We start from the raw sequence: 287,895 nt of genomic DNA, 5'->3' as shown, positions 1-287,895 counted from the left end.
GAGAACCTATTTACTGAAAACTATTCCCAATGGCTCATATAAGCTTTAACTTTCCTTATAACTGTCTGCTTTTGGCTGGTGGCTTGTGTCAGATGGTCCAAGCTAGTTCTCAATGGTGGTTGAGAAGCTGGTCATCCAGGCAAAGACATCCCAAATGCTGTTAAGCAAGCTTGTTAAGCTGGTTAGCTCTTGTTTAGCTCATGATGGTTTGGTGGTTTGATGGTTTAGCTGGTTGGCCAGCATGACCAGCTTGACCAAGCTTTGTTGTCGAGCTGATCATGCTGGTTGACTAGTTCTGTAAAGCTGGTTGGCTAGTTTGGTCCAGCTCGTCATTGTCATGTTGGCCTTGCTGGTTAACCAGCATAGTCATGATGGTCATGCTGGTCGACATGTTTGGTTACACTGGTTGACTAGTTTGGTCTGTTTGGTCATGCTGGTAGACCAGCTAAACAGTCAAACTCTGTGCTGGTGACGAGCTGAGATGGTCAACCAGCTTAAACAGCTTGAGGCGGCCAGGCTGTTGTTTTTTTAGCAGGGGTATTTTTAACTCAACAGGAAAAAACATGGGAATGGTTGTCTGTGGTAATCAACCATACAGATGCAGATGCTGTTTTAAACACCACGAGGGATTCCTTTAGGTCTACTAATAGGCACCCTGATATTATATATAGCTTATCTTAGTGTTTTGTGTGTGATTTGTGAATGGAGGGGTGAAAGGGTCGAAGCTGAAGGGTGTAATGTCCCAGCGGTTCTCTGCTCCGGTGCCATGGGCCTGTGTTGTTTACGTCTTGTCCCACAGCTGTTATCCTTTCAGCTCCGAACATCTCCAGAGCATGAGATAGAGATACTGATTAATAATCTCTGAGTCTCTCCCCATCCAGAGAGGGAAAGAAACAGAGATGTTGTTCTTCAGATGAAGATCGAAGACTCAGCTCTTCACTCCCAGCCCATTTGTTGCTCACCAAGGTGGAGAGAGGAAAGTCTGTGTGTGCATGTATGTGTGTGTGATGCTTATCTCTGAATAAATAAATCAGACTCTGGCTCACAGATGGTTCACTGCAGTGATGGTCTGGGAGTGTGTGTGTGTGTGAGACTGATGTCACATTATTCTGATGGATTTTGTTGTTGATGGGTGACACAGGGCCATCTGTGAAATCCTGGTGTGTGTACAGGAGAGAAAGATAGGAGGAAGAGGATAAGACCATTAGGTTTGTCAGTCTGTATGGACTCGAATGACTTTCCCCATGAGCTCTTAGTTCATGTAAAGACTAGAGCTCCATATAAACACTGCATTAACATTCCATCAGCATATGTGACTTATCACTCAGAAGTGCGTCATACATACTCAGGCAGGACATTGTGGGGAAGAGTTTTCAATTGGACTGCATTGCTCAGCTACATTGGCCTTGGTATGCTAGCCGTGTAAACTTTATAATGTAAAAAATGAACAAAACATACATAAAGCTATCAAACAGTTGCTTTATCTAACCATTAGCCTTAGTTTAAAACCATGGTATATCATCATTGATTTTGTTGTTGTTAGTCAGAAGCCTTTAAGCCTTTAACTGGCTAATTAGCAATTAGCAATCTTCTACAGGAAAGTGATGGAACTGTATCACCATGTTAATGTTTTAAAGTGGTTTTCAAATATTAAGTAATTTAACCCCTTAAACTTCCTATAGAAAAAAAAATGTTATTACGAATGTCTATTTACAAAGAATAGCCCCAACAGTTTGTCCCTACACTGGTCCCTGTAGTTACTGAGTAATTCGCCTTGGTGCGTAATAAGCCTCACTGCGTTAAGGGGTTAAAGTAATTGCTGCTCGAGATGAAAACTGTGTTGACTCGATCCTTTGCCCTTCAGAGTGCTCATATAACTAGGTTGACCATCTTGTCCTTTTTTCTAGGACATGTTCTCATTTTGGGACCTAAAAACTGTGGGATTTCAAAAAAGATGTCATTTCTAAATTGCCTAAACTCTGGGAGAGCTGACTTTAGGCTCTTCTCACTGTCTCTGACAGTGTGACCTTCAAGGAGGCATCTGCACAAAGGCCCTCAACCTAAATGTTCTGGGGACCACCAGTGAAGGATCTCACACTGTGTAATATCAATGGCTTTGAGTTAAAACTGAACCCTGCTGTTTCACCTCGTAGCATCTTCAGTCATAGCCCTTGTGCTGTTTTCTGTGCCTTTTCATGACAGCTCTAGATAGACCAGGTTCTCAGAAGGCTGGGATTTTTTTGCATTTTGTTTGTCTTCAGCTGTAAGTTCTCTCAGGCTCAGGGTTCGAGAACTGCATTTTAGTTCATTTCCAAGCAGGACAAGGCGAAGGTAGGAATCTGGATGCCTTTCTGAATGGTAGGACCTGTAAAACGTGTTCCAAAGCCTTAACAGAATACGTTTTTTGTAGTGGAGTGATTACCTTTCTTTTACCCTACATTTTTATTTCATTCATTCTATTATGTTTTAAAAGTTAATGGTGGAGTACATTGTCCTGAGGTTGATGGTTTCTCCTTTTTACACTCAGCCTGTGACCATATGAGACTTCCACTCCTCACGCAAATATACCTCTGCTATCCAATTACACACCACAGTGATGCCGTTGCAGATGTGTTGCTGTGCTCGGTGTGTTGCTTTCTGGCTCTCGTGTTTACAGAGTGTAACGGTTTTATCCACACACTTCGTTCACATGACAGACAGCTGCTCAGTCTGTATGTTTTTACTGCAGCTCTGCCTCCAGACTGAGGGAATTATTACTGTAAAACGTAACAGCTGCAGTAAAACTGTATCCTACACTGTTATGATGAAACTTTGTTAATTATTGCATGGTTCACTTGCGTACCTAACCGGGGAGTTCTTCAGTGTTAATTGTTCTATATTTAACCATTAAAGACATTTAAAGTTGTTTTAAGTTGCGGGTTTGAGGAAACTTTGTAGCTGTTAATGACACATGGAGCATTATAGAGTGGAAGCAGGGGACAGAGATCTGCAGGGATGTGTGATCCTGTCCTTTAGCACAACAATGATCTAGAAAGGGAGACATTCTGTAGTTTAGGATGGCAATGTCAGAGTTCTGAGCTCAATTGTACTGAAATGCTGTGTCATGATCTAAAGCAGGCGGGTCAGAACCATAGACTGAAGCAGTTCAGGGGGCAGGACTGCTGCACTGGACAGATCAATAGCTACAGAAAGCATATAATTGAGGTTACTGTAAAGCAGGTTCCTCTAGTTACCAAATACAAGGGGTCACATACACTATATTGACAAAAGTATTGGGACACCTACACATTACCTACAGGAGTTTTTAACATTTGTGAGGTCAGATACTGATGTTGGACGAGCATTCTCATGCAATCTCCATTCTAGCTCATCCCAAAGGTGTTCGATGGGGTTAAGGTCAGGGCTCTGTGCGGGCCAGTCAAGTTCTTTCACACAAAACTCACCCAACCATGCATTTATGGACCTTGCTTTGTGCACTAGGATTGAGTTCTGCTGGAACAGAGAAGGGCCTTCCTCATTGTTTCCACAAAGTCTTGAAGCATTAAGAATTTCAGTGGAACTAAGTGGCCTATAGGCCAACCCCTGAAAGACAACCCCATAGCATTATCCCTCCTCCACCAAACTTTACAGCTGAATGAAGAATGCAGTCAGGCAGGTAACATTCATTTGCCAATCCAAACTATATCTATCCAGACTGCCAGATAGAGAACTGTGATTTGTCACTCCACAGAACACTTTTTCCACTACTCCAGACTCCAGTGGCATTGTGTTTTGCACCACTTCATCAAGTGCTTGGCATTGTACTTGGCGATGTAAGGTTTGCAGGAGCTGCTCAGCAATGGAAACACATGCCATGAAGCTTCAGGCACACAGTTTTTGTGTTGTTGTTAAATCCAGAGGAGGTTTGGATCTCTGCTGTTATTGAGTCAGCAGAGAGTTGGCAACTTTTATGCTCTAAGCCCCTCAGCACTCTAAGCAACCTGCTCTGTAATTTTTACGTGATAAAAGTATTTGGACACCTCTTAATTACTGAATGGAATGTTATATTCAGTCCCATTGCCACAAGTGAATAAAATCAACTGACTTGTTGCAGTGGTGTCATCCTATTACAGTGCCACACTGGAATATAGTGAGCTCTTTAGAACCACACCATTCTTTTACTGTGTGTAAAGGCAGACTGCATGGCTAGGGGCTTGATTTTATTCACTTGTGGCAATGGGACTGAATATAACATTCCATTCAGTGATTAAGAGGTGTCCAAATACTTTTATCCATCTTTCTTGTCAATAACCTTGACCGTTTAAATAATTTGATCTCGTGAAGATATCACTGCAAAATGTGGTTTATGTTGTTTGGTAAATAAGAGTTGAAAAAAATCCATGTTTGTCAGTCATTTGATCACCCTGTCCTTCATCTCTTCTGTTTCACACCTGACTCTACTCTCCCACAGAGCACCTATGGCAAAGACAGAACTAAGACAGGCTTGTTGTTTCTCATTAATTTGAAACAAGGAAATGACAGGCAAACACACACACACACACTCACTCACTCACACACATACACACATGCATGTGGAGGGCCAGTACTGTAATGGAGTGTAATGGTGTATATCCGCTGGATATCGGTCTTTCGGAACCTATTAAGAGAGAATGTGCTGATGCCAGGAAGCAGGGAATGATGGGATATGTGGGCATGGCGCTGGTGGCATTTAACAGGCAGCTACAGGAGGAGTTTTCCTGTATGAACTATAATTAATGTTAAAGGTTCTTAATTGATTTATGGCTGTGTAATGGCTGCTCTGAAGACACATTAGCCATACTGTGGAGTCTCCTCTGTGGCGCGGGAGTTCTTTAAAACACAGCTGCTGTCTGGAGAGCTCTTCATTAACTTCAAGCGCATGTTTAATTTCAGACTTGACCACACATTACCTTTCCAGTGTATAATGCCTCATGCCTTCATAAATAGAACATGGCTGTTCATTAATGATGGAGCTAATAATAGAGCCTGCTACATGCGGTTGGGAGCATTTTTGTGTGCAATAATTGCCTTTAAAATGTGATCTTATACTGTTTATAATAAACAAAGACTAATTTCATAAACACATGTTATGTATTTACCTTTTTAGAGTGCTTAACAAGTCCAACATTGTTGTTTGATGGAAAAATATGTTTTGGTCATTGGGTTGATCAACAAACTGAACAACAATTGTTCAGACAATTTACAAATAGAAGACATTCAACACCACTGCTGTAGTGTTGGAGTGAATGTTAAACCCTAACCAGCTCCGGTTTTTACATTAAATTCACATGGTGCTGTAAATCTAATTAACACGATCGCAACAATGTTCAACTCAACTATGATGGATGCATTGTAGAGGGTATATACATGGCAAACCAGGAAGAAAACCAGGAATAAGGCAACACCTACGTGTATTAGGAGTATTTAAAAGTCCTGAGGTTGTAAAAACAATGTGCCATGATCTGAAGCAGGCAGTTCCAAAAAGATATCTCAAAAATAAACATGAACTGAAACATTAATTTGCCAAGAATGGGCCCAAATCCATCTTAACTGTTGTACTTAACTTAACTGATCAGCAGTTTTTTTTTTGAGGTTACAGTCTAATAATTACTGCTGTTAGTAGTAAATGGGTGTACTTATCATACATTGTATTCAGTACAGAGGAAATCAATGCTGTCCTGCGAAATGTCCAAAGAACAATTGCCAGATTCAAATTATACTATATACTGAAATGTTTGTGCATTCAGCTACTTTAAGTTGCAATACTGACACAAATGTGCAGATGCACACACACAAACACACAAACACACACTGCTTGTCTAGTGCCTGTGTGAGATGTATTATTAATAGAATTAGTTGTCCCAGTACTTTTGTCCATATAGTGTGTATCAAAAAGTGAAAAACTGCCAAAAAGGAGGTGCACTGTTTTTGTGAGTATCTATAAAAATGCTACAGATGGCTAAAAGCTTAACTTTTTGAGCTTTTACGTACAGCAACTTCAGTAACTAACAATTTCTGAATTAGAAAACAGTGATTACTGAGATTATTATTGAAATAACTATTTAAAGTTACTATTATACGCTAAGAGAGCTAAAATCTTAACTCCCACAATAGGCCTACAACAAGCATCGCTATCAGCCATTTGAATTCCATATGAAACTCTATGGATGTATGAAACAGTGGAGCAGTTACAGAGAAAAGCTCTGTCCACTTTAGTTTGCTTGGGCCACTTGGCTGTGCACAAAGCTTTTCACTGCGGTTCTAAGACTATCATTAGCGTTCTCCATTCCTAAAGCTGATCTGAATTTGACCTTTTACAGTCCAGTAATGGCAGCACTTTGCATGCAGTTTTTGAAATAGCTGCCAACTGTTATTTCACAGATTTCTGGGTTAATTTGTGGGCCTAGTTGGTCTAATTGGTCTCTCCTAAGCTGAATGCTCAGGTCTCTGCATCGTCATCTCCTGTGAGAAAAAAAAAGAGAATGGCCAAAGAACAAGAAAATGACGATAATGATGCCGCTGTGTCTGAAACTAGTTTATGAAGAGATAACGTGGTCATTAATTAGCCAGAGTGAATGGGCTGTAGACATGGCAGATGGCGGATTATTCAAATATACCATTTGCCTCTAAAAGCAGGCATTAATATTCATGCCTCTGCATATTTCACCAAGATGTGTTAGTTTAATTATGAACCATTATTGCAGTTAAAGGGGCTTCGACACCATGCTCCCTTACCCACAGCCCTGTATAGCTCACACACAGTCACGATGACTGCTCTCTGTAATTGTACTGAGATTACCCTCATTTGCTAATGACTCCTCTCCCTTTGCCGTCATTCTGTGCTGAGTGTGATAGATGCTAAGAAAAGACCCCCATGCTCAAAACTGTCATCCTTGACTTACTAACTAGCATATACAGGGGAAGTGAGAATTATACTTTAGTTGACTCTTTACTTTGGGATCACAAAAGGAGTAACTTCATTATGGTAAGAGCATATACCTATCTATACATCACCCACGCCACTTACTCCTTCGTAGAAACTGTTGGAACCAGGTTGGGGAAAACTTTTTAACCTCATGGGTTAAAAATCTCACCTCCCTTGGTAACTTTTGCTATGACTGTTACACTTTCAGCTTATCTGTAACACTTGTTGCTTAAGACTAAATAGCTAACGTCTTCCGACGGCCTCCATTGCCAGTTCAGAGTGGGTTTAATCAGTAAAATGCAGAGCAGCAGCTGAATTCACATTCATGCAGAGGGAATTGATTGGTCATTAATTCATAAACAGACAGGACCAGAAAATGAATTGTAAAAAATAATGTAAACATTATTACTTATCATATTTGCACTTAAGTAAAACATCCAGATCCAGATTTTTTAAATATCTTGTGTATTTCAAATTTTAGAAATTAATTAGGCAATGCATTAAGGTGTAGAAAGAGTCAAAATAGTAAACATTGTTTTATTTATGCATTCTTGTCATTTATTATTATTTAATAAGTCATAAATAATATTTTTTATTATTACATAAAAAGTACCGTAAAACAGTAACTCCATTGATTAAAGTGATGCATTCTTGTCATTTACAACATACATACAAGTTTTACATTGATTTCCTGCAGGGCATCACAGTTAGCTCAATTTATGGCAAAAGACAGGCGAGCAGAGGAATGAGAGAGGATGAGAGTGATATAGGAGATTTCTGCAAGCTCTTCAGATTCCAATGATGAAGATGAAGAAATAATTTATCAGGCAGCAGGGAGAGACAGATTCGGAGAGTGAGGGTATTTCTACTAAGGAGGAAGAGGAGAAGGAGGAGCAGGCCCAAAAGTTCATGAAAGCCAGTGTCCTTTAACAAAAGCACTGTCACCTAAATCCCTTGGCTTTTTTTGGACTTGTGAGCCAGCTCCTCCTCCTCCTCTTTATCCTCAGTAGTACTACTCTCACTCTCCGACTCCTATCTCTCCCTGCTGCCTGAAAAATAATTCTTCTTCACTGGACTCTCTCTCCCTCTCATTTATTCCTCTACTCACCTGTCCTTTGCTGCATAACTGTGATGCCCTGCAGGAAGATATAGGGTTATACTGTCATGATACACATACCTGTGCATATGAATATTAATTACAGTGAATATTAACACATTTTCCTGTTTAAAACTGATTTCTGAATATTACACATTGACCAACTTTCTAACCCTAATCTGTCAGCATATCTCGGGGGCTATATAAATCTGCATCACAAAACAGTGACAGGTAACCATAACCAAGTCAGGTGACCTTTATACTCATACCAGACAAGACTTTTGATAAATAAATACCTAGTTGGAGTAAGATCCTACAGGATGTTAAGGTTTTTGTATCATAAACATGTGGTTTTGGGATTTGTGGGTCATGAGGAAGCTTCCCCAAATTATTTTTTCCATAGAAAAGTGGTAAAAAGGTAAACAGAGGGAAATGAAGCACTTAGTCCTGAAAATGTAAACAAAATTAGTGCATGCAAAATGCTCTGGTCATATAATTACACTGCCTGCACATAGCTAGCATGGGCACACGGTTGAAGTGCTATTAGGAGCATAGTCACAGAACTCAACATATCTTTACATACATTTTTGCTGCTGGTCACTATGTACCTGCCACTACAGGCATGTGCAAAATACTCAAATTATAGTCCTGCTATGCTGTGTGAGTTTGGTATGAAACAAGCTTGCGCTTAAAGGTCCCAATAAATACATTCATTCAGCACTTTTAGTTGTTCTTTGATTTTTGACTTATGACTTATTAGGGTGAAAAATGCTCAGATGCCATTTTGCAAGCCTGTTTACCACCCTGTTATTCTGCCTCAGAATGAAACACACAGGTTTTTCTTTAATGGTGGGCTTGTGAAAAAAAGATGTTTTTAGCACCTTGACACATAGTCTACATGAAGTTTCTGTAATAAGTCTTGAGTCTTTTGGAATAGTGTTGCTGTCCTGTTGAGCCCTCTCAGTGTCCCATCTGCATGATGCGTGATTAGCTAGTTAAAGAAACTGTAGTAGCGACCCACTGACACCCAGCCCTTTTAATAAATCATTGAGAAAAACTGAGAACATAGAGCTGCTACCATTCAAATAACCTGCTACAAATGAGAATGTGAATTTTGTTTCCAGCACCACCTGTATGAGTGCAAACATACAGACAGAGTTCATTGTAACAGGGAGAGTGGCTAGTTGTGATATGCTAAAGATTCAGATAAATTTATGTAAACATGTTAAATTTTGTACATTTCTATGCTGTTTGTATATGTATATATGGACATGTATAATATATGCAGATAAATAAATGGAGTCTTAAAAAGGGTCTCAAATTATATATTTGATCTGTTTTGAATAATTTGTATCCACAAACAACCGTTTTTGTTGTTTCTTGTGGGTGGTTTGCTTACAACTAACCCTGGTGTGTACTTCATGTACTTCAGTCTGGCTAGCTTTCACTATTTATGTACAATAATACAAGAAATCTAAGTCTGAAATATGAATTGCTCTTAAATATATCCAACAATGTTGCTTTGGGAACACTAAAACATTGCCAAACACATTTTACTTGCATTTGTGTATCTATAATAAAAGCCTGTGTTACATTATACCATGTGCTAGATTGTGACCCACAGTGTAATGCTAATGGTGATTAAACAGTGAATTTTCAGAGTTTGTTAACGGGAGTTTGTACTGTATTGTTTTTCTACGTCTGACTAAGTGAGCAGTGACTGAAGGCTGTTGGTCGGTGCTGCAGGCAATCATGTTACGTGTCCTGGACTGAGTGCTGGACGGACAGTGTGATGGATGGGTTCTGTTCTCAGGGTCCTCTGCTGAGCTACGCGTCATCAGCACGAGGCTTTGATTGTGACTTATGGCGACTGATGTCAAGGACGAGATCACAGACCGAGAGCACAGAGGCAGACACTGCAGCAAGCAAGGAGGGGGGAGGGAGAGAGAGAGAGAGAGAAAGAGAGAGAGAGAGAGAGAGAGAGAGAGAGAGAGAGAGAGAGAGAGAGAAGGGGAACAAGCCCACATAAAAAGGGAAAAGGGGTTAGATGAGTTAAATTAAATGGTGCCTCAGTGTCCTTGTGTATTTGCGTCCCAGTTCTTAAAAATAAAGGTGCCAAAAAGGGCTCTCTGGAGAAATACCACAGAAGAAGCTGAGAAAAAAAGAAACCCTCCCAATTAAAAAGGTTCTTTTGGGTTCTTAGTGGTTATTCTGTAGCACAGCAGCATAGCTCCAAAGAAGGCACCTTTATTTCTACTACAGCGTACCATACCAGCTGTCTACAGCTGCTTTTAAAAACCGCCATGCCGATTTGAAATGCTCAAACGGAGACCTACTTACACAACTTCACAGTGTAAATATTCCTCAGAAGTAAACTATCAGAGACACTATTCTGACATTGTTTGAAAGGGCTGAACTACAGTGATCATAGGACTACAAAGTAGAACACAGCAATAGGCAGTTAGACAGCTGTCAGCTGTATTGTATTTCATTGCTCTCTTTCTCTGCCTCTCTGTTTTTCTTGACTTCATTGTCAGTCACTCACTTTCCTCTGGCCAGTACCCGCTTCGCTTCAAATTCACCCATTCTGCTACAATTTGCCCTAAACATCACTGAGCCTAATTCCACTAAATCATTGCTAATTGAAAGTAATACAGGTTTATTGTAATTGCGCCCAACAAGCACTTTCTGGCTCTCGCGTTCTGATCACAGTGCAGGAACTCCAGAATACAGAGCACATCGAAATGACCGTAAGAAGAACCTGTAAAGGGATCCTTCAGCATTGGAAGCCTTCATCAGGGTCGACAGGCTGATCTTACCTGAGCTGCATGTTTACCAAAGGGATTCAAAGTTTTGCTTTCCTTACTCATAAATCTAGGATATGAGCTCTGCTGTCCCTCAAAACATGCCATCCGCGTAGTGCTTCTATTTTTACCAGCTGCGCTCTCCTTACTCAGCTTATGTGTCAACATCAAAGCTCTGGGCTAGCTCTGCAGCAGGGCAGACACTGACTGAAGCTTGCTAGCTACATCTTCGGCTACTCTTTCAGCATCATTATTTCCCTAAACGCACCAACCATCTATAAAATAAATAAATAAATAAATAAACAACATTGATGAGCCCAGCATGACTAACACAGCTAATTCTCACAGCTAATGGAATATTAAGTGTATGTTACAGTGGGCTAGAGAGAGACCCCCCCCCAACATTACTCCTCTCCATCTGTCCATCAGCAGGTGAGGGGGATGGACTCTCACCTTCATATTCCTTAGATAGAGCGCCTGCTGTCAAAGTGGAATAAAGAAGAATTAAGGAATGTGTCAAGAGAAAGGTTCTGGGAGAGAACACAGACTAATCCTTGTTTAGACAGATACCATAGTGGAGCTTTAATGGGTGCTGTACAGACAAGCTGCTAGAATAATGTAATAGCATTTCACTGCTGTCAGGCAAGAACCTTTGGAGCAGAAGGAAAAAAAAACCTTCTTCCCTTTAATGAAAGTCAGTGTAAAAGGATTTTATGTAAAATCATTAGGAGCATTCGATCCATTCATCATGAAATTTTAACACAGTGTAAATAACAACTGTAAGATTCATTATGCCATGAAGTGAAATGCAAAGATTTGTACAGGACAGCAACAATTTGTAAAATGGTAACACATCATTTTAATTTATAAATATATTGGCGACAGCAGTGGCGCTGGCGGAAGTCAATTTTATAGTATGCACAAGAACCGCCCGGTGTGTAGGCTGCCTGTATATATATATATATATATATATATATATATATCAATATGCTAGTATTCCTACCTTTGTGAAGTTCATTCTGCGTCTCTCTGATTTGCTTGCTAACATCCAAGATAAGATAAATCTGACATTGGCAACAATCATGATTAAATGGCAGAAATGTTGAACTTGTAATTGTAAGCTTGTGAAAGTGAAAGTGAAATTAACACCAATCATCAGCTTACAAATGTATTTGCATCAAAACGTTGTGAGAACGCCAAAAAACTATGTCTCAGTCTTAAGCACATTATTTAATAAACGATAGAATGAGAAAAAATAATAATAATAATAAAATAAAATCATGAAAGAAAATTATTATTATGGATGTCGGCACCAGTGGGCTACAGTACTCTGCAAACATCTTAAGAAATCTGAGATTTGAAGTTGAACTGAACAAATCCACACAGTAGCTGGACTGTAAGTAAGCTCCCAGGTTTTGGGTTTTATATAGCAATGTAGAGTCCAACCTCTTCATTTTCCATGAGTTTCAAGTTTGAAACTCTTCTAAGAATCTAAATGCTCTGCAACTCTGTCAACTCTGTTTTTTCCCCAATAACTGGCTTAAGGGACATTTTATGGAGGCTTGTGCAATCCAGGAAAGACGTTGAATATCACAAGGTTGTTTAATTATCAGGTTTTAAGCAGCTTTTTATTCACTTCCAAGCTTACATTTCCTCTGCAGAATATTTTGATAGACATGGATTAACTACCTTCTTTTCACCAAAGTGCATTCAGTTGATTTTTCTGGAACTTAACTTGCTAACATACAATTATAACTGGATCCACACATTTTCAGATTTTGGTCGCTACTACTTTTACTCACTGTCCAACCACAAACCAGTGCTCCTTCTGCAGCTATAAACACAAAGAAAAACAAAAAACAATATTTCACAACATTTTTACATTGTGCCTGCTAATCCTGTTAAAGAAAAGCAAGCCTTTTAAATTCATACATATTACGGTTGTAATAAACAAGGATTAGAAACACTACAGGGAGCAAAAACAAAACAAAACAATATTTTCACAGAAAAATGTGGAAAATTAGATGTAGCTAATTTGAATTTTCCATTCCATCTTTAATAGTACAACAGTTACATTTTCTGAGGCTGCATTGTTAGGGGGGAATGGAGCATTCAATAAAAAGCTACCTTCACCTCCATGAGAAGGTCAATCCCAACTGTTCAGATTATGACAACAGTAATGACTTCCTCTGTGACTGCTTTAAGTTTATGTTCCTTTCAGCTGTCTCATTAAGACGAGGCTGTTTCATGGTAGGAAGTGTTTGGACATTAGTTTTGTGTACTTATTTAACGTGGTACATAATATTAATTGGTATAATCACAGGTTTGGTTCCAGGCTAGAAATATTTGGTTAGTAGAATGTTATGTGAAGTTATTTCAGATGTTTCCTCAATGTTAGTGTTTGTCTAACTGGGAATGTTGGGCTACATGCTTTTAGAATGTTCCTAGAACAATACTTCTGTAACATTACAGGCTAACCTTCTGTAACCTTTTAAAAACACTGCTGAACGTTCCTACAATGTTCTCTGCTAGCTGGGTTGGTTAAAATAAGGTGGAGTTGAAGAATTGACCAAATCGACTCCTGCTGTTGTGCATCACTAGCCTGGTCCATTCCTCATTCCAGCCCTTTATGGAAACATGTACCTCATCTTTAAGAACCAATCAGAATGCGACTGGCATAAAACCATATATATATATATATATATATATATATATATATATATATATATATATATATATATATATATAAAACTGACAATACTTTGTGCTGCTTTGTGGTTGGACAGTAAAAGTAGTAGCGACCATAAATCTGAAAATACAAACACACAATACATAAATAGAATTCACATAGAACTAGACAAGCTGTGAGCTTAGCTAGAAGCCAGTTGTAATTGCATGTTAGCCCACTACAAAGTTAGGGGTAAAAAAAATAAAATGAACAGTCTGGTGCACAGAAGCTAGCTAATCCATGTCTAACCAAATATTCTGCTGAGAAAATGTAGGCTTTTAACAGGGTTTTTAAGTGATCCTGGAGTTTTGATATGATATAGTTAAGATATGCCTGTCAGTTGTATGCCAGTGAGATGTTGCTTTCTTAATGCCAAAGCCCCATCTGGCTTGCCCTCCATTCCTCTTCAGCAATAAACATGTAAGGCCTTAGGACATGCCCATTTTTCCTTTCATATTTATACCCACTACCTGCCTCTGCTCTAACGTGAGATGAAGTGAGCATGTTATGCCTCAAATATGCTCTGACGTCTGCTGTGTGTTTATACAGGATAGACTGGGATCAGATTCTTGTTTGAGCCATATACACGATGCAGAGACACACACGCTCTGAAGCAGCACGAGTGTATGGCAGTGTGCCAGTCCTGGCACAGCAGGGTTTGGGCTCTGAGAGGCGTCACGGCCGTCAGTGGAGTGGAGAGAAGACTAGAAACAAACCTTGGCAAAATGTTTACCGCATGAGAGAGAGAGAGAGAGGGAGGAGAGGGAGGAGAGGGAGGAGGGAGGGGGCGAGTGAGGGAGTGAAAAAGTGGGATAAAATAAGTTCTTCTGAAATCTTTAAAGATGTGTTTTTTTTTCATGTGCACTATCAGGGTGAAATGTGGTAGAGAGATCGGTTGTTAGACAAGCTTTAATCATGCATGACCTAAACCTGACCACCATCAACTGGAGACTGAGAAAAACTCTCCATTCCTAATGATGATGCCATACGTCACCTTAACCCTACAATACACAGTAGCCTGACTGAAGTCCTTGGTTAGTCTTAAGGGTGCTTTCACACCTACCTTGTTTAGTTCACACAAGTTAGTAGTTGGTTGCAGTGGAAACCTTTTTTGGATGGTTCGGATCTTGGGACCAATTACAGGAAGTTGAGGCAGACTATTGTCAGCCATTAAAAGAAAGAAGAAGTAAAAGAACTGGAAAAGAAGTGAAAATAAGCTGCGGTTTATGTCTATCGGCAATGATGTAATTGTTTCACGATGACCACGCTCATTTGGTGAATTCAAACTAGTCTCAAATACTGCAATTGCAGTTTGTGCTGCTAGTAGTAACGCTATAATACCATTGACTGTACTGTATATAAGAGTGGACGGTACGTCCCCATTCACTCCCATTGCAACATTTTGAAGCCAAAAGACGGCTGAAATGGATGCTGCCATTTTGTTTGCGCTTGCACAGCAGACGACAATAGGACCCAGAGCATACATGGTAGAGATGGGAGGTGAGGTTGTGTGACCATCAAACCCCGCCGAAAAAATGTAGGGGCAAGCCCTTCGTCTGTCCCTGTAGCGCACACAGCGTCTGAACTTGACTTTCATTAGAAACCAGAAAACACAATTACCACACAATGACGGCTCAATCAACTGCATCTTAAGTCTGTCTTAGTTAGTTTGTCTAAGACAATAGTTAGACTGTGCTGTTTACTTGATGACATCCTACACTGTGAAAACTTTACTTCAAAAATGTGTGTGTTGTCTGACAACGGGTGAAGAGCTGGTCCACAGTTTGTCTCTGGGCTTTTTCTCTGTTTAAAGGTGTACAAAACAATGTGCTTAACAGCTTAACTAAAATAGCAGATATAGAACAAAGCAGGCATATAGTACACAAGCTGACACTCATTCATCATGTTTGGTATAAGTTTACTGCCCTTTTTTAAGTTCACTGTGTTCAAGGAGGAAACAAAACAGGCTACTAACCAGGCTGCTAAAGTTGGGTGAGGTAACAGAGCTTTAGCATTAGCCTGTTTTAATTTACTTGTAAATGTCAAGCCACGTGTATCTATTATGGCTTTCTACAGCCTCGTTATGACTTTGATTTAATGTAGTGATGACAAAATGCTAACTGGAGCACTGTGATACACTGAAAACTTAGCAGCGATTGAAACTGAATTTTTTCTATTGTATACCTTTTATTTTTATATGATGAAAAATCTGGTTTTGACTACTAAGTCTTGGTCCTAACTCGGACTTGATGTGTCCTAGTCTTGGTCTTGACTTGATCTTGGTTTTAGCAGCCTTGACTTCAGCAATTTTAGATAAGTCTCATCCATTCCCATGGCCTTGCCACAGTGGAGCTTTCCAACTACAGTTTAAGCAACCTTGTGTTTAAATGTGGTGTTTATGATGGACAAACTGTGACTAACACAGAAGTCCAATCACATTCCACCACTTAGATTCAGACCAGAGAAGCAATTTCTCCTAATCAGTCCTCGCCAGGTTTCCCAATCTTTGCCCACAGGAGAATTGAAGTCCCTAACTATGAAGGCAGCGCAAAATTCCATCCACTTTTTCAAGGCATGCAAGGTCCCCCATCGCCCTTGCCCTTTGTCCAATAGGCATTGTACTGCACTCAAATAGTTGAGAGGGCCACCACAGTTCACATGTGTTTTGTGGATCTGGAAAGGCCTTTAACTGTGTTCCCCAACACATCCTTAGGGAGCTGCTCTGGAATTATGTGGTGCTGGGAGTATCTGTAGTCTCTACTTTAAGTCAAACTTGTTCAGCATTGTCATTGCACTCTTTTAGGGCTGTGCCTTGTCTCTGCTCCTGTTCATGATATTTAGCAAAGCGTAGCAAAGAGTAGGAGGTCTTTTTGCAAGGGGACCAGGAGGTTGTGTCTCTGCTGTTTGCCAATGATGTTGTCTTATTTGCCTCCAGCACACACTTGAACAGTTGGCAGCTCAGTGTGAAGTGGTCGGTATGTGAATCAGCACCTCCAAGTCTGAGACCATTCTTGTATCCCAGAAAAGGATGGCCCTCTCCCCCAGGTAGGGGGTGTGAACCTATACCAAGCAGAGGAGTGTGATTATCTCAGGGTCTTGGTCATGAGTAATAGGAAGTGGGATTTAGAGGTCAGCCACAGGTTAGGTGGCTGTGGTAATGCTGTTGCTATACTGGACCTCAGCGGTACAGAGAGAGAACTGAGCCATAAAGCAAAGCTCTCGACTGACCAGTTGCTCTATGTTCCCAAGTTCATCCATGGTCTTAGAAGGAATAGCTGGTGGTTGTGACTAGGGAGAGGCCACTCAAACCCAAACAAGGGTAGTCTGACCCACACTTTCTTTCCACACTGTAGATTTCTGATGTTTTGACTGTGGATGTGTGTGTCTGGGGTTGGGTGTCCTAAGCCTTAGAAATATGATCTTTTCATTTTGCTATACTTGGAATTTTACATAATGAATTATATTTACCTTTGACCAAATGATAAAAAAATGATGTCTCCTTTTCTACTTACAGCTTCTCAGGGTTAAATACAGTGAAAATCAGACTGCTGAGAGGCACAGGATGGACTTGGCATGAACTGCTTCACAGACGTCAGTGCCGTCATTGTCACCGGCTCTGTGGCAGCGTGCCATGATTGAACTGGCCTCTTGCTTCGAACTCTAATACGAAAGTGAACAACTCCTGACAGCCGTTCTGCTCCACTCTTCACTTTTTAGCGACACATTCTCCATCTCACACAGGTATGGCTCACTCAGAAGCTCACTCTAGTGGATTTCTCACACAATCAAATTACCACTGCTTATTGTTTCTTTATGACATTACAACTCACATAGCACAGCCTTCTGTTACGGTATGAAACTACATTTCTAACACTCATATATGCTCATATCTGCTTATATCACTGTCATAACAGAAGCGGAAATGGAACCAATATATAAAAGAAGAAAAACTCAAATATATGTTCATGCAATATTATATTCTCAGCAATTTCTAAGCATTTCTATTGGTCATTTCTCTGGCTCATACATATGTAAGCAGAGATATTTAGTTTTCATATGAAAGTGAGATATGTCAGTCATAAAAATAGGAGTTATAGCGATATTATTGTGTTTGAAAATAGTCTCTGCATATGTTTTTAAATTCACTAAAGGTTACAGACAGAGCAGAGGTCATTTCTGCCTCTGAACATGCCTTTTATGAGCACAGTAGATTCAGTGAGTACACACACTTTTCATTCTGTCTGAACACTAGCACACTTAGAGGACCACCACTACGGCTCCATGCATATTTCATCAGTTTAGAGGCCTATTTAATTGTCACTCAGTGCTTTCGGACACAGACACTTGGATCTGTATGAAATTAATGTAGGCTACTCTCTTATATACATTATTCATACACAGTATGTCCATGTGCTCACTGGAGATCATATGCCACGTCAGAGAAATGAAATGAATATGAATTCCTCATCTTCTCTCACACTTAATTATCATGCAAACATGTCCTTGGTAGCCAGCAAGACTTAATTTGGGGAATGAAGTTCAGTGGTTGCATAGAGAAGAAGCAGTAGATACTAATTTAAGCCCCTCAGACAAATAAAATTCCTCAAACAGGATGTTCAGTGCACAAGCAAACCCTAGAATTTAGTGACTTCAGAAAAGTGATTTTCTGAAGTCACTCCCCATCCTCGCCCACTTTACTCTGATTGAAGGTATCCAGATGCCTAGTTTTGATCACTGACACAAAGGATAGCAAATGAGAGACTCTTAAATGAAAGCAAGGGGCACATTGACAACACTAAATTCTAATACACTGTTATATAAAATGCTCAGCTTACCTTACATTTTCAACAGTGTATTGCAATTGTTACGCTTAAGAATAAAATAAATAAATAAATAAATAAATAAATAAATAAATAAAATCTTTCTATATGTCCTTTGCCTGCACGGCCCAGTCTAATCTTGGTAAACAAGCTCTAGGGCCCATTCCGTTCTGTCCTCTACGCTGCCCTCAGTTCACTGGCTCAGTCAATCAGTCTTCAGGCAGATAGGACACGGTGGCCCACTGGGAGTTTTATAAAATCACCATCCTTCTTCAGTGCAATTTGAACACTTCACTTCACAGCATGAGCCAAAATAGGCTACTCAGAGCTTTGACAGTTCAGCTGGGCTACCTGGACAGAAAGCTTCAATAAGGCTGTTTGATCCAAGAACTGTCACATATTGTCACCATCTGAAAGATAACGCTGTATTAGTCAGGGTAAGAACTACGGAATAACACACCAGAAGTCATGCTTTACTGTGAGAGATAGACTTTCTTAGAATGAGAGTCATGTTGGTCCAGGCCTTAATGTTCAGGGTGGGAGTTGATAAGGTTTTATGTATTTATGTATCTATTTATTATACTTCTCACTCATATTGGCTTACTGCTATGAAGTCAAATAGTCCTGTTATTGACTAGTCATGTTTAACAGAGAAATATTTTAATGAGTTTTGCAACAATAAATATAATATATTATATAAATACAAATATATATTATATTTCACAATTATTATTATTATATGTTGACCCTTAAAAGAATGTGGTTTTTGTGGTTGAACAAAATATTTACTACAGTTATAACAATGTATTAATGCAAGTAGATATAAAATGTCTCCCTTTTGAAAATAAATAAGAAAATGAGGTGGAGCTCCTTTGAACTATTTTGTTTCCAGCTAATGATTATTTTCATTATGGAATAATCTGCTGATTATTGTCTCCATAAATCAATTGGTTGTTTGTTGTTTTTTAAAGATTTGGAATTTTAATTTTTTCCAATAGCAGTATTAAGCAAATGTTGAGCAGTTAATCAGTATGATAACCATCAAATGTTTTTTCACAGGGTATACCTAAAACTTGTATACCGCAGCAACCCTAGTGCATCCTTCATTCTCTTTGGGTCCACAACATTAGATTAGATTGTTTTAATAATATATTTTAATAAGACACTTTTTGGTGTCTCTACATACAATAACGAAAATTCCATCTGAAATATTACTGAATAAAACCTGTAGCATACAGGTAACATCAGACTTCCGATATGCTTGTAAATGAAATTTGTGCACCATAAACGGTATTAATTTACTGAAAGTGCTTTCCTTTCAACAGGTTCCTTATTCTTGGCTCGGCCCTTTTGGCTTTTACCTTTTAATGGCCTCCTGTAGTTATTTCAGCCTGGGCAGAGGCTAGATGACACATTACTGGATGACCGTGCAAGGCTCAGAGACATATACACAGACAGTGACTAATCACACCCAAAACACTACCCTTCTACACATGAATCTCTAGTATGAGTCTCTGCGATGGCTCTGACTTCATGGCAGGGAAGCTAGCGTCCTCTCTACTGGCATTCACTGCTCAGCTGGGAGGCCACATAACAAAATGGCCACATAGTTTTTTTGCTAAGAGGGCAAGATGGACTGATAGTTACAGAGGTGCGTTTGGAGTGCCGTTGTTGTGAGATATTGGCACTCATAGAACGCCTCTCAGCCAACCACATTGCGAGGTCTGAACTAACTGTGGTAGAACAAGAATTATAGTGTGCAGTCTGTAATTATATCTATTGATTATTCTGTGAGACAAGATGAGACAGAATGACTCTCATCCCACACCAACCAAAGCACTGAAAGCCAAATAGGCAGTCACGAATAAAGCATTTTAATAAGATAATATAGAGCACCCTGAGTCACATACCTACACTTTAACTGAAGGCTTGTGTGAAGACTCCTCTGCATGCTCCAGTCACACAGTAACACCTAAATTCACACACTGGAGGAGGCAGGCGTAGGGCTTTTTCCATTTCCACTAAGCTGCAGGAGAGAAATCCAGACAGCCGTAATATTTAACAGCTGATCACTACGCTAGATCGAGTTTCACAGTGATTGAAAACCTTGACAGCCAGCAGATAGATGTCACTTTGTGTGAGTAGTCGTGTTAAATCAAGGACAAATTAAAATTTCAAATGAATCACATATTAGCAAAACTTTCAGCAACCATACTGTGTCCTCAGTTTAGACTCTCTTAAACTCTTTGGAGCCATCGGTGGTTCCTGGCATTTTCTCTCCCACTTGCTTTGCATGTAGTGACCAATTAGTAATCCTTAAATCTAATAAAAGTCACAGATTATACAGGCTTAACCGAACAGAGACATACTACAGTTATTGGACCTCATTCACTAATATCCTCCTAAGAAGTCTCTGAATTGGTTCTGGAGAAAAGACCAAATCAAAAGTCCACATCAGTGTTTTTAAACTGCAGACATGTTCTCAGCGATGCTCTTATAATGATCACTGTTCTCATAAATTGAAGAAATCCCCCCACCATGAATGTCATTTTTTTTAGAATCGTTGTCAAACCTGCATAATTGGGTTTAAGAAAAAATGTCTATTGGTAAATGAGGCCCAATTGTTCCCAGTAATAAAATGTATTATATTGTACTTTAACAAGCACTGAGATGTTTATTAAACAGTGTTGCACTTATTATGTGTGTTTTTCTCTATAGGCATGATGTGTGTATCTTTTCTCTCTAGGTAGCGGCACTGGCTTTTAGTTCTGGCAGGTTTAAGAGTAGTTTGGACTCTAAAGTGTCTGCTAAATGCCGTAAGGTAAATTTAGATTCAAGTTTTCTTTGGGGAATTATACTGTAGGTGCAAATTCACTAACCTGTATGAATGAATTGGAAAAATTGAACCAGGCTAAACTGGCTAATCCATTTGTAACAGGTAGAATTTTTATTTTGGGAATATAAAGTATTATTAACAACTAGTCTGAGAACACATACAAAGTTGCTGACCTTAATAGTTAGGTAGTGGCTTTTAAAATGAGCTGTACACCTAAAATTATCTCCACTATTAAAGAAATAGTTTGTCTTGCCTGAAAGAGGACACATTAATACAATGCTTTCATAGCAAGAAGATCACAGTTGGATGTTTAAAGTAATTGGTTACATCCTGGGGTCACTACAAAATGGCAATTAGAGTCCACTTGCATGCCAACTGTTCAGAAGGTGTTCTAGAAGAAAATATCTGCTAAAATCAATCGCACCACCAAAAGGTCAGCAACTGGAAGCAGGCTCTGTGATCCAGTGAGACAAAAACTATTTGGTGGCAATAAATACCAGCAGTTAGTTTAATGTTAAAATTTACAGTTAAAGTTAAAATTTACAGTTATTGAGAAGAACTGAAGTTTGCAGAAAGAAAAGAACCCCTTCTGTGAAGAACAATGCTGGATCTGTGATGTTGTCAGGCTGTTCCCATTTCAAGGCCCTGGGAGCTTGTTTGAATGGACTCCATCAAATACCAAGAACATTTAGATCAAGTTTTTCATCCTCTGCCAGAAGACTAAAACTTGCTGGACAATGATCCAAAGTGTGGCTACAAATCTTCATTAAAATGATTCACTTGTCATAGACTTTTAATCATAGCTGCTTTTCCAGTGGCCATCCCTGCCCTCTGACCTAAACCCATTTTAAACCTTTCATGTGATCTGAAGATCAAATTGATTTGAAAAGATCTCAGATCTCTGTTAGATGTGCTCTCCTATCTTAGCCTGCAAAACATAGTGGCAGTGTCATTTGACAAAAGTGAGGTGCAGAGAGTACTAAATACAGGAATCCCAGTAATTCTGACAGCTATTTTAGGGACATACCATTGCTACCCAGTAGCTAGGACCCCCTTAACACACAATGTAACTAAAGGTGATAATATGTTTGTTGGTCACTGCATATACAGTGGGGAAACAAAGTATTTAGTCAGTCACCAATTGTGCAAGTTCTCCCACTTAAAAAGATGAGAGAGGCCTGTAATTGACATCATAGGTAGAGCTCAACTATGAGAGACAAAATGAGAAAAAAAAATCAGAAAATCACATTGTCTGATTTTTAAAGACTTTATTTGCAAATAATGGAGGAAAATAAGTATTTGGTCAATAACAAAAGTTCATCTCAATACTTTGTTATATATCCTTTGCTGGCAATGACAGAGGTCAAACGTTTTCTGTAAGTCTTCACAAGGTTGGCACACACCGTTGCTGGTATGTTGTCCCATTCCTCCATGCAGATCTCCTCTAGCAGTGATGTTTTGGGACTGTCGGCGGGCAACAGGGACTTTCAACTCCCTCCAAAGGTTTTCTATGGGGTTGAGATCTGGAGACTGGCTAGGCCACTCCAGGACCTTGAAATGCTTCTTACGAAGCCACTCCTAAATTGCCCTGGCAGTGTGCTTGGGATCATTGTCATGCTGAAAGATCCAGCCACGTTTCATCTTTAATACCCTTGCTGATGGAAGAAGGTCTGCACTCAAAATCTCACAATACATGGCCCCATTCATTCTTTCATGTACACGGACCAGTCGTCCTAGTCCCTTTGCAGAGAAACAGCCCCAAAGCATGATGTTGCCACCCCCATGCTTCACAGTTGGTATGGTGTTCTTTGGATGAAACTCAGCATTCACTCTCCTCCAAACACAACGAGTTGTGTTTGTACCAAACAGTTCTACTTTGATTTAATCTAACCATAAGACATTCTCCCAATACTCTTCCGGAACATCCAAATGCTGTCTAGCAAACCTTAGACGCGTCCGGATATGTACTGGCTTAAGCAGGGGAACACGTCTGGCACTGCAAGATCTGAGTCCCTGGTGGCGTAATGTGTTACTGACGGTAGCCTTTGTATCGTTGGTCCCAGCTTTCTGCAGGTCATTCACTAGGTCCCCCCGTGTGCTTCTGGGATTTTTGCTAAGATCTTGCGTGGAGCCCCTGATCGAGGGAGATTAGCAGTGGTCTTGTAGGTCTCCCATTTTCTGATTATTGCTCCCACATTAGATTTCATCACACCAAGCTGCTTGCCTATTGCAGATTCAGTCTTCCCAGCCTGGTGCAGGTCTACAATTTTGTTTCTGGTGTCCTTCGACAGCTCTTTGGTCTTCACCATAGTGGAGTTTGGAGTGTGAATGTTTGAGGTTGTGGGCAGGTGTCTTTTATACTGTTAACGAGTTCAAACAGGTGCCATTAATACAGGTAATGAGTGGAGGACAGAGAAGCCTCTTAAAGAGGAAGTTACAGGTCTGTGACCGCCAGAAATCTTGCTTGTTTGTAGGTGACCAAATACTTATTTTTCACCATTATTTGCAAATAAATTGTTTAAAAATCAGACAATGTGATTTTTTTTTTTTCTCATTTTGTCTCTCATAGTTGAGCTCTACCTATGATGTCAATTACAGGCCTCTCTCATCTTTTTAAGTGGGAGAACTTGCACAATTGGTGACTGACAAAATACTTTTTCCCCACTGTATAGTGGCACACAAAGATCTAAGACCACAAGTGAAATTGCACCTATTTTTATGATCATTTTCTTTATTTTAACAGAAAACCTCCAAAATTTCTATCTCCAAACCAATTTGAGTGGAAAGGAGAATCTTTGAAATATTAACATGAATTTCAGAATTTCGTAGTATTTGGTAGAGTATGTCCCTATTATGCTTTAATGACAGTGTGCACTCTACCTGCATGGACTTCCGAAGATACTGAGAAAGTCTCTGACAAGAAGCTCAATCCCACATGAGAGGCAATGGAAGGGGAACATGTCAAGTCTTGTCAAGGTGTATTTGTCATTTGGAAAACATGTCAGGATGTCATGCATTGTAGTGCTTGTGGGGAGGCTTGGATAATCACTCTACAGCAGGGGAACATTCATATACAGAGCTAATGATAACTAAATAAACAGAAAGATAATAAATATACACAAAAAAACTGTATGTGCTTTGTACACTGTCTATTCTTATGTACTATGTACACTCTCTTTACTCTCTCTTTTTCTGACCTTTCTCTAAAAAAGGCCTTTACATGGGCAGTCTTACAAATTAGCATTTACAAATTTAGCATTAACATTTTAACATGGAAATAGAGCAAAATATTGAATATTTCTACTTCATTAAAAATTTCTACATTTAAATAAAGAAAATTGTGTATGTTCAGACTTTTGAACCCTGCGGTATGTTCCAGGATAAAAAAAAAAAAGAAATAGCCCAGAGAGCCGACTCTGACTCTCCAGATTATTTGGCTTTGATAAAATAAGGTTTAAATACGAAGAGTTTTTGAGTGAAAGCCCAGACATAAGCATTCTATGACTCTAACACTTTATTTCCTCTGCGTATCAGCAACGCATTCCAGAAAAAAAACGTAAAAATAAGATTTTTGCTTGGAATTCCCTTTTGGCATGCCTCTCACTTCCTGTTTTTTCAGAGGAAACCTGTTTCTGTCAGTAAGCCTGATAGCATGGGCACGCTGCTGAAGGTAATGTTTCAGTCAGTTGTTTTTTTTTTCTTTCCTGGAACTCTTTACCATAGTTCCTGAGGGAGGTGGCAGAGCATTAGGAAACATTAATTACCATATTAAATATTCCTTAAGCATGCCTACGCTTCAGCACTTAACATCCAAGCTATTCCAGTATCTGAGTTCATCAAATTAATTTCCAACGAGCCGCCCCGAGCTCGGATAATTGCTACTATTTCATTTGATTTCATCCCACAACACTTTCAGCTTATTCACCTTCTGGCAGAGAGAGTTATGTGTGTTTAGGGTGTGAATACATACATATGCTACACACATGTAGTAGATATGAATGCATTAGGCACAAGGACGTGTCTACAGTCAAAGGTCGGCATTAAAATTACATTCTAATAATTTTGTTTGTTTAGTTATTTAATTATTCACATAAAAAACTGAAAATCTAAACACAATTCCTCAAACATTTTCATCATTTCCTCATTAGGAAAACTATGTTGCCCTTACACTACATAGAGTAAGTATTAATTCTAATACTAGAATAAGTATTGGGACACTTGCTCATTCAGTGTTTCTTCTGAAATCAAGGATATTAAGGGTATTAAGGCTGTCCAGCTTTTGTTGGACTAACTGTCTCTACTGTCCAGGGAAGGCATTCTACAAAAATTTGGAGCACTGCTGTAAGAATATGATTCTGCGACAAGCGCGTTAGTGAGGTCAGGATGTTGGATGGTCATATCATCCCCAACGCCCACACCTCATCCCAAAACTGGATGGTGCACCTTCATTTCAGACACAGTTCCACTGCTCCACAGCTCGATACTTCAGTACTTTTGCTCCATCCAGTACTTTTGGCAAGTTGGGGATGAGGCGGGGTGGTGATGATCCAACATCCTGACCTTACTAATGGTCTTGTCGCTGAATACAATCAAATTCTGATACCAGTGCTTGAAGAAAATATGGTAGTAAGCATTTTCCTTCTTTTTTTTAAATGCTTGATTTCAGCACAAAACAATGAATACGCAGGTGTCCCAATACTTTTGTCTATATAATGTATGTAATTATTACTAGACCCATAGATCGCGAGTTAAGAAAACTGTAAACTTCCTGTAAAGTTACCAGTTCAGAAGTACAAGGTTGTGTTAGAGCAGCAACATTTGGTTCATGTACTGGAAATGTGAGAGCAGCTCATTGGTCTGGCCAGCATCACGCCGTCCATGTTGTTGCCGAGGGAAGGATTTTGATAACACTTGCTCATGCTCTCCAACACTGAGACACTCGCTCATCATACTGCTTAGTCAGTCCAGTGCAAAACATTTCAAGGTGAATGCTGCGCTCAGCAGCTCCCAAATTCACACACTGACCACATCAGTATTCCTGCCCTGCAATCGCTTGCATCTACATTAAGGAGAAAGAAAAACTACTGAGGTCCAGAAGAAAATTGGACTCATCAATATACCTGTGCCATGCTAGAATGACTGTTGGCTGGTGGTGCTCTCGTGATAAAAGATGGCTTTAAAATGTAGGAGCAACGGAATGCAACTTTGCCCAGAAGACATTTTATGCAATCATGAGTCATTCTCACGTTGAGAACTCCAGGTTTGTGTATGCGGAACAATGTGTCTTGGGACATGCAAAGTGTGTGTGTGTGTGTGTTTGGTTTATTAAAGCACATTTTAACTATGATAAAGAAGTCGTGCTAAATAACGCTGCATTGCTAATGAGCTATTGGAATTGGCAGGTCTACATTAGAGATATGTATGTGTGTGGTGAGTGAGAGAGAGAGAAATAGAGAAAGAGAGAGAGAGAGAGAGAGAGAGAGAGAGAGAGGGAGGGAAGGAGGCACTGAGTGAAGAAAACTTTTAGTGAAGTGAATTCTGCAAGCAGAAGAGAGCCTTGAAGACAAGTCGGTGTGTGTGAGCATAGAGTGCGTCCACAGCGATATGTCGGTGAGGGGCTATGCAGGCAGCATCCCAACTCACTCCACTCCACACAATATGAAGACTGAGGACTGACCATGTCATAAATGATTTAGCTTGCATGTAAATTACTCCCACCAGCCAGGCCTTGTGAATTCCTTATGTACTGCATATCTATAATACACATGCTTTGGAACATACACATATACACACACACACACATAGCATAGAGGGGGAGCTAATCCAATCATCGCGGCTAAACTTTCTCATCTTCCGGCTATGAAGTGCGTCTCTTCCTCTGTGCTAGTGAACGTGCCTCCGTTATTAATGCTTAACACAAACAGGAGGGAGAGAGAGAGACATGAAGAGAGACAGACAGAGAGAGAGAAAGTGTGAGGGAAAGATAGATGGAGAGAACGAGTGAGTGAATTGACTAGACATTGAAGAAGAGCTAGAGAGTGAGCGGAAGACGGAGGGAAAGAAAGTGAGAAGGATGAAGAGAGAATGAGAAAGAGGAAGGTGAGAAAGATTGAGTGAATGAGAGACAGGGTGATTATGAGCGAGAGACAATGAGAGAGATTGGGAGAAAGGGAAGGAGAGAGAGAAAATGAAGAGGAAGAGAAGAGAGGAGGATGGAGAGTGAGAGTGTGACAGAGAGAAAACAATATGGAGAAAGAGAAAAAGTGTGAATTAAACAGAAATAAGGAGAGAAAAGATGAATAGGCAAGAGACTGAGAAAGGGAGAGGGAGAGAGAGGGAGTGAGTGAAAGAGAGATATAGAGAAAGAGAAGGAGAAAGTGATGAAGAGAGAAGGACAAAAGCAATGGGTGAGTAAAGGGGATTGAAAGAGAGAAGAGAGAAAAAGCGAGAGAAAATGATAGAGGGATAAAGAGGGGTGAGTGTAAGAGAGATGGAGAGAAAGAGAGAGAAATATGGACTGAGTGGGAGAAAGAGAGAGAGAGAGAGAGAGAGAGAAGCAGAAGTGAGAGGGAGGGAAAGACACTAGAAAGGGAGAGAGTGAGAGAGTGTAAAAGAGATGGAGGGAGAGAAAAATACATAGAGAAAGAGAGAGAGAGTGAGAAGAAAATGGGTTAGAGGGTAAGTGTGTGACAACAAGAACGTGAGAGAGAGAGAAAGAGAGAGAGAGAGAGATAGAGAGAGAGAGAGAGAGAGAGAGAGAGAGAAATTTATTTATGCTTTTTTGTTAACTCGAAGCATTGAGTGTGCAAAGCAGCCCAGACTCTTTTCAATTAAAACATCTGCTAAATTGAAGACAGGATGATGTAGAGCGGATGAGAAGGACGAGTGGAGGTCCAGTCCATTAACCCTGCTGAGTGTGTGTGTGCATGTGTGTGTGTGTGGACGCATTAAAGCAGAAAAAGTGGACACGGTAGCAGCATTTGGTGGAGGGATTAGGCTGGACTTCCAGCTCCACCTGCAGTAAACACTTCACTCTGTGAGCTTTTGTAACACTTTAACACACATCAGTATCACTCCTGTGTACATTTACTAACAGCACAAAGACATCTGGACAGCTGTTACAGGAAACACTTTGCCTTTTCATTGTGGATGGATGCAAAAGGAGTCTGAAATATGAGCACCAACTGCATTAAACCACTCGGCCTCATCTGTCACACACGGCAAAGTTCTCCTGAGTGCATGAACACACAGTCACTCTCAGTGCACTGGAAACAAAGCCCAGGACACATGTGACGTATCTCGTGTTTGTGCCTGCTGCTCTGAGGCACTGCTCACAGAGATACAGAGGCAAGTGTTTAGGAGGGTGTGTTTCCACTGGTGATACATTCTCTGCCCATACGGAAATCTGATGTATGTTAATACATAGATTTCAAAACATGACATATATTACAACACATGAGATGCTTAATATCCAACATATATTTGTCATATATTGAATTATACATCAGATATGTCAACTTATGTATTTTTTATTTATTAATTAACATAATTTTGGAGCATATTCAACATATATTATATTCAATATCACATTTTGTCACAATGTAAAGAACAACTGCCAGGGTCAAATTAGGTCAAAACGTAAAATGCTAATATACACTATAATTGTTCTTTTCTTACTTGTATACTACATGTCTATATGTATTTACCTACCTATATGTTTGTGGACACCCATTGCTGACACAGATGTGCAAATGCACATACACAGCTTGCCTAATCCCTGTAGTATTACCAATTTAACATGACTCTCTGAAGCAGATAAACATGAGCCTATTGGTGCTATGCCTAATGCCAGGCATGAGCTAGAGGTGTATAATTGGTCAGGACCCCACAGGACTGCCACAGAGCAGGTGTTATTTGGGTGGTGGGTAATTCTCAGAACTGCAGTGGTGGTGGTGGTGTATTAGTGTGTGTTGCGCTGGTAAAGCGGACACTTTTTACACACCTCACTGTCACTGCTGGACTGAAACCAACCAGAAATATCCATCCACCAGAATCCTGTGGGCAGTGTCCCATGATCACTGATGAAGGACTGGAGGATAACCAACACAAACTGTGCATCAACAGATAAACTTTGGTTCTACTTTACTTTACTATACTATCTTTGATGACTTTACTATCTACAAGGTGGATAAGCTAGTAAGGAGTGTCTAATAGAGTGGACACAGTGTTTACAAACTCCAGGAGCACTGCTGTGTTGGATCCACTCGTACCAGCGCAACACACACTAATACACCACCACCACCATCACCACGTCAGTGTCACTGCAGTGCTGAGAATGAACCACCAACCAAATAATGCATGCTCTAAGGTGGTGCTGTGGGGTCCTGAACATTGAAGAACAGGGTAAAAGGAGGTTAACAAAGTATGCTGAGAAACAGATGGACTACAGCCTGGAATTATATCCTATATGGTAAATGAAGCGGATCTAGGGGACAATGAGTGTAGAAACAAGGGGGCAGGGGATTATTATATATATGCTTATACAGCTATATATTAGATTTCCATATGGGTTTATTGTAAAAAAAGAATAATCAGTGTATGTAGGATTTAAAAAAACAGGTGAAAGTACAGGGCGAGGTGGAGTTACAGAGCGATGAGGAAAAGAAACACTAAGCCAACCACGTTGAAAAAACACTTATTAACACACAGAACAGCAAAAGGTTGACATTTTCTAATTAAATGTGTGTCTCACCGCAGACATGAAAGAGCTCTTTCCTCTACTTCTGGTGTTATTCCCTCTCTCATCAGCTTCACTCACACTGGCACCCTCACACTGAGAAGACTGACCTGAAAGAGAGTGATTGGAGAGGTGTTAGTAGATTTTGTTGCTGAGGCAGATTGGAGCTATACCCAGGCCAGACAAAAAGGAAAGTTACTTCTAGTGTTTATTTCATTTGAATGTGGGACTGTACAATAACATCTGTCTTTATCAATAGAAGAACATTTCAGACTGGAAAAGAAAGAACTGAATGCATTATAGTGTTCCAGAAATAGCCTTCATTGGGTAGAAGTTTGACTCTTGGTGATCTTGGTAATCACGAGTCAAAACAGCTCAGTTACAAACTATAAAGGCAGGCAAAAAACGAGGCAGAGCCATGGCTGGCAACAGCGATACGCACAGCAGGCAGTTGCCTAGGGCCTCTGTGTTGACAGGGGCCTCTACATCTCTGCTCTGCGTTAACAAAAGGAGTAAACAAGAAGAAATGTTCTTAGGGAATAATGTGGCTGGTTGTCACTGGTCATGAAAACTCATCGATGCTGCTGATTCAAGGTGCCCCCCCTTGTACCTTGTCGTTTGTTTGATTTAGTGCTTTGTCTTTATGTTTTAGTGATTTTAACTTATGAAAAACGGTTTTTCAGTTATATGTGGCGATTTTGTTTAATGTGAAATTCATATTTAATAATATATAATAATAAATGATTAATGAATAATGAATAATACATTTTCTTTATTTTATCTTAAATATGCATTATTGAACTACCAGATTTATAAAGATAATAAGGTTGGTTTTAGTCCTATAGTTTTTTGGCTCTGGTACGAATTTTTAAAGTTGCAAACATGGAGCGTTTTCCCCTTGGTTTGGTTTGTTTTCAATGAAAAATTTAAGTCAATTTCCGTCACGAAAAACACACACGTGAGAACAGTCTCTCCTAAGGAAGGAGCATGAAAGTAAATACAGGAAAAAGGGCCAGTATTCTGTACTAGTGCAGTTTAATATGGAACAACGGCAGATATGGCATTTGTTTATAGCTGTAATATGTTAATTATCTGTCAGCATTCCAAGTTAACTCCTGGCTACGGGAGACATTTAGCTCAAAATTGCGGAGAACACCTGATAGTTGGATCAGGCCGAGGTCAGATCACATTCTCACCACCACAAATAAAGCTCCAGAGTTGGTTTAGGACTGGACTGAGACCACATCCTCTCAAGGGTCTTGGTGCGGTTGTTTTGGTCCACATCTGAGTGCAAATGGATTCACACCTGTCCAAACAAATCGCACCAAAAGAGAAAATGAACCAGAGTTTGATTTAATCAGACTAAAACATGCAGGTGTAAAAAAATGCCCTAAGGTGAGTTGGTCAGGTTACTTTGCACTCTAAGCCAAAAGGGTTCTATATAGTACTGTTCTCTTTGACTTTGGAACCATTTTGTGGACTACATAGATAGTTCTACATGAAAACAACTACGAAATGTTTTTCGGCAACCTTTTACCAGCCAAAGAACGAAGTGTGTTAGTTTTGTGGTTCTTTCTCTAAAAAAGCAAACAGTGATTAAATGGCTTTACTTTACAGATTGCAGGTCATGTTCAGAGTTCAGAATCCACTGGACAGAAATGCTGACTGTATGCTCAGATTTGAATATACAGTACATGTCTGTATGTCTGTAGGCTATTTAGACCTTGGTATATTAAGATGATATAAATAGTCTCAGGTATCAAGAATATCAATTGTCTACAGTCTCTGTATTGCTCAGTGTGACTTAGTAAACAATGTCAGTCAACACTACTCTCTTAAAGTGTCTTATAAATATTGCACTCCTGCATGGCATGGCCAGCACTGTTCATTGTTTGTTCACAATAGTTCTAAATAAGGATGGCAGAACAAACAACAAAACACACAACAGACTACAAAACTATTCTTTCCAGTACCCCATGCTTCTTTCTGCATGCTCAGAGGTAAACACACCCCTTTAGAGTGTTGGGGCAATGCCTGGGAGTGTCTAAATAACTGCCTGTCATAAAGCACTGTGAAAGTTGCTGTTTTCAAAAATAAAGCTCATGGAGTCCTCAGCGGGAATAAATATGAGAAATTCTTGGGCCGTGGTGAGGCAATCATTTTGGTATGATTTTCTTTTTTTCAGTTTATGCGAGGCCTGCATGTTTGGATTTTGTGAGTCAGAATAGCAGTGAATCACCCTTCCAAGTTCTTAGTATCCAAACATTAGGGATGTAACCAAATTTGAACATATAATTGGGACTGAACAGATAATACATAATAACAGATACAAATAAATATGTACAGTTGCAATCAAAATTATTCAACCTCAATATCACTGCCATAGAGCAATCAAACAAGAACAATTGAAATATACCATATATATAATAATATGCAACTAATATTAGTAGAGCATTGCTTTGCACAAACAAGGAAAAGGATACAAAAAGAGAGAAAAGGCACTGAATGTTCCTAGAGATACAGTTGGAAGCATAGTTTGCAAATTCAAAGTTAAAGAAAGACTGACTACACTACCTGGACGTGACAGAATAAGGAAGCTAATACCGGCTGCCACCAGATTCAGGTAGTCAAAAAGAATCAGGTAGTCAAAAACCCTTGAGTGACTCCAGAAGACCTGCAGCAAGATTTAGTTTCAACAGGCACTGAAGTTTCATTTTGCTCAGTAAGGCCCATACTAAGTGCTGAAGGTCTTCATGCCTGTACACATCCCAAAAGCACACAACCCCAATTTGACTCCAGGATGCACAAAACCACATAAATCAACACAGATGTTTTGGGATTCTGTTCTGTGAAGCGATAAAACAAAACTGGAGCTTTTCAGGTCTATGGATGAGCTGTACCTTTGGTAAAGGAAGAATAAAGCCTACACTGAAAAGAGCACCCTGCCTACAGTGAAGCATGGCAATGGTTCAGTGATGTTCTGGGGCTGCTTTGCTTCCTTTGGCACTGGAAACCTGCAGCATGTGGAGGGCAAGATGGATTCAATTAAGTATCAGGAAATCCTAGGACAACGTATGTTGTCAGAAAGCAGATTTACAGAGATCCGGGTCTAAGTCTGTTTTGAGCAGGCCACATGCAACAGTGGACCAAGAAACTCCCTCGGATCAAGAGGAAGACACCTTGAGAGGATCCAAGACTCAAAGGGGGGGGGGGGGGGGGTTGGGGCATTCTTCTGTGGTCGACATTGGATAGAACAACAAAAAACAGAACAACAAAAATAAATGGACAAATGTCATGCCTTCAATGTGGAAGCTGAAGCTTGGCCGTCATGGGGTCTTCCAGGACAATGATCTAAAGCATACTTCAGTCCACCAAGGCTTGATTTCAGAAGAAGTCCTGGAAGATGCTGAAGTGGTCATCAGAGTTGCCTCTTATCTTAGATGGGATTTGAAGAAGGTTGTTGCGGCAGCAAACCCAAGAATATTAGTCAAATGAAGGCCATTGTCTATGAGGAATGGGCTAAGATTCCTAAAATAGGCATTTGTTGTTCCATGGATTGGAGATTGAACGCATGCTTGAGCTTGAGACAATTGAGGTACTGTTTTCTTTGTCCTTGTATCTTAACCTTATGTCTTCAGAGGGAGAAGCATAGACATGTGGACAAGGATCCAATCAAAATTGCCATGGACCCATGGCCTTCAGTGTCACAGATGTTGGACTTATGTTGGACTTATGCTGTCACGTAATGCAACAGGGCTGCAAACATAAAAATGTAATGAGACCTTTTGGCTCTAAGGGTGTTTAGGCCACATCGTTACAGCCCACCTTAATCTCACATGGGTTACCTCTAGGCCCCATGTCCAGTGTACAACTCCAATTGGATGGGGACCAATTTGAACTCTGATCCTGATGGACATTCACATGTGGGGCCAACATGTAACCCATGGACAAAAGCTTCTGCTTCCCAGATAGTCTAATCATACAGGTCCCACATGTTGGGCATGTTATCTCGGTAAAGGCAGTGGACTTTCAGTTGGTTTCTGGATGATGGGCTGAAGTATGGAGGGGAGAGGAATCGTGAAGGCAGCAATTAGAGAAACGAGATCCAGTGTTTGCATGACATCCCTACCATGCATACCAATAATGGTGTCACCTGTTCTGATATGCTGGTATAGACAATGTATCACCCAGCAACAAAATGCTGCAATAGGGCATTCATTATAGGGCTGTGTGTGTGTTGGTATGTGTTTTAGAGCAACAGCACATTTAACAAGACTTCCAGTTGGGCATTCAGACAGAAAAGGGTGGGTTTAGAGAGAGCTGGTTGGAGAAAACTGCAGAAATAGATTTAGTTTGAACCCAAGATGGTACCTTGCTGGAGGACATTCACAGGACATTCACGGAGCAGTGGTGGAGCAGTGGAGGTATAGAAAGTCTTTCTGTGGTTTCTTTTATTGGAACAGGGCTGAGGTTTGGGTGGTGGTGGTGTTTACAAACCTGTTTATTTTCATGTGCCTGAGCGTGTGTGTACCTGTGTGTGTGTGTGGGCATGCGTGTATGGAGGCCCGCTGTGAAATAGATTGCTTCTAAATGGTGTTTTGGAGTTTTCTACGCTTTTCCATTTTAGGTGTGTGGTGGCCCTCTGCCTGGGAGACAGTACATGTCCTCAACCTTGTGTGTGCGTGTGTGTGTGTCCTGTACAGATATAGTAGACTTTGTTTCTGTGTACATCAGAAAAAAGGTAAGGTGGCCTTCTTTAGTCTCAGGCACACACACACACACACAGACTCCCACATGCATCAGTGTTTATCTCAATGCTGTGAGCTGCGCTCTAGTGCAGCTTTGGTGTCCTTGTCCCCTCAGTGTAACCTCATCTGTGAAGTGCTCAATATCCTTAGTGAGCAGATGATTATCACAGCCACGACTGTGAATGATATACAGTATCAGCTAAGCGTTCTGTGTGTGTGTGTGTGTGTGTCAGGCATGGGAATTTCCAGACAGATACACTTTACCACTTAAAGGTGCCCTAGAATGGAAAGCTGTAGTTATCTTGGCATAGTTGAATAATGAGAGGTTGGGACATTAAGTGACATACCATGAACTTCAAACACTGTTGTGTCTTCCATCAAAACCAGCAAAACGGAGCTGTAAAAAAAGAGCCAACTCCAAAAGCTGTTATATAAAAGTCTTGACTCATTATATATAGACCTCCACAAATTTGCACACACCCAACCCACTAGCAAAAGCCTTTTGAGCTACATTGGGACATGAGGCTAAAAAGGCTAAATAAACCAACACAACCAACACATAAAGAAGAAGGCCTGACCAAAGCAAGCACTGCATGCCAGAGGTGCCTAGGGACTGTGTCTGCATGGCACTGTGTCAGCTGAGGGACTGTGCAGAAGTCATGGGACTGCAACGCACAGAAGCCTGGAGAATGGCTAAAAGGATAAAAGCTAACGCTAGGCCTTCCAGAGATGGGAGAAGGACCAACCGGGTACTAGGATAAAAACTAACTCAGTTGGTCTTGTCCACTAGCTAACCGCACACCATGCTAAGAGAAAACTGAGAGGACACAGGGAGAACAGCAACAGTATGCAGACCCTGGAATAATTACAAAAAAAAAATTAGTACTTGTTACAGTTGTAGTCTAAAAGGCTATGTGGCGACTGTGGGCTGTCACTGTGATGAAAACCAGACAATTTAAGCAGAGATTCTATTTTTTTCCCACAAGCCCACAGTAAAAGGAAAATCAGTGGATTTCATTCTAGAAAAGTAACAGGGTTGTAAATAGGGTGCTTGTATAATGCTTGTATAGCCGCGTCTGAGCTTTTTTACTCCAACCAAAGTAACATAAATCTTTTTCATTTGTCGAAGAATAACTTTATGAATGCCTTTTTTGGCACCTTTAAACCAGGGGTGTCAAACTCAGTTTACCAAGGGGGGACAAACTGATCATTATTGGAAAACCTGACACTGTGTTGATTTTTATTTATTTTATTTTTTTGGAGCAGTGTTTCATGATCATGCCAGTTCATTTCTGTTGATCCATTCATCAAAGTTTTATGCAGTATTTTTACAAATAGTATAAAAACATATGTATGGAAACCAGAAATAAATATGGGTCAATATGGTGTAGAGGTTTAGATTCGACACTGGCTCTCTGACTTTTTTCTGTCAAACTATTCTCTGTCCAAAATATGTGCAGTCAAAAAACCAGTGTGTGTGATTTTGAGTTATTATTGCCCACAAGTCCTATATGAACAGAAGAGGCCTGATGCCCCTTGGAAAGGACTCTAAAACTGACACTTTCAAAAACTGTGAAAACACAAAACATGATGCAATTCTTCGCACATTTTAAACATTTTCAGTCAAACTCAAGGGTGCAATTCCCTTGTAGCAGAAAATCGAGTGTGTACTGGAGAGTATTACAACAGAATGTGATTAGCATTTCATACATTTGTAATGAAATACTGAGCACTCACTCGCTGCCATGAAAAGTGTTTGATGCATGTTGCCATCACTTCAAACCAGCACTACAATTTGCTCACTCGTTTGGCTGCTGGAGTGCCTCAACTTACACTTAATCACAGCGTGGAAATCAAGTGACATTCAGTGTTCCAGAGTTGCAGAGTGTACATTTTAAAGAGAAAAAAGGAAACCTGATTTACAGTCACATACGGTTGTCCTCACTCGAAACATATATAAATGGGTGTGTCATATGATGAAGCAGTATCATTATCATAATTTAATAGTTCTGTCATAGTGGGGTTTTTAGAGTTTGTTGTGGGTATTTGAGTTATTGTAGACCATTGAGCAACTACACTATATGTCTAAATGTTTGTGAACACCTTTTCTAATGAATGCATTCAGCTACTTTAAGTTGCAGCCATTGCTGACACAGATGTGCAAATGCACAGACACAGCTTGTCTAGTCCTTGTAGAGAAGTATTGCCAATAGAATTGAGCAATTAAACATGAACCTATCGGCACCATGCCTAGTACCAGACATGGGCTAGAGGGGTCTACAACATTGAACTGTGGAGCAGTGGAACTGTGTTCTCTGTAATGATAGTCATAACATATGTCATAACATACACTGCATCATAAACAATGCAGATTTAGACCAATTTAAAGAAAGTCAGGGCAAGTCAACAAGTATATTGGAAATGCACATTGACAAGATAAGATTTCAGCCCACAATTCTGCTAGTTAACACTTATTTGGGTAGCTGACTGGGATGCTTCATAGTTATTTTTATATTATTTTGAATACATTTATATTCAACTAAATATATAATTATGCATCTACTAAATCTAAATTCTACATTTCTAAATATGTTTTCCTGAACCTAACCCTGGCCTTAACCAGCCCTGTTCCTTATCTCAAACTTAACACTGTTTTGAATCAACTGAGGTTCTTCAAATTTGAATATTGACAGATAATCTACAATCACCAAGCACTTTATTAGGAACACTGTCCACCTGCTTATTTAAACAACTGTCTAATCAGCCACTCATGTGGTTGCAGTGCTCTGAAGATTTGGGCCAGTGACTGCTGTTATTCACATCAACCATCAGAATAGCCAAATCTGAATCCAAAAGAACACCTTTGGGATGTGGTAGAACGGAAGATTTGCAGCATGAAAGTGCTTCTAAAAATGATCAGGAACTGTGTGAAGCATTTGTGTGTACATGGATCAGAATCCCAAAGGAAGGTTTCCAAAGTGTTGTGGAATCCATGCCACAAGGAATTGGGTCTGTTTCAAGAGCAAAGGGAGGACCTACCCAGTATTGGTATAGTGTTCTCAGTGACTGTATATAGGTTTTTCAAATAAGTTGAGACTCTGTTCACTTTGTTTACCAATTTATATTTTCATATTCATATTCATTCCATTTTTTTATTTCTTGAATGTTGAATAAAAAACATTGTACCATATGCTGTTTATTAGGATTCATATCACGCCATCCAGCCTTTTGTTCACTTTACCTTCAAGCTATTTTGTTCCCAATTTCCCAAGGAAAGTTGACAGGTGGGGTGCCTCAAGCCCCTCTCTTACAGCTGGCAGAGTCAATGAGGGAGTTTGACCCTAAAAGGTCAAAGGCCAAATGCATCTACTAAAGCTATGACAGTAGATACACGGGACTAGAGCAGACATTCAGCTGACAGTGTGAAACTCCAGACGTTTCTCAGGCTCCCTCCGTGATCCCTGGGCAGAAGAGTGCTATTTGTTTGATGAAGCATAAAGTTTCTAAAAACACAACACTGCATGCAGAGTCTAACCCGCACGGCACTAGTAGTTGCTGTGATATTTCACATATTATTCAAGACTGTTATGTTTCTGTTTGTGTTGTCATGCTGGGCTGAAGAAATGCAGTTACACTGGGCAATGTCAAAAGACATTGATATGGACATGGACAGAGAAAGAGAGAAAGAGAGATAGGTAGGTAGATAGATAGATAGATAGATAGATAGATAGATAGATAGATAGATAGATAAAGAGCAAAACAGAAAAATTTAATGTTATGAGGTTTTGATAAAGATACAGTATGTAATCATACAATAATCTACATAAATATTCTGCAAAAAAATGGTCAGCATACGTCCTCTCCAATCACTGCTCTGGCTGATCCTATCTGATCTGTTTTTGTGTGTGGATAAATAGCTCAGTTTAACTGCATGAGGCACTATGAAAGTGACACTGGAACATTTGTGCTTGCTCTGTCTGAATAATCCCGACACTGAGCATTGCAGCATCACCTCTTCCAAAACATGCACAGCCATCGCCTCTTTTTTTGAACTGCTGCCGATGCAACGTTACCAGGCAACCAACGCACTCAGAGGAAAGTGCCGTGTACCCAGCTCTGATGCACTGGCCAGCAGATGCTGCACTGGAGTGCTGTGGGGAGACAGTGCCATCTATCAACTCTGGCGAGAGCAAGGCTGGCAGCATGACTTGGATTCAAACCAGCAATCCTCTGAATAAGGGGTCTTATTCCCCTTATTCCAAGTGGGGTCCCGATAACACATACAAAAAAATAAATAATAAAAATAAAAAATATATGTATATATATTTAAAAAGAAGTAGCATTTACAATGAATAACACACAGTAAAAAAACTAAACAAAAAAAACACCAGTTACTCTGAAAGCATGGATATGGAACATAGCTGTAAATATTGCATCTTCAAGTTCAAGGTGGGCCTTCCTGCCTTACTTGGTGCTTGCAAACAACCCCTATCAACTCAAGTCCAAATCCAAATATCACTCTGGAACCAAAGACAGCTGAGTTCATCCAATAAGGCGCACCTGGGTCGGTTCAACAACTACAGGTGTCTGAGTACTGCCAAATGTCAGCCACTGAATATTGGCTGGAGGAGCTGAACGTGTGAAACAGATTTCATAAAGGTTTACTGCAGCTCAGCTCAATCTTCGCCTCCCTTCTGCTCACATTTTGTCCAATTACACAAAGACAAACTGCAGAAGCTTATTATTGTATTATTGCCTGAGAGACATGGTGGACAATTAACATCAAAAAGATACAGTTGAATAGCAATGCCTCTGTGGTCAAAGGAACACTGCTTTGAAGATTCAAATTATGTTAATGGAGCTGTAGTGCTTTTAAATATGGCTCAGCTCGTACTACATGCGGAACAGGCAGTGATTCAATTGTACAGTCCTGTCTAAAGTGCAAACACAATGAAAAAATACAGCTGCGGACAGGAAACAACATAACCAGCTCCACTTTCTGAATAGAATCATAAGATTTAGGTTTGGGGTTCTGTTGGAAATGGAGAGTGTGGGTTAATTTGCTTGTAATTGGCTGGAAGCTAGCAATTCTCATGTGTGTCTGTATTATAGGGTTGTGTGAGATTCAACTTAATAGGGATTAGATCTGGGGAGCAAGCTGCTTTTCATTAAGAACAATTAAGCCATGTGTCCACAGACACACAGATTCTGTCCTTCTCTTTCTCTCTCTCTTGCTGCCTCGTTGACACACACACACACACACACACACACACACACACACAGGCAGTATTGTGAGAGTGAATCCTCTGATAAAAAGGTTGTATGTTTAATGCATGACCCACTACAAGAGACATGCCCTGAGCATTCTTGGCATCCCTGACCTTGATACACACTCATGAAAACACACACATATACACACACACAGATCAACAGGTCAATCCCCTAACCCCAGCCTCTGACACACCAGTGCTTCCCTGGAACGATGGAACACAGAACAGTGTATGGAATACAGTGGCATCTTAATGTGCGTGTGCTGTAGCATCTTAATGTGTGAGGGTCTGAGGGAGTAAAAGAGAGAGAGAGAGAGAGAGAGAGAGAGAGAGAGAGAGAGAGAGAGAGAGAGAGAGAGAGAGAGAGAGAGCTATACCCTTCTCTTTATCATTGGCACTACAGAATACAATAGAATAGAATAGAACTCAGTTGTCCATAAAACACTGGGCTTTTTTTGTCTCAGCTCAAATACAATAATCAGAGCATTGTAAATTCATGTACAGTAATATTTTGAATATGCAAATTCATGAATAAAATGAACAATGAAAGAAGACGTGCAATAACACTCATTTAGTTTGCTTCAACTGAATAACTGATGTTGGAACAAATGATCACATATAGATTGCTTTGCCCAGAGGAAAAAGTTTGATCTTCGATGTCTCAGGAGACTTGTTGAATATTTGGGATCTCATTTACGCATCATTTAGAGAACAACTTTGTCACCGACTAAAACATTAGCTTAGGGGAAATAGCATTAGACAACAATGAGATGAGATCTCTTGATTTAATCTCTTTCAACGCTCATAGTTTTTCTTTTACAATGAACAGGATTTACTTAGTAAAGCAATGAGAAAGCCAGCAATATCAATCAGATCAGTTCAGGACTAAAGCTTTGTAAACCTAATGAACCCTCCTGTTGTGTTCATTTTACGTTAACTGATTTTGTATTTCTGGGCAAAAATGATGGCCCTTTATAGCTGGTTATAAATTCATAACAATACATACATTATCATATAAAGTTGTTGTGATAGTAACTATTATAACTATATATAGTTTAACTTAAGTTATTTTGAACTTTACAACTTTTATTTGCTATGTATGACCTGTATGCCTGCATTAACCTGAGCTCATACAACTCTTTTTTTAATTAAAAGAGCATTTAGCATTTTGCTTTTTAGTATTTTGACTATACCAAATACATAAATGAAACATACTGTGCTATTGTGCTAAATCACACACTACTTTGTGTTAAAGTGTAGCAAGACAATGTGTTTTGAAACTATTTAGAATTTTCTAGCCATAGTACAAAACATGGTTATACACTTAAATTCATGTTTAAACACATTACAGAGCAACACTAACAACTAGAGAAGTGCAGAATGTTGGTACAGCTTAGCTAAGGCTTGGCTAAGTTAGCTAAGTTGCTAAGTAGTTGCTGTGGTACTCCATGGGGTTGGTTAGGTATTACTTGTGTATCATCTGCACACATTAAGGGGACACACATTTTCCCCCTACCTCCCCCCTATCTACACCACATGCATGTGAAGGTGTGGGTGAGGAACAGTGTCCATCTGATGTATGATTAAGTGCCTGAATACACTTATTGTAATGTATAAAAGTTAGTTCTGGCCACGTGAGCTGAATGATCCAAAAAGACACTAAAAGGATTAAGACAAGAAAACACAATAACAACAAACAAATGGACAGAAAAACTAAGTGGGAAACAGAGTTCAATTTGTTGGTCTATGTAAGGAGATGGAAAAGGGTCTGCAGGCTGGGCAATGAATGAGTGGAGTTTGTTACTGTGATATAGCAACAAGCTGCTTGTTAAGGAGCTATAATTTGGTGGAAGGAAATGCTAGAATTTTAAATATTATTGCTGGCGATGTAGCTTTAAAGTCTGCTCAATGAAAATGAGGAAAAATGTAGTATCTATTTTTTTTTTTTACTTTTAACATAAAAGTTCCAGACTTCCTTTATGTTGTGTGGAAATTCCCTGACAGTTGGACTAATAGAAATAACTAATCCAAAATGACTTAAAATAAAATATCTTTACCTTTAATTACAATGGGGAATAATTCGCCTTCTCCTGAAAAGGACAAAGTTGGGTTTTGTTCTGACATTGACAGACTGTTTGTTATTTATTTCAATATGCACCTTCACAGAAACATTGCCACTGATTTTCTGGCCCTTCTTCTTTAAAATCAGCAAGGTGCTATGCTGCCTGCCAGAAAAGTGCCAAATTGAACTCTGGGGTGCATTCATGTATCATCGATTTTATGGAAATGTGCACAGATTCGCTGCTCTCCCACCATTTTCTCCCAGAAACCCCTGCGCTGATATCATGTATAAATTGCACAAGCAAGGTAGTCTATTGCTTGAATGGCATTACCTATAGTTACATGAATGCCTCCAGTACACAACTGGAGTGACTGTAAATACACACTGCACAGTGGAGAAAAATGAAGATCACTTAATGCTAGTGGTTGTATTAACTCTGATGATCACTCAGGCTGCGAACAGCATGGAGGAGGCAACAAAGACACATGGAGGTACTTTAGGAAAGAATCATTAGCATCAGCGCCTGTCTGTTTTCAGTGGGATTTGCCCTAAATGGTTCAGTACTACCTCAGGAAGTATGTGTCTTAGACACTGCCATAACGGGGTGGATGACATAGAGCAGCCTCAGAACATCCACAGCAGCAGCCTCGTACTCAAGTTCTTTTACATAAAGGCTAGGCCCAATTAGGGTGGATGAGGGGTTTTTAGTGGCCTCACCAACATAGCAGAGACGGTTTTCTCGTGGACAGCTATAAACATGTATTTGTTGACAAGCAGATACATTACCTGCATCAGCTGTGAAAGAACCATGTTAATTGACAAAGTAATCATAATTATATATGAGGATATAACATATAATATATAATATACAGTATATAATATAATATTAGAGGATTTAACACAAATGTGACTAGAGTTCTACAGAGAGATGCCATTCTCTCTCATACAAATCTCTGGTTCAGTTTGTTTGCAGTGTGAGTTCACTATTTTAGATGGTTCAGACTTTTGGACCAATTGCGGGAAGCTGAAGTAGACTATCGTCACCCATTATTAAACAGCAGAAGAACCGAAGAACCAAATACACATTTTGGGCCAGACCATTTCCTTTATTGGGCCCAGAAAATATATATATATATACAAAACAGTGATAAATCTTACTTGTTGCCCCACACAAATTCCTGAGCAATGCTACAGAAACAAGAAAATATAAACTGCTTTTCTGATGCTGTAAATGCAATCTAAAATGTTGACCAAAAAAAATTGTCTGTGATCTGTGGCAGGATTTATACCAACTGGGCACTGGGGATAACTAGGAATACTTGACTACCCCAACACTGCCCTCTGCATAGAATTCTATTTAAAGCATGAACTCTTGTATACATTTCTTTCCCATTTTCCCAGCTATATAGTTAGCTGGTTCCCTCAGAGTTAGGCACAAAACAGCCCAACATGTAAGAGCTTCCAGCCTAACGAGCCTCCTGTTCAAACTGCCAGTGGCTGTGTAATTTATGAGCACAGGCATCGAAAACAATTAAAAGCTTCATATTAGCTGGGCCTACAGCTCCACACGAACATGAATGCAGTGTCTGAAGCAAGTTTGAGTTTACCTCCAACAAAAATGTATATCACTGCTGTCCAGTGAAAAACATGTATCCCCATTTTTGTTTGTTTTAGTTTTTTCCGTAGTTTGAACCCTGTAGATGCTCTGTACACTGTGTAAAACATGCTGGATTAATGGACCAATAGAAATGCTCTACATTACTTGGAATAAACTCAATTTTACATTGATTTCCATTTAAAGTTAAGATAATTTTTGTCTTCTCCTGTAACATCACCATTATGAAGATACGTGTATTTTACTGGACAGCAGAGATAAACATCCCACTAATATTATGGCTTAAAGGGGCATTTTATTATTTATTTAACGGACTAGACTATACTTACTCTCCTGCTATTCATTAAGATGATGAATAATGGACTTCCAAATGATTTGAATCTTCCTGTTAGGATTTTGTACTTTGAATAGTACTGCTGTTGATGTAGCTTTAAAATCTGCAAAATAAAAACAACAGTTGCATACGGTTGAGCCCCCGTGTGCTTTGTGTGGGTGTGTATGTGTGTGTGAGTGTGAATCTAATGGAAAAGGTTTGTTGGGTTTTGCGGCAGTGATCTAGGAGGGGTCTCGTCTTGTAACCAAGGGAAATGAGAGCGAGCACTCAGCCAGCCAAGCGTTCATCGCCATGGCAGCTACTCTGTTCTCCAGCCAATCAGGGCTAATTAGCTGGCGTGTTCTGTCTGCAGCGGGCGCAGGAACATGGCACTGAGCGGAGGACTGGAGTCCAGAGCGCACGGCCGGTCACATAGAGATCGCATTGGGGGAAGTGGATTACATATAAGTATAAGGCAAGAAAAAAAAAGAAGAGAGATGAGGACATGGACTTTCTTCTTCCAAAGCTATTAGCTCTGCCACCATGTTCTTCACCCACTGAGACGCTGGTTGAATGTTTTTTGGGGTTTTTTTTTTCAGGACTAGAGGAACTGTATAGATTAAAGAGACTGAACCGAATGACTTCAGAGTTTGGGAATGTTTGGTCTAATAGGAGGAGATGAGTTTTAATGTAAGCTTAAATGGCCTTAAGAGCTGATGCTAAACCTTTACCACCTGTTGGCTCTGTGATTGTGCTGATTGCTGTGTCTCTGCTTGAGGCGCACATCTGCATTTAGGCATGGGGAAACGCTTCCACTGCAGCAACGAACTGGAAGATTATCATATCATCAGAGAGGGGAGACAGCGGTTTGAACTTGAGTTGCACTGGAGTTGCATGTTGCCTGACTTATGACTTGACTTGGAGTGGCCCTTAAAAAACTTGCTCAACTCCTGACTGTAGTTTCAACAATGTGTGTGTGTGTGTACAGTTCTATGCAAATGTTTGGGCACTCCTGGCAAAAATGCATGTGTTGTTGATTATTGATGATCAGTTTCATGGTCAGATTTGACCTTTTGCCTCATTATGAAAATTTCACAAATTCATCACAAATTAAGGACATACTATCTAGAATGCACTGGTGAGCTTAGCAACACCAAAAGTCCCGGAAGACCATGGAAGACAACTAAAGTGGATGACTGGAGATGATTGATTCTGTCCTTGATGAAGAAAAACTTCACAACAGTCAAGTCTAGAGCAGTCTAAATCTCATCCTGCGACATTTTAACACTTCTAAATCAATAATTCAGTGAATGTTAAACCACCAGTTTAACAATTTGCAAATGTTAAACTGCTGAGACTCAGGAGTGAGAGGCTTGTTAGCATTAGCATAGTTAGTAAAGTACCTCCAGGTTTGCTTGCTTCCCCTTTTATTCGAACTTGACGTTGCTAAACTTGCATCAATCAGTGCACTACAACAGCGGCCCCACCCTGTGGCCATCTTAATTGCACATGAACGAAAAAAAGAACAAGATAAATATAGAACAAAAATAATAACTGCAGGGATGGTGATAAAGAGATCAACACCACAGTAGGCATCACATAATTGGTCTAATATGATTTTGATTATTTAAAAAATGTTTCATTTCCATGCCTCTTTGTCTTTTAATTCTGTGTCTGTCATGTACAGTCAGGTACTTTTGTTTTCTTGCCATAATGCCTTTCTGTCTACAATACAGAGATGCCTTCATAAATGTAAATACTGAGAGGTTACTTCAAGGTGCAAAGCATTGACAGATGAAACCATGATTAACTTGAGAACACAGAAAAAAAATAAGGTAGTTTGATCCGATACACATACCACATCATCTGTCAAAAATGGTGAAGGCACTGTTGTGGCATGGGCATGTATGGCTGTCAATGGAACTGGTGTTTACTGATGATGTCTAACAGGATTAATTCTGAAGTGAGCTACACTTTTTTGATCAGATTTAGTCAAAAGCTGCAAAACTCAGAGAACAGCTTGTCACAGATGGATAAACTCCCAACCATACAGTGAGAGCAACCCAAGAGCTTCTGAAGAAATTGTATGATCTTCAATAGCAGAGTCAGTCAGCTGACCTCAATCCAATTGAGCATGCTTTTCACTTAATGAAGACAAAACTAAGAGCAGAAAGACTCACAAACAAGCAGCAACAGAAGGCGGCTGAAGTAAAGTCCTGGCAGAGCATCTCAAGGGAGAAAACTCAGCATTTGGTGACGTCCATGATGGTTCCAGATTTCGGGCAGTCTTTGACTGTTAGGAAATGTTAGTTTGTAGTCTAAGTTAAAAATCAACACTTGATTACTGATTGATTACCTTTTAATTCTGTGTCTGTCAGACACCAAAAAGCTGTTTTTTTTGCTCTAAGGCCTGGTTCAATATGGCCTCATAACAATTCCTTTATTTTATAAAAAAAGGTAGATCATAGTTACAGATTATAGTTACCAAACTAGCTGCCTAGCTATCCAGAAGCTAATTTTATAAATGCAGTTGTTGTTGTCAGCTAAAGTTTTATATTCTATTCCTTAAAAATCTGTAGGAATCAGCAGGGATCTGTGTAATGTAACAGCTACAGCTAGCTTGTTATTAACAAGGAAAAAGGCCCCTCTCAAGAGAGAATGGCTTCACATAAATGGCATACCATAATATAACATAGCTTCTTGTTGAGATAACAGTCTTCAGTTAGCATTTCAGATTACAGTTGCCTAAAATGAAAAAAAAAAATAGCCTCTTTAATTGTATTTTATATCATCTTAAGTAGCAGTGGCTAATTGTGCATCCCTACTAATAATGATTTGAGACGCAGCTGAAGTTCTTTACACAGCCTGACTCAGACCTGTTTAAAATTGACTTATATGTGTCATCGGATCCAAAGCTCTAATTTGAGTTCAGCTCATTAATTGTGTGTTTATAGCTGCTAATATGCACCGAGCCTGGTCATCACACTCAGCTGCAGACGGTGGGACTGCTGGAGAGCCCAATGCCACTATTTTTCTCTCATTCTGAAGCCACTTTATTTACCCAGTTCACTTATCTATCCCCTCTCGTTTCCAGGGAGGGTGGAAAATGTGTCATTCTGTCCACTTGTGAACGCTTTGGCTGTGTGTAATACTCCCCCCCCCCCCCATTTCTGTGGCTGTGCATATGTGTGTGTGTGTCTGAGTATGTTTATATTGGTCCTCTCATGAATATTTCTCAAAAGGAATAGCTGAGTGGTAAACACTTAAATTTTAATATAGATCTGAATTCTGCATGTGTGCTTGAGTACTTACACACTCACCCACTCACACACACAATTTACTGTAGAATATTTAGTGGACAGATTTATAAACCGAGCCTAGTTTGACTTTAAGTGAAGGAACATTCTGTTTGGATCTGGCATGAAAACTCACACACATGCACCCATAGTCTCTTTGGTTCACTGGCTCCATTATTTCCAGCACTATGGTCAGACTCTGGGTACTGCTGATATTCCAGCACATTCCCATGGCAACCAATGACTCGCATCCCATAAATCAACCTGCTGGAGCAAAAACTGAATTTAACATTCTTTCACTTGGGGTGTGTTTGTGAGTGCATTTGAAGCCTTTTCGGTTGTGATCAACTGGGTACAAGCTTTTATGTACATGGATGTAATGTCCACGGACAATAAGGCAAAAAGAAAAACAACAACAAAAAAAAAAGAAATAAAATAACACTCTGACTGCTCTTCTGTGCAGTCTTGGCTCATTTTTCCTGATAGCCTCTGCACTGCCTCCTGCATGCCATCAGATGATGACATAAGAGCAAGGTTTCGGCTGAAATTTCATTGGGATTTTACACATTTGCTGCAGTATGGTTAATCGAGTAGGCCTGCGGCAACACTACAGGCAGTTGGATGACCCAAATGAATGTGTATACCCACAAGCGAGCATTAATGGCTACGCTGCACTTGTTCAGATCGAAGACTTCTGATGATCAAATTAGCAAATCAGTTAACTGAATGTGGCTTTAATGAAACTTAATGCAGAGTACTGCACGTTCAGTCTACGGAACAGTTATTAGGATTTCCTCTTTGCGCTGAGATCTTGAGGCACAACCTGAACAATTAACCTCTTGACCCTCATTGAGAAGAAGCACATTTAAAGAAGATCCAGACTCATTTACAACAGAACTGCTCACTTCCTGGAGTTCTCTGGATATTAAACTCATATTTCAAACCTTTATTAATATCAACTTATGCTACACCCCTGAACATAGAGGTGCCAAAAGGCTTCTTTGGAGTGACACCATGGAAGGACCCTTTTTAATGGCTGATTTTTTTTCGATGAAATGTGCAAACGATGAGATGTGAAGAACCTTGTTAAATTTTAAAGAAGGTCTACATAATGGAAAGGTTCTATATGAAGCAAATGTGAACCCTAGCCCTTTTGGGAGGCAGGAGGAAACCAGAGCACCTGAGGGAAACCCAAATGGACACAGGGAGAACAGACCAAACTCCTCACAGAGAATGACTGGAGCAGGGCTGGAACCCACAACCCAGCCCCTGGAGCTGTGAGACACATGCACTACCTGCAGCTTCACCATGGCACCCTAAACAATAACAATTATATCTAAAAATAATTCATTAAAAAATGAATCTATTCACATATCAGATTTTGCCACTCCCTGATGGAATATCTGTGCACTGAATGAACCAGAAAAATACATACAGGCTAAATACATTTCTATGTTGGAAATGTTAATTATGCTAAAATGTTAAAGATTCTAAGGAGTTTAACAATGTTGTGTTGTATATCGCCACTGTCTGACAAAACTCATATCCCCAAAAACAAAACTTAATAGTTTTTAACTTAATAGTTAATTTCAATTTACCCATTCTTAGTGAGATTTTAACACCATGTAAAGAACCACTGCCAAATTAACATTATGACAAACAACAAAAACAACAAAAATGCCCAGCTAGCATGACCATGTGAGGTCTGTATAGGGTAGCCCAAAAGTTTTGTCCTGGTATTCCATGTTGGCCCCACACATAGATGTCCACCAGGGTCGGTGATGGGACCAGGGGGGTTAAACATGGGGCCCATCTGGGTTGTACACTGTATACAGGGCCCAGATGGGACCCATGTGAGATTAGGGAGGGCTGTAACGATGGGGCTAATTTGGGATATCCAACTTGGTCGCAGTAAAAACACATGTACTAACCCACTCAGAGCTCATGCCCACCTGGAACCCACCTAGCTCACGTTCCACTCATGTGAGCCCCACATGAGCATATTGACTGGGAAAATTGTGCCTGACAGTGACAACACGTTTAAAAAAAACAGCTCTGAGCAATAAATGACTGATATAAATAAAAGTCATTTTTGCACGTTATATGTCATTTATTATTGGAGTATTGAAATTTTCTGGCAATGGTTTGGTGATTGTTAAGGCTTTAAAGGGCCAGAACCGCACACTGAATACTACTAAGAACTATTTGGGAAGATATGTTTGTATGACTGCATGTTTTCATTTCCATGAATGCAGCTGCAAAAGTACTATTGGACACTAGGTGCAGAAACAGAACGTGTTGTTGTTTTGCATATTGTGTTTGTATTCTATGCAGGTCGCTATAAAAAAAAAGTTGCATAAGTGGTGTGTGTGTGTGTGTGTTCAGAGTGAGATTGTGAGAGGCAGTTAGAAAAGATAGTACGTCAAAAGTGAAATGTTGCAAATAAACAATTGCTTTCACCGTCACACTCTCACCATAAATATCTTCATTGACGGCACTATCCATCATTTCAAATAGTGCACTGAGGGAAAACAATCTCTCTCTCTCTCTCTCTCTCTCTCTCTCTCTCTCTCTCTCTCTCTCTCTCTCTCTCTACACAGCAGAAAAAGAAAGACTTCTGGAGGTACCTGCATTGAAGAGGAAACTAAAGCTACAGCCACACGGACTGTGCTGTGAGAAAACACAAGTCATTCATTTCCTACGGGAGCTGCACTCTCTGATGTATGTGCAGCCACCTGCAAGGCTATACAACATTACTTTAGCTTTAGCCTTGATTTTCAGCTGGCAGTGCTGTTCCATTCACAGATCCCTGCATATGTGGACATCAGTACAGAACTCTGAATTCACTAAAGCAAGAGAAATAACCCGTGTGGCTCATTTGCAGTTATTTCGATGGTGTTTATTAATGGGAACTGTTCCTCACTGATAGGTAAAATAAAGTACAAATAAATTATATAAAATTAAGCCAATTGTATTTTATGCTTTAAGCTGAATTATTAACAATTCTTGAATATCTTGATTCTTGAATGTATTTAGGATGTAATCATCATATGCACAGCAATCAGTGGAGTCATATTGTCTCTCACAAAAACCTTGCCTCTCAATTGTTTGACATTTTGACATCTGGATGTCATTTTTGATGTCATATTTTAATATGTTTGACTGTTTATCTAACAGTTGTTATTTACATGATTATTTATGTCAGTTTCAACAATTCCAACATAAAGGGACCAATAGAAATGCTTAAAATCACTTGGAATAAATTCTCTTAGCACTGACTCTCATTGAAAGTTTTTTCCTTCCCCTGTAAAGTTGCCACTTTGGACAATATCGCACAATGTTGGACAATATGCAGCATATCCCTTTGTGTACACCACTCTTTGTTGCAAATCTTTAAGCTTTGAACATGTCTAGTGTCAGCAGGATAGTACTAGTTTGTTGACCAAAAGTTTGAGAACATCCACAGTTTCTTCCAAAATCAAGTGGATCAAGTGGGTGTCCACAAAATTATAGACATAAAGTGTATTTATTTATTTTATTATGACAGTTATATTTACCTGTTTTTTGTTATGAAGATGGAATCATATTTGACGACTTTATGTTAGCCTATTCTGTTGTTTTCTTTTCAGCCTTGTTAGCCTCTTTAACAAGTGTCAATCTTTAACATTTGATAATAATTAAATAAATAATTTGTCAAAAAAAATTATACATATGCAGATATTAGTAAGAAACCCTTGACGTATTTGTAAATTAATAAACCTTTTGTAGATGTATATATTTGATGTGTGTATGTTACAGTAGATGAGTTAGCTAAGGCAGAGTGAGCAAAGTTTTAAATATTTATTCGGTGCATTTATGGATGCTTATGATTTAATGACATGTGCAGTTAGAGTGCAGGTTTTGAGTAAGAGGCTTTCCGCTCTATATAGCTTCGGGCCTTTTTCTTTCACTTTTACTCAAAATAAATTAGACTGGAATCGCATAGAGCAGCCATGCATAATACTGCATGGAGCTTTGCTCTGCTTGTTTTGGGTCTAATCTCATACACCTTGCATCGGTATCCTCCAAAAGGTACTGATTATTTGGATCAGGGGAGTCTGCAAAAGAACATTCTGCTCATCTCCAGAAGAACCCCAGTGGTAGAACCTAATAACTCACTGCTAGCAAGCTGCCTATAACACATGACCAGTGTGAGTTATGAAAGTATCTGGTTTATTTTTGTTGCTTTTGGTTCCATCACTGTTATTTTACTGATCTGATTTGATGTAATAGCTTATCCTACTGCTTTGCTTCATTATATGAACACTGCTGCAGGAATTTAGTTACTTTTATAAAAATTTTAATCTAAATGTTTTAGAAGTGTAGGGAATATGTGTGTATAGAGATCAAGCCAGCAGAACACCTTCAATGTATTTCAGTGTCACAAGGGATATTAAACAGTCTGAAAGTTCTAGACATCAAAACAGTGGAACTACAAGGTTTAACAGAGTCCAGAGGAGATCAAGGGCATACCAAAGTCCTAAGACATGCCAAAGAAAACAGCTCCTGCTGACCATTAAAGCTCAAGGGGCACTGGTTCCATCTTGCTTCCAGTTCTGCACAGATAGGTGCTTCTTCCAAGAAAAAGAACAGTTCAGGTTAACATATTCAGCTTCGGGTCATGGATTTACAGAGCTTGTACAACTTCATCTTGTGAAGAATTCTCAGAAAATGTAATGGATTGTGTATGTTTCATTTCAGACATTTTAGGCTGTGAGGGGAGATGGTTTCTAATCTGTCTGTTATTAATCATTTGGAATGTTTTGCTTGTGAGGAATTGTGTGGAATCGCTGATTTGCATTTGTCAAACACTTTTATTCTGTGTTGTACGGAAGTGAGAAATAAAAGGTTTATTGAGAAGAAATGTCTCATCACAGCACCAGTAGTGACGGATGCAGTGATGGATGCGTGCAATGAAGAACTGAACTTGGAGAGGGTAGTACAGCATCTTCTTAGAAAATATGTATATGTGTGTTTTTGCTGCAGGTCTCTAAGGAGGCCAGTTACCAGCTGGAGAACTCTCTGTCCCTACAGGAACTCAACCCTGCCCTGCAGGATAGGAGGCCAGGAACACCCAATGCATTGATGTAATGCCAGTGGAGTTTTATGGGAGTTTTTTATGAGGGAAATAAAATAAAGATAAAAATAAAGGTGCCAAAAGTGCCAAAAATGAGTTCTTGAGGTGATGCCATTGAATAACAGAAGACTGAAATGTTCAATAACAGGATTCTTTCATAAATTTCACCACAGTAAAGTTGCATTTAAATATATATATAAAAAAACATGATTATTAGCAAGTTTCATCACACCTGTTTATGACCTGTGATATGCTATCTGCTGGTACATCTTCTGATGCCATGTAAACACAGTGTACCAAGTAGGCAAACTATGCAGCAATGGGAAACATTCAGATGACACTTCAGGTCATTAAAGGTCACAAATGATTGTGTGATTAAGTTTTATTTTCATGAATCAACATGTGCTATAAATAACAAAAACAAATGAACAAATGAATATAGTTTAAAAGAATTGAAAAAATGTGTCTGGAGTGTATTCTGAGAAGAATTTAACCACATGTGATTACACTCGGTAGTCAAATGTGCCTCTGGTTAATCACACACTACAATCCGATTGCTGTGCGGAACGGAACACGCAAATTCACTCGTTGTGCATCAATTATTACTGGTGTTTCAGTTGTACTGGGAGGAGCATTGGTGGTTAAATCCGTCTTGGAGAGACAAATGCGTTTACATTGTTGAAATATGTGTCTCAAATGCATATCAGAGCACCTCCTGAAGTGGTTAACAAATGATTTTTGAATAATTATATTATGCAAAAATATTTAATATATCATTATATAATACCTAATTATTCAATATGTAATTCGATTATATAAAATCTAACATGAAAAAATATTTAAGGAAAGCAGGAAGTTGTATATAGTATTAAATTATGTGTGGTGAGGTGGTGGGGTTAGGGTAATGTTCTCATGAATCAATGTTGGGCCACAGGTCACATTTTGGGAATTCGTGGTAGTAGAATATTGGCTGTCGAGCTATGTCAGAATCAGACCTAACCCAAATGCTGCACACCACTGAAACCTGAACATTTGGGCACACATCTAAAGCAATAAGCAATAAGCCTTCAGTCTAGTCACTGCACTAAAGCACTGATGGATGTGTGCAATGATGAACTGACCATGGAGAAAGGGCACTACAGCATGTCAGAAAGGGGTAATAGAACACAGATCAGAACTGAACCTGGTGCTTTTGTTCATTGCCCAGTAAAGTCCAATAGGTTGATGGGTATTAAGCTATATCCACAGTAAAGCTAGACAGACTTTATTTATTGATTGATTGATTGATTGATTGATTGATTATTTTATTTATTTATTTATTTATTTATTATTATTATTATTATTATTATCATCATTATTATTATTATTTGTATAACAAAACGCTTAAAAGGCAAGAAAACATCAAGAACAAAACAACAAAAACATTTACAAAGTGCTTTCCCCTTTCAATAATAATAATAATAATAATAATAAGAAGAAGAAGAAAACTGTTAGAATGAACTGGGTGAGTGCCCATTGTGACTTGGGTTTAGGCGTTTTAGGGTCACAGCAGTGGAGAGGTTTAAAAGCCAGTTGTATTGTTGTAGGTGAAGCGTAAGTCATGCCAGCACTGGGTTGGGGTGTATTTCAGTAGTTTTCTGATGTTGTTCAGTGTATTGTTTAGCTGATGGGCTTGCCTTTAGAAATATGATTGCTTTACTGTGTGTATACTTCCTTCTTGACTAAATAAAGATTTGAATCAGCACAGCTCTTTTTCTCTTTTGTGCAGTAAAAATACATCTTTCTGACACAGAGCGGAAATATCCCATTTAAAAAGCTTTTCATTTTCTGACTGACGGATGTAACAAATGTCGTTACCAGAGAGAGAGAGAGAGGCAGAGAGAGTGAGAGATCGAGTGACAGAAAGAGAGTCCGTGAACGAGAGAAATGTGCTCTTCAGAGCCTACAAAGAACACACACATGCACACCCACACATGCACACGTATGCAGCCCATCCATCAGGTTACCGTGCCTGACAACAAGCCACTCAATTAAGTCTCATCTTATTTTAAAACGAGGACAGTGACAGAGAACATCCCTCTACGCCACTTCCATTTTCTCTCTCGCCAACGTAAAACGCCCATTTTCTGCTTCACCTTTTTTGTCTTTATTTCAACCCCCCCATAGTCCCTCTATCTCTCTCTATGTCTCTCTCACTCTCTTTCAGATTCCCTTTCCTATTTCTGTCTTACTTATCCCTCTCTATCCCCCTACATGCCCCTCTACCCCCCCCCCCCTCTCTCTCTCAAATTCCCTTTCCTCTTTCGGTCTTACTCATCCCTCTCTATCCCCCTACATGCCCCTCTATCCCACTGTCTCTCTCTCTCTCTCTCTCTCTCTCTCTCTCTCTCTCTCTCTCTCTCTCTCTTCAGATTCCCATTCCACTTTCGGTCTTGCTCATCCCTCTCCATCCTCCTATATCCCCCTCTATCCCTCTCTCTCCCTCTCTCTATCTTGCTTTCAGATTCCCTTTCCTCCTTCAGTCTTACTTGTCCCTCTCTGTCCCCCTATATCCCCCTCTATCTCTCTCTCTCTCTCTCTCTCTCCCTCTCATATTCCCTTTCCTCCTTCAGTCTTACTCGTCCCTCTCTCTCCCCCATATCCCGCTCTACCCCCCTCTCTGTATCAAATTTCCCTTTCTACTTCAGTCTTGCTCTTCTCTCTCTCTACACACACACACACACACACACACACACACACACACACACAAACAATGAATAACAGTAAGTGTTACTGTAAATAGTGAAGCAGTGAGACATAGTCTGGTAGGTATCTCTCACACTGTCTCTTAGATTCTGACACGCTCATACATATTGTTCAGTATACTTCTTATTTATACTTGTTATAGAATATAATATAGTACTTGCTTTTTTATATTTTATATTTTATATTTACTGTGAAAAACCATGACAGTGAAAGACTGTAACTTTGAAAGGGTTTGAATACAGTTTCTGTAACACTGAAATACCAATCAATACATATGTCAGCCAAAACACTGCAGTGTGTTTTAACACAAATATTATGTAATATGAATAGAACAATACAATTTATTTTGTTGGCAATACATTACACACACACACACCATTTCATTACATACACATAATTTCTCACAAGCTGATGTTTCTCAACATGTATATGGGACTGAGTCAGCTGTGCTGTGCAATAATATACAGTGTGCATTGTTTGCAAGTGAAGCTCCTGTCCCATTGGCTCCTGGCATCATATATTTGCATATTGGGCGTGTCCTCACCCTTTCTCACTCACCCTCAGTGTGTAGCTATTTGTCCCAGGCTACCTTCTCTTGGTTGGGCAGTTATGGAATGTGTTATGATTGACTGTGTTCTCTTAGTGCCAAGTGAGTCTCAGCCAAGACTTTTTAGACCTGCACTGTCCTATGACCAGGCTGGGGTCACTGTGCTGGTTTTGGGTTTGGATTGGTTTCTGCTGTTGATCTGTCCCAGTGTCCCAGTGTTCTAATCTCTTTTCTTCAGATTCCCTCTTCTCTTCCTTCTGCTTTGTTCTTTTCTCTTCTTTTTTCTCTGTCACTTTCTCTTTCAATTTTTTTCACCTCACCTCTGTCTTGCTCTTCTCCCCCCAGTATCTCTTCATCCGCACTTGAACACAGTCTCAGTACCTTAGGCTTCTCTTGTGTGTTTGACTGGAGGCAGTGTAGCAGTATAGCAGACTGAGGGCACCTGAACTGCTGGTCATCTGTTCTTTCATAATCTGTCACCAGATCAAATTTCCACCCATCCATCAATTGCTTCTCAATCTTGGTCCAACTTGGCCAGTCTTTTCTGAGGCAGGTTTGTGTGTGTGTGTGTGCGTGTTATGGTGCGTGTGTGTGGAAGTGTTGGTTGGTGAAAAAACATTCTGCATTGCCGTGAGGAAAGACATAACTTCAAACACAAGGACAGACTGCATCCATCTGCGTTCTCTCTCACTCTCTCTTTCTCTTCACCTTTCCTTTCCTCTCTTACCTCTCTCTTACTCCCCCCTCCTTTTCTCACTCTTTTACTGTCTCTCTCTTTCTCTTTGATCCTCTCTGTGTCCTGCTCTCTCTTTCCACCTCTTTGCCGTGTGCACCGATGAAGGCATTTTGTTAGTATACAGGGTTATAGTCCTCAGTTGGAGTGCTGCCAGAATCTTCACACACATCTAAAAGTGTAAATCACAAAGATGTTTATATAGACAGCAGTAATGTGCTTCTGGAAATTTTGGAATTTAATTCTTCATTGTTTCTACTAGATTTTGGAGCATTAATGTGAGAGTTTGATTGCACTCAGTGACAAGAGTGTCAGCGAGGTCAGGATGGTGGATGATCACCACCTACCTCTTCCTTACCTTATCCTAAGACTAATGGATTACAGAGAGCAACCTTCCCCTACTCCACTGCTCCACTAGCCCATACCTGGCATTAGGTATGGTGCCAATAGGTTAATGCTTATTTGCACCAATATTTCTGCACAGGAAGAAGACAAGCAGTGTGTGCGTGCCAATTTGCACATCTGTGTCAGCAATGGCTGCAGAGTAAAGCAGATGAATGCATTTTTTAGTAGGGGGGTCCACAAACATTTGGACATCTAGTGTATCTAGTGACTGAAATACAATCACATTGAACATTTTTACCTTTTTAAACATCTCCTTACTTCCCAGCCAAGCTGCAGCTTCATACACATTTAGCTTCCATGCGGACCACACACTGAGCACAGGGAAAAACAATGATAATGACACACACACACACACAGGCTGAAACACTCCTTCACTTCTTCAATCTTCAGTGTGAGTGCATGGACCATTTTGCTGCAGGCTGAATCGACATGATATGTAGATGGATTGGTGTCCCTGTTTCCACAGCTGCGTTTTCACTATAGACTGATCGGACTGGAGAGTAAATGGTATATTCTAAAACTTTAATAATGTTTACATACCAAATCTAACTCATTTATTAAAAATAATATACCCCCTTGAAGCCTACTCCTACATCAAAGCATCAAAGCGGAGAGTTTCCCCTGGACAGTGTACTTTCATTTAGATCTTGGCTTTATCTGCATTTGGAGAAATCACCCAACCAACTACCAACCCTTCACATATACACCACTGCATGAGACTAAGAAGCCTGACACGCTTTCCAAAAGACACAGCAGCACACATTCTTCAATTTCAAGAAAGTCACATTTCCAGGTTAAGCTTACAAAGTTCTAGCAGCGATATCAAAGTGCCCTTGCTGAGAAATAAAGCCTTGAGGCCTTGTAACAATGAGTCAATGTTGCTCTGACAGGATGATATGAAACCTCATTGATGTCTTCCACCTGAAAAGATGTGTAAAGATGGGCTCAGGTAGCAGTGCATCATGGGAAGTTGATGCTTTGGAATATAAACCCACACTGATCTTAGCACGCCGTATTCAGAGCTGCTTGTGCAAACGAACAGCTCCCTGACTGATACTGAGCCTTTGTAGGGAATCCTATGAATCAAGCTGTGGGTGCACTGCTGGTGTTTGTGTCTCACAAGTGAATTCCTTTTGACTGCTAAGAGTTGCACCACTGTGTGCCATAAAAGTCTGTTTATTGGCAAAACAATGAAAATATCTATTTACTGAGCCGAGTGCAGACATACAGCGACTCCACAAACAGCCACCTCCTAGACATTGTAAATAACTAATTCACTCCTTCATTTTGAGTGTGTGTGTGTGTGTGTGTGTGTGTGTGTGTGTGTGTGTGTGCATGCACTGTATGAATCGCCTGTATCCCAACAACATATGAGGAGTATGAGGAGCACTGGCTCATGCTTTGTTCTGAATGTGATGTTCTGTGATGATGCGCATTGCAGTGAAATGTGTTTAGCATATTGAATAAAACTGAATCAAGTTTTATTGCATGTATGTACACCCAAACAGAATGAAATGAAAAGAATCCTGCCTGCCAGTGCGGTCAAATCAAAGCACAATGTGAAAATGGCAGCATCCCTTTACAAAAAAATTTAAAATTATATGATCACTGGAGCAAAAAAATGGTTTACGTTGTGATTGAATTATTTTGTACTAAACTTTAGAATGTTTTATGTTATTATTTCATAGATTTAATCAGTGCATTATAATGTGAAATTAAGCTATAATATAATAGAACAGAGTAGAATAGAATAGAATAGAATAGAATAGAATAGTTTAGTATGTTTAATATTTTACCACAGTTAGTTCCAACCTCGCAATGTAAATGACGGAGGCATTGTAGGAGTACCAATGTTGCACAATAATGGCACTCTGACCGAAGTTCTTCATGTATTGCTCTGTCACAAGCACACGTAGTCTAGCAATGATGCCAGTGCTTGAAAGACAAAAACACCAGCCATAACAAAGCAGCAATGTTATAATCATACATAGTAAAAGTAAAAGACTATAGTAAAAGACTTCCAACATAAATTATAATGGGTTTATGAAATCTGCTGGCTTTGAAAACAATAGTTATAATTTAAATATGAAATTTAAGTTATTAATGACCAGCCTGAACCAAACCAAAGCTACATGCTGAAGATGTCACGATTTCAAACCGCTCGGAAGTACAGTAAATAAAGACACTGTTAAAATGCAGCAATACTCCTCAGGATTGTTAGGTAAAGGTGCACATATTCGTCACTAGTGAACTAGGTGAACCCAAGGGCCCAACAGTGGCAGCTTGCCGAGAAGTAGTCCAGGCTCAGCAAATATTAACTATATATATCCCTTATTACAATGAGGCATGAATTAGCTATTTCCTACAAGTTATATATATTATATATATATATACAAATATAACTTAAAAATTACTAAATTCTATAAATAATAATGTAACCTATGGACAAATATCTCACTTACTACAATGAGTTAAGAATATATACAAAAAAAAAAACTGCAGCAGTGTGTGTGTAGGCATGGGATTAATATAACTGTAACATCGCCTACTGCTCTGGTTGTGGCTTGTAACCCTGACGATTGGGAAATTATGAACTGTGATGGGGTGATGGGGTAACTACTTTACCTCGCAGAATGTTGATAAACACTGCTCTTTTTTCCCTGTTGTCTTTATCTTAAAATCTAACAATAAACTGCCATAAACTGCGGTTACACTGCAGGAATACACTGGAGGTTCATGCTATAACTTGAAATAGCGGCACTGGTGTATTGATCTTCAGCACTTGGCCTGTGGCCTCATGCCTACGACTGCAATAACATGTAACAACAGTGTTGCAGAATGTGTAATATGAATAATAATAATGAAGGATTATGTGTATAATGGTGTTACAGTAGTGTAGTATAATGGGTAATATATTGGAACAGAACTGTAGTATAATTTGTAATATGTAAAAATGTGTAGTATAATGTGTAAGATAACCTTTATATGATTAGTTTTCCACTCATGTACTTACAAATGTTTAAGCTCTTTGCCTTTTTTGGTGAGTTTTAGCTTGTTTAGGCTAAAGGCTAAAACACAGGAAAATGAGCAGGCGATCTGCTAAATAATACCAGGGAGAACGGTGCTGGATCTCCTGTATGCAAATGTAAAAGAATGTAAAGCATATATTTCATCTGCATCATTCCCACTGGGAAGGCCTGACCTACAGTCACACACCAGCCTGCTGTCCTAAGACAGCATATGACAAAGAAGACCATAAAGAAGTGGTCACAAGAGTCAGAGGAGGCTTTGCAGGTCTGCTTTGGGACGTGACTACAGGAAACTGGGAGGTGATGTATAAATCAACTGGTGAGGACATCAACAAAATGACAGACTGCATCATGGACTACATCTTTTTCTGCACTGACACTATTGTTCCTGTCAAAAGGGTGCATTTTTCCTAACAATAAGCCCTGGATCACCACAAAACTACCGAACAGGTAGGCTTTCAGATACAGGGAAAGGGAACAGATGTGGAGTGTGCATAAGGAGTTGAGGGTGAGACTGAGGGAGAACAAAGAGGCCTACAGAAGGAAGCTGGAGGGCAGGCTTCAGTAGAACAATGCAATGGTTTTGGGCTGGCAGGAAGCAGATCCCCAGTTCCAAGACAAAACATAAATTCGTTGAGGGCAGTTTGGACAGAGCCAACCAGCTGAATGTCTTTAACCGGTCCAGCACAACGCCCTCCTCTCCTACCTGCAGCAGTATTTTCCCTCAATTCCTCACCACCACCACTCACACTCCCATTTATTCCCCCTCATCCCATACCTATGTACCTAGCTGTGAAAATGACAGGTGAAGAGCAAACTAAGAAAGCTGAAACTGTGCAAAACTGCAGGACCTGATGAAATCAGTCCCAGGCTACTGAAGGTTTGCAGCACTCAGCTATGCTGAGTTCTTCAGCACCTCTTCAACCTGAGCCTTAAACAAGAGCAGATGCCAGTGCCATGGGAAACATCCAGCCCGGTTCTTGTTCTGAAGAAGACAACCCCCTCTTCCTTGAATAATTACAGACCAGACCATAAAGCTCCAGGTCATTTCTGGACCCCCTGCAATTTTCTTGCCAACAACAGGTAGGCGTGGATGATGCAGCAGCACTCCTATTTGGACCACAACCACACTGCAGGAAATCGTACTTCCTTTGATTTCTCAAGTGCATTCAATACCAGTCAACCTCTCATGTTGAGAGAGAGGATGGGAAGAATGCTATGATCATTTGAGCTTGTGTCTGTCTGTCTGTGAGTCTTCTGAGCAACACCAGAGCACCGGAAGAAACTGTGAAGGAGAGTACATAGTGAACAACTTTCTTTAGTGGTAACCATCTGCTCTTCAAGGATAGGAAGAGGACCACACCTGGTCCCATCATGGGTCATGATTTGGAACTGGTGAACACTTACAGACAGTTGGATGTTCACCTTGACAAGGCGGACTGGAAGGTTTACACAGAAGCTTTCTGAGGAAGGTCATTTCCTCAGATGCTTGCAACAAGATGTTGAAGATCTTCTACCAGTCTGTTGTTGCTTTCTGGGTTAGTGGTAACTGCTTTCTGGGTGGTTTTGAGGTGGTGATATTATTCTGGACAATACATAAATACACCACACCCCCACCATGACCTGGTTAAACAGCGGAGCACCATCACTAACAGACACATTCAGCTCCACTGTAGCAAGGAGCAGTACAGGAGATTGTACAGCGATCACCCTGTTTAACACCTCTTCACTGTGCCAGGACATTATTGTGCACTGAGCCACTAACAGGACAGGCTCACTGAGTGTCAGTAGCACACATCTCTGCCATTTCTCATCCACTACATTTCTCACATCCACTTTGCACTGCCAGTGTCTTTATTCATCTATACATTTTTATATAGGCATATATGGTAAAAGACTAGCTCTGTCACTTTCGTTCTGTTGTGTAGTATAATTTGTAATATTATGTAACAGTGGTGCAATATAATGTATAATATTATCTAACAATACTGTTGTATGTGTAATAGTATGTAACATTGGTGTGTTATAATGTGTAATATTATGTAAACATGGTGTGGTATAATGTGTAACATTATGTAAACATGGTGTAGTATAATGTGTAACATTATGTAACAATACTGTTGTATGTGTAATATTATGTAACAGTGGTGTAATATAATGTGTAATACTATGTAACAATACTGCAGTATAATAATATAACAGTATAATAATATACTGTAGTGTAATATGTAACAGTGGTGTGGTATAATGTGTGATATGTAACAGTAGTGTACTATAATGTGTAATATTGGTAAACAAAATTGAAGTACATATATTAACTAACAATATTGTGTAAAATGTAATATTTTGTAACTGTAGTGTACAATGCACAACACATTTAGAGTTTGCTAAATAATCATTTTATACATTTTTGTACTAGATTAATGTTTTTGTTTAGAAGAGCAGTCTACATACCTCTGCTACAAATGAAAACAAACCAGCATTTACTGTTTTTTAACAATTCGACTGAGAGCGGTGAATGCAACACAAAACATATATATATATATATATATATATATATATATATATATGATAAAAAAACATACTATACTACTAAAAAAGTTAAATGTCACAATATCTTAAAACGTGCAGCCAATGATGTTGTAAGAACAAGAAGTTTAGACTTGTTTAAAAACTCTTTACCCTAAGCTTGGTTGAGCTCCATTCTCCCCTGACATAAGGCAGCAATAGTGGGCTTTGAAGTGTGATATAATTTAGCAATAACATGGTATAATGTGTAATCCAATGTAGCAATCATGTGCACAATTTTGATTCTATAATTATATATGTAGCATAACATAGCAACAGTGTGTTCCTGTCCTGACTATGTGTCAGGTGTCAGGTTAAGTGGTGTTTTCACAGCGCAGTTTGACGCAGGGCTGATGCAGGATAATGGTGGTGTTTTTGGGTTAGTCTCTGATCTGTTTTCCTGGGATGAAGCGCCCACACTGCTCCCCGCTGCGCTGTGTGACAGATGATTGATTAGTTCATCTTTTCTCCGTTGGTCCAACCAGTGTTGGTGAATAGCTGTCCCGTTGTGGCATTCCGCTGCACATAGGCTCACACACGTATACACATGGATGCACGCATACACACACACACACACTCTTGTGAGCAGCATGTGTAACACTCGAAATACAATTACATGAACAAGGATGATGAAAACCTCCATCCTGTCATACAAATCTGACAAAAAAACATAGAAACCCACATACAGGCATTACCCAGTAAGTGGATACAAGGCAGAGAAAGAGATTGGAAGGCAGGGAGAAAGCATGAGTGAGAGATATTGATGCTGATAGTAAGAGAAGAAAGAGTGAGAGAGAGAGGAAATGAAAACACTAAAGCTATAGAGTGCTATCTCTTCTGCTAAATGAACCCTAGAACCATCGTAGTGTCATTTCATAATAGCTTCATTTCAAGCTCGGTAGAGGCTCCATTAATGTATAAGAGTTAATCGAAGGAAGTGTCAGTAACAGTTGATCGATGCTCAGGAATGGATAAAGGCAGGGGGAATGTTCATAAGTTATGGCTGCCCAAGTAAGAGGTCAAGGTCAAGCTTTACCTTACATTGTAGAACCCAATACAGCCCATTACTTACTATTACTATATCGTTACTTGGTTTTAACCATGTTATAAGCCCCCTTCAGCTTCTAGGAAACAGCAAAGCATTTCAATTTGACCCGGCAGTCACAGGTTTATGCTCTTGTGACAGGATTTGTGGAGAAACAAATGGGGCAAGGCAAGGAGAGGAAGAAGAGACGGCGAGGGAGAGATGATAGAGGATAAGAGGCAAGTGCAAGATTGCAAGATAAGGAAAGCATTTGGGCGATTAAGGGATTCAGCGTAAATTAAAAGCGGAGACGTATTTGACCTTTTGAAACGTTTAGAGGCAATTCCGGTGTCCCACTTCCAAAGGCAAGATTGAGAGGATATAAAAGTGAAGCCTCTAATAGTGATTTAGCCAAACGGGGGAAATTTGCATCAAATTTTTACAAGAGCAACTCTGAGAGATTGCCTTTACTGATACTCTGCACTTGTGTAATAAGGGGAGCCCGCTCTTAAAAGCCTTTCGAGTTCAAAAGACTCGAAAACAAACAGAGGCTTTTTACCATTCAGACCTGAATTGCTTTTGATGGACAAACCAGTAAACTCTTACATAGACACAAAATAACACAGCAGATAAAGGTGTACCCTGAATGCACTCTTAAAAATAAAGGTGCATCAAAGGGTTTTTTAATAAGTGATGCCATAGATGAACAACTTTTGGCTGCATAACGAACCTTGTTTGTAATGGTGATGTGTGGGTGTAGTACCTTGTAAAGGTCTGAAGATCTGTCACTTGATGTAATGGCTTGATGTAACCATTTGGAGCACCATGAATTTTAGGAGTGTACTGCTGAAGGCCTTAGCCATTTTCAGATGGAGTTGGGATTTAATGAAAAGAAAGTTACTCCCCATTACATTAACAAACATTCCAGTTAAGAACCTTGTTTTTCCCTTTCATATCAAGGTACCTGGAAAATGAGGGACATGTTTTGCTGGCTGTGTGATGTACATAATAAAAATGACTGTGTATGAGAATCAGAGTAGTACCAGAACTGAAAAAAGGGCTATTCGTGTTAATAACATTAAGTGAATATGAAGAAATTATAGGATAAGAAAGGCAATCACTCTGCAATTGCTCGGAAGGTCTTCATTCCTTTTTGTATTTCATTTTATTTTTCCAAAGTTTCCTCTGTAAGGTTCCACAGCTGATGAGGACTCATTTCTCTGAGAAAATAAACAATAGGCCTCTGTGTGAAGTGTCTCTTATTTCATCAATGGTAATCAAGGCTTTCAGTGCACGTCCACTTGTGTCGGGCTGTTCAAAATATGAGCTAATTCATCACAGCTCATTCAAAGTACATGCTACATCTTAACCTCGACCCAGTGCCTACTGTATTATTTTGTCATTTAATGTGCTAGCAAGAAATAAATATTGGCTTCCATCCGTGGCGCTCATTTTTTCCCCTCAGCAAGTGGAATATCATGAATTAGAGAGGTTGTACGGTTTTGGGAATACGGTTTGCGTCATTATTCACACTATATGGACAAAAGCATTGGGAAACGCCTCTTAATCTTTGAATTCAGGCGTCCCATTCAGTCCAGTTGCCACAGTTGTATAAAATCAAGCACCTAGCAATGCAATCTGCCACACATATTATGGGTGTCTCTAAAGAGCTCACTGAATTCCAGCATGGTACTGTAATAGAATGCCACCGTTGCAACAAGTCAGTCGGTGAAATTTCTTCCTTCCTAGATATTCCACCATTAGCTGTCAGTGATATTATGAAAAAGTTGAAACATTCAACAGAGCGAGGTCGGTGAGTGCCGAGGTGCAGTGTATCTGCTCTACTATCAAAAACTGCAGTGTTCCAAACTTGCTGTTAGAGCTGCTATGGTGGATCAACTCCTTATAAATACCTATGGTTTTAGAATGAGATGTCATAAAAGCTCTTTAAGGTGTAATGTGTAGGTGTCCCAATACTTAGTAATAGTAATAGTAATACATGTAGTGTATGTATGTGTGCTTGGTTTAAATCTTCAGAACACAACTGTTCAAAAAAAGCTTCTGCAAGTGACAACTTTCAATACTATGTTAAAACTCAGAGAGATCACCTTTACTGATCCTCTGCACTTGTGTAATAAGGGGAGCCCGCTCTTAAAAGCCTTTCAAGTTCAAAAGATTCAGAAACAAACAGAAGCTCTTTACCATTCAGACCTGAACTGCTTTTGATTCATAAATTGCTGCAGTCCTACATAAACACAAGAAAAACGGCAGATACAAGCATCCTCGTCTGACTACTGCTGAAGGCCTCATTTATTTTCTGCAACAAGATCTTTTTCGTACATTCGTACATAAGCCACTAAAGTGCACTCCATGAAATTCTTAACTTTTGCACAAAAACATGCATACAAATGTTACAATTCACAAGCATCTTCTGTCCGCGGCAGTGCTGTTTTACCAAATACTGTGTGTCTGGGCTGCGTCTGTAACTCATCCATCTATAGTTAGTACACAATGTCTTTTAGTTACATGCGTATGAATTCTTCTTAAGACCAGGCTGTTTTTTTAGAGCTGGTATGTAATGAAAATAAGCACTTTTAGGATATACAGTAATATAAAAGATTCAAAGAGCTCTCTGTTGAGTTTGCCAAAGGACACCTATCACACAGCTGAAAGAATTCTGCATGGAGGAGTGGGAAAATGTTTTCTTGGTTGATGTCAGAGATCGGTAGATGGTCTACCATCTAATTGAGGTAATTTCAGACAAAGGAGGAAATACCAGCTATTAGGGCACAGGGTATCCTGTAACATTTTCCTCACCAGAAAATTGCATTTCTATTCAATTTAATTTAACAAAGAATTTGTGTAAAAAGACATTACTTCTGTATTACATCATAACTCTGTATATGAGGCTGAATAAGCATGAAAGTTTACTTACATGGGTCCTTGTGTTGTACAGGTTTGGCCATTAATGTATGTGTGCATGGTTCAGGCCTTCAGGACACAATCAACGTTCAGAGAGATGCTTCTACATGTGACATCTTCAAATACTAAACCAACTGTTACTTCTGCACAATCATTCATTATCCTTCCCTTTAGTGCTTCTTGCTCCGTGTTTGTGGTTTCAGGTCACTTTCTCTCTGGAACACAAGAAAGTCTTTCTCACTGCCTGGCTCTGGTATCATGATATTGAAGCCTTCCACCCAATACACTCTGCAAAGAGCTTTCAGCTCTTCTCTCTCTCTCTCTCTCTCTCTCTCTCTCTCTCTCTCTCTATCTCTCTCAATTAAGCTGTATCACATTGCTCACCCGTTACATTTGCATAATTTATGAGTGGCTGTGGATCTCATTAGAGACTGGCTTATTGCTGGGTGTTAAGTTGGAGGATCTCTGCTTTTGTGTGCAGGGCCTGATAAGGGCCGTGCGAAGCCCCCAGACAGGAAGTGACCGTTTGCTTCCATCTGCAAGGCGCTCCGAGGAGTCACTCTGGTTTAATTAAAATCAGGCAGCGCTAAAGACGCCTCTCAGCAAAGGACCTGCCAGAGCCATCACTGTGGCCAGCCATTCACTCCTGCTCACTCAGCCTAAGCCTGGTAACCATGGCGAACACCCAGCAATTCAAAGTTTCTGTGGGTGGTCATATGCCAACTATGCCAAGCCTGTAAAGTCAAGGTTACTTGATGAGGTTTTCATTAGTGAATTTTAATATGAAATAGGTCAGATTTCTAATTCAACAAAGCCGAACGTAATATTTGCATACATTTGAAACAATGTTATTCTACCTAAGAATTAAAAGCAGCTTTCAGAGTAATTGCCATCACATGAGTGCATGTCCGTGCTGGCCATGGTAAAGTGGATCAGCCTTGTGAAGTTGAGGTTTTGGGGTAATACTGTCTGTACAGGATGCATTCTGACTTTCTTTGTAAGTGTTCAGAGCACATGATCAGAGTGCAATTTAGATCTCTAAGCACTTTGCTATTGTATCGCTTCAGCAAAGTAATGAAATGTCTGAAGTGTGAAGTATATTCCTATTCATACGGTTGCCCATTCAAAACACTACTTTCTGAAATAAAAATGAAATGAAAATCTACAGTCAAATAAATCATAACATCAAAGGAGAAGAGAGGATGATTTATGGTCCATTTTTATAGCTGCATTAAAGGATTGTTATTGTTGTTGTTGTTGACACTTTTGTTGTTGTAATAAAACAATTTATTATTTAAATGACAAAATAAGGAATGAATAAACAACAGGGATACAGAAGGTGAACACAGCTATGCAGCAGAGTGAAATAGCAATGGAATATTAATCAAATCTGATCTTTAAGGTTCTGATTATGATCTAATGTGCTCATTATGTCTTTTTAATGAAACAAACCGGTAGATTGTGTAAGTATGAGTATGAATGAGGGCACTTTAAATGCTCTTTGCTGTGAACTGTACAGTGTGCTATCGACAGTCTGAAGCCCTGCAAATAATACTGCAATAGTACTGCAATAATTCTACAGCTTTAAAATCGCAGCAATATTTGTGACCACATAGTATGTTGCTTGATGTCTACAGTAGTGTATATTAGACATACAGTACCATCAAATAAAACAAAAGATCAGACTTACTGTAGCTTTCTGTCTTTATAAAAAGTTACGGAGGATATAAGGATGTCCTCCTGTCTGCGTGACAATAAAAACTAGCATCTAGTTGGAAATATTGGAAAATGTACCATCAACAAAGGTGCATTATTGTTCAAAGTGCTGCAAATGAATCCCGCTCAAAATTACCATATTGTGATTTACAGGATAAAATATTACCTATATTTACTCTAGATTTCACCTGCCACTGAATAATGCTTTACAGCTTGCAGTTACAGGCTGTATTCAGGTTTCACAGTAAGAGTTTGTTTATTATACAGTAGCATTGCTTTGAAAACTACAGAAATGTGTTACAGTGAAATTGCTGTGAAAGTCAGTTAAATGTCTGTTACTAATATACACAACTACATGTGATGTTTACTCACTGGCATGAGTTACAGACCCTGTAACTATAACACTACCACAACAACTCATGCTCCATCCAACCTACACTAAATATCCAAATGTTTGTGGACACCCCTTCTAATGAATGCATTCTTTAAGTTGCAACCGTTGCTGACACAGATGTGCAAATGCACACACACACACACACAGCTTGTCTAGTGTGTGTCTAGAAGTACTGCCAAATAAATAGGATCATCTGGAGCAAATAGACATGACCCTCTTAGCACCTCTTTAAGCCAGTGTTCCAAAGTTTTCCATTATAGTGTATTTATAATGAGTATTGTGTATTATTATAGACTAATGCTCTTGTCCACTGGTGAAACTGCCTCATTTCAGCATAAAAGGTGGGTACGTTTGGCATCTGCCAGCATTTGAAATCACTCTGTATACTTCCTCTGACCTTTTGAAATTTCAACTCAATTTTCATCAGCAATTCCACTTCAAAATGGGACAGCAGCTGCGGCTGATTACACGTAGGCCTGACCCATTTTGAGCGGAGCGTTCTGTACATACCTGACCGAATCTGACTCTGACAGCTAAATTATGTATGTGGCCACATGGCCTTTGTTTTTGTTTTTTAATTAGTTTACATCAGCTTCCTCAGAAGTCTGCAAAAAGTCGAACTGTAACTTTTGGTCGATTTTTGCTCATATCTATTTGTCCTGTGTAAGAGATGCAGCAGCCAATCCGTGCCAAGAAAGGCGATGTGTGCTTGGAGGGGTTTGTTTAAAGATGTGCTCGCTGCCTTGTTATTTACATAAGCTAACAAGGTTATTGGGAGCTTTAGCTGCCTGAATGTCACCGTGGTTTTAAAGTATATGAGAATTTAATAAGCGTCTCTGTCAAAGAGCGTTGGAGGGGAGGAATGTGGAACATGAATATTTATGAGGGCCTCTTCAGAGGGATTTGCTCCTGAGCTACCTGCTTTAGCTTCCTCCCAAAATTACCTGAGACAATCTGCTGCCTCTGTTTATGAAACAGCATCAGCAGCCCTTCTGCCACCACCAGAGAATATATGATCAGGTGAGAATGAAAATATTTGTTCTTTATACTGTTATTTTATACCTTTGATTTAGACTAGGAGAGGGGAAAATGTAAAAAATAGATTTGCTTCTCAGTCAACGATAATTCAATTGTACTTGTTTTGTTGAGGTTTTCCCTTCCCTTTTATTAATTTCCACAGCGGTGTGAATGCTTTGCATATCTATGCAGAGACAATCTGTTTCTCAGCTCATAATGTCAGTGCAGTAATAGAATAAGTTTACATATTCAGGGGTATATTGGACAAGGACAGAATGAAACACCCCACTGATTAACAGCCGTTTCCAGAAAGTAGCAGTTGTTTTTCATTCAAACTAAATAATGAGAAACACTTAAATGTAAAGCTGTTGTTCTCCCTACCCAAAAAGTGCCATCACTGACTGCAATCGTATTTTATGTTAAGGTAAGTAAGTAAGCCTGCTTGGTTTGACTGAAGGCAATTGATTGAGGTCACACATTTATTTACTTAATTATTTATTTTATTTAATGTAATTTTTTGTGTTTTAGTGTAAGCAGGGATGCAAAACTGTGGAAAGACTGTGAAACAACTACATACTTGAACAAGCATTTCTTTAAGCACTAGAATGTTTGGCGGCCTGTATACATCCAGTCACCATCATGCAAAAACCTAGTATCATGTCAAAATGTTGACATATATGAGTTGTTCTTTACATTGTGTTGGAATTTCATGATGAATGGTCCAAAAGAAATGCTCTGAATGTTATTTTTAACATTGACTTCCACTGACAACGCTCTTGTAAAGTTGCTATTTTGAAGATGCAAGGTTTTTGCATAATAGTACATAAAAAAAATGAATGAACAACAAAAATTAATGAAATGAAGTCATGAAATCATTTTGCGGATTCCACATTCCACACACATTTTCTTGGACTAGTCTAGTGCAGTTGCATTATGGGAATGATGGAGGGTCACAGGTTTTAATTTTGCACAAGCAGAAGCACACCTGATCACAACGTTAATAAAGCCCAAACTTGGGCCACCTGGCGCCAAGTAACACTAAATTTAACTGGTAGGTGGTAGTTTGTCCCTCCTGGTCTGTGATGGGACCAGGAGGGGTTAAACATGGGCCCCATTCGGGTTGTACACTGCAAGTAGGGCCTAGATATACCTAGTAGGCTGTAACGATGGGGCCCAATTACTTCACAAGTTATGTTGTGAAGTACTCATGACAAGCAGGAAAAACACATCCAAAACTGGGTCTGTTCCTTTATAGGGGGCTTATGGCATGTATAGAATAAGTTTGCATTATCCAGATGACTAGCAAATCAAGCACACTCTAGGAAAATGTTTCTGTAAAGTCAGCAGTTTTCTCCAGCAGCTTGACATAAACACTGCCTTACTCAGCTCCAGCATAATACCATATTTCGGTACAAACTGGCCTCAACTCACAGGAGAGTTCACAAATATATATGCTTTTTTTCAAGTCCCCGTCACTTCCCAGCAGAGCTGCCATTCCAAATAGTCCATTCAGGTGCCAGTAATTTATACTATGACAAGTGATGTTTACAGATCAGTTAAAGATATTGTAACTTAAGCACTACTGCCTTAAGAAAAGGCTCCCAAAGGTGTGTAAAGGCAGTGGTTCTACAAAAAGAATCATCACAACCAAAAGAACCATGTCTGTTTGCCTGGTTAAAGCAGCATTATGCATTTTCTTTTTACTATTTTTATTGCATGATACCAATGCCAATGGTGCTTTAACCAGGTAAAGAATAATGGTTAAAGAAGCATTATGCAATTGGTATTGGCATTATGCAATAAGACTAATATTTGTATCTGTGTCTTCAGCATTACAGTCTTATGTAGTAGCTCCTAAAGAGGTTAAAAGGCCTCTACAGTGGTTCTACAAAGAATCATCACAAGTAAAAGAACTGTTTCTGTTTGCCTGGTTAAAGCAGCATTATGCAATACCTGGTATTAGTATTATTCTGCTACTGGGCTGTGCAATTTTGCACTTTTACTCCACTGTCATGAGCACAAATGGGGCTTTCATCTCCCCTCATTGACAGCTGTGCATGTGTTGATAACCTAAAGGATATAGATCCCCCCCAAAAAAGTATGTGGACTGGCATGGTAGAATAATATTACAGGATTTTGCACAAATAGGACTCGGTTTTGCAGTGTTTCACAGTTTTTGTGAGAGATCTTGTGGCGCTCCAACAAAGTTCCACAGTAGCAGCACGTGTCAAGCATGGAGTAGAAATGGCAGAGATGCTGTTGTTATTCACCAGTGTTAGCAGGGCCAGACGCAGTGTTATCCTGTAGACACAATGTCTATCACCATTTCCTCATGTTATTATGTTTCCATCCTAAATTCACTGTGGTAGCTATGGGTAATTACCATTTTTGAGCCTCTTCTTCACATATACTCACACTGGTTAGAAGGCAACCACCACACTTTAGCCATATAAAATGTATTATTATATTTACAGCATTTAGCAGACATTCTTATCCAGAGAGACTTACTTACTTTTATAACCCTAATGCAACAGTTTGTGATCGATACACAATTCCTAGGATCTGAGTGCAGAATTTACTACACTATGCAAAACCTGTGGGTAGAAACAACATATTACTTTATTATCATATATAATATTATTATTATAGATATACTATATACTATTATTATTACTATAGTAAACTCTCATTCTAAAGCATCTTATCTACAATTACGAACTACTAACTTACATGCAAAAGCACCCTGGATCACCAGGTAAGCAGTTTTGGACAGGCTACCCCAACATCCATATAGACCCAGCTTTGCAGATAAAAAAACGACAGCTCTTACATCACTTCCTGTGTGCTACTTTTTCCCAGAAAACATAAATATTTTTTCGCTTTAAATACAAATGCAAAGTGAACGAAAATGAGGGACAACAAGGGGGGTTTCTTAAAGTGACCATCATGCCTCAAAGAGTTTTAAAGGATGAATTTCAGATTTAGGTTACACCCACTTCCGGGTTCAAATCTGAATCCTGGAACAGATCATTTGAGCACTAAAAATAAAAAGATAGTGATTATGGTACTGCAGTATACCCAGGCATGAGTAAACGCTAAGAATAAGTTTGAAAAGTGTGTGTTTATGTGACTGCATTCATTCACATTCATGTGAACTCCTGAGATTATGATCATGAGACGCTGTGGAATCTGTTGAGGCTTCTTCTAAATAACAAGTAAAAAAAGCATGCCCGCCTGTCCTGTGCTGTCCAAGCTGCATTAGGATTACTTCCTGGATAATCTTCTGAGCCAAGCTTCATTCCTTCACATCACACAACCTTCACACACCCTTAACCTTCGTCTGTCTCCTCTTCCTCATTAGCTCCCTCCCTGCTGATGACCTGACGTGTGGCCAGTCCTTTCCCTCTTCATTACTGAGCAGAACGGCAGCAGCATGAGGCACAGTTTAATGCAGAGACTGAAGGTTGCTACTTCCTAGCCACAGAAGGCTGAAGCAAAACAACACCAAAGAGCATGTTCCTCCATAGATGTCACTTCAAAAGGAGCTTTGTGAATTCTGGCTAAAATGCAGCAGTATCGTTAACATCTGGACCATTTGTACCTTCTGGGATCTCGGGAACAGACCATTTCCACAGCTTGTAGAAGAAGAAATAAACAATCCCCCTTTGGTCCGAAGATCTGTCTGTAACAATGGATGCTGTCATCACCGGGATTTATATCTCTGTGTATTACGAGAGGAGGATCTTCCTCTGTGAGCGGCTGCTGATGGGTTATCTCATTTTGGCTCATTATCAAAGATGAGTCAAATCTTCATATGCTATTGTCTGTGCATTACATCCTCATCCCTAACTGTTTATGTGAAATAATGGAAGGAACGTAATGAGAATCTCAAGCTAGAAAGTTTACTGAGCATGCCCAGGTCCATTATCGCATACATTCACACTAACAGGACAGTGAAATATCACATAAAGCAGTTATCCGCACACTAAAAAGACTGATGATATTGATACATAATGGTTTTTAGGGTTGCACTGGAAAATTGCTTCTGGCAGCAACTGAAAATGGGAAAAAAACAAAACGCATGCCCAAAAATAGTCATCAGCTCATCTAACTAACAGAGGAATTGACCCCTTCGAATTCTGGCCCATTCCTCTCTGTCAATGTGTTTCAGTTTATTAATATTTCTAAAATGCCTGGCATGAACAGCCCTCTTCAGGCTATTCCACAGTATTTCAATAAGGTTAAGGTCAGGACTCTGACTTGGCCATTCCAGAACACAAGCATTCTTTTTAACCATTCTTTAGTTGAGCTACTTGTGTGCTTTGGGTCATTGTGTTGCATTGCCCAGTATTTCTTCAGCTTGATGTCAGGGACTGCTGCCCTTACATTCTCCTGTAACATGTTTTGATACACCTTTGAACTCATTGATTCCTCAATGCTTATCAGAGGTCCAGGCCCTGAGGCAGCAAGGCATCCCAAACCATGATGCTCCCACCACCATGCTTCGCAGTTGGAGAGAAGTTTTTGTGTTTTTTTCCAATATGGACACTAGAACAAAAGTTCAGATTTGTTTTCATTTTGCTATTACCCTTCGGTTCTTTCTAATTTCTCGTAGGATTGCCCATTGCACTCCTATCACTCCTATCTTCTTCTCTCCTACTGACAGCAGCAACAGTCCTGAATTTTTTCTGTTTGTGGGAAGTGTTCACCTAGGCCTTGAAACATTTTTTTCTAAGTAGCTCTTGGAGAAGACTTTAACCCCTTTGTTATGGGAACGTTTGTTTACAAGATCGTAATGTTCTGAATTTGATGGCAGTATATACTGAGTATACATGTGTTAAGATGATTAACCCTCTGGAGTCTAAGGGCATTTTCTTGATTTTTGCGTATCTTCTTAAATACCTATGTTCAATATGTTCAGATGTCTCAGCTCTCAATTTATTGAGCCCTGTAAGAACCATGTGACCTAGAGCACTGTGTAAAGAGATAATCTGACCCTAAACCTGAACAATTCTGAAAGTCTGATTTTGGAAGGAATTCTTGTTAAACCAAGACAAATTGTTTTTGGTGTTTGAACCGGGTTTACCAGAGTCTTAGCTCCACACAAGTAGCGGAATGTATGTATAAATGGTGAAAACCAAAAACCATGGACACACAAATCCAGCAAAATACAAATGAGAAGCAGATCACAGTTAGATCTCTAGAAGAGATGAGAAGAGAATCTTGACGAATCTTATTTCTGTGGTGTTTTATTTCAATATAGAAACAACTAATTTTACATGCCAATGCGTTTGTAGACTCCAGGTTAAATTTCCAGAAGCACGTCCTACAAAGTAGAACATTTTCACAGCGGTGTTTGGCAAAAAATTAGTAAAGACATCAAAGGAGTGTATTTTAAGAATATTTCCATAAAACACAGCAGAAACAAGCAAGGCAGCCGTGTGTGGCTTTTATGACATAGATTTACACAGAGTACAGGTGTTGCTGTGCTTTGGCAGTGTTTGACACAACTGCTAGATGCTAGGGAAAGCTTTAAGTTAACGGAAAGCTGATTGTTGCACCACCTTCAGGCTGAACACTCTACGCTGAACAAGCCAATTCCACAGGCAGGCTTGTAGCCAACCAGACAGCAGCCATGGCAAATATATTGGAGGGATCATACTTGCGAAAAAGTTAGCTTAGTTTACACTTACTTTTCAAGTCTGTACTGTGACTGTTTACTCAATGTGTTCAATAAAAGAATGCATGGGTTATTATTTTAGTTCGATTGTGTCTTTCTATACTCATGTCTTACAAAACTATCACACAACATTTTATCATTTTAAAAACAAAGATCACAAAAATTGAAATAAAAAATTCATTGACCCCCAAAGACATATGTTAGAAATACATTCCAGGTGCAAATGTAAAGCACAAATGCTGACAGCCTTTACATTTTGGTCAATTTTGGTTTTGTTTTAGTAACAAATACGATAACCATCATTGTATATTGTACTAGTTGATCCACAGAATGATAAGCATAGTGTCTCATCTCATGTTTCTTTTGGATCATGTCTTTTGGCAAATGCCTCTGGTAGTCTCCTGACCCCACTTGATGAGAACAATGGCATAATGAGCTTCAGATATGAACAAAAAGTCAAAATTGCAAATGGCGCTATTATCCATTATCACATTATACAAACAAAGCTGAAACAGAACCAGACTTGTTTGTGCTTTTATCCAGACACAAAAAAGTGAAACTCTGGATGAATATGAAGTGGGGAAACACAGATATTCTATTATGCAGTGAGAGCTGGAGAGGCATTTTACAATGAGTGGGCAAGCTGGCATGAAATTGTAAAGTGTGTGTCATGAATTTGTGGTTATTATTGTAAGTCCCTAAAAGTAAAAATGGTTCTGAGCATTTGCCAGCATTCAAAAAGCATCTCATCTATCACCATCTATACGGTCCCAGTTTGTCCATTTATCTGAATAACCTGTTCATTGAGCACTATTTAAATAACAATAATATTAGGAATACGAATAACAATTAATGATTATAATAAACAATACAAAAAAGAACAAAATTCATCAAATCATTCATTCATTCATTCATTACAGAGCTTGTTCAGTCTGCTGTTAGAGTGAAGATATATGCATGAACAATTTACATTAACATTCACATGTCAAGGAGGAGACACCAAGGAGAAGTTTGTTCCACCACTTCGGTGCAAGGTCAGAAAGAGCCTGGATGCTTGTCTTCCATGTATCTTTAAGGCAGAGCCATGCTTTAAGCATACTTTAAGGACTATTGGTACTGATCAGCTTTTGATCATTTTCATCAAGTATTGGGGGGCTGGTCCATTCTTGGCTTTGTAGGCCAGCATCAGGGTTCTGAATCTGATATGGGCAGCAGCTACATGAAGGCAGTGAAGAGAACACAGCAAAGGAGATACATGACTGAACTTACAATCAATGAGATAAAATCCTAAGATAAAACCTTTGAAAAAATAATAAAGGTGCTTCAAATGGAACCTCTTTTTGGTTCCATAAATAACCATGTTTGTAATAGACATGTAAGGGTGTGAAGAACCTAAGATTTGGTAAAGAACCTTTGATTAAACTTCACTTGGATGGTCCATTGTAGATGTCTTGTACACGCTCATCAGACATTCAAGTAATATTTAACTACTCTTAAATGCAGCTGAACTCTACATTGAATGTAAATGACTATTGGATTCTCTATTGGATGTAACTGTACACCTAAACCCTAACCTTAACCATACAAACTTAGGGCTAGGTTTAGGGTCCTCTTTCCCACTGTCTGACACACAGGTTTCTGCCCGCATCTCAGCATGCCTTGCCAACGTCTCTTCTTGGATGGCGGCTTACCACCTCAAACTCAACCCCAGCAAGACGGAGCTGCTGTACATCCCGGGAACTGCTGGACCAAAAAACGATCTTGCCATCACTTTTGAGAACTCACTGGTCACTCCTTCTACAGAAGCTCGAAGCCTTGGTGTAGTCATGGATGATCAGTTATCGTTCTCAAGTCATGTTGCAAACGTAACTCGGTCCTGCAGATTTCTCCTGTACAACATCCAGAGAATTCAACCCTTCCTCTCTAGAGAGGCCACCCAGGTGCTCGTTCAGTCTCTCGTCACTTCCAGACTTGACTACTGCAACGGCTCGGCTCGACCCGCCATCCCTCAAAATCCGCAGAAGACAAGCGTCCAGGCTTTTTTCTGTCCTGGCACCAAAGTGGTGGAACGAGCTTCCCCTGGGTGTCCGAACGGCCAAGTCGCTCGCTGTCTTCAAACGCAGACTGAAGACCCACCTCTTCCGAGAGTACTTGGATGAATAGAGTACTATGGTCACCTTATTGTCTTGTGTTTAGGAATGTCTAAGCTTAGAGGTATCCTTTGAATTATTAGTCTATTCTAACTAGCTAAGGTTTTTCTTGGGTAAATAGCAAAGCACTTTGTAAGTCGCTCTGGATAAGATCGTCTGCTAAATGCCATAAATGTAAATGTAAATGTAAATGTAGGGTTATTCAAGCTTTAGGTTAAGGTTAGAGTTAGAGTTAGGATTTAGTTACATTCAGTCGACAGTAGAATTTAGTGTTCAGTTGCATTTAATACATTTAATTTGCATTTAATACATTTTCAGCATCTACGAGGCATCTATAATGGGCCATCCAAGTAAAGTGATACTGAACTTCCACTGTCACACATCTTTATTACTGACATGGTTCTTTATGGAACCAAAAGTGATTCTTCTATGGCTTAAATCACTCAAAGAACCATTTGAATCACAATTTGAGTTCAGAGTGTGTACACACACATCCACATCTCACACAGTCTGCACAGTCTAAACCATCAGCTGCAGTAGTATTTGGCTGGGTGAGAATATGCCCCCACTCCGCCATCTCTCCACACTTCCTACTGCTTTAATTGCTAGTGTACTTTGATCACTCCGAGGTATCAGTAGACCCTCAACCCCCCTTTATGGAATCCACTCCCCTCCAGAGAGGAAGAGAGAAAGCGGGAGTCAGCAGAATAAAAGGACCCTGTCTCAAGGCTAAACGAGTGTGATGGAGAGATGAGACATTTCTGCTCCCTCATCAAACCTCTTCCCTCCTCACTCCTGCTCTCCAGTTCACTGATGTTAAAGCAAGTTAAAGTCGGCCAAAGTGTCAGGTCACGCTCTTGTGGGATGTGACGAGTTTGGAGGGAACTGCGCTGCTTCTACAAGTGTATGAATCACAGCACTGCCTCATAAATCCGATTGCATCAGTCTTGACTCGGGGACCTGAAGAGCATCCCTCTTCACATCATGGACACGGCAAGACCTGAAGGAGATACCCTACTGTGAAGACGCTTGTGACTGAAATAATGATTCTTCTTCAACGTTACATGACGCGTCCTCCGAATCCATTGATGCCGACAGCATGACAGCGAGGTCGAGGGAGAAGGTGAGGGAGTTTGGGATGGGCCAGAAGTAAAAGGAAAAGTAAAAAAAAAAATCTGAGAGAAAGGAAGCGAATGAAACAGCGAAAGGGGATAAAGGGAGAGAGAGAGTGAGTGAGAGCAGAAGCATGAGGGGAGGAGGAGGAGGAGGGATGAAAGGATACGGGAGCAGGGTTTTTCCCCTTAGCTTTGTTTTCTTGCAATGTATCCAATCAATTTCCACCGGGAATCCTCTGTGTTTTCCAGTGTGAAGGGTGTAATATTAATGTTTATTTTGCAGCATGAAACTCACCACAACACCACGCAGACAGTGAGTGATTGCCTCTACACACTGTGGCTCGGGACTGTTATCTCTGGGCACTGAATGTGTACTCTCAGATTTTCAATTATCTAGTTGAGTTGCACTGCATTATTGAGGATGCAGGATCAATACAAACCGTGTGTGGAGCCTGCTCTGTGATGTAACTCTGATATTAAGAAGAAGAGGGTCGAGGATAGAGGATAGGGCAGCAGTATTAAAGAGACACTGAAGGAACTACATGAAAGATTAAACGTGGGATAGGATTTTTTGTCTTTTTTTGTTGATAACACATTCTAAAATTCCTGCAAGCACACATGTGAGTCTGCACCATCCTCTCTCATCCTGTCTCTGGGCCTTTGCAGCATACAGTGGGGAAAAAAAGTATTTAGTCGGTCACCAATTGTGCAAGTTCTTCCACTTAAAAAAATGAGAGAGGCCTATAATTGACATCATAGGTAGGCCTCAACTATGAGAGACAAAATGAGAAAGAAAAATTCTGAAAATCACATTGTCTGATTTTTAAAGAATTTATTTACAAATAATGGTGGAAAATAAGTATTTGGTCACCTACAAACAAGCAAGATTTCTGGCTGTCTCAGACCTGTAACTTCTTCTTTAAGAGGCTTCTCTGTCCTCCACTCATTACCTGTATTAATGGCACCTGTTTGAACTCGTTAACAGTATAAAAGACACCTGCCCACAACCTCAAACAGTCACACTCCAAACTCCACTATGGTGAAGACCAAAGCGCTGTCGAAGGACACCAGAAACAAAATTGTAGACCTGCACCAGGCTGGGAAGACTGAATCTGCAATAGGCAAGCAGCTTGGTGTGAAGAAATCTACTGTGGGAGCAATAATCAGAAAATGGGAGACCTACAAGACCCCTGCTAATCTCCCTCGATCAGGGGCTCCACGCAATATCTCAGCCCGTGGGGTCAAAATGATCACAAGAACGGTGAGCAAAAATCCCAGAACCACACGGGGGGACCTAATGAGAGACCTGCAGAAAGCTGGGACCAACGTTACAAAGGCTACCATCAGTAACACACTACGCTGCCAGGGACTCAGATCTTGCATTGCCAGATGTGTTCCCCTGCTTAAGCCAGTACATATCTGGGCGCGTCTGAAGTTTGCTAAAGAGCATTTGGATGTTCTGGAAGAGTATTGGGAGAATGTCTTATGGTCAGATGAAACCAAAGTAGAACTGTTTGGTACAAACACAACTTATTGTGTTTGGAGAAGAGTGAATGCTGAGTTGCATCCAAAGAACACCATACCAACTGTGAAGCATGCGTTTCTCTGCAAAGGGACTAGGACGACTGGTCCGTGTACATGAAAGAATGAATGGGGCCATGTATTGTGAGATTTTGAGTGCAAACCTCCTTCCATCAGGAAGGGCATTGAAGATGAAACGTGGCTGGGTCTTTCAGCATGACAATGATTCCAAGCACACTGCCAGGGCAACAAAAGGAGTGGCTTCGTAAGAAGCATTTCAAGATCCTGGAGTGGCCTAGCCAGTCTCCAGATCTCAACCCCATAGAAAACCTTTGGAGGGAGTTGAAAGTCTGTGTTGCCTTCCGACAACCCCAAAATATCACTGCTCTAGAGGAGATCTGCATGGAGGAATGGGCCAACATACCAGCAACAGTGTGTGCCAACCTTGTGAAGACTTACAGAAAACGTTTGACCTCTGTCATTGCCAACAAAGGATATATAACAAAGTATTGAGATGAACTTTTGTTATTGACCAAATACTTATTTCCCACCATTATTTGCAAATAAAGTCTTTAAAAATCAGACAATGTGATTTTCTGAATTGTTTTTCTCATCTTGTCTCTCATAGTTGAGCTCTACCTATGATGTCAATTACAGGCCTCTCTCATCTTTTAAAGTGGGAGAACTTGCACAATTGGTGACTGACTAAATACTTTTTTCCCCACTGTATAACACTTGCTCATTCTTTGCATTTTGACACATTTCACGTGCCACACCAAAGCTTTTCCAGTTAGATGAGCTGTGATCATTTATGTTTTTGATTACATGTACTACTTTCTCACAGGCATAACAAAGGCGTTTAACTCTATTTTTAAACTATTTGGAAACATGTGCTGACCTTCACATTTTATGAAAGATTCCCAGTAAATAAAATACAATCTTTACACATTGCGATAACAGACATCCAAGGTAACTAGACAAGTGCATTTCCTGAAGAAAACCACAAATGGTTGCACAGCTTAAGTGGTTCCCACTTCCAGAGGGTTACTATGTTGCTGTGTGGTAGCTATGGCATCCTAGGTGGTTTCTATGGTGTTGCTAAGTGGTTAGTAGATGAATGCTATAGTGTTGCTAGGTGGTTGCTATGCTACTGTAGGTGGTTAATATGGTGTTGCTTAGTAGTTGCTCGGCAGTTACCATGGTTTCCGAGGTGGTTGCCTGTGTATCAGGTGGTTGATAGGGTGTTAAAAGGGGGTTGTTGTGGTACCCCATGTGGTTGGCTGGGTGTAACTTGTGTATCTGTTTAATTGTTAAGAAGGGAGCACAACTTTGGCGGCCTATTTATTTCAATACAAAAAATATCTGTTGCTACACGGAAACCTTAGACCCAATCAAAAAGCTGTATACCAGTCCAAAACACACAGACAATTGCAGGAAAAGTACAAGAAAGCAAAAAATTATGGATAAAAAGAATAATAATGAAAATAATCTGTAAGAATATTCGTGAGTTATTTTGTTTTGCTCTGGCCTGGCACGCTGCTAACTGCAATATGTAACTTTGGAGAAGTGGGCAGAATAATTGCACTCATGAGAACTGCGTAACACTGCATTACCCAAGTAATTTTGTGTAAAATCCAGTAACACACTTTTTTCACTTTTAATGATTATTCTGTATCTCTCAGCTCATCCAGAAAAACGTGTCCTTGAGTGGTGGCTTAAAGTGTAAACTACACTTCCCCACTATAGGGAAAACCCCAAAGCTGATATATGTGAAGGACCACATTTATTAAAATGAAGCAATCAAAATTTGATTTGATTGCAATCAACATTTGACAAAATTTGATCCTTTTAACAGACTCAAAGGTAATTAGATAATTGACTAATAAACAGTTGAATGGCTAGGGGTGGTCTGTTTATTCTTTATTACATGAGAAGTTAGGAAATGAAAGGTCTGGAGTTCATTCCTAGTGTTGAATTATGCCAGTCCAAAGAGTTATTGATTCTGTAGAAAGAAGGAACGTACTGTCGAGCTTAACAATACCTGGATGACCACAGGAAACAATTAAAGTAGATGACTGAAGGTTTCTCTTCATGGTGAGGAAAAACAACATTTAGAACAGTCAAGAACAGAGAAGAGATAGATGTATCATTGTCAAAGTCTACAATAAAAAAAAACTGAAATTCAAAGGGTTTACTTAAAGATTCAAACCACTGGTACTACTTAATATCAGAAAGGCCACTTTGGTCTTACAGAAAACACTTAAAAACTGACCAGTGTGGAGCAAGAGTATGGAGAAGGAAAGGAAGGGTTCATGATCCAAAGCATTCCACATCATCTGTCATCAACTGACATGGGCATGAATAGCAACCAATGGAATTGGGTCACTGGTGTTTACTGATGCTATGACTGCTGACAGACGTAGCAGGGTGAATTCTGAAGAGTATATTCTGAGCTATACCTTCTGCTCAGATTCAGTCAAATACTGCAAAAATGATAGGCTGGTTAATGACCCACAACATCTCACTAAAGCAACCCATGAGCTTTTAAGGCAAAGAATGGAACAATATTCAATGGCAGAGTTCGTTACTTGACATCAGCCTAATTGAGCATGCTTTTCACTCACTGAAGACTGAGGCAGAAAGAACCACAAACAAGCAGCAACTGAAGGCAGCAGCAGTAAAGGCCTGGTAAAGCAGGTCAAGAATGGAAACTTTTTGGTGATGTCCATGGGATCCAGAAGTCACTGAGAGCAAAAGATTTGCATCCAAGTAGAAAAATACTAATCTATAGTATTAAAGTTCATACTTTAATAATGTTTATAATGTTGTACTATTTATAAAACAAATCAGGTTCAGTTCTTGATATGGGCCCTTAAAGGCAAAGAAGAAGGTAGTAGGTGTTGTGTACATACATCTAAACTAACCCAGCTCACCACTGCAGTGCTGCAGAAGCCAACAGCTCACTGCGGGTTAGTGTGGAGTTTTAGTTGCAGATTGTTGAGGAGGACACTAAAACAACAGAGAAAAATCGACCTCATTAATATTACTCAGGCCAAGCAGTGAATCATGACATTTAAATCAAACGTGTGGGGCCGCGTGTATTTGTCTCTTTATGTGTCAGTTAGGAGGTCTCAGCGGAGCATGTTAACATGGAGAACACGGGCCGGGGGGCACTCGTAAATTTGGGTGGGAGGGTGAAAGTGAGGCTGGCGGAGGCCGACTCTTTATGTGAGGGAGATAGATTGGGAGCTGTGCTGGAAAACCTTGGGCTGATTGATGCGTGTGGCTGCGCGGGCCGAGTGAAGAAGCCGTCCTTTGGGCCACCTATGGCTGCCATCTCTCATCTGTCTGACATTTCACTCAACCTCCAGAATGGCAAAGCGCCACACTGGGGCTTTCTGCCGCTCAGCACCCCCCATTACGCCTTCTCTTTCCCACCCTCATCCCTCGCTCCTTCTGTCCAGTATGCTCTAGCCCAATGCACATTATCACTCCTGTCCTTCTCTCTATGACCCTCTCTCTCTCCCTCCCTCTCTCTCTTTCTCTGTAACTCTAACTCTCTCCTTCTGTCTGCCTTCCCTCTCTCTCTCTCTTTCTCTTCCTCTCTCTTCACGGCCGACTCCCTCTACATGTCCATCTCTCTGTATGACATGTCTAATCTTCCTCCCAGCACCATCCTCCACTTTTTGCCGTCCTCCGCTTCCTCAGCCCTCCACTCTTCATCACGTAAAACTCTCTGCAGCCACCTCTTCGACCTCCCATACGCTGCTCTTCTCATTCCATCACTCTTCTCTGTCCAGCCCCCTTATGTCGTCTCCTCCCCTAAAAGTGCTAAAGAAAGGTCAGATAACTCAAAGAATGGTTTTCTACTCTCTTCTCTAAAGTTTGAAGATGCTAACTGTGCAAACTGCTCGCTGTGATGACTATCAGTGCAAAAAGCTCAGAGGAAAAGAAAAGAATGTGTGTGCAGAAAAAAACTGAACCATGGAGAGAGGGGTTTTTAATGTTTTGAGCTGATTGTGAGAAGTTTAACACATGTCCAAGGGCAAAAAATTGACATATTTAAGTCAAGGATTCTTCAAGAGTGGCCAAGTTATTGCTGGAGTATTGTGAGGCTTTTAAGATTTGAAAGAATAAAACGAGTGTAAGGTGGGCTTCATAAAAGTTGAGTGGGCAGTAGAAAAAGGCATATTATAAATGCACATTTGTAGCCTTTAGAAGTTCCTTTTATCCAGAGCAACCTATACAGAAGGTCTTGGTTGCCTTCTTGGAAAACAAATACTTAATTCTTAGCTTCTACAACCCTTATTCATCAGCAGTGGGCAGAACAAAGCAACTGCTATGGTCTGATTCTGGTTTGACAAGGAAGCAGAAACACAGAGTAACACTATGTTCAAGGTCCACTGTCTTAACCGAAGAGTAGTCAGACCACTCTTATGAAGAAGGTTTATGTCAAAAAGTATTACAGAGAAATATATATTAGTCATAGCATATATTGCCACACATTGCTTGTTATTTATGTAGCCACTCAAATATTTATTTGTATATGGACAAAAGTATTGGGACACACCTCTCAATCATTGAATTCAGGTTTTTCATTAAGTTACATTGGCACAGGTGTATAAAATCAAGCACCTATCCATGCAGTCTGCTTTTACACACATTCATGAAAAAAGCTCACTGAATTCCAGCATGGTACTGATAGAATGTGACTGCTGCAACACGTCAATTCCTGGAATTTATTTCCCTCCTAGATATTGCACAATCAACTTTGAAAATCATGAAAAACAGTTAGAAGAAGGCCCTTTTCTGTTCTAGCATTTTGTTTTTGCTATTTTTATTATATCTATATATGCCATACAGTGCATTTATTGAGTATTTGAACTTAAAAATAGTAAGTATGTGATTCATTAGGGGTAAAAAAATGCTCAGACCTGCAGCACTCTATGCTTCCTTGAGCAGCACTTCACACGATAATTTTTAGCCTTGCTTCTATATTCTTCTAATAGTAGCTGTAGAAGCTTTAAGTAAGTTTGCTTATGAAGGAGGACACAGCAGTGTTTGAGGTTCACAGTATGTTACTTCCACGAAGTAAATTCTCATTATTTAACTATGCCAAGGTAAATACACTGTGAAAAAAGGAAAAACTAAAAAACGGTCAAATGACTGGTAGCAATGGCTGAATTGAAGTGTAAACAACACATTTACGGAAATGTTCAATAAAGTTTATGCAGATTTTACCAGAATTATCACAAGCTCTTTGTGCAGAGTTTTCTGCGAGAGTTTTTAGAGTATGACAATAGGCCGGCTGAGTACTGCAGTGTTAGGCGCTACCACAGGCTTGTACTGTCAGTTTTTTGCTGGTTAATTTTTACTCAATTAAGGAAAGAATACGTTTTTTTAATGCCATTTGAGATTTTGGGTAATGTTAAGATTCAGTTAAGTTGTAGAACTTAATGAGTTATTCTAACCAGTTCTGTTCTGACGTATGTTTAATCCACACAAACTCTCACAAGCCAGGCTTCTTCATATCCGGGCTGGGTTGGATGTGATCAACTACACACCACTGTTTCTGCAATCAACTTTTTCTTACAATAAACGTGCAATGGCAAACATCCTGTTTACTAAAAAGACAGAAGCTGTGAAGTGTTCCTGTGTCTTGCCCCTCAGGGCTAAAAGACTCACAAAGTTATCACACAATAAATATTCGTACCTCTGTGGGACTGAGACATCCATGCTATTAATAGCATCCCTTAAACTGTAATGTTTCAGTATAGAAGAACCAAAGGGAGGTGCTCTGTTCAGACCAAGAAACATAAACTCCCCCCCCCCTCAGGCTGGACACAGGCTGTAGCACTAAATCTATTAACCATTTGTGTGACAGTCAGGAGCAGGAGAAAGTCTGTAAATCTAAGAAGAGCTCTTACAGGGGTGACCTGGAGGGGAGAATAGTAGAGTGCATTCACCTGTATAAATCCTTTCCTTTTATCACAGCAACCTAGTGACCTTTAAGACACAAGAAAAAGATCGGCTGTAGCTCTTCCAGTCTAGGGTGGTAAAATCCATGCATCATAAATCTCTCCAATAAGGGAAAGGGAGAGATTGGTGCTGGCTGGGAAGAGAACAGGTAAGGTTAGAGAGATAGATAGAGAGAATTAGTCTGGAGCACTGAGAAGGAGACACGGGAGGATGGAGAGAGAAAATGAGAGAATGAAAATGGGGGACATCAGAGAGGGCCACAGATAATGGCACTGGGGTACCTCAAGCTGTGCTTTGTTGTTGAGCCTGGATAATCTCAGTGGTGTTAGTTTGCTGTGTAGTAGGTGAATAAAGCGTTGGCTGATCTGATCATGGCCTGCTGCACAGCACTCACAGCCTCCAACTACACTGTTTTCTCTGCCCTGGTGTTTCTCAAAACTAGGCTTGTCTTTACCAAACCTCCCAGAGTAAGAACATTGATTTCTGCTTGTTACATTGTTGGGTAGCACAGCAGTTTGCATTTGCATCTCTTCTGTTTGACTGTGTTTTTCCCCTTTAACTAAAAAATTGCGCCCCGCAAGATGTCAGTGTCAAATTCTACATTCCAACATATTTAGTCTAAATACATCCAATGGTGGCCACTAACATTAGCTTAACACATGCTTGTGTCAGGCTCACATGGGTGGAATAAGAGGTAGATAGGTTCCAGGTTGGCATGGGCTCAGACTGGGTTTCTACATGCATTTTACCATTGTAATCTCACCTTAATCTCACATGGGTCCCATCTAGGCCCTGTATGCATTGTACAACCCTGAGGGGGGCTATATTTAACCCCTCCTGGTCCCATTACTGACCCTGGTGGGCATCCATATGGATATGGATCCATACAGGCCCCACATAGACACGTTATCTGGGTAGAAAGTTAGGTAGACAGCTGTGGTTGCACATTACATTACAAATCACTATTTAGCCAACACCTAAGTTAGCAGCTATGTCTGTGCTGTAGAGTATAATAATGTTAATGTAACTGCTACCAATGCTTAGAGACTGGCCTTACCAAGTAATACTGCTTGTAGACAAAATGTAGAAACATGTAACTGAAGGGCTATTAAATGTCTGTAATTAAGTTGAACCTGTTGTAAGTAGCAATAAACCCAGCTTGGGAATGTGATCCTACATTAAAATTTGCATAGGAGCGCTAATGCTAAATTAGCCTTCTTGTTGTAATGTTTCCTGCTTTCTGTCAGTGCAGTAAATTTATCATTTGATTATTAAAAAAAATAATAATAACATTGAAGCATTTTTAGTCATTGCTGACAAGATTATCACAGCACTGAATAGAATTACATCAATTGATGTAACCCAGTTCTGGATTCACAAACCAGCTCAGCAGTAGGGGGCAAAATTGGAATCAAAAATGTTAACATAATCTATCCTGAGACCAGTCCTTTACTTTACTTTGGCCCCATCCATGAAAGCCAGCACAGCACTTGTTCAATGGTTTTAATGGTTATAAAAGGCTCATGCTGAATGGACTTATTGAAGTGGTCCAAACATGTAAGTTAAATAAAGTTAAGAATATTTGGTGAAGCCTTTTTGAAATCTACCTGAGTAGAGCCTTTATTACACAGGGATAATCATATGTACAAATGTAATGTATTCAAAATGCAGAGGTAGTTCTTGCTAGATGACATTACCCATACTACTATTTTGAAAGAAATATATAATATTGCTTTTAAAATGCATTACTCAGTATTTATGCATGTGTTCTTGTGGAGGTAGGGTTATTGAAAATATTTATTTATTATTTTACTGTATTCATGTTATTCTCTCTATTCACTTTACATACATTATTTACTGTTTAGAATTTATATAAAGCAGTCTTGTGACACAAAGGGTGCTATTCAAATAAAGTTAAGTTGAGTTAGAGACATAACGGACGAGACAGTCCATTAAAAAATGCAAAATGAATGGTGTATTTACTCTTTTATAATTGTTAGAAAACTGCCTTACAACACTTTAAAAGTGCAAAATATCATAGAAAAATAAAGATGAGTTGAGCTGAGTTGAGTCAGAGAGGTTTTAAATTTACAATGAATAAGAAGAGACAAAACTAGGGAGAAAAAGTAAAAACAGCAACAATTATAAAGGAGCCATGACAGAATGGAAGCTTAAACCATTGACCAGAAAAGCCACCACAACCCTACTAATTCGATCTTTCAAACCCAACATGCAATGTGGGAATCAGTAAATGTTTTATTTATTTATTTATTTATTTACTTAATGGACTAAGTCACTAAGCATTAAGGTGCCCTAGAATGGAAAGCTGTATTTATCTTGCCATAGTCAAATAATGAGAGTTCAGTACTGAAACCTCTTTCAAAGACAAAACTCACGTAAGAAAAACAGAGTTGATTTCTAAACCTCATTTTGTATCTGTTTTGGCAATTGTGATTTTAATGACACCCCCAAAAAGCCTTTCGAGACTAAAATATACAGCTACTTCAGGAGAACAAAAGCCAAAAGACTAACACTAGCCAACTAGCTGAAGCACCAGCAGGGGATTTGAGGTCCATGAGGAGAGCCATGAGGAGAGCAGTGACGGTCGGAGAAAACCAGTGAACTATACAGGTGCCTCCTAGGTGCTAGACTAAAAGCTAACCCCACAAAACCGTAAAACAGTCCCTTCAAGGAGGAGGAAATCATTGGTTAAAAAATCTACCATATAGCTTGTAATTTGGAAAAAGGCCAAAGATAGAAAGAGCCTCTAGGCTTGCTAATAAAGTCGTGAGTAGGAAAAGCCGCCCCTTTCTGTGGGGATATGTGCAGACACAGCGGCTAGAACAGCACCAAAAAGCATGGTTTTGTGCATTATTTCAGCCACATGCTGCAAACTATTTATGACTGCCAGAGAGGCTGCTGAGTGTTCCTATAAAGACTGTGCTTGAGTGTAGTTGAGGATTGGGCACTAATACTCTATTGTGACACAAATACAATATTTATCCAAATGTTTATGGTGACCCCTTTTAATGAATGCATTCAGCTACTTTGCACCCATTGCTGACACAGATGTGCAAATGCATACACACAGTCTGATCCCTGTAGAGAAGCACTGCCAAAAAAAAAAAAAGACTCCCTGAAGGAGATGAATCTATTGGCATAAACCTATTGTCACCTTGCCTAATACCAGGTGTGGGCTAAAGGTGTATAAATCCCCCCAGCATTGAGCCGTGTTGAATGCAATCAAATTTTCACAGAATTGCTCCACAAACTTGTAGAAAGCCTTCCCTGGACAGTGAAGTTACTCCATCAAAAGCAGAAAACACTCTTTCATAATCCCCTTGATTTCTAAAGAAACAATAAATGAGCAAGCATCCCAATACTTTTGTCAATATAGTGTACTTCTCCAGACACACACTGGACAGAGTTTTGCAAGTCAGAGGGGGTCGAGCCTGAGCTAGGAAGGGACTGGCAAGACAGAGTAATTGAATGTGTGAGTGTGTGTGTGTATGTGCAGATGCAGTGAGGTACTGTGAGCAATGAGGGGTGACACACAGCGGCAGACTCATCGTGACCAGAGCCTCATTCACCACCATCAGCATCATTAGCTCATCACGGCTAGTCATGCATGCTGCCGGCCGACCTTCAGCACTAACACACACACACACAGGCACAGTCCTCTTGCGACGCGGGTTAGGGAGCCTTTACACACACCAGCTGTGCTCCGAATGTGAGCGGCTCACTTGGGCAGCCCGGCTGCCAAGCAATTTCTAACTCAGCCTCTCCACATGGAGACACGACTGGCCGCTCATGCCTGAACTGGCTGCTGAGCTCACACAGGGGAGCCCACTGAACTCAAGGCTTTGCGTTAGTTACACACTCGAGAGCCTTTTCTCCGAACAAGGCTGAATCCAGACTTCTGTCTCAGGCATTGTTCACGTGTATCTGAATCTTGGAAAGAACTTTTTAGCAATACAGAAGATGACAATTCAGAAAATGTCTCAACCTCTTATTGTCAAACACAACGATAACAACATTACAAGCATGTGTATCTGTCATGGCGTGCCAGGCCAGACACAGAGGGATGAACACTCGCAGAGATGGGTCCAATGCAAGTAGTTTATTAACCATAAAGCTGAACACAACACAAACTTGACAAACCAGAGGACGAAAACAAAACACCTGAGACTGGGGGTTTAGCTGGGGGACCAGCTACTAAGCAAGAACGGCTAGGCCAACCAAACCTGGAACTGCTGCGTGAGCCGCCTATTTGGAACGAGCTACCTAAGGTTCCAAACATGTAATTCTCTGCATTAAACTAAGCGTTGAGGCTCCTTAAGTACCCCAGTCTCAGGTGAAACACATGAACATAAAACGAGACACTGAATCGACACAATGAACCAAACATGAACACAAATGAACATGAATCACGAACTGATGCACATGAACCAAACGAGGCGGAAGTCCTTTTTTGGGCCTGTGGGCGGCAGCTCGGAATCACCCCGGGGTATATACAGGCAGAAATACTCAATACAAAATAATCTACAAATACTAGAATGTATCTACAATTAAAGCAGCAATATGTGAGAATAGGCATTTCCTACTCCTGACCACCACCCCCCCACCCCCCACACACACACACACACACTATTGGGGTAGTGCAAGTCACATATTGAGCTGCACATAAAGGACCGCTGCACACATGCATTTCTGGACAAGCTGAGAGATACGAAACCGCCACTGAAAGTGAAAGAAGAATCCTACCCGGCAAAAACCTGTAGAAAAGACGATTTGCATTGTGTGCTAATAACGTTGATATTTGGTTGAAAAGTGAAAGGTGAAAAGCTGTCTTTTTCAGGTCTAGAAAAAGACGTCCTTTTAAGGCTAAATTTGGCTGCAGAGTAAAAGTTGTGTTCATGCTGCATTGGGCAGCAGAAGTTGTTTCACACACTGCTTGTAAGCAGGTGCTAGCCAGGTGCTAGACTAAAAGCAAGCTGCCAGTCCCTACTACAATCTCTTCAGCTAGCTAACTGGGCAACATGCCGTCTGGACACCGAAATGACCCAGAGAGGACAGCAATATTATTTGTTAAGACTCAAGAATGATAACTAAAAACAACTGCTATTCTTGTTACGGATTGGAAAACAATGCTAGCCAATGCTATGCTATGATCATGATGTAAACCAGCTTAAGAAAGCAGAGCTTATTTTCTTTTTCACCAAAAAAGCCTGCCATAAAAGGAAAAACATTTGCATTTGATTCTGAGGCCAAATAACAGGGTTGTACATAGGCTTGTAAAACTGTGATGGATTCCAATTTTTCAGTAAGGCTTGGGAAAAGCTCAAGTCTTTAAACTAATACCTAAATAAAGTAATGACATGCAGTTACTAAAGTATTTTACACCCCTTTCAAATCTGAAATTACTGACCACACAGGAACAATCTGGTCATGGTTCTATGTCGTGTACACAGGATCATGACTTCAAAATGTGCAAGACAGTGCTGTAATTTTAGTGTTTTCAAAAAGGTTCAAACAGAGCTTTACATCTTAACGATGGAGATCATCTTGCAAAATGTACATTTTCCAACACAGCACAAAAAAATGTCCAGACCTGTGGACGAAGTCTCACTCACGTACTTGAGCTGAAAATAGACGTCTGTGGCAAAATGCCATTTATAACCCACAATGGAGTTCCTAGCACACTCCAATATAATCTTCGCTCTGAAATCAGATACCCTTGACAATTTCAAGACAGATATCTGCGTGCTCGAGGATACCCACCTGTGCAGTTTATCACAGATAACAAAAAGCTTTTTTTCCCCTCCCCCTCCTTATATCCAATCACTACCACTGCTTTCTCATTTTGGAGTAAAAAAAAGAGCCTTTTCACTAAAAGTGGCTTTTTATCTTTTGATTTGTATTAAAAACCCTCCTTACCACTGATGCTTCTGCCAAGGCTTCGCAAACAAATTGCTGATTACAGGGGAAAATTTATTATCTAGATTGCCTGTCTTTGGCACCTTCCCTCAATATCCCCTGCGCAACGTGCTTTAAAAGAACAGAAGAGGTTCTGCCTGGCACATAGTTACTTATGAGATAATATCTAAAGTCCCTGTGCGTGAGCTCCTGCCTCACTCCCTCCCCGCAACTATATAAATGTATATGAGCCAAAAGTAGGCCAGGACTGAATCTGAATTTCAATAGCTTGCATTTTTTTGTTTAGACGTGCAATTTTGGCAGTAAGAGGTGCCATGCCCTGAATATCAATCACAGCCTGATATTGTGATCCGCTCAGGTGGGGCATGGCGGTGGGGGGAGGTGGGGAACGTGCAGACGGAGCGGCTCACGAAGACAAGCTTAAATAGCGAATCGTATCGGCAGGCAGATGTCAACACTCTGTTGTTTCCTGACATAAATTATTCCACAAATGTGAAGCAATATCTTTTTCCACCTCTTCTCCGGAAACAGCACACACCTGCATTACAGTCTCACATACACACACACACACACACATTTAGTATATATATATATATATATATATATATATATATATATATATATATATGCACCATTTGCAAAGCACTTTAACTCACCCTCTGATCTTTGTGACCCATAGAATGATCCTTAGGTGGTAATTTTACCCATTGTGTTAGCAGCAACCAACCCCCCAACCCCCCTCACCCCCCACACAACCGTCTGGATCTCAGTTTTTGCCTAATTTCCTGAATCACCCCAGGATATGCCCAGAATAGCAAAAGACCTGGAGGTTAAATCTGTTAGCGGGCAGACATAATGGACCCCATTTATGTGTAATCAGGACACACTTCAACACACGTGACATTAGTGCGAATCAATCACTGGAACTTCCTGTCGCAAGTCTCTCCTATGTAACAGTGTGAATGAATGTTATGGGGACTATTGTTGGGCTGAATTACATGACTACCACACAATTTCTTCTCTTTTCCACCACTGGGGAGGGAACAAATAAAGTATCCTAACATGCCTCCTTCAGGTTCACATGTTGCTATGTGCCTTTCCATTGTTTGTGAATCAGGCTTGCATTACTGATTGATGATTACTGATTTGCTTTTAATTTGTTGTGCTTTCTCACTCCGTTTCTAAACCGCCAGAAGGCTTAATAATCAAGGCTTAAGGTACTAAAGAAGTGTTTCTCGGTATATTCACAGGCGGTTACTCACACAGTAATCTCATTATCGCTGCTGTCTCTTTTGGGCACCGGTATTAAATGCACCTCAGCCACGTCACTGCTCTGTGCAGAATCAGCTGCTGCACGCTGATGAGTCATAACGCGTCCAATTTAACATTGTAAAGCAAGGCTGACACAAACACTGCAGACTGACTGGTGGTTCTGAGCATCCCAATTCACACACACACACACACTAATAACATTAATGCAAAGGGTAATTAAGATCAAACACAAATTGCAAGAGCCAGAGATATTCGCCAGATTCACCTTCGCCTACGCCTTCAAATAACAAGCCTTTCATTAAAAACGTAATGATATGCGATGTAAATATGGTGTTAATTGTGGTATATGGTGTTTAAAATACAGGGGCCAAACAACTTGAAATGGCTGGTTAGTATGCAGGGCTGCCAACTCTTACACATGGGCCGTTAGGCTCACACAGTTCACACAATTCATTCTAATCTCTTACGCTTACTCCATAGTTACAACCCCTCATTCCCCCCCAAAACAACCTCCAAAAAATATCTGACTACTGCTGCCACTTCAGAGGTCACTGATTAAGCACACTCTGGACAGACAGAGGCAGCCTTCTCACAGAGTTAAAGAGAGTGTTCTAAAGAGCTAGTCAGTCACAGGTGGTCTATGTATGTAAGGATAGGTGAGGATTGTAATGGTAATGCGAGATGGGATAGTGATGGTGTTGGGTAATGTGGGGATGGTGTTGGGTAATTCAGAAATAAGGTAGGGATAGTGTTGGGTAATGTGGGGATGGTGCTGGGTAATGCAGAAATAAGGTAGGGATAGTGTTGGGTAATGTGGGGATGGTGCTGGGTAATGCAGAAATAAGGTAGGGATAGTGTTGGGTAATGTGGGGATGGTGTTGGGTAATGCAGGAATAAGGTAGGGATAGCATGGGAAATGTGGGGATGGTGCTGGGTAATTCAGAAATAAGGTAGGGATAGTGTTGGGTAATGTGGGGATGGTGCTGGGTATTGCAGAAATAAGGTAGGGATAGTGTTGGGTAATGTGGGGATGGTGCTGGGTAATACAGAAATAAGGTAGGGATCGTGTTGAGTAAGGTGGGGATGGTGCTGGGTAATGCAGAAATAAGGTAGGGATAGTGTTGGGTAATGTGGGGATGGTGCTGGGTAATTCAGAAATAAGGTAGGGATAGTGTTGGGTAATGTGGGGTGGGGTGGAGACTGTGCTGTGTAATACAGGGATGGGATGGAGATGGTGTTGAGTATTATAGGCATGGGGTGGGAACTGTGATGGTAATGCAGGGATGAGATGGAGATGGCTTTGGGTAATGCAGAAATAGGGTAGGGATTGTGATGGTAATGCAAAGATTAGGTTGGGGCTGTAATGATAATGCGGGGATGTGGTGGGGATGGTTTTGGGTCATTTGGGAAAAGGGTGGTAACTGTAAAGGGAGTGAAAAATGGGTAGGGACCATGATGATCTTGTGAGAATGGGGTGAAGACTGTGATGGTCTTGTGAGGAAGAGGTGAAGACTGTGATGGGAATGTGAGGATGGGGTGAAGACTGTGATGGTCTTGTGAGAATGGGGTGAAGACTGTGATGGGAATGTGAGGATGGGGTGAAGACTGATGGGTGACTGTGTGGTGACCCCTGTTTCTCACCAACTTAATTTGAAATGGCTGGTGGAATTTCGCTTGAGAAGTCCCAAGTACAAGTCACCTAATCTCTCCCCATCTATGCATTACCATGCATCTACTCTTTACACAGCAAGTAGACCTCTAGCATCATTTTGTTTCTGTTCACAACGAGGCCTGATATACACATTCCAAACAGGAAGTAATACAAAGACACAATTTACAGAAGCACAGCAAGGGCTACAAGCTGGCATTAGAACACAGCAGGAAACTCTTAGAAACATCATAAAGTGCACCAGCACATACAGAGAAAAAGAGAGAGAGAGAGAGAGAGAAGTGAGCAAAAAAGGCTTAATGAGAGAACGAGAAATTGGAGAAAAGCACATAAGTCACAGTGGAGAAGATAAAGGCTCTTCTGCTGGCCACTGCTGACACTTTCCCAATAAGAATCATCCATGCTTTTAATAAACAACCAGCTCTGGGGGACGCACACTGGCCGACCCTTCATTTACTTTATAATTACACTCGGAACTGAAGAGAACTTAAACACACACTGGAGTCAATAACTATTAAAGCTATTCAAAGTATCTTCTGTACTTGTGATTGTCTTTTTTTTCTGTCTCAGGCTTTGCCGTTTTTCTGCTGTGCGCTGAGCTACGGGATGTGCTTTGGTCTCGCTAAACAACAGACATAAACAGAGCACCAGCCATTCAGCGGGTTATGCTTTCTAGCCTATGTAAAGAGCACCTCGACCATGGATCCCGTAGCTTGGCTCACACACACATACACACATCGTGACTGTAAAACGTGAGACACCCACAAGTCCCACTGCGATGCTCATTGGAGCACCACTGGTCCTCACATTAGTCTGCAGAACTCTTGAATCCTCAGGCAACACGCGCACACATGCACACACATACACTCAATGACACCATTAACGGAACATAAGCGGAGCAGCGGTGCACCGTTCCATAGGCTGCACGTCCTGTTTTGAAAGTGAAATAAGTGGCATTAGTCAAATGAACCGCCCACACACTGTGAACTGCTTAAAGAGCCGCCGTTAGGATCGGAACCGTCAACCAGCAGCCAACACCTGCCATTAAGCTAGGAGCAGCCTGAGAGGTGACACGTACACATCGATGCAAATGCATCACAATGGAGCTCCACTCTCTGCTAAGCACCCAAAGGAACTGAGCCTTGGCCCAGTACAACAAAAATAAAGCCCAGAATCTGGCTTGACTGTCCACGCATTGAAAATACAGCCCTGTTTGTTAGCATCGTCAGTTCTCTTAGCTGAATAAAAGAAGCATTGCAGTAATATTGCAACAATGCATTTGAGCAGCACACTCTGCTGACCAGTGGCGTATTCAAGAGCATACACCTATACACACCTACTCACATTTGCATCCGGGCTGTTTGCATTTAATGGCTTCTAATGGTAAAATTACACATATGCTTCTAGTACACCCACTTTATTTTACTGTATTCTAGGTTGCCTCACAAGCCAGGGAGAGGAAAAACATTGTCTAAGAGATTTGAGAAATGTTACACCATCTAATTGCTCAATTTCAGGGTTCTTTAAGGATACGCTACTGAATACCATTATTTCCACACTTATAATAAGTACAGGCCCACACAAGGACCTGACTGGGCCCCCTGAAAGTGTCTAATGAACACAGGGCTGTGAAAACCTGCACAAGTGGGACAACAGGTAAAGTTGGACATGGATAGTCTTGGTCCTCTGTAAGTTAACGTACCCCCTGTGTAGTTCATCTTAAGTCAAGGGTTTTTTATATGTCTTATAAACTTTGTTAGCGGTGGATTTTCCACTGTCTCGCTGTTTCCACTGGAGTGTTTGGTTAAAGCAGGACAACAAATTAAGGGCCATTATCCTTTCCAGAACATCACTGGATCATCACTTTTGTCAACCAGACAGTTTATTGAAGTATACTTCATGTAAGATCAGCATTGCAGCATCCAACAGATAGATAGGCTACATGAGTTTGTTTTTCATAGCAGGCGTGCAAGCAGGAAAAAAAAAAGATTTATCTTAATTTATCTTCATTAATAAATGTGGGGTATCTTAACTTTTTCCTCACAAGAAAATTGCATTTCTATTAATTACATTTTCCATCTGTCAATATTGTTCGAATGAAGGTCCACATGTGTGAATATTACAAAAAACAAAGATTTTCATGGGCCGTCCTGATTTTTTTACGTCACTGTATATTAATTAAACTAGCAATACTCAAATATGTTTAATCACACAAGCGGAAGGTGTTGACTGAGAAAAGACACTAAGGAGGTGTCTTGAATCACATACGATTGCCCTTGTTAGTATGTTAAAACAGTGCACCCACATTAGTAGTGCATTTATTCATTTAGTATGGAAAGCATTGAAATGTGTGGTTCACTTCAGCATTTTGAAAAAGAGCTTATATAGGCATTAATCCAGACACAGATGAAATGGGAGTGAGATAGCAGGAATTAAATGTTATTCCCTTTCCTTCAAGCCAGAGAAGTGTTACACCAACTCAAACCTACACCCCTTTACAGAAAAGATATGTAATTATACTATATGAAACTATAATGCTATATTATACATCTCTAATAACAGAAGTCTGGTATAGAGTAAGGGTATAATTTTCTATATTACTATAGTAATTTCCTGAATGGTCTATAAGATTCCTATATGAAGCCTGTACAATTCATGTAGTGTTACTAGTTAGTGGTTATTGTAATAGTAGTAATAATCAATAGTAATAAACAGTAATATCTATTTAATAGTTTTTTTAGGCCTCACCTAAAACTAGCTTTTAATATGTTATGTAATATTCTGTACCGCAGCAATGCACCTTTAAACCTTATACATTTGATAGAAGATAGTTTTGTATCCATGTTATGTTTTTCCAGCTATGTTCTCTCACTACAGTACCCAGCTCTCATCATGCCAATAAATAGAAAGTTAGACAAATGCATTTTGTTAATAAAATAGCTAATGATATAGACACTAATAAATACAATGATGTGTGATCTGATGTCAACATTACACCGCTAAAGAGGGAAAACATCAGTTTTTAGAAAAGTTCCTCCCACCTTCAGCCTACATCATCAAAAGGAAAAAGGGGAGATTCATTATCTTTCAAACAGAAGATCTTTCTCTACAGACTAATGCAGCACCGTTGAAGGAGGTGAGTAGACATGTTTACAACAGATGTAGCAATGGTTAAAGGCTTCATTTTGGAGAGTACACCTTTAAAAAGCAAAGCTTGTTGTGCAGCATACCTTCATGCTATGACATTCTGGAGATACATGCTTGGTTATGATGACAGTGTTGATGACAGTCTATTTACTTTATTTGCTTAGTATTACAGGGTACTAAAATACTCCATGCGCGTACAGGTGACTAAGTGGGCCGTGCTTGCGGAGGTTTACAGTATATCCACCTTTTTATCAGGACTACATCACCATTGCTGGACCAGTGGAGGGCCTTAGGCAACAGATGCACAACATTCTTAGCCAGGTGAGTGCCCAGCTAACCACACTTCCTTCAGCCTCATACACAGAGCCTGCATGGGTCCTCATCTTGCGTTTGCCCTCGTCTTGCATTCTGGGCTAAATGTACTTGTTATATTTTATCATGGCAGCACATGAAGAGTCTGGACGGACCCCAAACCGCTCAGCTGCTGTGTCTGTCCTGAGGTGGAGAGTGCGAAAAGCACTGCTACAGCAAGTAATGGGGGGAAATATTCATAAATACAGCACAGTGGAGGAGTGCATCTTGTTTTCCCTCAGGTCATTTCTCCATATGTGGTGTTTCATTAGGCAGCTGCTGGTTATAGGACTTTCCAGTCAGTTAGATACTGCTCACCCTTCACCTTCTCGGTCTCCCTCTTTTATGCGCGCACACACACACACACACACACACACACACACACACACATGCAAACATACATATACCTTAATCCATAGAGCACTCTAATGCTGTACAAACACACCATGATAGCTTACATAGACTATTTATAATGTATTTTTGCAGAACGCATGTTTGAGTGTAGTATTTGTGGAAAAAGTACAGGTAAGATGTGAGTTAGTGCCGCCTTTTTATTGTGTCAAAAATACAGTGCAAAGACTCTCTCCAATCTGACTAGATTCATTCCGATTTTAGCTTCAGACTGAGGTGTTTGTATGGCAGTGTATTACCTGAGTGTTCAAGTGATGTGTTTTTTTTATATATATAATTTTTATTGCTTTCAAATGATGGCGGACTCTGGAGAAGGTACTTCACATTCCGTACGCTTAAAGAAAGGGTGAGAGGAAAAGGGTCATGTCCTGCAACATTTCAAGGCACATGAGCTGGATGCCAGTCATACCGCTGAATACACAAAACGAAATGGATGAAAGTGCGCAGTGAAGACTGGTGGGAGAAAGTCACACCAGTCGTACCAGTGAAGGAATTCACAGATTTTAAACGGAAGAAAGATTCCAATGACACGACACTCGGTTATTCATGATTTTATGCTGATTTTAACATGATGAAAGATTATCTTTCCCTGCACAGCATAGCGTAATGGTACGTGTCCTAAAGTACTGCTCGGAGACACCGTAAGAGCCCCTATTCCACTGATAACACGGATTCCTTATTAGATAAAGTTTTTCACATCGAATGTTGTTTATGTGTCAGTGAATTAACTTTAACATATGTATAACTAATAATATCTTTTTTACATTTTCAAGCAGCAAAAATGCTTTTGCAGGAAACATTAAGTCACTCAACCAGTGGTCTTGTGACTGGTGTCATGGCAACCACCAAGCTGATAGACCTGTCCAGCATCTCCCAGCATCTACAACCTCTTTACAACTTTAGTTTATCCAACATAGTTCTTCAAAAGCAGCTCTATCACCAGCCTGGAATTAAGAGCAATTCAGAGATATGTGACTAAAAGGCCATTTCAGGATTCGTACTATGTGTACTAAACGTAGCTGTTGTGCATATGCACGGATCACCGACGCAACCCAGACACACACAAAAATGTAATGATTTGAACAGAGAATGTTACAAAGCAACCAGTGTAATTATATTACCTGAACCTGCACCCCAATGTAAACAGCACAGTGGAGGAGTGCAGCTTTTCCCCTCAGGTCTTTTCTCTATATATGGTGTTTCATTAGACAGCTGCTGGATATGGGACTTATAGCAAGTTACATACAGCTCACCCTCCACCCTCCAACCTGTCTAGCCCTCTCTTTTTCTGTCTGTCTTTCTCTTCACATATATATGCACACACATTCAAATATGCATACACCCACTAGCCATAGAGCACTGTACTTCTGTACAAATACATCATAATAGCTCAAGGACTGCATTTTTGCCTAATGCATGTTTGAGTGTAGTATTTGTGGGAACTGTACACGTATGATGTGCCTAGCATTAAAATACAAACAAGTGAGCATGGAAACTAATCAATAACAACTTTAAAACTTTCTCACACATACTTCTTCAGTAGCAGCTCTAAATCTAGTCTGGGCTCAAGGGTAATTCATATATATGTGACTAAAAGACCATTTGAGGATTTGTACTATGTGTACTAAATGTAGTTCGCCTGTTGATATGCACAGGCTACCAATGCCACCCAGAGATGCAAACATCAAACTATTTGAACAGAGAATGTTACAAAGGAACCAGTGTTATTTTATTACCTCAACCTCAACCTAAATCTAGACGTTACCCTAACACCAACCCTAACTGTAGTCTTACCATTTCTGAAGGAGAAGCTTCATAACAGAGAAATGCAGAAAGCTGTGGCATCACTATTTTCCCGATTCTTCTTCAAGTGCATGACAGGCTGAGCTGTGCGTATTTAACAAGGGAGTTCCTTGTGAATTGTGAAATATGTTTGCAAAGCTCCTTCTGAATCAAGACAATACAAGAAGAGACAAGCATATTCACCATTTGAGTTGGACACAGATGGAATTTGGCCTCCGCCTTCAACCCATCTGTGCAGTGAACACACATACTGTTACAGTGTGGTGTGGAGTTTGGACTCAAGTGCAGTTAATTTATTTATTTAAATGATACTACCCCTTTTTGGGGGGCATTATTTTATGGTGTGTGTAACAAATGGTGAATGTCTTAATTCAATACAAGATTGGTGCTTGGTGAGACTGTGGCTGTAGCTATATAGAAAAAAGGGCAGGAAAACAAACAAAGGAAACACCATGAGTGGTGTGTACTCAGACATAGGACAATCTAAACCTTTTCCAACTCAAAATATTTTCTTTTTTCTAGTTTTCCTTTTCACCACTGATTACAACAAACTCTTTCTTTTCAGTTGTTCACAACATAAACTCTCTTTTAACTTCAGCTTTCCTTCACCGTTCACAACTTAAACTCTTTTTCAGCTGTTGCATTTTTTTTTTTTACAACTTAGAACCACTGTTACTGTTCGCCCCTCTACGAAGGTGCGACAGGGAATTGTGTTTGGCTGGGTGTATTTATACCATGCCACACAGGTGGGTCTGGTCAGCATTGATTAGTGTTTGAGCTTCTGGGGCTTGGAGTTCCTTGCTCCAGCTCCACCAGCTTTCCTACTGTGCTGGCCAGGCCCCCTGCTGGTGGTTGACGGCACATGCTGCCTGCTTACACATACACACTAGTGATCCAACCCGAACAGTGACAGTGAGTACACATGCCCAGAGCAGTGGGCAGGTGGGGAGCAGAGAGGGTAAAGGGCCTTGCTTAAGGGCCCAACAGAAACAGATTGCCGAGCCCGGGTATCGAACTCTGTCAACAATAGCCCGGTGCTATAACCAATTTCTTGGGGTACACTTTAGTCGTACTTGTAGAGGTGATGAAGCTCTCTCTTCTCATTTTCTACAAAATGGAAAGTAGCGTTGTGTGCCTGTTTTAAGAGAAGCAGAGAACATGGTCATTGGGGTTGTTTTTGCATCTTATTCATGGCACAAACAACACAATAAAATTAGTTGTGTCCAGATCTGGTATGTATACTTTTCTTTTCTCTCTTTCCCTCTCTCTGTAATTCCTCTGGGTAGTCAGCCTGTCCCAACAGTAAATGAGACCTCAAGACTTTAATTATTTCCTTGTTAATTACAGTGACATCACAAGCCTGGGTAATTGAATACCATATTCTCTTCCACTGTGCTACATCTTTTAATTGTTCTCCCCCTCTCTGAGCAGAATGTCCACCAATTAACATCATAACCTCGATGGATGCAGCCACAGCAGCACTCAGGAATATGAGGGTAATCTGTTCTCATCATTCATTCTGCATTCTAAACATTTCAAGCTGTAAATCTGCACTCCAAAGACTCCCAGCTGCTCATTTCTTTCTAAGCTTTATTGTTCAAGTTTCATCTAATATAATATGATAAAAAAATATTGATGTGTATGAATGATCATATGTATTATCTAACATCAAACAACAACACGATTTAACATTAAACCTAAATTTGCCTGCAGAGTGTGAGAGAATTCCCTACTGAGTCTATAAGAAACCTGACTAGAGGCGGACATACACTTCTACACACCCTTGAAAGAGTGGAGATTTTCACTCGGTCAGTGTCCATGGCTGGCGGCCAAGAGATGCCGTTAAAAATCTCTCTCTCTCTCTCTCACTCTCTCTCTCTCTCTCTCTCTCTCACACACACACACACACACACACACATACACACAAACACCATCGATCTTACTCTCTCCATCATACACACACATACACACACACAGGCATCCAGCCAGAACGGTCATACCAGCTCCTGCATGCTGTGCAGAGTTAAAGTAGAGTCTCCGCCACACTATTGCTCTCTGTATGATCAGGATTACAGTCCTTTCTAAAAGCTCACAGGCCTCGAGGTGCATTTGTTCCACTTGCAGCATTTTCCCCCCTTTTACACTGTTTATTAAATGAAATAGGCCACACGGATAATATCCTAAACTGGTCAAAAGCCCTTGAAAGAAACTTTGTTAAAGAAAAACTCCAAAAGCTTTTTGAGCCTTGTCTGCAGTTTGTAAAATATATATTAAACATATATTAAACTGTAAACCTGTTTAATTAATTAGCCATCCATTCAGCTTCTTATCATTGTTTTTTTAAGTTAAAGTCAGAATCATTGGATACAAGACAGGAATACCCCCTGAACAGGGTGCCAGTACATCACAGGGTATAATTCATTATTTCAGAGATTAACTAGTTATCCTGACAGATTAATTTATTTGTTTATTTATTTATTTTTTTCACTTGTTTATAAAATCTTGCCCTTTTCTCCCAATTTGATACTTGATAATTAACCCACCTGTTCATACCCCCCCTAGCACTAACAATGTTCTCGACACAAGGAGGGTAAGGACTTAACATTTGTCTCCTCCGATACGTGCAAAGCCCGCCACTGCCTCTTTTTGAACTGATGCTCAGTGTAAAGTGTAATCAGCTTGTTTTTCTCTACAGCTCTACAGGTAGTTTACGCTCTGGTGCGCTTTTACACAATTAGCACATATTTATGCATTTTGTGCGCAGGGTGCACAAAACAAGTAAAGGACTAAGGTATGCTCAAGGATACGTGCTTTTTTCTGCTCTTTGTGCTGTAATGTGTTGATAAATGTGTCAACATACTTTACCACCAACACACAGCGCTCCGTGTTATGTAAGCTCCATTAAATGAGTAGATGCATAAGTTTAAGAGTGGCGAGAGGAGAGAGCGCCATCTACCCACAACCAATCGCTCTATCTTGGACTCTCTCAGGGCTCTGCGTGGCTCAGCGGTCTAACCTGAGAGAGTTTATGGATATATTTTACTAATGTAGTGCTCTCACAAGCCAGACATCTGCATATCATAAGGAGAAGGATTAGCATAAGGTTTCAAGGAAGGTCCTGCAAAATGACTAAACATGTACAGAATTATGCTAACAGTCTAAACTTGTGTACAAGAGTGGTTTAATTAATTTTACAGTACACAGACATTGTCTCTAAATAGGTCATCTTCCTCTACCTTCCACTTCAACTTTTGGAATATATGATATGTTGATTGATACTATGTTTCTCTGTCCCTCTTACAAATAAAGGTACATCAAGCAATGCTACAGAAGAACAATGATTGTAATAGAGATGTGTGACTGTGAAGAACCTATTCATTGGTAAAGAACCTTTTCATCAAGTAAAGGTTTTAAAAAACATTTAAACATTTCTTAAACGTTCCTCACATTTTCTTCACATCTGTTTACGTACAAAAATAAGATGTTTTGAACGGTGTACAAACTCCCAAGAACAGGAGAACATAGTACGGTGGAACAGCAACATGGTGCGTAATGCATTCAAGAACAAGAACACATCCGGGCATTGGGATGGTACTTGCCATGCCATTCACTTGGATGGTGACTTTTTGAATGGAGCAGTACTTGGGCTGCCACTGATAACATTTCACAAGTCCACAGTTACACAAGTACAGACAAGAACACAGACTGAAAATCGGAGTTTCTTCTTTGCCTTGTCCATATAGCAGTGGTTGTGTTATCGCTTGAACTATTGGCTACACTGCCAACCCCCACATGAAGTCTCTGTCCTTATCTGCATTCGTATTTAAGCCCAACAAGATTTCAAACAATTTGTGCATATTTGCCAAAAAAACCCCAACAAAACAAAATGTAGAACAGAAGAGTCTGAATTACTGTGTGTCTATGGATTTGGGTGGCAGAGCATTTGAAGAAGCCCTAAAGGGAGGGGTGTAGAGTTGCTGTTGAGTTAAAAAAAAATCAACAGCCTTTCTCCAGAATTGCTGACTCCCGCTTTAAGCATAGTCTGGAATTTGCAAAAGTAAGTTTCATAGTACTTTTGCAATGGAAAAACATACTATTCCATTCAAACATTTATTATCATATTCAGCCTTCACTGAGGTAGTTTTGAGTCAATGGGTTTTCTGTTCTTTCCAGGGAAATGCATCAAAATGAGTGTCCATGGTAACTGACACAACAATGCAGATGCAAATTGCTGGAATGCTCCGTTCCTCTCTGAGCATCTAGCTCTGTCACACAACTCTCTCGTCGGAGCATGGTTGGCACTCCTCATGTACTTGCTGCCAATGCCAGATGATCACAATTTAACAAAACACAATGTGGATTTGTAAGTGAGATATGCCTGTGTTTTGGTCTTGCGCTGGGTTGCACCATCTCCTCAGTGGAGGGAAACTGTGGCCCCGAGTGGTTTACCTAAGCACTTCCCACCAACCACGGCCCTGCCACTCTCTGCTCTCCGGGTTTCATCAGTGCCTCCCTCAGAGGAACTCGAGTAAGCACTTTTCATGGGGGTCTGATTAGTGGAATCTGGAGCTCGTTGCGGGCCGAGGCTTTGAGCAAGTTCCCTCTAGGCCAGTAAACCTTCTGTTTGTTGTGAAAACTTAGAGGCTGGCAGACAGTCTGAACCACTCCTCTCTCTTTTTTTTTGAGCACAAGCAAAATCCCAGAACTTTGGCTGTGGGCTGAGGTTAATGTTTAATGAGAGAACATGATGCTGCATCAGACTCGGCTATGAAGAAGGAGCAGATTTGCCGCTCACTGTGCTGTGATAGTGCTGTCAACATGCGGAGGCATCAAGGCTGGAATTCCACCCCATGTTCTCTGACTTAAAGGAGAATATGTTAAGGCTGTTGATTCCACAGTCCAGGGGCTTGATGCCATGCATGTACAAACACGTAACACATAACCCTTTCCTTTTCAAACCCCTTAGGACAAGAGGAAACATCGTTTTTTTTTACTCCCTCTGTCTCTCTTTTCTCAGTGCATCCCGTCGCCTCTGATGCCCCTGTGCCAGGCAGTAGGTGCTGTGGGGGAAGTTGGCATGGTGGGCTTGTTAATGTCAGGAACTGTTTTATCTAGCTGCTGCAGTACACAGGGCAGCAGATGCCAAGGTCTGTCTGTCTGTCTCTCTCTCTCTCTCTCTTACTCTCTCGCTTGCTCTCCTGAATACACAAAAGATTTGGGAGGGTTTTTTTGTTACACAGACTCTTTTAATCTTTAAGGATTGTGTAGAATACAGACGAATGTTAATGATAAAACTGTAGATACACAGCAATGCATCATCACAGAGTACAATTAATAAATAGTACAGATGCACAAATTGCAAATTTGCTTGGCTGATTCCAATTTTGTTGTTGTTGTTTTTTTTTACATATGACTGGCAGTTTATGATCTTTGTTGTTGTTTTTTTTTGCATATGCCTGGTTGTTTTTAATTTCCTTTTTTGTACCTGGCCGATTACGATTTCCTTTCCTTTACATATGACTGACCAATTCCAATTTACATTATTTCTAAGAATTATAAATGACAGCATACAGAAACCTTTTACAGTTCAACTTTACATTATTAATATTAAATATATAATAAATACATTATATCACATATTATCATATATTAAATACACATTTTATCATATATTAAATTCACAACTATTTCTTCATTGAGCTATTATAGATTAAGCACAGACATTTAAAGCTTGTGAAAGACTTTCTATATATTTTATCTAAAACATGTAATAAATGTTAATGCTGTGTCAACAGTAGTGCTAAATGGCTTCTGGTCATGTTGCAATCAATTGCTGCACGTTACCTTAAATACACCAATAATCCAACCAAACACACTTACCAGAATTTCCACTCCATTAAGTTTCAAAATGTTCAACTCCAGCTGAAAAGCTCGCTCAGCATCTGTCATTTTTAATCTGTGGGACAAATTTAGTCATATGTGATTAAAAATGCTAAACTTGCTAATGTTGCTAATGTTTACATAGATGTAGCGGGAAGAATTACACCTGCCGGATTTTTTCTTCTTCAGAATGAGGCACAGTAAGTGCCAGTTTCTTTAGTCTGTTCATTCAGAGATGCGATGTGGTGCTGAACGGAAACGCTCTGCAAAACAAACTGATAAGCTCAGCTGCTGAGCTACGTACAGGTAAACAGCGCTGCGGCAGACGTGCAGGGTCACACAAAGTTCAAATGTTTTTAACTACCATGCGATGCACATTGGCCAAGATAAACTAGTCTTTGCTTCATTTTGGAGAGACTTCAGACATGTTCACTGTCTTCCTGTTGGCTGTCCAATGAAGATTTTTGAGAGAGGTTGAAGGCCAACGAACGTTCAGTTAAACGATGCAGTGGGAAGTTTGATAACACTTCTATTCAGATCTGAACATGATGACGCAGCGACAGTGAGAAAGGTCTATAGGGAGCCATTTTAGTCACAGCAGTGGCATGTGTGTGTGGCTGTGTTTGTGCCGCTAGCGCCTTTGTACGGTGTTACAGTGTAAATAAGACTGGTGCAAAATCACACTGAAAAAAGGCAAATCCTGGTCACTGGGGAATCCCTAGAAAATAGAACACATTATAACACAGATATGTACAGATATTTTTTTGGGGAGGAGTTGCTGGATGAGCTGCACAAGAACTCGCTCAGCTGTCCACAGAGAAGTAAGGAAGAACTAGTTTAGTTAACTGCACAGGTAACTAGAAGCCTAACCTCATATTATTGGCTACCTGGGGGAAGATGCCCTCAAGATAACATGGCCCTCCACTCATTAATTTCTTGCTCCTAGGCTCCCTCTACAGTTGTGGATTGTAATTGTCTTTTACCGCTGCTGTAAATACAAACAATAAGAGGAAGACAACCACATTCATCGTTTGTGTTGGACATGGAATTTTGCCTCTGCCTTTAACCCATCTGTGCAGTGAACACACACATACACACTGATGTGCAAACACAGACACAGTAATACAGTAAACACATGTGCCCAGAATGGTGGGTGGCCTTCACTGCGACACCCTGAGGGTCTTAACCACTGGGATTTTAACCATGTCCAACCATGGCAGTCTAGCAAACACAGGTATCCAACCTACAACCCTGTCATCAATAACCCTGTGCTCTAACCACTGGGCCACCACCCCAAATGCACAGCTTTAAATAATAAATGTATTTCTAGACAAGCTGAGACGTCCAGAACTGGCATCTGAATGCAAAGAAGCATGTGGACTGTCCTGGTGGAGTCATATTACAGGATTTCACACAAATATGACTTCCTGAGAAAGTTCTTGTGCAGCTCCACCAAAGTTAAATAGTGCAGTAGAGTTTTTGCTTTTTGCATTTAGTAGGAAAGAAATGTGTAAGGGACTGTGGGACAATGGCTGGTGCAAATATGACTCAACTTAAGCAAATTAAGCAAAGAACTGGCTTCAACTTTAAGCAAATTACATGCATCAGCCGCACAACAAAAAAGCAATGCAACGCAAAAGCAACAGTCCCTTGTCCGTTCACAAGCAGCATGTGCCTACATAGTTCTGTGCAACATGGATGTGAACCCAGAAAGCACATACAGAGCACGGCAGCTGCCACAGCCCACTTCTTTCTCCAGTAAATGGTGTAGCTAATTTAGAGTGTTTCCTCTCTATAATGATAGCTGAGTAAAGTAAACAAAAAAACAGCACATTTGAGCAGAAACGTGTGTCATTGGATTACACAGATATGTACAGAGATCTTCTGTGGGAGCAGTTGCTGGAACTAGCTGTTTAAAGAGAAGTTAGGAACCAGTTGTTTTTGACATTACTTTAAAACGTATTGTTATTCTGTAACTAGATCAACAGCATAGGTAACAAGAAGCCTTCCCGCATATTATTGGCTACCTGGGGGAAGATGCCCCCAAGGTAACATGGCCCTCTACAGGTAGTAGCAGAAAAAAGCATGGGGTAATGGGCGGTGCAAACATTTTATTTTACAATTATAGTGCGGCGGGAAAAGTTGAGCTTTTGGAAAATGAAAAAGAAAGAAAAAAATAAGAGAAAAGAATATGGATAAAGGAGTGGATTGGTTCTGCAGAAGGGATTTGGAAGTAAATAAATAAAAATCTTTGCAATGAAAATGTGGGTATTATGGTTGAGTGTGAGCTGATGTGTTCTTATATAAACTATATTATGCTCCTGCACCACACACACACACACACACACACACATGCGTAGACAAATGATAAGACTGAATTCAGGGATTCCTTTTGCTTCTTCCTCGGCTCTACACCGCTCTCACTGCCAGTCATAACCTGGTTGTGACACTTTCCACACTACAGGATTTCGACTCACCAACACGTCCAGATAATTAGCATGCTAGATATTATTTTTTAATTGGCAAGCGACCGGCAAGCCGGTCAGGTCATGTCTAGCGATCTAGAGACGATTTTTGAGCCCCGATTTGCCTCTGAGCTGATGTTTTTCTCTGCAACTTCCGGAAAATCAGGGCTAAAATCGTGTAGCGTGAACTCGGCATTACACGCAGCAGCTGTGCTGCACTGACCAATCATGCAAAAGCAACAGTCTGTTGTTCATTCACAACCAGTTCCGTGAGCATGGGAACATTTGGGAACGTTTCCAGCATATTCAGAGCACGGCAACTGCCACAGCCCTATTCTTTCTTCGGTGAATGGTGTAGCTAATATAGAGTGCTTACTCTCTATAATGATAACCGAGTACAGTAAGTAAAAAACAGCACATTTGGGCATTGGACGCCATTGTTGACAAAAATAAACAAAAAAAAACTTCAGCTACTGTCAGACTTCACTGAAATAAGGCCATTCTTGAAACAATTTTACGAGCCTTCGAGTCCTGCATGCAGACATACACGCCTCTCAAGGGGCAAGGGGCTGGAGAAGGGAGCGGACGAAAAACTTTGCGGCGTATGCACTGGACACGTACCGTTACAGTCAGTGGAGCATCAAAATGATTTTAAAGCTGTATGAGGTTAAAATGACTATATTTTTATGTTTTATCTTTGCTATATTTGTAAGACTATAAAGATAGACCCTCAGGACAAAGAGCCTCACAAAATAAAAGGACGTGGCATGAATATACTGTGCCAACAAGCTGACACACACTTGCAAACATCCTATTATACCATTATTTCTGCTAGTAACTTGATTACACATGACTCATTTTTGCTTGTTAAATGTCTGGATTCCATTTTCTGTAAATATTCAGTGTCTGAAGGTTAAAAATCCATCCATTTGACAGTGGAGAAGAGATGGAAATGGCTTGCTTTCAGTGTTTCAGATGTAACTGAATGCAACAGCAGAAACTTGGCTCAAACTTGGCGCCCACTAGCTTTGCTGTCAACAGCAGCTTATTGTTTTCCCCAGCATTCGCCCAGCTGTCTGCATCTAAACAGGATTTCTGAAGCATTCTGCTGGAACTGTGTACTGCAAACCAGGCTTACCATACAGTGGTTGACCTAGTTGTTTACACTGGAGATGCATTATCATTCGTGTTGTATGAACCACATACATATACAATCAATCAAGTAACTCTGAATCCTATGATCACCAAGAGACAGCTTAGCAACAGCATCTCTTTACCTCAGAAACCACACTTTTGTACTTGTGTTTCCATCAGCCATCTCTAAGGTATCATTTTCTTATCCACCCCGTCTTCTTTATCACTGCGTTGTCACGCAGGGTGTGTGTGTGCCGTGATATTCAGTGTGACAGCGACATTCTGAACATGCATAAAATTATCACATCACACAGCCTGTCCAACTGGCAGAATCGCTCACTGTCTCTGTGCTCTTAATGACACACACTAGGATACTTTGAAACAGTGTTGAGATTTAGAAGAACATGCAAACAAGCATTTTTTTTTCCTCTGTTGATGACAAATAGCATGAGTTTCATTTTTCCCAGCTTTCAAGCCAAAACACAGTGGCAAACTGGTACACTTGCTTTTAACTCTTGATCTGGAAAAAATATTTTCTCTATCCTAAAAAACTTTCAGCAGGGAGATTTTATTTATTTAATACAATTTTTTCAGGTTTTATTTTAGATTTTTTAACCCAATTTGGACAAACAATTACCCAACCCACCCATATCCTCCCCCTATCACATGCAATGCTCCTGACACTGGGAGGTTGAAGACCGACACACATCTGGTCATAGTGACAGTGCCTTTACTCCACTGGCGCTGTAATTTGCAACATTTAATATGTAAAATTGAGTCTATTTGTGTGCTATACACACATGCATTAAAAGGTGGAAGCAGCACAAATAGTAAGCCTGTGCGGTTTAGACACTTGATTTACACACTAAATAGACACTTGTTTAGATATATACACTATATGGACAAAACTGTTGGGATATCATTTACACTACTACACCAACATTACACCAACAGGAGTTTTTTTTTATGAAATCCCATTCTAAACCCATAGACATTAATATGGAATTGGTCCCCCTTAGCAGCTCTAACAGCTTTCACTCTTCTGGGAAGGCTTTCTACAAGATTTTGGAGTGTGTTTGTGGGAACATTTGCCAATTCATCCAGAAGAGCATTTGTGAGGTCAGACACTGTCAGTGTTGGACGAGAGGGCCTGGCTCACAGTCTTCGTTCTAGTTCATCCCAAAGGTGTTCGATGGGGTTGAGGTCAGGGCTCTGTGTGGGCTAGTTGAGTTCCTCCACACCAAACTCACCCAAACATGCCTTTATGGCAACTTTGTTTGATACAGTACATGTTCTCAGCTTACATATTTAGATATAGTCACCACCATGACACTATTCACAGCATTTCATTATTCTTTACTTGTAATCCCAGCTGCATTTTTTTATTTATCATGTGTTTCATGCTATATTGCTCTAGTTAATCTAATTTTTTTAATGATCCAAAAAATCCTAAACCTTTACAAAAAACTATAAGAAACCAAACTGTCATAACTATAATAATAACTCTATATTACTATAGAGTAATCCTATCAGTTTAATTGAAACATGTTCACAATTCTAGGCATCAACTATGCATTTTCCTGACAGTGATGAAAATGGCTTCTTTATTAACTTCATTAGCATCAACTTTTATATGAAACAGTTCACCACCCTCAGCAATGGAAAAGCTCTGAGAAGTTATTTGATTTGATTTAAATAGATTTGAATGTAAAATGTATTCCAAGTCATTTTATTCCAAGTCATTTTGGACTATTTTTATTGGTTCATTCATCATGATTACACAATGTAAAGAATCCAAACCAACTCCGAAATATTGTTTGTCAAAAAGTGACAAATTAAGATACAATTTTTACAGTGACAATATATTAGGTAAGTCACTAGTATGTGTTCAGCCCACTTTCCCTTCTCATCAAATGTCATAAAGATCAAGACATATTCTTTAAAAAAGAGGACATATAATGGTCAATGTACACCCCCCCCCAAATAAACAAATAAATAAATAAATAAAATCTACACTTATGATTCAGCTCCACCGTCAGTTCCACTGAGCCCTTGAGCTCTGCACTTGACCTCAAGTTACCACAGAAGTGCCAGTCCTGCAAGTCTCGCTCTGACCTATCCTCTAACACCCTCATTCTTACACTCTGATTTCTCGTCCTCCTGGAGACTTGAAGCAGAAAACTGTGAAACAAAGCATTAACATATCCGCTAAAGTACAGCACCATGGTTTAGGACCAAGTCTATCTGTCCATCAATCATCAAATGTTTATAGAATGTAAATGGCAGAGACCATTTCCCAGTGGCATAGGATGCCATATAAAATAAAGTACAGTTACAGAAACAGAAAGCTACAGAAAGTGTTTTGTCCTGACATAAATTTACACAAAATACAGAACTCTGAATTGTCTTGCTTCCTTGGTGCTGATTTACTGGCTAAGTGATTTTAAGCATGTCCAATTTTGTCACTTCCACTTTGTAGACATCAAAATATAAGTGCCTGTTGATTACTGTTACCTGCCTCTGATGTGAGAAACCATTTAAAATGTTAGCGAGAATGCTGGAAAGATGTAAACTTGTTCATGGATGGCTCTGAAATTGTATCTTCTTCTAAATCTAGTCAAAATAAAAAACAATAAATCCATTGCATTTCATTTCATTTAATAGAAACATGGCTTTTGCCTTCACTGAACAAATGATTTATTGGAGCACACAGTGTCACTGATAGACACAAGTTTGACGGACAGTGACCTTCACCGTGTGCCTCTTTCCACAGCATTTCTGCTGCATTGCAAGCAGGATTCCAACCTGGCCGCTGTAAAATATTCTCTGTTTGAGCTGTTCTTGTTTTAGATCTCACCTCTCTTAAGTTAAAGATGACAGACACACGTCCTGTCATTCTGTGCTAGGCTGGGCTTCCGATTCATCATGGAATTCACTGTGTTTCTTGGAGAACAGTGCTTTTCTCTGTGGTAAGCTCTCATGAATTTCACCAGTGTTGTCTGGTAGACTCATGAATGCAGACTATCAAGTGGAAAAGATGCCTGCAGATCTCCAGCTGTCACCCTAGGGGTTTTTGTCACTTTGAGGATTCCATGATGCGCCACTGATCTTTGATCTATGTGGGATGCCCACTCCTATGGAGAATAGCAACAGATTTGTTACATTTGTGAAAAATGTAACTGAGTGTGGATTGATGGAGGCCCAGATCTCTAGCAATTCTGTTGTATCCCCTTCCCAGCGTTGCAACCTTCAAAAACCTTTCTATTGAGATTCCGAGAAATCTGTTTTGATCTGGCCCCACTGAACTTAAAGAGAATTCTGCTGTGAAGTGCAGGTCACACAACTCAGTTTTCTGTGTGTGTGTGTATGTGTGTGTTTAAGGTTAGATTCACCCCGGCCAGAACTGGAACACCTGATTTAAATTTTCCTTGTTTCCAATGATCATTATCTTCAGAGGTTCACATACTGTTCCCCAGCAGTGATTTTGATTGTTTAAACCATTTAGTTCAGTGATCATAGAAAGTAACATCTGTGTTAAAATATTATTATTTTAATTCAGATAAAGGTCAGAATAGGATTACAGGATCCAAAAGCAGAAATCCATTCATCCAGTCATTCTCAAGGGTTCATAAACTTTGTAACAGCCACAAGTGGTACCCCTGACATTTTGATTTTCAGAGAGGGGATGGGAGATCCATGATGGTCAATCATCATCACATTATATGCTATTTAAATATTTTACTAAAATATTTGTCAACAGACTGTACAGTTGCATAAAAAGTTTTGGCACCCCTGGTCAGTATTTTTAATCACTGTGAATAGTTAATAGAGAAGAATATAAATGATCTTAAAAAGCACCAAGTTAAAGACGAAACGCTTCTTTCCACATTTTTAAGCAATATTAGTGTGTTAATTTAGTTTTTGTACAATTTAGAGAACAAAAAAAAGAAAAGAAAGGAGCTCCATGCAAAGGTTTGGGCACCCTAAAAGATTTAAGCTCTCAGATAAGATCTCAGACCTTAATTAGCTTGTTAGGGCTTTAACTTGTTCACAATTAGCATTAGGAAATATCATTAGGTGATGCAGATTTCGAAGCTTCATAAATACTTCAAAAGCTTCATATGGGCTCCTCTAAGCACCTTCCTAGCACTCTACAATTAAAATAGCTGAGAATAGCTGGAAGACCAAGAAAACGTTCCAAGAGAACTGCTGATAGAATTTCTAGGCACATCAAATCCCTGTTTGACAGCAAAACATGTTAAGGAAGATTGAGCAGACTCTAATGTGATGGTGCACTGTTCTACTGTGCAGAGATAATGTACAAAAATATGACTAAAATGTTTTCCAGATTAAGTTAAAACAGAACTTTAGAGCCGTTAACCAGGGGATGTTACTCGGTACTGACAGTGCACGGTGCCAAAACTTTGGGACATTTTCTCTTTTTTTTTGTTATTTTAAAACTGGGTGGAAATAAAAAAAAAAACAGTAAAGGTGTAAAATATTCAAGAAATTTGTCATATTTATCTTTAGGTCTTTTCGAAATAATATTTATTTGCTTAACTATTTAATGGAAAACAGATACTTTGGCCAGGGGTACCCACTTTTGCATGCCACTGTAGATTGGAGTAAGAACTATGAGCACAGATGAGGATTCAGGAATATTACATTAGAAATATGTATAAGGAAATATATGTTATTATTCCTTTACTGTTTCACCTTTGACAAACCATACATCACAGTAGATTTTGTGGAAATATGACTAAAATATGAAATTCCTGTTCACCTAGTTTTATAGTTATATGCATAAACTGCTGTAGGCTTTTGACAACCTATATTGCCCCCCTCTACACGCTTATTAGACTAAATCTGCAGCTCCTTAATAACTCTATTTAAAATACTTACTAAAGTAATTTAGTTTGATAGCCATGGACTCAAAAACTGTACTTTATCAGAAAGAGAAGCAAAGGGGAGAAATTTCCCATGGCAGAGGAGGCCTATACTCAGAATCTGAATCAGGTCATTTAGTGTGTGCTTCTCAGACATTCGGCATTCAGAGACTAGCCTTGATCATTATTGCCTTTCAATTGCAGTACATGTCCTTGTAGGTCTGCACCGAGGGGCTGCTCTTTATTTTAATTTAACACATTTCACATTCAAACAATCAATTTTAATTCCATATCCTTTCATTACTATCAGTCAAGGCTTTTTTTGTCTGGATATCCATTCACCCCTTTGATATAGCATGTTGGCTTGATTGTGACAGCTCCACAGTTGGAGTCCCAACTGTGCCAGGGGTTACACCTCAGTTTAAAGTGCAGAATGACATCAGTTCTGTCTGCAGGTGGTTTGGGAAAGTGGAATATGCTTGCATTTTTCTAACTTGGAATGTGAGTCTTTTTTGTGTATTTATTTTAATTTATTTATTTAATTATAAGTAATTGTAATAGACTAACACCTTGTGTAAACCCACTTCATGTTCAAACGAGAGAAAAAAAACAACAAAGTTACAGACTGAGCTAATAAGTACAGAAGGGAAGCCTGCTGGCAAGTCCACACATCCATTCATAGCATTTTGGAGAGAAAGAGAGAGCGAGCGAGAACTGTTAGTTGGGCAGAAAGGAGCTCTGCGGTCATGTGGTCAGGGCAGCAGTCAGCAGCTTGGGGGTTTGATTCTAAGTGGGCATCAGGGGAAAGAAAACTTGCACTGGTGTGCAGGTGTGCAGACTCCAAGGTCAATGGTATTGCGCTCCAGGGCAAAGCATCTAGCCGTACCTGTGTTTAGAGCAGTACTTTCCATGCTGGCTATAAAAGAGCACTATTTATTCTCCCCATACAGCGTACATTCAAGAAGAGGTGGGCAATAATCACATCTTCTTTGCTCAGATAATTAAAGTGCTGACTACTTTAATTACAGGCGTCACAATGCTAAGAATACAGTTCCACACAGGACTTTACAACATGGCCTTGAGTGAGTGAATCGCTGAGCACCAGAGGCGACAAGTCATTTCTTCAGAATAGATTTGTGGCTTCAAAGCAGATGCTGGACTTAATTCCGTGGATCTCTTGCCCTTTGGCCTTTGCGGGCCCTTCATATCTGAGAGGTGTGCACATTAGCATACTGTCCTGTGTACCAGTATGAAGGCCACAGCAGACAGTTAGATTATTTCTTATTTTGAAGATTCTAATATATCACAGGTCATGATCCAGCCTGGTTAAAATAATAATAGTAAAAAATAAAATAATAATAACGATAATAATAAAGAAAAAGAACAAAGGCAGAACCTCCTGAATGTCACAAGCCTATAGCCTTGCTCCACTCCAACTTGGCTGGATGAGTGAAAATATTTCAGACATCGAGAAAATCGTTCTTTTTTTTATTCATTTATGCCTTCCAGTTCTGCTAGGACCAATAATACATCAGCCTTAAAGCCAGCCGCGGAAATCATCAGCCTCAGTAATTTCTTCTTTGATGTCGGCAGCCTGTGCTTCAAATATCATCTCCAGCTCAGACGTTCCCGTAGCTCATCAGAACGTGCTGTTTGGTCCTGCTAAAGAAATGGCTGGCGAAATGGCTCACTATTAGCGAAGTGGCAGACTGAATTCATGTGTCAGGGTCAGATTGCCAGGCATGACAAGCATACTAGGAATTTGCCTTGGCAACCCGACGCGTGCAAGAACATACAAGGGCATGTGCAAACAGAACATACTATATGACATGCATTCATGCAGACATATTCAGAGGAGTTGCCGGGTGCAAGTTAGCTGAGTATGGAAGCGAGATGCTGAAGCACTGACCTCTCAAGAGATGCAGGATGTTGCCGGTGTTTTAATTCCACCAGTCTAACTTGAGGAAATGTGGGTGGAAAGTTAAGGGATTGTAAACAACAAAATAAAGGCTGTGATTATTCAGCTCCAGTGGGCTTAGGTTTAACGAATGAAAGGAAGAAAGAGCAGCACACCAGTATTACTCTCCCTCCTCTTCTATAGACTCTGTAAATATTAATGCTCTTTGAAATGATTACATAGTGATTGCAGTCTTTTTTTTCTCCCTACAAACACAAAGTGTCTAGTAAATTATCATGCAGCTCAACATGCTCATATTCAGACTTGAAAAGCACACAGTAAAATCATAACTGCAGAATGCGTGTGATTTTTTAAGAGGTGTTGCCTGGCTGCAGGCATTGAGAAGCAGAAACTCTGTTCTCCACACTTCAAGGATATATGTGTGTGTACATATGTGTGTTTGCCCCCAGCCATGTCCTCCACTCACTCTCGGTGGGGATTTGCACATCAGATGTCTCTCCAACTGCTGTCCTACGCAAACTCACACACATACATGTACACACATGTACCAAACTCACTTGTGTTATTAAATATTAATAATTGCCTCCATGAGAAGATGCCCCTCTACTGATCTGGAAACCATCACATATGTGACATTAACCACCCCCCACCCCCCACTCCGCCATACACACACACATATGAACATGTATTCATTCCTCGATTCCTCTATCTTTGATATGATTATTATTATACTGTCAGGTATTATCATATTAAGGAATAACACCTCACAGAGCCGGGCTGTTACCTCCCTCTGTCTTTGTGTGTTACAGCTGACACATCCCATCTTCTTGCACACAGCAAGGTCGCCTCCATGATGGCACTCAATTAGAGCAGTGACAGCAATAATTCAAACAAGACAACATTATCATTTAATTGAAAATGAATCCCATTATTATATTTTAATTGTCTGTCAAGTCAATAAATTAAGAAGACGTCTTGTCAACCAAGCTGGGTTGCGGACACCAGGGATGGTTTGTTCAGCATGTTGTTGTTTTTTGTATTGTTTACTCTGTCAAATTAATATTGTGCATTTTTTTTATCTTAGAATCGGATTAATTATTACTATCTGATCATTGGTCAATGATCCCCTTATCTCATCCCTCTTCTCATTAATGAACAGCCAAATGAATTCTCTGTGGCTGTGCTTAGAATGTGTTTTTGCGCTTATAGGCACAGCACAACAGGGCAGAACTACAAAATAAAGAAATAAATACATACATAAAACTCTCTGGAGCAGACAAACATAAACCTATTGACTCCATGCCTAATGCCAGATGTGGGCTAGATGGGTATAAACCCCCCAGCACTGAGCTGTGGTGCAGTGGAAGTGTGTTCTCTAGAATGATGGTTGATGCTCCATCCAATACTTTTGGATATTGAGTTGAGGGAGTTGGAGATGAGGTGGGGTGGCGATCATTTAACAACCCGATCTCACTAACACTCTTGTTGCTGAATGCAATCAGATTCTCACAGCAATGCTCCATAATAGACAGTAGAGACAGTTAATAAACTCTTTTGTAATACTCCTGATTTTGGAAGTAACAATGAGCAGGTGTCCCAATACAGATGGTTCTTTTGAGATGTCATGGATCTATACATCGTCACTGCCTTTACTAAGGAACCTCTGAAGAACCCTTTAGTTTAGATAGGAGATGCAATTCATAATTAATGTCCATACTGTAAAACATACATCTGTGTTCTAACACCTGCTTAGTTAGCTTAGATAGTTGAGTTTTGGACATATCCCTGTATGTCTCATACAGCAGAAAGAGGGGAGGAAAGGTATGTGTGTGTGTGTGTGTGAGTGAGTGTAAGAGAGAGAGAGAGAGAGAGAGAGAGCGAGGACGAGAGAACAATATGAAATAGAGAAAGGAATCAGGAGATGATGGATGAGAGGAGGAAGAAGGGTTTCGACTGAAGGGACAGAAATAGTCTTTCTCTTGGACGTCTCTGGTCTATGAGCGTCACTCACTTCATTATGATGAGCGACCTCATTTTAGACTTAGTACCTATATGGGTGAACCTGATTCTCTCCCCCTTCATGCGCACACACCATACGCAGCAATATACTATAATAACCAGGCCTTCCTGGAGTCATGAAGCCTTTATTTCTCTCTCTGGGTGCTTCCACTGAAAGAAAGATGCAGAAAGATAAGCATCTGGCCTTGGCAGTAGAACTAATAAAGGACTATCTTATCTTATTATGGCAGCACCAACTTCAAGCGCAGTAATCCAGACTAGTCCAAATTTGCCAAATGAATGTGCTCATGGTACAACAATTAGATTTTTGCCCACAGCTATAATCATCCCCATGTGCTTCCACAGCTCATTTTTACTCCTTCTCCGGATCCTTTTCTTCTCCTGTTGTTTATTAATGGGTGATGATAGCCTGCCTCAACTTCCTATAATTTGTCTGGATTCGGATTTCCCATCCAACCATCCAAAAACGTGTTTTCACACTTTGATCCAGACCGAGATCATCTCTTTTGGGCAAGAGTCTAAAGCACCTGTTGTTTTGGTTCGGACTAATCTGAAAAGTCTGAAGGTCCAGGCCAAACAAAGAGTGTGAAAGCACCTTCTGTCTACTGTATCAAACTGCAATAGTTTCAGTAGCAGCTTCCTGACATAACCTCCACACTGCTACTACACTCCTGAACATTCTAACCAAAACAATACACAGCGGGTCTTACAGAAGAATGAAGAAGACCTAGATTAAAAACTCACAATTAATAGGCAGACGGGTTACAGTTGATCTGTGCGCTGTTGTAATTCCGTTAACATTCCCGTGGTCTTCTATGTCCGCTACAGAACACAGACACTGAAGATGGGAGAGGTTGGGTATTTTAAAAGCATGTACACTTTTAAATCATTCATCATTTAGAGTTAGTCAGCAATGTTCAGTGGAACCCTCTCTCCCATCGCCCCCCCTCCCCTCCCCTCTCCTTCCCTCTCACTCTCTGCCTCTCAACAGATGGGCCATTAGTGTGCCTGTTGCCACGGTTTTTCGGCTTGTGCAGGAGGAGGCTGTGCCAAACCCCTGCCGGCTCGACTTCACTCACTAAATACTCTCTCTCTCTCTCTCTCTCTCTCTCTCTTTCTCTCTCTCTCTCTCTCTCTCTCTTTCTCTTTCTCTCTCTTTCCCTGAAGATGACTCTGTCATATCTGCTGCATTGACATAACAACACAATTATTAACAAACAGCCCACAGCTCAATGTGCCACAGCTTACAGAAATGATGGGGAGGAGAGGAAACCTACACTGAATATTCCATCCCTCTCTTCCTCTACCACCCCCCCCCCCCCCCGCCCTCCTCTCTCAAACAGTTTTCTCCTGAACTTTTACAAATCCATGCTGCTTTTCTGTATTCTCACTGCTTGCTCACTACAAAATAAGGTGATAATCAGATACCGATGATTTGTTCGTCAGATACTGAGAAAATTTCATCTGCAGATACATAACAAAGCCACTGCCACAGTAATGGAAATGTCTCTTGCCTTATTTACAGTGAGGCTGTGTGAATTACTTTTGAGTTTGTTTGTTTAGTTGTTTTTTAATAAATGAAAGCTCTAGCGAAAGTTCTACCAGGAGACCGTAATGCAGCATAACCTTTTTAGCCAATCACCAGCCTTCATCTGTGCTAAAAGGCCTCTAATTGCATGCTTTCAGATGTGACGTCACCTCTCTCCCTCCTTCCTCCCCTCCAGCAGGCTCCACCCCTTGCCTCTAAGTTTGTCAGGATCTGCAAGAGTCCTGATGTTGCAAGACCTGAGCTATAAGAGCCAGTAGCTATAAGAGAAAGTTGTGAACATCTACATGGATATGTACAACGTGTGAGAATCAAACCTGATAATATTTATCACTCTCATACACCATTCAAAATATATGGTGCTGAAACAGGTTCTCTGAGCAATGCCATAGACGAGCCATTTTGGTTCCATAAAGAGATATGAAGAATGTGAAGAGTGTGAAGAACCTGTAAATGGGTAAAGAACATTAACCTCCATTTCTTTAAACCTTTACCATGCTCCCTACACGCATCTCTTTTACAAAAAAAAAAGGCTTCTATGGCTTCACTCAAAGGCCCCTTTGTAGCACCTTTAATTTAAAGAGTTCTGTTGACAGTAAAGCTGAAAATGAAAGCTGAAAGAGAAAAATGAGGAACAAATTAACCATTAATCAGGAGCCATCGATCCCAGTATCAAGGGCAAGTGTCCAGGATGGTTTGGTGATTTCCATGCTCACAAATACCTAAATCAAGTTAAGAGTTAAAGCTAAGATTACTTGCATAAAATGCTGTAACGTTCAGTACAATATACAGCATTTACTAAATTCTTGCATGTTTTTAAATTATTCACTGTCAAAAGGATTAAATACACTTAAAGATGTGGCCCACCAAAACCACACTGTAAACATTCCTGTAATACCACAGTACATTAACACATTGCACATTATTCCTTACAATTGTTGCGATCTGAACCCTATTCTTTGCAGTTTACTGTACACTGCTAAAATGACAAGATCCTTGAGGAACTTTTGGTGGTTCTCAGTGTGAAACAGTGGAGGAACCTCTTAAGGTGCTCTAAGGAACCTTGAAGAAAAGGTTTTTAGAAGAAGGTTTCCTCACATTTCTCTGAAGCACCTTAAGGTATTGTGTAAACTGTAAAGAATAGGCTTTAGCTTGCAGCATTTACAATGGAATTTAAAAAACAGGGTTAGTGTAAATAGTGTGGTAAATGTACTGTGATATTACAGGAATGTTTACAGTGTGGTTCTGGTGGAACACATCTTTAAATGTATTTACTGAGTTTTATGAGGTTTTGTTTGGTGTGTTATAGCAAGGCAATGATCAAACTGTGCTGGACCCTTGCCCTGCACTGTTAAAATTAGATACTTGAGGGGCTTTTGGAGGTTCTTCAAATTGAAACTGTGCACAGTTTCCCTCCAGCTTTGAAGAACCTTCAATGAACCTTTTTATTTAAAAAAACTTTTCTTAAAGGTTCCTTAAAGAACCTCCACAGGTTCAAAGGTTCCCCTTAAAATACCCCTTCAGGATTTGTACAATGTGTACTAAATATAGTAGATATACCTTTATATATAGTATACCTTTGTGCTTATTTATTGGCGCAACCCAGCACAGAAATCAAACGATTTGAACAGAGAATGTTACAAAGCAGCCAGTATAATTACATTACCTTAACCAACACCATAAACTAAACCTAACCTATACCCTACCTCTATCTCCACCATACTCTACACTTAACCGAACCCTTACACTAACCCTAAACTTAATTGTAGTAGAATTTCTGTGAGAGTATGCATACATTAATTCCTGTTTTAGAAGCTACATAACAGAGAAAATCAGAATGCTGTGGCGCTGCTGTTTTCTTAATTCTTCTTCGAGTGCGGGATATGCCAGTGGCTGGGAGCTCCATGTGAATCATACAATATGTACAAATGGTTCAAGTATTTTAGGGTGCATTTTAATGACATATGTAGGAATTTTATGAGCTCTTGTTGTATATGGAAGAGTGGACACTTGGTCATAGAATCAACAAAGCATCCAAAAGTTCTTGAAACCAGGAGTGTAACAATGGATATGCCATAATGTGGACATGTGGCAGTCCATTGTGTAGACTTGTGTTTTCTATAATATATAATCTTTTTTTTTTTTTACATAATTTGGAAGTACCAGCTGCTCATAACATTTCATGATTAATGAACCAAGAGAAATGGTCCAGATTAACTGGGGGAAAATCTTTTTTTATTCATTTACATTTAAAGTTAAGGAGGTTCTCCTGTAAAGTTACCCTTTTGGAGGTACAAGAACTGTTCTGACAGTGACGATGCAACGCAGCTGCATTGTTTGAACACCAAAGCTCACAAGCATCCAGCACTTGTCACACTCTCTCTGTCTTCCATAATTTGTCACTTTGAATTTGCTTGTTTGTTAGTTTGTTTGCTTTGTTTATTTTGTTGTTTGATTGCTTGTTGGTGATGGGTGTTTATATGCAACTCACACCCAAAACATGGGTATGTGGCAAGGGGTTGCAAATGAACAAAATGTATTATGTGAACACAATTCCTTCCAAAACGATTAACAATTAGCAGTCATGCAATTTCTGTGTAGAATAATTAGTAGATTACACAACAGGTAGGTACAGTTATTATCTCTGTTTCACGTACTATCAAATCGCATGTTGCCTGGAAACTCTCCAGCCCTCCCCACTGACAGTGGCTCAAAACCTAAATAAGTCAGTAAGCAGATAAATAAATCAATATTGCTTACATATACGTAGCCCCAGTGCAGCAGCTTGCCTAAAGCTGAATGAATTCCTCATGCTCAGATTGGCCGGAACTATCTGTTTAAGGGACCGATAACATGTAGGGAAAAAATATAATTTGTGTACTTAAACAAGTTGAAGAACAACATCCTTCTGGTCATCTTCTCATATTCCCATAGCAACCTCATGTGCAAATGTTCACAGCAGTCCAACCGATAAGTGAAAATTCACACCTACTGTTTTATTCTCCATCGTGGCGGCTGTAACACAGCACAAATATGAAGAATGTAAAAACAGTCAGGCCAAAGTACAGCTTCCACACGGGTTATCCAAAACACAGTGTTACCGCTAAGCTTCTCCAGAGAAACAACGGGAGACTTTCAGATCCTCTACCCAAATCCAAAACAGTCATATTTATTCTAATGTTTTTTTATGTATTTAGATCTGAAACAGCATCTGGTTCAAACAACAGTGAACTGTACTGATTTAGCTGGGCTTGTTCTGATTTACCAGACTTTAATAACAAAAAGGGAAAATAGCTCATAGCCAAAGTATGGATGTCTTTCATGGCCTGTATTTTGTAATACACTATATGATCAAAAGTATCAAAAGTATTGGGACACCTGCTCATTCACTGTTTCTTCTGAAATCAAGAGGATTAAAAATAGTTTATTCTGCTTTTGTTGGAGTAACTGTCTCTACTGTCCAGGGATTTTGGGAGCATTGCTGTGAGGAATTGATTGCATTCAGCAACACGAGCATTAGTCAGGGCAGGATGTTTGATGATTACCACCGCACCTCATTTCCAAAAGTATTGGGTGGAGCACCACCAACATTCCAGTGAACACAATTTCACTGCTCCACAGTTCAATGCTTGGGGGCGAAACTTTATACCAAGTAGGCCATCATCATCCCATTCAGGCTGGTCTCCAAATTCAACACTCTTGGAATAAGTTGCACACTCTGTGACTGAATCATGGCCTTCCTTACCTGCAGACCACAGTCCATCAGAATGAGTGGGAAAGATGAGCAGCTTCAAGTTCCTCAATGTCCACATATTTTAGGATCTCACGTGGCCACTCAACACATCACACATCATCAGGAAGGCCCAGTAACACCTCCACTTCCTCCACTGACAACTGTCTTACAGTCTCATATGGCAGCACCACTGCTGCTGAACATCCTGCAGAGAGTGGTGAAAACTGCCCGGTGCATCACTGCAGCTGACTCCTGCTGTCCCCAACAGGACCTTTACAACATGAGATGTCGGAGGAAAGCCAACAACAGCAGCTCTGAAACTGCATACCCCACCCACCACCTGTTTCAACCCATGCCACCCAGAGAGAGGTACATGGTACAACATCAGAGCCTACTGAAGTATTGTATTGTGAGTTTTAGGGTGTCAGGATCAGTTGCAGTTCTTGATGATAACCCAGAACTTTTCCAGGCATTTTCCAGGAACTGTATTTGTGGATGCAAATGCCCAGATCAGTTGTACCTGACTTACCCAGACCCTGCCAGTCCCCTTGTACAAAGTCAGGATAATGTCATAGTGAGCCCATGTGTCAATAGAGTAGGTAAATGTTGTGGAGAATTTACAGTGGGCATATTGGTGACATTATTATGGATGAGTCGGTAGCTTTGTTCGCCATCTTCAATGTGCTGTAAACAGAACAGAACTATGTCCTCAGCATACCTTTTGCATCCTGCCAGGCCACCTGCACATGCTACGCAGAAGCTACCTATTGCCTAAACTGAACATTACTGAAAATGTGCCTGACACGGAAAATCTCTGGATGTCTGGACCTGATCATAAGTTAATATGTGAAAAGAGCTTGAAGAGGTTCTTTTTGGTCCTTCGGGCCTCAACTGAACCACAGTTCTTCTGAACTGGCATGTACTAATTACATTACATAGTGAAGAAATGGCTGCCTGAAAATGCTTAATGTATAATCTGATTGTGAGGACAAGGTTTGAGAAGTCAGAGTTTATTAAAAGCTTTGGAATTTGATGTCATCTAATGTCCTAATGGTGACTGTGAACAAGCCATAGTCCTAACAAGTTAATGAAGATCTGAGGCCTTGGTAAAAGGTAAGCGCTTAAATCTCTTGCAGTGCCCAAACATCTGCATAATGATCCAAAACTGTACAAAGCAAAAATAACAACAATCTTGCTTAAAATGTTGAAGGGAAAAAGGTTCCATTTTTAACTGTATGACTTTTGGAGACTTCTACTCATTTGCCATTCACAGTAACATTGACATTTCTGACAGTGTTTTCACAGCTGCCACTTTTGCTGAATTGGTTGTAAACAGTAGGTGTTGGAAACAAAGTGTATATCTCCCACAAAGACTTTTGGAATGATTAGGAAACCTGTGTGGCTGTGGCCAGTTCCTCCATATGCTGAAAAGAATAGCAAATTGACTGAACTGACTGGATTCAAGTATTTGGACATCTGCTCATTCATTGTTTCTTCTGAAATCAAGGGTAATAAGAATTCATCCTGCTTTTGTATGAGTAACTGTCTCTACTGTCCAGACAAGAAAGCTTTCTACTAGATTTTGGAGCACTGCTGTCAGGATTTGATTTCATTCAGTGACAAGAGCATCAGTGAGGTCAGAATTTTGGATGATCACCACCTCACGTCACCTCATCCCCAGCTCCCCAATTCCTCCCATAAGTATTGATATACAATCAGATCCACTGCTCCACTGCTCAAAGCTGGAAGGCGTTATACCCCTCTATCCCACGCCTGGCATTAGGCATGGCGTCAATAGGTTTGTGTTTACCTGCTCCAGAGAGTCCTATTCTATTGGCAATACCTTTCTACAGGGACTAGACATGTTGTATATGTGTGCACATTTGCACATCTGTGTCAGCAATGGGTGCATCTTGAAGTAGCTAAATGCATTCATTAGAAGGGGTGTCCACAAACATTTGGACATGTAGTATATTAGCCTACATCAACGCAGTTACTTGCAACTCTTCTTATAATCACTCTCTGATGAAGATCGTGTCGTCCTTGCACGTGCGATTGCCCCTCACTACCCCCCCCCCCCCCACCCACACACACACACACACTACCCACCTCCTTGGCCTCACTCACTGCTGCTGCCACATGAGTTGTTGAGCGCCGTGCTGCGCGCGCTGGAACCTGGTGCGCTCACGCTTACACACGGCACAACACACACACACGATCTCACAGCCGATGATCCAACCTCAGCCCCCCTCTCTCGCTCTCTCTCTCGCTTTCTCTCTCTCTCTCTCTCTCTCTCTCTCTCTCTCTCTCTCTCTCTGTCTCACACACACACACACACCTTCTGGGGATCACCACCGAACCCAGCAGCTGCTTTCCCTCCTCTAATGCAGCTTCCTTCCACTTAGTGATTTTTGGGGGGTGGGGGGTGCTTTGGAGAGCCAGTGGCGCGCGCCATCATTTCACATACTCTCGCCTCCTCTCCTTCTTTGCGCGACTGTGTGTGTGTGTGTGTTCTTTTTCTTGCATCCAGCACCACATTTGGCTGCAGATAAGAAGATGATTCAGGATTCTGTCCACAACTATCGCAGGGGTTGGATTGCTGCTCGCACCTTCGTGCCGGTGAAGCGGCGCTGAAGAAAGAAGAAGCAGGCAAAAAAAAAAAAGCCGTCCCGGTCGGTCTGCATGCTGGAACTTTGAGACTACAGACGGGCGAGCAAGTGTACAACTCGCTCAGGGCTTTATCCCCCCTTTTTTCTAGCTGTCTCTGGTTGGACTCATGGCTCTGCGCAGGATGGACCTGATCGGGCTCTCTCTGCTCCAGCTGGCCGTGCTCGGTGAGTCTCAAATCTTTCATCAGCAGCTCCGCTGCGTTTGGCCACTACGGCCAGCTGTTCCAGGTGTGAAGGGAACGGTCGCTTGCTCCTCTGTTTCCACCACGGCTCGCCTTGCCTTTCTTTCTGAGCGCTTTCACGCCGGAGTTTAGAAAGTTGGGTCAATAACCTTGGCGTGTGTGACGGGTTTTAAGAGATGTTAGGGTTTCAGGTAGAACGCCTGAGGCACATAAGGCTGGCGTTGGGACTCTATTCGGGTGTTATAATGACTTGCCGTTACGTTCAATACGCTACGCTAAAGCTGCCGCTGTGAAACGGCGACAGCGCCGCGGAATCATTCAAACGGGGCCAGTGCCCCCGTAGTTTTTTCATTTCCCACCCGCATTCCGGCAAGCCCTGTCCCTCTCTGCGCCTGGATTGGCCAAGAGTAGCGCGCGCTCCTGTGCGTTTTAGGACGGCGGGCTGCGTGAGCAGCCAATCGCAGCGCGAGAGGGAGGGGCCTGGCTGAAAACGGGCGGGGAAAAAGAGCTGCACTGTCCGCAGCTGGAAGGAGGACGAAGCGGAGAGCCGCATGAAGCCTTAATGTCCGCGGGTACTGATTCAGTGTATTGTTAAAAAAGGTCTTAAAGTTGTCGTCTGTGGCTAAACACACTGCTGATGTGTTTTTAGAAGTGCTGTAACTTCAACCGTCGTGACGTAGCCAGTAGCCTACCTAGGGGAAAACGATGGTGGGTTTTTGCTCGTGTAAAGTCTGGCGTTGCTCTCTGAAGTAGGTTAACTGTGGCGAGAGAGAGATAGAGAGAGAGAGAGAGAGAGAGAGAGAGAGAGAGAGAGAGAGAGCGTGTGTGTGTGTGTGTGTGTGTGTGTGTGTGTGTGTGTGTTTTTCTCAGACAGTAAAAAAAAAAACCTAAGTTACCCTTGTGCTGTGAACCTGGAAATCTGGAAATGTTACACTGTTTTGCCTCAGGTGAGCCAACTCACAAGTTATTAACCTGTTAGGACAAATGTGGGAAAATTAAAATTTCTTTTTCATTTTTCTTTCATTTTCTTTTTATTATTATTATTAGTATTATATATTTTTTGGTTCAATGCTAATTATCAATGCTAAGTTTCTAAATTAGAAATGGCTTGGCTGCACCCCCCTCTGCTGAATTCTTAATCTACTTCCTTTAGATATTAATATCCAAAACGGTCTTGCCGTCCGCTAAGCCCCAAGCTTTTAGAGGTGCATCATAATTTCAGAACATGATTCACACATTAACCACCGTAGTGTCTGTAACCACCTTTGGAAGATGCATTATGCAGCATTTCCAGGCAAGCTTCTAATGAGACCTCACACAAGCACATAAACCCCTCCACTCGCCCTGACTCCAGAGCTAAAAGTGGGAAATTAACATTCAAACCAGAGCTCTAATGAAACTGCTGTTCAAACAGAGGGGAAAGATCCTGCGCTCTGCTAGAAGTTCTCATGGAAAAGTGAAGAACTTGCTGCATAACTCCAACTACAGTGTGGAATTCTAATAACAGGGTTATGTAAGTGTCCTCATCATTAAAAAAAACAGGCGTGTGCATGCTTTCTTTCCCGCACACACGGTCACACACACGTTAGCACACACACACACACACACACACACACACACACACACACACAGGTTTCAAGGTGGATCAAGAAGAGAGGATGTAGAACGAGCAGACGGCAACTGGACCTCACCGCTAGCTCCAGAAAACTTTTCATTTGCTGATTATAAACATATTTTTCTGCACACAGCACAGAATGTCCTGAGGCTCATATAGCTACACTGTAGAGCTTCAGCTAACAGACTGAAATCGTCTGAGCTAGGGCTGAACAATTTACTGATTATATGGTTATCAGTGGTAGTGGTGTGAAGGATTCATTAAACACACTCTAAAGAGGAACTCTTAACTAAAGCCTGAGTTGAAAAATAAATCCCTGTGCTGATCAGTTATTTATCTCAGTGTTACTGAGTTCTGCTAAAGCCTGAGTAGACTGATAAATCACTGTGCTGATCAGTTATTTATCTCAGTGTTACTGAACTCTACTAAAGCCTGAGTAGACTGATAAATCACTGTGCTGATCAGTTATTTATCTCAGTGTTACTGAACTCTACTAAAGCCTGAGTAGACTGATAAATCACTGTGCTGATCAGTTATTTATCTCAGTGTTACTGAGTTCTGCTAAAGCCTGAGTAGACTGATAAATCCCTGTGCTGATCAGTTATTTATCTCAGTGTTACTGAACTCTACTAAAGCATGTGTAGACTGATAAATCACTGTGCTGATCAGTTATTTATCTCAGTGTTACTGAACTCTATTAAAGCATGAGTAGACTGATAAATCACTGTGCTGATCAGTTATTTATCTCAGTGTTACTGAGTTCTGCTAAAGCCTGAGTAGACTGATAAATCCCTGTGCTGATCAGTTATTTATCTCAGTGTTACTGAGCTCTACTAAAGCCTGAGTAGACTGATAAATCACTGCGCTGATCAGTTATTTATCTCAGTGTTACTGAACTCTACTAAAGCATGAGTAGACTGATAAATCCCTGTGCTGTTCAGTTATTTATCTCAGTGTTACTGAACTCTATTAAAGCATGAGTAGACTGATAAATCACTGTGCTGATCAGTTATTTATCTCAGTGTTACTGAGTTCTGCTAAAGCCTGAGTAGACTGATAAATCACTGTGCTAATCAGTTATTTATCTCAGTGTTACTGAGCTCTACTAAAGCCTGAGTAGACTGATAAATCACTGTGCTGATCAGTTATTTATCTCAGTGTTACTGAGTTCTACTAAAGCCTGAGTAGACTGATAAATCAGTGTGCTGATCAGTTATTTATCTCAGTGTTACTGAACTCTACTAAAGCATGAGTAGACTGATAAATACTGTGCTGATAAGTTATTTATCTCAGTGTTACTGAGCACTTTTGAGGAATGACAGAACAGAAAAACCTCATCAGTAGTGGGATTGATGTTATACTGGGCTTGGACACATGTTCCATTTATATGTATAGTATAGTTAATAAAGTTTTGTAATTGAGATATAATGAATTGTTTATCTATGGTCAGGATTTCCACTGTGCACAGTACAAAATTTCTGTGATTGATTAGATGGCTCATTTGCATATTGTAACACCATGCTTTATCAGTACTGCAAATATTGCAGCATCAATTAACAAACAATCTACTGTGCAGCCACAGCAAGAGCTTACTGTGAGATGCACTATGGCACTGCTGGAGGCAGATGAGGGTGAAGTGTCTTGTTCCAAGGTTTGCTTATCTGTTCTTCTCTTATTTCTTCTCTTATTCTCTTCAATCCCACCGCATTCACACACTCCTTCTCTCTTAGGGCTGGCCTGAGGCTGTGGGATCCCAGGATCCCAGCCTGCGAAAGCTTGGAGCCCAAGCATGTCTACCTACAGCAGGCACACCTGATCTAGTCATGGTTGACACATGCTTTCACTAATATTCTACATACACACACGCTTGTCAACATGCACAAACATGGTCACACTCTGGCACTGTGGCTAAATGATGTCTCTTTTCAGTGACCCGTAAATGTCACATAGAGGTCACATTTCCCTTACAGGGCTGTCTCTTGGTGCATTGGGCAACAGATAACATATACATATGTGCAAACGAACATTTGCTCCCTGGGGAGCTTCATTATATGCCACACTAATGCTGCTTAGGAGGCACATGGATACATGTCTGCAGGGTCGGTTTAGATATAAACAATATAAGCAAACGGTTAGAGATCCCTTGCCACGAGGGAGCCCCAGGAGTAAGATGCAATGACTCCATTGTTGCCATAGCTCAGGCAGGGGCAAAAGAAAAATAAAAAGACTGCAGAATTCAACTTGAAAGGTACCCAAGTTAAAAAAAATGCCACAGAGATATCAGGAATAAAGATGTTCATATCTACCTGGAGTGAAAAAGTGGAGTGGGAAAAATAATGCTGCTAATCTGCTCGCACATTTGTCATCAATCATTTCTCAACTTTTTAGTTGGCAGGTTATGAGGTTCCTAAACATGCAATAGTGGCAGACCCAGCAAGTCAAAAGAGGTTGCATAACAAACAGTTATTAAAAAGGTGAGCTAGACATACACTATATAGACAAAAGTATTGGGACACCTGCTTATTCATTATTTCTTCAGAAATCAATGGTATTAAAATATAGTTTATCCTGCTTTTGTTGAAGTAACCCTCTCTACTGTCCAGAGAAGGCTTTCTACTAGATTTTGAAGCACTTCTGTGAGGATTTGATTGCATTCAACAACAAGACCATTAGTAAGGTCAGGATATTGGATGATCACAACCCCACCTCATCCCCAACACCCCAACTCATCACAAAGGTATTAGATGAAGCACCATCATTCCAGAGAACACAGAATCCACTGCTTCACAGCTCAATGCTAGGGGGCTTTATACCCCTCTAGTCCACATCTGGCATTAGGCATAGTGCCAAAAGGTTCATGTTTATCTGCTCCAGAAAGTCCTAATCTTTTGGCAATACTCCCCTACATGGAGTAGCAAACCCATCATTATATGCAAACACCATGCAGATTTAAACACTAGCTTTAAACATGAGCTGGAATATGCCTGCATTCTGTGGGAAGATCAGAAAGTGTATGTGTTTACTGAAAATGTATGTCTATTCATATTCATATGAAGATGTCTCCACATTTTATTTTTTGGATGTATTGCAATATTTGTAACAAAACAAACGCCATGAAACACATTTACAGATCATGACATGATTTATTTAATATGTGAACAGAATGCAGAATCCAACAAAACACATTTGTATTCAGTTTCTTTTGCACACAGCACTAATAATATCCTCTTCCCTCTTGTACTTCTTGCTAATTCATGGATCTCTTTTGTATACAGGCCTATACATTCCTATAGTATTCCCAGCCACAGTTGTATGCAGAGCTATAATTCTTTCACACTGCTTCTGGATTAAGCTTTTCTATTTTTCTATTTGTCTAATCCCTCCAACGCAGTGAAAGCACCAGTGTGAGCATCAGGTAACAAGGAATGCACCTATTATGGTAAATCCTCCAGCTCACAGTATCAGCCAAACACCTTCGGATTCCAATGACAGGGCGGTCAATGAAGACAGAGTTTTAATTACTGTGTTCAATTTTACAATATTTTGCAGTCTAATTAATTTTCAGCCCATATTTATTCATGTAGATTGTACAATCCAAAAACGTGCTATTAGAGAACCGCTATCTCACAATAAGCACAAGGGTGGATTACTGACTAGGCTAGTTGGGCCAGAAACCCCAGACACTCTGCATTACATTTCTTCTGCATTAGATGAACGAAGAGGTCTTGAATATGTACAAATGATTATGTAACTGGAATAAAGGAATGTTTATTCATTAACAAAATGTTAATAATGCTGTGTGTTCTCTGGGCTCTGGAGTTTTATATTATGATGTTAGTGGTGTTAGCGTTCTCCCTTCCATGTGTGTTGCAGTACTTCTGTTTTTGCCGTGGCATGAAAGAAAAATAGCAGAAATCACAATTTAAGGTTGTCTCTGACCATAATAATCTTATCTTGCAAAACCCTGACAAATTCATAAAACCAAAAAATGAAGACACAAATAAAATACCTGTCAATCACAACTGTTGTCGTAGGCCAGAGAATAAACATCTGTTTTCAGCTTGATTTTAAAACAAAATCAGAAAAAATAGTCATAGTCTTGGGGCTGCAATTAAAAAAAGACCCAATCTGCCTTCTGTTTAAAGCAACATTATGCAAGAATTGCTATTTCTTGCTCCTGGGCTCTCCTACAGTCGGGAAGTGTCATTTAATATAATTGGAGCCACCTCAAATGACACGCTCGACATCGTTTTTTTTTTTTTTTTTTAAGCTGAGAGATACACGATTGTATCTGAAAGTAAAATGTAAAATGCATGTGAAAAGTGTGTCCTTTAGTGGTGGCTCAAAGTTCAAAACCCAGGAGCAAGAATAGCTAATTCCGTTTTAATGCTGCTTTATTAAATGTCAAAAATCTTAGCACTGTATCCTAAAACATACAGGAAGCCAACATAAAGATGCTAAAATTGGAAGCATATGAGTCTGTATGTGGAGCCCTTAAATTCCCCTACTTCTTTTAATTGCTATAGACCATATATACTAGTTTCATCATCATTAAAATGAAAAACATTAAGAATACTTAACCTAGGTAGTTGTTAAACCTGACCACGATGACCAGGAAGACTTGAGAAGGGATGCATCCTGTGGCCATGCCGACTGAGTGGCAAAAAATCTGACTGAGTGGCAACATTAGCGTTCAGTGTGAATCCCGCTAACACAAAAATGAAAAAGAGCTGTTGTAATTCAGTGAGAATTCAGAGCTCTCCTTTTACAGACTGCTGAGAGCTAAAGAGAAGAGAAACTAATGGATTGCTGCAATTCACAGAAACGATCCAGGTACTGAAACGTGTAGAAGCTCACTGAGTGATGAAGTCACGCTCTGAAAACAGGTGGAAGTTCAAGTAAGAGAGAAAGCTTGCAAACCTGGATGAATCAGTCTACTGAAAACGGTCGAAAACCTCCTAAGACCCTTCACTCCACTTTGTGTTCTCAGATGTGAGGCTTTATCCTCTAAACGTGTTTGATTTCAGACAGTTCACTGGATGTTCTTGGCTACCCATCACTGTCCATGGATCATTGGTTCTTTAGTAATTTGGATGGATTGTTGTCGAGTCCAACTGTCTTTAACTTGAGCAGATAATCGCTTGTTTTCCCTAATAAATGCAGCCCTGCTGCAGAATTTTTCACCACTCAGTCTGACTAAGGAGAGCCTGTTCCAGCGGGAACGTGACGTCAGTGCATACCCTCTATTCTTAAGCCGTTAATAAACCCTCCGAACATTGGCCAGGCCTTGTATTATATGCTCAGAACTGTTACATACATTATTTCCTCTTGAGTTCAGCATGTTTTTTCTTTTATGTAATACACCGGCTCATGGCGATCCTGTTGGACAACTTGCTGAGCTGCTTCTACAGCGGGAGCGCTTTAGTGACATCAGCTCTAACAGGCTTGTGTTATTCTCGGCTCCACTTTGCAGAGAGTGCCATTAAGATGCCAGCCCAAGTGGAAACTTTAATAGGGTCCTGAACTTTATGCTTGCAATGCAATCATTTAATGAGCATGCCTACTTATTTTGGAACGTGTTAAAAAATAAATTGCCAAACAGCCATGTCTACATTTTTGATCTAGCCCGTGTGATTCTGTCAATTTTTTTTCTTTTGCTGACTTCAGCCAGAGAAATCATGTTCCAGCGCTTCTCATAAAAAGTGCAGTTCTGAGTAGAACATCATGTCACACCCAATGCATTACATTTTTCAGATGCCGCTCACTGTGTATGTGCTTCTCTAGAACAGTGCTTTTCAAGCTGCATCAGTGTGGGGACGAGTGGGCCGTGAAGAAGCCGCATCAATACATTTTTCCATACATCCCCCCATGAGAACAGAGCTTACTGAAACACGTTGTAGACCTGAAAGTGGATCCACTCTGCTTTGCCACTTCCAAGGTGCTTGCATTAGCAATGTGGTGTTTTACACAGGCACATGGGGCAAGCACGGCCCAGAATGCAAGAAGTGCATCAAGCGACAACAGGGACTAACATTTGGGTCTTGGCATCTGGGAACCTCTGCTTTAGAAGACCATGCACAATTCTTATCAGGCTACCAAGAAACGTGAGGTGCCATAGAATAAGTTTATTAAGTTCTTCAAGTTTTTCTTTGACATAGAAATAGTAAGAATGTGACTTTGGTTGGGGTGAAAACTGCTCATATGTTATTTAACCTCAGAATAAAACATGCAAATTTTCATTGTACGGTGCTCTGCTTTTATTGGCAGGTTTACTGCAGTGAGAAAAGCTCAAGGAAGGCGCATAATCTAGCATAGTTTTAACATAGTTAAAACATAGTTTTTTCTCGAGTCTTACCAGTATCATTTTGTCACTTTTATTGTGATCCTACAGGCAGGGCTAGTGTGTTTTTTTCCCCCTGTTTTGATCACTCTGACATGGTGTTGCAGGACACTAACCCGTAAATCCCGCCCACATAGAACACTGATAGGTCTACTGAGACAAAAAAGAGACCAAACCACTCTCTCTCTCTCTCTACGCCTGTCACTCAAGACAAGACAAGACACCATTTGTGTCGGACACCGATGGAATTTGGCCTCCGCCTTTAACCCATTGGTGAGGTGAACACACGCATACACACTAGTGACCAAACCCACACAGTGACAGTGAGCACACGTGCCCAGGGCGGTGGGCTGTCATCACTGCAGCCACCCAGGGAGCAGAAAGGGCCCAACAGTGGCAGCTGTTACCCAAGCCCAGGTATCGGACTCACAACCTTGTCAGCAATAGCCTGGTGCTCTAACCGCTGAGCCACCACTGCCCACTCATTCACTCTGTCTCACTCGCTCGCTCCCACTAAGCAAGCAAGCGAACCGATTCACAGTATTCCAATTTTCAGGATATTGTGTGTAATTTGCAAGCGTTATGGAGCCACTATCAACATGCAGGAGAGGTGGGATGCCTGTGTTAGCTTTTAAGCCTTGTGGATCTCCTGCCCCGGTTTTACAGTTTTTTTTAGACTTTCTTTTGAAGGAGAACACAACAACGTTTGAGGTTCATGGTTGTCGGTTCTACGTACCAAACTCTCATTATTTAATTATGCCAAGGTAAATATTTTCCATTCTAGGACCCCTTTAACTACATGTTAATAGGCCAGGCTTGATGAATTAAATATCTTAAACAAGGCAAGTGGACCCCTGTGCCCTTGTGCTATTGGCCACTATGCAGTCATTACATAACTGCTAGCATTTAATAATTCTGGAGGACTGGAGCATAAGAGACTAATTAATTCTGCCATTCTCTGACTAATGTTCATTTAGCATTGTAAGCTGTTCTCTTAGGGGATGGAATAAATTTGTTAGCCACACATTTAGCAACCTTGAATTGTGGCGGATTACATTAAGCGGTGCTGTGAGTTCGAGCTTGCTTGGATACGAATTCCTTTTGGCACTGTTGCTGTAGCTCACCATGTTTAAGGCAGACAGCCTCTCTCCACCCCCACCTACCCTGCCCACACTCTGGCCTAACTGCCAATTAACCTATGAGTTCTCACGTACCAGATTTAACTGCCTCTGACATTGATCCACATGTGCATTTTCACTGTGGATCAGAGGATCTGAATTCACCCAAAAAATCCAGTTATGTTGACGCAGATCTGTTATTTCACAGACTGTGCAAATGGCCTTTGTTTGTGTGCTGTACATGCATGTTGTTCATAGCTGAGTCTAATCCACTGCATGTAATCCTCACATAAAGACTGTGTTTGGCTGAATGGAACGGCACGTCAACATTAAATTAAAGTGACCCACCAATTCCTTTTCAGGGGATGCTGTTTTAGAAAGGCAGACATGTAAAACATGTAGTTTTAACATCAGAAACAGAATTATTAAACAGTGAGGAGAATAATGGCTGTTTCTTGATAATGTTTTGTCCTGCCAAATTGTGCTAGCTGGGAAATAGATGAGAATTAATACAAAGTCATGGGGCTGTCAAAAAGGGGTGATACTTGAGGTGCATATAGTAGAAAAAAAGAAGTCCTATTAATGTTATCATTGTAATGTTGAATAAAGGTAAAGGTATTTGTTACTGTATTATGTACAGCGAAATGTGTCCTCCGTATTTTACCCATCTGTTGTAGCGAACACAAACACACACTAGTGAACTAGGGGCAGTGAGCACAAACACACCCAGAGCGGTGGGCAGCCAACTCCAGCCCCCGGGGAGCAGAAAGGGTGAAGGGCCTTGCCCAAGGGCCCAACAGTGGCAGCTTTCCAAGCCCAGATGTCATCAATAGCCCAGAGCTCCCACCACTGAGCCTCCCCTGCCCACTGAATAATTAAGGAACTAACAGAAGATATTTGAGTACAGTAGGTTGTAGTTCACAAAAAAGGTAGAAGAGTGGTGCATTGTTGTCAAGATTTAAAGGGAGAAATATGTGGATGTAATATAAGTAATATGCGTAATTATAATAATAATATTAATAATATTAATAAGTAATAGATCTGTGTAAGTCAACACTGGAAACCCTGAATTAAACAACCAGTTTTTATAGCTAATATACTGTATTTATTATTTAGAGACATTTTAGAGTTATTAATTTTTCAATTACAAAAACATATTTTTGCTTCTATTGGACACTTTTTAAGCAAACATTTGGCTCGAGATTTATGTCTGACCTGGCAACCATGTTGGTTCTGTCTACATTATTTTAAACTATCCTTGTCTTGCTCAATTGTTTTCCCAAAATGCTACAATAAATATTGTTTTGTGATAAAAACAGTTTTCATTTTACAATATAAAATTATTTGACAGTTCTGTAATGAATGCAGTAATGCTGTTAAAAGTAGTCTAATATTTGCTGTAATAGAAAATGTGATAGCAGTTACGGTGCTGTGATTATTGCTGTAATAACGGATACATTCCTGTAATTATTACTGTAATAAAAATTACAGTACTTCATATGTCACACTAAATGTGTATTGCTGACCCTGTCTTCCCAACCACAACCTCACCTAAAGCCATTTTACCACGTTTCTTTGATTTTGGTGGTGGCACGAATCTGTGTATCCTGTGCAATATGAGGCATGCGTGTTTTGGAGCAGGGACTGTATAAAGTTGGTTAGTGGATGATCCCTAGTCGTTGAGCATGCAATGGTTGTTTTTGTAAAAATCTGCAAAACTCCATCAGGAAGTGTAAGACACCCAATCTTTTCTACAACTTTATAAGTCCTGTAGTGTAGCCAAGGCTTTAAGAGGACAAATTAAAGAGATACTTCAATTATGGTTTTACTTAATTACAGAAATACTCATGAGTGTTTGTGAACAAATGTAGTGCTATAAGTAAATTGATGCTATGATTGAAATCTTGTTTAAAGGGTACAGATGTCAGACTTTGTCGAGGTGTTTCTGACGTTCATCTCAGGAATAACCATGTATCTGATGTGTCCATGAATGTTTTGACCCAGTAGATAAAAATGTGCTATTAGCCATCTCTAATTCCAGGCGTAAAGGGTTAATATAATGATCCAGCACTGCATGTCATGTGCAAAGATTGCAGAGTGTATAATTCACTGTAATGGAAAGTAACCTCATTTTATAGACAGATTGCAGGTTATTAGGCCTAAAAGCCATTTGGCTCAATTTGGGTTCCTTTTAGGCTGAAAATGTCTGAATCCAACAGGAGATTTCGCTTTATACTAGCTTTATTAAAATGGCTGTAGAATGTTTGTGCCTCATTGCTTTGTCATCTCACTTGGTAGAGTTGCAGCTCAGAAGGTGCAGAATAGATTTTGTAGCATCACTGATGGCATACTGTTAAAGTAGTGTTATTCAGTCCCTGTAATTTTGTTTAGATGGAGGTAAGATTTTCAATTGGCGCTGTGTTTTATCTACATCTACTCTAGTCTGGTAATAGGTATAAGAACACTGACATCTGATACACTTCTCTTTTTTATCCATAGACCACAAGATTATGATTATAGTCTTTGTAGTTGAATAGCTATTATTGACTCAATGAGTGTGTCATTTCAGATGCAAAGTCTCAAAATGTGGCTTAGGGCCCACATGTTCCCTCAACGTGTTCAGCGATTGCGTACTTTGCTCACTCTGCCTCATACAGACACACAGAAAGCCACCAACATCAATAGACTTTGCTATCGGGTTGAATGAAGGTTGTGAAATTCAGTGTCAGAACATCGTTCTGTTGGTTTTCAGTAGTGATGTATGATGTGTGATGAAGTATGGTGATCAAAACCCAACATCTGCTAAACTTCATCATGTTAACGTCCACAAAACGTGAAATTCTTGCATTGTTACATGTTCATATGTTGTAGGTTTTATTGGTGTAAAGTAACCAAAATCCAACATTTGTCTAATGTTGGAGCTTAATGTCAACCCACTGTTGGTTTTTGATGCATATGAGACTTTGATTTTCTACTAAAATTCAATGTCTGTCCAACATCACAGTCGAATGACTTTCTGACATCTGATGCTTAGTGTTAGGGTAGTGTTTTACTCATGTTGTCATTTCAGTTGATAACTGACTAACATTTAGCTATTCATTTATATCAGAGGCTGTCGATCCTATAATCCTATATGAGAAATGACAAATTCCTTAAAATCAGAAACAGCAGAAACTCAGAAGATGTAAAGCAATGTTGTAGCAAATTGGCTGGAGCTGGAGTTCTCAGCCACTCAGCTGTTTTTTTATTAGCCATATATCGTGTCTTCATTACAATCCTAAACAACCCCATTTTTTTTTTATCTCAGCAGTTTTTTAAATGATACAGATAAAAGTGTCTCTCACTGCTGAAGCATCTGGAGATCAGGTGTGCATGTGCTGATTCCAGGACTTCAGCTCCATTTCAATGGCACTATCCCTGAACGGCTGCTAGGCAGAGGCCTCACAGCTGGAGGAGTCTTAGCACTCCTCTTTTACATTTCTTTTAATCAGCTGCATTTTGTACCTTGATATCAGTCAGTTGATATATGTATATATCAGTCAGCCCCAAGTCCATATCAACAGATCCAGTGTCCCTCTCCCCACACAATTCCTAACATCCCATCCTGATGCAGTGTTACTCCTCAGACATCACTAGCACACTCCAAAACACCTATAAAAAAGGCTGAGGCTGAGCTACTTGAGTTGTGTGCACACGCTCGCTCAGATGTGTTGTTTCATTGTACTGCTCAGTGAGTCATTACATCCAAATCTGCCCCTGTCATCCGTGTGATTTCTGCGCGCAACGCCTTTGTGCAATTACCGCCACTCAGCCGCTAACGAAAAAAGAGCAGGCGAGGGAGAGAGATAAAGAAAAGAAGAGAAATGAAGACCTGTGATTCACATAAAGTGAGGAAATAAAGCCCCCCCCACCCCCCCCGACTTCTTTCCCCTCCCACACATACACACACACCCCAACTGCACCCCATGCGGACCGGGCCGAGTGCATGTGATCACCGGAGGAGGCAACAGAGACGCTCATTATGTTAACAGCCCGTCATTCTGCTGCCTTTGTTAAAACGCGATTATACTGGCGGGACAATTACCAAGAGGAGCGGTAAAAAGAAGCTGGCATTTCCGCAGTCCACATCCGGCACACAGACAGGGCAAATGAAGGGCTTGTGCATTATCTGGAGCGATTTCATCTCATCGCGAAGGAGAGGAAGAAGAAGAAGAAGAAGAGCCTTGCCACCTTGCACGCAGGGAGTGTTCTTGTTAGGCAGGCGTGGGGCTGGTGGCGCAGTGGGGGAAGAAGAGGGCGGTCTCACGCTGAGCAGGCCTCAACCAGTCACACGAATACAAATGAACAGTGTGAGGTCCCACAGCTGGGCCTTGTGCAAGGGTATGTGTGTGTGTGTGTGCCAAACAGGCGTAGGAATACAGATGAACAATGCAAGGTCTCCTGGCTTCTTGGGGCATGTGTGTCGGTTTGGGAGTGTAAGTACGCGTGTCAAGTGTGGATATGTATGTATCTGTGTGTGTGTGCACTGAATGGAGTTCTATCTTCAGTGGCTACATCTTACGGCCCCTGGGCAATACACAACATCATCTCCAAACGCAGAGAGTGGAGCTGACCACCTGTGGTGCTGACATGTGCCTTTGGGTTTGGGTGTGAATGTGTTTTCAGTGTGATTGACCCTAACCTTGACCATAAAAAGTGCCTCTCACTGCTGAAGCATCTGGAGTCATCTGGAGTCTGGGGGGGCCGTGCTGACTTCTGGATGTCAGCTTCAGTTTAAAGGCAGTGTCCCTGAACTACTGCTAAGCAGAGGCATTACAGCTGAAGAACACAGTGGGAGAACTCAGGGCCCCAGCTGCAAGGGGCCCTCAAGGGGACAGCACTAAAATTATTGCTTTGTACAATTTCAGTTTCTTTATTAGTAAAGGTGTTTTTGTTGTTAGTAGAGGAGAAACTAAAAGCACACATTCAAAAATAGAATGTATATTATGGCTTTTGCATCATGATGCGATAAAGATATTGTGAAATGCATTCAATAGAGCAGTGGAAACCAGTGTGTCAGACTTTTTCCTTTCCGTTTATCTGCTTCTAACTAACACATTTAAATAATGTGCTTAGGTGCCTAAAACATGCACATTACAGCCACTTTCAGGCGTAGGAGAAACCTTCTTACCTGTCAGTGGAAGCAGTGGATTTCTATTGTGGAACGGTTTTTAAAATAGGCAGTGGAAACCATTTCAATTTCAAAGGGAAATGGTTAACAGTGTTCATTCACAACATGTATCTCAGAACCAACAAAAACACAAGTACGATTTGATGTAGTACATCAGTATGTTTGTTAAACTATTTCCAAAACTCTCCCATAAGAAGTCCAGTATTACATCATCTGAAACCTAGTTTGGCTAATTAATGCTTCAGGTGAGCTGCTAATGGAATTTAGCATATCCATGAGGTGACTGGGGGCACTGAAGAGAAATCTGGAACCAGTGTTTGCTTTTTAAACTAGCTCACAATATATCAGCTACTTACTTACTTTTTTATTTGAAATGTAAAAAGTATTGATTTTGTACTGTACTACTGTTGATTTACATCAATTCTAATGACATGCAAAAACATATTTAATTCCCAGACAAACAGATTACTGTATATAAATGGAACATCACTGTCAAGCAAAAAAATGCATCTCTGAAATGGCAGCTTTTCAGAAAAATAACAAAACTATCAATGGAAGTCACAGGAAAAAGATTTAAATCAATGTGTTTTTGGAGCCTTTTTATTGGTCCATTCATCATGATATGTTGATACAATATAGAGAACAACTGGCATGAAAAAGTAAAAAAATGGCAGGCTTTGCATGCAATGCCGCTATGGCCCAGGGGTCTCGAATCCTGAGCCATGCTATTTAGCCATCAGCAGCCGTAGTCTGAGAGAGCACAACTGGCCACGTTCTCTCTGGGGGTAGATGGCCCTCTCTCCCCTCGTTACTCCTAAAAGCGATGTTGGAAGACACAGGCATCTATTAGCTGGTTTGGCGAGATGGAAACCTGGTGCTTTCCGCTGAGCACGTCACCTGCCTGGAAAGGCTTCAAAAAGAGGAGGTGGCTGGCTTTACATGTGTCAGAGAAGACGTGTATGTATCTAGGGAGCGCTACAAATGGATAGGTTAACTGGCAGTGCCAAAGTAGGAGAAACAAGAAAATAAATAGACAAAAATGTAAAAATAGAGACAAGGTATTTGTGTGACAGCAATGATAAATAAATGCATAGATAGAGACTGCTGGAGGCCCTTGTCCCTCTCTAATCGCTCCCCACTCTTTCCAGATCTTGTAGCTATGAGAATTATTAACAATTGTAGCTGCTGTTGTTTTTACACAAGAGCTGCAACGTAGGACCACAGAGACTACGTTTGCAGGGATTACATTCTCACAACTTAGTAGCAAAAGTGGGAATGTGTCTCAAATGAAGGCAGGAAGGCAGTCCAATCTGAAAACAGATTGACAATTTCCTTAAGCATCTCTACTGCCTGGCCCCTGAATGCCAATTATCTCTCCGTCAGTGTACAAGAACGTGCTTTGACCCTTCTGTCAACACGCAGGAACGTCCTTTGTGGAGTGGATGTCACTCTCATAGGCCTGCAGATAGAGTCCAGAAGGTAAATCGCATTTTAGCCTTCGAACAACAAAGTGGAACTCATCAGCACTAAAACAGTGGAAATGATTATCGATTCCTTCAAACGCCACCTGCCTAGAAATCAATGTCACAGCCTTCAAAATCCTGGGGAGCAGCATCTCCAGCACCGAATTGAAATGCAAACAGTGTCCCTGTGTGACACTGCAAGAACAGAAAATGTGTTCACTTTCTGCCCCAATTAAAGAACTCATCTACAACTACTCTGTCAGAAGACAGCTTGAAGCCTTCAGTGAAAATGCTGACGATACCCACACACACAGAACATCATCGTCTGCAAGCACTCAGAAAGAAAAAATGAGGAGCTCCAAATAACCAAAGCAAAAGAAGTGTGTCAAGAAGATCACATTAATCCCTTCCACTCAGGTCACGACGTCCAACATCCGCCCTCTGGAAAATGCTCCAAAAACGTCTGTCAAACCCAGAGCCGGTCTTTACTTAAAGAGCTTCCTTCTCACTGCCGTATTTCAGGTACATCTGCAATGCATGGTTATCATACCCCCTTCTGCTTTCTCTCTATCCATTTCGTTATGCCTACTCTCCTGCTATCATGTCTGTTTGCCTCCTCTCCTCATATTCCAATTACGGACCAGCTACGCACTATATCTGATATACTGTACATAATTACACTCCTGCACTGCAAATTACACTCCACACAGTGCATCACGCTCTGTAAATTGTACAGTAATGGAAAAAATTCACAACATGTGGCGGATCACTCTGCGCTAATGTATGTTATTTGTCACCTTAATGTGTATTATCCATCTCTATACCTGCCTGTCTGCTGTTGTGCTTGGTGATAATAGGTGGCACCAAATGTGGCAAGATGCAATTTCAAAAAGAGCACATGTAGAATTCCCATTTTTTGACTTGGTGCTGATAAAGAGTCACGCGTCATTATTCACACGTCAGACCAGCAACACTTTTACAGTCCGTATGTGTACAATTGCATCATATCCACGCAGATCCACCACTTGCTGGTATCACTGGAAACATTGGTTCATATCTAGCTGAGACAGCGTCTTAAGTTCCTGACTGCTGTGAGGGTGGGACTGAAGTGAGCAGGTCTGGTACGTCATCATTTATAATTAGGTGAGGCCACGCTGTTCTTTTGTGTGTCTCATGTAAATTGGGGTGAGCAACAGAGAGAGAGAGCGAGAGAAAGATAGAGAGGCAGCAAGGCCTAATCAGGGTGACGCGCAGTGGAGCCTGTGGGCGGCGGAGCTAAACACACTGAGCTGATTGGCCCCTAATGAGCAGTTCAGCTAAACTGACTGAGCTGATTGGTTCTTAATGAGTGGCTCAGCAAAATACACTCAGCTGATTGGCTCCTAATGAGCAGCCCTGCTAAATTTGCCAAGCTGATTGGCCAGTAATTAACAGTTGTACTAAATGCATAAGGATGGTTCAAAACTGGGCTCAGCTTGTTTGTATACTGTACCTCCTTCTCCTTCATGAGTCGCATTTGAGGCTATTTACTTACCGATTGGTAATATTCTGTACTGGCAGCAGGTTATGTGCAGAACATACCGTATGCAATTAAAACAAGGCAATTAAATCAACTACATTGAATTATAGCCCCCCTCAGACGAGCAGTGATGAAAAAAAGTTCTGATCTGATCATAAGAACCATCCCCTAAAAAAAAAAAAAAAAAAGACAAGAAAGCTTCGAAGCTGATTGGCTCCTAATGAGAAAGCCCTGCTAATTTCACTGAGCTGATTGGCCAGTAATTAGCAGTCTGACTAAATGCACAAAGCTGATTGGTGCATAATGCAGATCAGAGATGCTGGAGTGGGTGAACTAATCACCAACAGTGTAGGCTGTTATTATGACACATGTCATAATAACACTAGTTGACTCTAATATTAAAACTTCGCCTGTGTTTCCTTGCTGACAATGGAGTATAATTGTCCATTCTCAGCGTGTGCATAATTAAGAGTTTCCAGAGCATGAGCAGCATACAAAGAGGTTAAATATCTATTACTATGTTAATGAATAGATATGTGAGGCATTGGTGAAAAGGGAAAACTCCATTGCAAACACTGCATAATATTGCACAAGCATACCAGCTCTCAATACTGTAAAAAAAAAAGGGGGTATGAAACTATCCTCTATGGCAGTGCCAGATAACAACCCCTTTTGTTTCCCCAAATAAGCTTGCAATGAATGGTTATTAAGAGAATCCTTACAGTAAATGAGATATTTGTGTGAAGAGCTTATTAAAGGTAAAGGGCATTCATATAATGGTTCTTCTACACTCAAGCCAAGAAGCATTTAAGAACCTTTAAGAGTTGGGTTTACTGGCTATGAATGACATTCCACTTTGCTCTTCTGATTAAAAAGATGCTATTTTTCTTCCATCCTTCTCCCAATTATGGCAATTATTTGATTCTAGCCTTGATTATCAAAGGCCAACTAGTAAAAAGATATTCTGGCAATGCAAGACTGAATGCGCCAGTAAAGACGGAACAGAATGATGGACCTGTTACTGTTTTAGGGATTACATATTAGTGATTCTTCACATTAAGTAATCCACATGACTCAAAACTCCTGTCAGAATGGGCCTTGCAGCCTCTTTTATGTTGATGTGGCCTATTCCAATTCCTGCATTTATTTGAAAGTTAGAAATAATATCTGACTTCTTTCTTGTGCATGTTGAGGGACTTTACTCCTATATTTGACTTGCTTTGACTTCCTTGCTTTATATATTATATATTAATATATTGCATCTTATGAACCCGTATCTCAGCACAAAATTAACAGTTGTCTGCAAACGTTTGGGCACCCTTGGCCAAATTACGCATACTTAATTGAGAAGCAGGAAACACAGCTTCAATACCTAATCACATATAAAACACAGTACTCTCAGCAACCCTAATGCACAGCTACTCTGTCTTTCATAGCATATGCCAACACTTTCTGCAGTCAAATAAAAGGTGTTGATCTTGCAGTTGAATTTTTCCCTCCTCTTCTGAGCAGAAGGCCACTAGTTCTTGTGTCGTCTTGCACGCGCAGCTTGTTTAAGGTGTGTTCAAACATTTTCTATGATATTTAAGTTAAAAGCTTCAGTTTGTCTCCTCAGGTACTCCACTTTGAATTCTGATGTATGTTTTAGAGTGTTAACTTGTTGTAGAAGCCATCCTTTTTTTAGCTTCAGCCTTTTAACAGATGGCTTGACATTTGCATCCAGAATTGGAATATTTTATACACCTGTGAAATTTTACCAATGCCAATACAACCCCAAAGTTTGATAGATCCACCCCCATGCAGCTGGCATGGTGTTGTTTCCATTACATTAACATTTTCTCCAAATATACACTGTGTCCAAGTGTTTGTGGACACCCCCTGTAATGAATGCATTACATGCTGACACAGATGTGCGAATGCATTCACAGCTTGTTTAGTCCCTGTATAAAAGTACTGCCAATGAATGGGACTCTCTGGAACAGATAAACATGAAACTATTGGCTCCATGCCTAATGCCAGGTGTGGGCTAGAGGGGTATAAATCTTCCCAGCATTGAGCTGTGGAGCGGTGGAGATTGTGTTCTCTGGAATAATGGATGGTGCTCCATCCAATACTTTTGGGATGGGTCGGGGAGTTGGGGATGACGTGGGGTGGCAATCATCCAACATTCTGACCTCACGAACACTCTTGTCTCTTGTCTCTGAATGCAATCAAATGCTCACAGCAAGGCTCCAAATTCTAGGAGAATCTAATAGAAAGCCTTCCCAGGACAGTAGAGACAGTTACTCCAACAAAAGAAGGATACACTCTTTTCAATGCCCTTGATTTTGGAAGAAACAATGAATGATCAGGTGTCCCAATACTTTTGCTGACTAAGGTTTACTTCCTTGGTCTACAGCACTTGTTTCCAAAACTCATCTGTTCTGTCTCATACTTCAAACATTGAGGTCTGTAACAAGGTCACTAGAATGCTTTTCTTTCCTTAACTCCTTTATAAAGATTATGGAACACCACCACTCTTAACTCTCGGTTCATGGCAGTCATTAGTGGGGGTGGAGTTGATTTGCCTTTCTTACCAGCATATGAGCAGTATGTAAGAGTTTGCTTGGTCTTGGACACGTTTACTTCTGCAATTCTCATTCCTGAATTGCCATTACTTAATAACACTCTGTACACTTAATAACACTGCACTGTAGAGAACTTTTTATCATTATTTGCTAATCAAGGTCTGAGACCTGATCAAATCCATCTATGTATCTATATTTACAGTAAACAGTCATGTGTCTTTAAACATATTTAAACATGTGGATGCTTGATCTTTATTTCACCAATATAGAGAGATGGAGGTTTTATAACTAATATGTGAGAATGCAGGAACTGGACCTTGGAGCAATGGAGGAAGGCCCCCTGGTCTTGTTTTGGTCAGGTACATGTGCATCATTAATCTGTGAGATGTGCTGGAACAAGACGCCTGATCTATGGTGTTTCATCACACATACTTAAGGTAACTGCTGTAACATCTTGGTGTCAAAACACTGAGAACTGCACCAGCCTCACCCAACCCTTCACCTGCTACTCTAACAAGGCTATCCAGCCGTTTCAACAAGAATAGTGACAACAGGCTGTATCTGTAAAAGCTTGAAGAATTTGGAAAGTATAATTCTGTCCAAGACTGTGGTTTACAAATAAAGCCTGCTGCCTGCTTAAAATATCGCCCTCAACTTCTGTCTGACAAGCTGGGGATAGTCACTGACAAATATTTCACACAGAAAGAGAGAGAAGTTTGTGTCCTATAGCACTGTAGAACTATCTGTGAACCTTTAGCCAAGAGTTAGCACTCACAGGCCAGGGACCTGGGACAAAACTTCTGCTAATTAGCTTGAATCAAAGCCCCAACACACACACACACACACACACACACACACACACACACACACAGGTCAGTGTACTACTACACGTATTACAGACAGAGGCAGTGTGTTGGCCCTGACCACTGAGAAACAGACAATGTGTGTGTGTGTGTGTGTGTGTGTGTGTGTGTACTATATAAACACTGCAGTTGTTTCATTTATCAGCTCCACGCTCCACAGCACCTCCTCACCACCGCAAACAGCATGTTTACAAGACAGCTCAGATCACCGTGATAGCACACACACACACACACACACACACACACACACACACACACACACACACACACACACATTCACGAGCAGTCAACTGTTGGTTAGTTTGCAATTACAAGGCAATTCAGTCCCCAGATCTCTCTATCTTCCTTCCTTGCCCTGTTCCATTTTATTCAATAAAACCCATTTCCAGGCCGTCTTTGTGGAGGCCAAGAATCTACTGTATAGATTGTTACGATTAGTGGTGGTTTGGCAGCAAAGTGAGTTAGCCATCCTTCCTCGCAACATCCTCTGCTACAGCCTGTACTTCAGAAACACTGAGCTACAGAGACAAATAGAGTCAGTATTGAAACTAATATATATATAGGACAATTTTGTTCATTAATACAATCAATACTTGGTTGTACCTATACCACAAATTATTGCATGGCATGGAGGCAATCAGCTTCTGGCACTATTGAGATGTTATTGAAGCCCAGATTGCTTTGATTGTGGCATTCAGCTCTTTCTACTGATTTTCTACAGGGTTCAGGTCCCTGGGGTTGGCTGGCCAATCATGGTCAGCAAACCATTTGGTAGTAGTTTTGGTACTGTGGGCAGGTGCCAAGTCCTGCTGCAAAAGGAAATCGCCATTTTCATAAAGTTTGTTAACAGACGGCATGAATTGCTCAAAAAACTTCTGGTAGACATTAGGCTGCATTGACTCTGAACTTGACACGGCACCCCAACCCATCAGAGACTGCAGAAACTTTACACTGGACTTCAGACACCTTTGATTCTGTACCTTTCCACTCTTCATCCAGATTCTAGAACCTTGATTTCCAAATGAGATGCAAAATGTACTTCCATCTAAAAACAGGACTTTCGAGCACCGAGCAACAGTCCAGTTATTTTTCTCCTTAGAAGCTTTGGACATCGTCTCTGGTTCAGGAGTGTCTTGATGTTGGGAATGCGGCAGTTGTAGCCCCTTTCCTGGAGTCGTCTGTGCATGGTGGTTCTTGACACCAGCCTCAATCCAAGTTCCTGAATCAACTCTTTTTGACAATCCTCTCAAGGCTGCATTCCCTGTTGATCGTGCACCTTTTCCTAACACATTTTCCCCTTCTAGACATCTTTCTATAAATATGCTTTGATAGAGCACTCTGCAAACAGCCAGCCTTTCAACCTTCAGCTGAGAGTATCGATGATCATCAATAAATATATATACAAAGAGCCTTCATATACAATTACTGGGGAAAAATTGGAACGCCACCAAGCATTCGATTGGCTGCAAAGTTCAGTTCATTTTTTTTCATTTTTGATATCTCCCTAACTAGAAATATAGGCACTAGAAATATATCAGCCCACAATCCTTCCAAACCTCTGCACCTGCATATGCCCCCTGCTGTAAGACCCCTACTCCAGTTAATCAGCTAATTAAACTGTAAACTGTTCCTGAATTCAACCTGATTTGTATAGAAAAAGCTGTGCAGGGAAAGCATAAAGATGTGCAGAGCAGAGACACTCCAGGAACAGGGTTGGAAGCCACTTTATTATCTAACGTTTTATAAAGCTTTGCTGAGACTTTACACTTTTACTCATTAAAATCTTCTGCCAGAATAGCTGAGTCATGTTCATGACCATGTTGTGTATAGTGAAGTGCATCTGTATTTAGAATTGTGTTTGTGTGCTAGCAGAAGGGGAAACCCTCCGGGCCTAGAAGGCCTAATGATTTATGGCAACTGAAAAACATGTGCCTGCCTAGTTCATTTTTCTATAACATGCTTGTTGAATTTATACTCTATAAGTATTGGAGTACTACTCCTACCACATTGTTAAGTTTTGATTGGTTACGTTCTTGAATTTGGCACTTGGTATCTATCTATATATACAGCCAAGCATGCTCTCTCATTGGATAGGACAGCCATTGAAGGACTTTATGACCTTGATAGAAGACCTTGTATAACGAGAAAGAGACATAAGAAGCAACCAATCCCATTTTGATTTACAGGGAGCCTAAACAATTCGACTTTTGTGTCTTTTAGAAACTATAGATATGTCTCTGACCGTCAACATCAGCTGTTTCAGCTGTTAGAAATGGAAAAAACAGTAGCAGCAGCTCTGTGTGAGGATAGTCATGTGTTTATCCAATTAGAAGAATCACAAAGCACATGCTCATATCCTGATTTCTGTGAGTGAGTTTCCCCACTAGTAATTGCAACATAGGCTAAGGTTCCTGTGTGCTAATCTTATTCATTTAAAATTTTCAACATGAGTCAGTGTATAACTACATACAATTGGAAATATATATTGATGTTTGTTACAAGTTTCAAATAAAGCATAGACTTATTTATTTATTTATTTATTATTTTCCGTCTTGGCTATGTATGAAATATAAAGCATGCCTTATTTGCACAATGTTAACTGGTGCCTAACAGCAATCCTTCACTATTAGAAATTCGAACAGTCCAGCCAAAGTGCTGCTTTAATCTCATATGTACTTGATCTTAAAGAGGAAAATAAACCTGTTGCATTTCCAAATTGGGGAGGGCTGATTCCCATTTAGTGTCTAGACAGTACAGCTGGGGTCTGCCACTGCCATCTTGCACCTACTGTTTTGTCTTTCCTGTGGTGCTGTGGGCCTTTTATTGCTTTATAGACTACTTTATGGATTGGTACACTTAGTGGCGGTTTGTTGGCAAACTGAGTTACAGTCCCTTACTGGGAACAATTTAGTTTCAACTTCAAGAGTGGCAAAGGTAGTCAATATTGAGATGAAGTCAACACTGAGAAGTAATCAGTATTTAAAAAGTATCCCTTCCTTCTGAGGAAGGGACTGCAGTTTGCACAGGTTTTACTTTCTAGTGAAAAGTACACAGTGGTTTAATTAAATATACGTGCCAGAGGCCCACAGTCCACACAAAATACACACACACACCATTTTAAATTACCTTTACAATTCATTAAATATAGAGTATGCTTGGTGACATCCGAAAGGGGAAAAGGGGAAAAGAAGAAAATATGCTGTGTGGGCTGCTGGATTGACCAAATGGTCATCAGCATTAGTGGTTGGAGAGATGGACAGTTATTAAGCAGTGTGTATCGATTCCTGTCTCCCCAACATGCTCCAGGGATTACCCACTGTCCTCCTGGAAGGCTATCAATGTTCATTAGTCACCATGACAGAGTGATGTTCCTGCTGGCCAAGAGGTCTGCAGAGATAAATGAACAGGGAGGAGGCCAGGATATTGATGCCCTCAGTGAATAGCGCGTGGGAAGCTGAACTTGATTTAAGGCCTCATCTAAACTTCAGAAGGTTAACTGCATCGGCACAGTGATGAAGATGAGGTATACTTATAATAATCAACAATGAAATGGTTTTCCCAAACGTCCTTAGATTTTCCAGGGGACAGGATACATCCAAAATAAATAATACAATAATAAATAAAACAATGGGCAAAATCAACCCAGTCCAGAAGTGGCCCTCTTGGGCATTGTTGCAGTTAATTCAAAAGCAAATCAAGTCATTTTTCACTTTCTGACATTTGAATCTGCCAGTTTATCTGTACATTGTGTTAAAATCCCATGATGAACAGATCAGGCATAGAAATGCTCCAAAATGCCCTGGAATAATGTCTTTTTACATTGACTTCCAATGAAAGTTAAGAAGATCTTTTCTTTTCTCTGTAATTTTATCATTTTGGAGATACAAGGTTTTTGCAGGACAGCAGCAGGCACTTTTTTTTTAAAGTGAAGTAACAAGCAACTTTTCAGTTTTCCCATAATGTGCTGTATTTTAATCCGTCCCCCTCACTTTACTCTGTTGGGTTTCTATATGGGAAGATGCTGATGCTCCACTGTGTAGAGGCAGTGTTGCTGGTCTAATCTGCTGTATTAGGCGTTTAACGAGCCTCAGCTCAGACAGAGCACCTGTTTTCTAACCCTCGCCCTGGACTAATCTCAGCCATGAAAGCATCCAAGCATTTTACTGGACCTGACTCTGCACAGTCTATGTCCTCTCCCTCCCTCCCTCTCACTCACTCTCTCCCACACACACACACACACACACACACACACACACCAACAGCACTTTCAGAGAGAGGACGTCTGTGAGGTAGAAAGTGGGGACATTTTGCTCTCACTGTCTGGAAAAAGTTAGTGCTGTGGAGGCAGCTCAGTATACTGTAGCATAAAACTGACATTTAATAATAATAATAATAAAAGGTCAGATTTCATTTGTTCATTATGTCTAATTGTTTACATATTTATTCAGTCATTTTGTTATTTCTGATGTGGGAGGTTGTGTAGTCTGGGCCATAGGTATTTGGACATTGACACAGTTTTTGTAATGTTGTCTCTGTACACCACCTCAGTGGATTTGACATGAGGCCGTTAGGTTTACAATTCCAGCTTTAAGTCATGGAATCCCGCCATTTTCACAGGTCCAAAAATAACTGCACAATTAACTGATAAGCAGTTTCTTGGCCAGGTGTAACATTTTCCCTCATTCATTTACAACAAATTAGAACAATAAAGGTCTGGAGTTGATTCCAATTGTTCAATTTTCATTTAGTAGCTGTTCATGGGAACTCTCAGTATGCAGTCCAAAGAGATGAGAGTTGAGGCAAATGAAGGAGGCCAGCCATCACTAGGGTGAAAATCCAAATCAACTAGGGTGTCCAAATCAACATTTTGGTACTGGATCACTGATATTCACTGATGATATGACTGCTGCTAGTCATAGCAAGGTGAATTCTGAAGTGCATGTTCTGAGTTGTGCCTTGTGCTCAGATTCAGTCAAATACTGCAGAACTGATATGATGGTGCTTCACAGTACAGATATAACAGTGACCCAACAGATACTGTGAAAGCAACCCAAGAGCACCTCAAGGCAAAGAGATGGAATGTTATTCAATGGCAAAGTCACTCAGCTGACCTCAACCCAACTGAGAATACTTTTCACTTACAGAAGACAAAACTGAAGACAGAAAGACCAACAAACAAGCAGCAACTAAAGGCAGCTGCAGAAAAAGGCCTGGCAAAGCATCTCAAGGGAGGAAACAGCCTTTGGCGGTGTCCATGTATTGTCCATTGCACCTAATTTGCATCCAAGTATTAAAGATAATATAATTGTTAGTTTGTCCTTTTACTAAAACTGTGAAACCCCTTGATATTGTAATGTGGTGCTCACTTACAGCAGGGTTTGAACCCAGGCCGCCGTGTTGGCGGGCCGGCGCGCTACTGAGTGAGCTACCACGATCACGTGACCAACAGGCCCAAGTGCAGAGTCTTTCAATCTTAGAGCAGGTAAAACGGAAATGAAAAATAAAGCCTCTCGGAACTCGAACCCAGGCCGCCGCGTCACGAGACTGACGCTCTGCCGCTTCACCAAAGCGGCAGTTATAAAAGCAGCCAACAAATGAAACTTAAAAAGGGATGGGTTTAATAAACAAAGTACACCAGGGGAGAGCTGGCTACCTCTTAACACTAGAGGGAAATACAACTGAGGGCAAAAGGATCTCCCAAAAGAAACCAGAAAACTGAGAAGTTACAGGGAAGACAGACACTCCTGCCTTCCTCTGTAACACTAGTGTATGTGTGCAAACACACACACATACACACACACACGGGCACACACACCAGGGAAGACAGACACTCCTGCCTTCCTCTGTAACACTAGTGTATGTGTGCAAACACACACACATACACACACACACGGGCACACACACCAGGGAAGACAGACACTCCTGCCTTCCTCTGGTACACGAGTGTATGAGTGCTACACGCACACACACACACAGACACACACACTGCACAGACACAGGGAGACAGACTCGGGAGAGACACACGAAGGGGAGTGACACACACTCAGCCTTCCACTCGAGAACTACACAGGCACACAGACACACACACCACCAGAATCAAAAGATCCAGCAGTGGGGCAACTGGATCTGTGTGCCTATATAGCCTACTGCCCAGGTGTAGGGAATTGGGCTCAATCACTAGCTGGGGTGACTCGGGGCCTCCCCCTGGTGGCAGGAGGAGGCCTTGCCCTAGAGCTACCCCTTACAGATATACAGCTGTAAGTTTTAGTGTATAGAGGCAAAATGCCAGAAATGGTGCTACTTTCCATAAAGCCACTTTCTCCCAAAAGGAAAGGAAGTGTGTAGGAGAAGTTATATCCATAATCTAATCCATTTCAAGCCATGCTCAGAAGACAAGTGAGAATTTGTACAAGGAATATTGGCCAAAATGTGGGGTTACAATAGTATGAATCCCCGGTCACACTGTTTCTTGGATGGTATTTTTTGCATTCAGTATCGTTCTTGCGAAATGGGCATGGCAACAAGTGGGTCCAGAAATTAGTATAAATAGTATAAATAGCATTTTGGTTTAGCAGTTTCACAAACCAGCTAATGAGCTGCAAAACCCCAGAAAGAAAGATAATTACCATCTAATCCCACCTTCTGACTGATTGTGTACCATGCCGCCTTGTGTTGTATTTTGTTAAGTTGCAGGAGACATTTATTCGCCCGGAAATCGCCTACGTGAAAATTGGCCTGTCATTGACATGCATGGAATTTTGCTTGGAAAAATTCACAGGCAAAAATCCTGTGTGACCAGGGTTTAATTCAGGTCCATTCCTTGATATAAGCAGTTGTTTAGGGCCCCTGAGCCATTACCATGTCCATAGCATTAAGTTATTGAACTGTATTATTTATTAACATTCAGAACCTCAGTTTCATTCTTTATGATGATTCACACCTCATTTATAGAATGTAGCTCAAAGCCAAATGTGCAGAAACTGCCCTGACACAAAGCAAGGAAGCTCGGTGGTCTAAGGATGAGAGGTGACTCTCTGAGGTTTGAATCTCACCTGTGCTATGTGGCATCTGCGGTCGAAGTCACCGTAAAGACGCAGCTGATTTCATTCTCCCTGGAAAAGAAAGAAGACAGGGTCCCTCTCTCTGTCTCTTGTCGCTATGCGACGTAGCAGCCAGTCTGGCATCTGCATTGTTGTGTGCCAGAGTGGAGTGCTTAGCATTCTCCTCAGTCCTCCAGTAGATTGAAAACATGCAGTGGCAAGTTTCATATGCTTTCGAGGAGGCGTCTGTTGGTATCCATCCTTGCAGATTGGCTGTAGAGTTTGCATGATGGAGAGAGGCTGGCTTCAGCAATTGCAGCCATCATGAGTTCTGCAGTGATGCCTGGGTTGGGTACAGTTTCCCAGGGGGAACTGACAGTCTTTCTTGTTGCAGCCATTCTGGGGCAATTATTTCCAGAAATATACCCACTGCTGAAAACTGAAATTTGACGTTTTATTCACGTTCTAACAATACAATGAAATGCCTTTTGAGCTCATAAAGTGCATGTTCATTACTAGATGGGTCACTTTTGGTTCCCTGTGTTAAGCACTTTAAGCCCCAGACCCAGATCAAGCTTAACTTGGACTGAAAGGAAATCCTATTGACACTTCAGTTTTTTGCAAGACTAGGCGTAATCCATGTCTGGGAAGGCAGCCCTTTATCAGCTACAGGTTGGAGGAACAGCTCTGAGAGCAATCCTCGCTAAATATCTTCTACATTTTCCATAACAATAACAGCTCTGAATTATTGTTCAGTGGAGCACTCAGCATTTTTATGGGATCGCTGAACTATTCTGAGTCTGCTTTGAAAACCCAGGAACAGATACAGAGGAAAGCAGATCAGTAGCTATACTTCAGAGGTGGTAGAAAGCTGTAACTGCTGTTCTCGGTTGCTCTGAAGCCTTCAAAGGCTGCAATGTTCCATACCGGATACAGAACATATGATTAAAACGAATATCACTGGATTTTTTGATACAGTGCAATTATATATCTATGAAAATAAAAAAGGAATAATGTGCGTAATTTAGAACGTAAAAAGATACAGCTAACACCCATAACATTATGACCACTGACGGGTGAAGTGAATAGCATTGACTGTCTCGTTACAATGGCACCTGGCAGTAATGGGGGCTAAATTAGGCAGCAAGTGAACACTGTGTCTTTGAACACTCTACTACAAATGGTTCTTTGAATGATGCCATAGAAGAACCACTTCTGGTTTTGACATAGAGATGTGTGACTGTGAAGAACCTTTAAAAGACCCAACAAACTCTCTCTTGATGCAAAGGTTCTTTATCATTATTTTATTTAATTGGTTTCCAAATTCTGCAAATCTCAATGTAATTAAGCATCTATGGGATTTCTATGGAAATTTACAAGTGTAAACCATGAAGGCCCCAATCTTGCAATTTACAGAATCTAAAAGACCTAATACTGACTAATGGTGCCAGATACCACAGCATACCTTTAGAGGTCTAGTGGAGTCCATGTTATGGCTCATCTGCTAAAAAAAACAACCAAAAAAGAAGTATTTCTGGAATGTACATTTTTTACTTTTACTGAAATCTATAATTACAGACCTGTAAAGCCTCTGTTTGCTGGATATTCATACCATGGCAGCACCTACAAACACAGTATTTCGAGGTTTTGTCATTTGGAGGAAACTAATGAGAATTAGATTCCAGATTTTCATAGGAATTAGGGAGTGGAATGGAAAACAGGTCGAATGAGTCAAAAGAATGAGGTGGGAAAAAGGACAAAGAGGTCCAAGCAGAAGTCATTATCTCCAATGCCACCTTCAATTAGAATGAAATTATTATCTCTCTCTCTCTCTCTCTCTCTCTCTCTCTCTCTCTCTCTCTCTCTCTCTTTCTCTCTGAAATCTATCTCTCTTCCTGCCTTTCTCTCTCTCTTTCTCTCTCTCTCTCTGATGTCTAAACTGGAAGTCTGTCATTGATCAGAGGTCAGTGGGTTGTTATGAAGATGACCTTTCCGCTGTTGCATGACTTGATTTCTTTCTTAATCACTGTCCTCTCCATATCAGACCAAGTGACCTATGTGTGTGTGTGTGTGTGTGTGTTTGTTCACTGGCGTGGCTGTTCAGCAAGTGACTGGACCATGAGCTAGACTGTCACTGATGATGGTGTTTGAAGCACACTGGAAGAAGACACAAATAACTTTAACTGTTAAACGCTAACAGTGCTAATTTTAGCGCTAGCTAAATCTCGCTCATGTGCTTGGGCTGATGCCTGCAGGGCAGGTTGCTACATGCAATGCTGCAAGTCGGACAGTCAAAGTGAAAACCATCTGCATTCCTCCTGCACACTTTACTCCCTACTCACCCACAGCTTTACTGTGGAAGTGCCAGTGGACACACCTAAGCTAGGCTTAGCTCTGTGCATGTGTGACACCGGCCAAAATGGGATTGTTGCGCCTTTTTTTTCTCCAAAATAAATAAGCTTGAGGTCTGGTAGATATAGTAATGATGGTGGTGGATTGAATTTTAACTGCTGACCATAGGAGAGATTTTCAGACCTGCTGGTGTTTACTGAAGGATTACACATGAAGGGGCAGTTGAAGGTGAGGGATACTCTCCTGACCCTGCGACCCAGAACTAAATTTACTACTCCTGTGCTCTAGCAGCCAGCTTTAATCCCACAGTAACAGTAGATGTTATCTGTTTGTATTTCTACTTATTTTACACCACAAGTACCTAAAGAAACATTTATTTTTTGGTATTATTTATCATGGTACTTTTTGCTCCTGGCCTCCCCCTGCAGACAGAATTAGGAATTCACTCCTTGAGCCATCCCTCCAGAAGAACAGGCTAACATGCATTTCTAGACACACTGAGAAATACAGTACCATCACTGAAAATATAAGAAGCATGTGGACTGAGGCGGTAGAGTAATAGTACAGGATTTTACATAAATATGGTTACGCAGCGTTCTGCAATCATATCACTTCACCAGAGTTACATAGTGCAGTAGGCAAAGGGTCGAGTCCAGAGTAGCAATAATAGAGACGCTATTCTCCATATTTACAGATCAGCAGCAATTTTAAGCTAAGCTGCTGACTGTGCTATTTTGAGATAAAAAGGTTGCATAATGTTGCTTTAAGTGTGAAATGTAAAATCCTGCGGAATCTGTAGTTGTAGACATGGTTTTAAATAGACAAGCAGACAGTGGTATACTGTGGCCATATGGCTGTAGCAAGCCTTTCAGCTTCTATATGTGTTCAAGAGGTCAATTAAACTGGCATGTTGTAACGTTTTCTTCAGTTTTCTCATACTTTAGAGTAACACATATAAATACATGCTGCAGAAAACAGAGTGTAAGGAAACTACAGGATTGCGTCAAAAACTGCAATGTCAGTATAATATAAAATATAGAAATACTTTTACCCTCTAGACCCCCAGCAATCTCTACCAGCCACTTTGCATTTCACTGTAACAACTGTGGATGGCTGTAGTTTATTGGGAAGAAATTGTGTCAGAAAAATTATAGCTACAGTGCATTTGTAATAAAACACCCCAGGTCAGGTACTAAATAGTATAGGACATCTCAAAATTGCAGAGAGACTGTTCAGGGCAGGGTTTCCCAAAAGCACAAAGATAATTCTGAAATGGTAGAGCGAGCATTACACTAGACACTCTCTCTCTACCACTTGATAACTGTAAAACTACAACATTTTTGGGAAACTAGGCCCAGACTATTCATATATAATGTTGTGTCACATAAGGAGATAAGAAGTCTGGCTGGATTTTTGGTCTAAACAAGATAGCAGTCACAATACCGAAGCAAATTTGAGACTTAAATCCTTTAAAATCCTTCTTTAGCCGTGTTTTCTTAGCCATGTTTTCTTAGCTGTGTTTTCGGAGTTGAAAGTCATCTTGTCCGATCATGTTCGATTGCTAACTTTCCACCCTAATTCTTTGGCAGTTTTGGCTGTTTTGCTATCTTTTGTTTATGTGTTCATATTAAAGAGGCTGCACTCCCTATCAAATCAAATCAACCTGTAATTGCCCATTTTCTCTTGGTAGCTTGCTAAAATGTTTTGTTTGAAATAGTAATAAATAAGCCTCTAACTATGAAAATGGCCAAGAATCCACAAGATACTAAAGTGCAGACATTTGCGAAACGCACAGTAACAAAAGACGAATCATTTTTATTGCTGCGCATCATCAGACGGAAGCAAACACTCTTAATTCCATCTAGTTTGTCATGAGTGTTCCTTCCTTTCTTAACATGAAACAATGAAACAACCCCCCTCCCCCACCACCATAAGAGCAGACCCCTCTGTTCCCTCTCAGTCCCAGACTGCTAACAACAGTGCCAAGCAGGGCATGCAACGTTCAGTGCCCCTATTATCAGGGTCAAGTGACCTGAACGTCCCATCAGGGCCAGTTAGAGGTATCAGGGACATCTTGCTGAGCTAGAGCAACGCCTCAGAGATAATGCAGGCTACGGGCACAGTCTCATGATAACCCGCACAGACTGGCCTTGGAGAGGGTGCCAGGAAAAGGCGGTCGCAGAGAGGTGATGGATGATGTCGGCACACTTGGGTTTTATTGAGGCTTTATTGAGGTTGTAGGAGAACGCTCGCCACGGCCGCCATGAATAAACGATTCTCTATTACCATCTGTCACCGCACTAAACTCATCTGTCATTATTACTTATTCACACAAGCCATAATGCAGGTTACTGAAACACACACACACACACACACACACACGTACAAGTGTGTGAATATGCAACACTCAACAGGCAGATAAAATATCACCCCATCAGTAATACTAGGACAGGCCCATTCAGAAAGCCAACCACTGCCTCCAGCTCTTAGCCTTGGAATATATCTCAGCCTTTATGAATTACATCTACTTAACATCTGCCTCTACGAGGTTATGTTCTCCTGCATATTTAGAGTTCCCCACTGTATCACAGTGATTTAGCAATATTGTAGTGTTTATTTGCTTTATTACTAACCTTAATAGCCTAAGGAACATAATGGCCCCCCGGGTGGTGTTTTTGTTGAGAAGGAAAATATATTGATCTCACTGCGCCTTAGGCATTCAATGTGTGAAGAATTACTGCAGCCACCAAAGCTGCCCGTAAGTTCTGTGGCGAGTCAAGTTCTGCTTGTTTTGTGTGTTTGTCTGTGTGTTTCATCCTTTTGTCTACCCTCTCTGATCCCTGGTGCACTTTACCATGGCTAAATCCTCACACATGCAGTCTGCTCACACTCGGTCGGCCTGTATACATGTTCAAACATACCCACATCTGAGGAAGTTAAGCAGTTGTTACCGGCCACTGGACCCAGATAGCTGACCAGTCGTAAAATGATTATGACGCTGTTCTGCATGGACTACCTTGTCCTTCTTTCCTAGAATAATTCTATCCTCTTTCATTTGCTCCCAGGAGACCAGTGCCGTATCCAGTCACCGACAGTTATTAGCATGCTCCACCACAGCAGTCTGACTCTTACCGGTCCCTGCTACAGCTATCCCATTAATGTAAGCCTGTTAATGCGCAGGCACCGGACGAATCTAGTTCTGCTTCATGCGCGCTAAACTGGTCATTACCTTCTGATGGACCGGCCTCGCCTCCCTCTCTGGCTGTAAGGCAACGAGTGTGTGTGGTTGGGGTATGCAAAAGGGTTCTGCAACTAGCGATTATCTTTGATTGGCGCAGCGAGGTCATGCTGTTCGCACTGATTGCCCGGGGCCGGAGGAGGCGTCACTGCTGGTGTTTCACCACCACTTATGATCCTGTTAGCAAAGAAAATACAGAGGCTGGGAACTCGCTATTAGCTGACTGATGCAATTCTTCGACAGGCTAATATGTTTTTGCGACAGTTTGAAAAGTTGCTTGTCCTTTCTAAAGCAACGGTAAGACTGGGTTCTAAGGCTCTATCTAGTACTAGTAAGATTGTTTTGGTTCTAATGTTTAAAGATTATTGCCGCAAACCCGCCATTAGCTGGAAACTTTCTATTAGCTGGCCGATGCAATTCTTTGACAAGCTAATATGTCATATCTAGTACTACTTGAGCTTTTTTGGTTCTAAAATTTGAAGGTTAATGCTGGCCCAACTCACTAGTAGCTGGTAACTCACTACTAGCTGGTAACTCACTACTAGTTGACCGATGCCATTTTTCAACAGGCTAATTCAGTTTTTGCAACAGTCTGAAAAGTTGCTTGTCCTTTTAAAAGCAATGGCAAGACTGGGTTCTAAGGCTCTATCTAGTACTCGTAAGATTGTTTTGGTTCTAATGTTTAAAGATTATTGCCGCAAACCCGCCATTAGCTGGAAACTTTCTATTAGCTGGCCGATGCAATTCTTTGACAAGCTAATATGTTTTGCGACAGTCTGAAAAGTTGCAACAGTAAGGCTGGGTTCTAAGGCTCTATCTAGTACTACTTGAGCTTTTTTGGTTGTAAGGTTTGAAGGTTAATGCTGGCCAAACTCATTATTAGCTGGGAACGTTCTATTAGCTGACCAATGCAATTCTTTGACAGGTCTAATACCTTATCATGACAGTCTGAAGTTGCTTGTCCTTTCAAAAGCAATGGCAAGACTGGGTTCTAAGGCTCTATGTAGTACTACTTGATTTTTTTGGTTCTAAGGATAATGCTGGCCAAACACCTCCAAAGCCTCTAACCCCTCTCTGCTCTAAGACATTGCAGCTTCACCCTGCACACTCCTGCATCACTGAGCTCTGCTGGAGAGATTACTGCAGCATGACCCCTGCTCCGGCTCACTATGTGTGCATGTTAACCTCAGAGCTCTGAAAAGGCATACAGAAAGCATCTGTGCAGTGTCTGGTGTAGGCTCCTTCCTTATGCTCGCATTCTGCAAAGTAAAGCTATAGACCAGAACAGATCTCAAAAGAATTATACACTAAGTTGCCAGTTTGTTATATTCTCCTAACTTATTCTACAGTCATTGGCCAATATGCCAGGTATAATACATAGGTGTACTCTGTACATTTACAATAACTGACTGTAGCCCATCTTTTGCTGCACAATTTGTCAGCCACCCTCTGCTCCATCCATCAGTGAGAAGTGTTCTCTTTTAGACAACTGCTGTAACGCTGCTGTGCCTGACACACTCATAGCAGCGCAACACTAGCATGCCAATTCGCTTGGTAGTGGCACTGGTATGGATGCTTAACTGGCTACATTAGACGCAGTCCAATGTGATGGAGGACGGACCAATATCTATAGGAAACCCGGCACTGTGTTTACTTCTTTTGAAAAGAGGCATGGATTTCTTAGTTTGCTAATGGAGAACTATACCCTGAACAGCCATAACATTAATACCACCTCCTTGTTTTTACACATTTTATCAGCTCCGTAGTTCCAACAGTTGTACTGCTGGAGTTTGACACACTGTGTCCACTCACTGTCCACTCTATCAGACACTCCTACCTACTTGGACCACCCTGTAGATCTTTGTGTTGATAATCTAAGATTTCGTCAATCAATTTCTCATCTGCGTTTGTACAATCGCCACACATTCTGTGTGCGGATTTATACTTCTTTATGTCCCGCCTTTATTGGTCTACACCTCTATTGGTCTTCATGAACCTGCAACTACGTGCAGGAATCCACCAAAGCCAATTGGCCACAGCTGAAAATACATGAGCGCAAATGTAAATAAACACAAATGAGTTTGAGTTTGACTTTAACTTTATTTATGTATTCATTAATATTTTCTTTAATTTATAACATTAAAATTAATTACAATTAATGTAAAACTTTGATTTTTATCACTTTACTTGTGAGACACTCAAGTTGACATGAAAGGACGTATAGGCCATTAAGACTATTTATTAGTTTGGTAAATGAGTAAATATTTATGTTTTAATGTTGATTAACAAACGAAGCATGATTTTAGAGATATTTAATTTCATATTACCCTAAATACATACACCTTGCCACAGCCTTACTTAGGCCTACTTGAAGCCTCCCAGCCACAACATCCTAACTAGGATGGATGCCTGTGTTCCCCCAGTGTCTTCTTTTGTTGGAAACCAAAATATGGTCACCCTAATTTACTGGATTAGTGAGCTGAGGCTGAATCAGAACTTGTCCAGTTTTCACTCATTGGGAAAAGTCCAGCCTTTCCTCGAAATGGAGATTCTGATTGGTTCTGCTGCAGAATTTTATCAGACTGTTTGTGCCTATAGATCAGCGTGGTTTAGGGAGAGTGGATTTCTGTTAACAAGATTTATTTTATTTGGTGGACTGAATTTTAACTTTCATTGGACAGGTTCTGGCATGTGGGTCGTAATTTCGACACCCCAGGTCTAATTGTTTACCGCAATAAGAGAGATATAATAAGAGATTTGAGTTCGATGCCAGAGCTATCCATTGCTGAGTGTCCGAGAGAACACAGCTGGCCCATCACTCAGTGTAATACTAGGCAACATGGGTGTCTGTACTCTCCTATAAAAGAATTGACAACTGACATTCTCCTCCAAGCACATTGAGCTGTCCGATGATGTTGCGTTAGTGTCTATCCAGAAAGATGTGCTGGCTGGATTCACATGACTCAGAGGAAGCATGTGCAGCACTGGTAGTATTGTGTGACAGGGAAATTGTGAGTATGGCAATTAGCAATTATGACAAGTTTTGAAAAAAAAAAAATATTCAGTGTTATTACTGTGTAGAGAATAGCCCACCAACCAATATATCCAGCTATTCTAACAATTGAAGAATGACTAATACAAATAGTACATATAAATACAAATAGTACATGGAATAAGAGGGTCTGCAGTCTCAACCTTCACATCTACAAGAATTAATGAAATGGCCAGGAAATGTAAACAGCGTTTGAAAACCTCAGCAACGTTGTAGAGTCTAAAACACTCACACCAGCGCCACACTTGTGTTGGTGTCACTGCTGTGCTGAGAATTGTCCACCAGCCAAAAATATCTGTTAAGCAGTGTCAGCAGCCCTGTGGAGATCTCTTCTGCTGATGGACTTTGAGTTTAGCTGACAAAACAGGCAGCAACAGATGGGTTACAGCCCTACAAAGTGCATCTGTGTAGGTACAATCAAGTCACTGGAGTGGTATATACCCTCAAATTTTAGTTTTTAAAGATTTAAGACAGTATTTTTCCCTTTTTGCATTGCCTTCATATGGTGCATTGCCTCTATACAGTCAAAACACTGTAATGCATTATGAAAAGGTACAAAATACACCCCTTGGAACTGGCAACTAGCGCACCTTTAAAACTAGGAATGTAAAAATCAATTGGCTATGTATATGTAGCAAAAATAGATGGAACTATGGTGCTCACACACAGCTGCAGAAACCCATTACAGCCAGTGTTGTACTTCACTCAAACACAAATATTTAACGTGTCTCTAGGGCGAAGCAAAGTAAGGACATATAACACCACTAACCGGATACCCCACTCAAAAGTACATCACTCAACCCAGTGCAGTGAGTATGATAAGACAGCAGAGGTATCTAACCCACGACCCTGTCAAACACCACACAAACAACAAACACCACCACAATGCTCCACAAAATTCCAGCTTGAGAGTTCTGATGCATTACCAAATTGGCTTGGAAAGGTTAACATGGCACCCAGCCTCACCTTTAATCTGTAGAAGCAATTGGCCGATCTGCGATTGGTATCGGCCCTAAAAACACTGACCGGTGCATCTCTATTTGCAACTCCTTTTACCATGTTGTACCTCTGAGGGTATGTTGACATGCACCCTTGGTGACCCCATAACACTGTATGTGTAAGCAGTACCTAATAAAACAAACAGTCAGTGAGTGTGGGGACAATGTAGATGTACTTAATAAACTAGCAGCCCTGTATAAAGTAACTAAAGCAGTGCATTTTTCTTTTCTTTTTTTTTACCACCAGTTCTAAAATTCCTTCACAAGGCTGAGAAATGCAGTCCCTGAGGGAATGCACTCAAACACCGCTCTTTCCCCTGAGGACACTAAATCGCAAATCCTCTCCACATTACCGATCCTTAAATGTTTATCCAGAGCAAACACAGGAGCTATGTGGGCCTGATTTATTGAATATACATAATTAAATCAGACACATAAACTATCGAAGTCTTTGCTAGTTATTACTACCGCAGCTGTTTGCTCACCCAAAGTAACTCCTCCCACACACACACAAAGAAAAACACACACATGCACTGCTTCAGCATGCAGACTGAGAACTAAAGCTATTTGATCAAAGCCTCCCCTCTAATTAACGTGGATATTCCTGTGTGTGTGTGTGCATACACATTTGTGTACGCGCATGTGTGCCTCCACATCTGTGTAGGCATTTGATCTGGCTGGATTTGATATACATGGCCTTTGAAAAATCAAACACCTTTTGAAGCATATGCAGTCAGGAGGATTGCTGGCCTCATCTGGATTTTGAAATCAGTTTAATTTGAGGTAGTTTACATTGCTTTTTTACACTGCTCAATACTCCCCATCGCAACGCAGAGCAATGCCACTCCGTCCTGGCTCTGCAGTATGTGGGATTTTAACAAACAAATAATCAGGCACTGTAGCTCCAAGCATGAGTGCAGGCAATTAAGGTGTTTAGAAAGACACACATACATGCGCACACACACACACACACACACACACACACACACACACACACACACACACACACACACACACACACACACAAATGGATTCAGCGATGACAGAGCTCAATAAAGACTTTTATGAGTGCAAACACCGTCATTATACAACTTCATTAAGGCAACCGTGAGGACGCTCCACTAAAGCTCTGCCAGTGTAAACAGATGGCTACTGTCTGTCTGGGTTATTTATTTACGTGTTTACTTGTGTATTTGCTTTGACAGATTGCTACTGATGTCGCCTGTTTTTGTTTTGTTTTTGTTTTTTTTTGCTTTTTTAAAATAGGTTCTGTCTGTTGTCTTGGGAAACTGTTGTCCTGTCCTCCACCTTCTCATATAAGCTGTAGATGTTTTATTATACTGATTGCATTCTTTTCCACTAAGATAAAAATGTTATCAGTGGCTCTCTAGGGTGGACATTTGGAAGCATTTGAATACCCTCATGAGAATTTTATTTTTTAAGGAATATGTCCAAAAGTCTAACCCCTGCTCATCCACGTTTCTTCTGAAATAAAGAGTGCGATGGGGAGTTTGTTCCCATTTCAGTGCCAGAACAGCCTCTACTTCTACTTTCAGGGAAGGCTTTACACCAAATGTACTCTTAAGAATAAAGGTGCTTCAGGTGGTTCTTTGAGTGATGCCAGACAAGAACCACTTCTGGTTTTATAACAGAAAAGAAGATTTAGAGAGTAGTAATAGAGATGTGTGTGAGAAGAACCTTCACTTGATGTAAAAGTTCTTTACCAATTTAAAATTGTTAAGAGGCTGTACATCTCTCTAGCCCAGGGGTGGGCAACAGGGCCAGAGTCCAGCACAGTTTGTGCAATTTCCCTGCTCCAACAGACCTACTAAACCTGGCAACTAACAGGGGAGTTGAATCAGGGCACAGAACTGTACAAGAATCCAGCCCTCCAGGACTGAAATTCTCCATCCCTGCTCTAGTCAAAGCTTGGCACTGGGCATAGTGATCTTTGGCTCATCTGCAGCTGTTTCAGAGCACCACATTCTATTGGCAATGCTGGTCTATAAAGCTTTGATCAAATATATGTTTCTTGTGTTCTGACGTTCCAAATCAAACATTAATCAAGACCTTTCTAAAGATACCAAAAACGATACCAAATACACTCAGTACCAAATACACTACCAAATACACTCAGTATGTGCTATTATTTAATTCTCTTCACCATATTTTAACCTTTTTAACTAAATTACTACTACAAATTAATTAATCCTTAAACTGGCTCTAACATGACCAATTCAACATGTCTGGTAAATTCTTTGCCCAAATATGATGTTTACTTAGACCCATTGCTAGGTTGTTTCATTGGGTTTCAGGTTTGTAGTTCATTTTAAGCAAAGAAAGGTGTTACTGCAGCATTATATCTAAGATAAGAACTACACAATTACAATAAAATCTTTATTAGTGGTTAAACCTTTTCTTAGCTGGATGCAGATATTCTGGCATGTTAAAAAAAACTTTTAGAGACTCACAACAAAGCACATTAAACGAAATTTCACACTCAGAACCAGTACCTTACCCAGAGGAAGATCTCTTAATCTTATTCAATTCTCCAAGACATGGTTAAGTCCTGTTTAAAATCTCTAAGCAATATTCTCATGTTTCTGAGATTTAGCTCCTGAGAAAAAAAGAAGAAGAAAAAAAAAGAAAAAAAACTTTTCCTCATTTTGATCAAAATGCCTCACAGGTGCTTCAGCTCTCTGTGGTTAGACTGATCTGACCCCAGTCTCAAATGACTATGCCTAATATTCAGATAAGGAAAGTGGAAGATCTTGTCATCATTTCTCTTATAGGCCTCTTCTACAGCTCAGACATATTCCAGTAGTCTGTGAGTGCAGAAGGAGCACTCATGCTTTGTTCAAAAACCCCTTACAGTTTATTACAAGCTAATGTTAGTTTATCCTGTCAGTCACACGTTAAAAGCTCAAAATACAGCTTCTACTTGGTTTAAAAACTCACACTGTTTATTCTTTGTAAGCAGTTCCACCCCTGTTTCACTGTCTCACGATTGCACTCAGCCATGCCTCTGTGCTGCAGCCTGAGAAAAAGCTGTTTAACCGACTCTGCTCTAATGAGCTTCCTCAGGTGCTGTTAATTATTCAAACTGATTCTTCAGGTGCTGTTAATTACTGCTGATAAATAACCCAACCTGGTTAGGATGTATCTGTGACCTGTGTCAGTAACCCAGAAGCAGTGCTACACAATACCTACCCCAAAACTGAGCCAGCACTGTAGAGGCAACCAGTAAAACAGGCTTAAACCACCAAATACCCCAGTAATCTTTAAGAGTGTGAATAATCCTGCTCATTCATAGCCACAATCAGGCTGCAATTCCACCAATGAAACATTAGATGCCTAAAGTTCTTGATTTAGGTGTACAGTTATAAACTCCCTATCGGATACCATATGGACAACATTATTGGGACACCTGCTGATTCTTTGTTGTTTTCTGAAATCAAGTATTTAAAAAAGAGAGTACCTTGCTTTTGTTAACTGTCTCTACTGTCTGACTTTCTACTAAATTCTGGAGCACTGCTGTGAGCATTTAATTGCATTTAGCAACAAGCATGTTAATGAGATCAGGTTGTTAGATGAGAACTGGGCAGTGGTGGCTCAGCGGTTAGAGCGCCGGGATATCGATAACAGGGTTGTGGGTTCGATTCCCGGGCTCGGCAAGCTGCCACTGTTGGGCCCTTGAGCAAGGCCCTTTACCCTCTCTGCTCCCCGGGCGCTGGAGTTGGCTGCCCACCGCTCTGGGTGTGTGTGTGTACTCACTGCCCCTAACACGTGTGTGTGTGTGAGTGTGTGTTCACTACCAGATGGGTTAAATGCGGAGGACACATTTCGCTGTACAGTGTACACTGTACAGTGACAAATACGTGCACCCTTACCCTTACCTTCCCGAAAAGTATTGGATGGATGGAACACCGTCATTCCAGAGAGTACAGTTCCACTGCTCCACAGATAAATGCCAAGGAGGCTTTATACCCCTTTATCCCTTACCTGGCATTAGGCTGCCAGGTAAGGCAGCCTGTATTGGCAATACATGTCTACAGGAACTAGAAAAGCTGTTTGTGTGCATTTGCACATCTCTGTCAGCAGTGAATGTAACCCAAACTAGTTGAATGCATCCATTAGATGGGGTGTCCACAAACATTTAGACATACTGGGCTGGTTTCCCAGACAGGAATGAAGCCTAGCTCTTTACTAAATTTTACTATGAATGACAAATCACCATCCAGAACACTCTGTAGTCCAAGACTAGGGTTAACACCTGTCAAGTGTTAAAGTTGAGAATACTCTCTTCACCCTGTCGGGTTCAGTATTTGTGTGTAGAGTGAAATTGGGACACAGCCTTGTTCTCACTTGAACATCTCATTTACAAAAATACAGGCATCACTCCAGACAACCCTTTTTTGACCCGTATTGTAAAGCTTGTAGTCAGGCCAGGTGCCTAAGGAGTGTAGGTTAGCAATACCGCCTCAGCTGGAATATTGTACCCCCTCAGCTATACACTCCTACCGTGTCCTGTAAAGTAACATATCCTTCAAATTGCACCCTAAGGAATTATGTGAATTTTTGAGCTGACCAAAGACCTTGTTTGGCTTCTGTTGTCTGATATGAGCCTGTCAGTTACAGCTGAGTGCTGTTCTTAGTTTGATTCATTGTCTGTGACAAATACGATTTTTAATGTCTAACTTGCAGCAGTCCAACAACAACAAAGACCAACATCACCTTCAGTGAACAGCGGTAAAAAAAGAAAAAGACTTCATCCATCATTTATAGGTTAACATCATTTCTATTGTAAACATGCTGTTTGTCATGGCTTTCATTTCTTTCATATCAAACCACACACTTCTATATTCTATGTGCCACTATATTTTTTTATATTTTATACTCTAGCGGTACACAAATGTGTCACTGATGGTGGCGCACTTATGTTTAAATACTGTTGTTTGGTAATATGGGGTTGGGGATGCAGCATTAGTTTATTTCTCAATGCGGCACACTGTCTCCCTACAGCAGAGTCACATTATGTAATAGAGTATGCTATGGTAAAAAAAAAGTGTGAATGTGTTACGCAATTCCTGCAGATTTTCAGGTGCACTTTCATGCTGCGAGTCTCCCGTTTTGCCATATGCCAAAGATGTTCTACTGGATTTAGATCTAGGAAGAAGAAACCAGAAACCAGTATGAGATGACTTTTGCTGGCTTTTGCTGACTTTTTAAATGGTGCATCACATTCACATGGCCAGCAACGATAGTCAAATAGGATGTGGCATTCAAGTGTCGATTCATTGGCATTAACAGGCCTAAAGTGTGCCAAGAACACATTCCCTGCACCATCACACCACCACAAAGAAGGCAGAGCCCATGGATTCAGGCTGTTTATGCCGAATTCTAACCCGTGTGCTTCAGCAGAAATTAAAATTAATCACACCAGGCTATGTTTTCTCAGCCCACTGCAGCCTCATCCTTCTGATCTTGGCTGACAGAAGTAAAACCTGCTGTGGCACTCAAACTTTGACATCCCAGCAAAAATACTCAAATCCGCCCCTCTGACACCAACAATTGCGCCACTCTCAAAGTCACTGTGATTATATTTTTCCTCTGTTCTGATGGTTGACATGAACATTTCTTGAAGCTGCTGGCCTGCATCTGCATGTGACAACCTTTGTTGTGAAAAGCACTATAGAAATACATTTGCGTTATATGCATAAGACTTCCATATGATCAGCTACATGTGTTCCTTATAAAGTGCTCATTGAGTGTATCCGCAACTTGGCACTGGGTGGACATAGTTGTGCTCCCTCAGTAATTTATTTTGCCCCCTTTGTTCAACTGATCCTGCTGCTGGGTGTGCATGTAGTAATAGTTGCTGAAGGCCTCTAAAGAGTGTTTATGTCTCCCTCAGTCGTAGAATGGCCGCACTGGTGAGAGCTCCGGGTAAACTATTATTAATACTCTTTATATCACTGCTATGGACAACATCACTAAGTCACTTTATACAACAGGAATAGACATAAACATACATATTTATATTTAGCTCCACTCTCTCTCAGACTATACCTGTCTCATAAATGTACATATCAGAAAATTTCTACAGATCCCTCCTGTCTTTGTATATTCTGTATTTTGTGTATATTTTGTGTGTATTTTGTATTTATTTAATATCATTTTTATATAACTTTATTTTAATATGTTTAGTATGTATACAGTTTTGTCCTCCTGTAAAGCATCAACCTGAGCCTCACCACAAGCATTTCAGTGCAGAAATGTCCTGACATGTTGTGCAAATGACAAATAAACCTGAAACTTGAACTTGAAACAGTCTATAGCTGATTTGCTTTAACTTGGTGACGGTCACCTCAGACGTCAGCCATGTTAGCTACAGGATGGCTTGTGTCGTCTGTGGAAGCTCAGCACTCTACAGTGCATACTGAGTGAGAACAGGGCCAAAGCGCAGGATGCATTCAGTGGCCGAGCGGGTGGTAGCTGAACCCTGGCCTACTTTAGCCTGCAGTTAGAGATCTCACTTCTGAGAGAGGATGGCTAAAATGGAAGCAAGTCAACAGTCTCCGGATTTATCAGAACCTCGAAAATATACGCCATTCCAGCGCTCTGCTGCTTTATCTCTTCATGTAGATTATAGATTATCCTACCTGGATCTTTCCACCGGCCACGCAGGCAGGTAAACAGAAGTGTACTACATATCCATATCTAGCCTCCCCTCAGAAATAAGAGTGCGATATTACTTTATTGAGTCTCCTAAAGCCTGTGTGAGCCTGCTTTGATCTGGCTCCTTCATATGAGTGTTTTATTGCATCTGTCAGCATCATCAAAGCCAGGCACAATAGAGCCGCAGGCTGCGCTCTCCTCCACCCCCCCCCCCCCCCAACCCACCCCACTTATTTACCATTTGTTCGTTTTATCTCCCCTTTATTGTTCTTCGTGTCGACTCTTTTAACACATCTCAGGGTTTGATCCCTTGACAACAAATCAGTCCTGGCGGTTCGTTTCCGAGGCTGAGTGTACTGCCTCGTCGTTGCTTTAAAGAGATGGGAGTGTGTGATTTGGTGACTGCTGAGAGTGGGTCAGCCAAGCTAACATCTTACTCAGTTCATCTGAGGTGAATGTAATTTCATGGCACCTGGTGAGATGAGTTTAGAATTCATCTAGTCTCACAAACCAGATTTCTGAATCCGATGCTTTGCATTGCTTAGCATGCAAAGAATCCGCTACTTTGACAGAAAAGGCGAAGTAGTCATCTGACATGCGAAAAACAACTATCCAGAGATAGCCGCTGGTTTTGCCTGACATGTAGGAGCAGGAGAGGTTAATGTAGTGTAGTGGATAACAACATGGCCGGCCCCATGGTGGACTAGGCTTTGATTCCTTGGTTAGGCAAACACACCATTCTGTACCATTAAGACATCTTGGGCAAAACGTCTAATGTTACATTCAGCTACCTGGACAAGCATTAGCTTGTTAGCCAAAAGACACAAATAAGAGTTTCCAAAACAAGGCCCTTACCAACAAAAACTAACAGGAAACTACAACACATTATACAGAAAAAGTGATCTTATAGAAGCATTTACAGAAGCACTGATCATATATTTTTCCATTGTGTGGATAAGTGTGTATAGCTAATCAGAACTGAGAAAATTCCAGTAGTTGCCAGGGGGCTGTTCCAGGACAGGATCTTATAAGGTTTGTACATATACGACCAAGTGTACCCCAATAAATTCACAACATTTGCACGTAGATACTTATTCTATGATGCACCAAACAGCTACCATCCACTGGTGGTGCTGTTTTGCCAAATGCACACAATGTGTCTGCCTTGTACTTGAAGACTTGAGAAAACAGCATTACTACAGTGCCATTCACGCTGCTTTTCTTTTATGGAGCTTCTAAAAAAGTAAGCAATAGATAACTCCTGCAGAAACGGTATGGAATTAACATTCTACTATGGTTCAGTTTAGGGTTGGAGTTGAGTTAAAGGTCAGGTAACGTTTAGGTCAGGTTAAGGTAGGTTAAGATCAGGTTTAGGTTGAGGTGTGTTCAGGTAATAAAAGCACACGGGTTAGGGTAGGGTTAGGGTTAGCTCTATATTAGTACACATTGAACGAATCCTGAAATGGTCTTTTAGTCTTATATGTACAAATTCCTCTCAAGACCAGGGTGTCCACAACGTAAATGTCAACTGTAAATATTATTTTTTTATCTACAAACATTTTCACATAAATACTCTATGCAGCATTTAGCTATTTTTTTTTATTATTTGTTCGACGTTTATGCCATTTTATGCTGATCAATTACACTTTTGCTATTTAACCCCTGACTAATACGCCCCCTTGTGGTTGAAAATATAAAGAAAAAAAAACTTTGCTGCATAACTTCTCTAAAACTCTCCCTTAATTAATGATGAGATAAAGAGGATTTGTCCCTCTAGTGATGGGTGGCACACCCATTTTTTCCAAGCTTATAAAACTTGTAAGTAAAGTGTGCTAGTAAACATAATGAAAAGAAATACTGATTAAAATCCTCCATACATTGTGTGTCTACTCCCTGGGGATGTTTTTCCCAAGTATGGAGAAATCATATTACTTAGGATGTATTGTTAAAAATAGCAATATTGAATACAACAATTTTTTCACTTAGAATTATGGAGTCAGACGCAACATGAGGGTGGCTGGGAAGGGATGTGGATGTATGGACTCTATATTAGACCCTTGACTTCTGTGAAAGAATGCTAAAACAGAAATAGAGGTTCCCTATAATATGAGTATATGTTGTGGTATCTTCTTGAGATCATTCTCCTCAGTGAACTGTTTTTGAATATGGCTGATATTCTGCATAGGTGGAAAATGCTCTAACTCGTATCCTCTAGGTAAAGGCATCATAAAACAATATATCCATGAATATGTTTTCAGGGGCTCTAAAATATTTAGCAGCTTGAAGGATGCTGTGATATTTCAGGACCATCCAGGACCAGCAAAAAAAAACGTTTTTGTTCAGTGTGTGCGGGAACTGTAAGAAAACATGTCAGGCCTCCTTATATATGCTCACACCACAGCAAGGAAATACTGTTTCTGTGTTAAAGGTATGGAAATTCATATAAGGTTCAAGTTCAAAGTTGTATTTGTCACATACATAGTTATACACAGTACAACTAGCAGTGAAATGCTTTGATAACTGTCCGCTCACATGAAACAACTGGATAGAATATTTACATTTACATTTAAGGCATTTAGCAGACGCTTATCCATAGCAACTTAAGTGCTTTGCTATTTACCCAAGAGTAGAATATGTAAGGTGGAATATGTAAAATATGTAAGGTGGAATATGTAAAATAAGATATGTAAATAAGCAATAATTATTATAATAATAATAAGCCATATGTTCAGTGAAAAGTCAACTGTGTGTGTGTGTGTGTGTGGGGGGGGGGGGGGGGGGGGTGTTAGTTAACAGACTTATCATCCACAGTCCTGGTTCAGAATCTGAATGGCTAGTCCAAAGAAGCTCCTTCTCATCCTCTCTGTGTTCTATGTTTGCTAAAACATGTCCCTGACTGCAACACAGAGTCAGTCCGATGCTTGAAAGGCTGAGGTCCTTTATGATTTTCCTGGCCTTGGTCCGGCATCGCTTGCTGTAGATAGTCAGCAGGTCAGGGAGCCCGGTCCGAATGATGCACACATCTGAACACACCACCCTCTGGAGTGTCCGTCTGTCCTGCTTGTTGCTGTTTCCCATCAGGATACCTTTGACAGTGCAGGAGTAGAAGTACTGTCGTACCTTGAAGGGCAGTCCAAAGTTCTTTAAACATCTGAGGTGGTAGAGATGCTGATGAGACTTCTTCACCAAGGAGCTGATGTGGCAATGTCACCAAATCCTGCGAGATGTGAACTCCAAGGTACTTGAACTTGTCCACTCTTTCCAGTGCAACTCTGTGGATCCATACAGAGTGGTAGCACCTCTCCAGCTTCTTGCTGCACTCCACTATCAGCTCCTTTGTCTTGCTGATGTTGAGGAGGAGATTATTATTTTGATACCAGCTTTCCAGGTGTTTAATCTCTCTAGGTAGGCCAAAACAAATTTGACAATGGCGGTGGGGCTAGAAGTGGCCACACAGTCATAAGTGTACAGTGACTACAGCAGAGGGCTCAGGACACAACCTTGGGGGGCTCCAGATGCTGAGGGTGGGTGAGACATGTTTGTTTGTGGTCAGTCTGTCAGGGAATTGGAGATCCAGTTCAAGATCATCCAACTTGGTGGTGAGTTTGAAGGGGATAAATGCTGAGTTTTAGTCAACAAACAGTATTTTCATGTAATTACCCCTCCTAGTGTCCAGATAAGTGTAATGGCATCAATTGTAGAGCGCTTCTGACGGTATGCAAACTGTAGTGGCTCCATGCATTTTGGCAATTAAGAGGTGATGAGTAGTCATAGTTGGAACACACCCAGGATAAGCTTTTGTATTGTGTGTGTATATATATATATATATATATATATATACACACACATATATATATATATATATATATATATATATATGTATATATATATATATATATATAAACGGAATATGTGTTGTAAATTGGACAGTTTGCTGCAGAGCATTAATCCTTAATATAGTTTTAGCCTATGATGTCAACTCGACAACTCGTCCAATAGGACTGATCAAGAATAGCTAAGCCTCAGCTTTAGCCTGGCATACAGCAGGTTAGTCCAAACACCTATTTTTCCATAGTAACTGAGCAGGGCTCAAGATTCGCATCTTTTGTGGAACTGAAATTGTCAAAAATTAGCCTGGCTTACTGAAAGAAGCCTGGCTTACTGATGGAAAGTGGAAGCTTAGAGGGTGAATGTAAGAGCACGCTGACTTTATTTAAACAACAGACTGAGCAAACAACACAACCAAGGAACATGGCATGAGAAGAGAAGGGCTGATGCAAGACATGACCAAGGAACACTAAATTAAAGAGAATACTAGACTGCACACAGACCAGAAACCTAGGACATGTCAAGTAACACACTACACACAGGCAGGAACACTAATGCGCAGGCGGAGCTAGGGTGGAGACATTGGAGGACACAAGGAACCAAAACATAAATAGAAAGGAGCACATAGTCAGAAACATGAGGGCAGGTAAACAAGAATGGAAAATCGACAAAGACCAGGACTAATCTTAACGTGTAAATGTGCAGGGCTTTGACTAGCATTCATCTTCACTCAAGAAAGGTTCAAATAAAGGTGCCAAAGTGTGAACAAAGGTGTGTTCAACGTAGCTAAGTGGACATTTCAGCCAGCGCAGTCTTTTAGTAGCATGGTTACATTGGAGACTGCCAAGTACGCTTTCCTAATTGAGTGGTTTTAATTGAGGTTTTCTAAAGGACCATCCATTGACTGGTTCTCTTATGGCATTGCTCCAAAGAACCCTTTTTTTTCACTCCTAAGGACCGTAAGAGACAAGATGACTTCTGGAGAGGATAAATGGCTTTGCTAGACACACAGGACATGAGAGAAAGAGAGAGAAGGGGAGAGTGACATTACACGTTTCCTCAACCATTAAACAGCTGTTAAATGGATTATACACTAAAGTCTTCGCCAATTTCACCTGCGTAGGCACCCGAGCATGAAAGAGCAAAGACAATCACAAAAAAAAAGGAACAAATAAGTAACTTAAAAGGCCACAGGTTGAGTAATGGCAGATGGACAGAAGTGCTTTTTTAATTTTACCTCTACAAAGGGCTGTGTTCATTCAGGTAGATACCCCTTGGGGACAACAGTTAAAACAAGCACATCCACACACTCCAGTATTCAGTTCGTTTAACAGAAGCCGAGATGGTTAATGAGAGTGAGAGAAAAGGCAAAGTAATAGGATATTCCATCTGGAGGTGCTTGTCCTTGATGCAAACACACCATCCTTCACCAGCAAAATGAACTGGGTGTTTGTTTTAGGATGAAAAACATTCAATAATTAAACGCACAATTGGGTTCACCTTATTATTAATGTAAAATAGGTCAGTTGCAGGACACACTTTACCTGTCTCCTCTGATTATTTACCTTAATTCACAAATACCTCAGGCAGGAACGATGTAGGCTACAAGCTGGTATGTTAACCTTCATCTCTCTGCTGTGCTCACACAAAACCATCCCACTCAGGAGGTTAAGTCCATTGCCTGGAATGGGCCTGGAACACTCTAGGGAATCTGAACATGACCCTTAATGGAGCCGCATCTTTTTTCAGGATGTGTGTGCACAAGCACACACAAACACAATGACCCTAGCTACCAATCTCAAGGTGTCTATTAGACACTGAGGTGAATTAACCCATGTCAAGGTCTATCAGTGTCGTTTTGTTGAAATCTATTGAGAAATGTTGATTATCTGTCATTCCACAGGACATAAACAGCACGTCCAATGCCGGGACTTACTGTCAGTACATTTCACTTGGAAGCTTTTAACTTCCACAAAATAAATCCTGAAGACATAATTATGCATGCCCACCACTGGGAATAAGGGATTTAGAGTAAATATTCTGTCAAAGTAATTCTCTGAATTATGTTTTGGTACATAAATACAAGTCTTTGTCCTGAGGCCAACTGAAACCCACACACATACACACATTTTTTTACAACAGCGGGCTGGTAAGACTGGCTGCAAGTAAGAAAGGCCTTTTTTTGGAGCAGCAGTATAGTGTGAGCATATCTGCCAGTCCAGGGGTGGACAATACTTGAATGTACTTTGTTACTGTACTTAGAGGAATTCCACAGATTTAGTTTGATGTGGAATACTCAGTTCTGGAGACATTTCAGAGTCAAAATTGTTCGGAATCGTGTTGAGAGGAATCGGAGATTTGTTGTCTGATTTGAGAGACAGTGTTTTATGATGGTTTTGAGCTCAAGTTTGAACATAAACATTAACTGCTAGTGAATCATGGTGAAGATTTACATGCAGAGGTAAGGCAAAATAGCCCAATCTGTGGAGTTCCCCTTATTTAGGGGCTATTTAGGAAAAATAATACTTTACTTAAGTATTGAAATGTAATTTGGGTAACCTTGCTCAGCAATACACTGTAAGGACAGACATATTTTGACAACTGCTTTCTGCTAGATTTTGAAGCATAGCTGTGAGAATTTGATTGCATTCAGCAGCAAGAGTGCTGGTGAGGACAGGATGTTGAATGATCACCACCCCACCTCAGAAAAGAACTGGATGTAGTCTACTGTTCCAGAGCAGTTCCACTGCTCCACAGCTCAATGCTAGGGGGCTTTATATCCCTCTAGCCCATGCCTGGCATGAATTATGGTGCCAATAGGCCCATATTTATCTGCCCCAGTGAGCCATATTCTATTGGCAATACTTCTCTACAAGGACTAGACAAGCTGTGTGTGTCTGTGTGTGTCTGCACGCATTAGCACATCTGTGTCAGCAATGGGTCCAACTTAAAACATCAAGAATGCATTCATTAGCATGGGTGTCCACAAACATTTGGACACATAGTGCCTTTTCATGTGGTTCCATATCATTTTTACCTCTTATGTTTTCATTTTGATCTTCAAAGCAGTTAATTCCAATTTCAAAGACCATGAGAATTTTTATCTCCTGTTGAGCTGCTGCACAGTTCACTGTTTTCATTAAAACATCCAACCAAATTCATATCCATTTAATATAAAACTGGCCACATTTCTTTTTTTAGTTACCAGTCCACACCCCACTGTATCTCACATCACTAGTGAAAAGAAGATTTCTAATTTATTACCATGATAGTTCCTCAAAAATAAATAAAAAAAGAAAAACGTGGTTGAATGGGTAAATGGACTTTGAATGGAAGTCAATGTAATATAAGAGTTCATTCCAATTAATTTAGAGGATTTGTATTGGTCCATTCACCGTGTACAGAGCAGCTTCAGGGTTGAAACCATGGAGACAACTTAAAACAGACAAAAATGGAGATACTTTGGAAATAAAGATGTTTTTTGGACAACAGCAATATATATATATATATATATATATATATATATATATATATATATATATATATATATATATATAATTAGAATTTACAAATTATTTATATGGTTATAGTTTACAAATGACTTAAAACTTCTGTAATGGAATTATTTTACTCATTACTTCCTAGACAAAATTCCTCAAGTCTTTATAATGAGTGATTTCTGTAGTGAATTCTACATTTTCAACTGGTAAATACAAGTGAAATTTCATTTCAGCACTTTAGTTAGACAGTGATATGCAATTACTGTAAACATCATTTAAAAGGCACGTCACTCTCTGTGCGTTTGGACAAGACGCGGCCAGTTATGCTTAAATTAAAATTATGAATGGCTGGCGCGGTTTGAAAGCCTAGAAACTAGCCAGCAGAAACAGATCATTAAAGCTTCTGAATCGAGTCTTTATGAATAAAATGTAAAGCCTACAGAGCTTTTCTTTAATGAACATCCAGTCTGGTCTGTTTAGCTGAGGTCTTCTTCGTCACAGGGGTGCATCAGTTCCATATTAGCATGATTAGATCCACGGCTTAGCACAAGCAAGTACAAATTCTGTAAGCATGTATAATCTACAGAGGATAATTAATCATGCATATTCCTTTAGAGACAAATGAGCAAAGCAAGAAATAAAGTTTGTATTTGGTCAGTAACTGTGCTGTGATCACAAGAAATTGTGCAATGTGTTACACTACTTGGGCTCCGTTTACACCGGTTAGTTCATACGTCTCGAGGATCAGTATTATATCTGGAAAAGGCCAAGCCACATCAAAATGCAAGTGTAAACACACCCAAGACTTAAAGCAGATATTTGAGCCACGTTATAGCAGTGTAAAATAAACCCATCTTTCAAGACCCTGTTTACACCTGGTCACTTTATGTGTCTTGAGTATCAGGATTATATCCAGATAAGGCCAAGCCACATCATAATGCAAGTGTAAACACACCTAAGACTTAAACCAGATACAAATCTGATCACTAAAACCACTTCAGGAGGTGGTCTGATACACTTTTGAGCCACATGTTATAGCAGTGTAAACGTATCTCTCTCGCCAAGACAAATTCAACAACCAAAACCCCTCCCAGTACGCCTGAAACACCAGTAACAATTGCTGCACATCGAGCAAATTTGCATATTTCATTCTACACATCAATCAGATTGCAGTCTGACTTACCACAGGCACATTTACTGATTACTGAGTGTAAATGCACGTGGCTAAAATCTTATGAGGCTACAGTACAGACACTAGTCACATGAAGTGACCAGGTGTTAACAGGGTTTAGGACTGTAGAACTCTCTAGAATGTCTGCTACTGCTGGTATGCTTCGTTATACCAGACAATTCAGCTACCCTATGGCCTTTTGGCATGCCTGAATGCAATCACTCCTGAGACATTCACTGCACTGTACTGATTCTTCTCAAGCTATGATTCCTGTCGCACACACTGCAGGTCAGGGGCATGAAGTTACTACCACCTTACACACGCAAGGTGACTAATTTCTGGTCTGCAGAGCTTATAACACAGTGTAAAGTAATATTAGACATGTCTAAAATGGAAGTGTCCTCCACGACTTTCTTTCCCCTATAAAGTTATGATTTTCTCATTTTTGTGATACATTATGTTTGTTTATTTGTTTGTTTTGTTCACGACAGCAACGAAACGCTTTTCTCAGCCAGCCTTGGCACCTTGCTGCATGTGAACTTTATCTTCCTCCCACGCTAATCTAATCTTCCTCCTCTCTCCACGTCACACCATGTCTGAGGAGCTACTTGAGTAATCAGACAGGGGTCCTGTTTGGTGGCCTGACCCGGGACACCACACTAAGCCATCGTCATCACACCCTTCAGCACTGCTCCTAGGGTGCAGATCTATGTGCCAGATATGGCAGTGAAATCAGTCAGGGTAAGTCAGGACACAGGCACAAACACTTTCTAAGCTAGCGTCGAGAGAGAGAGAAAGGAGAGAGAGAAAGAAAGAGAAAGAGATGAATGTGCTATAAATCTCACTCTATCAAAGGACCTTTCCTTTCCCTTTAACTCACACTCCTTTTCCTTTCTCTCGTTCTCAAAGTAAGAGAATTTCTATACTTGAAGTCAACATCCTGGGTTTTAAAAGAAATAGAAAAGTGCTTTACTGATTGTAGTCCAACAACAACAATAACAAAATATGCATGTGTGTGTGTGTGTGTGTGTGTGGGGGGGGGGGGGGGGTTGTGTGCCACTATGTAAGATTAGTATCCGTATTTCACCTCCAGAAATATTTTATATATTCACATCCTGGAGTGTGTCTATGTATTTTGATAAAACACGCTTGTTTGAGAAGTCATCTCGTTTACGCAAACTGCCTCCACAGGCAATGGAGTCTCTTTAGCCTGTTTAAGCAAAAAGATGTTTTTCTCTCTCTCTCTTACTCGCTCTCTCATAGCTCCAGGGTGCCCAGGAAATGCTGAGAACTGTTTATTTTTCCTACAAACGATTGAAGCCTTCATGCACGAGAACGCTTGTGTTTCCGAGGAACATTATGGAGATATTACCTTAGCACCAAGTTCTCCTGTACTTCAGTCTCAGCCTCAGGTTTTCCACCCACAGTGGTACAAAGAACAGAACAGTTAGATTGTATGCCAGTGCTGTCCGATCCACATTCCCAACAAAGTCCACCAGATTCCACTTCTTTAACCAGATGATCTGTGTCTCCAAATTGATAAGGTGTGCTTTTGCTTGATTGCAATCAAAGATTGTAATGACACCAGACCCTTGCCTTAAGTGGTGTCAGTTTTCCACCTGTAAGCAGTATATGAACACCCTTCAGGTTTTGCCACACAAATTGGCCCAATAGTGACGCCAGCGATAGAATACATATCCAATCAAGTACCCATTTGTGATAGACAAATGTGATAGATGGCAGCTAGTTAACGATCTACAACATTTGTTTTACATCCTCAGAACTACAGACATTTGTTGGTTAAAGCCTGATTGGGTACCTGTACTACAGCCTTGGTTCAAGACTGCTTTGAATAAAACCTTGGTTTGCATTAGCTGTGTGGGAATCTGATTGCCTGGATCTGGATGACGCTGTGAGCCTGTTCACACCTGGTATCATCATGTGTTTTTGGTGATCGGATCTTGTTTAGATTTCACTCGTCCGCATGAAATGCCAGGATCACTCATACCACATTCATAGAGGCAGATCTTTTCCACATTCAATACAGATGTAAATGAAATGTGCTTTCGGTGATCAGACTCTGTCAGGCAACCGGAAATACGTCTGCTGGAAAAAACATCAATGCGAGTAATAATTGCTGTGGATTCTTTGGTCTCTCTCTCTCGCTTGTAAAAAACAAGAGTTTTTTTACACTCACACATCTCACATATTACCAACATGGTTATCTATGTTATCTATCTACACCAAAAGGTGTCATTCTATGGATTTGCTCAAAGAAGCATTTGAAGCACCTTTATTTTTAGGGTTGTGAGCAACCCTTAAAATAACCCACGGTAGACTGATCTGAGGAAATGGTTTTTCAAGTGCACGCCCAGTAACTCCTGGAGGATTGAAATTAAGGAGAATCATTACATTGACCTCACGCCAGCTGGAGGCAAGGCCAGATAAGACACAGAGGGCATTCACAGAGAAATGATCATTCAGCGCTGATTTTATCAGACAATAGAAGAAGGTGAGCGATCTGTATAGCAAGAGCAGCTGAGTAGCCTCTGGACAGTCCGTTCTGCTCTGTAACGATGGTGTGATGCGAGTATTATGGAGAGATAATATTTTCTTTGGTGGCAGTGGTATGGTTGGAGTGGTTTGTAATATTTTCTCTGTATTGGTCCCATGGTTGGCATGGCCCCTGGTCTGACAGCTCAAATAAAGATGGTGTCGCTTCAGCTCATTTTTGCTGCGCCAGGCAAAAGCCCTGTTGGCTCAGCGTCACATTTCACATCCAGGCTGACACACACACACACACACACACACTGGCCAGTGTACCCTGCAATCGGCAAGTGAGCACGGCCTCCTTCATCGCGGGTCAGTCCATCACAGAACCTGTTTAAAAGATTAAAGCACTATTAAAGTTTCAGTGGAACTCAGGCCGCAGGCCATCAGCGACGTGATGTGAGCTAGTTCTGGAAGGGTGGGGCTCACAAGGGATCTTGATGGAAATGAGTGCGGAGGTGTGGAGGATCCTGGGTGCCTTAGGAAACGGCACAGGGACCTGAAAACTGGTGATGGATGGGGTGTCTTGTGGGTGGGTGTGTGCTCAGAGTTAAAGACTGTCCTTCGGAGGCTTCTAGAACTGCAGTATGAACATTCAAAGGAAAGAGCTTGAGGAAAGTGTATTGGTGTCCGGGGGGGGGGGGGGGGGGGGGCTTTCGCTTTTTTTTTTAAGAGTGCCCATGGCCATGATAAGAGCACACAGGTTAGGCCATGGCAGATCACCGCTGGGCTGAAGATCACAGTCAGTGGCAGTATAAGAATTACTGTGTGCAGGAATGCAGAGCTACAGATTTCAGCTACACACTTCCCACATGGCTCCAGCCCTTCAGCCCTTGGTTCAGATTTTGTCAGTAAACCAAACAGCATTTAGAGACTTTTGCAATGCAGATAATCTATACATTTAGAAATGAATCAATGAGATTAACAGAATAAATAATAAAAGGAATTTCAGAAGAACACCATTCACAACATTTAGTCAAGAGCTCTCTCAAGGAAGTAGCTATATTACTGTTTACAAGCATGGTGGAGGTAGTGTTACGCCATGGACATTCATGGTTGCCAAAGGAACTGGGTCACTGATGCTTATTAATGCAGTAACTGCTGAAAAAGTAGCAGTGTTTCTGCTCAGATTCAGTCAAATGCTGAAAAACTGATAGGATGGCATTTCATTGTACAGATAGATAATAAAAAAGCTACTAAAAACCTTCTTAAGCCAAAACAATTGTATTGTTCCTAAACAGCAGAGTCAGTCAGATGGCCAATCAAACCATCTTCTCACTTACTAAAGACAAAACTCAAGGCAGAAAGACTCACAAACAAACAGCAACAGAAGGCAGCTGCAGTAAAGGATTAGCAAAGCATCTCAACAAAGGAAACTCAGCATTTGGTGATGTCCATGTGTTCCAGACTTTATGAGCCATAACATATTTGTATCCAGGTATTAAAAATAACCCTTACAATTATGTTAGTTTGTTAGCAGATCAGCTGATTTTGGGATTTATCTGTGTTTTAGATGTCTATGATTTAACATGCCACTAATGCCACCTTATCTGACATCCTTATGTAGTAAATAAATAGCAAGATTGGACATCTGTTTATTCAGCCTTTCCTAGCGTGTAGTGGAAACAATCTATAACAGTACTCAGAATTATCTACCTGACATAACATGTCCACCACACCACCACACTCCATCAGACTTTCTGATTCAGCCATAAATCAGTAAGAGATTGATGTATCAGAGAGGACAGAAAGAGAGGATGGAGAGAAAGAGCGAGTGTATTCAGGAGCATGCCACACCTTGTTTGGGCTAGTGCTTTGATACTTAAATGTGTGCATGGGCAGAAACTGATGTGAGCTGTCTAGACAGTCATGGAGACGAAGGAATAGCATTGAGAAAAGGTAGGGAAATGGAGGGAATATCAGGATAGACAGATGACAGACGACAGACCTGTATGTATACATATAGATAGACAGATATATATATAGACAGGTACGTAGATAGATAAATAGATAGCCAGGCTGGCACTTCTTTAATCTCTCTCTTTCTCTCGCATAGTCAGTCATACATCAGTCAGTTCTTGCCTCAAATGTTTGACATACTTAGAAAAACTGACATTTGCAGCGTTTCAGACGTTTGCTTAGAGATCACAGGATTAATGAGACTGAAATGTGATTAAATTACCTCAGTCATTGGTGTGTAAATGAAAATGATCTGGCAGTGAACAGTATTAGTACTTCAGGATGATTATCCAGTCTCCCTGTGGTCTCATTTTATCTCAATTACATTCACATTCTCCGAACGCCTCTGAAACCTCTATACAAAAACACCATCAGTGCTCACAACACTCCTCCCAACACACTACAGCCACTAGTCCCTCTCCCTCCTTAGAGGCCACAGAAGAACCGCTGTGGGTCCATAAAGCACCATATAGTAAATGAGATGCATGAGTGTGAATAACCTTTCAAAGGTTTAATGATCCTTCACTTGATGTAAAGGTTCTTTACAAGGGATCATTAGATAAGATTAAAAAGGTTAAAAGGTAGTGAACACAACAACAGTGGAACCATTTCTGTCCCTCTGGATCTGCTTCTCATTCCCGGTCATCTCTTTTTTTTCAGAGAGAATTATCGTCATGCTCTTCAGATAAGCTCTTCTTGGTATAGTAGTGGTGTTTGTCCAAAGGTGGCAACAAACTCCTGTGTCTGAGGGGTGTGATTGTGTTAGCATTTCACCCTGTTATGTGATGTTGCCTGCTATGACAATTAGCTTTCTGAAAGTGAAACGAATCTGAAATGAACCTATAAACATTTAGGATCCAGCTTGTAATGATTAGCTGCTGTGAGAATACACAAGTGCGTTTACTGTCCGATAGTTCTTTGTAATGAGCTCCCATGAGCTTATCAGTCACTACCTGTGATAGTTGTTTAGTATCGTTAGCTGCATGTCATGTTTGGGTGGCAGACAGAGATGAGGAGGACGCAAGTGCAGGATAATGGGTTTTTAATACAGACAGGAAACAACCAAAGTAAACACCAGAACAAACAGAGAAAGCAAACAGACCAAACCAAAACAAGCAAGAGATACTAAACAAACCAGAGACCAAATGTGAAGTCACTGAAACACAAAAGGTATGCACTCACAAACACACAATAACCAAAGAAAACAAAGGTACCACATATACACTGAAACAAACGAGGAACACCTGAAAAGAGTTAACAAAGGGGCAGGGCTACAATGGAGAACACCTGGGAGACAAATGACAAGGCTGGACAGACAAACAGAGCCATGTGCTAATGTGTGCATGTGCAGGGCAGAAGGAAGACAGAGTCCAGAACGGGAAAAACACAAGAAGGGCAAGATGAAGATCTCTTACATTGCAATAGCCTAGCAATACTTGATTATCTGAAGAAGGTTCACTCAAAGCTTTACTTTACTCAGCTCTCTAAATGATAAAGACAAAGAATACTCTATGTGTTCTGTAAAGCATGTCACTCAGGCTCAATTCACTCAATTTTGGAAAAGCACTTTCAATGTTTACTCTTTTACATTCACATTTTCACACTTTCAACATGTTGTTTTATTTGCTGGTGACACCAGGTGCTGACAGCCTTCAGTTTTTTTCTAGTCAATCAGACTGAGATGGGATGGAGTAATAGTGCATTGAGGAGTGTCTTAAAAAGACTGGTCAAGCGAGCAGTTTTTCAAATAGGTTTTCCAGGTACCCAATAAACTGATGTCTTTGCTGAAATAGTTATTCATTTGTTCTACATATTTCACAGTTTAGAATTGGCAAGTAAAGGGAGAGAAAGTCGACTAATGCACATGTGAAGGTTCTTCACACTCACACATCTCTTTACCAAACAAGATTCTTTAAAACAAAGAAACCACATGTGCTATTTCTGTTGCATTGCTCAAAGAACCCCCTAAAGCACCTTAATTTTCAGTGGTTTAAGAGTGTACAGATAAAGAGACAGAAAAGGAGAGATTGAAGGGGAAGGAGAGGCAGAGAGAGAGAGAGAGAGAGAGAGAGAGAGAGAGATGTCCTCTCTGTAATGAGGATTCCTCTGAAGTGCTCCAGTCCTGGGCTGTTCTGCTCTGAGCTTTGGCCCAATTACAGTGTGTGCTCTAGGGCCTCAGCACGGGCCAAACCTTCACCACACCACAGGAGAGAAAACACCACAAACACTCATGCACCACTGTGCTTTTCACCAGCCTGAGAACTCTCACACTCTCTCTCTCTCTCTCTCCCCCTCTCTTCCTCTCTCTTCCTCTCACTCCAACCCTCTGTCTGTCGACTTACTGCTCTAACATGAACATATCCTACTGTGCTGCTATTCAAGCCTTGCCTGCGGCTCTGGGGAACACTCTGTGCATGTGTGAGTGTGTGTGTGTCTGTGTGTGTTACTGGACACACAACCATGCATTCACAACATGGAGTGGCTGTCACAAAGAATTTCAGGACTTAAATGAACCCATCCGAATATAATACAGCAAAAAATTTTATTTGCCGCATGTTGGCAGTCTGTAGTTTTGTACGACGCATCAGCTCTGCAGAAATGTATGTGTGTGTACAGATACCGCTCCCTGAATAACGCTGGCTTAACGTTTACATTGCAGGCATGCTGGGTTCAGAAACAGCGTGAGTGCTGTTGAGGATGAAGTGTAAGTCGACAGCTTTGGGCAGAAGCAGGTGTTTTGATACTTACATATTAGCCAAAACAGCAAGAGCGTTTTCTAAAGTCTGTGATGTCTATTGATGGAGAGAGCGGCCCACTTTAGGCAAACCCTCACCATTAACTCCACAGTGTTCTGGGCTCCTGCCAGTGGCTTGCTGCTGCTCAGCAGTGAACGAGTTGAAAACCCAATAAGCAAATTGTGTAGGAGCTCCTGGTGTTTACCGGCAGTGGAACACACATTTCATCTGAGCCTGATCGGATCATCCAGCGCACAAAGAGCAGCTAATCAACCTGTTGTAATCTGACAGGGTGACACAAAAACAGAATCTTAGGGGTTTAAAAATGCAGCAGGATGCATCGATCTGAAGCTGGTGATTCATCTGAATTAATTTAATAATGATTTAGACTCTGATTATAATAATGTGCACTCATTTTTTGGGGAGGAGGGGGGGGGGGTTGTCAAATTCTTGGGCATTTTCCATTCTATAAAGAAAGAAAAAGTTTGTATGTACACTACATGTCCAAATGTTTGTGGACACCCCATTCTAATGAATGCTTGCAGCTACTCTATGATGTGCAAATGCTGTCTAATCGCTGTAGAGAGGTTTTGTCAATGTAGTAGGACTCTCTGGAGCACATAGACAAACATATTGGCACCATGCCTAATGCCAGGCATGGGCTAGAGGAGTAAAAAGCCCCTAAGTTCTCTAGAATATTTGAGATGAGTTGGGGAGTTGGGATGAGGTGGGGTGGTGATCATCCAACATCCTGACCTCAATAATGCTCATATTCTCACAGGAATGCTCCAATCAGTCTAGTAGAAAGCCTTCCCTGGACAGTAGAGACAGTTAAAAGAAACGCATCTTTAATTTCAGTTGGTTATTTTCAGGTGAAAACAGTTAATGAAAACGGAGAAGAAGAAGAATCTTTCAATACTGTTCAAGAAACAAAATGATTTTCATGGGGTGTCCTAACTTTTTCACGCACAGACTGTACCCCTTGATCTGCATGTTTGTGTAAAACCCTGTAATGTTTCTCTACCGACTCTCTACCGTCCACATTGTTCAACTTGCATACACATACCAGTTCTGTACCTCTTAGTTTGTCAGCAAATGCACATGTACAGCTGTCAGTGAGGGAGAGCTGTATTTATGGCAGTGGAGTAAAAGTGAACTACACTCCCAAGAGCAAAACAATCTCGCATACTGTTGCTTTAACAGTAAGCAGTACAGCGGCCTGTATTTTATGGAAGTTTATTTACAGATTCCAGGCAGAGGTGCCTCTGCACTGCTGCCTTAAAAAAACTGTTTAGCCGACTCTGCTCTAATCAGCTTCCTCAGGTGCTGTTAATTATTCCTGATTTCTTCAGGTGCTGTTAAGTATTCCTACTGACTTCTTCCGGTGCTGTTAAAGCTGATAATTAACACATTGGTTGGGTTGTTTCTGTGACATAGTAAGTAACCCAGCAGCTGGGCTACACAATAACTACCCGAAAACAAGCCAGCACTGTAAAACTAATCAAATCAGCAGGTTTTAGAGAGTAGGATTACAGTACATCCAAATAAACTGCATATTGTGATTGTGTACTCTGTGTGTGCTGGCTCACTGTACAGTTACCATCAAATACCTAGTTTATCTAATAACACTTTATTAAAGAAAAGCTACTACTCTATTTGTGTGTGTTAGTATTTATGTATTAATTCTAATGTTATGTAGTATTTGCATTAAGGTGCAATGCAATGTTATTATCCATATCTGTTTCTGAATTTAGATTTGATCTGGAAGTAGGTGTGACCCAATCTGAAGTTTATATTTATCATAAATTGCCTAATATGTGCCTAATATATTTTTACATTGGGGATGCTTAATGTTTGATGAATCCTCCATCGTAATCTAAGATTGGACATTTGAGACCTTTGAGGTTTTGATTTTTATCACATCTTGCGTTAACCCTTTAACCCAAGTTTTACTGACTTAGACCTTAAGACCTACCCTAAATAAAGCCTGGGTGTACCACATTAGAGCAATTCTGAAGAGGGCAATTCTGAGATCTGACATTTGAATGATCTGGTAAACACACATACGTTTTTTTTTTTTTTTTAGCATTTCATAAAATCTTAGCTTCATTGTTTGCGGTTGCCGGTCTTTAAATGGACACACTTATTATCCTTTACTAAAGATAATAATGTTAAAATCCAATGGTTTCCTTAAATAATTATTCTTTGATTACAACATTTAAAAAAAAACTTTTAAACAACATACAATATTTATTTCACTAATTTGGTGCATTTCTATTGGTCCATTTATCTTTATTTTGTCTTGTTTATTTTGACAGAATGTAAAGAATAACTGCCAGATTCCGTATGACATCTTATGTCAAAAAGTTAAAAATACCCCAGTGTTTAAAGGGTCCTTTAAGTGGCATTTTATTATTCTCATAATACTTAAGCAAAGTAAAGAGTAAAGTGAAACATGCCACATTGAAATGAACACATATATTAATTGTAATTGTATTAATATATTAATTGTAATTAATATATTAATTGTAAACTGCTGATGACTGGCAGCTTCTGAATACTTTACTGAAACATCCTTTCCCAGGTTTCCCTGGATCTGGTAGCCACGTGGATCCAGGGATAAGCCATGAGTTACGGATCAGGCAGAATCAAGGACTGTCAGCAAGCAAACTGGAAAGTAAATTTTAGTAAACTATTCAGATGCTGCCTAAGAACGTGGAGTTTAATGAGAAAATGGAGTTTATGTTGAGTGTATTTCAAGGCTATGTCTGACGTCAATGCAGTAAAAAAAAACAGTACATCTGATTTAGTTATCTCTAGTTTTACAGACAAAAACACACTATTGAGATAAATAAGCCTTAACAGTTAGTTAGTGTGACCCCCTAGGACTGCATACAGTGTGTATAGTGTACTTAGTGTATGCTGTGTAGCATCCATAGAAACACTATTACACTGATGCAGTAATTGTTTGGAAGTCTGCTGAATGACAGAGCTCATAATAACCAATCACTTACAGTACATACTGTATATTGGTGCCCACAAACACACACACCAATTTTATAGTATCTTAGCATGTGGATTCATACACTCAACAGGATACTCCCAAAATTAAAACTGACACGTTTCTGGCCTGTTCTACTGTCTCATCCTTTAGATGTGTGCATTTCCCCCTCAGCCGACATAACCAAAGTACAGTTGTAAGCATCAGCCCTGAGCCAGGCCTGATGTACTGCTGACATATGAGATACAGTATATTTACCTGCTGCTGAAAGGTAGCTAGAGTGCTGGCTGCTGTTCTGCTCTCCTCCATTTGTTTCACTTCAAAGCTGAAGATGAACATTAGAGCTGGAGCTGATTACAGGGCTTCACTCCAGATATGCACACTTTCTCACCTTCTAAAACCACTAGAGACGACAGAATTCCCTTTTACCAGTTTCTAAAGTACCACTGGGTGATCAGGTAAACGCACATACAATGTTTTGGGGTCTTTTCCCTTTTTTTAGCACCTAAAGTTAAAACTTTAGCTTTGTTACTCATTGTTACATATCTCTAAATTGACACACTTCTTGTCCTTTACTGAAGACGATGCTGTTGAAATCCTCACAGTGTTTTTTGTAAATAATTATACTTTGATATAATTTATCGTTTCAATGTAAGTTAGTGATAACATTTTTGTAATAACACATGCATCTTCATACATCATCACTGTCCTGTCCTACCTTGTATTGCCATATAAAAAAAAATCTTAACGATAGAAAGATTTTATTCCTATCCTTCCGATTTCTATCATTCCATTCATCTTTAAAGATTGATACAATGTTAAAACATTATCATGTCAAAACATTAAAAATGTAGAACACCACCTTTCGTGGCGCCTTCATTTTTAACAGTGTACTGAAATCACTGTGGGATTGTTTGTAATGCCGCATGATAGTCAGCAGAGAGTAAATATGGTACTAAAAAAATGTCTAGCAATACTTGGATTGTTATGGTGTGAAAGTTACGTAACACCAAACTTGCCTGCAGCAGTTCAACCAGCTCAATGCTGAATCACTTTAGATTGAAGTATGTTGCACAATGGCTTGATCCAGCAGCAGCGGAACACAGGCCTAAGCAAACTTCAGCTACAGTGTTCACTGCCCCAGATCAGGCCTGCAACCATTTATTTTTGTAAGCCAGAAAAAAAATTTTGTGTTCATCAGCCATCAGTCATGTGTTCATCAGCCTCTTGCTGATACTAAAATATCAAATATAGACTCCATATCAGTCCATATTAATAATTTGTTATCTATATTACAGATGAGAAATCAAATTTGGAAAATTAATAAATCAATTTTAGTATTTAGTTTAATTTGTGTCACCTGGAAGTTACTGTATTCTTTAGATGCTGCACTTGATCAGTATTGTTTCGAGTAATTAGGTATTGACACCATGGCTGTGCGCCTCATAATACCCCCTTTACCATGAGCTCAAAAGGGCTAAAGTCCAGCACATATGTCCAGCACATATGGCTACACTGCCTTGGCTACATGCATTGGTGATGTAAAAACTAGGACCATGTACCTTTTGAAATGTCAACAGTGAGAGAAGGTTGATTGTGCCGATGCTTGTGCCATTTTAATAAATTATGTTGAATATGGCATATTCCTAGAGGAAAGTACAGTACTTGACTTAAAATGAACAGGAAGATAGGTGTTTCTCAATACCAAGAATGCTAGGAACAGACTTGTGTTTCTGGGAAGAGCGTTCTTGACAAGTAACCTTGTAAGAAGGAACCAACAAGAACACAGCACACCTATTGAGATGTACTGTATACTTACTATTGCACAATACAATGAGCTAAGCTGACAATACAGTGAGCCCAGCTGTTAGTCACTATTATCCCCAGCTAAGCTAAGGCCACCACAGGAGGGCATAAACAGTTGTTGTTTGTATTTGACAATCTTGCGACCCATTTCTGGCCTAACTTTTAAAAGCAGAACCAGGTCACCGTTTCTTCTTCTGCCACTGTTTATTAAAAATACGAGAATATGCGCACTCTGCTGTTGCGCCAGTGCGGAATGTGCAATGATTGCTGGGTATTTCCGTATGTTCTCATCGGCAAGTCACCAACCAATGCATTCTGAGTTTTCAGGATGGAGAAAGAACACATCCGTGAACTTTAACCGTTTTTGGTAAATAGGTTCTTGAGTATTGAAATGCAACTTGGGCAGTGGAAGATGACATCAGGCAAGAACAGGAGGGCAGAAGAACACAGAGTTTTGTTGTTCAGTTGGCATGCTGTCTTACTTGGCAGCAACATGTTTAGTTACTCTGAACAAGAGGAAACTCTCCATCTTCAACTCCCTCCATCCAAGCAGTAAAACTACAAGATTGATTGTCAAGGCTGGCAAAACCGAATGAAGCTAACAATGAAGCTCTCAGGTCACATAAATCAATCAAATTAAACGTGAAATTTGGCCCCTGGTCCGTTTTTCATATTTTCTGTTTTTGATTTGAGCATAATTGTTGGTATCAGACTCTTAAATGAATAACAAAATAACACAATGTCAATGCAATATCAAATTAATACACAATTTGATGGATTCATACCCTTATCACACCTTCTATGGCCACCACAATCGCCCAAGCTAGAGCAGGTGCACACTGAATACTCACACACACATTACTGAGCACTCAGGCCTTCAGCCGTTACCTTCCTTTTACTTTCCAAACCACGGCTGGCCTATCAGCTGTCACCTCGCAGTGCCCAATCACGCACTCTCTCACCGCATTACACAGTATTAACTCACGTCCTTGACTTCCATCAGAGATTTTAAAGCAGGTCTGTGTTCCTTTTCTCCTCAATCTGTCAAACAAATGGCAGAAATCCTGCTAACACTTCGTCCCATAAGGCCAACACCTCATTCCTGTCCTCCCACTGTTAGAGCAGCAGCTCTAAAAATACAGTAAAAAAAAAAAGATTCAGCACAGGATTACAAAAGAAAAGTGCATCAATATCAGGAAAAAAAATAAAACACAGCATGATTGTGTAACAGATTTAACTGCAAATATCACAGAAATGCTTGTAGAGCAGCACAACTCAAAGCCTTCTTCCTGCCCAGTAGTCATTTGAACAGTTTGTGCATGACACTGAGGTTCAGTGTGCGAAATACCTCGCAGCAAGCCGTATGCTCCAGTGTTGGCTGGCTGCCAACTCACTCGCACATGTGATACAGATAGCTTCAATAGCTGCAGTTAACAATTTTAGCCATTTTCATTGTTCATATGTCTTAGAAAAGAACTAGTCGGAGAAAAGGCACGTCAGCGCCTCAGCAGCCTGAAGTGTGCGGATGGCTCTTCACCATGAGAAAAACGCACATATTAATGCCCAACACGCATATATTAATGCCCTCTTTCATATCAAGTTTGAAACTGACGGACTGTGGCGCTGCACAATTTCTTTAATTGGAGCTGCTCATTTTGTGCTGTGTGGTACGAATGTGTTAAAACCAGGCTGACCAATCAGTGCTCTGTTATCATGCAACAGAACAGGAGAGCTCATCTTTCCTTAGCAGAGCACAAAAGTCTGGAGGTTGAAGAAAAATGATATGGCTATAGCAGAAAGGCTGGGGAATGATGGCAAGTACATCACTGCAACTGTACAAAGCCTTTTGTTCAGTTAACCTTAAGTGTGATGTGTAGCAGTGAAAGCAGCATAATAGTCACAGCCACTTTTCAAGAGCCAAATTGTGATGGCTAGACGACTCCAAAACATCAGGCACGTCTTGTGGGTTTATTCTGGTGTGCAGCGGTCAGTTGCTACCAAAAGTGGTTTGAGAAAGGACAACCTGTGAATTGACAACAGAAGGCTGAGCCTTACAACTTACAAGAGGACTTGAAGGATCTGCTGCTAATGTCTTGGTGCCAGATACCACAGGACAACTTCAGAGCTCTTGTGGAGCTGTCCATGTCTCAAACGGTCAGGAGGGAACGACTCAATGTTATGGCTGATCAGTGACAATGAGCATTAGTTTAGCGCTAACATATTATTAGAATGCCTATTGGGGCACTACTGAAACCAGCATCATCAAGGTTTTTTACCCTTGCTTTTTAATGTTTATGGCCTAAGCCCAGAACTGAACGCCTTAGTCGAATAGGAACTCTCTACAGATCCCAAATTGTCATGATACATAAGAGAAATATGCTAAGATTTCCGGGTAGGGCTACTACTACCAGCCCTATTGTGTCAGCAGTAGCCGTCACACCGCATCATCATTATGAGACATGTGATGTATCACGTGACATCATCAGTAGGAGACAGTCACCTCTGCTGTCCGCCCCCTACCTCATCAGTGGGGTCCAACAATCTGCTGTCACAGCCAGAGTGAGCTGGGTAGATATATTGCTCACAGTGTGCATGAAGGACATCAGTTGTTATTCACCTCTCTGTGGGAGTTTAACACACAAACACATAGGCACACACACACACCACTAGAGAGACTTTAGAGGACTTGTTAATTGACAGAGATGTAATTGATGCTCCAAGGATCCCCGCTGTATAGATGTTGCACTTTTAGACGCAGCTGCAGACACAGAGGAGCACTTTTAGATGTAGCGGGTGTTAGACACTTAGGGACACAGACTTCACAAACCCTCACACTTTTAACAAGACTCAGATTGGATCCAGGTTAGTCTAGAGCGAGAAAGACAGACAAGGACAGAGAGAAGAATGAGAGTGCGCTAGGGAGAGGAGAAAAAAAAAACCAAGGAGAGAGAAATTAACAGAGTGAGAATTGGATTGAAGCAGGTGTCCAGGAGACGGTGTAAAAGAGAGGCACTAAAAACAGGAGGTAGAGGAGAAAAATAGATTAGGGAAGAGACAGTGTGTGAAATCCAGATTTGAAAAGAGAGACGGACAGAGGAAGAGAGACGTAGATAGATAGCTTGATGGACAGTCTGATCAATATACATGGAGACTGTGCGAGTGTGCGAGTGTGAAAGTGTGTGTGCGTGTGTGAGTGTGTGTCCTGGACTCTCTGTAACGGCCTGGTGGTCGGGAGCCCTAACACTAATTGATATGTAAGGGAAGCATTGATTTGCCTCATGGAGATATCAACTCTCAAGAGACCTGGATCATTAATGTTTAAATGGAAATCCATTCACAACGAAATCATTCAACGCTGTAAATGTCTAAACACACACACACACACACACACACACACACACCTCGCTAATTAGTTTGTCACAATTGATCGTTTTAGTGTTTAACTATTCTCCTCACGAATAACATGAAAGGGGAACACAGGCACTTAAAAAGCTCGCTAATTACCAACTATTTATCAAGCTCATGCACCCACATTTGTGAACATGAACCCCCCCCCCATGTAATAAATCATTTAACTGTATCACACAATAATAACCACCAGCAGTAATTACCCATAAACCAGTAACAGAAGTAGTACTGCTCAGGCCACTCTAAACTGTGTCACACACACACACACACACACACACATTCATATATGCAACATAGATAGAAATATACACTATCAGCAGAAAGAGAGAGAAGGGAAGAGCGAGCACCCATTATTTGCTGTAGTCTCAGTGTAGAAGACCGGTTCTATTGGTCCCACTGAAACAAATTACAGCATGACCCCCATCTACTGATTTATGTGCAGCACAGTTTGTAAGTGTGCGTATGCTTCTGTGTTAATGCCAGTTCTGCTTGAGCGTTAGGGTCTAGTGTTGGTGCGGTTGACTGGTGTTAAAAGCAGTGCTCTGCACTGGGCATTCTGGGCCTTTTTCCTGCGTACAAGAACTTTTCATACATGAAAATGTGCCAAATGTCTGGAATTTTTTACGTCGAATTCACATGACCATTTGCTTCTATATTCTGTGTGTGGATTTTTACAGCTTTAAACGTGTTTGTTTAAGTCCCGCCTTCTTGCTGCCACTAATGGACCCTGTCCGAATTCAAGTTGTTGGGGGAGTGTAAAAGGGGCATGAGTGTTCAAGGCGATGGGAAGTTAAGAACAGAATTGGGACACACTTCGCCTCATGTCCCTTCACTTGTTTACAACACCACTGCTTAAGTGCCAAATACCACAGTTGCCCCATAGCCTGGTTTAACAATTGCTGCTATCTTCGCTGCTGCTAAAATGAAGAAGTGGTCAGCGGCAGAGAATCATTTCAAGGATAACATCACTATAAGAGGTTAAGCAGTTTTTATTCACTATTTAAATCTTAAATGTGACCCACAAAACCATTACAATCTTAATAAACTGACTGCAGCCTAATAATACCTGTAGTCATGTAAATACACAAATCAGTTCTGAACCAAGTAGGCCAAATATTCTGAACGCCTTGAGTTTCAACTCAATCAGTGTGCCCCACAGTAGTAAAGCCTGTCAGACACACCAGGAGGATGTGTGGGAGTGTGGGGGTGTAAGGGGAAAGAATAAGAGAGAACCCCACAAAACGAAGACAGTGGCCCAGTTTGGAGGCACACCCAGGCACAGTCTTAGAAATATAACTTGTGGTGGTATTTATAGTGTTTCATTCGGACAGACTTGAAGACGCGGCCAGTTGTGTGGTTAAAAAGATAAATGACTGATAGAGTTTAACAGCCTGGAAACTGGAAGCCTGGAAGTTTGCCTCAACAGACGCTTCAAAATCAAATCTTAATGAAAAGCCAAGGGTACTGTTTAATGAAAAGCATGTCTGGTCTGTTTAGGTGGGCTTGCTGCTCTGTCTTCCTCAGCACAGGGATCTTTATCCATTAGTTTCATATTAGCAGGATTAGATATTCCGCAGAGTGCTTGTTGAGTTTATGGTGCCGTCCGTGCTGCATTGCTCATAGTTACAAAACTGCATATGAGCAACATTGTGCAATCCAATCCTAAAAATAAGGTACTTTGAATTTAAACATAACTATATTACTGTAATGCCTTATGCTACTTTGTTACTGTAAAAGTAATTATATTACTGTAATTCATTACACTACTTTGTTACTGTAAAAAGTAATTACATTTCTGTAAAGTGTTATGCTACTTTATTACTGGAAGAGATCATTACATTATTATAATGCATTCTGCCACATTGATAATTACATTACAGTAGTGCATTACACTACTCTGATACTGAAAGAGGTTTATTACATTAGTGCATTACACTACTTTGATACTGGAAGAGGTAATTACATTACTGTAGTGCATTACACTACTTTGATATTGGAAAAGGTAATTACATTACTGTAGTGCATTACACTACTTTGTACTGTTGTACTTTGTTACATTACTACATTATTGTAACAAATGACTTTGTACCATGTAACAGTCAACTCTGCTTAGAACAGGAAAAAAGGCAAACCTGCGCAGTGCAGGTGGGCCTCCATGACTTGCTTTGGAAAACACTGCTTCTGTTACGGGTCTGCCAAACCAAATTCTTCCAGGTCCCACTTCCAAAGCGCCATATGCCGTAATACAGCTGACAAACTGTCTGTGTTTCCTTGCCTGTCTGAATGTGTTTTTCATGCTAGCGTCCTTCTCTGACTCGCGAGAGCCACTAAACCATTACAGTTCTGTAGTTCAAAATCCCGGAGGGTCCAGAAAATTCAGCCATTTTTCATGTGTCACTAACAGGAACTCAGTCGGTAAATGTGTGTGTCTGTTCTACAGTCCCTGAGGGAAGAATAAAGTTAAGTTCCACTACGGGAGAGCGTTGCTGTGGACCTTACAGAGTGTAAAATATCAGCATACTGGCAAAAGACATGAGCACAAAGACACACAGGAAATGGCAACACTGCAAAGACATGTGCACACACACACACACACAGTACATTATGGTACAAAGTAGAGTATAAAGATGAAGTGTAATCATATTTCCTCTCACTTTACTTTCATTTCTAGCAAGACTACTTTGCAGTTCTCTTCTTCTCTCATCAGTCTTTCCTTCCTGGTCTCCTCCTCCTCTCAGCTTCTCTCGAATCGATCGGCAGGACACACTGAGGGAAATGAAATCTGACCCTCCACATTTGGCACACAGCGCTCTCTCACACACTGCATCGCAATCAGCCTCTTGGCAGGATAACCCACAAACACATTCGTTTTTATACAATGTCAGGACAAGGCGTCACAAGCATGTCCCACATGTATCAAATATGTGTAATAATAAGCTTACTGCAATAACTAACCCTAGCCTTAACCTTAGTAACTACAAAAAAGCAGTTTTGAAAATTAATTATGCATCAAGTCAATTAATATGATTTATAAAGCACATTTAATAACACCATGCAATGACCTAAGTTCTGTACAAAGTGTAAATGCAACAACGTCCACCCATTGCCACTGTCCAGTGCTCTATCATACAGTTGCAAGAAAATGTAAGTGAAGCATTTATTTCTAATGTGGTCTGACCATTACCTAAAATCACAGTTATAGACAAACACAATCTAATTTGACTGATAACAAGTCAAGCTTTACAAGGCAGCTTTACAGGAATCAGTAATAGGACAGGAGCCAAAGGCAACAGTGGCAAGGAAAAACTCCACCAGAGCTGGAGGAACCAACACTCACAAGGGGGACCCATCCTCCTACGGTCAGAACTACTTATAACTTATTGAAGAACACACAGGGTTACTGGGTACTGTTCATGTCTTTTATTAGGCACATTGAGTAAACAGCCACAGTGCAGGCTAGAAAAAGTAAGTCAACAAACATTTGTATTTAATAACCAGGGAGTTTTTTTTTTTTGTGTTGGTGTGCAGTGTTCTTTTTCCTCCAAACATAGTCTTGTACATTTGGTCTTGGGCAAATTTGAGACATGGCTTCCTTTTGTGGTGTCCGTGCATGAACACCATTGTTGTGAATGTTTTTTTTTATTATTATTATTATTATTATTATAGTGGACACATGAACAAAGATGACTTTTGCATTTATTCTCATTTCTTTCAGCAATTAAAAAGCCTTAACTTCTTGAGATCCTGCATACTCATATTGGGACATTGCATTTCTGCTTCTCTGCACCATGATACTTTTTTTTTTTAAACTGTGACCCTTTGGCCTCATATGAGGACATTGTTTTTTGCGAAAACAACTTCCTGTACAAAGACTATGGTTAGTTTTTATACTTGATAGGTTCTACTAATCTCAAATCGGAGAAATTAAAAATGCACACCAAGCAAAAGTCCAGGTCTCAGGAGGTTAAGACATGCAGGTGTAGTATGTTGAGTATTGGGTATCTAGGTATGAATACTGACTTTTCTATTTGGCAGCCTCTAGTTTGAGGTATCTTTTGGATTCTAGCTATTACAAACTAGCCAAGGATAAACAGCACCCTTGTAGATCACTCTGGAGTTCGTCTGCGGAATGCCTTAAATGGAAATGGTGTAAAATAATATTTTCACTAATGATATTTATTTAAATTAAGATATTTTTACGTATTTAAGTCAGAAAGCTCATCTGGAACAAACAATGTTTGTATCAATTTACCAACGGTACTATGATAGCTAGCCACTCAGCATTACTATTAACTGGTTAAGTTAATGGGTTAAGTGGTTAAGTGGTATCTATGCTTATGTCAGGTCTATCTGAATTATTCGTAACAGCAGGTACTAGAAATAAGGTATTTTAGCAGTTTTGTAGCAGAGATGGGTTTGGGTTTCTTGTGTAACTATATAACTGGTCTTCTAAATTCTGCAAATTATTTGGCAAACACAATGTGATATGCCATATTTTCTTCTTAGGCCTTGTCAGAAAATAATTTGTAACACTGTTTTTAATACCTTTACAAAAAAAAACAAGCCAGCTTCTTGGCAGGATAACCCACACACACACATTACTTTTTGTACACGTGTTCACTTGTGTCTCACATGTATTAAATATGTGTAATAATAAGCTTAGTGCAATAACTAACCCCAGCATTAACCTCCGTAACTATAAAGATGCAGTTTTAGGCCTCTCAGAAAATGACTTACTTCTTACTTTTTCTGTATTTCTGTATTATTATTATTTTGTATACATTATACAGTGTAAATATAAAGTACTACAAGTACATCATGCACTCTCTCACACTGCTTTTAATGGCTCCCAACAGACAAAGAATAAAAATGTGTTTTATATGTAATAGAGGTAAAAGGGGGAGAAAAAATGAGGCAAAAGAAGTAACCATACAAGAGTGTCATAAGTTTTAGCTTTCATAAGTGTGTGTTTCTAACCCTCTAGAGATTAACTACAGTTCAGTGCTCTGTCTCTCTCTCTCACCCACTCCTGCAGGCAGTAAGTCAGACAGCCAATGAGCTTGGAGAGCAGATAAAGAGATCAGGGAGTGCAGTATGCTCAAGTATACACACTTCTTACCTCTTCACCATTGTCTCGCTCTCTCTCTTTCTCCCACTTGTCTCTTAATGAGGACTTGCTTGGTCACCAGCTTCCTGATCTGACCCACACATGTGAGGCTGCATGGTTGCCTGTCTCTGCTGTATGAGAACACATCATCACCAGCACACATTCTGTGTACTCCACAGTAGCTTTCTCTGTGATTGGCCTGCTGAGATTATTTAACACTTGCCTGTGGAGGCAGGTGTTTGTAGACATGTAGAAGTGTAAAATATGCAATATTGGGCAGTATTGATAAAAATCAATATCACAATTATTAAAATTAATCTATGACTATATAAGGGTTTTTAATGATATTTTAGTTTCCATTAATTAAGTTAATGAGCTTATGCTTCCTGAGTGCTGTTTCTGCATGCTGAAAGAATGACTGACACACCTGACATAGCTTGATTTGATTGGACTGTTTTGTTTGGTTTGTAAAAGCAATTTTTAAATATTTTTTTAAAAACTGTGTGGATATTTTGTGATGTTAAAACTGGACATTGACTATATTTCCCTGAGGACCCTTGTAAACATTAAAACAGACACAAAATTCATTTCTGAAAAAAATATTTTAACTTCGTTCGAATGAAAAGCAGTGTAGTTATTGATTGGCCAAAAAATATATACAGTTTCCCCCATGTGTAGTCAATGAGCCAGGTCTAGCCAGTAAACCAAATACCACATCCAGGTGTTCATTAAGTCTGCAAGTCTACAGGGTATAGTTTGGAAGCCCATTTCTGATCATTTTATTTTACTATTAAGCTATTGTTATGCCATTATTTTCAAATACTATATATTTATTTGGAAATATGATCATTATTTAGATATTCTAAGACATTATTTTGAGATACTAAGTCATTATTTTGAGATAATGAGCCTTTATGTTGAGTTACTAAGTCATTATTTTGAGATACTATGTCATTTTGCAATAAGTCATTATGTTGGGATGTCATTATTTTGAGACATGGTCTCATTATTTAGAGATGCTAATGTTATTTTAATAACTTTTGAGATAAGTAATTATGTTCAGTTACTAAGTCATTATGTTGATATCTCTTATTATCATATTGAACATTTCTTACTTTGATACACTCATTGTTTGGAAATCATAATTTCGAGATACTAAGTCATTGTGAAGAGATATTAAGTCATGCTTTTGAGATACTATCTCATCTTTAGAGATGCTAAGTCATTATTATGAGATAAGTCATTATGCTAAGATCGTAAGTCATTTTTTTTGGGACACTGTCTCTTTATTTAATGTACACAACACAAGAGTCTGAATTCTTCATCTAAAAATGGCTTCCTCCAGTTACATGGTGAGATCATCCTGTGCTCTAAACCACTGGCCTCCAAGCCTGGTTCTGGAGGCCGACCGTCTAGCCCATTATAGTGCTTTTCACTTTTCTCAGCACACGTGACTCTACTTATTAACTTATTAAGTCCTTACTGAGTTGAAGTGTGTATGTCAAAGCAGGGGAAACACAAACATGTGCAGGTCAGTGGGTCTCCAGGACCAGGGTTGGGTGACAACTGCTCTAAACCACATTGACAAGACTGTCTGACAGTAATGAGTAAAAGACCTGGAAGTGGTTTGCGTGGGTTGAGAGGTGTGCTGGCATTTATTTACAGAAAAGATTTTGGTGCAGTGGTTTCCTGATACAATAGGGCTTTCTAATAACGAGACTGACTGTATGTTCTCCTTTTCTCTGTTCTCTATTTGAGATCCAAAAATGTATCTGGCCAGGATTTCTAACTCCAGGATTTGATTTGAAAAGAGCGTTGGCTCTTGGATTGGAAACAGTGTCAAAACAAAAATCAGTGTCACAGACACAGTTATAGCTTGTCATATACATTTTACGACAACACATTTTATTTTATTATGTTTTTTTAATAATATTTTTTAATAATATTTACTTGAAATGTAAAAAAGCTAAATATGAGGGTTTTTTTGCTCTTTTATTTATGTATTTGTTTGCATTTAACTTATTTGAGTTGAGATGAAGGGAGATCATTTGGCTATGTCTCTGTTTTTAATTACTTTGTTATTCATAGTAAATGAGCTAATGTTTATGTATTAATGCTCATCAACACAGCTGCATGATTTTACAGCTATTTAACTTCTTCCCACCTTTACATACACACACATTCACATACACACACTCAAACACGGCCGTAGAACTTGGGCCTACTTAAAGCCCCCTGGCCAATACAACCAAACCTTGGCAGACACCTGTGTGTCCTCAATGTCTTCTTTTTTAAAAACAAAAATATAATCACCCTTTGAATAATAATAATAATAATAATAATAATAATAATAATAGGGAGCGATAGGGCATTTTCACACTTGCACTTTTTAGTCTGGTTAAATCTTTGTTTTTACCCTTGGTGTGATTCTTTTGGGCAGGTATAAATGTAGTGTGGATCAAATAAAACAATAATGCTCTCAGGTCCCAGGCAAACTCTGGAACGTGATCTGCCGACCCAACTATCACAAGTTCAGTCTAAACAGCTCCTGTAGCCAGGCGTCAACCTGGTATCCTGCCCAAACAGTTTATACAGCTACGAGCAAATGCCATCAATGTTAAACTGCACAGAAATATGCACTAGCCTGCAACACAGGACCCTAGATCTTCCTGGGTTTACTTTCTTGCTCCCACCCCAAACAGATCTGACTAGTAAACAGCCAGACTGTTCTCGTGAGGTTTGCTGTGATTAAATTTGGTGCGCTTTTTTTTTCCTGGTGTGAAAAAAAAAACAAACAAGTAAACCGTGTTTACCAACTCTCTACCTGATTCGAACGAGCACAGATGAACTAAAGTGTAAAAACAGCCTGAGGCTTTGTCATACTGTCCGAGGTGTTGCCTCATTGCCGCCTGTGAGAAATAAATGCTCCAGATGAAGTTAAGATGCATTAAGAGTTGTACAGCAGTCAGAGCCAGAGTTTAAGGGGTGTGTGAGGGAGGGGGGGAGGGTATCAGACCTGTCGATGTCATGTTGCAACACAGGAGCCTTTAGAAACTGAGCTGTCACACAGCCTTAGTCTGGCGCTCGCTCACACCACTGATGATGCATGATCCAGCCAGGAGAGAGCTGTTCTTCACTGTCCTTCAACTTACACTTCTGTCTCTCTCTGTCTCTCTCTCCCCATCTCTCACACACACACACACATACAACAAACAGAGACAGGCAGCATGTTCAGCACTTTCTCTTGAGTCTTTTGACACCTGAGACACAGTGGCACATAAACGTCATGTTTCATCCCAGACCCATTCTTCTGAACTGCCCTCCCAAAGCTATGCAGAGACATAATCATCTCAGACCAACACTACACTGCTGCTGGTGCTGCTGTAGAGAGACAGACAGGAAGGAAACTTGTCCTTTTGTAATGCAGAAGAGTTCCAGCACCAGAGAGAGAGAGAGAGGGAGGCAATATATAGCATTTCATCATTTTTAACCTCATTTTAATTCTTAGGTAAGATGTGTTATGTAGCCATATATTAAATCTGGCTAAAATAACCATGCCGCAGAATCAAGGTAGGTTTTCAAAGGCCTCTAAGAATTGTTTCATGCCATTGGGAATGCTCTTAAATAAGAAATTGGAGGAGAGGAGGGGCGAAGGATGAGGGAGAGGGGGTCGTGGGGGGTGGGAGTGATAGATCTGTTTGTTTTGGGATTAGGGGATTAGGCTATAATTCCCACTCTTTGCTGGATAGGCTAATTGAAAAGTGTGCCTGACTCCTCAGTGATCGGAGAATGAGCAAGCAAAAGAGCAAGAGAGAGAGCGAGAGAGAGAGAGAGAGAGAGCGAGAGCAAGAGAGAGAGAGAGAGATTTATCTAACACAATGTTGTGTTGTATTGTGAACAGGCCAGTGGACAGTATGAGAACAGCATAGTGATGGTGATGGTGATAATGATGATGATGATGATGAGGAGGAGGAGGAGGAGGAGGAATGATATTTTCCTACAAAAAAAACAACAAAAACAAAAAAAAAAAAAAAAGAGAATAATCACGGGTTTGGGTTCAGCTACTCTGCTCACTTGCCAGGACACAATGGAAGGAAGGGCCTCTAGCTAGCTTTATATCCAGCAGCTCATATGATCCTGTCCTGATCTCCCTTAAACAATACAGTCGATCTTTTTTTATCTCCAGAATGCTCATCCACTAAGCATGTTTTGTTCCAAACGGGCATTGCAATAATCCGCGCATATGGAGATACATTTTGCTATCTATAGCTGCTGTAGATTTCTGCAAAGCTTACTGACGTTACTGTGTTTGTATAGGCAGAAGCACAGGCTTAGTTCCCTTAACTGAGACCAGGCAGAAATCCACAACCACATGTAAAAAAAAAAAATAAATAAAAAAAAAAAAAAAAAAAAAAAAAAAAAAAAGCAGCTCTTTCCTGGAGGTACTTTAATTTTCCTCTCCCTGTTTTCTAATGGTCCCAGCTTTCCCGAATGTGGAGAGTTTTAGAAGATATATATTTTCATCAGTCCAAATAGCTGCAGACATCCTGTATATAATGTAGAACACGTTCAGCTTGGGTTCATGCAGATCCAATCAACATTTCTGGCACGCAGAGAATAGTATATATTCTCTGTGTTTTTCCTCATTCAGAATTAAGCTTCGCTGGAATTGATTCATTTACAGAAATACAAGGAATAGTTTTTGGAGGTGAGGGACCGTCACATTGCCAACTTTTGGAAGAAGGCTTTGTATCAACAAAAATAAAAACATAAAACAGCAAGGCTGTTTGAAAGGAGCACAGCGAGACGTCTTTGTTGATTGGTGGGAATCACAGCATTACTGTGATGAAAGAGGCAACTGGCTGAGATACAATCATAGTTTAAAGCATCACCAAAGTCCCTTTTCATCAGTAATTGGACCACATTTTAACACACTTCGCTGAGGTGGAGAGGAAGGGCAAGTGTCTAATGATTAAACATCTGGAGATAACTTTGTTGAAAGGTTGCTGTTGGAAAACATTATATGACACACTGATCAGCCATAACCACAAAAGCACAGGTGAATGGCTGCATAACAGGTAAGGTTTCACTTGAAGAATCACTTTGATTAAGTAGTGGGCTGCATTAAGCAGCAAGTGAACAGTCTGATCTTGAAGAAGATGTGTTAAAAGCAGGAAGATGGAGAAGCAACTAAGGATCTGAGCCACTTTGAATAGGGGCCACATTGTGGTGGGTAGAAGACTGGGTCAGAGCACCTCCAAAACATGAGGCAGCTCTTGAGGGTTTTTTGTTTCTTGTATGTGGTGGTCAGTACCTACCAAAAGTGCTCCATGGAAGGACAACTGTTAGACCAGTGACAGCGTCATGGGCACCCAAGGCTCATTGATGGAATTCATGTAGGCCCCACCTCGCAACTTAAAGGACTAGAAGGATCTGCTGCTAACATCAACAGGACACCTTCAGAAGCCTTTTGGCAGGTCTGGACTTTGGATTTTGGTGGCATGAGGGGCACCAACACAATTGTAGGCAGATAGTTTTAATGCTGTATATTCTGCCTATAGCCTGCGTTCTCAAACCTTTTCTACCAGTGTTTAAAAATCTTATCTCAGAGGCTGTTTTATACAGTATTACTTTTCTACCCTCTATGTTGGTTGAAGATGTATCAAAGTATCCCAAGACAGTCTAGGATCTAGCCTGAGGAAGACATTTGTGTCACATTGACTCAAGTCATGTAGGAAACTTGGCTGGTGAATATTTTAATGTTTCTCTTTGAGATCACCACAAGACCTTTCAAAGCCTCTTGTCTTTCTGTCTCTATAGGGCAAAAAGGGACAATGTATGTGTATACCTGTTGGGTACAGCAGTGAACAGCAGTAATGGGTGTAAATGCCTGTCACATATAGCACTTATTAAGGCCCTGCCCACACACATCCAGATACAGAGGGTTTCGCCTGTGTTCTGGCCTCCCGCCCACACTAAAAAAGCCATTTCTGGTCACTGAAAAAGGATGCACAGGGAAACGGAGCTTTATGAAAACACTGACGCCACAACGCATAAATGTTTCTGGCTGAATCTCAAATACCTCCTTACTACCTACAGTTAAGGTAAAAATTATTAGCCCCCTTATGAAATCGAATAAAACTTTTATCCTGAGTGGGCCATAACTTTAAGTCTTTACAGTTTTGTGCATCCACAAGAACAAAGACAACATCTGCATAAGGTCAAATGAACATTTTTATTGGTTTGCTGAACTGAAACAAGAAAAATGCATTGGTCAAAATTATTAGCCCTCTGACTAATAATAATCAATAGTGTAGCCTTTTTGATTCAAAACAGACAACAACCTTTTCTGCTAGTTGGTACGTCTCCTGAGGGATTTTAGCCAATTCTTCCCTGGCAATTGTTCAAGATCATGCAAATTGCTTGGTCTCTGAGCATGGACCCAAACCTTGAGCTCCCTCCACAGATTCTCGATAAGATTGAGATCAGGGCTCTGAGAGGGCCACTCAAGAACCTTGATTTTGGTGTCTTTTAAAAAGTTTTTGACAAACTTAGATGAATGCTCGAGGTCATTGTCTTGTTAAAAGACCCAGCAACGACCTAGCCCTAGACTGGCAGCAGATTTTTTAAATATCCACATAATCCTCTTTTTCATAGTCCCATGCACACAAACAAGGTGTCCTGTCTCTACAGCCCCACAGCATTATGCTTCCATCAGCATGCTTCACTGTGGGGACAGTATTTTTAAGGTCCAAGGCCTCGTCCTTCGTACGCCAAACAAAAGCAGCATCCATATGCCCAAACAGCTCAAGTTGGGTTTCATCAGACAGACTTCCAAAACCCTTATGTTTCAGATTGTCTCTGGCAAAGTTCAGTCGGGCTTTGATGTGCCGCTGTGAGAGCAACTGGGTTTTTCCTGGACGATGACCACGAAGTCCACCACAATGAAGAGCCCTCACAACAGTGTTTCGTGAAACAAGAAGTTCAGCAACAATCATCTTTGCAGAAGTCTGGGAATTCGTGTTGACATTCTTTTTCGCTACAAAGTTTTGGAAATTGTGCGTTTTCGACCACAGGCAGATTTATTTTTAACAGACTTTGTTTCTTTGTGCTTTGCGATGATGCAACACACAGCTGTTCTAGAAACCATGAAACGCTTGGAAATGGCTGTTCCCCCTGAAAATGAAGGTCCACTATCTTCTGTCTGAGGTCCAGACTGATTTCTTTTCTTTTTGGCATGATGATATTGCATCTTACAAAGATTATAGAGAAACTCCCTTTCATTCAAGCTGTCAAGTGATGCTAACTCTGTTTTCTAAGGTTCAGTGTTAATTGATTGCTTAGGTGTTTTCAAACCCAGTTCATTTGCTTTGAAAACACAAAATCACATGTGGCTAATAATTTTGACCACCTTAGTTTTCACCAGATTTTCCATAAATATGAATATTGAATATTTATTTTACATTCCAAAGTGCATAAAAATGGGGCCATATCATGGATTAATAATTTACTATATTACATTTTATGAATATTGCAAAGATTGGCCAGTATTTTAGAGGAAAATTCAAAAGTTCCTAGGGGGCTAATAATTCTGACCTTAAATGTATATACTTAACTACATAAGTCATAAAGCTCTACCTGTTAGTTTTCAGATTTCCACACATGAATAAATGTAAACTCTGTTGTATTACAGATATATAATCCTCTGTTTCGATTTAGAATCCATAATTTTGTGACTACATAAGGAGTAGTGTGCAATTTGAGATTAAAACTGTTTTCTTTCTATGTCTAGATGATCCCTCTGTGTGGGCGGAAATATAAAAAAAAATGGAGAGGGGCATTTTTTATGTATTTGGATATGTGCGGACAGAGCCTAACACATTGTTTTAAATGTGGTTTACAAATAAAATGTACTTCCCTTCATAAAGAATGTGCTGCAGATGTTTATCACCTATTGCCTTGGTAAATTCAGTAAACACAATAGCATGTGTTAACAACCACTGATTAGGTACTAATTATGCATCCGAAAGAGAGGTAGGAGAACTTGTTTAATGTGGAAGATATTTAGAACATTGTTATTATATCAGTTCTCAGTTTCTGCACATGGATCAAAGGCCTTTCAAAAGAAAGCAGCAAAACGGCCCACTTAGTCTATTAGAGAACATAGTTGCAGCAATTAGTACATCAGTGACTGTTAGGCTGCATATAATAAGCAATTTGTAAAGACTCATAATTAAAAAAAAACACAAAAAAAAAAACATTGAACCACAGTCCTACAAATAGCAATAAAACACGTCAGGAGCCCACCACGGTCAATAACCACTTACTTAGCTCAATGTAATGCAGGCCAAATACCAAACACCAAGTAAAGCAACAACGCAGAAACCAGAAGTGCTTCATGCACTATTCTGCACTGCGTTTTCTAGATAAATATATATATTTTTTTAATTATTGGCTGTACTATGACCATTCAGGGGCCTTTGCCATATTTGCAAAACTGTATAAATGTATAGAAAAGGCACAAATATTTCTTAATAAAGGGCAAATCAGACTTCATATGGTCGCATAATTGTAATTTAGTTCATATTCACTGTATTATTTACACTCTGTTAAACAGTTATACAATATAAATGGAGCTATAATAATAATAATAATAATAACAATAATAATAATAATAATAATAAAAAATCTGTACACATAATAAATATGTAGAGCCTATTTCACACTCAAACCCCAAGACATTACTGGAGTACTTTCATAGTATACATTCAACGCTGTCAAGAAGCTCTCAGTAAACAGGACGTGGCGTCCTAAACACGAAGCTCCTTCATTTCTAAATCCTGTATGAAATGCATTTCTTTAACTTTCTTCTCTCTAAAAAAACCCAGCAATGAAAACAAAGGAATCAAATGGATGTCTTGCTTTGACAGGTGAACTCACCATTAAAAAGTTCAAAGAGTTTTCAGACGACGAGCATCAGAGCTAAATCCTCTCAGGACTTTCCACTCCCGCATTTATCTCTGCATGTAAGGCAGTTTCGTACAATGGTGGCTTGCATTCAGTCTGTAGAGGTTTCCTCAGGTAGGAGGATGAAATCTCAGCCATGTCCATAGAAAGCCCTGCATGTTTGAGCATTGGTCAAATAGTTTCAGGACAGTCTACCTCAAAAGGATCCTTTTATTAATTTTCTCTTGAGGACACTCTTAAATCTTAAATGGTAGAGTGAGCATCACATGGAACACTCTCTCTACTAGTTAAGACGATCTTAAGACTAAGATGTTTATGGTAAAACTGGGCCCAGGATGATTTTCACATTATATAATTTAAAAGACACTTCTATTTTTTTTGTAATTGCCCATCAAAGTGTAATATCGCTTGCCTACCAGTAGAACATCAAATTATTTGGCTATGCCATCATGCACCAGTGGTCACGGGAAGACCAAAATGAACCATGGCCATGTGTCATGCTTAGTGATGTGATGAACCGAAAAGAAAATTATACAGTAAAATGGCATAATTGCTGATTTAGTGCACTAGAACTGTTGCAGGCCAATTCCAAAATCACAAAACTTCATAACAGTTTTGACTTGTTTAATTTATGCCCCCAAATTGACCTAAACTCAGCCCATTAGCATAGGCCCTACTCACTGCTGGTAAAGTGATAAAATGCAATGGCGACAAGAGAGTCTTTGTGTTCTCAATACCGGAGAGCAGCACATCAGCACCAGACTCTGCTAGTTATGGAAAAATGGGTTGTTATGTGAACCAGGCCTCATGACCACAGCTTTCTGTGTGCTAGTGTACACATGAGGGGAGCTCAAACCCAACATGTGTGGAATCGAAAGCTAGATGACTTCTTTGTCCTGCTTGTCCATCATCTACCTTGCAAACAAACTAGACGACCAAACTGGAGCTGAAACCACATCAGTAGGGAAAGCAACAGCTTACTTTTTTACTGGTGATACTTAAGAAAGCCAAACCCAGGCAAATGAGCGGTGTGAGCATGGCTTAAAGTGAATTCAGCTACAATCTTTTCAGCTTGCTAACAGGACATCTCACAGAGAGAACACAATGAGGGGATGGCAACACTATCTGTTAAGACCATGAAATAATTTAGTCACAGTTTTAAAACTACACTACGCCTCTGTGAGCTTTCCCTATTGTCATAAACCACTCAATAATAGCAGAGCTTGTCGATTAGTTTTTTTTTTTTCATAAGCCATCCGTAAAAGACAAAACAGTGGCTTTCATTCTGAGGCAAAATAACAGGGTTGTAAATAGGCGTATCGGAGCATTTCTTTGCAAAAAAACTAAACTTACTTGTTATACATAGAACAGAGAACAGCTTAAAATACTTCATGCATGCTCTGTTTGGCACTTGTTCAATCAAATATTAAGCTGGAACCAAGTCTTTGACTTCATCTGTGTATTTTAAATACATTTCCAAGTCCAAAAAGAATTTTCTTCCAAGTTCAGGTGACTAGAGCCCCCTTTAGATAGGCATAACCCAGAACTTTTCCTGACATTACCCAGACTTTCTCCTGCCTGCCCCCTGGTACAAAGTCCAGGTAAGGTCTGAGTGAGCCCATGTGTGAACAGAGCAGAGGAATTCACAGTGGGCGTGTTGAGGACATCATCATGGATGAGTTGGTAGAATCATTTGCCATCTTCGATGTGGAGTAAACAAAACACTGCCATTTCCGCTACGTACTTTTTACATCCTGCCGTGCATCCTGCATGTGCTACACAGGTGCTGCTCCTTGCCTAAGTCATACAGACATTTCCTGTACTGAGAACGGCTGTATGTCTTAGGATTAACAAATATGAAGGGACTAAAATGTAAATTGGCAAAAACAACACTGCATAGAGTTAACACAACGACTCCCAACTGATCCTGTAATGGGATTCATATGAAAGAGATTAGCTTGCTAGGTTTTCCATCATTCTTTGTGTGAGTAATGCATGCTAAATTAGTATTGCTTGACCATATCTGAGATATAAAATAGCAGAATAGCTCATCGGCTGTTCTCATACAGTTTATGAATTCTGTGCCGGTGGCCACAAGTAGCTGAGGGCTAAGTCATTAGAGCTGAAGGCTAAAAGCCAAGATACTCTATTGCATCCTCTATGGACAGCTGCTTCCTACTACTTACTGTATATGGGGTGATCATACGGAGACCGCCTTTTATTTATCTATAAAACTCCAGCAGCCCCCAGAACAAAGAGACTACATTTTACTGGCCATTACACAGTCTAGGAGTCATTAACTCCTGTTACCTGAAACTGGATTTTGCCTATGCATGAGTGTATGTTTATATATGCAGGGATGTGTGAGAAGAGGGAGAGAAAGTTCAAGTGTATATGCATGCAGTCACTGTGCATCAAAGTGACTTTGTGTGCGTGTGTGTGTGGGGGGGGGGGGGGGGGAGAGAGAGAAAAAGACAGATAGATAGAGAGGGAGAGAGAGAGAGAGAGAGAGAGAGAGAGAGAGAGAGAGAGAGAGAAAGAGAGAGAGAGAGAGAGGATCGCAGAGATACTGTAGGTTCTCCGGCAGTCTCTTTGTTCTGTTGCCAGCTGGGAGAAAATGGTCTCCTGGAGTTTGAAATTCACTCAGGCTGCCTTGCACCCCTCCTTTCCATCACTCTCACCATCTCCCCGTCTTGCGTCACGTTTGCAGGCTGACGAAGGCGTCATGATTGCACCTCGAACATCCTCAAATACTGTTAATTGCAATTGAGAGCTTATTAGTGCTTCTTCTCAGCCAGGCATGCGAGCCTAACACCACATCCAGCCCTCTGAAGCAGCTTCACTGCCAAACATATTTTACTGCCTCTCACACAAGAATCAGCAGGCAGCCAAATCCCAACAGACTCCAACAGCAAACAACACTCCTGGAGTATATATACACACACACTCACCAAGCACTATTTGAAAGACCTGAACACTCATACATACAATTATCTAATCAGCCAATCATGTGTCAGCAGTACAGGCCATATGGGCCAGCAGCTTCAGGCAATGTTTACCTCAAGCACCAGAATGGGAAAATGTGATCTCTGTGATTTTAAGCAGCCATGATTGTTGGTGCAAGACGGGCTGGTTTGAGCATTTCTGACTGCTCTGACTGGTTTCTCAGAATGGTGTTATTAAGCAATCATTGTCCAATGTTGTTTTCTTGGGGATGAGAGAGATCAGTAGAGTCTAGTTTGAGCTGACAGAATGGCTACAGGAACAACTATAACAAACTGGCTACAAAGTTATTCTTAGCCCACTTTGGGCCTGTTAACACCAATCAATCGTCTCTTAAATGCTATAGCCTATTTGAGCACTCTTGCCGACCATGTGCATCCTCTCATGGCCACAATTTACCCACCTTCTAATGGCTACTTCCAGCAAGATAATGCGCCATGTACCAAAGCAAAGGTCTTCTCAAACTGATGTCATGAACATGTTCATCACAGGTTTTTCTAGTCACTGCATCTGAATCCAGTGGAACACCTTTGGGACGTGACAGAATGGAAAATGTAAGGCATGGAAGTGCTCCTAAAAAAACCAACAGGAATTACATGACATGTCAAAATGGACCAGAATCTCTAAGAAATACTTCCAACATCTTGTGGAATCCATGGCACTTAGTACCGTGGATATGAGAGAAAAAGGGAGGCCCTATCCAGTACTGGTATTCTAATAAAGTGCTCGGTGAGTGTATATAGCTACAGTGTGTGTATGTGTGCTTGAGAAGGTAAAGTTTCTCACTGACAGGAACTCTGAGACCATTTCCACCGTCAGATCCTCAGACATGATGTTGTGGGTTAAAGCGACTCATGCTAGGCCGGCTCCAGTCCTTGGAGGAAGCCACGTCTACCTCATTACAGCCCATCTCGTCCACAGACTGGCAGTGTGACAGCAGCGCAGCTCGAGCTGCTCAAGTCCAGCTTGCAGCCATGGAAGAGAAAGAACACAACAGTGGCAGAACAGAAGACCTGTGTGTGTGTTCATTCCGTCCAGTTCCTTGGGCTGACAGAGCTGCTTGTGAATTCAGCTGTACTGCTGGGACTGAGTGCAGGGCTAGGTAATGAGAAAGGGTGTAATAATACAACGATTTCTCAGTACAGTATGCACTGGGTTTTCTTCTGCCACAATAACGCACTTTTTGGGGGGGGGGGCAATTTTCATGACCGATACCGATTCCACAGCCTTCTCATAACGGAAAAAAGAAGCAAGATAACCATAAGTTCATATAAATTGTAACACGCTTAGTGAATAGCATGAGTAGTTAGTGTATTTGACGGAGAGGGCTGAATCCTCTTGGGCAGCAAACTGAGTTCAACAGGATGCTGGTAGAAGTCAGAGAAGCAAACAATGACATCAGTTTATGACAGAAAGCTCTTTCAAACTGTTCAGCACTGAGAAAAAAAAAATCTGTTTTGTAATGTGTTGGAAGATGTTATCCTAATGTGATTACAACATAAGCTCATTATAGATCTAGCCTCTGTACTGTTTAGTATGGCACCAGCATGTGGAGGTGTGAGTGTGCGAGTGTGTTCCGTGTTTAAAGCGAAAGCTTATGTTAGTGTTTCTCACCGTTCCTCTGAACTTGCTCCTTAATTGCACTGAACAAACCTTCTCACAGTGCTAAAACAATGCTGTTGTGCTCTGGGCCTCCTGATTGCAGCTTATTTGCATTGATTTAGCCAAATGTAGCTTCTGCAGGGTTTCTTCCCTTCATTCTCAAGATACGGTTGATGCCTTTATACTTTCGGTATTATTTTACCACCCAACTGTTTGCCTTTCACAGTTTAGTACTTTTATATGTTGTGAGTAAAAGCTGACATATGTAAAAGAAGCTGTAAATACAGCGGTAAAAGTGGCTGACTGAAAGCTTGCTGGATTAAGCTGTGAGGTGTCAACGTTCTAGGTGACGTTTTAAAAATAGCTTAGGTGTGTCCAAAAAAAAAAGAAAAAAAAGCCCACACATGACAGGATTTGGTCGATGTATTAATATTATGGTCTTCAGCAGAGGTGCACAACTCCAGTCCTGGAGGGGTGGTCTCCAGCAAAGTTTGGTAGCTGGCCCACTCAAACACACCTGACTCAACTCATCAAGTAATTACCAGGCAAAGTGGGTGTGCTTGGAGAGCAGTTGTGCACCTCTAGTTTACAGAGTACGGTCTGTGTTTGTGTTTGTGTGTGTGTGTGTGTGTGTGCGCGTATGAGAGCCAGAACAAGAGTGAGAACAAGTTTAATTTCATTGGAGAGATGACACAGGGCAAACCCCTAAATCACTCCATCTCAGCAGACCACCTCAGATTAGATAAGACAAGGTCAAATGTCCACAACCCTCATTCAGTATGCATGCACGTGTGTGTGTGCATGTGAGTGTGTGTTGCATGTGCATATCCTGCCGTCTAACTATGAAGTGACATCTGTTGATGCAGCATGGCGGTCTTGCTATCCAGACCTTACTGAGTAATGCACCAGTCTCCCTGTCACTGCCTGCACACGCACCACACACAAGAAACTGAAACTCTGGGGTTGTGACCTTCCACTGTGCATCTACCCCTGACCTCACTGGCATTCCTTAACTCTTAAACGCATGGGTCTCTTGGCAGTCCTAAAACCATCTGGAATTATCGGTTTGAATAGTATAAAATCAATCTGTCTGCAGATACTTGTATAAAACAGTGTTGCACACTTTTAAATCATCACAAAAAATAAGAGTTGCGAGCTGTAGGTGACTTTGAAACACTGAGGAACTTGGATATAATAAAATGATCATGCATTTGTTTAGTATTTTTAATGTATTAATAGTAAGGTTGGGGTGAAAAATGGCTAGTAGTGGTTTTACACGCCCATTTACAACCCTGTTATTTTGCTTTAGAATGAAACACGCTTTTTTCCTTCTATGGTGGACCCATGGGGTAAGAAAATGATGAGCTCTGATTTTATTGGCTAGTATGCATTATTGTGACAGATTACAGTAGCCTCGCAACATAGCACGGCCTAGCCTAACATATCTTAGCAAAACTTAGCACCGTAACTACAACTACCATTGTAACTACCATAACTACAACTACCATTGTAAGTATTTTTTGTTATCATTCCCGAGCCTTACTGGAGAGTGTTGCTGTCCTCTTGATGTTCTTCGATTTCCTCTTGGCATGGTGTGTGGTTAGCTGGCTAAAAAGGTTGGTACCCAATTTACTAAGCTTTAAAATTGGCCGGTTTTAATTGCAACTCTTCACTTAGGATGAGCATTTAAAAGTGGGCTATTATTCTTACACTCCTCTAACACTTCACTATCCTAGATCTGAAAAAACCACACGCCCCTCCTCTTAAAAAGAATTGACTTGTAGCAATAGTGAAAGCATTTCTGGTGCTATGTGGAACCATTTTTAAAAGTTTATTTAGTGAACCGTATATTAAGAATAACTGTTTAACGAGATGTAAAACTATTTAGGTGCCCAAATTGTTCTTTGTTATGGTTCTTAAAAATTGGTTTTACCACAGAAGAATCCCTTGAATTACCCCTTTTTCAGCACTGAGGGTTTAGTTAATCTGCCGTGACAACTATTTTTAGCTGTGTGTGTGTGTGTGTGTGTGTGATGCAGCAACTAATGGATGGCACTGAACCTTGCACAAAGATGAATTATGGCCAGTGTCGTTTTAAAGTCATGTAAGAACCAGTTGCATAAGCTTCTCCTAGCTTTCCTGTGTGTCTGCATGTGTTCATTCCTGTGCGTGACCATAGGTAGGCAGAGTGTTAACTACAGCTTTTTTTTTTTAATCGACAGAAATCTGAGATGAGTACCATGCTCTTTACTGCTGTGATACCTGCAGTCAATTCCTAACAAAACCGCCTTCCCACTTTAGTGCAAAGAGGGAAGGGCCAAGCTGGTGTGAACAGGTCTCTCATACAGGGTAATTAGCTGTACAACTTGTCTAATAGAATTAGCACAGTCTGCCCTGCTGTACAATCAGCTTGTGTTTTTGCTACTAATTATCTCTACATGGTTCACACACACACACATACACACGACCTCCGCTCCCACCATACGGTACAGCGAGGTTCAAACAGCGCTGTGTTCATCTCTGTACTCAATCGCTCCTGTATTGGTGGGCTATAAATAAAACCCCCTTTTGAAGAACAAACAAGCCTCTTCAAACCCACACACACACACACGCACACACGCTTACAATCACATAAGCTGTTAATTAAAGCTGGTGTGTAAAAGGCCTTCTCTAAATGCACAGTAGCTTGAGCAAGAACTATAGCGTATAGTTTGTCATGACTAGCCTTGCTAGTTTTCTTGTGAGGCCACTAATAGCGGTGAGAATGCATGTTTCTGTGTCTCCTTTCTTGTGGGAATTTGTATTCAGACTGAAACACACATGAACTCTGCACTTCCCAGCAATGTCTTCTTGTGCTGCAGGCCAGGATGATCCCCATTAAACTCTAGGCTTAGCATTCAATTTTAAACCTTAAGGCTTATTATTCAGCAGCTACTATTAATTATTTAGGACCCACTATGGAGCTTATATCAAAAATGTGTGTAGTTCTTGAGACTGAGGCACTGACATCATGACACACTCACAGTCCTTTCATTTTTATTCCATCATGTGATGTTAGATGTGCAGAGCCTTCTGTAAATACCCTCCGTAAATTACAGAAAAAGTGGAGCGGCCACTTTCCGTTATTCTGCTTCTAAACTGTAGAACTCAATTCCACCTTTTGTGAGACAGTCAAGCTCGCAAGGTACATGCTTGTAACCCCTGACACATTATACACTAATTTCATTCTTCTTTTTTTCTTCTTATATTTAGTTTTTTTTTTATTTTGTCTTTCTTGTAATTAATAAAAAAATACGTTTTGAAATGATTCATTCATTTTTATTTATTCGTCAAGTTTTTTTTTTGTTTTTTTTTAATAGTGTTATTGAAATATAACAGCTGTCAGTAAAGCTGGATAAAAAAGGGCCACTTAAGATAATTAAAGCAGCAGTCCTTAAGATTTGTTTTTGTCTAATATATATAGCCTAATATGTGAATTCTAACAGCAGAGTGGTCTGGTAGGTTTTCGGATAAGTTTTCCTAGCCATGTCAGGCCTTTACATACTTATGGCACATGCACAGCCTTTAAAAGAGGATCCAGCACTGTTTGCTGATTACCTGAGCAACCACTCAGCTGCTAATGGTGCTAATATAAACAGAATGGCTACTGCGAGAGCTGCTGCAAATGTGGTGAGATCAGAACAGCAAACCCAGCCTTCATCTGCTCATTCACCCACTGTCAGGCCAAAGAGCCTGCATGCTGCTAGATGCTATTACACATTCTCACCAGAACTTACAGACTATAGCTTTAAGGTCATTATTCATTTTATTATTATAATTACTGCTGCTATTATTAAAAGGTAGAAATGAGTGGTACTGAGGGAAAGTCATGTTGGAATGTTTTTAGCTTTTGCAATAAATGAAAAAAATAAAGGACATGAATTCCCAAATGGAGCTAATTACTGCTCTTGCAGTGGATGAGTGCATTTAGAGGTGAGAATTAAGGTGGTGTTCATTATTCTAATAAAAGCTGTAAAATACAAACAAAATAGCATATTTCAATCATCATCTTACTTGCAAAACACCTTCCTTTATATTGTAAACACATTACCAACCCTTATTATTTTCAGCCAAAATGATTTATTTTTGTTAAGTGATATAAACACATCTAAGACCAGGCAGACTCACAGCTTTTACAGGACACCATAAAAGCATTTGGTTCAGTGATTGGTTAGAGGTCTCGTTTATGTGCTCATGCTGTACGATTTGACTGGTATGCTGCAATGTGGGTGTTCACACTGTATGTGAAACATAGCCCCATAGGGGCAGTTCTGCCTATGAATGATGTCCAATAAAGCTGTTACATTACAAACAGTAAGCCACGCATGCCCAAGTACAGACCACACATGCTGAGAAGGCTTCAGTAGCGTTGCTAATTTCTCCTGCACTGTCAGTGAAACTGTAAAACCAGTGAGATGAGATGACGTGCATGGGTAGATCATGTAAATATGGTCTTTATAATGTCTATTTTGCAGAATGAATGAAAAAGAAAGAAAACTACTGACAATTTCATTCAGTTGAACAGAGCAGCGTCTGACCACACAGACCTAAGGGTAGTTAAAGCTGCCAACGAATGCATAATATTTTTGGTTGATATTGGAGTATAAATAGGTAGCATGTGACTTTCATGTTGTTTAACAAGCCTATTTACAACCCTGTTACTGTGCCTTAAAATAATACATGCTTATTTTCGTTTTTGTGGAAAAAAATGAGTGGTGGTTACGGTACTTACGGCACCTCGCAGAAGCCAAATATTAGTTAGCGTAGTGAAGTTAGCACTGTATTTATTCCTGAGTCTTACCAGATTGTGTGGCTGTCCTCTTGTTGTGTCCTCTTGGCACGGTGTGCTGTTAGTGAATTCAATTATTTGTAGACTTTTCTACTAGCTCCCACTTACTTCCACAGATTTGGCTTTCACGAGTTTCACTAGCTAAAATAAGGCGGTACTTTAATTAAGCGGTCCCTTCTGATGTGTGTTTAGTTTGGTAGTTAGCTGAAATAGCGTAGTTTGTTTTCGAGGGCGCGAACATTGGAGAGAAGAAATACTAAAAGCTAGCTTGTGTTAGCATTAGCTTTTTCATCACATGCCAAGTTTGAGCTCACCTTCTGCACAGACTGGCATGGGAAAAAGCCACGGTCACGAATCTTGGTTTGCATAGTGACCCATTTTCCCATAACTAGCAACGCTTGGCGGTGATGTGCTCCTCTCCAGTATTTTACTTGCCAGTGGGCTGAGGTTATGCCAATTTTGGGAGCGTGAATAAAACAGTTTTAGGATTTTGGATTAGGAATTGGCCTGTTTTTCAGCCTTGTTTTGGTTATGCTGGATGTTTTTTTGAAGGTGGACACAACAGTGTTTGAGGTTTATGGAAGGTTAGTACCATGTACTGAACTCTCATTATGTAACTTTGCCCAAGAAAATACAGTATGACTTTCTAGGACACCTGTAAAAAGGCATTGCTACCCTCCTCACACTGCATGTCAAAGGATGGCTGATGAAGCCGAAACTAGTCCAGATTCTGAAGTTTAACCTGAGATGACCAAATAGAGCTTCAGTGCTTTGAAATCTGTTCTGAAAGTGCAAGCACACTCCATCAGACACTCTCAGTGCATCCAACAATAAAGGTAGCACTGTGTTCCTGTTATATATAGTAAAAGAAAAACACAGTAGAAGCCAGAAAACTCCACTTTCGGATCCATTTTACTATGCTGAACATGGGGCTACTCTGGGGCTGGGATTAATGTGAACATAGCCACAGGTTTGAACGTCATGCTGGGAGTCATTAGTTTTGATAGGTTAAGGAATGATGGACTGTGCAGCTCTAATTCAGAGGGTTACAACGTCCTTGCTGTTGTGGTGAAACTTTCCTATCCACTGAAAGGACAGAAAAGTTTTTGTACAGCTGTAACATAAGATTTGGAACATTTCAGAGACCTTTTGTCCAAACTCGGATACACAACTGTTTCCCCCGCAGCAAGAGGCCGTGCATTTGGATAAGAGAGAAAACTGTACGTCGCAAGTTACTTTCTCTCTATCCGTCTCGCTCACACACACCAGCAGCTACACAAACCTTTTACTCTTCACATTTTACACTCCACCGCCAAAGATGGAAAGAATCAGTTTCTCTCTCTGTGGGTGTCCTCTGAGCAGTGTGAGAGGCGAGGATCCAGCCATCTGGAGTGTATGTATGCGAGTGTGTGTGTGTGTGTGTGTGTGTGAGTGCCATGCAAAATGCTATATATAGTGAAACTGTATTAAAAATGTATTACAAAATCAATGACACTATATTTTTACATTTCGAAAAAATGCAGTGCACACACACTATATGTCCAAATGTTTGTGGACACCTATTATATTGGATGCATTCAGCTACATTTATTTGCATCCATTGCTGACACAGATGTGCAAAGCACACACACACACACACACACACACACACAGCTTGTCTACTCCCTGCCAATGGAGTAGGACTCTCTGCAGCAGATGTGCATGAACCTGTTGGCACCATGCCTAATGCCAGGCATGGGTTTGAGAGGGGTATAAAGCCCCACAGCATTGAGCTGTGGAACAGTGGAGCTGTGTTCTCTGGAATGATGGGGTTTTGCTTCATTCAGTACTTCTGAGATGAGTTGGTGAGGTGGTAACCATCCAACATCCAACGCTTTTGTTGCTGAATTCAATCAAATTCCTCACAGCAATGCTTTATTCTGGACAGTAGAGACAGATACTCCGGGCTAACCTCTTTTTTTATATACCCTTGATTTCAAAAGAAACAATGAAAGAACAGGTGTTCGAATACTTTGTCCATACATGTACAACTAGCAATAAGTACAAAAGTATTTTTATAGTGTATAAAAATGAGAGACATAAAAAAAAGAGTTGTGGTTGCATTATGCAATCATGCCCATGCATACATACTACAGCCGGAAAGATGTTATAGATAGATTTGCAGCGTGTGTGGGACGGGTGGGGAGGAGCAGAGGCGGGAGTGGGAGGGAATACACACACAGCAGCAGATAAAGAGATGTGATTCCCTCTTTAGACTGAGAGACATCTGACGAAACTGGCAGCAACTGGTAGTGTGAGTGGCCGGCCGAGAGCAGCCTGCAAGCTGCTGCGAGACGAGCCGAGGCCTAGTCCTGTCGGAGAGATTACCTCAGCTAATGTGATGCAGCACTAACTTGCGGAGCTCAAATGAATTTTAATATTTTCCACCCCACTGCCCTTCGTCTTCTTCCTTATAGCTTCAGACAGGTGTGAGAACCTCCACATTAACCTGTGTGTGTGAATGCGGAATTATGCTGCTATATATACACACAAAATGCTGCTAGAAAGTATGTGATGACCCCTTTACAATATTCTGTATTTCTGCAGAAATAGGACCTGAGATGTGATCAGATCTTCATTTACATCCTTAAATTAGACGCATAGAACCCAATTAGACAAAAAAACAATACGTTTTACATGTATTTATGGAGAATTTTTGAAGGAAATATTATATTATTAAAGGAAATTACTCGTCATAACTAAATGTCTTTTGTATGTGAATCTTTGCTTTTAGTAACAAGTGTGAGCAACCATAACTGCTACAAAATGTTTTCAGTAACTGATAATCAATCTTGCAGTGGATATATATATATATATATATATATATATATATATATATATATATATATATTCACATGTTTATTTCTTTTGTTTGTGTTGAAACAACATAAAAAATTACTTATTTAATCAAGTCATGCCTTTTTAATTTGTATTTGTGGCTAGAACAGGTGCTGGCAATCTAGAAATTTAACCAGTTTAACTGACAAACCCTAACCCTAGTCTTTGTGTCTGTGTATCAAACTGTGGTTGGGGTGGTGCAACAGATAACACCACTACCTGCCACTGAGCTACCACACCATGTGGGAGACTGGGGCTCGATTTCCAACTCCTGGTCTGGGTGACTATGCTGTGCTACAACAATTAGAGTCCCTGGGCAAGACTCCTAGCACTACATTGGCCCACCTTTGTAATACGAGGTATGGACACTTTTACGTGTGTTGCGCTGGTACAAGTGGATCAGACACAGCAGTGCTGTTAGAGTGTTAGAGTGTTTAAACACAAATCGAGCCAGCAGAATTCTGTGACCACTGATGAAGGACTAGAGGACGACCAGCACAAACCGTGCAGCAACAGATGAGCTTCTATGCCTGACTTTACATCTACAAGGAGGGCCAACTAGGTAAGAGTGTCTAATGGTGGACAACACTGCTGTGTCTGATCCATTCCTACCAGCACAACACACACTAACACACCACCACCACGTTGGTGTCACTGCAGTGCTGAGAATGGCCCACCACCCAAATAATACACTGCGCGGTGGCGGTCCTGTTTGAAGAATAGGGTGAAAGAAGGCTAACACAGTATGCAGAGAAACAGATGGACAGATGGACTACAGTCTGGAGTTATAGAACTACAGAGTGCTCCTATATGAGAAGTGAAGCGAGAGATAGATAGATAGATAGATAGATAGATAGATAGATAGATAGATCTAGCCACAACTAATGTGTTCTTGCTATGCAACAGTAACATTTCCAAAAATACCAGGACAGCAGAGGTTCATTAAGGTACCGGCTGAGCTCTGTATGAAGTTCAAGATAACCGCTGATATTATAAAGCTCAGCTTTTATGGTACAGGTAGAGCCATAGAGCTGCCGCAGTATCAAGTTGAGTTTGGTTCAGCTCAGCCTTTTCAGTTGTTGTCATCGCGTCAGCGGAGCGATGCAGTTATAGTGTAAAAAAGCCATGCACAAATATCACCATGGTTAGAACGTATATATATAATATATATATACACACACACACACACACACACACACACACATATATATATGTATATATATATATATGTATATATACACACACTAATGTTTATCAAAGTTAGAGGCAGTTAGAGGCTTTTTGTCTGATTTACTGGTTTACACACGCTGGTGGTCTACTGAGTTACACAAGGCTCTCATCATTAAGCTCTTATCTCAGGGCTGTTCAATCCTGATCCTGGAGATCTACCACCCTCCACCCTGAATCGAACACACCTGATCCAGATAATGAAGGCCTTTAGTAGCAGCTGAACATTAGAGTCAGCTGTGTTGGATCTGAACTCTTCAGGGTGGTAGATCTCCAGGACCAGGATTGAGCAGCCCTGTCTTATCTGATTCCTCTTTGAACTGTGTGTGTGCATGTGTGTGTTTGTAGAAAATGATTACGGCTGTAATAGACAGGGTAAGATGAACTGAACTCGTTTTCTTTTTATCTTTTTAAATCCATAAAAGACTGAACATCCTAATCTTTAATCAGATATTTACACTTACACACACATTTGTATTGTTTTGTGTGTGTGTGTGTGAGAGAGCTAGAGAGTGGTTATCAGCTGCTCTGATAAAACAGAGATAGAAAACAGCATTGTTAGCACAGCTTTTACATCATCACAAACCAATGTATGACTTTACATTTGTGTGTTTTGGGGGGCGTAAATAGCACTTAAGCTTTTTATTTAAGTTTATTTATGCGTGTCTGTGAGAGAGAGAGAGTGCGCAAGCGAGCCAGAGAGAGGCTTAAATTACATATTAGAGCTTTTATGCGTGATACCTGAATGTCAGAGCTGACATGGCTGAGACGCCTTATTCACAGTGCGAAGGGATTTAACTTAGCCTTAGTGGTAAGCCTCCTTCATGTGGAAGCCACGCACATACACACACAAACACTCCTTGTGTTGCAAAATGTAGCACATCTCCTTAGAGACTTGTATGTTTATTTCTCAGGAGCAGCAGAAAAAGGGGAAATTTCCAGCTTAATCCAGCTCCATACTGCTCCACTGCTCCTCCAAGGTCCAGTTCAGTGAAGGATTTATTTGCTGTGCTCATTCTGTCCGACGCAATTCCTCCTTTTACCTCACAGCGGAGGATTCCAGGCTGGGGGCTGTAGTGCGGGTGCTACAGTTTAATTCATATTATCGCGTGCAATTAACTCACTCCCTACCCTGCGAGAATACTTGAAGATAAAAACTTATCAAAGGGGTTTTTAGCCATTAAATTAGCTTTGTCAAAACCAAGCTAGGGAGCACGGCTCCTTCATCTAATCTCATCAATTAATGAACAATATGTTCCTCTGATAGCACTTTATCACAGCGCCACGCTGAGTTTTTATGGCCTGCGGCCTAAAGTGGCCTTACTAGCCATCAAGCCAAACCCCCTAGATTAATGACCCAAGAGCTGTTGAGCATCCCCAAAGATTACACAGCACTTTCAGGCTGGTGACAGAACTGCAGTCACTTCAGTAATCCCCATTCAGGCTCAGGGTGTCTGTAAGTGGTCAGTGAGTGGTCAGACTTTATGAAAGCTTCTTGATTCCAGTGAGTTTCTCGCAGCTGGAGGCTCTCTTCAGAAGACACTGACTCTCTGACAGTTTAGTCTGATTCCAAAAGGAGAACCTGCTGTATCTACATCTATACCTTGTTTAGTTAAGTCGCTGCAGATGCCCAGTCTTGTGTTGACATTTTGGTTGCACAGCAGGGGGCTGAGTGTGTGAAAAGCTTTCTGAAAGTGAAACAGGTTTAAGTGTGTTCTGTTGTTTTTCAATAGATCATTTAAAAAGGAAATGTTTGTGATTTTTTTACTGTGTGGCCATAGTGTTAAAGCAGCATTAGGCATTTTTTGCTACTGGGCCTCCCCTGCAGGTCCATAATAGTTCAGTAATTCACTACTGTAGTAAATACAAACCCTACATTTAGCCTGGAACTCTAGCAAGCTAGCCAACACTACTAAGTAGCAACTAAGTATGTTATCTTTGGTACCAATCCCCTTGAAATGTATAGCTAGTAGCTAAGCCTCTGTGGAAATGAGCTGACGTAGCTTGTGATCAAAAACTAGCAGGTCCACAACTTTAACACAGTAAAAATCAAGGAGGTGCAACAACACAAGACAAATAAAAAATAAATAAAAGCTAAAACATTATTACTGATGAATCCAACAGCAAGAAAGCCAGCTGGCCATCCTTTTTGTCTCTCAACAACAAATAAAAGCCTGTCTTTTAGCCCCAATTGTCAGTCTGGCTATGCCTGTGCTGGTTGGCTCTGGTCTGCAGATTTGTCGTCAGTCAGAGTCGACAGTTGGAGAATTAAGTAGTGTGTAAGGGACGCAGACTCAACCTTCTCATCACATTTTAGACCAGTCAGAGCATGCTAAACATCGTTAATCCATGTATATTGTTCAGCCACTCAATCTAAATGGGTCCTGTCAACAGCAAATGAATGAGCATGGAAAGTGCAGTTTTTAGGCAGGAAGGTTGTTATTTTAATTTCACGTTCCACCTTAAATGATGCAGCAGCTACATTTTGGAGCTACTACATGTCCAATTCTGCAGGACTATTTGAGATGGAATGGAAATTCATATAAGAAGCTAACACCCACCTCAAACGTAGAGTAGCTTCCAAAATGTGCTGTGTACTTCCTCTTCAACCTTACCCACAAATTTAGTGTGCCAGCCGCCATAGAAATCAGCAAATCTCAGTTTGGAAGTGTGATATAAGGTCTTTTTATAATCTGCTAAGACTTGAAAACTTGAAAACTCTTGCACCCAAGACTTCAGTCTTGCTTGGTCAATCTCTCTTTTTTTTTTTTTTTTTTTTTCCCCCTTCCTCTGACAACATCAAAAACCAAGTAAACCAAACTAGCACCACAAACACAATAAGATTGGGTAGTGCCATGGTGACTCTACACTCGCACACCAATCAAAGGAGCTTAAGTGGAGTCCTAATCAGTCCAAAAATGACTGCACCTGTGTGCCTGGAGCAGAGCCTCAGGTCAGAGGCGGAGCCCAGCCCTTGTGCATGGGCTCCCCACTAAGCCAGCTTGTTTCTATAGCCAGCTGAAGATCTATAGTTGTTGATGTGTTTTGTATGCCGTAAAGCATTACACAGTTCTCGTAAAAGGCCTTGTGCACGCTCCACCAAAGTTACAGAGGGCAGCAGCAGGCGTTACAGATCACAGACACATTAAAATGATTCTGAAATTGCTGTCAAAACGTAAAAATTGCTACAGATCGCAAATTATGACAGATGATTGAACTGCAATGCAAAGAATAGTGATGTTTGGACAAATGTCTCAAATAGTCTCAAGGCATACAAGGCATACGTTTTAAGGCATACAACACACATAAGAATGAACTTTATCTTTAGTATTTCCACAGCATTGAAAATACACACTGGAATCATTCCTCACCAGGTATTGTATTTACAGATGCATCATATTGGTATGGGCAGATAATAATAAAAAAAGTTTAGATTTGACCAATACTCACTAGGGTTAGACGGTTTAGGTCATGCTGGACTACTGCACTGAAAGTCTGCATCTTCTTAATTTGACCTCACTTCAGTACTGCTAAACATGTGAAATTGCTATCAAATAAACATTACACACCTCTGTAAATCAAATTCAGGTTGCGTTAGTCAAAATTTCTGCATTTTACAAACATTTCTGGGTCAGCATCAGCAGAAATGGTCAAAAAATAAGTTGCATTATTTCTTTCCTAACACTTGGTTTCCACTTTCCTAAGACCTAGCCTTAACAACAGCGTCAGTTCTGTCAGATAAGGATTACACCAGTCTCTTGAGAGAGTTCCTGTCCCGTTCCTGTCCACTCCATTTTAGTCCACTGTGGTGCACATTTCAGATAGAGTTAGTGTGTGTCTATTTCAGCTTTTCACCTTATGTTCAGATTAAGAATTGGGATTATGTTCAGGTGTTATTACCTTATAGAATGCGGGAGTGTTAATGTTGTGTTCTGCAACATTATTAGTAGAAATTTAATAGAAGAGTGGGCAACAATGGACAGCATACTGATGTAATACTTACCTGCCAGAACTGATGTTATTCAAGGATAATAAATACTACATTTCTGTCTGGGAAGCTTATGTAGATAAAACAAATATTCTACTTACGCATTAGCTCACAATTCCTAATCAATGAGTTTTTGCAAGTTTGGACCCCGATATCAGCATGTGATATTAGGGAAGTGGACTGTAAGGGGGTTGGGGTGCAGTGCAGAAAACTTTGGACTGAAGATTGGGTGGTTTCTGTTTTGTAGTAGAAAGTCAGACCCTTATCTGATAAGTGCACTTCCCCACTATAGGACATGGTTTACAAATTTCTGGACAAGCTGAGAGACACAGAACCGTCACTGAAAGTAAAAGAAGCATGGACTGAGAGGGTAGAGTGACATTACAGGATTGTACACAAATATAACTCAGCTTATGCAACGTTATGCAGTTCTCTGAAGAACTACATAGTCCAGTTAGCTACGTGCCGAGCCTGGAGTAACACTTTATTTAATCAACCGTTTAATCAACCATTTAAATCAAAGAGACATTGTCACCAGCACTTCTACCATATACTGTTCTGATTCGAATCCATATAATCATACATTGTTGCCGCAGTAGGTCATTTATTTAAAGATTATACAAACTGTATGGCTATCATAGGGTTTGAAATTGCTGTATATCATTAAAACTGATCATCGTTCAATCCCTTTCACACAAATGACTACACACGTAAACAAATTCATTATTAGGAAAAGATCTATCAGCGCTGTTTGGAGACTGTCTACAAATCCCCAGTAGCTTCCCTCAGACAGATCTAATTGCTGCTTTCATTGTGTTTCACACACAGCAGCTCCTGTCTGCACGACAGCAGAGAAGTGGGATGATGGGTAAACAGTTCTGGGACAGCGGCATAAGCAGCTGTGTGTGTGTCTGTGTGTGTGTGTGTGTGTGTGTGTGTGTGTTGTTCTCTAAGCCTCCAAGCGGACATGTTCAAGTTTTGTGACAGGTACCGTTACTCTTACAAAACCAACATCATCACCAGGGGAGGAGTGCATCCTGCCTTCACTGCGTGCACACACACACACACACACACACACACACACACACACACATTCACAATGCACGAAAAGAAAACAACAGTAATGAGACTAAACAACTACTGCTAATAGAGTGAAATGGTCAGAAAGACAGATTTAGTGTCCACAATTTTGAAACACACACACACTTTTATGCTCCGACAGGAAGATAACTTGACCTACATTGTCGACCCATTTTACCATTCACTCTCTGGGTGACCATGGACCATGGGACTTCAACCTTAATGAGGACCTACCCATTTACCACACACACACACACATACACACAGACCAGTGATGTCTGTGGCCTACGGGGTCTATCCTCTTAGATCTGAGCACTTAAGAGACCAAACCTACTTTACTAACTGTCTGTAGACTCCTCATTAGCGGCTCCATCCCAGGCTCATTATCCAGAGCTCTGCCAATCCATCTGTCATTCCTCATCAAACAGATCCAGCCCTCACTTCCCAAAAGCATGTCAAGATCCTCTTAGCTAAGAGACTGGTTATTTCTTTTGCAGATCTGGTCCCAAGTCCGTACCAGATGGGGCTGACTAAAGCTTCAGCGACTCGATTTCCATCGATTGCTGAATCACTGTTACCATATTTACATGCATAGCCAATGTCTGATTGATTGCTTTATCAATTAATATTAGTATTAATAGCAGAGCCTCCATCATCAGTGGGGGTGTCATAAGAAAATATGTGCAGCACATAAGTAATTTCGCAATGGTTATTTTCCTGTAGCCGTCCACCTTAATATTGCTCAATATTGTATATAGTAGCCTACAACACCAAAAAAGGTAAGGTACTGAATGTGTAGTTCAGCTAGAAAGTTGGGTGAACTTTCTAGCTCACCCAACCCAATGCAACAGTCCTGTATTTTCTCCGTTTATAGGTCATTTGAATTGATGTAGCGGCCTTTTGTAGTCTTCTCCAGCATCATATGTATCTAAAACACGTCTTCTAAGGTCTTCTGCAAGTTGGCTGCATCAAGGCATGGTTCACGCCAACCAGTCTTTTTTGAGTTTAGCAGATTTGCCAGTGACTGTGTTTTTTTGTGTGCCTTTTTAACAGTAAAATCACACTTTCAATCCCACCTTCTTAATGGAAACATCTTTTTCAAAGTAGCTCTTGGAGAAGTCATTAACACAAAGGTTCACTTACTTTTTCTAGCCTGCACTGTGGATGTTAACTACATGAGCAGTACAACTCCTTGTATTTATCTACAAGTGATACTCACAAACCACTTTTTATTAGTGATCAATGCAGAAATCCAGGAAACTCCAAAAGGAACTCTCTATTTTTTATAAAGATGCCAGTTTTGCAGGTCGTCCCACGTGTCAAAAATGTCACTATAAAGGTCTGTTTTTTATAATACAGGTTTATGGCTCAAAAAAGGAGATACCTAAAGAATTCATCAGGCTTGAACAGGTTACAGCATCTGGCCTCCATATAGAAAATTCTGCACCATTGTTACTCTCCTAAGGAGTGGTCGTCTAGTCAAAATCACTCCAAGGGTGCAGCAAATATTATTACTGGAAGTCACAAAAAACCTCAGGGGATCAAGTAAGGACATACAAGCCTCTCCTGAGACCACCATCAGGCAAACACTGAACAAGAACGGTGTATGGCAGGATAGCAAGGAGTAAGCCACTGCACTCCAAAAAGCACTTTGCTGCGACATGGATAAGCCACTTGGATAAGCCAGAAGCCTGTTGGAAGAATATTCGAGGGACAGATTAATCCAAAATAGAGCTTTTTGGTTTATATAAAAAGCATTGTGTTTGGTAAAAACACACACAACACTGCCTTCCAAAGGGAGAACCTCATCCCAACCATGAAGCATTGGCATGGCAGTATCATGATTTAGGCTGCCTTGATGCCTCAGGTCCAGAGCAGCTTGCTATTACTAATGAACCTATGAATTCTGGATTGAACCATTTCTTCATCTACAAAGAAATGGTCAAAGCAGAAGAAACTCCACATTTTACATTGACAAAGTCAAACTAAAAAAGCAGCTTATTAAAGGAAAGGGTATGTTAGTAACTGAAAGCAAGTTCCAACAGACATTTTACAACAGACATATTTAATGTTGGATCATTTGTAATAAATAAATGTAAAAAATGTTTTTGTGGTGCATAGAGACACAGTTGCCAGTTTGACCAAAACATGTAAAAGAAAATCTGAATTTTCTATGTTGTAGCTATTAGTGACCATTTGTTCATCCATAGTGCAGGATATTGCAGAATTTAGACATTGCTATACTTGAGATAGCTATCCTGATCTAGATCTCTTTGTATGTTCTTCATATCCATAGAGAATCTAAATATGGCAATTTTAAAGAATGCACCTCTAGCTTTTCATCATTTATCATAATGTTAACACTGATGTTTTTAGTGCTGTTACAGTGATAGTTTAGCCAATACATATCTGGTGTCCAAAATCTGCTTCTTTAGTGCTGCACTGAAGGCTAACGCAGTTAACAAGTTTTAGAGCTAATGGATTTCAAGAAAGTTCTATAAGCTACTTTTAGAGTAAAGGGAAATTGTCATTTTTCTACAAACTAGCACTTTAACCGCCCCCTTCTGTTGACACTACTGTAAACACCTGCTGTCAGCTAATCTACTGGTGAGATCCCCAAGGAGATCAGCATCGTATGCAAATTGCAGATTCCTGATATATCTGCATTCTACATAAATAGTAGCGCTGAAGTTGTGGAAGGCTTTTCTCATACTCTCAGGGGATACTGAAGGGAACTGATGACAGCAAAAAAGCCTTCACAAATTCAGCCTGTGGTTCTGAAGAGGTTGTTAGAACCGACTGCTCAACAGTACCGTGCACTAAAATGCCTTTGTAAGTACCAGAAATGGGGGTTTGAGTAGTGACTTGGTCTAAAGTAGCACTCAAGTCACATGTTAATTAACTTAAAATGAACTTAAAATTCTAAGATCAGCTTAGAATTACACTTAGCTGACTTTTATAATAAGACTACCAAAATTTCAGCCAGAGAAACAAAAAACAAAAAAATAGGAAGTTCCAAAAGCGTGAAAGTTAAACTCACTCAGACCCTGGAGCTTGTTATGAGAAAAGCTTCCTTGAGTCATCCTCAGTACTGAGTAAAAGTATATATCAGTCATTACTGTAATGATGTTCTCCCTCATCTCATGGAGCCTTCAGATTTGATGCAGGTTCAAATAATGAGCCTTCCAAAATAGAAAAAAACTTCAGTTTGAAAGCCAGAATGAAAAGCTACATCCAGTAAATACAGTGTATAAAAAATAAACAAAACAAGCAATAACTCTTTACCTGAAGTTGTCAAATAATCCAGTTGAAGATTTCTCTTTACCAGCCTTAAGTATTTTAACCCCTTAAAGTGTTATTACCAAAGAATAGCCCCACCAGTTTGTACAGAAGTCCCTTTGGTTACTGAGTAATACATCTTACACACTCGGACTAGCTATAATGCTAACTAAGAATACTAACATACCACAGACCAACCATCTGTTTCAAGTTGTAGCCCCACTGTTTTAGGCACTGGATTTACTGCATGTTACACAAATTTTTTGAAAACCGTGTTGAAGTTAACAAGATTTTTTCAGCAGGGGTTCATTTTTGTACAGTTCATGCATACTAAGATTATAATGAGACTAGAAATCTCTCAGATCTCTCTGCACCCCAGTTTCTGAATGTTTCTGGAAATCTCTCCATGCACATGAGTACACAAAAACAGCCCAAAAAGGCTAGCATGAACATGCCAGCCCAGCAGTTGGTGAAGCTGGTTGTCAAATTAATCAAGGTGCAAGTATAACAGCCAAAATAGACTTAAATAAAGGGTAATACTGAAGCATGTTTTCATTTGTAGAGAGCATTCTTTTCAAATGTGGTTTTCAGTCTCTTAAAAGACAGTACTGATGAGGAAGGGTGGCAAAAACATAGAGATAGTAGTGGATAAGTGTGGATGAAGAGTCTCGGACTCAACCAAGAAACTCAAGACTTGGCTCAGATCCACTCTCAGAGACTTGACTGACAGTTACACCCCAGACACTTGAGACTCTGATTCGCCCCCAAAGACTCAATTCAGCCTTGCACCCACACACTTGAGACTGGACTCGGACTCACCCTCAGAGACTCAATTCAGACTGACACCCAGTCCCTTGAGACTTGAGACTTTATCCCAGAGACTCTCTCGGGCTTGCCCAGAGATTTGCCTCGATGAAGCCATTTGTTTTTGTAAAGTTTTATTTCAGATTTTACCCCTTTTTCTCCTCAATTTGACCAACACAAACCCCTGAACAGTGGGTGATGCAGCGTCACTGGGCAACCGAAATGCTCTGACAAAAGCAGTGCCAGCATTGCTCTGTAGTGGGGAAAAGCGCCATCTACCCACCCTAGAGAGAGAGCAAGGCCAATTTCGCTCTCTCAGGGACCCAGCTACCGATAGCTAGCAGCATGACTAGGATTTAAACTATCGATCCTCTGGTCATTGTGACAGCAGCTTTTTTCACTGGCCCACTCTGCACACATGCCATCGATGAAGCCATTTGTAAACATCTCTGGTCAGTACTGAAGCACCTTGCCCCATCCTATCTCACTTTGGAGTTTGTCTTTTTCTGTCCTTCACAGGTATAATTAACTTTGTGCTCAAGAAAAGTGTACTTGTAATGATCAGAAGGTAAAGCACTCCTTTAATACTGAGTTCATTTACATGCACAATCAAATTCTACAGTCATATGATTTGTCATAGATTTTTCAGTCTGTGGACATGTGAAAACAGGCCTTGGTACTGGAAATAAGCAAGCAGCGTTTAACACAGCACCCAACAGACAGCGACTACTTTTGGATCTATGCTGAAACCAACAAGGATTAAGATATTCTTCATTTTCTAGATGATGTTTGTACATGGTTTAATGTGATGTTTACGTCACGTCTTATTCTGTGAGTTTATTGGCTGGTTGCAAAGCAGAACTCTAAATACTGCCTGACTCATACAGGCCCAGAGCTTTCTATTATCTGATTGCTCAAGTGCAGGCAAACGCATCAATCAGATTACTGACAAAAACACATTTTCTGCAGTTATCAGATCATGAAGTGCATGTAAACACAGTCACTGTTAGTAAAGAACACCATTGCATTTTAAACTGATTTGATTACATGGATTACATCAGAGCGTGAAGTTTGCTCCAGTGTTGGCAGACAGACAGTTTATGGTGTAGATAAATTTCCACGTCTGTAAAACTTCAACAATTTTAGAACGTTGTCGTTCTGATGGTAAATCTAAGAAGTGCTAGGGTAGAGCTCTTTTCTGCCTTTCATATTGGAACTAAGCTTCAATAGCTTAAAGCACATGAACGACTCTTCATCACGCAAAACTCCCACTACCTGACTAACTGCTAGCTGTTAAGCCCTTAATACAGTTACATTTCAGTAGCTACTGTAACTACAGGGACTTCTGTACTTCTGTATTTGATAATAGAAGTTGTCAATGACACTTTCAGCTCGCTGGAGGTCCATAGGCTGTTTAAGGGGAGTTAAGCGGAGTTAAAAAAAAAAAAAAATGTAAGATGGTAAAAGGAGCAGCACTGTTACCAGGGCAGGATACTGTTATATGCATGTTAAGGATGGTGGTTTAGTATGTGTATCATACTGTTTTTCATACTTTTTTTAATTTTTGTATTAATATGTGTATCTGTATCTGAGTCCTGTCTTAGCCCTGTTCCTATTGTGTGCTAATTGTGTTATGCTGCTGGATGCTACACTTTCTTAGGGATCAATAAAGTAGCTATCTGTCTATTTATCTCTCTATCTTCCTAGGTTGTGCCACCCTTCTCCAGTTCATTCTTCTAAGGTTCTAAAGATTTTATTTATTAAAGAGTTTTGTTTAGTTAGTTAACTATAGTTATATGTTGCATTGTGGGAAGGATTGGAAAGCTGGTCAATTTGCTGCAGCACCACCCTGTGGCATGGTGCTGCTGCAGCTTTAGTTACACTTAATACAGGAATTTGCTGTTTCAAGGGCAAGGCAGTCAAACACTGTAACAAAACATGCCTGAGTTCGCATTTGAATGTATCGTGTATTAAAATTATAATACATAAATTTCATAAAATGCACACCAAATCTGTTCATCTTTAGGTCCACCCCTCCAAGTTTCAGAGGGTCCTACAGGAGGTCTCACACCCCTTGTATCTTGCACCTTAATTAACACATCATCTTTTGAAATTCTACCTGAAATATGGAATAAAAAGGCAAAACATTTTCTTCTGTTCACACAGTCAGAACACAGGTCTGAAGGCAGGGAGTGTGATTGATCTGTCTGTTGGTCTCTTCTATCCTTTTGTTTGTGCTCCTCCAAGTGCAGAAGAAAGAGAGAGATCAGCATTCTGCAACTTTTCTTCCTCCTCTAATGAGTTCTTCCATGTTACAATCCATGTTTCTTTTTCCCTGATTTAAAAGTCAGCTTTTCAGAGAACAAAACTCTTTATTATTCTGCATGAAGGAGCACTTACTGTCTCCTTTAGTTTGTTTTGGTGTAGTTTACATGATTGGCAGGTATATGTAGTATGCCCACTAGAAAGCCATTAGGCCTTGTGTCTAACCACTTAAAATGAGTTGTTTTCAGGCTGGTTGCAACAGCGCAGTGCTGCCAACCCTCACCATACTCAATTTGCAGCAATTTGCTCTTCACTAGCCTTAAGTATTTTAAACCCAGAGTGGCCATTATGGCATGAAAATAGCAAACACTTTGTGAGTGCTTTATTAAACCATCAACAGAAGACACCAGTGGGGCTTTGCATCAGCCAGATGGCAGGAGGTGGATTCTGAAGAGCCACACAAGGACAAGTTGGAAGGACACACTGAAATGAACCATGATGTTACATTAACGGAAACATTCTAACAAGAAGTCTAAGCTAGGAGCCACCAGTCAGCATGGCGTCATTACATAATGCTAATTGAGGCCATTAACTTTCGTTCATTGTTAGCAAATTTTCCTGAACTATTCTTTTAATTATGGAGTGTTATCTCACGACTGGAAAGAGAGTGTGTTGCTCTCTTATCAGCAAGGTTTGATGACTGAAATCCAGCATAACTGAAACAGGGCTGAAAAACAGGCCAATTCCAAACACTGTAGCCTGACTCATTTTATTTATGTCCCTAAAACTTACCTAAGCCCTAGTCAGATCTGGCAAATGGTAAAATGTGACAACCAATGAGAAAATGTTGTGTTGTTGACAACAGCGCCTCACTACCAGAATACAAATAGGCAATACGCAAACCAGGCCTCTTGACCACAGCTGTTCCTCTTTCTTTCAGTTTTCGTAGAAAGGAAAGGAAGCTCAAACTCAGCATGCAACATTGTGAAAGCTTGTAATACCGCATCTGAGCATTTTATTTACCCCATCCAAAGTCACATACCTACTATTTGTACATTTAAGAACAGCTTAAATTAAATGCATTATTAATAAATAAATGCATTCTTTGGCACTTTTAACCCCAAAAAAAAGGGTTTGCTTGTTCTCCCAGTCTAAGAACATACTAAAACAATCCCCTATATAAAACTACCACCCACTTATATGATCAGTTGAGATCTCTATCATGGATATTCTTTATTCTGTCTAAACAATTGGATGTTAATTGAGTTAAACTACTGTTTCTTTTTGTCAAAGAGGCTACAAGCAGCATAAGGACTTGCACTTGCAAGGATCAATGCAGTTCATTGCTGCTCAAGTGTCACAAAGCAATGTAATAGTGAGGAATAGATGAGCAGGTTCAATGACATTACTCAGCATGGTCTTAGGAAAGCAGTCTTGAGCAGTCTTGAGTAAGAAGCATGGGTCGGAGCTTTTCCATAAAAAATAGTCAATAGACTACACCTTATTAAAAACAGCGAGGACCTAATCAAGCATTTCCAAAATCCCTAGCATCCTCAACATAAATTACACCTGTGGTGCCAACTGTCAACAATGAGTAAATGACGTCTTTTGGGCTGCCAGTGCAAACATACTCGCATAACCTGGAAGATCCTCCAACATTTAAAACTGCAGAGAGAAGATCTGTTTAGAGTCTGAGGCTTTGAAATGTGTCACTGTTTGTCGTTACATTATTGTCCTTTTGTGTGGTCAGCAAAAGCTGGCAACACAATAGATGGGACGTTGTCTTTGTTTGTGTAAATTGGAGGGCATGCTGATAGGAAGCTAGTCAATCACGCTAGGGCATTGAGACAGCATTTTAACACTGCAGGGGCCAGAGAACACACATACACTTGCCTGTGCAGATGCACACACATACACACACCCTTATGCACTCATTATTAGCACACCCCAGAGTGGAATGGGGTTTATATTCAAGTCTAATTGAGGGGAAGAGCTCAAGAGCTGTTAGATACATGTTCCCTGGGGCTAGAGAATGATCTGAGTGCTCATCATCATCATCATCATCATCGTAGTCATTGTCATGTGAGCCTGAAGCCACAGGCAGACCTCTACTATCACCTTCATTCAAAGCAGCTCAGACAGATCGGTATGTGTGTGGAGGGAGAGGGGGTGGTATTTATTTTTAGTGATGAGACATGAGAGGTATTGGGACCAATCTAGGTGACAAGCCAAATGATTTCCCTTCATTGCTTTTGGCGGCGCTCATTTGAAGCAGTGGAAATACTGTGCTGAGGCTTGAGCCACGTCGACAAATCACTTCATAAAGGAATAATCTGATTATTGAATAAGATATCGATCTGGGTGATCCTTCTCGCCGGATTAGCCTCCTTTTGTCACAAGGGGTTTTGCCGCGGAGGTGAGACCGTTGCTCCGTTTATGTGTTTATCTCAGACGAAGTGCAAGATCCCTACAGAGCTCTTAACACTCTTTATTCCTTTTCACCTCCTCTGTTATCTAGTCGTACTCTCATTCCCTAACTTGTTAGCTTGCTCTTCTAAGCCCACCACTCCACTCCCACGGCTCACAACTGTGACTCATTCACTGTCTGTCAGGTGCTGCAGTGATCTGTGTGTGTGTGTGTGTGTGTCTGTGTGTTTTACTGTGAAAACAGCAATTGCATGCTGCTAAACGAACATTTTCCTCGTCTTCTGGATCAGCTAGCATTGTTTGCCATGGTAAACTAAGTGTCGATAACGTCAAACAATCAGAGAAGGACCATATACTCATACTCCCACCAAGGGCCTCAGGTGTAGGTGAACGTTAAGATTCGAGCCAACCCTGGGGTAGCGAGTGGGAACTAGGCTAAAAGCTTAACTGGCTACAATCTCTTCAGCTACTTAGCCATGGTAAACTAAGTGCTGATTATGTCAAACAGCCAGAGAAGGACTGGCAGAACATACCAAGAGCCACACAAATGAAATAATACCTGAGTGGCTCCATAATAATCATTACAGACATCTAGCAACCGACACAATGACAAGCAGTTGTCGATTAGCCTGTTTTTATCAGTAATGCAGTGGAAAAGTGGTTCTGCTTTGTGTCAATGTATGAGCCAGACAGCCCATTCGACGAATAGCACAATTCCAAGCACTTTACATCCACTCTTTAAATAAAGAGCCTGAATGTATGTCTGGTCTCTGCATATCAGATTTTGCAGACTGCTGGTGCTTTGTTCGAGACAAATGTTCTTGGAGAGGTTTGCACCATTTGGACGGTTACAAGGGAGCAAACTATTCAATTCAATTACATTCAAAGCCTTATTTAAACCTCTTCAATGCCCGAGAGCCAGTGGTGGGTGCAAGAGTCCATCGCTCACTCCCAGGATTGGGAGGGTTATTTTAAAAATGAAATCCAGGATCCAAGGATTACTATATTAAAGTAACGTGGATAACGTGGATAACGTGGATGCTTTTGGATGATTTGTCTTTTTAAAGCTGTATATTTAAACACAGACAAAATGTATTTAACATATACGTTCATGTGAAACCACACAATCTTGGGTTCTCATAAAACAAATCCCCTTTGTGTACTAAATTACACATATACCACTACCTTATCTCCAAAATGGGAACTTCACAGGGAAAGGACAAAGTCTTACATCTTCAATGTTAATGTAAAAAGATTGGAAAAAGTGAAATGATTTTATTTACTGTATATTAGATTATTTATATTGGTCCATTCATCATGAAATGTTTATTCCATGTTCGTCTAAATAGGTCTAAACTGGTTTGTACTGGTCTGGTTTGGTTCACTGGTGGATTCTGTTTTTTCTAGCAGGACAGTGTAAAGGGCAGCTGCCTTTTTTAGATTTTAAAAAAGCCCAAAAAGCTTCAAGTATACTCCAAATACTGGAATATTTGAGAATGTCAGTGAGGATATACAAGACTGAGTCAGACTTCAGTGTTTTAAATGTATTTTCAGAGTCTTTAAAGCATACGGTTATATGCTAGAAGACTCTTTGCAATAGCTTGATGTTTGGAGCTCAGCTTTGAGCTTGGTTCCTGGATTCATTGGGATTTCTTGTTAGTTGTTGCTTGTTTTTTTTTTTGTTTTTTTTTGGTATTTTAGGCCATGGCTCTATGGTTTGGTACTTTAATCATGGATTTACTGTGTGTGTATATGCCTGCTTGTGTTTTGAATCCTGCCTGTTGCGAAGACTGGACTGTCAATAAAATTACTCCGCACATTTATCCTGCCTCAACTCCCCTTCTGTTGTAATAAGAACATTTTCAAGTAATAAGACAAACATAATGTAAAAAATAGGCACTGAAACAATGACATAACATAAAACAAATGAAGCATAATTAAATCAACACTAAACCCAGTCTCGAAAATGAGATGTGAATGAATTAAATGACTGTGAAGTTTTCAGATTTTCAATAAATGCTTGACCGATCTGAAGTGAAATCCATTGGTAATAAAATGGGCCTTAAGCTGCTTTTACGATCAGTGTGGAAAATTATGTGGCACATTTGCAAATGTTCACTGTGCTGAGCTCAGCAGCACTTGCTGGGATTTTTCTGTAGAACATTGCCCAAAAGTTGAAAACCATGCACAGGTCATATAAAGTTCTCAACTACCAACGTTATCAACTATCAATTATCAACGTTTTCAACTACCTATTCCATATAGTAGTCAATAGGACAGCAGCCGGCATGCTTGATAGTTCCCCCACCTAGATTAACTCATGTCATCGGTATCTAAGCACAGGGAATCGTTATCTTGAGACTTTGAGTTCTAACCCTGTTGATGCCCCACTGAGAGAAGAAAGGCCTTCCCTCTCCTCTACACTGTAAAACATTAAAGACAGGCCACGTTAAAATGATCATCCTAACTGACATAGTTAAATTCTGCATCTCAGTTTGGTCAACAAGACATTTTAAGTTGATCTGGTGTAAAAACTGTACTATGCTGTAATTATTAATATTTTTTTTAATTACCTTTTGTCTATGTCCCTTTCCCTGTAGTTTGTCTACTGTGTTTTCCATTCGCATATTAGAACTCCCCCTATCACATGGGGGAAGCCTTCCCATTCTCAGACTTCTGACCATGAAGGGCTGTGGTGTTGAGATTCAAACTCAAGAGTCAAACTGACACTAAAATGGTCTGCATCTGGTTACTAAATGATTTTATTATAGTATATGTTCTTGATCAACTGTTTCATAAACTTAGAAATTAGTATTGGAAACCAGTTGGCTAAACTGGTAAACAGCTTCATTTCAGTCTGACATTTTCCCCAGCTCAAATAGTTGTGTGACTCAACCATAAAGCTGCTGGCCCAACTCTGGATTTAACAGTCTTGATGGAACAACGTTTGATGTCACACTGGTCCCACAATGGTTGTTCATCCAGTTACGAAGAACTAGCAAGTCTACAGAATGTACAGAAATGACTCGTTATATGTGAAGAGGCACACAGAACACTTAAATCAAACAGTATTCATTTCTTGCTCTCAGTAATCACATCCAGAATCACAGATTTTGTCACTTTAAACTTTGTTTTAGGAAACATCAAAAGATACAAGCCAATAAAACTAACCTCTGACCCTACACTACCCGAAGCTGCTGACCTGTATCTACATTATTTTCTGCATGGCACTGCTGCCACTCGAATGGCTTAATAATTACATGAACAAGTAGTTGTACATGTAGTTGTAGATGCATGGGAGAGATGTGTTTGTGGAATTGTGCCAGAGCACTGGAATTGTGCCAGTGCTTTAGGAGAGCAGTCGGATCGGGCCTGAAAAATCTGCAGTGCCAAACATTTACCTGACAAATAAAAACACTGCATACTTTAGAGCAGAAAATCTAGGATTTGTCACGTAACACCAATGTCTCAGAGAGTCATCATTTAATTGTGTAACTACTCTCTAACTTCTCATTATATCAGGGCAGAAATATCAGGGCTTTATTTATATATCAGGTGTACTGCATGACATATCATGTAACCCAAATGGAAGCATTACTTATTCATAATGTCTCCTCAGGCTGACATCATTAAGGGAACCGGTGGAAACTGCTCACATTAAAGCTGTCAGATTGAAGTTTAGATTGAAATTTAAATATTTGTCAAATTCAGTAAAACAAATGAATATTCAACGGATTGGAAATTCATATATTTACTCTTCCCCTGCTGCATTCCTAGAATGATCCAAACCACAAGATGTGATGTTTTCACACACAGTGACGACCAAACACTCAGAACAGTCATGTTGAACCATGAAAGTGAAGCAAAAAACAACAATAGCTAATTATGTTGACTTCAAGCTCTTTAGCAACTTGCTTGTTGTCACGGTTGTGGGAGCTTGGAGGTGGAAGCGGACATAAATGCAAGTAATAAATGTGTTAAGAAATAAAGCAAAACAGGGTACAAAATAAGCAAGAACTAGATACGTAAACAAACACAGGCAGATACACAGACCACACACCATAAATACACAGACCAAGCTCACACACCATGAACTGATGTGGAACACACACAAGACCAGACAAGGAACACTGAAACCAAGGGACTACATGTACACAGAGCCTGACAAGACACACCTGTGGAAGATAATGAGAGGGCAGGGCTTCAAAGGAGGCACAGGTGGGTACACTAAACAAAACAGATTTTACTTGAGTACATCTGGCACTTTTATTTCTACTTATTACTTATTAGTTTTGTTTTGTTTTTTTAACGAGGCAACTTCTAATGAAGCACCTGATCAAAAACATACATTTAAAAAATTATAAGCCTGTTTATAAAATGCAGTGAGTGAGTCATGGATGTAGTGAATGAGTCATGGTTGTTTTTCTATTTTGTTAAATCCAATGTAAAAGCTCAATATCTCTGAGGTATATCTGAGGTTGCACTTCCAGAAACAGTGAGGAACTTGCCATCTCCTTTGAGAACTCACTGGTCAGTCCATCTACAGAAGCTCGAAGCCTTGGTGTAGTCATGGATGATCAGTTATCATTCTCAAGCCATGTTGCAAACGTAAATTGCTCATGCAGTTTTCTCCTGTACAACATTCAGAGAATTCGACCCGTCCCTTTAGAGAGGCCACCCAGGTGCTCTTTCAGTCTCTCGTCACTTCTTGACCACTGCAACTGCACTGGGTCTTCTAAGTTTCTATGTTCAGCCATGTTACTCTTTTGCTGCGTTCTCTTCATTGGCAGATTCAAAACCCTGATGCTGGCCTACAAAGCCAAGACTGGACCAGCCACTAAATACTTGATGGAAATGGTCAAATGTCGATCTGCACCACGAGCCCTTCGAGCTTCAAGTACGGATCGGCTTAACCCGCCATCCCATCCACGGAAAATAGCATTCAGGATTTTTTCCATCCTGGCACCGAAGTAGTGGAACGAACTTCCCCTGGGTGTCCGAACGGCAGAGTCACTCGCTGTCTTCAAACGCAGACCAAAGACCCACCTCTTCCGAGAATACTTGGGGGAATAGTAAAGTACTATGGTCACCTTATTGACTTGTATTTAGTAGTATCTAAGCTTAGAGATATCTTTGAATTTCGTCTATTCAAACTAGCTGAGGTTATTCTTGAGTGAAGCACTTTTGTAAGTCACTCTGGATAAGAGCGTCTGCTAAATGCTGTAAATGTAAATGTTACATCAAATGTTTGTTCATACTAAAGAGCTGTAATAGACCTGATGCAATATGCATACTGCTAAAATTGACAGCCTGGAATAACCATTATGTTTTGTCTATTGTCCTTCTGACTATTGTACATAGTTGAAAAGTGTGAAAGTGTGTAATATTAATGTTGGCAATTACACACAGTAAATAACTGAACACAACTGCATCCAGAACATAGTTTAAAAGGAGAGGAAAGCTTTAAAACCTGTTCAAAAGCAAGATGGTTGGGACTTCATTGGGAATCATTATTTGGAATAGAGGAGTCACATCAGACATTGCCTTTTCTGAGGAATTGCTTTTCAAAATGCGGAAATGGAATTACCAGAAATTCCCTTTCAAAACAAAGAAATCGTCTCAGTAATCGACTTAAGAATCAACATGTAAAATACATGAATCAACTTTTAAATGACTTTTAAAAAGACAGGAATCACACGAAAGAAGGAACTGCCTCAGAAAATGGCATTCAAAAGACAAATTGCCTCAGGAATTGCTTTCAAAAGACAGAAATCACATTTTAAAAGACAGGGATCCTCTTAGGAACTGCCATTCAAAAGACAAGAATCACCACTCAAAAAACTGGAATCGCCTTTCATAAGACAGGAAACGACTCAGGAATTGCTTTTCAAATGACAGAAATCACCGTTCAAAAAACAAGAATTGCCTCAGGAATTATCATTCAAAAATCTCATCAGAAACCTACATTTAAAACATAGGAATCATCAGCATTTCTAAAGACAGTAATTGACTCAGCTTTGTCAAGTCAGTGTAGCATCAACATCAACATCATTTTAGGAGAAACATCTTACATAGTGTTTCTTTAAGAAGCGACTCCTGTCTTTTCAAAAGTAACTCCAGAGTCGATTCCTGTTTTTTGAAAAGTGATTCCTGGGTCAATTCCTATATTTTGAAAGGTATTTAAAAATAAAAGCTATTGCTAATGCTATTCTGGTCTTTAGAACAACAATTGCTGAGTCAATTTTAGTGTTTTGAAAAGCAATTTTAGGGCTGATTATTGTCTTTTTGAAAAGTGATTCACTTCTTTTGAAAAGCAATTCCTGAGACGATTTCTTAAAAAAATGATTCATGTCTTTTAAATGGAGAATTCTGAGTCAATTCCTGTCTTGTGAAAAGCGATTCCTGTTTTTTAAAAAGTACGTTGAGCTGTCTAATAACAACAGTATTAGCATAAAACGCAGAAGCTGGCTTTTTTGCTTTCAACCACAACCGAGGGAGAAAACTGGGTTAAAAATAATGTGATGAAGAAAAATGCACCAAACCAGTCCTGGGTGCACACCATTCTAGCTTTCTAGTTTACACTGAGTATAGTTTGGGTCTCGTCTTGCTCTCAACAGTATGGGGTATCCAAACAGCACTTGCTTGACATACAGCTCCTCAGATTCCCACAATACTTTGGAGGTGCGTAAGCTGTGTCCTCAGCAAGCTGCGCTTACCCATGAACCGCTTCTCTGCATCTTAATGCAGACACATTCCTTGACTGATGTGAAAACCAATGCATACTGCATTCAGTGTAAAAACAGCTTTATTTATAAACAGAAACCAATGTCTATCACGCCGCCCAGATAGGAGAATCATCCAGTAACATAAAATATACAATGACGAATGCTGTCAACAGAGTTACCAGTGAGAAATCGGAGGGTAAAGAGAAAAAGTGAATTCAGAAGCTTAGGAATGTTAATCATAGAATGCCTGAACACCACCACAATCAGCGATTGACAGCAAAGTTAACTCGTCTCAGCAATCATTTTCTTACTGTGCTTAGAGGAACATTACTACTTAGTCTGAAATATCTGCTATATTTAATATGCAAGCACGAGTAGACTTGTATAAAGCAAAACTATGAAATATCTTTACCTTAGAATAGCAGCAAAATCATTGAGATGCTGCACTGATCTGTAATAGGGAGAATCGGCACACTGCTAACTGCAGTATGAACTTCAGAGAAGAGGGATAACACAGGATAACGCTCGCAAGATCTGTGTAAAGCTACGTAACCTAAGCCATGTTTGTGTAAAATCCACTCTCAGCTCGTCCAGAAAAACGTGTTCTTTAGTGTTGGCTCAATGTGCAGATTACACTTTCCAGACTAGAATGTTTTTCTGGACAAGCTGAGAAATACAGAACCGTCACTGAAAGTGAAGGAAGCACACAGACTGAGGTGGTACAATAATATTACCCAATTTAACATAAATATGTCCCGGGTTACACAGTGTTACACAGTTCTCCTGCCTGTTAACAGTGTGCTAACCTGCCTGGATGTAAGCATGCAAGTGTCATGGTGTGCTAGGCCAGACACAGAGGGATGAACACTCGCAGAGATGGAATCTATCCAAGCAAGTTGTTTGCGCTGGACCGGCGCCATAAAGACAAAAGGGGGAGAGCAAAACGGCAAGCCCGACCAAACCTGGAACCACAGCGTGCTGCCGTGAGCGTGGGTTGCCTTGCTGGGAAATGGGTAGCCAGTTAATCCTGACAGTGATCGAGGGAGCCTCGCAGATAGCATGGTTAGCAGAGTGACCTGCTCCCAAACGCAGATACCAAGCCTAAGCCGACCTTAACACACCTTAGTCGTATGGGGAACCTCTCTGGCGACCTCAAGGTTCAAAACAATACAGTTCTCCCCATTGAACCATGGCATTGAGGCTCCTTAAGTACCCCCAGTCCCAGGTGAAACACATGAACGAAACAATGAATGATAACAACAGAACCAAACCACACGTGAGCGCAAATGAAATGAACGTAAATGAACATGAACCGATACACTGAGTCAAACACACAAGAACGTAAATGAACATGAACCGACACACTGAATCAAACACACAACAACATAAACAAAAAGTCCTTATTTGAGCCTGTGGGCGGCAGCTCGGGATCGCCCCGGGGGAGGGCGCGATAACGAGGGCCTGACAGTTAACATTAGTAGGGCTATATTACTTCAAGTCATCTAGCATAGTTTGCTATTTTATTTTACTTGTGGATGGGGCAAGTAGTTTGGTAAATATCTGCTCTTTCAATATCATGATGCTGAGAAGGCATGTTGTTGAGGATAATGAAAGCAGAAGCAGGAGGCAGTAGAAAAGGTGCATTTGAGTAATGCTTGTCTGCTCAGATCACCTATTGTTTATGACTCCCAATCTATTTGACTCTTTTCGTCCACTTTATATATAAATATAAACAGGCAATTTTAGTTAAGAACTGATCTATGTAAAAAAAAAAAAAACGGTGTTCTGATTGGTTGGCTTGTATTGTATCTGATAAAAAACAATAAATTGGGTTGCACCACACATTTGATACCTAAGTGTTAAACTGAAAGCCCACGTTGCTTCCTGCTCTAAAATATCTTCCCTACAGCAGGTGTTAGGGCAGCCGGTTTAGAGAATAACAGGCTGTACGAAGCAATTTATTATAGTTACAGATTTACACACATTTACAAAGCATTTACTGCTCTGGGCGTTCTGAAACTTCCAAACCAAGCAAAAGTAAAAGTTACCTCGCTTCCAGCCATCTTAGCCTATAAGGATCATTTAATATGTATCTTTTTTGTCTTTGCGCCCAGGTTTCTTAATAGCTGGGCACAATCATCTTTCATTGTGTGTGTGTGTGTGTGTGTGTGTGTGGAATTTCCTATAAGTGTGCTCCAAGGGAAAAGTTAGAGCTGCTGATCTGCAGCCCTACACCTTCAATGCCATGTCTAGGCCATTAGTTAGTAATGTCATGTCAAGACTTATGACTCAGAGAGCAGCACTGTGAACTGAAAGCACATGTGGTAAACAGTGATAGTGGTGCAATGTTTAAAATACCAGTGTGTGGAATATGAATGGAATCAGCAGATTCAAAAACTGAGTACCGTTACACATATATATCACTGGGTACCCATGAACATCTGCAGTCTCCAGCTGTTCTATTTAGACTCACACAAGCTGTACAAAATTAAAGGCCACGTAACCTACACATTTACACATCTTAACTTATTTGACAATACAAAAATTCAACAATACAGTTGTATTGACAATACAGTTCAACCTCCCAACATTCTTAGCTCCAGGCGATGCTTTTCAGTACAGACATTCGTTAACCTAAATACATAGTGGTGTAACTTATGTCTCCCAACACAGCTGATCAGAGCCTATCAAACACTTTACGCAGTTGTGTACTGCAAAGCATCTTATGTTACTCACAAAGTCAAGTGGGTGAGCACAAATCCCCTTATTACTCGTTATTAATTTCCTCCTCCTTTAACTTAATTACTCTAAATAGAGTCAAGGATTGTTCTTTCATTAAATGGTCATTTAATGTGAAAACGTAAGCTTTTAAAACGTGAGGCTAATGAAGAGGGGTCAAACTGTCTGAGTTAAAGATTCTCTAAATGACATGAATTTTTTGGAGATCCTGTAGCTAAATGATGTGAGTGACGATTTTCTCATCTTTGATACATCTTTGTATTGATTATTAGCTTAGAATTGTAAAGAAAGTTCAGGCAAGGATCAAACATTACATTAAGAATTACTAGTGTTGGGTGACGGTGTAACAGTGTCACATAATCAAGATACAAATTACAGTAACTAATCTGTTTACAGTGGAAAAGTAAGTCATTTGATTACAGGTACACCAACAACAGGGTGATTACAAGCAGGATTACATTACAGCTTAACCGAGATCACTCACAATGTTTGTTTCTAACCGAGTGAGCCAGAGTGTGTTGATGCCGAGGTTGATGTGATTTATCTTACTTTTTATCTCTGTTTTTAATGGCTCAGTGAAGCTGGTTAACTGTAACAGCGCTCCCGGTGGAGAATCTTGAGCTTGCCTTCTCTGGCGTGCTGTAAAAATTTATTCGCTAATAGTAATTTCAAAATAACTTACATTTTAAAAGTGAATTAGGCCTTCCACCAGTAAATAGTATCTTAGTTTTAAAGGACTCGAATTCAAATAAACCCTTGAAGGTAAGAAAACAATCCATCTAGACGAGCTAGAACTGCTGTATGGCTAGCTAGCTGACCGCTGGACGTTGTCTTTGTTTCTGTTGCTGAACGTGTAAAGTGGTTGTTTTGTGAGATAACTTGTTTTTGTTTAGTTACATTTTCTTAACTCACATTTTTTAGTTCTGCATCTTAGTTTGATCAACAATATATTCAAGTGCTACAGATTGACAGGATTTGAACATATCATCTCCTGTCTCTGGACTAGCTAATCACAGGCCATTAGACAGTTGGGCCACTCTAGGGCTGTAAAACCATGTACATTTCTCCAAAAAAGAACGTAAAGGTAAATTTACTTAGAATGTTAATAATGTAGTGTAATGTCACAGCTGTAGAGTGGCACAACAGTCTAACTGCTGCTTTTTCAATCCCAGCAAGGGCTCAGCCCTCCCAGGGCTCAGCCTCCCAGTCTGGTAATAGAGTGTAAAAGGGGAAGTTCTAACCTGCAGATGGGAATAAATGGTAAACAGACTTAACATCTTACTAAATTTTTAAGCAGTTTCAGCTGCTGCTCATTTACTAATATTAAATTTATTGCTGTATTGCTAATCAGATTTAGATGCAGAACTAAAACATGTGAGGTTGGAGAAATTTTGACTAAACTTATTTGAATGAACTAAAAAGACGCTCTCTAGTTCCTCATTTACTTTATCATTTTAAGTTAGCCTGATGTTTTTTTTTAGTAAAACACTTGTACTGCTGAGATTAACAGTGTATTGTAAAGTTCACTGTGTGACTCTGCATGGCTCTGCTGTTCAGGAAGTCTTAAAAGGCTGTAAGATGAAAACTGAAAACTGCAACACTGCAATACATGCTGACCCAGACTTTAAAAAATCACTTGTAAATCACACATGCTGAGTGATTTACATATTCTGACGGTCCTGCATGTCATGGTAGAACTGGGACATTTTAAAGCTTTGAAGAATTATGGTTCTTTAGCAGTTCTGAGTATGAATCATCAGACATCAGCGGGCTTTCACAATCCAAGAAATCCCAAACACATTTACTGATGTTGAGGTCTGGAGTCTGGGGGTGGTCAGTCCATTGTTGATTTTCTGAGTAAGAGCTTTTTGATTAGCTCCACATCCTTTCAGACCCACACTGTTGAGTCATCTTCTCACAGTGGAAGGACAGACAGAAACATGTGGATTTCTTTCCGATCTGACACTAGAGGATAGCTTTGTTTCCCCTTTTTAAAAGCTTTAAATGCTGTTTATGATGGAGGGGGGCGTTTTGGTGGTCTACAAGGTCTCGATTTGGAAACTCATTTAATTTATCACTTACTTTTTTGTACTTTTTTACCCCTGTTCTCTCCTCTTCTTATGCAAGCGGATTATTCTATATCTCCTCAGAAATATCTCCTGAAAATGAGATATACACAGGACTATAGAGGACCAAATCATAAGCTTACAGTAGGTAGGTAGGTAGAGGTAGGTAATAATAGCATGTCCAACTGGGTCTGATGTTTTTCTGCCGCTGCTTTGTATGTGCAGGAGTTCCTCGACTGGTGCTGGGGGGCCGGTGGGACTGCCTGACTGCAGGGGACTCGTGCTCCAGTGACGAGGCGTGCAGTCCGCGGCTGCGGACGCTGCGGCAGTGTGTGGCAGGCGGCGGCAGCGTGAAGCTGGGGCCTGGAGCCCGTAACCATTGTGAGAACGCTGTGAACGCTCTGCTGGCCAGCCCTCTGCACCGCTGCCAGTGTAAACGTGGCATGAAGAAGGAGAAAAACTGCCTCAGCATCTATTGGAGCCTCAAGCAGTCTGTGCTACATGGTAAACACACACACACACTCAAACAAGACACTGACAAAATCATACAATTATAAACACACATATGCTGGGCCATGCTCTCCCCAAGGCCACGTCACTGAATAATTCAATTGTATGAGTACTTTTACGCAGTGTGTGTGTAACACACACTAGTGTGTGTGTATGTGTGTAACTGTGATTCCTCCTAGTAATTGCATGTGTGTGTGTGTGTGTGTGTGTGTGTGTGTGCAGGACTGAGCCTTGTGGAAAGTTATCCATATGAGCCTGTGGAACGAGGGTCTGATTACGTCCGTCTGGCTTCTATTGCTGCAGGTATGTCATTTGGTCTCCATTCCAACAGACACACACGCATGCCAGCATCAGTTAATCACTGCGAACATCCCTGCCAACTCCCTGCAATGAAAACATTTGAACATGAAAGGCTGCAATCAAATATGCATATTGTGTGGATTATGGGTTAATTGCGTTGTAGCTATATTTATGTTTCTGTAGTTAGTTGTGTGATGCACTGCATGTTTTCATATGCTGTTAAATCCACATTTTATTTAGTCTAAAAAAAGCAAATATTCCATGCAAAACAAACATTCTGTAACTTAAGCAGAATCTAACCGCACCATTGTTTTCTTTTATGGGGAAATTTAGAATTCCTATCTTTACAGTTTAAGGGTAACTCCTCCAACCCTAGGCTCATAGTTCAGCCATGAAACCAAATTCACTACCAGCTCTAAATTGTTCAGTAATTAATACTTGAATGGTATGAAGATGTTGTAGTTAAGAGAGTAAGGATTTGAAGTGCAGGTCCATCTACAGGCCCTAATGCCAAGTGGATACTACATGACTGCAGAATTTACACAACATTTAGCACCTGTGACCTGTTATCTGTGACATATGTACACCAGGGATCACAAACAAATAAATACAGACTGGAGCTGTGAACTTTGCTGTAGAGAATATATATATTTTTTACCCATTTTTCCTCCCCCATTTAAGCAAAGGGTTACTTAACCCACTCGTTAGTACTCCCCCCTATCACATGTAACTGGGAAGGTGAGAACTGACACATGCCTCCTCAGAGACATGCGTATCCAGTTGCCACCAATGTATCATCACTGGGCAAACCAACATGCTCAGAAAAAAAGCACCAGGTACCCAAACATTCCAGCAGGCATTTATCCACCCGGAGAGAGAGCAAGGCTCTTGGTGCTCTCTCTGGCTCCGGCTGCTAATGATCAGGATACGAACCAGTGAATTTTTGGGCACAGTGGCAGCACAGTGTAATCCGCTTGACCACTCGGAACAAAAAAATTGACCACTTGGATTGATTAAGCTCTTTAACCCCCTCTGAGCACCACAAAGGAGAGAGCTTCCGTAATTATTCACTTAGAGGCTCCAACCCCACCTCACACCCGGCTCAGTATAGACTTTACCTCCAAGTTTATTTTCATTTGTCCCTACCTATCTAACATTTACTTCACATTGAGTTTACATTCATGCAGACTTCAGTATTGAATTTGTGTGTAATTGGTGTGCAGGATTCAAAGTTTGTATGTTGGGGGTGAAAGGTGGGGTGGTAATCAACCGACATCCTGACTTTACCAACGCTCTTGTCTCAGAATGCAATCAAATCCTCTCAGTAATGCTCCAGAATAGTAGAAAGCCTTCCCTGGACATTAGAGCCAGTTTCTCCAACAAACGCAGGATGAACTCTTTTTCAAAACCCTTGATTTTTAATACTTTTGTCCTTATAGTGTATGCACAAGCACTGAAAGAGTGAGATCTTCATAATATGTTCTCTTTAAGGGGTGAAATAGCAGGTAGGCGAACTGGGCTGCTTGATGAGAATATGATGAGAATAAAGAAAATACACAAAAGCAAGTTCATATTAAGTTTATTTGTAGGGTAAAGTACTTTTTTACACAAAGCAGCTTTGTAGAAATCTGGGTCCAAACCTCTTGTGAGCACACCGCAAAGAAAAACTCCCTCAGAGCAAAAAACTTTGAGAGGAACCAATTCGAAGAATTGTACAAATGTATTCAAGAGGCAACGTGCACTTCAGCACACTAAATAGAAACAATATAACACTAACTTAATCACTAAAAGGTGCACATGAGTCACATGAGGATCCAGGGTGAAGTTAGAACTGAAAGTGGCCAATCCAGGGTAGATCAATCCAACTAGTGTTTCCCAGGTGGTTGGAAGCCATACCATGGTCAGAGATTGAAGAGTTGAGCATCCGTGCTATAAGAGAGATGTTGAGCTGCTGTCTTGAAACTCGGCAGTTATCACTCTCCCTAATCGCTCCGTCTGTCTGCTGACGGGGCTGAAAAAGCTCAAAACCAAGTTTAAATAGAAGCACGTTATTGCAAGGCAACGGCACACAAATAAAACTGTCAGTTTGTCAGTTTGGGTTTGTGGGGCGCTTGAGGCATGAGCTGAATTATATGGACCCGGAGGGCAGAACGTAATGAGATATCAGCTCTCTCTTGTTGTGCACACATTACACACACATACACACAAACTTTGTGTGCACAAACACGCAGCATACTTGAGCAAAGACACATGCCAAATGCACTTAAACCACAGTGGGCGTGACTGTGCAGAGAAAATGGATAGGACTGAGAAACAGAATCGCTTTCTGTCAGTAATGGTGCTGATCTAACTGTGCATGCACAGTTTTAATAATAGCCTTTTTCAAACACCACAAGCATTTAACGAGCAAATTTCATTTACTCCATTTAAACAACTGATGACACACAAACAAATACTTTACACCCTCAGGATTGCTCAAACACTACAGGCCCAAATGCAAACCAAAAGGTTCTCGGCTTGGACACAGGAAAAGATAATGGTATATTGGTATTCAACCTTTATATGATGTAGAGGTTCCATAAACTTTTACAAAGGTTCTTCACACTCAACAGCACAACAGTTCTTTAAAGACTGACCTTCTGCAAAGTCCTTTAATTAACCAAAACTCCAAAAACCTAAAGGAAGGATGTGGTGATGAGTTGAACGTACACTGTACAAAAATCAGGCCAATTTATGAGGATAAAGTAACAAAACAGACATTGTTTTTGGAGTTAACTTAGTTTAGTGAAAACTCACATTTTTTACTTCTGCATCTCAATTTGATCAACAGTACATTTTGAGTTGAGCAACTCGAAAAAACAGGAATAAATATACCGCAGCTTAAATCACTGTAATAATAATAATAATAATAATAATAATAATAAATTGTGTTCCTTCCCCACAATTTGTGTACTATTTATGTACAGGTTAGGACTCTCCCTATCACATAGAGGCAATAGTACTGCCAAGAATTTGGGCACCACAATAAATTATTGGGCTCCATAACTCAAATAATTCTACCAAAATACTACTTTAGGGCCCCTGTCAGTCACAAACTCTTAGAATCATCTTAAACATCCATCCCAGCCTCCCCTCCCCCTTCCCTCCTGGAGGCCTATTTATCCTGCCTGTAGAGGGGTTTGGTTGTTGATGGAACATATGATCTAGGCACTACAATCTTGCACCACTCTAGAATTAGATATCTGTGTCTCATATCTGTGTCCAAGAAAGAACAGAATGGTGTTTTATATAGTGTAATATTACAGCTCTACAGTGTCCCAACAGTCTAACTGCTGCTCATCCTGTGAGAAGAGTTCAAAATTCCAGAAAAAGCTCAGTGCTCTATTATCAAAAGCCTCCCAGTCAGGAGACTAGCAGATGGGAATAAAACGTAAACAAATTGAGTGGGAGGAACACAGACTAAAAAATATCACTTTAATTTTAACTTAAATTTTTAAGCAATTTCAGCTGCGGCTCATTTATTAATGCTTTTGAGTTGCTCAACTAATAATGTGTTGTTGACCAAACTGAGATGCAGAACTAAAAATGTGAGTCAGGAAAACCTCTGACTGACTATACTCAGTTTATTTAACTCATAAAAATGCTCTTTAATCACTTACTTTATCATTTTAAGTTAGCCTGACCCTACATCTTTTACAGTGTATGAAAGAGATTGCAATCTGCCTGTTTAGTTGAAAGAAAGACAAAACATTGGCTAAGTGGTTAGTGTGAGAATATTTGTTTACTGAGAATATTTGTTTAAATATAGTGGACTGAGCCCAGTACACTGGACAGCACAGACTCTGAAAGAGAGACAGAGAAAGCCTGGTTTAGAGAGAATGAAATATTACACCAACAACTTTGACTAGTTTGCTGAATTTCCTCCCTTGCGTTAATGTCAGACTGACCTGTCAACAAGAAGTTTTTCCTGTTCTACACTCGGTACGAAGAGCTCTGGGAAGGCCCACTTAAACATAAATGTCACACTTATTTTTCTCTTGCAAAGTGTGGCATTCTCTGTCCAGCCCAAGTAGAAGTTTTGCCCAATTATTTATTTTATATAAATATTATACATGCTGTGCTGTTTCCCCATGTGTGTTTGTGGCCAGTCTATGCTGTAAAAATGGGGCCTGTTAACTGTGTCCGAACAGTAGTTTGTGTGCTGTCATCACGCAGCTTGTCAGCTCAACAGACAAAATGTGTTCCTTTAGCAGAGTAATGAGCAGCAGTGTGTGGAATATCAGCAGTATATTGATCAGTGGCCCACGCAGGAAAAACTGCAGTAATGATGGATGAGAACAAAGCGCTGCCAAAGCACTCTCTGATTACACTCCTCTCCGTACACAACACAACCAGAATGATAGATAGAAAGAAGCGTCAGAATGAAGAAGTGGTACAAGAAGAAGGAGAAGCAGAAGAAGAACATGTAGAGAACTGAAAGTTGTAGTGGTAGTTAAAGAAGAAAGTAGGAAAAGAAGAAGGGGAGAAGAGAAGAGTCACAACTGTAGTAGGAAGAAGAGCAGCATTTACCTTCCTGCAGCCTAAAAGAAAAACTGCTCTTAATGAGGTAGTGTCCGTTAATGCGACCAAAAGCACAACTTGACATGACTGTAAAAATGTTTATATTTAACAGTTATAAGAAATGAACAATAATGGTACGATTGACTAGCTAGTTGCCTGACAGCTCACAGCTACCTGAAGATGGTCTTCAGTCAAGGCTGTCAATCAATCAATTAATTTCTAGGTGCAACCCACCTTCTTACAATAGAGCAGACCAATGTTTAAAAAAACTCTTTGAGGAAAATGGGCCTATAGCACAAGAACAAAGACTGTTGGAATTAGCAACAGAGAAAATAAGATGGAAAATGGGCTGTTTTATCACTGAAACGTATTGGGGTGGACAGAGCTACACATCATACTGCAACCAGCCAGCAGAAGCGCTTTGCCTGTGGTGGCTTTGCTTTTGGGAGACGCTGCACTGTCTTTGAACGCCTGATCCTAGCCCACCTGAAGTCCATCACAGACCCCCTGCTGGACCCCTTGCAGTTTGCCTACCGAGCAAACAGGTCTGTCGATGATGTGGTCAACCTGACCCTGCACTTTATCCTGCAACATCTTGACAGCCATGGAAACTATGCTAGGGTTTTGTTTGTGGACTTTAGCTCAGCCTTTAACACTGTTGTGCCGCAGCTTCTTCAGGCCAAACTCTCCCAGCTGTCAGTGCCAGACTCCATGTGTCGGTGGATCGTGGATTTTCTGACAGACAGGAGATAGCAGGTGCGGCTGGGGAAGCACACTTCAGACCTCCGGACACTCAGTACTGGAGTCCCACAGGGTTGTGTTCTTTCACCCCTTCTCTTTAGCCTCTACACTAATGACTGTGTCTCCAAAGATCCAGCTGTAAAGATCCTGAAATTTGCAGATGACTCCACTCTGGTGGGCCTCATAGCCAATGGTGATGAGTCTGCCTACAGAAAGGAAATTGAGCAGCTGGTGTCCTGGTGCAGCAACAACCACCTGCTGCTAAACACAGAAAAGACTGTAGAGATGGTGGTGGACTTCCGACGCAATCCACCTACCCTTCCCCCCCTCCACATCAACAACACTGCAGTATCCATGGTGGAGTCACTCAAGTTCCTGGGCACCACCATCTCCAGAGACTTGAAATGGGAGGAAAACACCCTCTCTATCACCAAGAAAGCTCAACAACGAATGTTCTTCTTGAGACAGCTCAAGAAATTCAACCTGCCACAGACCCTGATGATCCAGTTCTACACAGCGATCATCGAGTCCATTCTCACAGCCTCCATCACTATCTGGTTTGGTTCCTCCACCTCACAAGAAAGAGCCAAACTCCAGCTCATCATCAGGACAGCAGAGAGGATCATTGGATGTAACCTGCCATCACTTCAGCAGATCTACACCAGCAGGGTGAGGAAGCGGGCTGGCAAGATTACATCTGACCCCTCACATCCTGGACACCTCCTCTTCCAGACACTCCCCTCTGGTAGAAGACTGCGGTCCATCAAAACCAGCACAACACGTCATGCTAACAGCTTCTTCCCCAGAGCTGTAGCGCTCCTCAACCACAGTGGACACCTCCCACTGTAAACCTCAAAACATACAACTGAACTGTACCAAACCGGACTGAACAGCTATTTTGCACTCTGCCTATTTGCACTATGTCTATTTGCACACTGTACAGATGTTCTTTTCTGTAAATATCAGCTCTTTACTTTCTGTAAATATCAGCTCTTTATTACCTTTAGTACTTTTTACTTTTTTAATTTATCCCCTACCCTATTTATTGTTTAGTGTCATTTTCCTTTAGTTTAAGACTGTGTTCTGTGTTTTTTTGTTACTTGTCATACGTGTTGCTCTCACCAAGACAAATTCCTTGTATGTGTAACATACTTGGTGAAATAAAGAGATTCTGATTCTGATTCTGATTGTCTACATTCATTGGAAACAATCTAATAACAGCCCAGCTGGGAGACAAATACACAGTCTTAAACCAAAAGCACAAGTTTGCAGTGTTATATAATAGCTCTAAAAGGAGAGTATGCTGTAGCAGGATACCTGAGCACTGTGACGGATCTAAAACTGAGGACCCAGATGAGGTAGAGACTCAGTCGGCACAGACTGGCCATAGAGACAGAAGAGATCCTGGATGCCTCGGATAAAAAGAGTATGCCAGAAGTGAAAACTAAATAAAGCAGAGAGCCCAAAATACCTCCACAAACAGTTTACAAAAACCAGCATCTAAAGATTCCACAGTTATCACCTCTCTAACACTGCTGTAGTTGTTAGGGGAACACACTCAGCTCAATAGACCCTCTCCCACTACTGGAAGAGGGGATATGAGTGACCATATTACACATGAAAAACACACACACACACACACACACACACACAATTTTAGTTGAAATTATCTGTGTATTGTCTTAACAATTTTACAATTCTGCAAATTCACTATTATAACAGAGAAAGAAAGAGAGGATAAAAGTGTGTTTGTGTCTGTGTGTGTGTGTGTGAGAGAGAGAGAGAGAGAGAGAGAGAGAGTGTGTGTGTGAGTGAGAGGGACAGACAGAGAGAGAGAGAGAGAGAGAGGGTAATAAGCAGAGCTCTATAGCAGTGTAATGCTGGCAGGCTGTCTCAGTGCTCTGCATTAGGCTGATATGAAAAATGAAGCAGCAGCAGCAGCCTCAGCTGGGACGTTCTCCGTGATACAGAGACCAAGACTCATTCAACTTTTATTCCCACTCATGTTCTATTCATTAGCAGCACACACTGGCCATGAAGGACTCACAGCACCTTATAACCAACTAGGGCCTTCATTAGTAATGTGTGTGTGTGCTGGGGGGTGATTGCGTATGTGTATATATTGATTTACTTTTTCACCTTTTACAGTCTTTTGCAAAAGTGTGAGACCCCAAGGAAGTGAACAAATCCTCTACAGAAAAAAATGTAAATGTTCACATATTAATTATACACAGTCATATATATGACCAGAATATTATAATTACCTACCTAATAGTGGGAATAACCACCCTTGGCTCATATGACAGTAGCGAGTAAGGTGTTCATTATAGAGGTTCTTTGGTCCACAGTGGCGGGTCGATTGCTCTGTACCATTCGCTCCCCTCTGGCATCAACGGCCCAGGGGGCACCACATTGTTATGCCGTTGGGAGGCACTCAATGTGCGAGAAGTCTATTCTCAGTACACCTTCCCTATGATGGCTCTACAACATCTCACGAAGTTGGTGAAGACGCTATTCTGAGATGCTATTTTCTTTTTCCACTGGGGCTTTGTAGAGCCTATTTAAGCCATTGTTACAGCAATAACTAGCAATAACAGGAAGAAAAAGTATGGCACAAAAAAAGAAATCTCCACTTCTGCTTCATACAGCTATATAATCTGGTTTCCACCTGGATTTTAAAGAGCAAAAAGTCTTGTAAAACGCTTGTAAATGCATGGTTCCTCGCCTCAGTGCTCTAACAGCCCAGGACCTAGTGACTACAACACTCTCATTAGACCATGTCTGGAGTGGAAGAGTTTTTCTGATGGGGCACATCCACAGACAGCAGGCTGTATTAAAAACAAAAAAGGCTGTCTAAAAAAGGCTGTGACCTGCCACAGTACAGCCGGAGAGGGACATTCGGAATACAAACCACTAACATCAACTCCCTTCCTCTAAAAAGTGCACACTACACTACCAGTCTCCTGGCACACTCTTAAAAAACTCTCCTTTCTGGATGCTGGAAATGAATGAATTGCCTGTTAAACTTCACCTTACTCTTCAGAGTGTTTAATAAAATATAGGAGACAGGTGTTTTCAAAGTTTAGTTTGAATGTTAATGTTAAATTGGCCTGATCTGAGGCTTGTGAGGTGTGGGTGAAGCTGTCCATTGTGATTAGGATATGTGCTGGACATACTGGTGTAATGAAACAATGCTGTCATTTCAGATTGCAGGTTTCAGCACTGGACAGCTCCCCTGCAGCTGCTGTTTTTATTACTCAGTACCCTGTAGTGATAAGTCAGTTCGGAAAGTCACTCTTTTAGGAGAAAGTGAGAATAATTACATGCCGCTAAGTCACTCTTCCTTAACATCACAGAGCAGACATTAATAAACGTCAGCTTTATTACATTAATGTATCTATAAAGAGTAGTTATAACTAGGGTTGGGAGGTATGATGATTATTATTCAGGCATATTATTCAGTAACTACACGGACTTCTGTACAAACTGGTGGGGCTATTCTTTGGTAATAAACGCTGACCCGCCAGCGGAAATAGGCTGTTTGAAACGTTAAGGTATATCACTCATGGTGTTCGATCATTAAGATGGTACATCTAAATGAGGACAATATTTCAAACATTCTCATCTGTGTCTGTTCTGTATCTCTTATGTCCAAATAAGGTCATTCTTTCATTTAAGTCTTATTGAAGAGAGCAACATTGTGGGGAAGCTGTGGGACCTCTCTGACCTGAGTTTACTGCTTAAATAATTCCATATAAACGACAAGCAAACCTGGATGAACCAACCAACCAACCAAACTAACGTTAGTTATGTGCCATGGACCAGCTACGATTAACGCTAGAACATGTTTAATATCATTATCAAACTGTTACATTTCTGATAAGAATGTTCACTCGACTTTGTGCTTTCAGATATGCAGCTTTATCCTCTAAAAGTGTGGAATCTGAGCTTGAGTTAGCTTGAACATGGTCTTCACCATGCTGTCTGGCATGCGTTAACTTATCTTATCCTATAAAAGTCACGTATCTAAGCCTGCTACAGGTCCAAACACAATATAACCTGTTGCATTTTTAATTTTCTGTCACTCCTACACCAGTCGCTCGACTTTGCTCTCTCAGATGTAAGTTTTTATAGACAGCACTCAAGTCAGTAGCTCTGGAGAACAGGAGAGTCAGAATAGCAATGGCTCTGTACTGTGATAGTGAATCTGTGGCGGAGCTAGCTAAGCAAAGCTAAGCTTAGCGAGTGGGTTACAGTTCCTCTACCTCATAAAAAAATATTTTAGCTTTCTGCCCTTCGAACACCAGTTACTTGACTTCATTTTTCAGATTTGCGTCATTATTCTCTAAATGTATATAGCAGGGTTTCAGTCAGCCAGATTTGAACATCTGAGCAGTGGTGAGCAGATTATTATGCTAACTAAGCTAATGCTAACCAGCTGCTCTCTCCTGATTCACAGCATTTTAACATTTGCGGTTGTCAGACCGTTTAACATTTATTATTTATTCATTTTCATTGTATTATTTTGAAAATTGTGCAGTGATGACTTAGTTGCTAACCCTGTGAACAAAAGAAAGATGACATAATCTTAGGACCATCTGTGAATACTGTATGAAAAAGCACGCAGATTCGACAGGTGTGAAATGAACTGCAGGTGATGAAATAAAGGAAATCAACAGACACAATAAAAAAATGCATGATGGGAAGCAGTGCTCAGTGCCCTCTTCTCCTCTCCTCTCCTCTCTGCAGAGTCTGAAGCGGGCATGTCTGCAGTGAACCGCTGTCTGGACGCAGCTAAGGCGTGCAACGTGGACGACACGTGTCAGAAGTTGCGCACCGAGTACGTGTCGGCGTGCATCGCCCCGTCTGCGCGCGCCGGGCCCTGTAACCGCATGCGCTGCAGCAAGGCCCTGCGCAAGTTCTTCGACCGCGTGCCGCCGGACTTCACGCACGAGCTGCTTTTCTGCCCCTGCTCGGACACCGCATGCTCGGAGCGCCGTCGCCAGACCATCGTCCCCGCGTGCTCGTACGAGGAGCGCGACAAACCCAACTGTCTGGCCCAGCTGCGTACGTGCGAGGCAGACTACGTGTGCAAGTGAGTAGAGCTGCATGCACATTATAGACTTCACTGGAAAAGGTTTGGTCTGAACGATTCACCAACTAAAAATCACTGTAATTCAACGTGGGGCACAAAAATGTCTTTACTGGATGTACTGTACATTTTCTCAAACGTGTTATGCACCACGGTGCCTTGATGTCAGCCTTTTTTTTTTCAACTGATACAATTTATATATAAAGCATAATGGTAATTAGGATATTTTCAGTGCACTAAATGATGATCATTTATTGTTTCAAGGAAATTTGAAATTTGTAAGGAAATATTGCATTTGTGTTTTTAAAACCTGGTAATCTAACAGTTGAATTAGAAAATGTGTTTGTATTAATACAATGTTTTGCAGATGAAATACAATAATTAACAACAAAGTCCAAGAGTAGTATTAGAATGTATGTAATAATCAAATGTATGTTTCATGGTAAGGGCATGACTCTGACTTTCAGAAGAAAACAAACATAAACATAGCTAAAACCAGAAAACAGACTCAAAGGTACAGTCGCAAAATCAATGTCTGAGATAAGAGATCATTTTAGGTCTAGACTGAAATAGGATCAGAATACGTCTTATTTCACTTTTTGCCTAAAACGGATTGTCCACTAGGGATCAGAGTCTTTCATACTTGTATATATTTGTCTGCAAAGCAAAGATAACTTTTCATCAATAGTAACAAGCCAGATGGGATTGCTTTGCAGACAGAGATAAACTCCTCAAAAGTAAGAGGAAAAATAAAATTTCATAAAATGTTGATAGTAGAGTAAACTGCTGTCATCTTTAAACAGATAAGTTGTATGTAAAATACCTTTGTCATGCCAATGTGACCGAAATAATAAGCTTCCTCTGATAACAGTGTCTTTATCCTATTCTTATTACAGTGAGCTAAAAGTAGCAGAAACTTACTGCTGTAGTCTTTAGCCCTGTTTGGATGGGATTAGTTCTACATGGACAGGTAAACTCTATGGCCTATTCGCACAGAAGAAACCTCGGCATAAATGACTGAGATTTACGTACTGCCATCACCGCCAAAAAAAGTGATGATCTTATAATACACTTCTTCTATTGTTTTATTATTTGGATTTGATTAAATGTTGCCACAGACCTAAATGACCCAAGGTGTCTGTGCCATGCACAATGAAACTAAACTAATACTTGAGAAAAGCCGTTTCCAGAGGATATGACATAAAATTCACCTAAATGACGATTCGCACAGGATTAATATAACCTGAAGTTATTTTTATAGCTTGCTTAACAGATCCCTTCTTTTGCTATGCTTTGCTTTTTGCAAAGTAAAGAAAATCATACTGAGGTTTTTAATGTGGTTAGATGTGCAAAATGCGACGCAGCAGCTTTTAAGCATGCTCAGGCTAGTATTTCTAATTCAGCATCACACACTCAGGGTTTGTTTTCACCCAAGTGGGGGCATGGTCGTTTAGACGACAGAGAAGTGACGAATGTTCTTATCTATTGCTGAGTAAAGCACATCTTTGCCATTGGCTCCTGGCACCATCATATTTGCATACTGGGCTTGTCTCCCCCCCTCCCCTCCCTTCAGTCATCATTAAAGTGTTGTCATTCCCCCCAGGCTACCTTCCCTAGGGTGTTCACCTACATTTTATAATTTTGTGTGCTTCTGCTTTACTTTGGTGTTGAAGGATGTAAGAGCAAGTTACCCTATCTCTGCTGCTAAGTGTGGCTCTATGCTCGCTGGGTTCTGAAGAGAGATGAACTCACTTTACCTACGTGATTCATTTCACAGAACAATGAAAAGAACATCATTACAATTTAATTATGTGAGTTTTGAGAGATGCTATACTTGATTTTTTATGGCAGCATGTTACTATGCTTTTAGTAAATTGTATTTATTGGAGTTAACAGTGTACCGAAACAGTTAACACTGTACCTAATCCTGCTTCAATACAATAACAGGACTTCACACATCGTCGAGAATGCAGGCTTCACACTGTAACACCTTCTTAAGCATGCAACACCTTCTTAAGCATGCATCTGTTCAAGTCAAGCAACTGCAACTTATACCTCAGTGAAGCCCACATAACTCAGTTCAAATCAGGCAGCTGAAATCTCACCATATTCGGATTGGATTTGTTTACCAGGGACTGTCCACGGTGATGAAACTTGCATTTGGCTCAGTTATCAGTCAGTAAAATCACTGCAGGATGAACAAGTTACGTCTAAATGGTTGAAGGTGTATTACACACTAAGGTGTATCACTCAGTATCTGCAGGGATGTCTGCACAAATCTGCAAAAAGAAATACGACATGCAACTGAGCCTAAAACTTTTTGTTTCAAACAGAAGGCAAAATCTGTCTGAAAAAACATAGAGATGTGAATCCAGATGGGACTAAAATAATCAGACCGTTGCTAAGTTCCGTGAAAAACAGTAGGTAAATAAATCTATACAAAAGTGGAGATAAATTTGATTAAAAAAACATAGCAGAAAAATAAATCTACTATTATATAATGTCTTTTAGTTCAGTAATAAGCCTGCAGTACTTTACTGAATAGGTACAGCAGCTTATTGTACAGTGGTTTATGTTTGTAAGTAACCCATATCTGTCATTAGCAAACACACCTCATCCCTGAGATCACTCACACACATTTCGGCTGTTTTTTACTCTGCTTTCTCCATGCTTTTGCTTTCGTGAGAACTTGTTTGATGTCTTTGTCCCCTGCCCATTTCAGAATTCCCAGAAATGTTCTTTGTCCACCCCAAACAGTGAGAGTGCATTAGTTGGTGAGCCACCTGTGAGGAGGAACTGAAGGTCCGATAATTCATTGTGATGCTGTGATTTGTGAAGCTGGTACATTAAGAAAGCCATTTATAACACTAACATGTGTTGAAAACACAACAGTGAAATCTGACTTTATTTCTTCTTTTCTAGTAAATGGAGGTGTGTTGTGTTTCACATGTATTTATTTGATCATAACTTATATGCATAATAGCATTGTGTTAGCTTTTAGCCTCTAGTCAGCCATTCTCCCATCTCCAGTACAGCCTTGCATTAGCTTTTAGCCTCTCGTCAGCCATTCTCCCATCTCCAGTACAGCCTTGCATTAGCTTTTAGCCTCTCGTCAGCCATTCTCCCATCTCCAGTACATCCTTGCATTAGCTTTTAGCAATGCTCCATCACTTCTGGTTTGGAAAGACCAGAGGCTGAGACTGTCAACTGAGTGGAGTGAGAGTTTACACACACATACATAACAGTACACACCTACACCATTTGGCAAAGTGAAGTAAAAACATTCTTACATTATTAGGAGGAGGATAAATTAGGATATTATGTGAACAGTCAGTTCTTGAAGGTGATGTGTTAAAAGCTGGAAAAATAAAGAAATAAAAATCATACTTTGTTGGCTAGATGACTCCAAAACATCAGGCAGGTTCTGTGAGATGTTTCTGGTATGCAGTGGACAGTTCCTTCCAAAAGTGATCTGAGATAGGACAACTGGAAAACCAGCAACAGGCACATGGGCACCTAAGGCTTATTTATGGGATCCAAATTGCATGACTTAAAGAATCTGCTAATGTCTTGGTGCCAGATACCACAAGGCACCTTATAGAGTCTAATGGAGTCTACGCCTCTAATAGTCAGATCTGTTGTGATGACACAAGGGGAATGTTATGGCTGATCGGTGTACACAATATGTTATATGGTCATACAGACATGACATAATGAGTATTAACATAATTAATATAATGAGTATTAATATTATATTTTGTTGCTGCCAGCAAAAACCTTTGTGTATGCATTTTTGACATAATGTGGATCTGACTGTTGTTCTTTACATTGTATCAGAATTTCATGATGAATTTCATGATGACTGGACCAATAGCAATGCTCAAAAATAACTTGGAATTTTTTTTTGTGTGGCATTTATTTCAGTAAATAAATTCATGTTGTGACGTGAACATTAGCAATATCTCCCTTATTCACTGTAGCAATTCAGAATGTAGTACTTGAATAACACCAGCATTTGAATAAGGGTATTTCCGGCACTGTTTTGTGCCACTTTAAGCACTAGTCATAACTCCAGTAGGTGATTTACATTGCCTGTTAAGGGTTATGATGCTTTGCGGAGCTCCTGTAGTTGAGCTGCATTGTGGACTGAAAGTGAGAGGGTGAATTGGGTAAACATCCCTGTCCTTATCACTTTACAGGCGGCTGATGGCTGCATATGGTAAGGGCTGTTGAGGTGTATGTGGTGCTTAGGTTTAGTGGCCCCTCTGCGTCCTCTACTCTGTGCCAGTAAATTAGAGCGAGAGAGAGCAGTGACAGCGGCAGTCACTCCACAAGCCTCTCAATGGGCTCAAGAGTGACTGGCTGTATTTGAGCTCTGCACCCCATTTCTCTCTCTCTCTACCTCGCACCGTTCTTTCTCATTTTCTCTCTTCTCTCTCTTTCTCATTGTCACAAACACAGACGCTTTCATCTGTCTCTTGCATTGATCCACCATCACACTCCTAACACTCACGCTGCTGGCCAATCAGGCTTCACCCAGGTGGTGCTGACTTAATTCCACAGCACTCTCATTAGCATATGCTATCAGAAGGGCCTGTGGGCGACTTCTTTGAGGTGCATCTGATTGGATAGTTGATTTGCGCTCAGCACCCAGGAGATTGTTGGTACCCTGTGTGTGTCTGTGTGTGTGTGTGTGTGTCATGCACATCCATTTGTAAATCCACTGGCTGATCTCAGCTGCTCACATGCGTCCTGTTGTTCAGTATCGTGCAGTGGTGGCACTCCAGCAGTTTCTAATGTATGCCGTGCTTCAGCACAAAACTGAGAAAAACAGAACATGGCATAATGAGCAAGAAAATAACCATGCATTTATTTTTTATCCTTTTTCCAAAAGGATAAACACCCAACTGTAAAATTGCAGGCAACCCAGCACTGGCTTCAGTATAGACAAACTGAGCATGGTTAATGGTTTGGACCAGTGTGCTAGGTTGCAGATCTTTACCCAACTGTTTGGTAACTACACATTTTAAATAACTAAATAATAAATCTGCCTTCTTGGTCAAATTGCTGGGTTTGTGGACTCCCCTTTTAATGAATGCATTCAGGTGCTTTAAGTTGCACCCATTGCTGACACAGCTGTTCACAATTACACACACAGCTTGTCTCTATAGTCCATATAGAGAAGTACTGCCAGTAAATTTGGACTCTCTGGAGATAAACATGAACCTATTGGCACCATGCCTAATTCCAGGCTTGGTCTAAAAGGATATAAAGCCCCCCAGCCCCCCCGCCAACTTTAAGCTGTGGAGCAGTGGAGCTGTGTTCTCTGGAATGATGGTGATCCATCCAATACGTTGGAGATGCATTGGGGACTTAGGGATGAGGTGGGGTGGTGATTATCTAATATTCTGACCTCACTAATGCGCTTGAATGCAATCAAATCCTCACAGCAGTGCTCTAATAGAAAAATCTAGTAGAAAACCTTCTTCCCTGGACAGTAGATACAGTTATTCTAACAAAGCAGGATCAACTGAATGATTTCAGAACAAGTAATGAATGATTAGTCCCAATACCTTTGTCCACAGAATATGAATGGATAGATAAATAGATATGCAGCCAGAGAGACGCTCAGGCAAAATTGCTAAGCAAGTTGCGTAACTTCAAGGTAACTCGCTTCATCTGTCTACAATGCATTCATTTTAAAGCTAAGTCTAATGTCTATTCATGGGTTTACTGGAATTCAGCTATGAAATCCTACAAGGATCTTCCTCAGTAACCATCTACTAAGACAGTGGAAACAAAGGCTACCATTAGCAGGCTGGCACTAATCCTGTCACGAATGCCACACATGAAAACTGTGGTTGATATTACAGATTTTAATTTGAATTAATGTCTTCGTTTCACTTAACAGGACATAGCATATATTTTAAATAATTTTATTCACAGATTCTGTCAGCTCCCACTCTTCGCTCTTGCGTGATGAAACACTATTTAACCCTTTTATTGTAATCAGTATCCACAGGGGCTGTACGCAGGAAAGTTGAATCATTAGCTGGGTTGGTACTGTGATCCGATACTAACAACAGTCACTAATCCAGCTGCTTAAAAAGCCTTAAAATGATCCAGAACGTTGGAAATAACCCATCACATTTACATAGCATTTGAGTAAAAAAACTGGATTTGAATAGTTTCATTGATGAGTGGTGTGCATCACATACAAAGAAAGAAGCAAACAGACCTCATCTCGGCACATTTCCATGGTTAATTGATTTTGTAGAACAGAATGACTGCCTGAGATTTGACACGCTCTCTCCTTCTCCAGATGGGGTACCTGGTTTCCCTGCCACAGCTCAGGCAATACTGTCACCAGAAAATTGAGCCTAATGTAACCCTAACTACTCCCAATTCCATTCAAAAGTGGGAAGAGTGCAACGAGCGAGAGTGTGTGAATAGGGGTGTGTGTTAAAGGGACGTGCTGGCTGGTCGGATGATGGATGTGTTGTTGTGGTTCCCTCAGGTCTCGCTGGGCCCAGTTCCAGCACGACTGCCAGCCCTCACAACTCACTGCCAGCGGCTGCCAGCAAGACAACTACGGGGCCTGCCTCATCGCATACACTGGCCTGATAGGTGAGGAATCTAAAAACGTAGCTCATTAAAGTCATGTCCATTAGGACACTCATTAACACATAAAAACATGAACTTGAATTCAGTTCATCTGGCTGTGCTTTGCCCACAAAAGTAGCAATGGTTGCGAAGATGGAAAAGTTTGACAAGTCGAGTTGCCAATTTAAAGTAAGCAAATGCACACACTAGTCTAGTCCTTGTAGAGAAGTATTGCCAATAGAATAGGCACGATGCCTAATGCCAGGCGAGGCTAGATGGGTATAAAGTCCCCCAGCATTGATCTGTGGAGCAGTGGAGCTGTGTCCTCCAGAATGATGGTTCTCCATCCAATACGTTTGGGATGAATTGGGAAGTTGAGAATGAGTTGAGGTGGGGATCATCCAACATCCTGACCTCACTAAAGCACTCGTTGCTAAATGCAATCAAATCTAGAAAGCTAGTAGCTAGTAGACCTTCTCTGTTCTGTAAAACAACCAGTAAAAGTAGAGCTTATTATTATTGTTCATGAGCCCAGTAGAGATAGTAACTACTGTCCAGTAACTGGACAGTAGAGACAGTACCTACAACAAAAACAATTCCCTTGATTTCAGAAGAAACAGTGAGTAAGCAATACTTTTGTCCATATAATGTAACGAGCTGGTCTGTGTTACTGAGGCAAATTGAAACTAGGCCTATTGAAAAGGACAATGACTTTGCCAAGAAAACAGTTCCAATTAATCCAATTAATAACAGTGTTTTATACAGAACTACAGGACTACAGTTTCTTGTACTGATAAATGTAATTTCTGATAAAATTCTGCAAAGCTTGTCCAATCACACCTTAAAGTTGCCAAAATATACATTTCTTAAGTATTTTGAGCTGTTCTTTGATATATAGAGAAGTATTGCCAATAGAATAGGCACTAACTTTATAACAATTGCACTAACTCATATCATTTTGCACATGAATAGTTGCACTACTGTACTTGACTGTTTGTGTCTGCATACAGCTGCACACATCGTTTTGCACATGTAACTGTTCTTGTATGGTTATATTTCAGCTCATTTTGCACAAACACCACTTTACTACAGACTGTTACAATGTAACTAATGTAGCACATACCTGCACAATGTATATAGCCTGTATAATTCTAAATTGTTTACATTTTATATTTTATTTTATATATTCTCTGCATGTTTAATTTTTGATCCTTGTTATTTGTCTATTTATATTTATACTTTTTATTCTATGACATCCAATGTGGGCAGCAAAGTAAGAATTTCATTGTACAGGGAAACTAGTTTCCTTACTGTGCATATGACAATAAAGCTTTGAATCTTGAATCTTGAATCTTGAATCGAATCTTGAATAAATAGTAAGTCTGTGACAGCTCAGATGCTGTTTTACCAGCTTATTTACAACCCTGTTATTTTGCCTCATGAAACACTGTTTCATATCTGTGTATGTTGGGCTTCTGAACAAAAATAATAAGCTCTACTTTTACTGGTTGTTTTACAGGACAGAGAAGGCCCACAGCTGCATAGCATACGAACGACTAGCCTAGCTTATCCTAGCCTAGCTTAGCTCTGTAAAACGAAAAATTACTATTCCCAAGTCTTATATGATAGTGTTGCTGTCCTCCTCCTATCTTCACAATGTCCAGTAGGCACAGTGTACAGTTAGCTAGCTAAAGAGGTTGTAGCCAGATGGCTTGGTTAGCTGTTAGCCATAGCACCCACCCTCTTTACCGGCTTCCTCTGGCTTCCTCCAGTTTTTTCTTCTTTGGTTTTTCTAGCGTTTCTTTATGCTTTTAGCTTTTTCCAGGGACCCTGGCTTCCACACACCATGACATGGCTTGGCCTTTCCTTCTGTCTGGATTGCCTAGTATTAGCTTTTAGCTTTTTTCGGCTCACTTCCATTTTCTTTCAAAGTAGCCACTGCGTTTAGCCTTGAAATGCTTTTGCTAGCGGACTGCATGTTTGTCAAATTTGGCGGCTTCAAGACTATTACATACGAGTTTTGGGGTTTCGAGATTAGCTTGTTTTACAGCTCTGTTTTGGCATTGCTAGTTTTTTTATTAATGAGGAGACAGCAGTGTTTAGAGTTCATGATATGTCAGTTCCATGTAACGAACTCTCATTATTCAACAATGAAAAGATAAACACAGTTCTTACAGCCCTTTTAAAGCCTATTCATTGATTGAATGAAGTCTTCATGACTTGACTACCTAAAAACTGCTTCTACCTTTAGAATATTTTGTTTTTGTTATGCAAATTTGGGGGGAAAAGTGCAGAGTGATGGAGAGGGAGCAAGAAGTAGAGGGTGGGAGGGTGTAGAGAAAGAGATACAGATAGAAGGAAGCCCTGTGGCCTAGTTCTGTGTCATTACAGCTGTATTTCGTGAGGTGCGCTGCAGAGATGTTGCACTTTTGTGTTCCAGGACAAAAGAAATTGATGTCTTTAAATGAGCCCATCTGAGGCCGCAAGAGCTCCAGAGTGCAGTGCTTCCACTTTCCCTCCTTTCAGCCCAGCCCTTCTCCAAACAATGAAGACAACAGTCACTTTCGCTCCCCACAGAACACACATACGCACCGTACACACATCTCCAACAGCTAGAGCTGCCCGCAAAAAAACTGCGATCTTTAGTTAACAGGGATGCATACAAATCACAAACCACAGTGCACTCACGTTCTCTAGTTTTTGTTTCTATCTCTCACAGTTCCTGTGTCTGTCTGTTACACACAGACTGAATAATGATACACTACATGTCCAAATGTTCATGGACACCCCTTCTAATGAATGCTTTCACTTTGGAGACGCCAGGCGTGGCCTAGAGGGGTATAAAGCTTTGAGCCGTGGTGCAGTGAAGCTGTGTTCTCTGGAATGATGGTGTTCCATCCAACTCTTTTGGGATAGGTTGAGGAGTTAGGGGTTGAGGTGGTGTGGTGACCATCCCTGACCTCACTGATGCTCTTGTCACTGAACCAGGTCCTCAATCAGATCCTCACAGAAATGTTCCAAAATCTAGTAGAAATCCTTCCCTGGACAGCAGAGACAGTTACTACAGCAAAAGCAGGAGAAACTCTTTGATACCCTTAATTTCGGAAGAAACTAAGAATGAGCAGGTGACCCAATCATTTTGTCCATATAGTGGATGACGGTAATGATTCCTAAAACCTCCTTCAGATCCTTTTTTTTTTTGTTAAATCAGTCTTTTATTCAAGCTAAACTGAGCATGGTGCGAAACTCCACAATTCATCTTTATGGTGAAAGGGATTTTTACCAACATCATATGAATGTTTTTGCGGGTTAATTAGAGCCTTGTACTTTATTTAATATAGCTAGCCTAATTATAATCTACACACTTGTACACTATTTAATATACATTTAGCTATATTCATTATGACCCTGTATTTCAATGTAATTGGGATGTGAAAATAACTAACTTAAACCCTTGGATAAAACATTGGTTACCTTGCATGTTTAAGGTGGCAGTAATATCGGCCTCCTGCAGATGGTGTTGCATGGGGACGTTGGGATGTGTGTTGGGAATCATAGATTGAAAGGAAGTAATACAGTGCAGGGAATGTCTTGTTGGATGTGTTGAAAATGTGTAACATAGCAGATGTTGATGATTGGTAAAAAAGGAGTGATTGCATTTGGACATTCACAAACTGTGAAACACACCGGCGTTCTGTATTTCAGGCACAGTTCTGATGAGAATTTCCTGTAGACTGGGATTTTTGCCTCTGCTGCTGGACCCGTATGACTGTACGCTTCCATACACCTGCAAATTCAACTACTTTCTTCACACTATGGCCTTTGACATGACAAATGCAATCACTCCTTTTTGCCAATCATCAATATTTGCTTTGTGACCCATTTTCCACACATCCAAGGAGACATTCACTGCACTGTACCCCCTCTTCTCAAACTATAAATCTCACTGCACATCCCACAGGTATTATAGCCCAATCATCCTCCACCTGAAACATGCAAGGTGACTAATTAGATTTAGTCACCTAGATTTTATTTGTGGAGCTTATTATTGATGCTAAAGTGATCATCTAAATTCACATCTTATCAGGGCATACGATTGTATTCCTGCAGCTTCTGTTTTGCATCAGGTGACTTCAGGAGGCTTTACATCTAATAAGACTTTAATATGTCACTAATACTGAAAATTATTTCCTGAAATATTTAAGTCCAGGTTTAATCACTGCTGATTAGATATTCTAAAGGACCTCATAGGCATAACATAATGCTAATCATGCACTAATAAGACTTTACTTCACAATAATTCACTAGTATGAATTTATATGACTACATCATGCTCAGTGAAATGGATAACAAGCTCTTAGCAAAGGTTGCATTAGTGATAATGCAATTGCTAGTTATTGTCCCATATGACAACTCCAATTACATACTAATACAGGTCATATTAATAATAAAAAGATAATGCATAGGGAATTAATCATTTTAAAGTTTCTTAAAAGATAGTGTTATCATTTGTTTGACCTCTTAACAGTTGCTACCGAAGAATACATTTGTGGGTAAAGCATGGTTAAATTTCTGATGCAATCTACACAGTTCAGAATATTCTGGACACACTCTGGATGCACATTCATATGCAAATACCTGCCTGGTTGCAGCTGCTTTAACACTGATTAATGTAAATGACCTCTGTTCTGAGTGACAGTCCTGTATTGTGCCTCATTCAAAAAGCAGTCCAGGCTGAAACATGCAGTACTACTTTAAACTCTACTCCTGGAGGCTGAATAGAAGACGTATTTAAATGCATTGTTTTTGTTCTGAAATATTTCAAAACTAGCTGTTTTTGTAGCTTAGCTTCCAAAATCTAAGAGGAATTTCTGAAAACGTGTTAAACATGTAACACATCATTAATTAATTCATTCATTTAATTACCCCCCCCCCCCCCCCATCTCTCTTTGCAGGAAGCACCATCACTCCAAACTACTTGGATAACTCCACTTCTAACGTTGGGCCGTGGTGCTCATGTGCAGCCAGTGGAAATCACAGAGAACTGTGCAATCTCTTCCTCGAAAATTTCCATGACAACATCTGCCTAAGTGAGTCATTTCTTCATAATTGACTATACTATCTGTATCGTAACACAGTCATCACTCACTCACTGTAACACACAGTTAATACAGACAGTGAGAGAGAGGGAGAGAGAGATGTATATTTTAGCTATCACAAATGCTGGCACTGGCACATTTAGTATTTTTTCTTCCTGACTTTATACAACTGCCCAGTCAGACTCCAAATCATTCATGACAAGTGTCTTAAGTAGTTAGTAGAGCACCTTCTGCTGTTGTGACCTGCTGCAGACACCAGCTTCTGGCAGCGTTCCTGAGGAATCTCAGGCCATTCCTCATGGGCAGTGGCCTCCATTTCACTAATATTCTTGGGTTGGGTTTCTGCTGCAGCCACCTTTTTCAAATCCCACCAAAGATTTTCTATGAGGTTCAAGTCAGGCGACGATGACTGTGGAAGGGCCAATGACGTCCGAGCTTCAGAAGGTGTTTCCTGTGGTATTTTAAATGGGTAACCTTTTTTTTTATTGAATTCAGTGTATTTAGAAATGTACTTAATGGCTTATGTAAGACATGGTTTGACAGAATATCTAGGTAGTGATGGCTAAATACTGAATAACCAGTTTTATTTTCAAGCTTGTTTAATAATGTATTCCTATTGGAGGGACAGCTTGATGGAGCTTCCCCATCAGGAAGCTAAGAATAGGGCTGCACCAATGTGAACAATTCTTTTGTGCTTTTCACTCCATCATTTCAACTACAGTCTTCTGTGGTGTAGTCCAGACTTCATAATCAGCACATACAAGCAAACTAGCTTTGGGGTTCACCTTGTCTCTCTCTTTCTGCAGAGACACACACAGAGGCAATGCCAATAACAAGACAGTAATAGGGATCTGTAAGAGAGCATCTGCCAAAGGGAAGCTTCCGTTCAGCTCAGTGGCATTAAACAACACTGCCTAGCTGGGATGCTTGACTGCTAACGGTGGTGCTAACATAGAGGCGATTCTTTTGGGAGATCTGGACTGAAGATACAGTCTGATAAGGGCCCAGAGAGTTCCTTCTCTTCAGCAAAGCAGCTTTTCTACCAGGGCTCCTCTGCTATTCTATTTTGATTGGTCTCTTATTGTCTGTCTCTCTCTCTCTCTGGTGTCCTGGCTTGAGGGCTGGGCTTAAAAGGGATCTGTGTGTGTGTGTTGGTTCGGGTCTAAGCGCTGACTCTGGTGTCTTAGTAATTGAGCGTAATTTGGCTCCCTGCAGTAAAACTAATGGAGTGGAGAGAGCCGGAGAGTAGCTAAGAGGAGAAAAGCAAAGATCAGTGCAGGAAGCAGCTGAGAGTGTTTTCACTGAGGCTGAACGTGGCTCAGCTCCCCTGGAATTGTGTGGCTCACAGGTGTGTATGTGAGCTGACCACACCGTCACCTGGTTCTGGGGCCATTTTGTAATTAGGCTATACCAAGATTTTATATGTAGTCGCTGTGTGCTAAAGACACACTTTATAATATTTTCCTTTACATGTTTTACATTTACTTTAGTTTTGTCTAAAGTTTGTGTTCTTTAGGTTTGCACTTTAGTTACAGACTAGGTGACATGCTGGGTGTGGACCTGTAATTGACTACTTGAGTAGTTACAGTTACAGTAGTTTTTTTATCACATTTCTTTTACCCATTTTCTCCCCAATTTGGACCAGCAATACCCCCTACCCCCATTGCACGCAATGCCCCCGACCCTAGTGAGGGCAGATCAACCCCTTCCCCCGTGCACATGCAAACAACATGTCTGGAGGGAAGCGCCGCATACCTTCAGTGCACCATCACACAGACGCCAGCGACGGCCAGCACCGCAGTGAAGCAGTGTGGGGAGAGAGCAAGGCCAGTTGTGCTCACTCTGGGCCTCGGCTGCCAATGACTAGCAGCATGACCGGGATTCAAACCAGCTCAGGGCCCCAATTACAAGCATGGTTAATAGGATAAAGGTTGTTTTTTTTTTAGATAATACGTGAATAGGCTTTAGCTGTCGCTGCTGCAGTCGTGTTTGAATACTTTCTTTCCCCACCTTTTCCCTTTTTTCCGGCCACTCGCAGTGGGTCTAGAAAGAGCATGGCCCAATTTTTTTAAAGGAGCAATGAAGGAGGACTGAGACCTACATCTCTTTTTTTTTGTTTCCTGGTCACTGTGTACTTGCTTTGCTGTTAAGTTCAAATATCAACAGCCGTTCTCCAGAATCATGAAAATGCTGAAAATGTGTCATTTACGTAGTATTTTTAATAAAACGTTGCATTTTGTTTGTTTTAATTTTAGCAGTGAATATTTATGTAATAAGCATTGCTTTATACTTTCTGGTGGTGTGTATGTGTGTTTGTTGGACAGCCCTGGGGAGACAAATGCAGCAATGCTGGCTGTCTAAATCAGCACATTTAAAACATTAACTACCAGACTGTCTCTGCTGCTCTCTGCTGCGGACTACCATTAGACACACGTATACTCATATCAGTTCTGCTCTCTGATCATGCATGAAAGAATGTGTGTGTGTGTTTGAGAGAGAGAAAGAGTAAGACAGAGACAGAGAAGTTGTGTTCTGCTTTGCTAATGACACATTTACACAATCATAATCTCTCTCTGCTACAATCCATCTCTTTCTCCCTCTCTCACTCTCTCTCCTTTTCCTGCTGTCCTCACACTTCCAGAGCTCCCAGCCATGGCTGAGGCTGAGCCTGCCTCTCTGTTTAGACGTAGTAGCGTGCGCCCGTATTGATTTGTGTCCTCATAATAATGAAGCGTTGCTATGAGTGAGCAACTTCAATTAGCATCAGCTCAGAGCAGTGGGAAATATCTGGGGAGGAATTCACTCTGTCAGCATTGATTCACACTCTGCTCCTTCTCTCTCATCACTTACCACTTCATGCCTCCTGCAAGCAGCACAATGATTCATGGAATTCAGTCATTACAGCTTCACGCTGCCAATTAAAGACACATATTTGTTGTACAAACATTTGGCGTGGGCCTTGATTGCACTTCAAACCCTTCGGAGTTGCAGATCTGAAGCGACGTCTATTAGATTGCACTCGGATGTTGAGGGATCTTTTATTCATATATTTATATGACCATGTTTTAATTGAAGTGACTTTCATGCAAAAGTAATTTCAACTGAGTAGGCCATTAAGACAAATTAGAATTAATGCATGTGGATAGTCATTATTCATATGGCCCGTCAAAATATATCACAGATGCACTCTTAATATGGCTGCTATGATGGGAAGACCTCAAGCTAACATTCATATTCAAGTTATGATTTCTGGTCCAAATTCAACACAAAAGCAGTAGGTCTAAAGCATAAAAAGAACACCCAGTCCACAGTAAAGTGTCTCTGCAGCTGCTTTGCTTCCACTAGCACTGGACACCTGCATCAGACTCATCCGGAATGATGACTAGTCTGTATATCGGCAGGAGGTTGAATGGATAGTACTCTGGTGCAGTCAGAACAACCTGGAGCTGAACACGCTCAAAACTGTAGAGATGAGAGTGGACTTTAGGAAACACCCCCCAGCTCTGCTGCCCCTCACTATCCTCAACAACCCTGTGTCAGCTGCAGAGACCTTCAGGTTCCTGGGTACCACCATTTCTCATGACCTGAAGTGGGAGCCCAACATCTCCTCCATCCTCAAAAAGGTCCAGCAGAGGATGTACTTCTGCGTCAGCTGAGGAAGTTGGGTCTGCCTAAGGAGCTGTTGAGCCAGTTCTACACTGCAATCATTGAATCCATCCTGTGTACTTCCATCACTGTCTGGTTTGGAGCAGCCACAAAGCAGGACAGGAACAGACTGCAGCGAACAGTGAGGACAGCTGAGAGAATCATCAGTGATTCTCTGCCCTCCTTTCAGGACTTGACAGGACAAGAACCAGAAAACGGGCAGAGAAAATCTTTACAGACTCCTCGCACCCTGGTCACAACCTCTTTCAGTGCTCCCGTCTGGCAGACGCTACAGAACTATGTCCATTAAGACTGTCAGACATAAGAACAGTTTTTACCCTTCATCACCTTCATCAACAGCTGATCATCATCATCAGCTACAGGCCATAGATATTACTGAGAAACTATTATCACTTATCCTACAGATACTGCATTACTGCACCATTACTCACTTCACTTTACACTGCAGTGGATGCACAATATTGAATCTGTATAGTGTTGCTTACTGCTATTCTGTGAATAACACTGTAAAGCACACTGTATAGAAATGTCCTCGTAAAGTCTGTGTATACTGTGTATACTATTGTTCTTTGTATTGTGTATTGTGTATTGTCTGTAAATTATATGTAGCTGTATATTGTTAACACTAGAGAGTCACTAAGAGCCGGAACAAAATCCTTGTGTGTGTGACCATACTTGGCCAATAAATCTGATTCTGATTCTGATTCTGCAGTGTGTGCAGGACAAGATGGATATAAGTATCAGGAAATCATGCCTTCTGTGAGGAAGCTGAAGCCTTGACATTATTAGACCTTCCAACAGGACAGTGATCCCAAGCATAACTGAAAGTCCACCTTGGTGGGGTATAGTTCCACCCAACTACCCAGTCTTGGTTTCAGAAGAAGTCCTGGAAGATTCTGGAGCAGTCGCCTGACTTTAACCCCATAGAAAATAGGGTTAAAAGGTGAAATTTAAAGAAAGTGGTTGCCGCACACAAGCCCAAGAATATTAGTGAACTGGAGGTTCAGTACTAAGTGCTAAAGATGCTTGTGATAAAGGGGTTGGATGCTTCTGAGACTGCAGTTGTCAGTACAAATTTAGTGTTGAATGTGGAGCAAGCGCTAGTTCTTTTCATTTTGTTGAGCTATTTATTATTTCTTGTTTGATTGGTTTATTGAAAACAGCTGAAAGGTTTGCTAATAAATGGGGTTCAGTCATTTCGTTTGCACCTGGATTTTATACAGTTTGGATGTATTTTGAGTCGAGAACAAATGAGTGTGTGCTACCCAGGAAGTCATTTTTAGACTTTAGAGGACATCACTGCATGCATGACCAGACTGCATGGAGGTGGTCACCTATGCGTATTTAGTACTAGATGTAAAATAATGCTAGTTAGTTCTACAGTTCATCACTAGTCGTCATACAGTCTGACGTCAGCGGTCTCATTTCTCCTTAACCGCTCGTTCACTCCATGGCCCCTACTCCAGTAGCAAGGGAGGGGAAGGACACGAGCAGTAGCAAAAGTTTCCTGACTCTGCAGGAGGCTCCAATATCCAGGACGAGGCTGTCTGTTCTAATAACCCACAACACACCTGTCGCACACTCTCGGTCTGGCCTCATTCCGAGTCCATTAGCAAACGCATACAGCTCTCACAATCTGGTATTTTAATAGAACCTCTTTGCATTGTGTGTATGGAAGACTGTTGTGTTTGGCCCAAACAAGCGGGAGCTGCATTAAAATGAGACAGCAGTGTTTGTAAAGTGGCAGGTGAATAAATTGATTTGGGTTAATATGGCCAGGGATGTGGTAATTTTGCTCAAGCTCTTAACGTCCAGCAAGGAAACAATCACTGGAATTCTTTTTATTAGGGGATAGCCTGGTCATATTAATGTGTTAATTCTTTATTTATTACAGCAGCTTTTATGATCATTACATGACTTTTTTCCCCCCAGTTTTTCCATCACATTAAAAATTCATCATGTACCTTAAATATTTCATATGTAATATTTTCTTATGTAAGCAGAGTTAAGCCACTGGTGAAAATTTGAAAAGGGAAGTAAAAAGTGACTTGTTAAATGTGAATCTGTGTTTACAAAAGATAATGAAAAAAAAGATATATTTCAAGTCATAAAAGATTCATTTGAGTAGTAGGAGAGTTCATGTAAGATTCAACTTGCGGCAGAACAGTGAAGCACATCACTGTAGTCCAGTAATGCACCCCCCCTCCACCGCTGGGTTATTCCAGGATCCACTGGACCTAATGGCTAGCATCTCACAATCAGCTGTCGGATCGTCTGTATGTGTAGCATTCTGTTGCTGCCTTGCCTGGATATCCAACCATTGCATTTACTTTCTCCGAAAACCTGGCAAAATAATGAACTGCCAGTTCCTTGATAAATGTGGATTCCCTCTGTGTTACTAACCATACATATGTGCAGCTGTGGTACCAATCATTAGCAGGTTGTTTGTGAAACACAGTCCATAGTGGTTCTTCATCCCTGCCTTGCACCAGAGCACCACCTGATCTCATTGATCAGGTTCTTTCATTGCAGAACGGAGCTCATTAGTGAAATCAGGCAGGCTTGAGCAGGGTTAGAGTGAATACCTACAGGCACCTCCGTTCTCAATGGATGGAGTCGCCTTTGCTGTACATAATGCTAACAATGTGAAGACTCTGCAGCTTCAGTCGTGGATTGTCAGGGGCTCGTTTTGCGATGGAACTTTAGCGTTTGCCAGTGTCGGAGGAGGCTGTTTTGGCAAGCTGTCACTAAATGTGTGGGAAAGGGGCCATCTATTAGTGGAGGAAGTTTTCCCTTGGTGAGTTGCTTTACCTTAGTGTGCTGTTGTTACTCTGCCAGGCTTCAAAGGAAAATGCCTTACAAATCCAAATTCATCTATTACTTGATGAGGTCAGTACAGCACATATTAGCCCGGTTTAGCTTGCCAGCCGAGCTATAGCTGGACAATGTGCTTTAGCAGTCAATTAGTAGTCATGTGCTGTGGTATCTTAAAGAGACCAGAAATTTAATGTATCCGAACATTCAAACATATCACAGGTTCAGTGTCCACCTTATTCTCCATTAAACAACATGGGTCCTTTTGCATTTTCCATTATTCTGTGTCCGGTGCAACAGCTGCTCCATTGATATAGATCATAACCATAGTGAGAATTTCACATGAACAACAGTGTTATGAACACAACACAAAAAAGATCAGATCAGAGTGATGGAAGGCATCCTAAAACTTAAGAGTAGGACCTGCGTCTGTGGTAAAAATTAAGAGCTGAATTAAGAGCCAACACCCACCCAGACGTCTGTACGTCTGCACTTACCATTTTGTGTGGGGAAAAGCAACACCAGAACTTCCTTACCCCAAGAAATTACTTGGCTATGAAGCCCCGCTGTGACGCTCTTTGGTAGGTTAGCACTAATAACTTATCAAACACCAGACATGTCCACTTCACTGAAGTTTTATAATTGAGTTATTTCTCTGGGTAAGGACGATCTGGTTAATGTTCCAAACTCTTAATAGCTCTGAATAAAGTTAAATAGCCTGGTGAAATGTTGGGTTAGCATAGCTAGCTACGTTATGATCATGGATCATGGAAATTCTACAAAAAAAGCAGAAGAAACGAATCCTTGAAAGTTGCCGTTGCAAAATAAGGTGCATAGGGTAGTTCCATGCCAACTCATCTAGGGCATGTAGCCAAAATATTTATTTATTGGGTACAAATACCACATATAAAAACAGTATTTCAAGTATTCCCTCAACAGGTTAATTTATTGTAAGATAAAACAAATGTTTCAATCAGTTTTTAAAATGATTGTACATTTTGAAGCTACACCACAAGTTCAAGATGTTTTTACAACTACAAATCCATTGTATAGGTCCTATATGCTCCTTTAAATGGATTGCACTTGGGCTTCAGTCACTTGAAATAATAATCGGGAAAGAAGAAGACAAAGCAGAAGAAAGCTCTTAATGATTCAGGGATTTCTGAAGTAAACAAAGACCCTGGAACAAGCCAATAATTCCAGATTATACTATGGTTTATAAATTGTAGATCAGATGTCAGCTTTTCTAGCCTTGTCTCTGCTGATGCCAACTGCAGCCCTAGATACAAAATGACCCAACACTGCTTATCGCTCCTCTAAAAGGTCCTGTTCTTACATTTCTCTTTTTATTGATCAGAAACAAAAAAGATCCACTTATATACATTGTATCCTTCCTTTTCGAAATACAGTGATTGTTAATTTTTAAATGGCCATTTTCCAACCTCTCTTTATTCTCTACAATTAAACATGCTACAGAGGCTTTAAGACCTATCTTAAGATGACCTGAAATGCAACGTGAGTGTGAATGTCTAAAGACCTTTCAGCTATTTACACGGGCACCATGAACTGTGCTTGAATTCCTAATAGCGGAATCCAAAATCCAGGCAGCACACACTAACAATAAGGCAGGTCCCACCTGTTTCATGCAATACCGAGGCTACACCACTAAAGATACAGAGATAGCAGTGCCCCATGTATCCTGTGGAACAGACGCCAGTATTACTGTCTTAGTGTTCCCACTGATTATTGTGCAGAATGGTTTTCTTAGAATTTGACTTTTGACTGATTTTGACCGAACCCTGATCCTAATCCTGAGAGACATCGCAAAGAGACATGGCTGAAAGAGAAAGCTAAGTGAAGCATGATGTGTGTGCATTCATCTATAAAAGATCCAAGGCGGTGACAGTATCTCTCCTCATGTTGTTCTAAACAGAGAATGCCATCCTTGCCTTCGGCAACGACACTGACCCCAGATCAGCCGCTAACCAGCCAGGAGCAGCCAGCGCAAATACCATCTCTCCAAACCAGCACCTACCTACCAGCACCATAACCTCTACCACCACAGGCATAGGAGTGGAAACCCAGCACAACATCCTCCATCCTCAGATGCCCACACAGGTAAAACATGCAGCACCAGGTTTAAGGAGGGGTGGAGAACTCTGCCCACACTGTGATTTGATTAGATTCATCACATCAGATCTGCAGTTTCATTCAGGATCAAAAAAGTTCCAATAAACTCCCTTATCTGGGTGGACCTATTTTTAGAAGCATGTGTTTTACTGATTTTGTGGACATTGATTAAGGCGATATTAGTGGTGTTTCACCATTACAGAATCACACTTCCACAAAAATTAGGCTTAATCTGGGTCTGTAAAGCCAGCCCTATTCCTCAGAAGTGTGTATTTTGCAGTTTTGCAGACATGGACTAGTCTTGGAATACACAGATGGAATTTGGCTTCCGCCTTTAACCCATCTATGCTTTCAACAAACACATACACACTAGTGATCCAACACACACTGTGATCACAAGCACACATGTCTTGAGCAGTGGGCAGCCATCGCTGTGGCGGGGAGGTTAATGGCCTAACAGTGGCAGCTTGCCGAGCCCAGGTATCGAACCCACAACCTTGCCATCAATAGACTGCTGAGCCACCACTGCAATCAATAAATTGCACCATTTACCCAAGATTTAGACTTAATCTAGGCTTAATGTTATATAGGGCTGGAAAAAGCAGCCCTATATAATATTAGAGTAAATAGAGGGAGCAATATGAAGATGTTTTGTTATTGTGATAACATGCATTTCAAAGTGTATTATGGTATATTATCAGTACTTTAAGACCACTGACCAACTGTATGTACTGTGGTTGCTGACTTTTCTGTAAACTCCAGCCGCTGTATGGAGTTGTTCAGTTCAGTTTTATGAAGGATTGATTAGATGAACTATGTACTGGATGGTAACTGCAAATCTTTGCTGTCAGGCAAAAACCCTGAGGCCTTCAAAACAGCAAGTTCACGAGAAAAATAACCTTTTTAAACTTTCAATGGAAATAAATAACAACTGCAGATTCAGATTATATCAACAAGTGGAAAATGGTGATACAAGGTTTTTGCGTGACAGTGACAAAACACTTCTCATTGAAGAGAATATTGGATTTGGTGAACTAACCCAGTGCCACAATCACACGCGTCCATGTATTTTCTGGTTGGACTGTTGCACACTATGGTATATAAATACACTGCTGAACGCACAGATGTGACTGTTTATGATGTACAGACGGTAAGATATCCCCAGAGGTTTACTGAGGCAGCAAAAAAAACACAGAGTACACTCGTATTCTAATTCTATAAAGCCTCAGTGCACTTCAGCATCTACCTTCAGACTGATGCGATTTCACACCCCTACAGGTAAAGCTTCAGGCGCTAGGCTGTGCGTGTGTGTGTGAGTGAGGTCGCACCACACCTAGGTTGGTAAGTAAGTCTGCTGACGCAAGACATGAGAACAGACAGTGAAAGAGGGGGCGAGGAGATAAATGAAAGGAGGCAGAGAAAGAGAAACAGGAAAAAAAAGAGAGAAGACAAGGCAAAGAACAGACAAAACGTCAGAGCAGACAAAAGTGACATGTGGAGACAGGCAAACCCTGAAACACTGCATAGCTAAACCCTCTCTCTCTTTCTCCCTCTCGCCATCTTTCCATCTCATTCGCTCTCACAGATGAACGACAGAGACAGACTGTGGAGTGACTCCACCCTCCCTTCACCTGAGCTCTATGACAGCAGCCCTGGACGTCTAGACCTGGTGGCATCTGCCTGGCTCCTCCCCCTCCTGCTGCTGCTGCTAACTCTTCACTTCTAGAACCGGAGCAAGCCGATCAGCTGAGCCGGGAGGCGGGACAGTTTGTGTGTGTGGCTGTTTATGAATTTTATCATCCCAAAAAAAAATAAATGAAAGAAAAAAACAATACAACAACAAAACAAAAAAACGTGCAACTCGTCTGAGAGAAGACAGAAGGATTGAACAGAGAGCACAAGAGAAAGTGATCAACTTTTTCCAAACAAACAAACAAAACTATGGCTCCGCCCTCAATGTGAAGTAGCGTTTTACTTTATGAGCACATACTTTTAATGACTGACATGGCAGACCACTTTGGTTGAGACCAAACTGGAGGTTAAAAAACGAGAAAAAAAAAACAAAACAAAACAAAACAAAAAAAAAAACACAAAAAAAGTGTGTGTAAGTACGTACGTGTACATGTGTAAAACTCTTTCTATGATGGTCTCGTTGTAAAACAACCCCGAAACAACTACACACACTTCTCGTATAATCCCTCTTTTTTTTTAAACTCATCCTTATTTCAATGCCTATTTTTCCTGAAATCTGGAAATCATGACTTTGGTACATGTGTATTAGCTGAAGGGGTCCAGTCTGTAGCATGTGTGTATGGGACAAGCACAGCTATGGCATTTCATGGGTTGGAGGGTTGCGTTCACGCGCTAGCTGGCGTGACCAGGACTCTTCACGAGAAGACACTTCACGCTGACGGGTTTACGGAGATGTTTAAATAAGAAGACGTTCTTTATTTTTGTAATGTGGATGAAATGTTCATATATCTCTATATATCTCTATATCTAGTCATTAGTGAAGTCCTCTCTTACTTTACTTTAGAGTTTTCCTCTGCAGTGAAATCTGCACGTTACAGTTCTTTTCCTTTAACCTCAGGCACACTGGATTGACGTGTGTTTTGGACTCTGAAGTATCTTTGAAGTAAAATATGAACTGAAATTCACTTTTTTTTTTTTTTTTTTTCTACATGTTGTTACATGCTAAGGACAAACAGTAATGTGTTAAATGGAGGCCATGTGTGTTGGTTCCACAGGGAGTCCATAGGTTATTCACAGTGCTGACAATTCCTGAATAGAAGATAAAGTAGTTTTCAGCCTTTGCTAGCCGTGTTGGCCCAGTGAGGAAAGGAACAAGCGTCTAAAAACACCCTGTCTTAGCTGCTCAGAGGCTCCTGAAATCAGCGCCTGCCGATGCGGAAGTACAAACAGCAGCGGTGACCCCGCCGACAGAAACCGGAGCACAACTCAAGCAAGCGAAGCCTCCTGGGCGTTCAATATCCAGAAGCCATAATATATTTTTTTCACTCACTGCTTGTGATCATAACACTGCTATCTCTCAGCCAATCAAAAAGAGCACAAAGAGCAACGCTGCTGTCCCTCCCACAGGATCCGAGGACCGAACACCCACTACTGCTAGCCTGGGCCCAGCGAGGGCTTATTCAACCCTGCCCCCAAAGACTACTACTACTACTGACCAATCGGCTTCTCATGGTGCGCACAGAGAAAAAAGAAAAAGGGCAGGGCTCTGGCAAATGGGTGGAGTTTGTGGGTTTAATACATGTAATTTCCTGACCAATAAAGCTGCCATATGAGGATGTACTAGCTGTGTTGGGTGTATTCATGAAGCAGGTTCTTGGACCCCGGCCAGCGCTGAGAGGATAAGAAAAGGAGGCAAAGGAACAAAGTGTAAACTTCACCCACTTTTTATTCACAGTGTAACCTTTGAGCCTGTCTGCAGGCTGTGGGTCACCAAAGAGCCCTGCTGCCCTTCAGCACGGGTCAGCCACAAACAAATAGCCACACACACGCAAACAGACCGCTGCACCGCAAGGAACATTTGCCCACAAACCTGTCTGAACATCCCTGTCTCAAAATAAAAAGCTTGCTGGTCTTCTGAGTTGGGTTAAATGTGGTCATCTTGTCTCATCTCGTGCCGAGCGATGCTCGCACGCCCATATTCCCAAACCTAGCTCGCCACCTGCCCCCCTCACTTCCCGTCTTCTCTACCGCTCTCTCTCCTTTCAATCCCGCAATAATTTGTCCCCAAGAGAACATTACAATTTGTCAACGAGGGCTGCAGTTTACCGTCATTAAACAAACGCAGCTCTTGGCCAAGCGCAGACTTAAATTATGCCAGGTCCTTGTCCAATTACTGTGTTGCGGCACAGGCATGCCTGGCTGAACAGAGACATGTGATTTTGTCTGACAGCTTCCTCTCCAAATCGCACTTTTTCTGCATTGCATCTTAATTGCAGCTGACTCTTCTGCAAGAGGCCCACAGTGGAGAGTGGCAGCTAGCCCGGCTAACTGCCAGCGAGAGCAGCCTCATTTCTCGTTAAGACTTACAGTGGCGGCCTACGAAGGTCAAGGATAATTTGTCATATTTTGAGGGAAGTGAACCGAGAGCTGTTGTGCCATCCTCTCGATCTGCAGCTGTTGCAGGCAGGTAACGTTGGCAGGTTGGATGTGTGAAGCGACAGCGTAAAATGCTAGCGTTTTGCCTGTATCGTATTCGGTCAGTGTAAATGTGTAAGGCTCACAGAAGGATCAGGTGCCAGACTAGTCGGCATTTTCCTCATGAGTGCCCTGAGTGAGATTTTGCAGTACACTGAATGATTTCACTGAGGCTTTTCCACAATCTTACCAGCATGGGCGATAGACCGATAAAATGAAGTAGTAAAGAAAAGCCTTTTACTTAAATGGAAAAGAAACGTTTTTTTAACAATGTAACAAATTCTTTCTTCAGTTTTAGATTACAGACTCATGCATTTGGCAGTATGGAGGGCTCATGATCAGTGCTAAATAAGTTTGGTGTTTCTAGGCCAATGCTTTAATACAGTAAAAGCCGCAGACAAAGTTGCTTCTTTCAGGAACAAAATTACATAGATTTGAACAAGATTCACCTCAGTGAGCGATTTTGCATCAGTACCTTTCAAAGTGAGCCAAAACTTAGCGTTGAGTTCAACTTCAGTGTGTGTATACTCTCATCCAGGGCTGCACTGCTTTTTCTTTTCTAGTCGGTTCCTTTGGGTAGCAAATATTGTACCGTAACAATTATCACTTTATTAGTAGATTACAGATTCATCTGTTTAGCAGTGCTAGTGCTAATGATAAGTACGGAATGTGGAGCTCCTAGGTAACTTGACTCCAAAATGGAGCCTCAGTAGCTTAAAGAGTCATAAACGACTCTTAAACGACAATAATGGACAATCATCAAAAAACGAAGAATTGTTACCCAAAAAAAAAGATGACTCTGCATGACTGCTGTCATTTTCAGGTCGTTGAAAAGACGTCTAGAAAAAAAACCATCCATCTACGTTAACATCTAAATTAAACATGCTGCAATGAAGTGATCGCTTCATGCCTCTCTTCCTTTTCCAAGACATAAATATATTGAGTTTTTGAGCAGCAGCGATTATGCTCAGAAAGACTAGTTGGGGTTTGTAGACAATGTGGTCCTACAATTTTCATAGCTATATTAGGTGCTAAATAAAAGAAATCTAATCAAATCAATGAACTGCCAACCAAATTTAGCCTGAAAATCTACTTCCATATGTTGTCTGGAGCTGGGTGGGTAGTGAGTGCACCACACTGGGTCTTAGATGTTTCCAGTATTAGGTAAGATAACATGGAGCATTGGGTGATGAATGCCCACACGGTCACAATGAACACCTTGTGCCTCGTAAATATGACCATATTGATATTGTAGAAACAGGAAAGTCCAAGTGTACAGACATGTGCATGGGCAATGTGAGGCCAGGCAGCCTCATATGCCCATTAAAACATGTCCACCAGCCAACGAGAGAGTCACTGTTTTCACAGCGGTCAGCCCACCCTGGATAAACCCTCAAACAGCTGGTTAGTCTTTCACACTCTGGCTGTGACAGACACGCATCACCTCAGTGCCTACACAGAACACGGTGTTGCCTGGGCTCAGTATAAGCTGACAGACTGGTATATAAATGCTGGACCAAGCACCTTGTGTAAGTAAGAAAGACATTACTGACCCCCCCCACATCCAGCCAGAGGCCAATTAGCCCCATGTAAAAGGGCTAGATATGGAGCATCCTGAGCATGATAATCTGTGCTGCAGCCATGAGCAAGCCCTGAAATGTAAACACCACCACATACAGAACTCTCATGAAGAGCAGCATGGTTTGAGTGTGCAACAGGGGCAACGAGGCCACCATGGACCTGCTGCCCAGGGACATGGCTATGAACTGTATGGTGTGTGACGGAGACGGCCTGCTTTGGTCTCAATTTCTGTGAGGCTTAAAATCTGGACATGGTCTAACAACCTGCTTGTGTCCCTGAGGGCCTGTTCTGTGGAGGGGTACGTAGCAGTCAGTCATTGATCGTAGAAACTTCATTCGCTTTGCCATCACCTTGTAAAAATCCTTGGAGGATCCAGGGAAAATGAGGAACAGCCCACGATTTAACTGGAGATCTGACAAGGAGGGAATGACTCTGGCCGAAGCCGGTCAGTGGCGGGTACTCTTGTATAGCTCTTGGGTAGCAGTTGGTCTTGGGTTGTGCCCGGTCCCAGTGGGGAGTCTAATAGCTTGTGTGCTCAAACAGGCATTGCTGTAAAGGGCAGAAAGCATGATGATTTCCCAGCACTCTCTGGTCTGCATGTTTCTGCCAGACCAAACACATGTCCAGGCACCAGGGGTGGGAGTGTGCCTCTGCACAGATCAAGCAGAGTGGACTGCGTGGGACTAGCATGCCCACCAACCACCCAAAATCCTGCCATAAGACCCATGGTTAGAAAGGACGCATTCTGAAGTTCCTACAATGCTCTTTCTGCTTCAGTGTCTGTTGGGGGTGTTCGTAAGGCAGTGAGCAGAAGGGATAGTGTGGGATAGGATAGTCTTGTGTGCAGTGTTGTGTGCTCAGGCATTCTGAACTGGGGCGGCAGCTGTTCGCTCTTCATCAGGTGAAACGACCACAGAGGCAATACAAGAACCCACTGGCAGCATAAAAGCAAGCCTGTACTTCCCAGCATTCACTGTGGAAGACACCTAAACATCTAAACAGCTGGACTCATGGGCAATGCGGAGAATGCTTCACCGTCTAGGAAGAAGCGGGTTGTGGCTCTGAGGCAAACGAGACAGACTTTGTCGACTCCACCTCATAAAGAAAGCCTGTATCGGACATGGCTGTTGAGAGAATTGTGCTAGTTAGCCACGCTGAGGGGAGAACTAGCTGTAAAACCCAGGGAAATAGCAGCCAGTTAGCAGGTACTGATACTTGATTTACTTGTCCACTGCTTTAACGTTGAGCATGATTTTTTGGTATGTAGTTCATAGAAGCCCCCCCCCCCCAGTAATTTAAATGGTAGCAAAGACCACAAAATAAACATGCTAAAGTAAAAATACAGTTGGTAAAAAATATTGGAGGATATGTATACAGTAATGAGAGTAATTGCCATTTATTACTTCATTACCTCTGAAAAACAGCCATAAAGCAGCTTCTGCTAGTTTCTACTGTAAAGCACAGCACCAGACGGTCTGCAGGTACCACACATTGCCACCAGCTCACTCTAAAGCTGTGCAGAGTCGTGTTTTCCTGCATTTGTCTATTTAACCGATAATTAGATAAATATTCTATGAGTTAATTAGGCTGTGTTTGGACCCAAGGACCCCTCCATATTTCACACTTTGTCTAGACACCCCTTCTGATTAGTGAATTCTGCCACTTACGGTACACCCATAACAGATACAGGCTTTTAACTGTACACACAGCTTGCATCGGAAAGAATCAGCAATAGAATTGGTCACACTGGAGAAGATGCACCGAGCAAAATGCTGAAATGGTGTTCTCTGGAGTGATAAAGCTCCATAAAATACCTACGGCATGCTTCTTCAATTCCAATTGCTTTCCAGCACAGTTTGGTGTCCTAACAGTACCTGTTCTCACTAAGGCTCTTGCGGCTGAACGCAATTAATTTCTCACAGCAATATTCCAACATGTAACGCTTTCCCAGGAGAGTGGAGGTTGTTCTTGCAGCAAAGTAGGATTAAACCCCCTATGAATATCCTTGAATTCAGAAGAAATGCTGGATGTAGACTTGTAGATGTAAGGTCCTTTTAATTCCCTATCCGAGGGCACCCCTCATCTACCTCCTCTGTCCACCCTAATGTGCACAGACATACACACACACCATTCCTGTGAACTTTTGACCATGCCTCTAGTTAACTATTAATGAAGTGATTGAAAAAAATGTACAAGGAAGAACTGCAGTGCTTTGCGGCGGAAGGCCGAGAGCATGGAGAACAGACGCTGGTGAAATAGTCATAGACACACAACTGCTTCCTATTTAAAATGGCCTATTAACCTACTGGCTTCTACAGTCCTCTTTCTGGTAGACAACTGCAAGTATCCTTGATTCAGCCATGCAGCTTTCTGACCTTCAGAGCCACTAGTCAGAAGTCATGAGAGTAGGCAGAAGTGGATCATTACTTTTCCTTTCCCCAATATCGACATTAAAATCCTGAGTATCCAATACAGATATAAAACTACTATGCTTTAAAATGAGCAATTTCCATCTACATGTAGGCCATCATGCTAAAACACAGAAATACTAATAACATGACAGTGTGAGTGTGTGCCATTTCAGACTACATTTGTTACAGGATTGGATCGGATTCTGATACCAGATCGACGCCATGCCAGACATTGAATCCAGCTTTTGTGGTGGATATCAGCACGATACAACTACCTGATATCAAACTGACGCCATTCAAGGCAGGTACCGGCCC

General features: G+C 40.6%; 1 protein-coding gene across 1 annotated transcript; it reads left to right on the top strand.

The window, feature by feature from the left end:
• Positions 1–126,384: 126,384 nt before the first annotated feature.
• On the top strand, positions 126,385–283,018 carry gfra4a (GDNF family receptor alpha 4a). Its single transcript, XM_072677829.1, has 8 exons — positions 126,385–126,934; positions 248,132–248,410; positions 248,639–248,719; positions 258,767–259,112; positions 265,627–265,736; positions 270,668–270,802; positions 279,225–279,409; positions 281,007–283,018. Exons 1-8 carry the CDS (start codon positions 126,877–126,879, stop codon positions 281,145–281,147), a joined length of 1,335 nt encoding a protein of 444 aa, XP_072533930.1. The 5' UTR covers positions 126,385–126,876; the 3' UTR covers positions 281,148–283,018.
• The last annotated feature ends 4,877 nt before the right edge of the window (positions 283,019–287,895 follow it).

Source organism: Salminus brasiliensis, chromosome 4 (genome assembly GCF_030463535.1).
Source record: "Salminus brasiliensis chromosome 4, fSalBra1.hap2, whole genome shotgun sequence".
NCBI classification, from domain to species: Eukaryota; Metazoa; Chordata; class Actinopteri; order Characiformes; family Bryconidae; genus Salminus; species Salminus brasiliensis.
The sequence above is the reverse complement of the archived record's forward strand: the minus strand, read 5'-3'. Positions and strand labels throughout refer to the sequence as shown.

Coding starts and splice junctions, on each gene's coding strand:
- gfra4a (XM_072677829.1), top strand. CDS start 126,877: ATGGCTCTGCGCAGGATGGACCTGATCGGGCTCTCTCTGCTCCAGCTG. Junction 126,935..248,131: donor GCTCCAGCTGGCCGTGCTCG/GTGAGTCTCAAA, acceptor TTGTATGTGCAG/GAGTTCCTCGACTGGTGCTG. Junction 270,803..279,224: donor CCATGACAACATCTGCCTAA/GTGAGTCATTTC, acceptor TGTTCTAAACAG/AGAATGCCATCCTTGCCTTC.